At 50.7% G+C, this 255231-nt stretch overlaps 2 protein-coding genes, 1 long non-coding RNA gene and 1 pseudogene across 9 annotated transcripts; 3 read left to right on the plus strand and 1 right to left on the minus strand.

Moving 5' to 3' along the window:
* Nucleotides 1-2596: 2596 nt before the first annotated feature.
* LOC140525412 (sodium/potassium-transporting ATPase subunit alpha-1 pseudogene) lies at nucleotides 2597-3395 on the plus strand (annotated as a pseudogene).
* A 13079-nt stretch (nucleotides 3396-16474) lies between these two features.
* SLC19A1 (solute carrier family 19 member 1) lies at nucleotides 16475-38366 on the plus strand. 3 transcript variants are annotated; one of them, XM_072640826.1, is made up of 6 exons: nucleotides 16475-16604; nucleotides 26200-26380; nucleotides 31070-31844; nucleotides 31928-32120; nucleotides 34043-34184; nucleotides 36318-38366. In XM_072640826.1, the coding sequence occupies exons 2-6, from the start codon at nucleotides 26219-26221 to the stop codon at nucleotides 36510-36512; spliced, it is 1467 nt and encodes a 488-aa protein (XP_072496927.1). In that variant the 5' UTR covers nucleotides 16475-16604; nucleotides 26200-26218; the 3' UTR covers nucleotides 36513-38366. The 3 variants fall into 3 exon arrangements, with proteins under 3 accessions (XP_072496927.1, XP_072496928.1, XP_072496929.1); XM_072640827.1 differs by having other exon boundaries at nucleotides 31070-31713; nucleotides 36318-36811; XM_072640828.1 differs by lacking the exon at nucleotides 16475-16604 and adding an exon at nucleotides 17287-17389.
* A 6440-nt stretch (nucleotides 38367-44806) lies between these two features.
* On the minus strand, nucleotides 44807-176966 carry COL18A1 (collagen type XVIII alpha 1 chain). Of its 5 annotated transcripts, none has more exons than XM_072640825.1 (42): nucleotides 176804-176966; nucleotides 176590-176701; nucleotides 95281-95825; nucleotides 82850-82942; nucleotides 82247-82306; nucleotides 76942-77068; nucleotides 74883-74968; nucleotides 73353-73550; nucleotides 72758-72784; nucleotides 71451-71513; nucleotides 71232-71318; nucleotides 68866-68919; nucleotides 68123-68281; nucleotides 67504-67566; nucleotides 66304-66330; nucleotides 65954-66094; nucleotides 64613-64684; nucleotides 63983-64009; nucleotides 63167-63202; nucleotides 62372-62425; nucleotides 61502-61537; nucleotides 60758-60847; nucleotides 59178-59207; nucleotides 59017-59043; nucleotides 58123-58185; nucleotides 57844-57897; nucleotides 56668-56694; nucleotides 56008-56061; nucleotides 55274-55348; nucleotides 53994-54071; nucleotides 53175-53217; nucleotides 52612-52674; nucleotides 51447-51490; nucleotides 50608-50721; nucleotides 49280-49424; nucleotides 49095-49168; nucleotides 48598-48729; nucleotides 48014-48046; nucleotides 47300-47623; nucleotides 46681-46878; nucleotides 45680-45795; nucleotides 44807-45209 (listed from the first exon to the last, which is right to left on the minus strand). In XM_072640825.1, exons 2-42 carry the CDS (start codon nucleotides 176648-176650, stop codon nucleotides 44993-44995), a joined length of 4017 nt encoding a protein of 1338 aa, XP_072496926.1. In that variant the 5' UTR covers nucleotides 176651-176701; nucleotides 176804-176966; the 3' UTR covers nucleotides 44807-44992. The 5 variants fall into 5 exon arrangements, with proteins under 5 accessions (XP_072496926.1, XP_072496925.1, XP_072496923.1 ...); XM_072640824.1 differs by having other exon boundaries at nucleotides 176590-176698; nucleotides 176804-176903; XM_072640822.1 differs by lacking the exons at nucleotides 176590-176701; nucleotides 176804-176966 and adding an exon at nucleotides 108617-109377.
* Nucleotides 132000-142901, plus strand: LOC140525413 (uncharacterized). The gene is made up of 2 exons (XR_011974032.1): nucleotides 132000-132258; nucleotides 136104-142901. It is a non-coding gene; the product is annotated as an uncharacterized lncRNA (long non-coding RNA).
* Nucleotides 176967-255231: the final 78265 nt, after the last annotated feature.

The following is a 255231-nucleotide window of genomic DNA, read 5'->3' on the forward strand; positions in this document are numbered from 1 at the left end:
CATTCTCTCAGTATCACCAGTCAGGGGCCTACCACCGCAGGACAGCTGACCCTCTAGATCTCATGGCATCCAGAGAAGAGGAATGACCATCCATGCTCACAGCCCAGCCCAGCTAGAAGAGATCATGGCCAAGCTGCAGTGGGGACTGAGGTGCAGAGGAGGAGGCGGACACATGGCAACTGCAGCGGAAGCAGCAGCAGCCGCAGCACCCCAGGCAGCCAGAGAGGAGTGAGCCACACCCAGGTTGCCCCTTACCCAGCCCAGTCCCTGGCTCAAGCTCCTTTCAGCCTGGCACCTGGAGTTGATCCCTTTACCTTTTTGATTCAGAGCCGCCAGATCCCGGCCCAGCAGCCACCAGATCACTGCAGCCATGGGGAAAGGGGTTAGATGTGATAAATATGAGCCTGCAGCCATGTCAGAGCATGGAGATTAAAAAAAAAAGGCCAAAAAGGAGAAGGACATAGACGAACTTAAAAAGGAAGTCTCGATGGAGGACCATAAACTTAGCCTAGATGAGCTTCACCAGAAATACAGAAAAGACCTGACCCAGGATCTAATAAGGGCTCGTGCTGCAGAAATTCTGGCCTGAGATGGCCCAAATGCCCTCACACCTCCTCCCACTACTCCCAAGTGGGGGTTTCTCCATGTTGCTGTAGATCTGTGCTGTTCTCTGCTCCTTGGTTCACAAGATGGATCCAAGTTGCCACTGAAAAGGAGCCACAGAATGATAATCATTCCCTTGGTGTGGTCCTGTCTGCCATGGTCATCGCTGGCTGCTTCTCCCACAGCCAAGAAGCAAAGAGTTCAAAAGCCATGGAGTCCTTCCAAAACATGGTTTCACAGCAAGCCCTTGTGATTTGAAATGGTGAAAAAATGAGCATAAATGCTGAAGAGATTGTAATTGAAGATCTTGTAGAGGTGAAAGGAGGTGACTGAATCCCATCTGATCTCTGAATCATTCCTGCAAATGGATGTAAAGTAGACAATTCTTCTCTCACTGGTGAATCTCAACCATAAACCAGGTTTCCTGATTTCACTAATAAAAACCCACTGGAAACCAGGAACATTGCCTTTTTCTCTACCAACTACATGGAAGGCACTGCTTGAGGCATCTTTGTATACACTGGGGATCTAACTGTAATGGGATGGATTGCTACACTTGCCTCTGGGCTAGAAGGTGGCCAGACTTCCATTTCAGCAGAACTTGAACATTTCATCCATCTTATCACTGGTCTTGCTGTATTCCTGGGAGTTACCTTTTTTATCCTTTATCTGATCTTGAATACACTTGGCTGGAAGCGGTTAGTTTCCTCATTGGCATCATTGTCACCAATGTGCCAGAGGGCTTGTTGGCCACAGTCACAGTATGTCTGACCCTGAGTGCCAAAAGAATGGCCTGCAAGAAGTGCCTGGTAAAGAACTTGGAATCTGTGGAAACATTGGGCTCCATGTCCACCATCTATTCTGATAAAACTGGAACCCTGACTCAGAATCGGATGACCGTAGCTCACATGTGGTTTGATAATCAAATCCATGAAGGTGATACTACAGAAAACCAGAGTGGTGTCTCTTTTGATAAGACTTCAGCTACTTGGCTTTCTCTGTCCAGAACTTCAGGATTGTGAAACCATGCCGTGTTTCAGGTTAATCAGGAAAACCTACCTATTCTGAAGCAGACAGTTGCTGGGGATGCTTCTGAATCAGCCCTCTTAAAATGCATTGAAGTATGTTGTGGTTCTGTCAAAGAAATGAGAGAGAGATATGCCAAAATTGTAGAGATACCCTTCAACTCCTCCAACAAGTACCAGCTGTCTATCCCTAAGAACCCAAACACATCTGAACCCTGACCTCTGTTGGTGATGAAGGATGCTCCTGAGAGAATCCTGGACTGCTGCAGCTCCATTCTGATCCACGGCAAAGAATAGCAGCTGGATGAAGAACTGAAAGACAACTTTCAGAATGCCTACCTGGAGCTGGGAGGTCTTGGAGAAAGAGTGTTAGGCTTTTGTTACCTCTACCTACCTGATGAACAGTTTCATGAAGGATTCCAGTTTGATACTGATGAAGTGAACTTCCCTGTGGATAACTTCTGCTTTGTTGGGCTGATCTCCATGATCGATCCTCCCCAGGCTGCTGTCCCCAATGCTGTGGGCAAATGCAGAAGTGCTGGCATTGAGGTGATCATTGTCACTGGAGACCATCCAATCACAGCTAAAGCTATTGTAAAAGGTGTAGGCTTCATCTCAGAAGGCAATGAGACTGTGGAAGACATTGCTGCCCATCTCAACATTCCTGTGAGTCAAGTGAATGCCAGAGATGCCAAGGCCTGTGTTGTGCATGGCAGCAATCCGAAGGACATGACTTCTGAACAACTGGATGACATCCTGAAGCACCACACTAAGACTGTCTTTGCCAGAACTTCTCCCCAGCAGAAGCTCATTATTGTGGAAGGTTGCCAGAGACAGGGTGATTACTGTAGCTGTGACTGGGGATGGTGTGAAGATTCTCCTACCCTTAAAAAAGCAAACATTAGGTTTACTATGGGTATTTCCAGCTCTGATGTGTCCAAGCATGCCACTGATATGATCCTCCTTGATGATAACTTTACTTCTATTGTAACTGGAGTTGAAGAAGGTTGACTGATCTTTGATAATCTGAAAAAATCCATTGCATATACACTGACCAGTAACATTCCCAAAATCACCCCTTTCCTCATCTTTATCATTGCAAATATTCCTCTGCTCTTGGGGACTGTCACCATTCTCTGCATCGACTTGGGCAATGACATGGTACCAGCTATTTCCCTGACTTATGAACAAGCTGAGAGTGACATCATGAAGAGACAACCAAGAAATCCTAAAACCGACAAACTGGTGAATGAGTGATTGATTAGCATGGCCTATGGACAGACCAGGATGATCCAAGCTCTTGGAGGCTTCTTTACATATTTTGTGATTCTGGAAGGAATGGTTTCCTACCCTCAGGCCTGTTAGGGATTCGAGTGGACTGGGATGACCAATGGACAAATGATGTGGAGGACAGCAGTAGACCTACAAACAGAGAATCGTCGAGTTCACTTGCCAGTCTTTTTTGTCAGTATTGTGGTGGTGCAGTGGGCTGACTTGATCATTTGTAAGGACAGAAGGAATTCAGTCTTCCAGCAGGGAATGAAGAACAAGATCTTAATATTTGGCCTCTTTGAAGAAACTGTCCTTGCTGCCTTCCTTTCCTATTGTCCTAGAATGGGTGTTGCCCTAAGGATGTATCCTCTCAAACCACCTTGGTGGTTCTGTGCCTTCCCATACTTTCTCCATATCTTTGTGTACAATGAAGTCAGAAAGCTTATGGTCAGAAGGAGCCCTGGTGGCTGGGTAGAGAAAGAAACCTACTACTAGTCCCTCTATACTGATGTCATGGGCCATTCCACATATTCTGCGTCCATCACCACCTCTTTGTGTAATTCAGTCTTGGAATTAAGAATTTTACCCTGTAGGAAAGAACTAAAGCATGTGGGGAAAGCAAGCATGTCCTAGAATGAAACATATAAATATGAGGAGAGAGGAGATGCAGCTGCCTGTATACAACCATCTACGGGAAGGTTTTTATGTGCCTTTTTGTTTTTGTAAAAAAGGAAAAACCGGGAAGACTGAAAGAATATATTTTTTATCTGGATTTTTACAATAAAGATGGATGATAACTGAAAAAGAAAAAAAAGAGGTCATGGTCTCCCCAGCTCCTCCAGGCTCTCCCTTCAAGCATCCTACCTTCACATGTCTCTTATTGTCCTGACCTTTTCAAGATTACTTTGTCCTGCCTCACATGTATATATGCTTGTGTATATATAAAATGTCTACATGTATATATACATATTTGTGTATTACATATATGTGTATATGTACATATATGTGTGTATACACATTTTGTACAGTGAGAAAAGCCCGGACCTAAAGTCAGAGGATCTGGGTTCCAGATCCTGTTTCTGACATTTATTACTTGTGTGACCTTGGGTGAGTCATAAGACATCCTTGGGCTTCCTCGGGCTCTTAGGCATGATGTCTTCCGAGGTCTTGCCCAGATCTGGGCCTGAGCCTTCTCTCATCACATGTTCATGGGTATTGATGCAGAGAAGGAAAGGAATATGTGTTTACATACATGGAGGGCCTGCTATCACAGGTTCTTAGATCTGCCTTTCTAAAAGAAAAGCAATTTTTGAGGGGTCAGCAATCTACTTTAATCAAGCACATATATCATTCACTTAGTTCAGGGGAAAAGTCAGCACCCTCAACTTCAGAGAAAATACAGAGAAATCAGAATCAACAGACATGCTTCCACTTGTCTGTCCATAAGCAATACATACCTCACAGATCAACAGACAGATACAACTGTCTAACCATTACATGCATACATAGTTACCAGAGAGGGAAGCACCAACAGCTGGGTTTTCAAAGGGCAACTTAGCGGCTGCCCAGAATCTCATCTGGCACACAAAGGTTCTTCCAAACACTAAGCCCCAAAGTAAAGCCTCATCTCAGAGTCTTTATACACTTTTTGGAGCCAGATGACATCATATCCCTTGGGAACCAGTGCCTCGTTAGAAAATTAACAAAAGATGTGGGCCTTCCCATTAAGAAGCAAAATTATATTAACAATTAGCAAAAAATGAATTATCAATACTGTGCTTTACAATTTTTATCTCATTCAATCCTCATAACCACGCTGGGAGGTAGAGGCTGTTATCATCCCCATTTTACAGAAGAGGAAACTGAGGTCAGTAGAGGTTTAGTGACTTGCCCAGGGTCACAAGCTAGTCAATATCTGAGGTTGGATTTGAACTCAGGTCTTCCTGATGCCAGACCCAGCTCTAGAGAGAGCACTCCTCCAACAGACACTTCACCTAGAGCCAGAAGGAACCTGAGAAGTCATCAGATTTCTCATTTTACAAAGGAGGAAACTGAAGCCCTCCCACCCTTTGTAACTTTGCCATTATTATACAAATGCTGGGTTCATTATACAAATGTTGGGGTTTGAGCCCAGGTTCTCCAACTCCATATTCTAGGAACTTTCCACTCCAGGACAAAGGAAGCTGTCTTTGTTCGGGGTAAACAGTAGGTGCTTAATAGATGCTTGCTAAACTTGATGAAGACTGTTGAATTGAGTTGCACCGGTGGAGCTGAAATAATAGGAGAGTCTGAGGACCAAGAATGACAGTGGACAGAGAAGACTCCTGAAAATAGGTCCATGGAGGAGGAAGAGGAGGGGGAGGGCAGAAGGAGCCGGGTCTCCCAGACCCTGGAGGCAGAGGCACAAACTCTTTCTGTCTTATTGAAAAATGTTCTCCTAGAATCCTGAGCAGAGGAGCTGGAAGAACAGCCTGGGGGCTCCAAAGGAGGGTCCTGGGGAAAGGAAACAGAGAATGCCCAACAAGAGTAGACTTGCCCCAGAGGAAAGAAGGCACACAGTCAGTATCAGGCAGGGAAGGTGACTAGGAGAAACACCAGGGAGAACACTGGAGATGGGGGAGTGCTTGAAGTGGGGGATTCACCCCATTCTGATTGGCTAAGGAAGTGGGTGTGGAAGAGGCCGATTGAGGTCTGGGGTCAAGCACACTCCTACCCAGAGGAGCAGCTGGTAGTTTAGGGGTGGGTGGGGCTCCTCCTGTGCTTGAGGCTTTCTGATCCCAGTACTTAGCAGGATCTGGCACACAGTAGGCACCTAGTAAATGCTGATTGATTGATTATCTGGGATTGACACAGGAGGACTGTAGTAAGAGGTTGGGTTGGGCGTCCCCCTCTGTGGGGTGATTGGGTGAATGTGCTTGGACCCCAATTCTAAAATCACATTTCTCCCTTGCCTCAAAACACTATCCCAGGCAGTTTCTCCCCAGCCCAAGGAAACAGCCTGCCCTAGCAACAACCATTATCTCCCTTCCTGCTACAGCAGCCAGTTGAACCTATAGAACTGATTAGTTTGAAATAGCTGTGTACTGACTGAACTGGCTGTGCACTGGGTCATAACAACATTTACTACTCACTGACCAATCACATGTATCCTAGACGTATACTCCCTTACATTTATCTTGTCTAACAAGACATCGATGAGAGCAGCCTGGTATTTCTGAGCCAGCCCCTCAGTTGACTTAGTGATGTTTCAGGCCTAAAACCACACCTCCAGGTAGCACCTCCCCCCTCAGGCTATGAACTCCAATGAACTCCGGATAAAATACCTGTGCAGTAGACACCAAAAGTGCATGTTCCTTTAAGAACTGACCACTCTTTAACCACTCTCTAATCCCACCCCAAAACACCTAATCAGCATATTTGGCATATATTTCACTATAGAATATCCTATATAAACTTCACCTGTACCCCCCCCAAGATTGCAGGTTCCCTAAGAACTCTTGCCCACTGAAAAGCATAATAAATCTTTACCTTGACCTCAACAATGCTTGAGTCCGTGAATTCCTTCCAGTCGACCTGCCCCTGGTACCCCAGTCTTTGTGGGGATCTCACCACCCCTTCCAGACCTCATCACTCCCATATTCTGTAATTCTGGGAAGATAGGGGAGTGCATAAAAGGGGTGGGACAGAGGGAGAGACTGAGAGAGGTTCCAGGTTACAAAGTACAGCAGCAACTCCCAAGGGGGCCCTCCCCAGGGCCAGTAGGGGCTTAGACAAAGGGGCCACAGCAGGGTCAGTCAGAGCAAGCCAGGCCTCTACCTGTCTCAGATAAGAAATCCAAATGAACTCTACTGCAGCAGGGCCTTTACCTACAGGTGGCTGTCCAGGAAATGCCCTGATGACTCTGGGGCCCCCACGTGGTGACCAGGGTCTCTGGGAACCCAGGGGACTGCAAGGGAGCATGCATTGCCTACCTGTCTTTGGGTGGGATACTCCCCAAGGCATGATGTTGGAGTGCTCAGAGTGTTGGGGCTTTCCCTAAAAAGTTCTTGTTCCTTTAAGTGTACAGTTTCCTGTCAGGGGGAGTTCTTTTCCCCAGGGGCCTGACTCCAGCAAGGCTGTGGGGAATAGCAGTCTGTGATTAATCCAGTGTCTTAGAAGAAGAGCACTGTTTAAACTTCTTCCAGCACCTTTACCTCCATGATCTCATTTCAACCTCATACTAGCCCTGTAAGAAAGACACAGCAAGTACTATCCTCATTTTACAGATGAGGAAATGGAAGCCTTGGGGACACAGCCTGGCTTTGGAAAGTGAAGGATCTTTACTGTGGCATTGGTTTGGAATTGGGTAAGGTTTTTCCCTTATCCAAAAGGATGGAAGAGGAAACCTGGCTGTACACTTGAAATATTGAATAATCCAAGTGGCCGATGGGAAGTCTGCTAAGGTCTTGGCCGAGAGCTCCCAAAGCCCATGCTGGCCAGGGGGAGGGGGCGGGGGAAGGCAGAGGATTGGGAAGAGCATAGACCATGGAGGGGCCTGCCTTCCTAACTCTTACCAAATGGAACTTCTGCTGGTGCTTATGAAAACCAACTTGGGGAAAATTTTGTCCTGAATGTTTTCCTTTTTGTTTTTGTGTACTTTACCTAAATGGGATTTATTTTTGTGTGACTCTCACCATACAACAACATTTACTTCCTTTTCTCATTCCAGCTTTCTCTTGGATCAGTGAGTCTGAAATCCACAGCATGAGAAATTTCAAAATATTCTTCTCTGGGTTTTTTGTTGGTTTTTTTTTCAAGTAGAGAATAGGATATCTCTGGAAGAGAGATTTAAGGGGTTTAGGAGAAGCTGGAGTTTTGAATATTTCCATATTAAGATTATAGCTCTAGAACTGAAAAGGAACTCAGAGGCCTTCTATTCCAGCCTCATTTTACATTTGAGGAAACTGAGGCCCAGTGAGATTAAGTGACTTACCCAGAGTCACACAGTAAGCACTAGACTTGGAATCTGTATCTGGGTTATCTATGCTGATAACATTTAATATCATTTTTGGACTTTTAATAAGGGCCAAAGCCTGAAATAATCAATCAAACTGCTTTGTTTTGCTCTAAAAAATGCCCTTTCCTGTGTCAGAAACTTCAAAGACCTATTAACGTCAGGATGTCTACAACCAGAATGGTGGAATTTTTCTTGATATGCAGAGACAGGAAAACAGACATCCTAGGATCTTAATTTCTGACTGACTCTATCTTGTTAACTGTCTTGTCTCACTGAATTTACAAGTTATACAACTAAGAAAATTCCTTTCTCATGGTAAAGTATATTTAAGCCAGGCTGTTCTTCTATCCTGCAGTCAAAGGTTTTCCTTCTGGCTCCATAGCCATGTAATCATTAGCTTTAGGAGAATAAACAATATGCATTCAGCGTGTTTGCCTTTTTTTAACCAAACTTTCAGGTCAATAATACCAACGGTATGCATTCAGCTAAATAACCAGGATGAACAAACAGCTCTCTGCAGTGAGAAAGGTTTCTGGCCTGGGGTGGTGATTCTGGAGCCTCCATCATCAGGCTCCCAGGACCTCCCCATGTTGATGAGGAATTTTTACATTTCAGAATCATTCTTCAACAAAAGGAAAACTGAATTCAGTGACTTTTACTGTAGCACTGTTGAGGTCTGGGGCGCTTGGGACCCCAAAATACCGACACACAGGGTCCTGCTGAATGAATTCAACTCAAGCCTTCTTTCAGCTAAAGTAAAACAAGGTTTATTAAAGGTTGATCATATTGGATTGACTCTTAAGGAGCCTAACCCTTTGTGCCACTTGTATGGACAAGCCAGCCTGATAGAATCTCATCTAGACAGAGTCAGAGCTGGATTGAATCTGGCACTTATATACAGAAAGACCATGAGAAAGATCTAGAGGTGGTCTAGTAGTCTGGGAGGAGGGTCTAAGGATGATCTGGATGGGACTGGGGTAACTAGTGATGTAATTGAGGGTGGGAAACAGTTGGAGGCAATTAGAAGCTATCAGACTATGGAGGGCTTTTGGTGGGAAACAGGTGGGACCATCCTGAGGTAACAGACAATGGAGGGTCAGGCTAAGTTAAGGGTAACAGACTTTAGTATGAAAGGCCAGATTAAGTGGACAGATTGAAGGGGAGTTCAAGGAGCTTCCCAGAGTCTGCCCATCAGTACCACCATGTGATATGCTGTCACTCTTGTGGTTTTAGTTTGTTGCAGGAATGGTATGTTTTGCTCATTTGTTTCAGGGATCATTTCACTAAGCAAATTTATTTTGGAAAGAACTTCACAAAACAGAAACCTTTATGTCCCTGTGTCTTTATGTGGAAGAAATCCTGCTGTACATCACACCCTCCATTGTTCTGCTGTCCAAAAGCACATTTCCACCAGCTGTATTCAACAGTACAATGCATTTTTTTTTATATGCTTGCAGCCCAAACAATAAAAACTTATTTTTTGGAAGAAAAAAAATAATGCAATGAGCATGAACAGGGGCTTTTTGATGCTGCCTCCAGCTACAAACTTTCAGGAGAAATGAGATTCCCTAGGAAAGGTTTTGCCATGGTCCTTGGCCTTCTCCTTTGGGGGCTGGCTATGCCCCTAAGCTGTCACCAAGTGACTTCCTCAGAGGGCTCCCCAGCTTGGACCCTGCTCTACAAGAAGGTGACCCAGGGCATTGAGAGGTGAAGGGACTTACCCAGGGTCACATAGAAGCAGACCTTGAACTTGGGACCTCCTGACTCCAAGGCCCCTCTATATACTCTCTCTTCTATTTCTCCCAGGCTCCTTTTAGAAAATGCTTTGTCCAAAGTCCTTGCTGCTGATTGTTTTTCCTCAAATATTTCCTGCTGAGGCATCAGCTCCTGCCAGGGCTGGAACCTAGCAGGAAGCTAGAGTCTGATTGGGTCGTCCAAGTTAGAAAAGTGAGTCCAGGCCCAGAAAGGGATTATGTGCCTTAGTCCAGTTGAGGGTGCTGAGGCTCCCCCTCGGTTGGTGAAGTTTGGGGCCCCAAGGTGAGGGCAATCTGCACTGGTGAGGGAGGGCCATGCCGAGGAGATCAGAGACCCTTCCAAAGCCTAGAGTCCTCATTGTAGCCTCTGCTTTCCTTATATCCCAGTGAAAAACCCAAATTGTCACCCTTTGGGGCAGCCTGTGTCTATTGGGATAGGGTCAGAACAGAGGCTCTTTCAGTTTTTTGTGTCCTAGACCCCTAGGACAGTCTGGGAACAGTTTCTTTCTCAAAAATCATGGTTTAAAGAGAGAAGAGGCTAAACTTCAGTTGGAGACAAGTGAGAATAAAGATGCCATCCCTCCAAATTCATAGACCCCCTTAAATAGATCCCCCTGCCCCTTGGGGGTGGGATCCATGGGCCCCAGGCCAAGAATTCCTGGGTCCAATCACCATCTGCAGCTGGAGAGCCTCCCCAAGATGGCATCCCCAACAGAGGCTCTCTGGATTCTGCTGGAGGACCCAAGGATGGGGAGCCACCCCACCATTTTGGGGCACCCTCTCTGTTAAGAAGCTTTGCCTCACAGTCAGCTTCAGGTGGTCTCACTGCAACATGGTTGCCATTCTGTGCAACCCATTGCATGTCCCTAAGATAGGTCATGCCCGCCACCAGCCCTCTCCTTTCCCAGGTGAGATGAAACTTTAGAAGTGATCGCTAATGTCGCCCTCTAGTGTCTGACCATGGGCAAAACAGCTCCCTCATTAGAAGTTTCCTTCTGGCCTCAGGGGAAGACGATCTAATTCAGGAGTGGGGAACTTACAGCTTCGAGGCCACATATGGCCCTCTACCTCCTCAAGTTTGGATTCAGTCAAAGGGCCACCCTTGAGGACCTAGAAGGCCACATATAGCCTCGAGATCGCAGGTTCCCCACTCCTGGAAGGTGCAGGCAGGACCTCAGTTGGCTCAGAGGGATCAGCAGTTGCCAGAGGTAGGCAGGGTATGCTTGTGCAAAGGGGTGCTTAGGCCCAGTTTGTATCTGCCTGCACCCACTCAGGACAATGATCTAGTGTAGAAGAGTAGTAGTTTGGTAGTTACAGTAACTGGGTTCCAATCCTGGCCCCTGCACAGCCTGGAGCAAGCCCAACTTCTCTGGGCCTCAGTTTTCTCACTGCTTCGCAGAAGGGGATTTAAGGAGCTTGCCATGAGAAGTGGTGAGAAGTGGTGGAGAGTGGTCACCAGAGGTCTTCAAGCAGAGGCAGGACAACCAGCCGTCTGTCAGGCATGCTAGAGGGGAGATTCTTTTCATGTCCCACTTGGGTAAGTGGCCACTGAGAGCCCTTCCTAGTCTCTGCTTCTGTGATGACCAGTAGGGTCTCTTCCAGCTCTCAAGGTATGACCATATGGTCCTATGAGAATACACTCAGTCAATCAGTCAAATGCATGCATCTGTTAAGTGTCTACAGGGTACGTGATCCTTCTGTCAGGGAGATAGTGGAGGGAGGGGGGATTGGAGCCTCAGTTACTTCACTTGGTAGACTACCAGTGTAGAAGTCCCTAACACAAGCATCCCTGACTCTTTAGTGGAGCAAGGACATGAGACAGCCCATGGCCCCATCTACCTTTGTAACCACTACCGCTGGCCTTGGAGGAGCCTGTGGTTTTGCCCAAAAGGATTGCTCTTATAACAGAACAAGAGCTGGGTTCCCTGCCCTTGAGCAGTGCATGTTACTTTGTTCTGATCAGAAAATTATTTTGGCTTTTCAAATTCTCCCCTTTTCTCCCTTGGCTGACTCTCTTCTCTCTCCATGCCTTCCTCTCCTGGGAAATGCCTTTCTCTTCTACCCTAACTGGCTGCCCAGTGCTCCTGACCCAGATCACCAAATCTCTGCCCCTGGAATCACAGATTTCCTAATAAACACTCTGCTTTCTGCATGCCCTCTTGTCTCTGACACACAGTCATGGGCCCCTTGCTGGGTGAGGCCACCAAAGCTCTCGAGTCTCCCTCAGCAGACCCCAGAGCAGTGGCTTCAAAGATATTTCAGGGCCCATCCTTGCGGCTGGCATGGCTTCTCTTGGTACCTGCATCACCTTCCCCAGTACCATGCTTGCTTTTGGAGGGTCTTCTTTACTGGCTTGCCCCTTTCTTTTCCAAAGGATCAAGTAAGGCTGCTAGCTCATCACCCAGAGCTAAACAAAGTTAAAAGACCCACAGCTGAGGAGTGGAGCTCAGAATTCACTACAAGAGGGAATTTCCAGGTGAGGGACTTCCCTCTGCCAGTGCGGGTGATATCTGGAGCTTAGTGGTCCTTGAGAGTGGCCAGAGAACTATCTGCCCAGGGTCCCACCAGGCCAAACATTGGGATGGGAAGTTTGGACTTCCCTTCATTTCTCTGCAACTTTGAGTTAATGTTAACCTCACCTCACCAAAACCTGTCCCACCAGATGTGAACATTTCCTAGAGCCTTAACTACTCCTTAGATTAGAAGGCAGAAGAAGAATCTCCATTTTTTCCTGACTCCTTGGTGAAGGGTAAATAATTCTCCTCAAACAACCCATTGTGAATTCTCTAAATGTAGCTTAATCTGTAACCTGCTTCAGTTTACTACTAGAGATTGTTGAATGGGGTTTGTTTCCTCAAGAAGTGTATGAGATCATGATTGCTTAACTAGATTTGTTCCACTTTTGTGACATTGAAGGAAGCAAGGGATTATGGCCCTATCTTCTCTGTAATGGTCTGTGAAATGCCTGTGAAACCTGGACAGTCTACCAGTGTCATACCAAGAAACTGTATCACTTCCATTTGAATTAAATACCAGACATTGAGGTCCTTTCTTGACCTAAACTGCCAAGCATCTAAACTCTACTGCACAGAGCACAACTCCAGCTATATAAGGACACTCTCAAGGTCTCTCTGAAGAACTGGGGATTGATTGAGAGACATGAGAGACACGGGCACTGGACTGCTCAAAATGGCATGGCCACCTCAGAAAGGATGCTGTGCTCTAGGAGCAAAAAAGAATTGAAACAACTCCAAAGAAATGGGAGATGCACAGCTTTGGAGAATCCACCCCACATGTTCACATGATCCACTTGTGCCTGGCCTATGGCAGAGCCTTCCCAGCTTGTGTTGGGCTGATTGTCCACAGGCAGTCACACTGGACTTTGACCCCAACACAGAGATGTAATCTGGGTCCTCTTCGAGAATGAAGGCTGACCCCCAACATCCATGGTCCAGAGAACCAAGAGTCTACAAGATCATAACATGGGGACAATGGTTCTCTGTCATTGACCCATTTGTGCATAAGAAGCCTTATCCAAACCCTCCAGGCAGGGCCTTCACAGTTGTGTGAGTACCATCAGAAAAGCTGTTTTTACCTCCATAATTTCTGCATCCAGGGCAGCAGGCACAGTCACCTGACTTCAGAGAGGAGGGACACTATGTGCCTCTGTCTCCTGTGAGATGCATTATTGTTATGCTACAATAAATGGATGGAGATGGAAGAGGTCCACCCTTGATCTTGCCTCTCTCAAAGATTGACATTCCACATTAGACAAGATGGAAAATACATCCACACATACACACATCCGCAGATCCTCATACACACACACACTTACATTCACACATACCCACACAGATATGCACATACAGACTCACACACTGTGACAAAAAGTTCAAGAGATATCGTTTCTGGATCATTAACCATTTTCTCAATCACACTAACTTTAAATGAAAGGGGTTGGTAGCACTTTCAAATGCCAGAGGCTCCTCACAGAAGCTACTTTGATTGGCTAACAAATAATGAGAAACAATGGATATTATAATGAGAGTTGGACCTTTTCTGCTGAGGGTCTGGAGGACTTGATTTTGGTCACTCAGACCTGTCAGACTAGAAACCAACAGGCCAGATTTCACCCAGATTAGATTAAATTCTTTGTAAAGTTGTCTAGTTGGGTGGGGTCTCCTATCCAGAAGGAAAGGCATGTACGCTGGGGATGGGGGCAATCTCATTCATCAACAATGCCCTTCAGAGACTCAACAACTTACAGGCTTCTCAAAAAATCCTGGTCCTAATTCAATAATCAAATATGAAAATGAGAGAAATGAGCATTTCTCTCAACATGGACATATATACATATACACACAAACACACACTACATATACAGACTCACACATACACATGTACATTCACAACCACATACATACATATATAGACTCACAGAGACATATATACACACAGACTCACAGACACACACACATGCACAGACACACACAAAGACACTTACAGACTCACACATACATATGTACAGTCACACATACTCACATACACATACATATGTATACATACATGCACAGACCCACAGAGATATACATACACACAGGCTCACACAGACATATACACACAGATTCACACATACATGTATATCCACACACTCACATACACATATGTACACATACATGTAAACAGACTCACCGAGACACACAGACATACATACAGACACACACAAAGACACATATACATATAGACTCACAAAGACATACATACACACAGGTTCACACACAGACACATACATATACAAATTCATACACAAAATACATACAGCTACAGATGCACCCATGAATGTACATTCACACACATATACACATACATATATGCATGCATATAGATTCACCAAGGCACACAGACTCACACACAAACACCCACATACATACAGACTCCCACATACACACATACATTCATTTACACACACACATACATATATAGACTCGCACAAACATACACAGTAACACACATATATAGACTCATACAGACATACACAGTAACACACACACACATACATTCACACTCCCCACATACATACACTCCCCACCCTAAACATATTCCTTGCAAACCTGTGACTATCCTTTTGGTTTCCTCTCTCCCTCTGCCAAAGCAAACCCCAAGGTGCCTATGAGTTATAGCCCAGGGAGTTGGGCCAGAGGGGCCTCGGTCCATCTCCTCCCCTGGGGCCTTTTCCAGACTTCCCATTAGGCCTGCCAGGTGTACCATCTCCACTTTCATCCCCTCAACCCTGGCCTCCCTGCCACATCTCATCTTGGCTGGCAGCTTTTGCCAATTGTCAGGGTCAGCAGCCTCTTTAATTACCTTGGTTTTACTTTGCTGTCAATCTCTGCCCAATATACACTTTGGGGGGGGGGGGAGGTAGATGCTGTTTGGATTCTGTTTGTCTCTAGCACACATTAGGAGCTTACTAAGTGCTTGTCCAGCCTTGCTGAGGGAGTCAGTGAGGGGAAGGGGCAGTGGTGTCTGTGGAGGCTCCTAGGGTTTCTGGATGATCCTCCGAGCACAATAGGACTTTCTGGGCCCAAAAAGTGGAAGCCAAGGGATCAGCCTGAGCTACCCTGGTGCAGGCCTCCATCCTCTCAGGGTGATCTCCTTCCTATGGGGATTTCCTTGGAGCCTCTGCAAAAGTGGAGGGTGTCCCCTGAACCCCGAGGCTGCTGGTACCCAGCTGGCTCCCATAGCACATTTGGCAGGGACTGCATTATCTTTGTAAGAGAAATGGAGGTGGGTGCAGGTGGGCACCTGGGCAGCCTGGCCCTGGGCAGGAGGTCTCCAGGCCAACACTCCTCACATGAGCGGAAGAAGCCAAGCTGTTGGTGAATTTCCAACGATGTCTAAATGATTATTTAATACATGAAATAGACGTTCAGCCCCGTCTGGGGTTTCTCAGCAGATAGCAGAGGAATTGGGCCATTCCCTTCTCCAGCTCGTTGTACAGATGAGGAAACTGAGGCACACAGGGTGAAGAGACTTGCCCAGGGTCACAATGCTAGGAAGTGTCTGAGGCAGGATTTGAATTCAGGTCTAGCCCCCTAGCCGCCCATCAAGACGTCCATAGACGTTTATTAAGTGCCTACTATGTGCCAGGCACCGTGAAGAAACACAAATGACAACCACTGGCATCACAGGGGTCCAGGTCTGCCTTTGCCACTGAGCCCCCTCTCTTTTCTGGGCTCGCCCCTCCCGGGGTGAAGCCACAAGGTGCTCCCTTCCCCCACCTCTCCAGGGGTGCAGGGCTGTCTCCTCCCCCCAGCCTATGCTGTGGGGGCACCCCTTCCCCCCCATGCCCCAGGGGATGCTGAGGGCAGGACCCGGCACCCAGTAGGCCTCCTCTATTGCGCAGAGTCCCCAGGGGTGCGAGGCGGGAGCCAGGTTCACCGGGTGCTAGCGGGACCGGGCTGGGGGCGGGGAATAGTGATGGGGGCGGGACTCGCCAGGCTCCCGCTCAGCGCCGGCCCCGCCTCTCCCAGGCCGGCTCCGCCCCGCCGCTCTCTGGGGGTTGTAGTCCGGCGGTGCTCGGCGCGCACGCGTGTCCAGGAGCCTGGGACACCAAGTCCCAGAAGGCCACGCGCCTCCTCCCTCCGCTCGCGCACCTCCTCCTCCCTCCGCCCGCGCGCCTCCCCTCTCCTCCCCCGCCCCTGCCCGCCCCTCCGCTCTGATCTTACCCCAGAGCCTGCCTGGCCAGGCCCGGTCCGGCCCAGCCCACTGTCTGCAGTCCGGTCGTGGCCAGTTCAGTGTCCGTGGTCTGGTCGCTGCTCCCTCGGCTGCTCGGGCCGCTGCCTCTCCCCCTGCCGGTAACGCTGCCGAGGCCGGGGCCGGTGTCACCGCCGGGGCCGTTACCCGCTCCAAACGAAATCCCAGGACTTTGGGGTCTGCAGGCACGTGACTCAGGTACGGGGGTCCCCCTCCCACCCCTGCCCTGCCTAGGGTCCGCCGCGGGGGTCGGGGGGAGGGGACGGTGCACCCGGGGGCCGGCCCTGCCCTCGCACGTGTGTGTCCGCCTGCAGTACGGCGCGAGGAACCCACAGAATCCCGAACCCCAAGTTCCGGACCTGGGCCAGGGTCCAGTGGGGGGTCGAGGAGAAGACAGGATGGAGGAAGGCTAGGGGCCCCTCCCGGCATGGCGCCCGTGCACGTGGGTGTGCCACTTAGGGCCCCCAGAGGAGCCTGGATCTGGTAGAGAGGTCGGGGGCAGAGGAGGGAAACTAAAGCTGGGAGAGGGAAGGGACCCTGCCCAGAGGCTCCCCACAGGGCTGTGTTGGGTCAGTGGGGTCCCTTCCTTTCCTGGGCAGCCCCCTCTGCCTCAAAGTCCCCTGTAGGTCTTTGGGGAAGAACCCTGTCAGAGGCCTCCCGGTGTGATCACTCTGTTCCCACGGGGAGTAGAAGGCTCCGAAAAGCCTTTACCAAGGTTCTCCCCCACCTCCCCGTGAGGACGATGGGGTGGGGGAGCAGCCCGGACGAGGGGGCCCTTGGGGTGCTCCTAGTGATCCCTCCGTGCCCTCCCCTCCGCCTCTCCATGGAGCTGGGAGGGAGGAAGGAAGGTGACTGAGTAACAGACCTTCCGATGCTAGGGATCTGGAGGCCCTCCCTCCCTCCTCCAGAGGTCCAAGCCCGAGCGAGGGTCTGCAGAGTCGGAGCAGGGCGCCCCTGAGAACAGTGAGAGAGCGGGTGTGTCTGTGAGTGTTTATGGGATTGTGCGTCCTGGGAAAGCTGGGATGGGGAGGCAGGGGGGCCCAGTGGCAGAGGAGGGACTGTTCTGGGCTGGAAGACTGGGGCGGGGGGGGCGGTGCTCAGCTCCTTCCCTGGCCGTTCCCCTACTGTAGAACCATAGACTGGACATAGACCTGCCCCGCACACCCCCACACTGCCCACACACCCCGGCACCGAGGCTCTTCCCTTCCCCAGGGGCCTTACTTGGTCTGGCTCCTCCACCTTCCACAGTCTCTCCCACATGGGTACTCGGGGTCTGCCTGCCTCAGTCACTTACCCACTTGGGGCCTCAGTTTTCTAATCTGTAAAATCCAGGAGGAGGTTCCCCCCCATATCTCCTGGCTCCACATTGCAGGTGATGGTCCTGGCTGTGTGATCCTGGGCTGCCATGCCTACCCTTCAGTTTACAACCTGTGAAATGGAAGGATTGGACCAGACTCTCCCAGCTCTTCCCCCCTCTCTAGTTCCCTCATCTGTCTGGTGGGTGGATGGCAGTGATGCTCGAGGTCACAGGGAGCAGCCTCTGCTGGGGACCAACCCTGGAGATATTCAGCCTCAAGCCACCCAGAGGCAGAGGCTACTTCAGTCTAAACCTGTTCTTTTTCCACAATCCAAAACTCCAGGTTTGATGGGCTCCCAGCCCTCCTCCCTGCAGATCTGTTTTGCCTGGGTCCTTCCTGCAGTGGACACAAGACGCATGCACTCCCAGCCTGGTGCCAGTTTTGGCCCCTGGCACCTCTGGGTGACCTCAGACAGGACCCCTCCTCACATAGTCACGATGAAGCCTATAGGATGCTTCAGGTTTTTAAATTAATAAAGGAAGATATGTGTGATTGCCAAGGAAATCAATCATATGGCAACTCATTTAATGAAATGTTTCCCATCCAAGTGTGAGGCCCTATGATAGACAGACAGAAGGGGTGAACTTGAGCCTGCTTCCTGGAGTGACTTTGGGAGGTCTTGTTCCTGGCCTCCAGCTCTGGGGGGCTCCCTGAGGCATAGTCCCCATCCTTGGTACCCGCAGGGGCCTGCCATAGGATAGAGCCCAGAAACAGGGGCTCTGAGCTAATGGGGAGGCAGCAAACAAGAAATGATGAACAGCGGGGAGACACAGCAATGGAGGGGGCTTCCTGTGGGGTCAACTTCAAGGAAGCCAGGAGTCAGAGCTGAGGAGGGACAGTGGGCATGGGCATGGCTGATGCAAAGGCAAGGAGGTAGAAAATAGAGTTCCAAGTGTAAAGGAAAGAGACCACTCTGGGGTTTGTAAACCTTAAAGTACTAGAGGAAGGAATAAAGGAAAGAAGGAAGGAAGGAAGGAAGGAGAGGCATATATTAAGAAATTAATAGCCACTAAGCACTTGCGATACAAACAGAGAAGCCAGGCTGTCACAGCCCTCAAGGGCAGAGGGGAAGGCCCCAGAGTGCTGAGGGGGCAGCAGCAGCAGCAGAGAACATTGTCTGGCCTCTTCTTTTCACTCATTTCCACTGATAAAGCAGGTGGAAAATCAGAGCCAGATTCCCAGCCCCCCTCCAGCTCCAGGGGGTCTCTCGATTGCCCCCCCCCAAGACAAGGCCTGGGCTTGAATCCTGCCCCTGTATTCATCTGGGCCTGGCTAGCCACAGTAATAACAATAACTAACATTTCTCTAGGGGTAGATAGGGTACTGAGGGCTTTACAGGTAATTATCTCATTGGATCCTTTGATCCCACAACCCTATTATTATCTCCCTTTTGCACTTAGGGAAACTGAGGCAGGCAGAGATGAAGTGGCTTGCCCAAGGTCACACCGGGAGTGTCTGAGGCTGGATTTGAACTCAGAGCATTCTGATTCCAGGCCCAGTGAGCCTGTCCATCCAGGGCATATTCAGAGAATGAACCACATGCTTCCTTTGCCTTACTCTCCCTCAAGGGGCTGGGGGTACCACAGCTATGCTCCCCACTGGTACCCACAGTGGAAGCTTTGACCTAAACAGAGCAGTCCAACTTAGCCAGGTGGCTGGAGGCTCAGTGTTGTGGAGGGAGGGGGATGGGCGTCTAGGCTTTCTGTTAGCCCTCCTCCTCCCCCCAGGGGCTGGGAGCCCTACACATCTTCTCCTCTTTCTATCCCACTCCCCCTTTTCCTTTCTCCTCCTCTCCCCCCTCCCTCTCCTCTGGAGCCTGGGCTAGGGGTGGGAGAGTTGCCCCCACTCATCACAGATGAGGGGAAGGAGACCCTGAGAGGGCAGGACGAGGCAGGGCCTGGGTCTCATGTTCCATGATGTGACTCCTATCTTGTCTACATTCTAGCTCTGTGCTGGCCCCTTGCTTAGTAAGGCTCTGCACACAGTAGGTGCTTACCAGACTCCGTGTTATCCATTTCATAGGCTGGTTATTGTCGTTTAAACCAGGGATCTCAGTCCCCTGCTGAGTGCCTCAGGGACCAGCATACCTTCTACCCCACTAGCCTGGGAGGCTAGGCCAGACCACAGCTGTCCTCACAACCCCTCCACCCTCGGGACACACTGCCAGTTACCTCTGCCCTGGCAGCTCCCCAGGGCTGGGCCTAGGGAGCTCAAGTTCCAAGACCTCTGACCCACACACTTCTAAGTGGGGGACTGGAAGGAGGCAGAAGGCCAGGAGCAGAGCCTAGTGGCTACTTGGTCACAGATCTGGGCTGGGGGCTGGGGGAAGACTCCTGCCTCTGCTAACCTTGGGGAGGAAGCTTTTTGTCTTCTTTAAGTCAAGCTGACCTATCTGGAATAAGCCTCAGGGGTGTGGCCCGAAGTACAGGGGGCTGCCTAGGCCCAGCCAGGTTCCCTCATTGGCTGCCTCAGGGCCTTGGTCTGGTGCTGGAGGTGAGGCTTTGAGGGAAAAGGTGTCTAGTCCTTGAGATCCCAGGGCTAAAAGGCTAGCCCTGATCCTCTTTCCTAAAGGATACCTGGAGGCAGTGTCTGAGGGCAGGTGTGACTGTGGGTCTGTCCCTTCTGGGTGCCTCAGTTTCCCCATCTGAAGGAGATAGTTGGTTAGATGGTCTCCAGGAGGCTGGCCAGTAGAGTGGGATCAGATCTTTGTCCTCCTCTGGCTACCCCATCCTCTGGCTCCCCTCTCCCAGCTCCTCCTGGCCTGCTCGGATCTCACCAGCATTGGATTTTAGGTGTCTCCTGGGTTGTAGTGGACACTGAGTGTGGGCTCTGTCTCCCACACCCCAGTTCTGACTCCAACCTAGTCCCAACCCTAGGGGAGGACCTATAGGTGAGTCAGTGGTGGGCACCCAGCCATGGTGTTGGATAATTGCTAGGGAGAGGCTCAGTCTGGACTCTGGGCTTGCCCTTCTCCCCTCATTCTGGCCCTGGTCCTTCCCTCCCCTTCCCATGATAAGCCCCTTCCCCAGGGGCTTATCACTGGGCAGGCCTCCCCAGGGACATGGGAAGGGACAAAGATCACTTTGCTCTGGAAGTTCCCAGCACAGGGGAGGTGGGGAGGTGGGGGAGGGCCCCAGGAAAGAGGAGGCTGGGGCCCCCTGCCCTTGTCTGCCTGTCTTGGCAAGACTGAGGCTCACATTGTGCCTGGGCACCCCCTCACCTCAGTTTCTTCCTCTGTAAAGTGGGGTTAATAACCGTCCCTCCTGCCCTTACAGGATGTCCTCCTGAAAGTTTGGTTAAAGGAGACAAACAGGCCTCCTTAAGGCTAGCAGATAGCCTTATCTGACTGTCTGCTACAAGGATGACCAAGCTTAAATCTGTTTTAGGACAATCCCAGGAAGTCTGTGGCCCTCAGGTTTATGGTCCTCTTATGTCTTTACCTATACTATGAGAAAGGAATTTTCTTAGGTGAATAAAATTGTAAATACAATAAGATGAGAGAGCTGACAAAGTGTCCATTGGAGTGATGACTCAGGATATCTGTGTTTTCTATAGTATTAACATGCAATAACATAGTATATGTCCACAAAATATTAAGACACAGAAAAAGTCCCATTATTCAAGATAGTGTCTCAGGTTAAGGGTCTCATAAAGTATGCCAAATCAGCCCCATCTGGCCTTGTTGACATAAGGAGAGGTATTCTCTGAGTTTACTCAGAGAACAGCAGCTGTTGGGTCCACGCTCTTCTGGTTGATTAATTCAAGCTCTGGCCTTTATTAGAGTTCAAAAAGGATATCAAATGATTATCAAGGATCCCATATAGGGATTTTGGCTGTTCTCATTGGCCACAGGAGCAGTAGCGGCCCGGAAGCCTCCTGAAAGCAGGGCCTGCGTCGGGCTAGCCTTGGCTTCCTTGGTGCCCCTTGAATGAATAAATGAGGAAGGGAGAGCGGCCAGCACCCCTAAACCCTCCTCTTGGGTCACCCAAGGAGTTGGGTCCACCCACACCTCCAGTGTGCTCCCTGCTTACCAGGCATGGAGAAGGAGGGGAGCAGCCATGTGGGAAAGTGGGAAGAACATGGATTGAAAGGCCAAGGATCTAGGTGTGAAACATACCTACGTTACCTACTTCCTGTGTGTCTAGGAAGTCCCCTTATGCCTCACCTTTTTTCTGTGGCCTCTGTGGTCCCTCAGTCTCTGGTTCTGGGAACCAAAGCAGGCTCTGGGCAGTGGAATTAGAACCAGACAGCACTGGGGGTCAGAACTGAATCAGGAGAGGTCATGGGGAGCCACTGGGCACCAGTGTATTCAGCCAAGAGGGACTGTGACTGGAGAAGGTAGAGGAAGGACATAAGAGGGGCTGGATGAGCAGAGGAAAATAAGGAGGGTTTTGTTGGGAGACTTCAGGGGTCCTTAGTCATTGCAGCTCCCTCTGCTTCCACAGTGATAGTGATGGAGGGGCAGAAAGTGCCAAAATGCTCACAGTATCAGGGATTCTGAGACACAAATGAGGAGGGAGAGTGCTCCAGGCATAGGGGACTGCCTGGGCAAAGACATGGAGGCAGTGGATGATAGAAGACCCATTTTGGGGAACTTTGGTCAGGACATGTACAGATATCCATCCAAGGAGGATTGAAAGCCCAGAGGCCAGATAGACCCTGGGCAAATAGAGTCCCAGAAAGATATGGGGAAGTCAGACATGACTGCTTCAGGGGGCAGTGCCCATTTTTAGCACCTGCTTGCCAAGAAAACAGCAAAGCCCCCGGGAATGTTCCTGTGGGGCCACTCCTCAGGCTGCAGGGCCAACTGTGATTCCATCTGGACCTCCAATTGACCTTAGGCTACAGGTCCCACCATGGTGTGGCCTCGGGCCTCCAACTGTAGCTGGGGCTCTTGGGGTTTACAGTGAGGAAGAGGACTCTCCTCCTTCCTGCTCCTTTCCCCATGGATCAGTCTGGGTAGCCTCCAGAAAACACTCCCAAAGCATACCCAGACAGTGTGGTTGAGACCAGAGATCAGGGTGAGCCCAGCATCGCCCTCCTGCCTCATCCAATAGATCCAATGAGGAAAGGGGACATGTGGGGACCTCTTACAAGAGAGCTTGGGGGTGGTCCCTCTGTATCCCCCAGGCTGGGAGCCTGGCCCCACTGGCAAAACTTTGAACAGGCCATGGGACCAGGGCATCAGGGTTCTGGGGTCAGGAGGACCTTCAAGACCACCCAGTCCAAGCCTGTCATCTTGCAAAGAAAGAAGCCATGGTGTTGGCCAGCCCTGCCAGGTATGACTTTGGTCAGTCACCCAGGGCCCCAGGGTGGGTCCTTAGCTCAGCCTCATTGGGAGCAGTCAGAACTCATTAAATCCTGGAGAACTGAGTCATGCCAGCTCTACCTACAAGAGACAATTGATCCCTTTCCTTGACAAATCATGACCAGCCATTGTCTGATCTGGTGATTTCCTTTCTCCCTCCCATCTGGACCCCACAGGGCTCATCTATGCCTCGTTGCCCCACTGAGGCCCAGGAAGACATTGGTGGCTGCTGGTTCACTTGACCACATCTTGGAAGGATGTGAAAGGTTCTTCCTAGTCAGGTTCACCTTTGTCTACAAACCAACAAAGGGCTCGTGCTGTGCCAGGGCTGCCCATGGTGACAATGCTGGTAGAGCTCTTAGAAAGGCTTCTCACTCCCACCCCCTCCCCCATCTCAGCCCCACAAGGTAGCCAGGACTGAGGATCCCAAAGTTTGTGGAGGGCAATGGACTCAGTTCCCCAAGGGCATGTTTGCTGAAGCATTTGGAGCCTGACTTTGGGGAGCCATGAAGACCTTGGATTGGTACTTGTTTTAAAAAAGGAGAAGAATCATGTTTCACCAGCTCAGCAACCCCATGAGGACATGACTGTCCCCTCGCATTTACCCTTCTCCTTCCAGCTCCCAGGACTGGGGAGCACCTGCAGTGATGTGAAACTCTCTGAGGCCCCAGGGAATCTTCTTTCTTCTGACAAAGAGCTTAGATCGAGGTCCCCAGGGGCTGGGGAGATGGGGCTGAGCCTTGGCATGTGTAGCCTAGGGCTGGCAGGGGTGGGACTGCCTTTGTACCTGAAGATGCTCCTGCTTCAGCCTGAATTCTCGCCCTTTCTGAATGCTGAGCCCACATGGACAAAGATCAGAAGACTGCCAACTTGGAGAGCAAGGCTCTCTTCTTGGGCAGACACCATCCCCTCTGCTTGTGGGTCTCCATCTGCAACCTCTGGCCTCCACCCCAGCTTGACCTCTTGTCCTCTCTCCCTGCAAAGGGAACTCTGAAGTCAGTACTTTTATTAAGCATTTATGAAGCGCTTGCTGTGTGCTTGTCATGGCCTGCCCCGCCCTGCCCACATTGAGCTTCCAGACTAGCTGGAGAGAGCATGAAGTGAATGGAATGAATGAAGGAGCCCACTTCCTGGTCTGTGCCCACCCCATGAGCAGATGGCAGGAGGGCCTGCAGCATAGACCCTGGCAGAATGGAAGCAGGAGGGCTGGCCTCAGGAAAGCCTTTGAAGGCAAACAAAGCAGTTAGAGGACCGTCCCTCTGTAGGCCTCAGTTTTCTCCTGTGTAGAATGAGGGCTAGGTCAGACAGCCTTTGTAGTCCCCTCCAGCTCCAAGTCAATGAACTTGACTATGACCCTGGGACTTGAATCCATCTCCACTCTCCCTGGCCTCAGTTTCCCTTTCTGAAGTGGATTAGCTAGAGAAGGTCCTAAGGATGCCACAAAGACCTGGAGCCCAGTGACAGTGAGCAGCCCCTGAGGGACCTGGGATTGTCTGGCCTGAAGGAGGCTCTTCCAAATTCTCTAGAGTTGTGGCTTCTGTGAATGAAGTACACGTGTCTAGCCTGTTCAGAGGACCATGAAAAATCATGAAGGAAAATGGTGGTGGAGATCCCCACCATCCTTGAGACTTTGTGTACTTCTGGGTGGTGGATATGGCTCAGGTCAGAGCCAGGAACAATGGGGGAAAATGTGAAGAGTCATGTGGAAGAGCCATCCCAGCGTGGCAGAGCTGTCTCAGCATGGGAGAGCCATCCCAGCCTGGGAGACCAAGTAAAGGCAGTGTGTTTACTGGTCACAGGTGTTGGACCAGGTGTTGTAGGGCTCTTGTGAGGCCTTAGTGATCTTGGAAAACTATTTCAGGAGAATAGTAGGGAGGACATAAGAAGGGTCTGAACCCTGCAGAGGGCAAGGGGATTCAGGAGGGAGTGGAGACCTAGGAGTCTACTATGCTTTGTGGCCGTTTAGCAGTGAAGGGAAACAGTGTTCAGATCATGGCTTAATAGGGTAGCAGGGTCACAAGAAGGATGGGGGGGGGGAGGGTTATGAAGCTGACCCACAGTTAGAGGCAGAGATGTGCCTCATGCAGGCCTGCTTGTCATGTCTGTTCAGAAAATTTATGGGAAGGGGAAGAAGCATTTACACAGTGCTTTTATAAACATGATCTCAGTTGATCCTCATAATAACCCTGAGAGATGGGGGCGGTTATTACAGTCCCATTTTAGAGTTCAAGAAACTGAGGCAAATAGACTTGTCCAGGGCCACAGGGCTAATAAGTGTCTGAAGCCAGGTTTGAACTCAGATCTTTCCAACTCCCTACCCAGTGCTCTGAGGCCCCTCAAGTCCAGACTTTCTTTTTTTTTAATAATTTTTTTTTTAATTCTAAATTCTCTCCCTCCCTCACCATTGAGAAGCCCATTGTGCACAATGAAGTCATGCAGAACAGACTTCCTCATTAGCCTTGTTGTTAAAAAGGAGGAATATAGAGACAGTAGGAGGGCTCAAAGGGACTCAGAGGGAGTCGAGGTCTTGATCAGTCTTGATCAAGTTCTTCTGATGTTGTCACAATGTCATTGATGTTGTTACAATGTTGCTGGTATGGTTGCAACATTGCCAGAGTGTATCACTGGTATTATTACAATGTTGCTGGTATTATTAGTGTTTCTGGTATTGTTACAGTGTTGCTCTGGCTCGCTACTTTGTTCTCCTGCTGCTGTTTTGTGCAGGGTGTTTAGAATTAGGGATAGTGTCCCCTGAGGCTCAGACAATCTATACTGCTTACATTTCTTTATGGGGTCAAGTGTTTTCCTTCCCCAGTGTCTTTGCTCACGTGGTTCCCCAGTCCTTTCAAGTTAAGCCCCAAGGTCACCTCCCCCATGAAGTCTTCCTTGATCCTCCCCCTCCCCCACTTCATAGAATGTTTCCTTTGGGTCTTGGCCTCTAAGCTCCAGTTCCCAACAGCACGCTTTGCATCATGGGATCAAGTTGGGGGCTGCCCTGGCCCCTCCACCCGCCTCCTTCCACCCGCTTCCTTGCCGAGCCAGCTGGCTGCACAGCTGACTAGAGAGGGGGGATGGACAGAGCCTGGGACTGACCCTGTCCTTGTTTCTTTTGTTCTGGCCCCCACAGGAAGCCAGCCTGGAATGCCATGGCCCCCACCAAGGCTGACATGACTCCTGCCCCAGAGAAGTCCTGGAAGTTCCTGGTTTTCTACCTCTGCTTTTATGGCTTCATGGTTCAGATGCGGCCCGGAGAGAGCTTCATCACGCCCTACCTCCTGGGCCCAGACCAGAACTTTACCCAAGAGCAGGCAAGTTGAGGGGCATCGTTGAGGCCCTGTCTGCTGCTGCCCCAGTGGGATTCTGCCAGGCCCCCCCCACTGGCCTGGGATACCCCTAGCTGGGCTGTCTTCCTTAGCCCCCAGACTAGATCCCCCCACTCTGTAAAATCTCTCTCTGGTCCCTCAGGGCTCCCCTTCCTGGTTCTTCTCATGTAAAGCCCCCTTGGGGGGCAAGGCAGAGAGCTTTGGGATAAGGCCCAGGAGCCAGCTGGCACAAGAGCTGGGGCCACCTTGTCCCGCTCAATGGCTTGTGGGGTCTCTCAAGTCCCATCATACTGTAGATCTGTGACCCCAAAAGTATCCTCTGGTCCCAGGTGTCTATGGCCTAGTCACAGCTTCTCTGGTTGAGTCTTGGTGCCTCTAAGGGTATACTCTGAGAAGGGCCCCATGGGCTTTTGGTCAGGAGATCAAGTACCAAATCACATTTATGGAGATTGCCTACAAAGCTGATCTCTGTACATCTCTGTCTCTCTCATCCGCTCTATGTGGATCTTGTAGATGCCCAGTTTTAATGTGGATCCCCCACCCCCTCCACCTTCTGCTGGAAGGGGAGCTCCCTGAGGGCAGGGCCCTCTTTGGTTCCCAGCTTGTTTATGGCATGTCTGGTGGACTCTCCTTCAGAAGAGGGGGCAGCTGCCCAGAGCAGAGCCCTTGTTTGGTATTGATACTGTCCAGGAGGGTCAGGCAGAGAACTGGGGGGTGGGGGGGGTATAGAAATGCCTCCATTCTTCTGGGGTCAGGGAGAACTGGTGCTCCAGTTCCTGGATGACCTTTTGGAATTCCATATTCTCCCCCTTCAAGTGGAGAGGATGAACTAGGGGGCCTCCAAGGAGGTCCCTGCCAGCAGATATCACTCAGCCTTCCACAGGGTGCCTGTTTCTCCCTCTGTTCTTTGAGGTGGTTGGATTGGATTGACACAGAGGTCCCTGCCAGCCCTGTGACCTTATTGTACAGCCCTGCATGTGCGCACTCGTGCGCGCACACACACACACACATACACACACACACAACCTGTGGGCAGTTAGGGGCAGCCAGGTTGGAGAAGGTGGGCTAGTCTAGCAGCTGAGGCTGGGGGTTCCTCAGATAGCCTCAGGCAGGTGGGGCAAAGACCTCCCCCACCACAACCCAGCCTCATTGGAATTCACTCTGAGGACTTTTATGACTGGGTATCTGGTTTGAGTTCTCCCAACCTGTTCAGGGTTTCCCTGAGCACCTTCAGACTTTGGAATCATCCCCAGCTTTCACTGATTAAACAGCCCAGTCTGACAGAGGCTTGTGCCTGGGCACCTCTGCCATGGACAACATGGTCTCTGGGCCAAGGAAGCCGGAAGCCAAGCCCTTGGACCTAGGCTGGTTTCTCAGCTCTCTGTGATGATTCAGGGGCAGGGAGGGCAGGAATGTTTGCTCTGTTGGGGCCCCACAGGGATCCCAGATACAAAGTACAGACCAGGTCACTTAATTACAGCCCACATATCTCCTTGGCTGCCTGGTCACCCAGCAGGACAGAACTGGGAAATTTCCTCTTTACTCAGCAAGAAAAATGAACATCGACATGGTTTTTAGCCTGCCCTGGCATGTTGGCATTCAAAGAAAATCCATTGCAGAGCTCAGTCCACTCCCTGCTGGCTGCTAAACTCCCCATGACTGGAGACATGGCAACAGACCATGGTGGAAACTGGCCCTAATCCTGAGGCCCCTTCACCCTGCCTCAGCATACCTCCCGGTCTGTCGGAAATAGTTCTGATTATCTGCACCTGAATCTGCCTCCTCCCTTGGGGTCCAAGCAGTCCAAGCTCTGACCTTCTCCTCTCCATACCAAACATCCAGCTCCTGGCATGCAGATCCATCCTCCCAGAGCCCTCCCTCAGGCTCCCCATGTCCTTCCATGGTGGTGACCAGCTCCAAACACACTGACCCAGGCCAAGTCTGCCCAGGGCCAAGGGCAACCAGACCAGATGCTGCCTGTCTCTTCCTGGACCCTCTCTCTTCTCACAGCAAGGTTGTATCAGAAATTCAGCCCACTGCACAGGACTAAAGGCAGCTACATTCACACCAGAGGTACTAGGTCTATGAGATGCTGGGGCCAGATGCCAAGACAGACCTGCTCTGTGGCAGCTAGGGGGTGCCACCCTGCACAGGGCAGAGCCCTGAGTTCCAATCCAGGATCAGACACTTCTGGGGAAGCCACAGAGACACATAGGAAGCCAATCAGATTGAAATACAAAAGGCTTCTCACCCTTTTCAAAGGCCCAAGTTCAGAGCTTCTGCCCTGGATGACCCCTCTGGCTCTGGGGTGGTTCCTACATTCCCTGGGGGAGTCCACATTGTATGTCCCGGACACACTCAGGGCCTGGCCCCAACCTCTGGCTGCCATTTTGGGTGGTGCTTCTACACCTGCCTTTTCATCCTCAAAGCTCCTGAGAGTCCCTGCCCTTCCGGGTGAGCTCTGGCTTCCCAGAACCAGTGCAGGCCCCAATGATTGGACCCCCAGCTGGAGGCCAGGGGAAGGGGGAAAGTGAAGAGCCTCACCAGGACTGACCTCATGGCCTCCCCACTCTACTGACTTCTTCCCTTTTCTCTTCTGACCTGGATCACTGCTTTTCTCCCTGGCTATACACTCCACAACTTGCAGTAGCCACCAACACCTCAAATCCAGAACCTGCTCGCCCCCTGTCACCTCAAGACCTATCTGCCCAGGCTCTCTTCTCTCTTTCCCCTCTTCAGCAGGGTTGGTAAGGTGGACACTGAACTCTCTCAGTCCATACTTCCCTTTCTGAATCCTGTCTCTCCCAGCCTTGGGGGGTGCTGTGGCTTCCAGCCTTGAGTCCCTTCCTCCCAAGCAGACCCTCCACTCTTATGGGCAGGTGATCAGACCACCTTGAGCACCCATGGCCTGGGCTGGGTGAGCTGGGGGCACTCTCTGGCTGCTTCTCCAGGGGACAGTAGTCTCTCTGGTACTGCTCAGGCCAAGACAGTGGAGGTGCCCACGTGAACTCAACAGTCATCCGCTAAGGGGGTCAAACCCCTTACAAAGAAGGCAAATGGGGGTTCAGTGAGCACAGCCCCAGGTTCCACCTCAGGTGCTTCCTGCCTCACCTTCCTTATCTGTAAAGTAGAAGTGCTATCACTGCTGAAAGAATCAAACAACAGTGGATGATGAAGCACCTTCTAAGCTCCAGGCACACGCTACTTTGTTATCCTTATTCCTAAAGAGATCTGCCCAATTACCAGCACACCCAAGGGCAGGGCCAGGCCTGGCTTCCCCCAGCATTGCCCAGAGAGCCCCTCTCTGTCAGCGGGCACCCTGGCCAGGGCAGACTCCTTCCTGGGCATTGTCTCCATGGCAGCCAACCTAGGCCTCTCCTTCCCCAGCCTGACCCTCCCTGCAGCTCTCTGTCCAGCTGCCAAGTATGGCAAAGGTCACCACCTTAGGTTTCCACTTCCTATACAGCCTGCATGCTCCCTTCATGAGCTCATGGGGCTTCTTTCCCTGGCTGCTCACTCATGACCTTTGCCTCCTTCCTACTTGCCTTCCTTTGATCTGAGGGAATGGACACACAGAGGACCCTTGGACTACAGAGATTAGCCATGGCCCTTAAGGCCTGCATAGGACAACTCTCCAGAGGTCACCTATGTGACCTGAGGGGAAAGAGAGGGAGGGCCTTCCCAGTGCTGGAGGGGCCAGTGGAATCCTGGTCTTCCTTCTGCTCCTGTGAGGCCTGTGCTCCTGCTACTACCCATTGTTGACCTGGCCAGAGTCCAGCAGGGAGTTGGCCTACTCTCCCCAACCCAACCCTGCCTAGTGAAACTGGGGTCCTTGTGACCTCCCTGCCCTTGGGCTGCCACCTGTGGCACCAATAGATTTGGTGTGGATGCCTTTGACTTGTACCTTATCCCAATCTAGCCCAGTGAACCATCCCTCTTAACAAAGGGGAAGAGAAGAAATGGGAACAATTAAGCAAGACTGAACTTCTTGTCTTGGGTCAGACCACATATACAGTAATCCACACCCATGGACCCCCACTTCTGCAAGGGAAGTCTTCAGCTGAGGGTGGCAGCTCTGGGGAGGGTTGCTTGGCCATCTGACTTCCTCTCTCCTCACCTCCACCCAACCTCAGGAAGCTGCCAAAGCCCCAAGACTCAGAGACAAAAAGGCCTGTTTGTGCTGGGCCTGGCTTTTCTTAGGAAGGGCTAGAATCCAGGAGCAAAGTACCCAGAGAGCCCTCAGCTGCTCTCAGACTGAGGACTGGAAGAAAGGGGGCTGGAGGAAGGGCACGCTGTGCGTGCCTTGACTTCAGAGCATTAGCAGCATCAGCCCAAGCTGGGCTCTGACCTGCCATGGATGTGGACTCAAGACTCAGCTCCTTCAAGACTGGATGTGGCAGGAGGCTCAACCCCCTTGAGGGACAGGAACTCTGGTGCCTGGAGAGGAACAACAGAGGGGTAGAGGCTTGGGGCTGGGGTCTGTGGCCATCTGAGAAATTCTGTGCCTACCTGAGTCAGGCCTCTTATAAGCTCAGCCCCCCCCCCCCAACCCCCCATGCCTGTGGTCACCACCTTGGCTTGTCCCCTCAATGCCAAGAATCCCTAGTGGACTGTTAGAGGCTCAGCCCCACCCCCCCCATCCCCTGATGGTCACCATCTTGGCTTGTCTTCCAGGTCACCAATGAGATCACGCCTGTCCTGACCTACTCCTACATGGCGGTCCTGGTGCCCATCTTCCTGCTCACAGACTATCTGCGCTACAAGCCAGTGCTGGTCCTGCAGAGCCTGAGCTATCTATCCGTGTGGATGCTGCTGATCTTTGGCACCAACCTCCTATCCATGCAGTTCATGGAGTTCTTCTTCGGCATCACCATGGCAGCCCGGGTGGCCTATTCCTCCTACATCTTCTCCCTCGTCAACCCTGAGCGCTACCAGCGGATGGCGAGCTATTCGCGCTCATCTGTGCTCCTCGGTGTCTTTACCAGCTCTGTGCTGGGCCAAATCTGCATCACGGTGGGCAAGGTCCCCTTTGTCACCCTCCACTACATCTCCCTGGGCTTCATGGTCTTTGGGCTGGTCCTAACGCTCTTCTTGAAGCGGCCTAGGCGGAGTCTCTTCTTCAACCGCCCCCATGATCCTGTATGCAATGGAGCGTCACCCTCAGAACTGGACCGGATGAACCCAGGCGAGGTGAAGGCCCCAGAGGGCAAGCCCTGGTGGCACTTCCTGGCCGCCTGCAGGAACTTGACCCTGGTGCGGATGCTGTTGGAGCTTGGGGACATTGCCCGTGTGCCACAGCTGCGCCTCTGGTCCCTCTGGTGGGTGTTCAACTTCACTGGATACTACCTGATCCTGTATTATGTCCATATTTTGTGGAATGAAGTAAACCCTACCACAGACAGCTCCAAGGCCTATAACGGGGGCGTGGATGCCACCTCGACTTTGCTGGGTACAAGCCTGTTTTCTGTTGGTCCCCCCTCCCCACGGTGCCCAAGAAGCGCCAGCCCTGAGTAACCTGTCCTGTCTCCCCAGGGGCTCTCACCTCCTTTGCAGCGGGCTTTGTGAAGATCCGCTGGGCAGTGTGGTCAGAGCTGGTGATCGGGGGCATCACTTTCCTTCAGGCCGGGCTCATCCTGCTCATGTATACCACCAGCAACATCTGGGTGTGCTACATGTCCCTGGCACTCTTCAGAGGCTTTCATCAGTTCCTGGTGCCCATAGCCACGTGAGTGTCCACATGGGGCCCCTAGTGGGACCATTGGTGGGATGAGCAGCCTGGGGGCCAGACCCAGAAGCGAGGTAGGATGAAGTCCTACCTGGCACTGGACTCAGGGGCCACCTGGAAGTCACTCTTTGCTAGCCCTATGGCCTTGGGCAAAGCTTTGCTTCCCTTAAGCAATCTTCTCATCTGTAAAATGGGCCTCTGGAGGGCCTTGGAGCTCTGATTCTATGATTAGGTGATCACGAGGATCAGTTGGATCATTCATTAGGCGGTCACGTGGAGGGGGAGGAGGAATATGCCCCAGGAGGCCTGACAGAGAGCCAGAGCTGGGAAGGAAGCAGAGACCCTGCTAGGCCACAGTGCTGGGCTTGGGACTCACTCCCTGGTTAGGACTCTGAACCTAAGTGCCTTCCACTTCCCCACATTGTCTCCCGGTAGACTAAGGTCAGCAGAGGTTTCTTTCCCCCATCTAAGCTGCCTGGGGAGCGTCCTCTAAAGTCCTGCTGGATGACCTATGGTTGGGCTGGCTCCTTTGGTTTGGATAGTGGTGCTTGGGAGGCCAAGATCATGGCCTTCTTCAATTCCACGGTAACTCCCTGTGGATGGGTGTCTGGCTTCTGCCTGCCTCGAGTCACGGGGATGATTGGGTCCATGTGTGAGGACAATGCTCACTGCAGGATCTCATCCCGCCTTCCCTTCTTACCTTCTGGTCTCTGACTCCATCTTTGTCCCTGGCCATTGGTTTGTTTGCAAGAAGAAAGAGGCTCTGGGAGTTGCATCCAGGGTTTGGTCTTTCACTTTTGGAAGGCGATTCAGGAAAGACCTAGGAGGGTCTCTGTTCCCTTCTCTGGTGACACCCTCCAGCCTCTGCTAGGCCTCCTGATGTGAGAGGCAGGCCATTCTCAAGCCTCCTTCATGCCCTACACCCTAGCAGAACAAAGCAGACCCCAGAGGCCAGCAACAGAGCCCCAGGGCCCATTGTCCTCCCCAGGGCGTCTCCTGCCCTTATCAGCATCTGAGAACCATGGCTCCTGTTTAGAGGACTCCTGGAAAGAGTTGCCAGGCTGCTCACAGGTCTTCCTTGCTTGATCCTGGAGGAAAGGCTATGCATGTGCAGCCATCTCCATGTTATAAATGGTGAAGCTGAGACCCATCCAGGGCACATGACCTGCCCTTGGCTGCTCACAGAGGCCATTTGGTCATCACAGTAGGGCTAGGAGGGAGCTCACATCTCTCTGATCACCCCCATTTTACTGGGGAGGAAACATCCTCAGAGAGAATGTGTCATCTGTAGTCACTGGGCCCCCAGGACTTTGTGTCCAAGGTCCCCTGACCACAAGCCTGGCACTGTCCATGATGCCACCTCTCGACTGGTAGTGGGTGACCTCTGGTGGCAGAATGGGCAGAATTGGGAATGTCCCAGGGCTCATGCTGCCTCTGCAACCCAGTAAGATTGAGCCTCATATATGTGTATTGCTTTAAGGCTTACAAAGCATTCCCCTTGCCACAGACCTCTGGGAGGAGACTCAGCCTATCCTTGTAGAGTTAGTAAGACCTGGGTTCCAATCCTGCCTCTGACATGCTATCTGTGTAATGCTGGGCAACTCTCTGTGACTATAGACCACAGATGAGTTGCTGATCAGCACTGGCAAAGAGACTTTTCCCCCTGGGAGTTCTCCATGGATGGGCTCAGTTTCACTGTCCCCCACTGCAGTGTCAGCAGTATGAAAATTATTCTCCCACTTTGTGAAAGTGGATGCGAGTTCATTGACCCAGGGCCGCCTAGCTGGCCAGAGTGAAAGCCTAGGCTAGACTCCTGCAGGGCCTCCTGCCCTTTCTGTAGTTACAGCTCCTGCCGTTGGCGTGGTCCCCGGGTTCAGGGCTCTCCCATCTTGTAAACTGATGGCTGATGTCTTTCTTCCAAGTTTCCAGATTGCCTCGTCCCTGACCAAGGAGCTGTGTGCCCTGGTGTTTGGGGTCAACACCTTCCTTGCCACCATCCTGAAGACTGTGGTGACTGTTGTTGTGGCAGACAAAAGGGGCCTCGGGCTCCCCGTCCGCTCCCAGGTAGGTGGTCGCCAGCATTTTGTAGTGTTTACTGTGTGGCAGCCACTGTGCTGAGTGACTATGACAACTCTGGGGGAGAAAGATGAGGAAACTGAGGCAGGCTGTGGTGAAATGACTTGTCCAGGGCCAGGCAAGCTGTACAGGGCCTGGGATCAGATTTGAACTCGAGTCTTCCTGACTCTTGGCCTGGCACGCCGAACACTGCTCCACTGAGCTGTCCCTAGTACACAAACGCTGACTTTTAAAGCCCTTCAGAGCCTGGTACCTACCTGTCTTTCCTTCCTTTACCCACATTACTTCCCTTCATACATATTACAGTCTAGGCAAAATGACCTGCCCTCTGTCCCTTGTACACAGCTCTCCATTTCCCATATCCATGCCTTGGTACTGGTCATCCCCATACCTGCAGTATATGCCCTTCTTACCCTTACCTCTAAGTACTTCAGTTCCTTCACTGTGTAGCTCAGGCACTGCCTTCTGCATGAAGCCTTCCCTACTGGCCTCTCTCCGTAATAGCCTCATTCTTATTTGGGAGACTGTGGGTGAAGTGTGATGCCAGCATGATACCCACTTTCCCGCTTCTCTCTTTCTTGCCTGACTTACTGCAAACTGTACTGATACTACCAAGGCAGGGGATTCTTCTGAATGTGGGGAATGGGAAAGCAGCCATAGCCTCTAAATCATTTCAACTTACTCTCAGGCTCCTAATGATAACCTTGCTGTGGAAGAGGTACAAGTATAGCTCCTAAAGCCCCCACTGGAGTGCTTCCCATTCACACAAATCAGTAACTATGATACTAGTAACTTTTAAGCATGAAACATTTACTAAATTAGAAGATAAGATTCATAACAGTTACCAAAAAAAAAAAGCCAAAAACAGGCATAATTAAAACATAAATCTCCCCCATAAACACAGATAACACTCTCCCACTGATTAAGTGTCTGTGATGGCACAAGTGGACACAACTTACAAAAACTGAGTCACGTAAGTGTAGAAACTCTTATGCCTGGGTTACAACTCACACTCTAGGTCTAGATACTTATTGGTCTATTAGGAAATAGTTTGTTGTACATTGAAATTTCTCAGTGAAAAAATTCTGAGAAGTCACTTTAGTCTCTGACTGGACAAGTCCACTTCTCTGCCATGGAAGTAGTGTTAAGCTAACAGCAGCTTTAACTCTGGGATCAGCTGACTTCCCAGGCCTCCTCCTGTGGCTAGGTGGGGAGGCAACCTGACCCTCAGTAACAAGCCCTTAGGCAGAGCTCCTATCATCTGTAAAAGAAGCAAAAGGCCACACCAGTAGGCCTTTGATTGTCTCACTTCAGTTGAGCCGTAGGTGGCAGTAGAGCAAGGTGGTCTTTACCAGCCAATCAGTCCCTTATTTCGGGGTGATGCTTATCCTTTATCCAGCACAGAGCCTGTGTGTTTGTGCATCCATCTAGTGAGTTGTATTTGGCTCCTGGCTGCTTTCTGATGGCTGATTTTTGACCTCTTGACTTCTCAGGCTGACTTCCTAAAGGTCTCACACCTGGGCTTCCTCATATGTTGTGACTCATCTCTGTTTTGGATTGAGAGACTCAAAATTCACATTTTTGGTCGATATGACATGGGCAGTTAATAGCCCATCATTCCCTATTCCCCCAAACAGTTCTTGGATTCAGACTTTCCCAACAATCAACTTCTAACTCATAGAAATGGTCATGTAAATGATTTGTTGGGAAGTAGGGAGCCCCAGCCTTGTGGTGGGGATGCTTTGCTCCTGAGAGGTGGCCTTCCATTCTTGGCCTCTCTGAACTCTCCATTGCTTGCTGAGAAGCAGATGCTCACTTAGGCTCTCTGGACTGTGTTCTCCTGACATATTATTCCCTAATGCTGCTTTTCCTGTATTTCTCACACAAAGATCCTTTCTCTTTCCCTTTTGGTAAATCATATTTCCATATGAGAAGGGAGAAGCCCCTCCTCTGTCCATATCTGTACAGCACTTGTGACTCGATCCTTGTATTTGGATTCCCAGCACCTAACACTGTCTCTGGCATATAGTAGGTGCTTACTAAATGTCCATTCAGTGATTGATGACTGACTGATTGGTGAATAGAATTGGATTCATGCTGAACACTGCTTTTCTCTTCCAGTTCCAGGTCTACCTTGGCTATTTCACAGTGCTGGCTGTGGCCTATTTCTCAGGGGCTGTGTACTCGGCCATGAGGCGCTGTCGGCAGAGCCGGCTCCAGGACATCCCCTTGGCCAATGAGCTGAGAAGCCCCATGGAGATGTCAGAGAAGACGCAGAGTCCAGAGGATGACAGCATCACTGGTGTGCGTGCCTGATGGGACATGCAGCTGGGCGGAAAGACAGGCTCAGCACAAGTGGGAGTGGTGCTCCCCCCACCCACTGTCCTCCGATCCTACATGGGCAGGAAGTGGGTCCAGAGGTGCTGCTGTGGTCTTGTCTCTTCTGCCACTTACAGCACTGAATGTACTCTCTTTAGCAGGGTTTGGGTTCATGGTACTTGCATGACCATATTAGGTTGGACCTATTACTGTCCATCCATCTGATTTTGTTCTGGTTCGGTCAGATTGTGGGTAACTCATTCTTCTCAATTTGATTAAGAAATAGTTCTTGCCCAGACCGTGAAGTGATGCTATCCAAGGTCTCAGCCACCTGGTGAAATTAGCCTGGATGCCATATGGAGAACCAACAGAATCAGCACTGCCCTCATCTGTGGCTAGGCAGCTGTGCCAAGCTTGAGACAATCATGGTGGGCATCTCCCCCCACACACAAACACATTCACACACTCATGCTCATCTACAGACATACTCACACACCCCTAGGTTTGCTCATTGGATACCCCAGATGATGAGCTTTTATGTGCTTATACACAAAAGGCATTTCCCATAAACAGCAGCAACCCTTCAGTAATGCAGCATTCCACCGGCCTACCCCCTCAATCACACCAGGCTTGGTGGCCCTAGAAGACCCCTGGTCAGCATTCAGACTCCAGAATGCCCAGTGCTGTTGAGGACATCACTCCTCTCTTGTCTGATGGCTGATTTCAACCTGTTTCTTTTAAGCCTGTGTAAAAATGGGAGGAGGGTTGCTGCTGCTTCAGATTGGCCCCTGCCCCTGGGCCCCTCAAAACGATGTGTGTCCATGGATCTGGCATGGCCTGAAGTGTGATGGTGAGAGATTACTGACCTTGAGGAAGGAGGGTCCATGCTATGTAGACAGGGGTCTGCTGAGAATAGGGAGCAGGCCAATCTCGGTCCCTTCCTGCTACATGTCTAAGCTGGGAATCATGGCCAGAGAAGGCACTCAGGTGCTGCCATCCACCCAGAGCTTTCCTGGTTATCCATCCTCTGGGCACTGGCTGCTCTCGGCCATCCTAACCTCTCCCATTTCCACTTCCCTCCCTGCTGGACCAGCTGTTGGTCAGCAACCTGAGGAGGCTTTGGTGCTCCCTGAAACTACTCAGGCCTTTGGGAAAACTGAAACCTTCAGTCACTTATCTGGAAGTGGAACTCTGTTTTTACTGAGACCTTCTGTCCCATGACAATGTCCCTTGGCTCCCTCTGGCTGGAAAGCCACCAGCTGCATGGTCCTTTGTTCCTGGCTTCCTTATGGCCATGTCCTTCACTGACATCATGATGGATATTGGGCCAGTCAAGTCACCTTGTGGAGCTTCAGTCTCCCCATTTGTAAAATGGGTTAATACCGACCTACCTCACAGAAATGTTTTGAGGGTGAAGGAAAGCAGCTGGAAAGGGACTTGGCCAAGCTCTGGGAGGAAGGAGCATGTCCCCCAAGAGTATTATCTCTCCCTTATCCCACAGGACTGGGAAGAGTCAGACCTGTGTCTGGATCCTGGCTTTGCCATGGGTTGTCACCTGGCTTCTCTGGGATGCCTCAGTTTCCCACTCTGCGGAAAAGGAGGAGTCAGGTTAGCTGAGCCCGCCCACCCTTTTCCTCCTCGAATCCCAGGTACTCCTAAGAAGGGCCCAGGCCCTCCCATCTAGCTGCAGTCCCCACCCTGTTCAGAGGAGGGTTCTCCTCGGAAAGGAGCGCTTTGTTTGAAACGTGTTCATTGGTTGGAAACCACAAGACTTTTTTCACTCTAAGCTCTAAATCCACTTTTGTGATATGAGGATTTCTTTGGTGGAATAAACCAGTTCATACACAGGAATGAGTGAGGCCTGCTGCTTGCTCAGGCCCCAGCCCTGGGGGTGCTCTCTGTGGGAGGGGCTGGAGAAAGAGGGATCTCTACCCCCCCTTTCCCGCCCCTCCCCCACCCCTCCACCCCAGGATGACATTCTGAAGATGCAAAGAGAAATGAATCGTAGTCTAAAGAGACTGGTGGGGATGCACAGGGAGCCTCCCCGTTCCCCCCGTCGTTCCCCACCCCCCCCAGCTATGGAGCATGCAGATGTGATGCATCCAGAAGTAAGAAGGAAGGACAGAGGGCAGAGCCCCTGAGGACAAGAGATAACAAACTGGACGTTCTAAACTGCCTTTAGAGGACAAAAGGAGGTCAGAGGAGGCTCAACCTCAGCCCTAAGGGAGCCAACTCCTTGCTGCCTGGCCCCCAGGAGCTGTGCAGAGAGTACTGAGGGCCCTGGGGAGCCAGAGCCAGAAGGGAGGCCCTGGGGGACCCACCCATGCAGAGCTGCAGCAAAACCAACGGCCCCCTCTTCAGAAAAAGAGACAGTCCAGTCTGCAGCAAGCCCCTCCGCCAGTAAGCTGGACTGTGGAGCTGCCTGACATCCTACAACAAAACAATTGAGGGGTGGTGAGGGCATCTCCTGAAAGGGAAGCAGGGACCCCTAACGTCAGGCCATGCTCGGCTCACTTCCTTTTGTTTTTGTAACAGAATTACCAGATGGAGAGCTCAGGGAAGGGCCTCGAATAGGTTAGAGGGATCTTCACAAGCCTCCAGTTTTCTTAGGGAGAACATGGAGTGAGATGGGCTAGATAGGTGGTGCAGCACTAAGGTGGCTTTAGAATTGGTCAAATGGCTGGACCCTAAGTAGACATTCCAAGTTCATTGTCACAGTGGGAGGAGGTCTTTGGGGGTGTGTCACAGGAATGTGTGTGCAGCCTTATAGAAATCCCTTGGACAATGATGTGGCTGGCACACGTCAGCACTCACAATTATCTTGACAGGACCATGGATAAGTGAAAAGTCATCGTTAAATTTGAAAGTCAGATCTCACCAGAGTCAGATGGAGGAGGCACAGTCTGTGCAGTCTGTCTGAAAAAGAGCTAGGCATGAGTACCCAACGATAGGTACATGAATTAAGTACCTACTATATGTCAGTCTAAGGTGTTCCCTGGCTGCTTTGGGAGAAGCAGACTGCCCAGGAGTGGAGGCTTTCACGCACAAGTGGCTGTTGTGCATCCAGTTCTGGAGGCAACTCTGGAGAAGACAGTAACAGGCTAGATGATCTGGGGGATAGGTGCAAAAAGCCTGGACTATCTGTTTGGCTCCAGAGGCAGGAAAAGGAGCAGCAGGTGAGTTGCCCACTTTGTGACTTGGCAGGTCAGTCAGTGCTTGAGGTTTGTGGGAACTTCCTAAAAATCTGAAGTGGCCTGTGGAGGGAGGAGCAGCCCAGTGCCCTCTGGGCACAAAATCCCAGAAAGCCAGAAACTGCTGCTCCTCTCTTCCTTCCTCCACCCATACTCCAGGAAGGAAAGGGAAACAGTCTGTCCTGGTGTGGGCTGGTGTGGGCTGGTGGGCCCACTGGGGAAGGTCCCACCTCTCCTTGGTCCCCATGGAAGTGTAGTGATGGGAGCTGTCGTCTTTGCCCGGGTTCTGAGGAGGCGAATTGGGCAGAAGGTCCTGGTGGTGAAGGGTAGACCTGGGCTTGGCCCCTCACCTACGAGTGGAAGGCCGCCATCTTGGCATAGGCAGAAGTGTTCAAGCCAGACCACAATGTAATCAGGACACGTTAAAACAAATAAGCACACAATGCAACATAGACAATATTCACTTTCTAAGTCAATTTGAGGCCCTGGGATATTCACTCCTGTCTGAGTCTGACTACACCGAAGAATGCATTGGGGAAAGGAAGAAAGTCTAGGCTGGGAGAAAGGGGGGAATGTATGGAAGAGGCTTCATGGGAGCAGGACAGTTGGAAAAGGGCTAGATTGGGGTGCTGGGGGGAGGGCGAAGACAGGTACTCAAAGCATCATGAACTTGGGGGATTGGTGGGATGGTGGAAGGTGGAATCAGGAGTGGTTTGTATGGCAACAGAATGAGCCACTTCAGGGGTCATGTCTGAGGTGCCCATGGAGCAGCCAAGGAGAAATGTCTAGTGTAAAACTGGAGCCAGAGAGAAAAAGATGGGACCTTGTGAGGTCACCCATGGAGGGTGAAGAGAAAACAGGACCCAAGCCAGGGCCTGGGGGATGGGCCAAGGAACAGGATGGCCAATGAATGGGCAGACAGGACACAGACTGGTGCAGGGCTTCTTCCAAGAGGGAAGAAAAGGGGAAAGGAGTGAGCTCCTGTGCTAAGTGCTTCATAAATCTGACCTCATGTGATGCTCATCACCTTGGGAGGGAGGTGCTGATGTCATGCCCATTTTACAAAGGAAGAAGAGGAAGGGAGGGAAGGAGAAAAGGAGGGAGGAAGCCAAGAGTATTTCAAGTTGTGGAGAGGTTAAGATGATTGAAGATTGAGAAGAGACATGACTTAAGCAGCTGGTTAAGGACTGGCACTGACTGGGCCAGCCATGTTTGAAGAAACTGAGGAAGGTGGGGACTGAGACAGGAGGGCAGGAAGCTCTTTTCTAGGATTTTCTTCTTGGACTCTGGACCTAAGAGGCCTGTCAGAGTTCAAGCAGCTATTCTGTTAAGGATTGACCTGTGTGTAGACCAGGAGGGGAGGAACCAGAGCATTGGGAGCGGTTCTTGGGAGGGGGAGGAGGCTAGAAGGGGAAACCTTCAAGGAGGGATGAGAGGATGGGCAGGAGGGCTTGGCCCTGGCAAGAAGAACCCCACCCCCATCCCCCCACACACACAATGCCCCCTCCCCAAGGTAAAAATGGCCAGAGCAAGGAGGAGCAGAGGCTTTGTAGGGGGGCGGTCCTGGTTTATCTTCATTGAGGTAAGAGGGGAGGTCCTCTAACCAGACAGAAGGAAGAAGGGAAGAGTAGGTTCTGAATAACACAGAAATGGGGGCTATTCTCTTCATCAGCTAAAGGAACTGGCACATTCAACCTGGAGAAGGGAGGATTCTAGTGGGGATCATCTGGTCACCAACCAAGTTGTTGGCATCTCAGGCTGGATAGACCTCAGAAGCCTCCTTGACCTCACCTCCCAGGGGCCACCTATATTCTGTCTGAAAACAGGACAAGGCAGGGACCTGCAGGCCTTAGAGGGTTGATGGACTAGGTCAGAGTAGGGGCAGGGGGTGAAAGCTGCCCTGAGGTAGAAATGGGCTGTGTGTCAGCTGGGAGAGCTGCTCCCCACCAGAAGACAGCAAGGGCCCCACTCCCTGGCTCTAGATAGAGGCCGGCTGGCATTCAGCGGAGATGATGTGGAGGGTCCTTGGTCAGGTGTGCTGGACAGATGGCCAATCGAGGCCCCTTCTGGCTGGAAGCTTGGACGACCCCAGTGCAGCTCCTGCAGGCCCTGCCCCCAACCCCACCCCCACACCCAAGTGAAGGCACGGCAGGAACTACACACCAGCACGGAAAAGAAGATATTTTCCTTTATTCAGTTCCTAGCCCACAACGGACACACACATACACACACACACACACATACACACACACACACACACATCCACACACGCACACGCGCACACACACACACACACACACACACCCCTCCACAGATTTCAGGTGGCATCCCTGAGACATTGTACAGCAGACATTAAAACACGAAGGTTGGGCTGTTTTCTCGAGTCTTTACACAAATCGCAACATGGGAACAAGAAGTGAGGGTCAAAGTGGAGGGCCTCATGGCCCCATACCCTGACTCTGGCATACACTTTACCAGGACAGAAGTGGCAGATGAGGGTGACCACACTGGGGCTGCAGGCAGCCTCCTCTGGACTCCAGCAGTTAATGGGAATGAGAAGGAACACTGCGCGATCTAGGAAGCCACAGAAATGCACCTTAATCTCACCCCAACCCAGCCTGATTCTTGTTCTTGAAAAGAAAGCATTCTCTAGGCTCATCTGCACCCCTCCTTAATGATTGGGTTCCCAGATCCCAGACCCTCTGCCTGCTCTATCAGAGGCAAAATATTTTGTTTCTTATTTGTATTTTTTTCAAGACCAGGTCTCGGCCCAGATGGCAGGGTGTTTGTCTGCCTTCTCCCCCCACCCCCAAGAGGCCTAGGCCAGGACCCTACCAGTAAATCTTCACATCTGCCCAGATGCAAGTTGACTCCCTTCCCTTTGCTCCTGATAGCTGGAGCCCCTACAATGAAACCACCTGAAGCTGACCATCCCTTTGGGGTCACCTGCTCCCATCCTTAGCTTTTAAAAGTCCATCTTTTAAAATAATGAAACCCAACCACTGCTCACAGAAAAGCCAACAAGGTGAGATTGACATTTTCAGCTTTCCCTCCTGTAGAAACGTGCCTGAGGGTATTGCTAGAGGCACTGCTCTGAGTTCTAGCATAAAGCCTGGGATTCTGGATAAAGGAACCCCAGGGCTTTCTTCAGCTGTCATGGGTGGACTGAGTCCACACAGTGACCTCTCCAGGAGAAAGGACACTGGCCCAGAATGGTCAGGGTGGCTGGTTCCCAACTGTGGCAGAGAGAACAAGGGGCAGTTCAGCCTTCCCAACAGGGACACTGATCTGGGCACTCAAGGGCTGGCAATGAAGTCAGGACTCTCTGGCAAGGCCACTCTGGGTGGGGGGGGAGTAGAGCAGAGAGCGTCACAAAGAGGTCACTGGCAGGTGGTATGCCCATGTAGGCAGAAGCCAGAGTGCAGGGAGGTGGCCAGCCACCAGAGAGGAGAGCTGCCAGCCTGAGGCTTCCAGAAGACCCCCTCCCAGAGTTGCAAAGAGAGGGAAGCAGAGCTGCAGGGAGCCCCAGAAACCCAGTTCATCCCTTTGGGGAAGTAGGGTTTGGAAAGCAGCTCAGGTTAATGAGGACTGTGCCAGGCAGGGCACCAGCTTAGATTTTTCTTCAGGGATCATGGCTCATGGCACACTGTGATGCCCACAATGCAGGCATGGTGGCTGGGTTCCTCCTTCCCTTTCTAATAACTGGGCCTAATGGCTTTCTTTCCAAACAAACCAACAGACCCTGTCCCACATTGGGAATCTTTGGGCTACCAAGAGTAACCAACTTGCTCCCCATATGACTGCTAGGCACACTCTGATGCCTCCATGTATGCCCATGAACTCAGAGGCACCTGCCAAGGAGACAAGGTTGAGACAGTCTGAGAGAGTACTGGTACTGAGCCCTAAGCTGTCCCCAAAGCTGTCCCCAGAGCTTGCCATCTTGCTGCTAACTCAGAGACCCTCCTGGCGCTGTGGACAAGTTGCTTCACCTGACCCAGCTTCCTCAGTTTCCTCATCTGTGAAGTGGAGACATTGCTGCTTATGTTATGCCTCTCTGAACCTCTTTGGGGAAGGAAAGTCCTCTACAAACCTTGGTGGTCATCAGAATTGCTTCTGGGATGAAGGCAGCTAGATTGGGCAAAGGGAAGGATAACTACCATCCTAATGCAGCATGCACAGCTCTGTTCATGCCCTCCATGTCTGGGTGGGGTTAGAGACTTCACAGGGACCCAGGGACATATGGGGGAAACTGCTGCTCGTGTCCCTGACAATGCTCCTTGGACCTAGAGCTTGGGGGATAATGGGAGCACAGATGGAGGGCCCTGCCCATGTGGGCAGAAGGTACTAAGACACCAAGAGCTCTGGGAGGGACCTGTCAAGGAGACGAGGATTCCATCACGTACAGTAAAGGCACAGAGAGAGAAAGCTCATGTTCTGGGGTGGAGAGGGGAGGTGAAGGAGGAGTGGAGAGAGACAGGGAGAGACAGGAAAGGAGAGAGACAGAGACACAGAGAACAAGAGAGAGAGAAAGACACAGAGAGACAGAAAGAGAGACAGAGAGAGAGACAGAAAGACAGAGAAAGAGACAGAGACTGGGAGAGACAGGGAGGGAGAGAGACAGAGAAAGACAAAGAGAGACTGGAAAAGGCAGGGAGGGAGGGAGAGAGGGGGAGGGAGAGAGAGAGAGAGAGAGAGAGAGAGAGAGAGAGAGAGAGAGAGAGAGAGAGAGAGGAGGAGGGGAACAGCAGCAGCAATGTTGAGCTTTCACAGAGGTCAAGGAAAACCCCTTCCCTCTGCCTCAGCAAACCCCCCTGCTGATCACGACTAGGAAAGACCCTTTGGCCAAGGGTTCTAGTTGGAAGACGCTGACCCCAGGTGCTCAGTTGTGTCTAGGAGGGGCCCCAGGGCTCCCGGAAGACAGAAGGGCAGACAGAGCTGGGCATGCCCCACCCAGCCCCCAGTATGGTCTGACAGACCAAGCCCAGACCAGCCTGTGTCTGGGGTACAGATGTGGGGAGGGAGCTTGAGGAGGTGGGCTGGGGGAGAAGCTGGAAGAGAGTAAAGGGAGATACCTTCAGGACCAGGCTTTCTGTTTTACACTTTTTAAAAAATACACTCTTTGGCTTCTTTTTATTTCTTCAGTGATTACATAAAAGTTGGGACACAGGAGCGGGCTGGCCAGACCAGATCCTGTCTGGGACTGGCCCTGGGCCCCTCTGGTCACTCCCTGAACCTGTCCCTGTCCTCCCGCATCCGTCAGTCACTCCCAGCGCGAGGGACGGGCTCCTACTTCCTGGAGGAGGAGGTCATGAAGCTGTTCTCGATACAGAGGACGATGAAACTGTTGTGGCAGCTGGCGGCGTTCTGCTCCAGTAGTCTGCCCGAGAACAAGGAGGACGCCTGGCCCGTGGCAGCCCCGTGGTCCGTGCGCCAGGTCTCACAGTAGCTCTCAGTCAGCCGGCGTCCCTTAGCGTCCGAGCCATGCCACACGCTTTTCTGCGGCCTACAAGGTGCACCCAAATGTCAGCGTGCACTCAGGGGCCCAGCTCCCATGGGACCTGGCTTACCCAATTATCTTCTGAAGCTCACTCGAAGACCTCAGAGAATGGGAGGGAAATGAGGGGGGGGCGAAGGTTTGCCTCCCCCCAGGAGCCCCAGAATCACAGCCTCAGCTCCACCCAAAGGGTCCTCTCCCCAGCATGCCCAGGTCCTGCCCCTTCTGAATTCAACAAGTGGGCACCAGGACTCGAGGAAGGAGAAAGAAAAGGCAAGCCCCATTTCTTTCTTTCTTTCTTTTTTGAAAACATCCCACTTTGGAAGCTGGAAAGTTGGGGAAATTTTGTCCTGATGCCGGCTCCTCTTACTGGGTAAACGCAGTGTGTGCTCGAGGGCTAGGAGGGACTGAAAAATAAACTTTGCCTCCCTCAGCCCTCCCATTCCCCCAAGATTAGGTTTCAAGGGATCTGCACCCACCAGGTAGAGTGCCGGAGGACGTCCTTGCCATCGAAAGAGAGGATGCGGGCGCCAGGCCTGAGCTGGCCTTCGGAGCCCGAGAACAGGGCCTCCCAGCTGTCAAAGAGCATCTCGTCCTTCAGGGGAAAGAGATATCAGGAGAGACATTGGGAAAGGCTCAGACAGGCCTGGAAGCAGCTGATCCTGAGCTTGGTCTGTCCACCCAGAACCAGCCAGTTCCAATAGGCCTGAGGTCCCACTGCCGGGAGGGCCCTGGCTAACATCCCTGGGGGCTGGGGAGAGAGTGACTGACTGGCCAGCCTGCTGGAGATGAGCCTCCCAGAGGCTGGGAGATCAAGAAGACGTTGCCCTCAGGAGCCCCTACCCCACACTGGTTGTATGAGGTCCAGGGGTCTCAGCCTGGAGACTGGGAGCTTGGCTTTGTCAGGCTTTCTCCTCTGAGTTTGCCTCACACTCGCTCCTCTGGTGAGAGAATGTTTCTGCAAAAGGGTACCTTGGGCTCCACAAGCCTGGCTGTCTACGTGCACCCAGGACACACCTGAGAGCTAAGAACCCACACAAGCATAGTCAGTAGAGACCAGGAAGGCCTGGGTTCAAATCTGCCTCAGGAATTTTCTAGTTGTGACCCTGGAGGAGTCACTTTTCTCTGAGCCTCAGTTTCCCCAACTGTAAAATGAGAAGGTTGAATTTGATGACCTCTAAGGTCCTTTCCACTCAGAGTTCGTGATCCCATTATTCTGAATCCAGTGCTGCTTCTGCTGATTCCTAAAAGACTGTTGTCCTGGGAACCACAATTCCCAAGTTCAAGTCCAGGCTGGTCCCCTTGTTAGCAGAGTGACTCTGGATGTAGCCTTTCTCCTTGGGCCTCAGAGCCCACAGCATCTGCAAGCAGCCTACCCAGGGATTGAAGATGGGCATGTTGCCACACCTATGCTTGCAAGCAGCCTACCTGGGGATTGAAGATGGGCACGTCGCTGTGCCTAAGCCTGCAAACCGCCTACCTGGAGGTTGAAGATGGGCACGTTGCTACGGTCTGCCCTCCGGACGATGCTGTAGAGGTCTTGTAGCCTGGAGGACAGGAAGGCCCGGAAGGTGCCCATCAAACCCACCTCGCGAGCCTGCTGGAAACACTGGAAGTCAGCCCCCCGGATGCCCCGCATGCTGCCTGTCTGGGGACTGTTGAGAGCAATGAGATGAAGCTGGAACGAGAGGAAGGCAAAGCATGAGCCAAGGATGAGCCGCCTCCATCCATCAGTTGGTCAACAAGTTGGTGACAAAGAGGGTATGGACCAACACATATGCCCAGGGCCTGGCACACAGTAGGCAGTTCATAAATGGTTACCAACCAAGGGGCACCTACATAGGTAACAGCCTGAGAAGACTCAGAAAGCAGAAGTGAGTGTGCCTGGGCTGTGGGGCAATGCACAATCCAACCTGGGCCTGTCCCCATGGAGTTCACAGCCCAAATGCACCTGGCCAGGGCCAAAGGAGCGCTCAGCTTGGCTTGGCTCTTTGAGCCAGCTCAGTCAGCCGGCTCAGCTGGGGTGCTCACACTTGTGGCAGAGAGAAGGCTGCAGAGCCGCCTGGAGGCGACCTCATGGTGCTGCCGCAGATACTTACGGCAGGCTGGAAGTCATGGTGCGTGTGCAGTGGAGAGGCTGTGGGTGGTGCAGGCCGGATGTTGGTGTAGGAGCCATGGTAGCTGGGGATGCGGTCGTGAGGGTGCTGATGGACACCATGATAAGGCGGGTGGTGACTGGCATGATCAGAGAATCGTGGGTGATTGGCCTGGATGTCGTCTGCCCGCCAGGGCTTGGCAGTGGAGTGCGGATGGCCCCGGCGAGGGTAGGGGAGGCTGCCATCTTGAATGTGAGAGCCTGATGGGGCTGAGTTCCCCGGTGAATACTCAACGACAGGGGGCTGCAGGACTGCAACCTCATTATCCTGGAAGCAATAAAGGCCTCTTAGCAACCTTAGTGAGGCTCTGTGTCTGGGCTGCTGGCAGTGCTGGAAGTTGACCACACATGTCTGCACATACACGAACATACATGCCTCTATACATGTGTGTGCACACATTATATACACTTGTGTGGGATCATGTGGTTTTGTACAGCTGTGTCTATGTATGTGTCTGTGTCTGGATGCCCAGGAAGAGATTTCTGAATCAACGCCTGGTCTGAGCACCTGCTCTAAGCATGAACAGCCCCGAGCCCCACCATGGGAAGGCAGGGGAGCCCAGCCTGGCCTGGCACCAGCCTCTGGGGCTCTCAGTCCCTGCTACGGGGGCTGCCCTTTCCCTCAGCAATCCCAGGACAAGCAAAGATTCTCACTTACCACCCCCTGAGAAAGCACAGTCTGAGTCTCCAGCTGCAAAGAAGATACCCCATTGTTACAAGCTTAGCCGTGGTCTCCATGTCCCCTTGGCGGGGGCCTCTCTCAGGACCAAGAACATACCCCAAGTCATGGAATATATGAGAGAGGCCTGGAGCCTGGGGGACCCATTCCCCACCCCTTCCCCTCTTGTGATTCAGTTTAACAGGGGAGCCCAGGGCCCCAGCAAACAAAAGAATTGTTCCATATTTGGCACTGGGGTCAGAGGGGCAGGGCTCAAGCCCCCTAGGCAGCCATTTCTCCACCCTTGACCCTCTAGCTGTGAGCAGAATGGGACCTCTTGGGGGCAGGGCCTGACACACAGTGTGCACTTTAATGAAGAATGATGAGGAGAGCTAACTTCACCTCTAATGAAGGTCTGACTGGATCCTCCCCACAGCCCTGGGAGCTAGGGACTAGGATTATCTCCATGTTGCAGATGAGGAAACTGAGGCCAGAGAGATGGTCACGTGACTGGGAAGCAGTCTCACTGGGGCTCCAGCCCCTGTCCTCGACTCCAGAAGCCCAGCCCTCTAGTGGGGACTCACCAGGATTTTCTTGAATCCATGACGCACACGCACGTACAGTTCTTCCCTCTCTGCGACATAGACCAGCCAGCCCTCCGGCACCTCATGAGCTCTGTTAAGCATGGTCTGGTAGGTGGTCCAGATTTTCAGCTGCTGGAAACACAATTCCAGGACCATGTGGGTGCCACCAGAAAGCAGGTGAGGCGTCGGTGGGGAAGAGAAAGCAGGAGGCCCACAAGGGGGTACAGGGAAGGAGGGACCCCCTTTCCACCTATCTCTCTGGCCACCTTACGGAGCTGCTTCCCCATGTAGCCCTGTGGGGGGCCATGTTGGGTAGAGGCACCATCTGTCCCCTTGCCAGTGACCCCAGGGTATGCTGAGAGCCAACCCCAGCTCCAGGCCTGGTTTGCTTGAGGTTGGGCATCCTGGCAGGCCAGAGTTGGCTCAGGATAGTGTCCCGAAGGGGGGTGGTCCCTGTTCTTGGGGGGGGCCCAGGGGGACTTTTATTTAGTACTCACCCCTGATGATGTCCCTGAAGTCCCTGGGGGGCCAGGGGGTCCTGGAGGTCCTGGGGGACCAGGGACACTGATAGCTGAAAGACAGGCATGCCCTAGAATGAAGACCACTTCCCCATCCAGGTAGCCCCACCCTGAGTCTTCCTCCCCCTGGGCTGGCTCAAAACACTTTTCCCCAGAAGACTTACTCTGCCTGTGGGGTCCTGGGAATGATGGGGGTCCTGGGGGTCCAGGGGGCCCAGGGGGGCCCTGTCGTCCCTCATAGCCTATGCCTGGAGGCCCCTGAGGTCCTGGGGGGCCAGGCTGACCTCTGATGCTCTCTCCCTTGGGACCCTAAGCATGAGACAGGGAAGCACACATGTATGTCAGGGGCCCAGTAAGCAGCTACACCTCAAGGGCCCCATGGCCCCAAAGCTCCACAAGCAATACCAGCACAGGTGGCAGCTGCTGGGTGTGTCCCAAACAGCCCATGTGGCATGATGATGACAATACTCCCCAAAGGAATCTGGCCCAGGCCCTGGGTGGGCATCTTATCTGGACCCAGGCTGGCACCAGGTGGGCCTTGGGTGGGCACCTTGGCAGAACTTGGGCTGTGCTCAGAGGACCTTTGGGGCTCCCAGGGTGCCAACAAAGGGAGAAGTGGGAGCTCAGAGGGGTTGATGGGAACAGTAGTGCCCCCCATATCTCCAAAGCAATTAGCCATGAAATGTACTCTGGGCCCCAAAGAACCAAATGCCTGCTGGGTCAATGGGCTGGTTCTGAAGTCTGGTCTGCAGGCCATCCCTGCCCAATTCAAGTACACACTCCTGCCTCCTCCCTCATTCCCCTGGGTCTTCCTAGTCCTTTGTTATTCTGGGGATACTCTGCTCCCTCCCACTACCCAGAATCCCTCAGGGCACGTGGCCAAGGTGGTCATAACTTGATTTAATTCTGCACATGACTTCCGTTTAATTTAATCCACTCTTGGGGTAAATGACACTTTCTTTTTCCAATCACATGTAAATCTAGTCTTCAACACTCATTTTTTATAAGATTTGGAGTTTCTAATTTTTTCTCCTTCCTTCTCACCCTCTCCCCAAGACAGCAAGCCATCTGATACAAGTTATACTTGTGCAGTCATGTAAACATTCAAGACATGCATCAGGGTCTACTGTGTGTAAGGCCTGGGAGATAGACGGCCTGGTGGTGGGCACTGGGCAGCAGCGCCCTCACTGGGGCTATTTCAGGATGCTATGGCCCCCCACGTAGTCTGAGAAGGATGCCTCAGGCAGGAGGGGAGGGGTCTGGCTCCCCAAGTTTGTGTCCAGAGGGACATCCCTGCCTGGGACGTGCTCAGCCGTGCCTTAGCGCCTGGCAGTGGGCCAGAGCTGGGAGTGGGGCAGAATCAGGCCCTACAATGCCTGTCCTGGAAGGCCTCAGGAAGTCCCACTGCCTGCCCCCTACTCACTGACCCTTGAGGGGAAGGCCCTGGGGCAGCACCCATGGCAGCGACACATGGGATGGGGCTGGGTCTTACCGGAGCACCAGGGGTTCCTGGGGGGCCGGGCAGGCCTGGCACTCCAGAGCTGAAAAATCCTCCACTGCCGGGCTCACCCTTTACCCCTTTCATGCCTTCTTCCCCTTTTTCCCCCTGTAAACAGAAAGCAGCAAGTGAAGGGAGCTGGGACACTCAGGGATGTGTGCTGGGGGCGTTGTACCTCCCCTGAAGGTCTCTGTGGAATCAGGCCAACAGCGACTGACCAAGGGAAGCTGGACATGCCTCCCACTGCCAGGGGACTGAGGCTTCCCAGTCTTCCTCATCCCTCCTGCCACAAACCCCTTCTTCTCTTCCTCCCCAGCATCTCTTGTGTCTGATTCCCTTCATTACACTCATATAGCCACCCCCCACCCCATCTCCTGACAGTGACCCATCCCCCACTCAGGGCCCTAATCTGACCAGGTCATTCCTCTGCTCTATAACTTTAATGACTCCCTAGCCATTGACTCAAGTCAATCAAGCCTAAGCTCCTCCCTTTGGCTTTGGAAGTCCTTTGTCCATGCCCCTCCTACATTTTTAGGGCTCACTAATCCTGGTGTTGGAGGTCTGCAGAGCACAACACTGGGAGTTCTGTGAATTATTCCCACTTTACAGATGAGCAAACTGAGAAGTGACTGGCCAAGGGTCATCCAGCTAGTAAATGTCGGAGGCCAGGTTTGAACCCAGGACTTTCTGACTCAAAAGTCTATTAACTGCCTTTCCTCCCCTCAAAGACCAAGTTTTCAGCTGGGGCCCTGGGAGATTGGGGAAGGGGCTGGCACCATCCTGGACCCTGGTGAGTTACAGCTCAACCTTGGAGAGAAGGGGGTCTCACTCACCTTCATGTGATTCACCAAAGTGCTGAAATCAAATGGCAGGATCCCTAGTGGGAGAGAAGAGACGGGCATTAGCGGGGTCCTGGTGGAGGTGCCCCAGGCCCTTGCCAGGTCAGTCCTAAAAACCCTGACTCATTTCTCCCAGAGCCTTTGTGGGAAAACAGAGGGAGGACATTTCCCCCAAAATGCTGCCAATGTAATGGCCCTTGTGGGGTTGAGGAAACATTTTCTGAGCCTGGGAGCCCAAGCAGAGCTGCTATGATACCCTGAGGGAGAATTTCTGTGCCATTATCAATGCTGAGAATGGATCCCAAGTGAGGAGGGGGTGAGCCAGGAGAGAGGCAGCCCACTGCATCTAGGCGTCTGTTCAGAACTCTGCCCCTGGCTCCTAATGACATGGCACCCGTGCACCTCAGCTTCCAGGCCTTAGGACATTCCCCAGCAAATCTGCCTCCCAGTGTGCTCCCTGGGGGACATCAGGCACTGGCTCCCTGGGTGCTCCCCAGGGGCTGTCAGGCACTGGTTCCTGGGTGCCCTGGGGATCTTAGGTCCAGAACCTCCACAGTTCTGCCTGCTGGTGCTGCCAACCTGTCCTCCAGAGAACACAGCACTAGAACCTGTGGCTGAAGCCTTGGAGAGCACTGCCCCTGCTCTGGAATGTTTGATGCCAACTTCTAATAGGCCAGATCTACTGTGCTCTGGTTCTGGGCTTCAGAGGGCCAAGGAACCCTATCTCTGAGGCTGGCACTGAGACCAGTCCCCACTATTTGCAGATGAGGAAACTGAGGCCCAAAATTGTCAGGGCACACAGCTCACTAGTGGCTGAGCAGGAATTGATTCCAGGGGTTTAGCCTGTGCTGGCCTGGGAGGAAAGCCATTGCCCACTCCCTGACTGGAGAGGACGCTAAGGCTGCGCCCCTAAGTCTGTGCTGATTCTGCCTCCTGCTGACCCCTGCCTACACCGCCTCTCCTGACCAATGGCATCATCCCTCACTTTCCATCCTGAGCCAGCAGTGACAGAGGAGGTGCCTATGAAGGTCTTGCCATGCTCTGCCAGCCTGAAGGGCATCATGCTTCACATGATAGTGGCTACTAAAATCCCCCACCATCCAGAGGTGAGCACTGCCACACCTGGGGCAGCTGGAGCTCACAATGCATTCAGGCTTACCTGGTGGCCCAGCAGGTCCAGCTTCTCCCTTGTCACCTTTGGGTCCAGGGGAGCCTTGGTAACCTATGGCAGAAGGACAGACGTTTAGGAATTGGGGTAGAATGCCCAAGAACTGCCTAGCCAGCCCTACAAGGCCAGAAGAAGGAGCCAAGGATGTGGGGTCTGTGACAACAGGACAGCATTGAGGCCCCTCCTGCTCCAACGTGCTAGGGATCTTTAAAAGGGAGTGGAAGTGTGGGAACCACCACCGCCCAAGCAGCTGATGCTGTTCTGGAACCATGCCCCAGAGAAGCCCAAAGCATGGCACAGCCGTCGGTGGGGGTAGGGCCCCCAGGAACTCCCAATGGCTGAGGGCTTGGGCCAGATGAGTGAGTAAGGGCAGAAGCAGGGGTCAGGTCACTGAATTTGGGCAACATGACATGTCCTGGGACAACGGAAAAGGAACCGCTAATGCCTGGCTTTGCAGCTTGGGGGGAAGTGTGTGTTTGGTGTGGTGGTGGAGGGTGCCCCAGCCCTCCGTGATCAACCCAGGGGCAATCTAGTCACCTTCCCATTCTCCTTACCTGGCAATCCTGGAGGCCCAGCGCGGCCAGGCTGGAGGAATTCCTGAGAAGCATAAGCAGAAAGAAGTTGGAGACACTGAGGCCTGCCAGGGCAAGTCTAGACCCCAAGGGGCCCTCCCAGAACCTGCCCAGGTAGAGCCCCAAGTTCTGAGGCTTCCCTCAGTCCAGCCCTGGGGGGCACTCTGAATCCACCCCTGTGGCCAACCACATCCCCGGTGTTCTCCCCCACTCCTCCGTCCCTACAGCCTGAAATCCAGATGTACCACTTTGGGAACATGGCCAAGAATGGACCCTTTGAACCCCTGAAGATATGAATAAACTCTAATAATGGTGATGGCTACCCATTACCTACTGTGTGCCAGGGCTTTGCTAATAAAGGCTTTACAAACATTATCTAACTTTATCCAAGCAAGGACTGTGGGAGGTTCATTGTTATACAGACATGTCTGACTCTCTGTGACCCCATTTGGGGTTTTCTTTCAAAGACACACGAGTGGTTTCCCATTTCCTTCTCCAGCTCATTTTGACAGATGAGGAAACTGAGGCAAGAAGGGTTAAGTGACTTGCCCAGGGTCACACAGGTAGGAAGTGTCTGAGGCTGGATTTGAACTCAGGCCTTTCTGATTGCTAGCTGCCCCTACTTCAGATATGGGACAGAGATTGGAAGCAGTGCTCAAAGAATCCAGGAGGGCTGGGCTTGATCTTGTCCAAGATGACGGCCAAGCTGTTCATCAGAATTGTGAGGCCCTCCCCAATCCCCCTGCAAGGGTTCCAGGTGTTTATGTGTGATCAGATGTGGCAGAAGGAGGGATTACTTACATTATTGTCATAGAAAGAAGTCCCAAGGAGGCCTGGGGGACCTGGGGGACCTGGGGGTCCTGGGAGTCCAGGAGGGCCCTGGAAGAGAAGAGAAAGAAGTGAATAATGGGGCCTGGGCCCATGAGCTTCCAAATCCAAACATGGGGAGAGGACAGAGACCGTGGGAACAGGACTTAAAACAAACAACCAAAATGAGAGAACTGGAAAATGAAACAAAGCCTGGGGGAGCAGGGGTCCCTGGAGAGTCCAGGGCCCTGCCTCCATCCAAGTTTATCATCATGGTCAGAGTCACTTGGGAGGGGAATGAGGAAGTCCCTGTGGATGCTCTAATGCTCCCTCCTGGGCAGCAGAGGAGGACATGCCCCAAACCTTGACCTGCTCAACAGAGTACAAGGGGTGGCCATTAGCCCAGGGAGTCCAGGAGTGTTTGCCTGGGGAGTCATGGAATATGCTTGGCCCACGCCTGGGGACCTGCAGGAAGGCCCATAGGTGGTGACAGGTCTTCACTTCTCAGGTGATCCAGGACAGCTGGGTTCAAGTATTTGAAGGGCAGCCCCAAGAAGGCCCAGAACAGAGTGAGGAGCGATAGTGGAGGAGGACCAGGGGCCTAGTTTGGCTTGATCTATCTGGTGGGTTTCCAGATCCCAAGGGGCAGGCCCAGAGCTGAGCAGGCTCCCACGAAGCCTTGACTAATATGGAGGCAGGGGACTCTTGTCCAGGAAGGTCCCTCTTAGACTATCATTCCCTCATTTTCAAAGGACTTGACTTAATTAGACCCAATCTGGCCAATGCTCAAGATGTGGTTCCAGGGGCCATCTTAATACAGAAGGAGGGCCCCCTTCCTCAGATTTCACCATCAGTCTCTACTTCTGTCATTTGTGATAAGTGCCAAGGACACTCAGTCCCTGAATGTGTGTTTCAGAGAAACCCTCAAAGAGAGAAGGCCTAGCTTGCACCCCACCCCCCAACAGAAAAGATGTGGCCACCACCCTCAGCCAGCCTGGCTGGTGTGGGACTTGCAGCAATACTGAGCAATAACTTTCCACAGCATTGTGGGACCAAGAGCTGGCCTGTCTAGGCCATCCCCTTCATCCAAAATGAGGAAACGGAGGCCTGGAGAAGGGCCTCATGGTCATGCAGGTACCAAATGGCAGAACCTGCCTGGACTTCAATGCGGGTCTTCCAACTCCAAATGTAACTGTTGAGGCACCCAGCCCCATTGACACCCATTGTCACCCATCCCCCCTTCCATCACAGAGCCCTGACCCCAGGGTATCTACCCTTGGTCCTATGCCTCCATTGACATCTGCAGGCTCCCCCTTCTCTCCCTTCAGTCCATTCATGCCTGGGCGGCCCTGAAAAAGAGAAGGAAATCAGGGGAGTCAGTTTCTTCCACATTTCTCCATTTCCAGAAGGTAGAGACTGAGTCAGCCAGTGATGGGGCAGAAGGGACGTTGGAGGAGCCAGAGGGGAAACAGGGGGCCCCACATGTAGACAGAGTCCAGGCATGTGGAGAACAAATATCTGAGAGAAAACTCCCCACCGTCCACCATGGTATTCTGACTCTTCTAGCCTTGGCAGCCCAAACCAAGCCTGCAGATCCCAGAAAAGGGACCTCAGAGGCTTCCTTCATCTCTGTTCTGGCTCCAGAGCAGGAAGTCAGCTTGGCTTCTAATCTCCCACAAGGTCTGCATCAAGGCCTGGTTCAATGACTCCCAGGACAGGTCCCCTTGGCACCCAAATGAGCTGCCTCCATGGGCCAGAGTCCAGTCCACAAACCTGATCCCACCCCCACCCCCACCGGTCAGCTCTCCAGGCTGGATGTCTGGTTCCAGGCTCTACCCAGGGTGGTAGAAAGGACTGGACTCTCATCTGCCCAGCCTGCTAGCTGTCTCCATTACCATCCCTCAGCAGCAGGAGGCCTGGGCTCCTGACAGCAAAACCAGGGCAGGGGACATTGAGAACACCAAAAGAAAATGGAAGACAGAGAAAACAAAAATGGAACGGTGCTTACTGGTCTACCAGGAATTCCAATTTCACCTTTGTGCCCAGGGCGTCCATATGGGCCCTAAAATAGAGAAGGAGCATTTCAGAACCACCAAAAGGAAGGGTCTTGCTTTAGAGGATCATGGAACCTGACAGAAGAACAGACTCATAGAGACCCTGAAGTCCAGCCTCCACAATTTACAGATGAGGAAACTGAGGCTCAGAGAGACCATGGTATCTGTAACTGTCAGGGCCTTGAAATCATGAATTCTAGGTTCTTTGCTTTATAGAGAAAGAAACCAACACCCAGACAGATGGAATGACCTGTCTGAAGTCACACACTGAGCCAAAGTCTGAGCTGAACCTGGCACCCTGGACAACCACTGAGCTCACAACTACCCCGCACCAACCCTGATTCCCAGATACACATTGGAAGAGGGCTGAACGTTCAGAATGAAGTCCCAGGAATAGTGGGCAGGGTGGTGGCAGAGGCCATGGAGGAGAGGCATATCATGACAGCAGGAGTAGGAACCCTGAGGTTCACACTGCCACCACTATGATGACTCCTGCCACAGTTCAAAGACGGTGAGAGAGCGCTGGTTCTCAGAGTCGATGCTTCCATCACCCAGGGCAAATTCCTCATCCCCTCAGTACAAAGTAGGGGAAGATAAAAGCATACAGAACTTACCGGGGGCCCCCTGTAGCCTTGCTCCCCCTGTACAAGGAAAACCAGGCCACATTAGTACTGTCATTGAAGTGACTGATCACCAGCTATCATTCCCTCTGCTATCCTGGGCCCATCCCCCAATCCCTGCCGCCCTGGTTGCTCAGACCCCTGGTGCACCATCTGGAGACACCAGTCCATGCTTAAAGGAAACCATCTCTTGCTGTTTCCCTGGGTCCCAGATAGATGCCATAACACCCACCCAAATCATCTGGGCAGCTCTCCAGGCCTCCTGAGCTGTCTATGAGACCAGGGAAAGAGCCAGGCTGGGGCTCCTGTCTGCCCCACCTTACACTCAATTATAGGTCCAGACTGGGGACACCAGCCTCAACTCGAAGATTTGTTGGACTTCTGTCTCTAAAATTCAGTTTTGCCAAGGGCAGGTTGGCCCTGAGGCGGTAGGTTATTTCAGCACCGTGGACAGCACCACAAGCACAGGCTGAAAGGCAATGGAAAGGAGAGGCAAATTCTGATGCTAGCTCTATGTCTGGGATATAACTCAGATGCCTCTCATCCTCTGAAGAAGTGGGTGCCCAGAGAGGGAATGGTTTGGCCAAAGCAAAGCACAGAAGGCAGGCGTGACCCTGGCTCTCGCTCCAAAGGCAGATGCCTTCTTGGATGCCATTTGCGAGACAGTCCATGTGGCTTGTGGCCATGAAGAGAAAGGAGTCAGCTGAGGCTTGTGGAAACAAAGCCTGGACTCTGGCCATTTGAGATGGCTGAGAGTGAGCCAAGGAAGGAGTCTTCCTTCCTTCTGTGGCTGCCTGGAAGTAGCATAAGGGATAGGCCCACGAAACAGTGGGCTGTGCCAACAGGGACAGTGAACGACAGCACTGGGCTCTCAGACAGGGGCTGGCTTCCTGGAGGGTCCCAGAGACCAGAGAGCTCCCCTCCCCTTCATTCCAGAATACCCCTCTGCTCTGTTCCCCAAGCCCAGGTGATGGAGGAATGGAACACTTTGACTCTCTTTGGAAATCTGCCAATCTATAGGTCTCCTCAGGCAGTTCTGCCTGGGCTCACCTCACTCACTAACATGAATGCTAAGCTCAATTCCCTGACCTCTCCATTCATGAACATTGGGCCTACAGAGAAGAAGGAAGGGAAATAATCAGGCTTATTCCAAACAAAATCCAAACTTACCTTGGCTCCTTTCTCAACAAGTGTGAGTACGCTTCCAGGCTCACCCTTCTCCCCCTAATGTTGGGAAGGAAAGGACAGAAGAAGATTACAAAGGAGACTGATTGGGAGACTTTTCACTGGACAGAGAATATGATTTTATCCCAGTCCCAGAGCTACAGATATCTCCAAAGGAGGATCAGCCACATTATACAACTGAGGAAACTGAGGCTCTTCAGGGTTTGGTGACTGTACTCAGAGCCAGTCCCTTGCTTGCGTCCTGCTGTCTCTGGATTCTCTTACCTTGGCTCCTGGGGAACCCTGTGGCCCATTAGGACCGATATCTCCTTTTGGACCAGCTGGGCCCTGGAAAGGAAGAATATTGGTACAGATTTGATGGAGATAACCAAGTGCCTGCTCCCCATGCCTCATTATGAGGCTGAGGGGGCCTCTCTGATGGCCACTTAGAGATGTATACCCTCTGACATGAAGAGACCACACAGCGATGCTTCTACACCTCTGCTGCTGCATGTTATCCATTCCCAAAGGAGGGAAACTGGCTGGGCATGATCATTCCTACTTTATAAAGGAAGGAACTGAGGTCTTGAAGAGAAAGGGACTTCTCTGAGGCCACCTGGATAACCTGGGGCTGTCTCCTGGTCCTTATTCTAGGGCTATTCCCACCAAACCCTACTATCTACACAGCAGGACAACGCTTATTCCCCTTCCTCACATCAGGAAGATGGCCCATCAATCAGCAGCTTGGATTCATGCTGCATTTGTACTGTAGACTTGGCAGATCTTCATTCCACATATGTATGAGGCAGTCAGCTCTGACAGAGTGACAGGAGAGGTGTGGAGGAACCTCAGTCTGGGTTGAGATGGCCCAAATGGCTTCCAAGGTGCCATGGGGGTGACTCCATTCAAGTTACCTAAAGCTTGTCCCCAGGGAAATGGTGGCACTCCACCTGACATGTGGCTCACAAGAGCAGGAGACTGGTACTGTCACTTCGGCATGACATTGCCAATGTGAGTTCTGACAAGATCTCACACTCAGTGCCTAGAAATGGGCACAGGGGCAGAGACTGACTGACATTCTTGGCTTAACCAAGAAGTCTTGAGTGGCATGGAGGTTTAACAAAAGCAGAGGGAGAGTTTCCTATGTGTAGTGGCAGACAAAGGGCAGCATCCACTTACCGGGAATCCTGCATAGCCGGGTCTGCCCTGGGGGAAACGAAGAACCCAGTGTTACCTCTCAAGGAAGTGCCCACCTGGCATCCCACATTCTCCCTGGAAAGCACCTTGGCCAGAAGCCAGGAGCCCTCAGGAAAGCCCAAGAAGCAAAAGGGGCTACGCACCTCACGCCCTGATACGCTTGCAAATGTTTTCTTTACACCGGCAGAAGAAAAAAAAAGAATTAGATTCCAAATGCTCATCTCATGGTGCCCTCCCTTTTCACAGTCATAGAAGCCGTGATTATGCATTTGGCATCATTTTGGCTTCCTCATGTTTTCATGTTTGTGAGTCTTAAGCTTTCGACAAACTAGACTCCAGTCACTTTCCTCATGGTTTCAGCCACTCAGAGAGGGACGTTCACTCTGACAGCAATGCTGCTTCCAGGGAAGAAGGTTTCCTAGGGGGTGGCTGTTCCCAGTGACTGGCATGTGTCACCTAAATGCCCAACCTTGTTTTGTGCATTGATCTCTTCTGGTAACAAACCTTCCTTAAGCAGGAGAGCAAACTCTCTGTCCTGGGCAGACACCCATTCCAAAGAAAAGTGAGTGTTATGCTGCGCTCGTCTATACGTACTCTAATAAGTGCTCACAGTCTGGCATTAAGCTCCCCACGGGGGAATGGGGAGCACTCACAGCCTGGCATTTAGCTCCCTGGTCAAGTATGGGGAGCACTCACAGACTGGTGTGCTCACAGCCTAGTATTAAGCTCGTTGGGAGCACAGGGAGTGCTCACAGCCTGGTACGCTCACAGTCTGGTGTGCTCACAGCCTGGTGCACTCACAACCTGATACACTCACAACCTGGCATTTAGCTCCCCAAGGCACAGGGAGTGTTCACAGCCTAGCATTTAGTTCCCTGGTTGGGCACAGGGAGTACTTACAGCCTGGTGCACTCACAGCCTGGCATTTAGCTTCCTGAGTGTTGTGGACAGCCTCCAGAGAGAATGGGCACAAAGACTGTGCCAATTGTCAACAGCCCTTTATAGTGGAGTTGCACTGATTTTGTTTGCTTAGACATGGGAGGGAAGTCACAGGCTCCTCTATGTCCCTCGCAATGTTGGACAAACCCCTCGAGGAGGTCACATCATGAGGGTAATTCTAAAATGTTATTTCCCTGCAGGGGCAATATGAGGGTCACTGGTCTCAGTGGTTTAGACCTGGCAGGGATCTCGGAGATCCTTCCATCTACTCTCCTCCTCTTCCTTATTGAGGAAGAGGCTGAGGACCCCCAAAAAGTAAGAAACATGACCAGAACCCAGGGCTCTTCATTACCCTGGATCCAGCAGGCCTCCTCTGAGCTTTCCTGCAGGCCAAGCCCCCTTCAGGGCACTTGGATAGGAGGGGGGCACAGAAGGAGGAGGCAGGGGTAGTCCAGATGGAAATAGAAAGGGACATGGAGAAATCTGCCTTCCTCAGTCATCTCTAACAGGGGACCTGGGACACCAACACCTCACACACACCTTGATTTTCAGACTTAAAGAGAGTTTTCAGATGTCTGTACCCAAGGATAAGGATGATGCTTTCACTAAAGCCTTTCCAAGTCATTGTCAAAGACCCCCAGGGAGCCCCTTGGGCACATGGGTCAGACACAACACATGCGCACATGTAATCTGACTAGAAACCTCTCCAGACCCTTGACGGCCTGCTGCCATTATCATACGGGGAGGAAACAAGAGTGGGCTGGCCCTGAGAGCTGCTCCTTACCCCTTCCTCAGACATGTAGGTCACCTCTCCTGGAGGGCCAGGAGGCCCAGGGGGGCCAGGTTGCCCCACACCATCCTTCCCTGGTTCTCCCTAGAAGGAAACAGAGAAATCCTCTCAGCTTTTCTAGGCCTGAGAACAGAGTCCTGACAATGACTCGAACATGTACAAGGTGGCATCCTTGTGAGGCTGGTTGGAAGAGGGCAGAAAAACCTGGATGATAGGCAAGGACAGGCTGGCCCAGGCAAGACCACAGATTCCTCCTTCCCTCGATGCCAGTCAAACCTGCCCTCCCACAGCCCTAGCACTGACCAAGAAGGGAAGTCAAGACAGTGGGGACAGATACCAGTCCAGGAGGCTTCCTTGCAATGGGACGGCCTCAGACCCTTTAAAATAGGGGTAATTGGGCATCCACCATCTAACCCTCCCCCCAAGTTGCAGCCCAGGCTCTGGGCACTGGGGAGAAGGTCACCATCTCACACTGGAAGGGACCTTAGAGGTCAGTGATGCCAACATCCCCATTTTACTGAGGGGAAACTGAGGTCCCAGAAAGTTAAAGGGACCTGCCCAGAGACGCAATCAGTGAGTGCCCGAGGCAGGATCTGAACTACAATTTTCTCCATCTGTTCCTCACAATGCCCACATCCTGGTCATGGGCAAGATCCTGGCAGCCCCTGAAATCTTGGGGGAAGATCACTGTCCATTGCTCAAAGGACAAAAAAGAGAAAACTGACACCTTTCCCCTACCTTCTGCCCCTGGCTTCCTGGATCCCCTTTCGGCCCCTGCAGGGAAGTAAAGGTGATCATTATGACATGCAGAAGGTGAATTCCCAAGCTTTCCAGAGTGGATCCACAAAGCAGAATCCAAGACAGCAAATAAGGCCCACAGGTTCATCATCCTCGGACTGGAGGAGACCTAGCACAGAGGCTGGCCAGTCCAAGCCCCTCATTCTACAGGGACTGAGGTCAAGGGAGGGCCCAGGGTCAGCTGACCAGGAAGGGCCTAACTGTGGCCAGTGCTCTCCCCACTGCACCCTCCTGCCCATTATTCAGATTCAGGCCACACTCGAGGGCCACAAGGCAATGCTGGTTTCTGCCATCCTTTCTGGCCATCCTGGAAGGAAGGTTCAGGGACAGTTTTCTCCCTATTTTGCAGATGAGGAGAGTGAGGCTCAGAGGCCAAATCCACTGACCAAAGTCAGTGTTGGGATTTGACCTGGTCTTGGTGACCCCAGGGCCAGCCTCCTTTCTCCTGGACCCTCAAGCTTCTCACAGGAGATCCCATGGGCTTCCCTGACTGTGGGAAATCCAAACACTTTATCTCTCCCAGAAAAGCATGGTGCTAAGCACACAGCAGGTGCCTAATGTATGTTGATTGCCTGGCAGAATGAAGGCATACTATGGACCCCCTCACTCCTACTCTACCTTCCCCTAGGGCCCTGGTCTCTGGAAATGGCAAGGAGGGCCCTTGGGCCCAGGCACCCAGGAGGCCCTCCATGACCTTTGTCCTCAGAGAGTTGGAAGAGGATGTCAACCAAAGACCAAGGGGCTGCGCTCATTCTTGGGATGGCTTCCCTCCTTGCTGCCCACATCCCTGAGTCACCCATTCATCCTTACCTGAGGCCCTGGCACGCCTTCACTCCCAGGCAGCCCAGGAAAGCCAGGATCACCCTGAAATAAGGATGGGAGACCCAAGTAAGTGCACACCCTTCACATCATGGCAGTAATTCTGCCAGATTGCCCTTCCTAGGAGAGGATAAGCCAGTACCCGCCACCAGCCTTCTCTTGCCTTGGGTGGGGGCTTGAGGATCCTGCTTCCCAGCCCTGTGCAGAGCTGGCCTCTACCCTCCCCACTGCCTCCAGGAAGGCTGCTCTGATTATCCCTAGTTCTAGAGATCATCAGGATTTTGGACGTAGGGCAGGAAGGAACCAACCCCTGCCCCAATGTCCAGATGAACAAACTGAAGCCCTGACAGGGGGGTTCAGAGGGAGCAAAGACCAGAGGTGAGATTCAAACCCAGGATTTCTGACTCTAAGAGGGCTTTCTGCAGCACCAGCCTGTCTCTCTTCAGGAGGACACTTACCACATCCCCATTCTGCTGTGCACTGGGGTGCTAGCTTTATGCCCTTCCTGTACACACACCCTAAGTTATAAACCCTTTGCAGCCTCATCTAAGTTCCCCCCATGGTGCTCAGAATGGGCTTTCCCATGCTGGAGTGTCACCTGCCCACAGCAGTTGTGGGTACACTATGGGGCAATATGTGAGCAGGAAGGGGAGGAGCGGGGAGTGGGAAGACCCACAGGGTGACTTGATCTCTCCTAGCTGTGTCCTGGCCCCTTAGCTGGACACCTCTGCCCTCTGACCCCTGACCCTAGGGCACAACAGCCCAATGGGCCCAGAGCCTTCTCACCTTTTCTCCAGGTTGTCCAGCTAAGCCACGATCACCCTGAAACAGAGAGCAGAGGGAAGATGACAGCGAGCCCAGCCCACCATGACTGCCTCTCTTTTCCCTCCTCTTTCCTCCCTCCCCAAGCTAGTCAGCAAGGCTGGCTCACTGCCCTACATGGCCCAGCGGGAGGGTGGCACTCTCTCAGGGCCACCTCAGTCTGAACATGGGGCCTTGAAGGCCATATCTCTGACATGTCCCAAATAGCTCTGTCATACAGAGAGCCTGGCAAAGCCCTGCTGGATGCAGACCTGAGCAGGGCAGCCGCTCAGGACTCTGAGGTCCTTATTTTATTAAGGAGGGAATCAAGGCTGGGAAATGAAGTGGCTTCCATGATCCCAGGGGCACCACACATCACAGGCAAGATTTGAACCCAAGTCCTCAGACTGGGTGGCCCACGCTCTTTCCACATTCCTTTGGTGTATGGAATGGATCACTGTGGGAATTCCTGCCCAGGCCTGAGTGGTCAGGGGGCTGTTTGGGCCCATTCTTCTCAGTCCCCCAGGAGCACCCCTCTCTGTGGGGGCCTCTGGCTGCCTGGGAAGCCTTTCTCCCACGTTTGAGATCCAACTCATCTCCCGCATTTCTTCCATTGTCACTAGTGGCCTTCCTGCCTCTACTAAAAGCAGGTTCAATTTTTATTTATTTATTACTTAATCAGGCCAAAAGGACTTGGGGGAGGAGTCCAAGGAGCTCCCCCCAAATGAATGTTTCATCAAGGTTGCAATAGACAAGCTCCGACAAGTTCACACAAAACCAAGATTGAAAATGCTCCCTGACCTTGAGCCCAGGAAATCCAGGTGGTCCCTGTTAGGGAAGAGAAGGAAATCTGCCATCAGTAACTGTGCTGGGTTATGGGGAACTGTCCATGGACTGACTGTGCCATGAAATGTGGAAAGAATGTGCTAACTGCATTGAGCGCTAAGCTCTCCCTCTGTGCCTGGGACTGAACAGCTGACGCTTTCATGAGAGGGAAGGGGAAGGATAAAGGGTCTTATCAAACTCAACATGAAGCCCAGTGTGATGCCCTTGGAGTATTTTCATCTCTGAAAGGGCAGGGGCCTGGAGCACACAGCCTCACAGTCCCTGCCCACTCTGGTCTGGGGCCCTGTGGACAACAATTAGCTTAGCCCAGGCCCCAGCTCAGACCCTCCCCCATCATGGAAGGGAGGCAATGACTAACCACGCAAGAGGGGTACACCCCCTTGGATCCCATCTCACTCTAGCCAAGTGGGAGAGTTCTGACAACTTTCTCCTAGGAGACAAGAACAGTTTTCCCCAAGTGGCCCAGAGCAACTAGTGCCAGGTGCATCACAAAGAAGCATCTCTCATCTCAGAAACTCTAGAAGTGACCCTCCATTAGCCAGCTTGCCCAGGGCCCAGCTAGCTCCTCCCCAGCCTCATCTGTACCTGTGGTCCTTCGGTCCCGCGGGTCCCAGCAGTGGTAGTCCAGAATGGTACCCCAGAACTTTCCATGTCATCCTAGGGGGAAATACACAGACACATGCTGACTAGGCAAGGTTTTCACTGAACCCAAGCCCAGCCAAGCTCAACACATGGAGAGGGGCAAAGAGCCCAGAGGCTAGTGGCTTCAGGAGATAAGAGCTCTGGGGGAAGAGCCCCTGGTGACCCTAGGCTACAAAGCTAGGGAAGGCGCTTCGGGAATGAGAGGGGTCTCTATCAGGGAAGGCAGAGGATGGAACTCAGTTGAGGGAGGCTTCTAGAGGGGACACACCCATTCTGGCTGCTGAGTTTGTCCTGGCTAACAGGGCTGCAGGACTTCCTTGCTGGTCAGGCCCCTCTGCAGGAACCCACTTCATTTTCCTTTCATGGTGACAAGACAAAAAACCCAGACAGGGTCAGGAGCAGATGGCCCTTCATTGGCCTACAATGAGGAGGAGCCCCTGAAACGTGGCCAAGACCATGCGGTCAATAAGTGTGTAATGGAACCACCATCAAGTGTTTGGGGGTTTGTCCCCCCACTCCAAGTGGAGTGGCTGCTCCCTGTAGTTCAGAGATGGCCCTGGGCTCTCTCACAGCGGCCCAGTTAGGCCTAGAGGATGGCGGAAAGGCCTGTGTTCCAGGCCCACTCCTGAACCATCCAGGGACCAACCCAGCTGAGCTCACATGAACTTCTTGGCACAGCCCCTCCCCTAGACCACCTGGAAGCTGCAGATGAGCAAGGTTTGGCTTTGATAGAGCAAGTGCCCACACGGGCAAAGCCACGGATACACAAGGTGTGGTTTAAGGGTGTCCCACCATGGAAAGCAGCTCTCCAGTCCTTTAAACCATAAGCTGCCCATGACCTCATAGGCACAGAACAAATGTCAAGGGAAAACTGGCAACTTGGGAGACTGAAGTGGGCCAATGGCCATATCCCTGGCTTCTCTCCAGCATGTTCCAGATGTGACCTGATCACCAAGGCCAGGAGATAATGGATAAGGGGTGGCTGGGGGTGGGACTGTCCAAACCAAGTGGTCCCCAATGAGGAGTATTTTTAAATGCCATGCCATGCCATGCTCACTCCCCACCTAAACCCACCCTGCTTCATTTTAATCCAATCTAGGTGATGGAGCTTCAGCCACCCAGATATCCCATAAGCCACAGGGCTGTCTGAAGTTAGAGAGAGGGAGACAGTGAATTCTGGGAGTCATGCCAAGAAGCCCTCCTAACTCTCATCCAGTTTAGACAAGATGCCAATTAGCCTTCAAGAGGACTCGGATCAGAGAAATGGGTGGAGCTCATACTTACAAATCCAGCTGCCCAGCCTGGGGCAGGCGGCCCTGGAGGGCCAGGGGGCCCCGGCAGCCCCCGAGGGCCCATCGGTCCAGGGAGACCAGCCAAGCCTGTTTCACCTGGAAAGCCAACTGGGCCAGCATCACCTTTGCTACCCTGCAGTGAGAGATGAAGCAAGAAAGTGGGCCACTAGCTCCCAATAAGGCCGTCCCCTGTTGCTAAAGGAGTCGACCCTCTGCCACCCCATGTCAGGAAAGCTCTTCCTTACATTGGAATCTACCCCTCGCCACACCTCCCCACCTTGCTTCCACTTGGTCACTGCACAACATACAGCTGACCAGGGAGAAAAGCAGGTTCTATCATACCTTTGGTCCTGGAGGGCCCACATCACCCTGCAAAAAGAAGGAGAGGGAGAGTCAAGGCATCTGGTCATTGGTTGCCAAGTATGCATGAAGCGTCCGCTAGGGGCTGGGCCTGGGCACATCTCATCAGACCAACCATGAAGGGCATGGGGAGCTAGGAACTGAGTCACTGGGCCAAGGAAGGTGGCCACCAACCTCTCCCACCCCCATGCCTCCTCCCCTGAGGCCTTGGTTGGTCCCTGCCTCTGACCTAGGGTGGCCTGCAAACCATTCCACAGGTGTAGAAGCCAGGTCCTGTCATCACTGGCTTTTCTTTCAATATGGTGGGCTGGAGCAAAGGCCAAATTTAAGTGGTATTTTTACAATATAATTCTATTCATTAATCTTTGGTTACGTGATTACTATGGGTCAGGCCCCATGCTGGGCATGGGAAAACCCAGGTGTAAACAGATGCCACCCAGCAAGGAAGCATCTTGGTAGAGAGATGACCGCCTTTAAGTATCCCACCGAAGGGCAGCCTTCTTCAGATAGTCCAGGTTGAATCAAGGGAGGGTTTCTATTTGGTGGGGAGGTAGGGAGTGGGTGTACAGGGCAGGGACACCAAAGGAGAAGCACCTTGAGGCATCTGAGCAGGTGGCACCTAGGGGGCCCAGACAGACCCCCTCAATCTGATCCCCCTTAGTCATCTGTGTGGGACTTTACAACCAATTCACCCTGGAGACTGGGTGTTTGGTAGTGCTTGTGGTCTACATGGATTCTGGATTGATACAGTCCCTGTCCTGGAGGAGATTCTGGAGGGATGCACACACACATAGATGCACACACACACATGCATACACACACACACACACACACACACACACACGCACACATACATCTGAGGGACATGGGATAGGGCCGGCACAGACCTTTGAGACCACCTAGCCCAACCCTTTCATTTTAGAAAGCAGGAAAGGAAAGTAGCTCAGTCCCAATCCCCCAGGTAGGAGTGCCAAAGGCAGGACCTGAACCCAGGACTTTTGGGCTCTGAGTCAGTCCCAACTGTAGTGTCAGACTGAGGTGGGCAGCCTCTGCTGGGCCCCTCCTTGCTGGTGGCCCAATGGCCGTATCCCCAGGCCAGAAGTCCTCAGTGTGACACAGAACTGGCCAGGCCAGGGGATGATAGGAGGGAGATGCTGGGCCTAGAACTGGGGAACCCCTTACCTGATCTCCTTTCTGCCCTTGCTCCCCTTGCTGTCCATCTTTTCCTGGGAGGCCTGAGGGGCCCTGCAAAAAACAAACAAAATAAGCCAGTGTCTGTGACCAGGAGCCGATTCAGCCTTGGGGATGTTCCCTGGCTCCAGAACATGAGAACTGTTCCCTATGGTTCCCATCTACAAAAATGGGCCATGGGAGCCCTGTGTTCTAGACCTAGCAAGGACTCTAAGGCTAGGCAGGCTCTTTGTAAAGAAGAAGAAACTAAGGTCCGGAAGCAAGGCTGTGACCTGCCCAAGATCACACAGTTAGTAAGGGTCAAATGCAGGTCTCAAACCTGGAGCTCCTCCCCATACCCCACTGTCTCCCAGATGGGACAGCAGAATCGAGCCCTTCCACAGTCACCAGCCACAATCTGACCAAATACCCCTGAATGAATGATGGCCATACCTCTGGGAAGCACCAAGCTTGAGCTAAGCTCAGAAAAGGCAAGCTAGCCCTGTCCTCACACTCTAACACGACATGACAGCCTTGCAGTTAGCCTCAAAAGTCATGGATGGTCCTTAGGCCCTCGGGGTTAGACTTTACCCCAAGTAGAGGGGGACAATAAGAAGAGCAGGGGGCTTACTGGGGGTCCTCGGGGTCCAGGGGATCCATCTCTGCCTGGCACCCCAGGAAGGCCTGGGGGGGCAGGGCCATCAGTGCTGTTCATTCCAAACCGACCCGGCTCTCCTGGTAAGCCTGGCACGCCCGGGGGTCCTGGGGGACCCGGGAAGCCTCGAGGACCCTGGAAGGGGTGAAGAGAAGACATAGATGACTGCACCAGGACGGGGCCAGCTCCAGGGCAAGTCAGTGTCTGAGGTGACTCCAAGGAGATCTGGCCTCGTTCACCATAGGACATGCGGCCTCCTTCAAGCGTCTTCCCCAGCTGGGCCCTCAAGGACCCACTTCCAATCCAAGAAACACTTCTTCACCCCTGGCCTTCCAGATTCCCCCCAAAGCCAGACCCTTCCCAGGCAATGGTAATCATAGGGACAACCTTTACATGTCAGCTCTTTCCTTTCCACTTCTGAATTGTTTCTATTAACTGGCCTACTTTAATGAACATGGGCCTGCTTAAATTAACTGATTCATTCATCCGACCAATACCTTCTAGGCACTCCTTTCTCCCACTTTGGGGGACACAAAGATAAGTAGCTTACAGCCTGACCAGAGAGTGAGGCCAGGGAGACAATGAACTTGGAGGCACAGGAGACAGTGAGGGATCAGAGCCATGATGGGGCCTCAGTTTGTCTTCTCCAATCACCTCTAATATGAGGCCAAGGATCACTCTTCAGGTGTATCTCCCCACCCCTTTCCCAGGCTACTCACCCGTAGAGTCTCCAGGTCCCCTCCAAAGCCAGACCCTTCCATGTCAATGAAAGTCTATGGACAGACAGACAGAGGGCAGACACAGGCTGAGGGGAGGGCTGTGGAAAACCACTAGCACTCACTCTTCAGCCTCCTAGGCACAGCAGGATGCAGGGCAGGCTAAAGGGTGTGGGGTGACCAGATTTCCCATACAACCTTCTTCAGTCTGTCTCTGAGGGCTAGGGGAGAGCCTGGGTCCTTGGGGCCTCAAACAGAAGACTGCCAAGTTTTTTCACAAGTTCCTATGACCCCCAGAGCAGAGCCTACATCCCTCATGTGGGGACCAGACCAGCCAATTCCGAGAAGCTTGTTTGCAAACCCTCAGCTGCCAGGTGATGATTCTTTTTTTTTTTTTTTTGGAGGGGGGAGGAAAGTAGGGGCAGGGAGAAGAGGGCAGGCACAAAAATCCCTGAAGATTATTTACTAGAGCATGGAGGGGCTGAAATCAGCATCAGTGGAGGGACTATCTCTGCCTGACGGAATCACTGGTCTTGAGTGTTAAATTCTGCTCTGACGCCTTCTGGGCCATGATCAGGGAGGCTCAGGGATGACTAACCCCCAGAAGGAGGGGCAGGCTTCTCTCTGGACAAGGGGATGTTCTGACATGTGGGAGCCCTGACTCTAAGGAACAGGAAGGGAAAACTGAACCTTCAAAGGCAGGGCTGGGGAACACCATCCAGCAGCAAGAAGGAAGACTGGGTTAAACAGGGATTGGGAGCCAACCTGCCTGGACAGGAGGGAAGGGTACTGGAAACCTGAAAGCATGAGCTGATTAACAATGATTATGGTTTAAGGAATTTAAGCCACCAGATGGCGCCACCCAGCCAGGACATGCTGGGCAGGGGAACCTGGACTCAGGACAGCAGAGCTGGTGAGTTTGCCTGGGCCTTAGCCCCTCAAGCTGAGAAGGCTCTGGGGCTCTGGGGTGGCTGGAAGCTGGCTGCCTTCCCAGAGCCACAGTGTTGGGCAGGAAAGGAGCACTCCCAGAGGTGCACAGGCCATCCTTGGCTCTGCCTGCCCTTCCCCTCCATGCCTCTTCAGGCCCTTCTCTTTCCTCGTTCTCTTAGGTCTGTCCCTCGGACTTCCCAGGGTGCTGAAGCTCCCTCTGTTGACATCAGTCAGTGGCACAGGGTGTCAGGAGCTGCCTGCCCGGGGATCCCCCAGAGTCTCTCAGCGCATAACTATCAAATAAAACTTGAACCCAGACCTTCCTGACCATTAGAGCCCATTAGGGCCTCTGGTGCTGCCTTTCTGCCAGCCTTTCCTAGGAATCAGAATTGTGGGTCCCGTCTGAATGGGATCTAAGTGAAGGATACCCGACCGGCCTGACCATCGCTGGAACCAGGGAAGGCACCTGATAAGCACAGCTTTATCAGGTCAAAAGGCAGAGGATGAGCCTTCAGTGACTAGGGGAGGCAGCTTTAGAGGAACCTGCTGGGCAGCCAAAGAACGCGTATTTAAATTCTGATGCTCTCCCCCTATGCAGGGCACCTAGAAGCACCACAGCACAGAGAGCATCGGGCCTGGGGCAGAAAGATCCAGGTTCTACCCTAGACGCTTATTAGCTGTAGGACCCTGGGAAAGTCCATTGGCCTCCATTTCCTCAATTGTACAGTGGGGGTTATAATGGCCCCTACTTTGCAGGGTTGCTGTGAGGAAGTGCTTCTCACAGTTCCTGGCATACAGCAGGGCTCACACAAATGCTCCCTGTCATTATGGTTAGGATGATTTGACCTTGAACAAGGAACCAAACCACTCTGGGTCTCAGGCTGGACTCAGTGGCCTCTGAGGCTCCTCCCAGTTCTAGAGCTAGGAGCTTCTGTCTTCTCTGGCACTTGGTTTCCTCATCTGTAATGGGCATTGGCCTCTGAGGCCCCAGATTGGATCTGTGACCATTGGTATTACCCGCCAAAGTCTTCATACCGTGGGCCCATGAGGTTGGGCTGAGGGAGCTAGGAAGCCTTAGATTGGAGCAGGAGCCTGGGTGTGGAGGAGTGGGCAGGGTGGCTGCTTCCAGGTCTGAGGGGACGACCGCTGACCCAGGCCTGCCATCTACTGGCCCTACCTGATGCTCATTGGGACCACTGTGATACAAGGACCCCGAAAGCAAGCTGCCCTGGAAAGCAGGGGTGTAGCTGCCGGCCAGGTTCCTCCCACTGTCTCAGGAAAAGGCCCTTCCAGGGTCTTAGACTCCATTCCCACATAATAACACAGTTATTAGCAATAACTAATCCTATTTCCCAACAGACTAGACAGAGGCAGTTTCCCTCCCAACATTCTCAGATCAACACATCTTTTATGGGTGATGCCAAAAAGGAATGACTTACCAACTTGTCAGGTCTGAAAGCAGGGCCAGGAGGTCCTGGTGGCCCTGGAGGGCCAGGGGGACCCCTTGGTCCAGTGCCAGGATCTCCCTGTTAACAAAGAACAAGGCATGTCATGGGGATCTGCCAACCCTCAGGCTCATACACGGAAGACTTCACATGCCCATACTTCTGCCCTGAACCAGCCACCCTCCCCAGCCCCTCAGGACATCTTTGGCTCACCTTGTCGCCCTTGGGCCCTACATCTCCTGGAGTTCCTGGGAAGCCCTGAGGCCCCATCTCACCCTAGAAGGAGGAAGACAGGGAGAGGTGACTGAGATGCCTGTGGCTGGATGCCAGGAAGACATTTCTCTGCCCCAATCGTCATCTCAAAGATCAGTCAGACAAGGTAGCATGTCTCTTGCATGTGCTCTTTTGTACCCACTACATAACCTTTTGAAAATAGAGCCTCACTGTCCCCCACAAGTTGGACCACTCTCCTTTCACAGATAAAGGAATTAAGAAGCAGCTTTCCCAATACCCCTCTGGCACTAATCAGTGGGCTAGGGGTAGGGCAAGGAGACAGACTTCCAACCCTGTAAGGATCCATGATTCTGCTAATCTCTGCTGATAGCAGCCCCTTCTGCACTCCTCTCTACTGGAATCTGCAGACATGGCTGGGACCAAAATGATCCATGGGGAGCAGCTCATGCCCATACCTGACCCACACATTCGGGTATGTCATAGTGGAGGATTGGAGACATTTTGGGGAACAACAATGTGCTTTGCAATAGCAAACTTCTGTATGATTTTGTGCCTGTCTTAAAGGGAAATGGAGAGTCCCATCATCACCATGCCTGGGTGATAGAAGCACAAAGCCATGAATGACATGGATGATAGGGTGAGGAATGGGCTGGTCATGGAAGGATCACAGCTGGCTAGCCTGAGGGCAGCACTGGTACCCAGAAGTGGGCAGGCCTGCCTTCAGAGTGTTGAGCAGATCCTCCATGGAAGTCTGGAGGAAGGACACTGAGACGGATTCACTGGGATACCACTGGCTTCACTGGCAGCAAGGCCCATATGGGCATATCTTTGATGCTCCCCCCCAGCTCATGCAAGGGATCCATACCTACAGGAGGTATGGGTTCAACCCCTGCATTACTAGGCTACATTTGGGGGACAAGCACAGAGTACAACACACTGGCTCAGTTGGAAAAGGCCACAACTATGTCTTTGCAAATATCTTTGCGCAATCAGACAGGTTCTAAAGTGATTCCTCAAACTCAGTAGATACTCTGTCACTTTTAAATGCAAAAGAGAAAGTGTCTGATAAACTTGAGAACCCAAATTCCTTTGGGCAGGACTCCCTCCTGGACAAGAACTGCCTGCTGGGAAAATCGGGAGGCCTTTTGGCAGAAATCAGGGTTAGACCATCACCTCACACCACATACCACAGCAAATTTCAAAATGAATATGTAACCTGAATATTTGAAATCCTATTATTAAAAAGACCAAAAGAAAAATCAAAAAGAAAAAAAGGAAAAACTTACAGGTTTTCCATCCTCACCAGGATCACCCTAGAATGGGGTGAGAAAAGACATAAATGAGAGTAAGCAGCAACTGATAATTATGTCTTAGAGTGGGGTTTCCTTGCATTCCTTAGGAGACTTACAAAACCTCAACCTGGTAAGGAAATATACTTTTATTTTCATGTGTGGAAAAGTTGGAAATACCAACTTTTAGAGAAAAACAAAGATTCTTCATTTGGCCTTAGAAAGAAGAAACCTTTGCTTCTAATTCTCTGAGGAGGAGAAAGAGGATTTCCTCTCTTCCATTAGCAGAGAACATGGAATTCCTTTGTGAACAGTCAGACTCGTGGTATTCTACAAGGCACACCTTATTGCTCCAGCCTGCCACTACCCGAAAGGAGCTCCCAGTCTCTCCTGGGGTCTTCAAAGGCCCCCTGCCATCTTGGTTAGACTACTTCACTCTGAGGCAAGCAGGAAGTAAACCCAGGAGCTTCACAGCCTCAATGGGGAGGAAGCTCTGTGGCCGCCTTATTTCCCAGGTTAAGGTAAACCACTAATGTGGACAAAGGGCCCCAGAATACGAGGGATGGAGGGATGGTTCGAAATGTAGACTTACAGGCTCTCCATTCTTCCCAGGGGGTCCCATAGGCCCTGGGGGTCCTTGTGGCCCAGGGACCTGTTGCACTGTGGACCCATCTAGACTCTGGAGAGAAGGGCCAGCGGGCCCCTGGGGACCAATGGGTCCAGGTGGGCCCTGGACCCCAGGTTCACCTTTCTGTCCCTTCAAGCCTGGCAATCCGAATCTGGTGCCTTCCTAAAGAGAGAAGAAGGCAAGGGCAGCAGTTCAAGACAAGTCACCAACCCAAACGTCCAGGAGCCAGGACCGACCAGTGGCTGTACTTTCTAGGCAGGTGGAGACAAATCCTCTATGGATCCTATCTGAATTAAGACAGTAGTGACTGTGGGGTTGTCTCCCACTGCAAAGCCTTCTCTGGGTCTGCCGTGTTGGAGGAGCTGAACACCAAAGGTGGAATCCTTCGGATGGGAAAGTGCCATCCATTCCCTTTTAGCCAAGCTCTTTCCGCCTGCCTGTCTTGACATGCCCCTTCCTGCCCCCACACCTCCAAAAACAGTCAGAGAGCTCCTCACTGACTGCTGACTAGTCCAGATGGACTACGTCCTCAGGGCCTCAGAGAGTGGGCATGTGTGGCTGCTGAGCCTCTGCCGCAGAGCCAGGAAAGGTTACGGAAAAGGTCCCCAAGATTGAAAGTGAGGCTTTTTAGCAGCTCATTGGAAACAGCAAATGATCATTTTAAAGTACAAATCAATTTGGAACTTGGGAACAGTTTAACCCAAATGTCCTTACCACTGACTCCTTGCCAAAGACAGACATAGGGACTCTAAGGGGCATCTGGTCCAATCCATACCTAGTTCAGAATCTCTTGTCCAGTGTCCCCAGAGAGTGGTTTGAAGACCCTTCCTCCAAAAGACCCACAGACTACATAATAATACCTAATGTTGACAGAATGATTCCTGTGGTCAGGCATTCTGCTGAACATGTGGCAATTATCTCATTTAATCTTCATGACAACTATGGTACTATTATTATCCCCATTTTACAGATGAGGAAAAAAACGAGACAAACAATGGTTAAGTGACTTGCCCAGGGTCACGCAGCTAGTTAAGTATCTGAGGCCAGATTTGTCCTCAGGTCCTCAGCTACCAGAGCCCGGGCTTTCTTCACTACATCAAGGGAAACCCACTGCCACCCAATGCAGCCCATCCCCTGGCGGGGAGTGAAATGTCTCACCACTGGTTCCACACTAAGTAGCACCCTCTTGTCTCAGGCCAGGCAGGAGAGCATGTGTCTGAAGGGACACATTCATAGACTAAACCAACCACTCACATGTCCCTTGAATGGAGGTAGTAACTAAGCGCTTTGGTTTCCCTGGCTCCCTTGCCAAGCTGTGGCCACCTGAGTGAGAAATACTCCAGGAACACCTCCAGGTCATGGAAGTAATGAAACAGGAGAGTGGGATTTGCCTGAGCCCCTGCCTGAGTTCAGCAGCTGCCTCTTCCCCAGTCTGGGCTTGTGCTCTCATTAAGGAGGGGGAGCAGAGGGTGGGTGCCTAGCCCTGGGCCTCACCTCTGTTAGCCTTCTGTCCTGGTCCTGTGTGCCTTCAGGTCTCATGGGGTCTCTGGCCTCCTCCCCTCCATAGGAATCGAGTTGAGCTGAAAGGTGAACAGAGCCAAGTCATGGATGACAACCAGGTTCTCTGAGGTGACCTTTGTAGGCCTGCCCATGGCCAATGAGTTGTCTGCAGGAGCATGTCAGAAACACGCTGGAAGGGCCCTCGGGGGCCCACATCTGAGAAGGAGCAGAGTTGTTGACAATGCTTTGGGCTTCCGGGACCCATCAGAGGACCAAAAATGTGGGCCTGGAAGGGACCTTCAAAATTAGGCATTAAGCCATGCCCAAAGTCACACAAGTAGTAAATACAGGGTCAAAGCCCAGGTCTCCTGAATTTAAGCTTGTTCTAGGGCCAGAGCCATGACCCAGGCACTGGGCAGCACCCTGGCCATGCAGCTGATGTGGCTGACATGAGTCATGGACTGCCTAGGGCCAGGAGGCAGAGTCTGGTCAGCCATGTTACCACAACAAAGCCATCTAGAGGTCAGGGCTCAGAAACTGGCAACGTCTTGTAAATCAATTTGTATGGATCCTCCAGTCCAAGATTCCCCCATGCCTCCTTCATGGAACCCTCCCTTAGAACAAGAAATGAAAAAATAATTCAGAGGAAACAACCCACAAAAGTAAAACGTATTAATAGATATCTAAACCATATCATTGTATGTTCCGCATCCATAGCCCCCACCTCTGCCCAGAAGTCAGGGCCCTCCATGACCAGGATGTCCCTTCAAGGGCATGAACTTTACTGTTCCTAGAACCCAGTTCCTGGCTGGGAAAAGAAGATACTTCAAGATGAAAAAGGCCTGGGAAAGCCCCGAATGTGGCCACCTCGGTTTGTAAAGGAGGAAAATGACCAGAGATGAAGGAGGCCAAGAGAGAGTGAGTGACTTGCCCAGGGTCACACAGCCAAGAAGTGCCTGAGGTGGGGTTCAAAGCCACCTTCTCTTCCCTCTCTTGTGCTGCCTGTGAGACCAGGTTGGCATAGTCCCTCCTGTGACCCTTCACAGATGCCAACGGTTAAAGGCTCACGAGTAGAGAGCATCTCCTGCCCTTGTGGTAAGTACCATGCCAGGGTGGGGTGCTCTGTGCCAGAGGGGGTGCTGCTGCCCTTCAATGACTAGGGCCCTAGGGCCAGTCTGGGCAGAGCCAAGCCCAGCAGAGGTGTCCGATTCCCTGCATGGCTCCCTGGAGGGTTTCAGGCGTCCTTCTAATAATATCTCTCCAATTAGTCTTGGCCAGTAGGGCTCTCTTCTCTCCTGGTCAGTGGCCAGGAGAGAGCCAGGATCAGAGGACCCCACTGGGCTGGGTTGGCCCGTGGCTTCTGGAGCAAGCACAGCCAATGCCCAAGTGTGGTCATTTGGGGGCCTTTCCTAAGTGGTGTGACCGCAGACCAGCTATGCCCCCTCTGGCCTCTTAGTATGAAGGAGAGAGCTGCACCAGCTCATCTCTGAGGTCCATCCCACACACTTGGGTTCTTCAGCCGGATCCTAGAAAAGCCTCTGCCCACGTATGGCTTGGCAAGGCCACAGGCATAGCCCTGCCTTCTGCTCTCTCCACCTCCACCAGCTCCAGCCTCCCTGAGGTTGCTGCCTCCTGCCCTTCCTCCCTGGGTCTCTGGGGTATGAGGAAGATCATGGCTCTGGAACCCAAAGAGACATTGGAAGCCTTCTTCTTCAGCTCCCAAATTTCTACAGATGGGGAAACTGAGGCACAGAGCAGTGAAATGATGTGCCACACAGGTGGAGGCATCCAAAGTGTCCAGCACACCACACTGCCCATGGCCTCTCATCCACCAGCTAGAAGCGGATGTTCCAATTTCTAGGACTTTCCCTGGTCTTCTCTGAGAGCCTCAGCCCAAGCCTGTGCTGACTAACAGGGGGTGGGGCCCTTTGTGGCTCAGGCTGCCACCCCCGGGTCTTGTGTCTACCCTTCAGCTGAAGGTGTACTCCCCCAGGACCAACCCTTCGATGCCCCCATGCCCAGGGTCTCAAGAAACTTCATTCAAGGCTGTTACCTCCTGAGGAAGACATGTGGGCCCCTTCTGCCTTGATGAGGCCTGGCTGCAAATGCGAGGTGGTCGTGTCCAGGGGTGGCAATGTGACTGGAGGAGGCACGGGGAGGCTGTGTGATAAAGGAGGCCCCTAGGACGAGGGGGGTGGGGAGAGAAGGAAAGGCATTGAAGTTTCCCATTTCATACCAGCTGCAGCCAGAGGACCTCAAGAACACCAGAGGTGTTCCCTCGGGCTGGGTTTCTCTGTTTTTGTCTCTGATACACACACACACCACACACACATACATATACACCACACACACCCCCACACACACAACCACACACAGACACATACCACACACAAAACACACATACACACACACACCCCACACACAGACACACACCCCCATACACACATACACCAAACACATCCACATACCACCCACATACATACATACATACACACACATACATACCACATATACGCCACACATAGACAGACACACATACTACACAGACACACATCACACACAGACATCACACACACACACCCCACACACTGAAACACCCCTCTACACAGACACATACATACACATGCACAGACACCCCCCACACACACACATACACACCAAACTCCACACACAGACATCCCTTGCACGCAGACACACATCACACATAGACACATAGACATCACACCCTACCATACACACACACACACACACACACACGATGCAGATTTACAGGATTATAGACCACCCTATTAAGCTCAAGGACAAACTCATGGAAACTGCCCACGGGGCTGCTCTCACGGTCAGGCTGAAGATATGTTTTTGGCCAGCCCACCCATAGTTCTCAATGCCATGAATTCAAAGGGAATGGTGATTCTAGCCTAGCACACAACAATGTGAGCCAATACCCCAGGGGCAGCCCAAAGGCCTTCTAGAATCTCCTGGCCATCAGGCCATCAGTCAGGAGGATGGGCCTCAGTCCTGGGTGCCAGGGTTTAGGAAGGATCAGAGCCCAGGCTGGCAAAGGGTGGAGGATGTGACCTTTGGGGTACAGGGAGAAACAAAGGACATTCATGCTAGAGAAGCCTGAGAGTCACCTGAAGTGCCCAAAGACAGGGTCTCCCTATGCCCCGAGGACTGACCTGGGAGCAGGCAGGGTTATGAAGGAGCAGGTTCAGGCTCAAGCCAGATCAAAATCCTAAGGACTTGTCCCAGCCCAGCCCAGCATGGAAGGAGCCAGGCTCCTCATGGGAGATCTTTGAAAAGAGGCTGGAGATGCTCCACCAGGGTCTGAGTGCGGTCAGGACCGGGCCCTGAGATCCTGTGATAACCACTGGGGAGGCTGGCGGTTTCCTTCCTGATTCCACTGGCGCTATCCCCTGGCCTTGGAGATGGTGCTCAGGCCCCTCCTGCTCCTGCCAAGGTCCAGGGCAGAGATCCAAACCCGTTTGACCTTGGCTGGGCTCTTCCTCAGGCCAGAGGCAGAGTTCACTGCCAGACCTGCCTACTCTGCCCTCCCCAACTGGGGTCTGCTCTAGGCCATGCAAGCATCATTCAGGGCAGGGCACGGGAAGCAGAGGGGATGGTGAAAAGAGAGGCTCAGAGGATCCGAGATCCCACCTCTGACCTGACAACCTATGTGACCTTATATATGTCCCTGGTCTCAGTTTCCCCATCTGTGTGGGGAAATGAGGCTTGGATTAGCTCTCTGGAGTCTAACTTGGCTCCAGCCATGATATTATGTGACTGTATCCCTGGCCTCAGTTTCTCCATCTAGATGGCCTGTAAGGTCCTATCTAAGACCAGAACCAGGTCCCAGGAGCCTGGAGATTTCTGAATGTCCTCTTCCAATCTAGCTCCACAAATAAAGCTTCTCTCCCTTGGAGGCCACTCCTAATCCCTGGGATCCACAGCAGACCAGAGGCTGCTACCTTCTCCCACCCTGGGGGGCCTGGGCTGCCCAGGAACTGTGCACAGGAAGACTCCTACACACTCCCGCTTGGTTCCAGCACCAGGGGACCCAGCAAACAGAATTCCCCTCTCACTTCTTCCTGCCTCCTTCCCAGGATCTCAGAGACCTGAGGCATGCTAGAACAAATGGGGGGCTCCCCCATGCAGCAGTTCTGCTAGTGATCACCCTGGGTGGTTCTCACAGAACTGAGCTGGGCATGGGTAGTAGACACTCACCCCCGGAGCACAGGGCTCTGGTAACAGGCATCTTGGGCACTATTCAGTGACCCAATGTGGGCTCTGTCTGTCCCTGGCCCACATGAGCTCCCACACAGGCCGCCTGGCACAGGTCATTCCTGCATGGAGGGGGCCGGCTACTCAGGAATGGCCAGTGAAGCCCTACAGGCAGTATGTGTGGGGGCTGAATACAGAGGGAAGCAAAAAGGGCATACTCCACTGATCAAAGAGGATTGGAGTCTCCCCAGGAGACACTAAAATGATTCATCCTGAACAGAACCACTGGATCTCCAAGCATCCAGAAATATGCCCTCCAACTTCCCTGAAAAGGTCAGACTGACTTGTCTTGGAAATGCTCTGTGTTTATGTGGAGGAGATGCCCAGCACCCCCTCCCCCCAGCAGCTGTTTCAGCTTTGGGACAGCTCTCACTGTCAGTCACAGCAATACTGAGCACCTACCATGTGCCAAGCACTAAGCGTGAGGACACAAAGGGGGAAATGGTCCCTACTTAGAGGTAGGGATGGAAGAGGGGGGGGGGAGCCAGGAAGTTTTCTCTGCCTGCTCCTCCCAAGCTCCTGGCTCTGCCATCTGGTCACAGGGGGTCAGACTTGGAACTTCAACCAATGGTCAAGGCCTCAGTGAGCAGCCACCAGGTCCTAGGGACCATCATTCAGACTGAACTCTGGTTACAGCCCCAGCTGGGGGGCATCCTTGACCATCCAGCCCTTGCCCGAAGGCCTCCAGTGGGGGAAGCCCTACCTGAGGCAGCTTGGGCCCCCTCTGTGGACAGCTCCCTTCAGAGCCAGCTCTCTTTAAGCAGCCCTAGGCACACCCACAAGAAATCATTTGATCCACTTAATTACTCTAGGGCAACAGTGACCATTTCCATAGACCTGAGTCTTAGCAAACATGCTCCTCATCCAGTACAGTTGACTTGAGGGTTCTGTTTACATTTTTATCGGTGAAAAGGCTTCCTCAATCACTTTGACTGGTGGGGTCTGTTAGAAACTCCCTCTTTCCCCAGGCTGGAGAGGCAGGTAGGCACATCAGCCTCTGGGGGGAAGGCTGGCACAGGGAGCCCTGGAGATCCCTGAAGGCTGAAGGGAAGCAGATGGTACCTTCCACTCTGTCCCCCAAAAGGCTAGGCTTAACCCGGCCCAGCAAGTCCATTCTAGCAAAGGCACCTTCAGAGACGGCCCAGGCTTCTAGTTAGACCAAGCCATTTAACTGGGCAGGTCCTCAGGAAGCAGGGCATCATCCTGATTGCACAGTAGAAATAGCTTAGCAGTAGCTTAATAGTTCTTAGCAGCAGACAAGTAAATGAGACACAATGAGATTTTTTAAAAATGAATATGACCCAGGTTTTAAGTACTAGAGGAAAAAGGGAGGGAGGGAGGCAAAGGAGGGGGGAAGGGAGGGAGGGAAAGGGAGAGAGGAAGGAAGGAAGGAAGGAAGGAAGGAAGGAAGGAAGGAAGGAAGGAAGGAAGGAAGGAAGGAAGGAAGGAAGGAAGGAAGAAAGAAAGAAAGAAAGAAAGAAAGAAAGAAAGAAAGAAAGAAAGAAAGAGAGAGAGAGAGAGAGAGAGAGAGAAAGAAAGAAAGAAAGAAAGAAAGAAAGAAAGAAAGAAAGAAAGAAAGAAAGAAAGAAAGAAAGAAAGAAAGAAAGAAAGAAAGAAAGAAAGAAAGAAAAAAAAATTTCCTGACTGTCCTCAAAATACAAAGAAAATCTCCTTTGGAATAACTTCATTGTCCCTCAAAATGACAGATGTTCCCAGGTTGGCCAGAACCTTCCCCTGGGCTCTCAGAAATCCTGGCTCTCACACTCACATCCTGCAAACACATTTCTTTGGGTTCATTCTCCAAAAAGCCTGGACTTCCAAGGTCTAAACCTGGAAGTGAGAAAAACTCTGTTTAAGGAACTGGTCCAGAGAACAAATCCTGAGGAGGGAAAGCTAAGTAGTGAGTGACAAGCTAAGGAACGGAGATGGCAACTTCAAATGATATTAGCTGGATGTGAGGAGTGGTGAGAGTCCAGGGGATCTGGTGTAGTACTCCTCTTTCCCTTTTCATCCTCTGAACAGAAATGCAGATAATCATAAAGGACTTCTTCCAATTCCTTGACATTGCATGGACTGTCTCCATCTCTCTTTCTTTATCTGTCTCTCTTTGTCTCTGTCCTCTCTGAATCCCTCTCCTCTCCTCCCGTCTCCTCTTCTCCCCTCCCCTTTCCCCCCTTCTCTCTCCCCTTCCCCTGCTCAAACATCTGTCTGATGATAGGTTCTAAGTTCTCTTGCATGTAAATCTTCATCAATTCATCTTCCTTAGGAGATAGGAAGAGTCTGTGTCAAAGTCTATTCAATGTCAGCACCTTGTTTAAGTAGGTCAAAGATGGATGATTTTGATGTTTGTGTTCATAGCTGGCTGACTATACGCAGACACACATTGAGAAAATGACTCCTCTGGATTGTAGAACTAGACATACAGAAGAGCCCCTCAACTCTGAAATTCTGCAATCCTGCTAATAGTCACATGCAAGAGAAAGTCCAGGAATTTGCATTAGATCATAGGAATTAGAGGGGGAAGCAGAAGTATGCTGGGGCCAGCTCATCTGGCCTGAGCCAGATGATTGTTAAATTTTCAGAGTGACTGTTCACACCTCAGAAACTGGCAAACACTAAAAAGCAGGGCTCAATTTGCTGTTTTGGTGATTGTCTAGGCTTCAAGTGGTAGAAAAAATGCTACTAGTGCCGATTAAACACAAAAATGTATTTCTGTACTCCCCACCCCAAGAATCAGTTATTAAATGTTTACCAGCACACCTTTGGGTGGAAGGGACCTGAGCAAGTGTTTAGTCTATGCTTGCTCCCTTTACAAAGGAGGAGACCAAGTCCAGAGAGAAGCAACCTGCCCCCAGGAACTCAGCCATCCAACAGTGGACCTTAAGTAACTGTATAAATGCTGTTAATGTCATGATTAAGATCACAACCCCCCTGAAACACATACATGCATAACCACACCCTGTGCAAGCCCCACATGTCATTGTGTGTCACACATGACATACATATTGCGCTCATCTGTACTACATACATGTGACTTGCATGTGCACATGCATCTGCACAGGCTCTCCCAGACTTACCATGTCTGACCCCGAGGGTCCTCCTTGCTCATCCGCTCCACTTCCAAAGTCTCCAGATGCCTAGATCATTTCAAAATAAGAAAGATTAGGGCAGGGTGGAGAGAAGCACCATGCCCAGGAGCTCCAGGGAATGTTGGACACCCCAATGGGTCACCTCTCAGAGTGTAAACTGCCCGGACAGAATCAGCCTGACCTTTCAGCACCCAAACCTGCCCCGCCTAGCTCAGGCTGACATCCCTGGTGACTGGATCCTTCTCATGCCATGTCCAGGGTTGTGACTCAGAGTTTGGGACAAAAAAACACAGGCAGCCCCTCCCTCAACAACCTAGAGAAGTCAATGTTTGAGGGAGGAGCAAGGGGCAGGACTCTGGCCTTCCTCAGCCTGGGGCAGGGGAGAGAGATGAGGGAGTAGGGGGGTGTCTTGGGAGAGGAGGAACTCTTTTGAACTTTTCTTCAGGTCTGGGAGCACAATGATGCCCACACAAACACTTGGCCTCTTGCCCTTGAGAACAAAGCAGTGCCCATGGGAGACAGGGAAGGATGTCCCAGGCTGGACCAATCCCTCCCTCCAGGGCCCAGGGACCAAGGGGGGCCAGCACTCACCCCATCACTGTCGTCATCGTCATCATCATCATCCAGACACTGCAACAGGGTCACCCGAGGGTCCCCTCGCAACTTTAACTCAGAGATTATCCCCTGAGCAAAGAAGGAAACAGAGTCATGTCACAGGGAGCCCCACGATGCTCAGTATGCCCAAGGGGAGTAGCTAAAAAAGATGGGGAGGTTGCCAGAGGGACCAATGCCCCCCAGGCCCCCCCAGGGAACCTGTGCTGGCCTCCTGCCCAGCCCGAAGCCAGGGGCCCATCATGACCAGATTAGTCAAGGGAGGAGGGCTGCATCACTCCAGTGGAGGGGGGGAAGGTTGAGAATCTGTGAGGAATCTCAACCCTCACCACCGGACAGGCAGTGCAGCATGGGGGTGGGTGCAGCTTTGGAGGCTGAGAACCTGGGTTCAAACCCTGCCTCTTGTCACCTAGCACCACTGTGACCCTGGTTCTCTGCTTCCCCCTTTGTAAAATGAGAGGCTGACAGGTGGCCTTTGAGATTCATCTAGAACAAAGCTGTACCTGGGCATGCTCTAAGAAAGCTGGCTTCTCAGAGGAAAGTACATAGTCTCTCATCAGTATCAAAGTCTATACTGAGGGAGAGAGTAGTCAAAAATTAAAACTCTATTGTGGAGGGGAAGGGAGAAGGGAGAAGCATAAATGAGGGGAAAGAGGATGGAAGGAAAGACACAGAAAGTAATAAGTGTGAATGTCAATGGGATCAATTCTCCCACAAAATGGAGGTGGATAGCAGAATGGATTAAAAACCATAATCCAACAATATGTTGTTTACAAAAAACACATTTGAAACAGAGGGATGCACACAGGGTAAAGGTAAAAGGTTGGAGCAGAATATATTATGCTTCAACTGATGTAAAAAAAAGCAGGGGTAGCAATCCTAATCTCAGACAAAGCAAAAAGAGAAATAGATCTAATCAAAAGAAATAAGGAAGGAAACTATATCCTGCTAAAAGACACCATAGACAATAAAGGAATTTCATTACAAACACATATGTTCCAAGTGGTATAGCATCCAAATTCTTAGAGGAAAAGTTAAGGGAGTTACAGGAACAAATAGACAGCAAAACTATACTAGTGGGGAACCTCAACCTCCCCCTCTCTGAACTTGATAAATCTAACCTCAAAATAAATAATAAAGAAGTGAAGGAGGTGAGTAGAACTCTGGATAAGGTAGATATGATAGATCTCTGGAGAAAATTGAATGGGGATAGAAAGGAATGTACCTTTTTCTCAGTGGTACATGGCACATATACAAAAATTGACCATGTACTAGGGCATAAAAACCTCACAATTCAGTACAGAAAGGCAAAGATAGTTAATGCATCCTTCTCAGATCATAATGCAATAAAAATTATATATAACAAAAGGCCATGGAAAGCTAGACCAAAAGTTAATTGGAAACTAAATGATCTCATCCTAAAGAATAAGTACCAAAGTCTATACTATACAAATGAGAGCGCCTAATGGATTAAGGGGGAATTCCCCAATTCACTACTCTTCATAGCAAGTAGAGATCATGAAGACGGAGAAGCCAGAGAGTCAGCCTCAGTGCCAGGAAGAGCCAGGTTCCCACTAGCTGAGCCATGCTGGTCACAGCCTGGAGCACTAGGCAACTTGGTAAGACTCTCTGTAGAGAAGGTGGTGGAGGGCATTTCCTCACTGCAGAGTTCTACAGGGACCCCTCCAATGACAACCCAGACCTGGTTCCATTTCTGCTTCTCTGGCCACCTTGAAAACCCCATGTTGGCCAACATTCTTTGGAAATCCCTAAGAGAAACATTAGCTCCAACTGGCCAAATTAAGGCAAATCTGTGGTCCCTGATCCCCAGCCTGAGCCAAGGCCCTAGACTTCCGCTGACCTCCATGCCCCAGCACAGAATGCCCACCCCCAAGCTGCTCTGCTCCCTCAGGGCCAGCATGGCCATGGGGATGGTGGGGGCCAGAGCAGAGAGTGGGAGCCTTCTTCCATTCGGATCAAGCCTGAATCCCCAAGGAAAGTTGGCAGCACAGGGCCCCCAGGGAGCAGTCCCAGCTGGTGTCCTGCCCTGATGTTTGTACCTCACCACCAATGCTGGGCCCCAGGGGGCTTGGGCACTCTCCCTTCCTCAGGCCCTTCGCTCCCTGCCCACTTGTGGAGCCATGAGCTATGGAAGGGGGTACCTAACTGTGCTTAAGCAAGGGACCTGGTGTAGTCCCATGAGGGAAGGGTCCCCACATCACTCCCCAGCTCTCTAGCGGTGTCCCTGAGGGTGCCCAGTTGTCCAGGACCAGTGGAGCCACTAGCATGCTGGCAGCCTCTGAGCCCGCCCTCTGGCTGCTGGACCATGCACCACCTCCTCGTGACTATCACAGAATCTCCATGCTGAAAGGGGCACCCAGGGATGTCTCATTCACCTGAGGCTAAGAATCATCCCCTGCCCATCACCAGTCAGACCCTGCTTGAAGATCTCTAGTGAATGGCAGCCTATGACTCCCTGGGGCAGGGCTAAGTCCTTAGATCTGGACCACACATCTTGCTGGATGTCTCCACACCAAGCAGGGCAGGGGAGGAAACAGCTCACATCACCTACACCTCCCTCTGTGAGTGTGGGTCACCACCTGGCTCAAGAGCCCCCCAGGGCTCCCTGTGGCCCCAAAAGCAAGGATGGGCTGGCCTCTCTGGTCTGGTTCCTGATTCATTCTGATGTGTCCTTTATTCAATGGGTCTCCTGGCTGCTCCCTGACCTGTCCTACATCTCCAGCCCCACCTCCAGAGGAAATCTGCCCCAGCCCATCTTGGGCAGCTGTGGGAGCCCCTTCCCACTCTCCAGCTGCTTGAGGGCAGGCAGGGCTGACATAGAGCAGGCGCTTCATCAATAATGATGACTAAAGTGGCCCAGAGAGAGGCTGCTCATCCATTCCTTCTTATGGACCAAGGAAGGAGGGCAAAGGGAAAAGTGCTGAGGGGCGAAAGCTGGGGGGCCCCAAGGTAAGAGGCCTCAGGAAAGGAGGGGACAAGGGTGGGGCTGAGAGAAAGAGAGGCCCAAGTTGGAGTGGGGGGAAGGGGGAGGGAAAGGAATAAAATGGGGGGGGCAAGCCCTGGGATCAAGAAGCAGCTCTGAAGAAAAGGATTCCTGAGGAAGTGTGAGGACCCAGGCCAAGAAAAGAAGCAGGAATTTCCAATTTCCTGATCAAGGGAACGTTGATCACCCTCATGTTTCAGAGACACCCCACCCAAGGGTCCTCTCTATCAGGCAGCACTTAGTTAAGCTGGTTCCAAGTCTCTCATTTTACAGAGGAAGGAATCTGAGGCCCAGAGATGGGAGGGAAAGTAAATCACAAATCTGGATGCCAAAGGTCTATCATGCCCTCTCCCCCCAGGCCAGTGTCCTCAGGGCCCCCAGACGCCGCCTAGCCCTCATCAGCTCTCCCTTCCTCCCTTTATCACCCCCCTACATGGGACATGATGCTGAGTTCCCATCCTTGCCTCTCTATACACACATCTCATTCCTCCAATTGGTGGCAAATCTCAGCTTTTCTACCTTCCCCAAATCTCTGCTAGACCCCTTCTCTTCTCTTACAGGGCCACCCCCAGGGAATGGGCCCTCAGATCCCAGCAATCTGCTGGCTAGTCTCCCTGCTTCTTTCCCTCCAACCTCTCCTCACCCTATGTGGCTTTCATTCAGCTGCAGAAGTGATCTGCCTAGGGTGGACCTGGTCATATTACTGCTTCTCCAGAAATGCCCATGGCTCCCTATTACCTCCAAGAAAAAGTCAGTCATGCTCTACCTTGTCATTTCAAGTAGCGCCTCCTCTCTGCAGCCTCCAATCTGGTTCCCGTCTGCCTTTCCAGCCTTGTCTCTTATTAACCTACCCCCCATCACCTTTCTGCTCCAGCTGGGCTGGCCTGCTGCTTTCCATCCCTCATCCATGGGAAATGTTCTTGGCCCCTTGGAATACCTGTTGTCCTCCAAGGCTCAGTTCACCTGTCATCTCCTCTAGGGAGTTCTCCCTGATTCTTCCAGATAGGAGGGTCCCCTCTCTGGTGGAATCCACCTGGATGACTTTGCAGCACTCTCCACTGACAGCAGGGTCTGCGCTGTGCCTTTGCAGCACAATGCAAACCCCAGAGGGGGTGGGCAGGGACCAGCTCGGGATCTCTTTGTATTGACCGCTGCATCCCAGCACAGAACTGGGCACAGGCTTCCTAAAGCATTTTTCATTCATCTTCCTATTCACTCACTCATTCTTCCATCCTTCCATTCACCCATCCATCCATCCACTCTGCGGGTGCTCTGGGGGCACTCAGAGGACAAAGAAGGAAGGCACGGGTGATCATCAGCATCTAATGGTCCCACAGGGAGTGGGGAGGGATGGGCCAGCAATGGGCCACTAACTGACGAGTGGGGAACTCTGAGCCTCCCTAGCCTTGTATGGCCTGAGAGGTGGATGGACACCAGGGAACAGTCAGCTCTTAGAGGACCAGAGGAATAAACAGAGGACTTTGGGGAGCAGACTTGGTCGTTTTCAGCCAAGAAGAATGAGGGACTCTTGCCCACGCCTGTAGGCAGAGAGGAGGAGAGAATAAAGGTGAGGGGAGGACCCCAGAGAAGGGGCTGGGGACCACAGAGGGACAGCCTGGGCATGCAGGAGGAGGCCTCCTCATCTGAAGGCAATAACCAAGTAGGTTTTGGTTTAGGTTCATTTCCAGCTCAGCTGTTCCTGCCGGCTAGAAAGGAAGAAAGGAAGGAGTAAGGTGATCCCAGGATGGAGGAGGCCCCAGGGGCACCTATGAAGTCCTACTGCATGCCAGGCACTATGCCAGCCAAGGACAAAGACAATGACCACCCCTGCCTGTCCTCAAGGAGCTCACAGCTGGGATGGGGTTGGGGACAATGACATGGAGAGAAAAGACACAGAAACACATGGTCATCTGAAGAGGATAGAATGCTGCCAAGGATGGGGTAGGCTGGACAAAGGGGGCCCAGCAGAGAAGAGGCTGCCCTCAGGCTGGAAGAGGGATCAGGGAGGAAATGGAAAGCTGAGGGTGAGGTTAAGAGCAGGGACTAGTGTGCAGGAGGGGCAGGAATATGTCCAAAGGCCCATCGGGAGCCTAAGGGTAAGGGGCTCCCTGAGGGCAGGGCCAGTCTCACAGTGGCCTTGGCATAATCCCCAGCACCTGGCACACACTGATCCTGCTAGGGTGGGAGAGGGTGGGCACCAAGAATCACAGCTGACCAAGTAAAGGGTGGAGGTAGGTACAAGACCAGAGCTTGACCAGTAGCCAAGTTTCTGGGAATGGTAGGGAAGGTGAGGTTACCAGGGTAAGGTATACAGAGCATGAAACTATGCCAGCTTGATTAAGTCTTAAAAAGCTAATTAAAATCAGTTTCTAATTTCACCTTGTGATGGGATCAGGGAGCACAGAGGGTCATGGGTCAGCCAGCAAGAACTATGGTCACTGGCGGGCATGTGGACTCAGACCCTGAGCCCCCAAACCACCAAGATGTGAAAACCAAGGTGAATGTCTGGTGCCCCAGGGCTGCCTGTTGGGTTGTTCTGAAGGCTGTCTCAGGGGCCCAAACACTCTCTGGACAGAAGGTAGCCTAGGGGTTATCTACCAATCCTCTCATTTTACAGATGAGGACAGAAACTTTTCCAGGGTCTCGGTGAGATCAGTGAATAGGTCCAAGGGGCATCGACCCTCACTTGTACCATAGCAAAGTCAGACTCTGACCTTCACTGCCCCTTCCAGATCTTCACCCTTCAATTCTACCCCACATTTCCCCTTCAGCTCCCTCAAAACCAAGGGCTCTGATGACTCCAGGTCAGAGACTGAACCTGGCTTCTTTCTTTAGTTTTTCTTTTTTAATGAAAAGCATGAGTGCCTTTTTAACTAATTTGAAATTCGAATGGACACCTACTGGAAACATTACTAAAGTTGCTGAGCTTCCGAGAAGAGCTGGGAAGCTGCCTGACTTATCTCGATGTAGCATGAGTCCAATCAACCTAGGCGTTCGGGCTGAGGATGCCAACTCAACACCCAGAACTCAGGACCTGCTGGCCCTCTGGTCCTCTGGGGCCTGGGGGGCTGCACCAATGGCTCTCAGCCTCCACCAGACCTCCCCAAGTCAGGGCACCTGACCCAGTCAGCACATGAGTTGAAACCCCTCGGGGGGAGGGGGCCTGTAGTCAACGCTCCAAGACCCCAGAGAAGGGAGTTCGCTACCTCCTCAAGGGGCACAGCCCTCCCTGGGAAAATTCTCCTGGGAAAGGATGGCTCCTCACCTGGCCACACCGAGCCAGGCTGGTCCCTCCTTCCCAGGACAGAGCATCTCATGTTTGAATGGTGGCCTTCCCTCCTCCAGGCATTCATGGAGCCTCAGTCAGGATGAACCTGAAGTTCTTCCCTCCCTGTTGCCCCCAGACCAAACCTGTCCAGGGCTGAGCAGAAGCCTCCCATGGGCTCTGAAATGTGTAGAGGCTAACACAGTATCCACTCCTGACTGGGATCCGTGACTGTGACTCCCTAGAACTCAGAGCTCATGGGGCTCTCTAGTCTCGGGTTTGGCCACTATACAAGGCGAGGTGTCCATGGAAGACCCCTCCAGCCCCAAACCATATGAGCCTCAGAAATCACTATGTTCTCATGGGAAATTCTTTCTTTTGGCTGAACAAAAACTAGAAAGAATTGCTTCTAAGTGAAGCTTATCACAGAAGTTTCCAGGGATGCCTTAATAGTAGTGTATAATATAAGCACAGTCTCTGCTGGGGCTGAAGGTGGGGGTCAGGAGACAGTGAGCTGCCCCTAAGACCCAGACATGGCCGCAAGAAACTCCTCACCCTGGTCTGGGGGTATTCCAGGAGGTCTCTGATGACCTCAGGGGAGACTGCAAATATCTACATGGGAAGCACGGGAAATCAGAATGAACTTGCGTACACTTTCCAAGAACCTGTGTGGCCACGGCCCGCACACTGGCTCCCGTCTTCTTCAAGGTGGCCCCTGCTATGACCAGAGGGACACACCTTAACCCAACGAGGCTAAAAAGGATCAGAAGAGAGGATAATTCTAATTGCTGGAAATTGAAAAGTCCTTAAATTTTAAAAAAGGATAAGGATAGATGGGTAAGGAAAGAAGTGGTTAGTCAGGGAGAGGAAGGTAGCCATATCACATATCTCTGATGGTCAAGGCTTACAGCACAACACATGCTCAGGGCAGCATCTGGCACATAGTAGGCACCTCACAAATTTTTATTCATTGATTATTGTTTGATTATACACTGATTGATTGATTGCCTGCTGATGGAGCTGGGTATTGGCCCAATCATCCTTGAAGCAATTTGGAATTATGGGAAGAAAGTGACTAAAAGGTCCATTCCCTTCTATCCATTGGTAGACCTCTACTCCAAAGAGATCAGTGACAAAGAGAAAGGTCCCATGCACTCCAAAACAGTGATAGCAGCCCTCTTCGTGGTAGCAAAGAGCTAGAAACAAAGGATCAAACCAACTGTAGTCTGTGCTGCAAGCCTCACTGGAGAGGAAAGATGCTGAGAAGCCAGGAAGACACGTATGAATTGAGGAAGAGGGAAGTCAACACAGACCTAACCTCCTAGCCATCACCTGTGTGCCCAGTCAGGTCAGCCTAGGGGAAGCAGCAGGAGGCAGAGAGTCAGATCCCTGCTGCTACCCCCCCTCCTCGGAAAGGAAGACACCCCTCGATTGAGGAAGTGATTCCTCTTGAGCGAGGGAGGTGGTAGCCAGAATGCAAGGGGGCAAGGAGAGATGCCAACCTTGTAGACAACTTTTTCAAATTTATCAGTGAAAGGGCACAGGAGGTAAAAGGGCCAAGAAAAATTGTTTTAGGAAGGAGGAGGCCTGGACATACTCACTAGAAAAGGAGAAAGACCCAGGAAGATGGCTGGGGAGGAGGGGAATGCCTCCTAAACCTAGGTCCTGGAGGACACAGGAGAGAATAAGGTCAGGGTCAGAAAGTGGGCTCTGCCTTGGCCAGGAGGAGAGAGGCTCAGAGGCTGGGGACACTTCAGTCAGGAGGCTGCAAGCATCTCAAGTCCTCCATCCTCTGTGTGGTGGGTTTGGGGAGTGGGGTGAGGAGAGAAGAAGAGGAACCCATAGTCACAGTGGGCATCAGTATTGTGGCATAACCATGAGGGAGAAGGTTCACTTCAATACTTAGCAGTGGTTGTGATTTTAGTTTTAAAATCCCAGGACTTCACACCACTCACTATGTGCCAATCTCCTGTAGGGGAATAAATGAGGGAAAAAGCCAGGTCTAAAACTCAATGGGTGGGTGACTGTTCCCCCACTCTGCCTGGGATCTCATCAGCACCCAAGGTTTCTGTGATCCTTTGTCTCCTTGATCTACTTATCCAGCCCTGATCTCTGTTATGCCCTCTGGTCTCACGTCTCCTCCTGCCTACTGGACATTGGACATCCCAAAGACGTTCCAAACTCAGCATGTTCACAACCCATCTCATTCTCTTCCCACCAGAATTTCCCATCTTCCTAACCTCCTTCCCCCCAGCCCTGAGACAGGCCCTGGCACATTCCTCTACTGAACCACCTGCCCATACCCATCAATGGCCAAGTCCGCCATTTCTGCCTTTGTGACCTCTCTGGTATCTGTCCCTCCTCTCCTGGGTCACTCGAATCCCCCTAGGTGCAGGCCCTCACCACCTCAGCCTGGACTATAGCAACAGCCCCCCAAGTGGGTGGAGGATGGGTGGGAGGTCGAGGGCAGGGAGGGAGTGGGATCTGCCTGCCTCCAATCTCTCCCCCTGACCACTTGGTTGTATATACTTCTATGACTCCTCTTTATCTCCAGAAGCAAATACAAGATGCTCTGCTTCTTGTTCAAAGCCTCTTATCTTCATCTCCCTCCTTCCTTCCCAGGTTCCTCTTGGGTCGTGTCCCCGGCTTCCTGCTGTCTTCCAGACTAGACCCTCCTCTGGGCATTCTCTCAGGCCACTGTTCCCCAGGCCCAGAACATTCTCCTTCCTCAGCTCTGAGCACTGCCCTCCTGGCTTCCTGCAAGTCCCTGCATCTCTGAGGGGCATCTCTCCATTTCTCAGGCCCGTGCCTTCTCTTGGCGGCTATTTCCATTTTGTCCTGCAGATGGTGCGTTTGGGGCAGAGTTGTTGGGCAGGGACTGGTCTTTGCCTTCCTCTGGACCCTCACTGCTTGGGACAAGGCCTGGCACGAAGTAGGTGCTCAGACTTCTCCAGGGTCCCTGCTCTGGCCCAAGAAGCACCTGTGTCCCAGCAGGGGGCATTGAGGACACTTAATGGGTCAATGAAAGGCTCAACCTAAGGTGAAAATGTATTTAATAAGAATGTTTGTGTAGAACCTATATAAGATGGCATGCCGTCTCGGGAAGGGAGGGGGGAGGGAGGGGAGAAGGAGGGAGAGGCAGGGGAAAAAATCTAAGATATATGGAAGTGACTGTAGAAAACTGAAAACAAATTAATTAATTAATAAAAAATAAAAAAAAAGTGAAAGGCTCAGCTTGGTTGGAATCGGAAGATCACATTTTTCATGTTAGTCCATCTCATGTTTGACTTTGGAATGTAGAACTGTGCCATCTGGCTGAGCCAAGGGGCCAGGTGAGGAGGAGGATGGCCTGCTGCTAGACTCACGACCACTTCCCCCAGGAATGCTGGTGATGGCGGGGGTGGCCTGTCTGAGATGCTCTGGGATCACAACCAGCCTTTGCTGTTGGCCCAAATACGGCCCGGGTAGACCACTGGAGAAGAAGCTAGGCACTGCCCTGCAGGCAGGGGTCGGGGAGGGCCAAAGTGAACCTCCTGGCCCTCAGTCAAGCCTAAACGCAATTGTAGCGCCGGGATACCCCCATTTCACAGCTCCCCCACCACGTATGCGCTCAGCTCAAGCTAGGGGCTGGGGACACAAAGACAGACACACAGATACACACATAGACAGATACCTAGACACACACACGCTCTCTCTTTCTCACACACAGACACACATAGGCACACACATAGACACAGAAATACGGACACACATACACAGACACACACACATACACACCCTCAGGTCCTGCCCTCAAAAAGATGACATCCTACTGGGACAGAACAACATGTCCACCTCAAACTCAAAGACAGGTCACTAGGAGCTGGGCTCAAGGCTGCCTAGGCCACAATGCAGCAGTGAAGGCTCTCTCACTGGCACAGCCCAGGAGATTGCACCAGAAATATTCAGGAAGTCAGTCTATCCCTTAGAGCAAGGTTCCTCCTCTGCAGGGCATTGCTGTCCTGGGGTGGCCTCTTACTCCAAAAGTCTGACAATGGACTCTTACAAAGAGACCTTATGATGGGATCAAGGCCCTGGTACCTACAGGGGCTGGGGACTCTGGGGTCCAGGTCAAAGGAAAAGGTCAGTTGGCAAGGCCCCCCTAACAAGCAGGAGTCTGTCTGCCTAAGAATTAACCTCCTGTTTCCCCGAGACCTCTCCAGAGCCTTGGACCAACAGCACAACCAGTCTATTGTGTCTCCACTGAAGGGATTCCATCCCCTCCCCTTGAGGCCCCTTCCAAAGCAAGGAGAATCCCCTGAAGCTGAGAACCCGATGCTAGGCAAGGCATCCACCAGCCCCTGCCCATGGAGACAAAGGAGAGGCCAGTGAAGAGCCCTGCCTTCCAGCCCTCTTCCCAGGCAAGGCCATGGCAGGCCACACCCCATCCCAGGTTCTCAGCCCCAGGACAGGTGCTGGTCCAGACCTATGACAAAGGCACCTCTGAAAAACACCTGGGTGCATCTTCCAGTAGCAAGAATGAGCCGGGGGCCGGTGCCCAGTGTGGTGACCTGAACACCCAGCCTTGACTGGCCTAGAAAAGCAAAGTGGCCAAGAGGGATCCAGACAGGCTCCAGTGTTACTGGGCCTGTGTTCAAATCCTACTTGGTGATACAAACTCAGGAGCATGGCCTTAGACAAGTGCCTTCTCTTCTCTGGGCCTCAGTTCCCTCATGAGGACTTGGATGGGTCCTCCCAACTCTAAATCTAGGACTCTCCATTGCCATCCCAGGCACTCAGAATTCAGGGAAACCTTCTCTTGCTGTGCCAGCTCCACCAATCTGAACCCACAGGGTCCTGCACCCACAGAGATCACAGGTCCACATCCTTAGAGCCGGCTGGGACCTCACATATGCACAGACACATGCACAGCAGCCAATCGGCTCCCCCAGCATCAAAGACCACTGGGGGACCTCAAGAAGTGATCTCGAGTCCTGCCTCAATTTACTGAGAGAGAAACTGAGCTCCAAGAAGTTGACGGGGTCCCACAGAAAATCAATGGCAAAGGGAGGATTTGAACCCAGGTCCGTGCATGCCAAATCTCATGTGCCTCCTTTCCACACTGCTTCTTGAAGACAAAGGCTGGTTTTTTGTTATATTTTCAGTGTCCTCAGGGCTTCCCCAAGTGCCTGCCTGCCTGCTCCTCCCCACACTCAGGTCGGGGCCTCTGGCCTCTGCAGGGACACAGGGGAGCAACTAGACTGGTCTTCTCTTTTTTTTTTTTTTAGACAATTAGGGTTAAGTGATTTGCCCAGGGCCACACAGCTAGTAAGTGTCTGAGGCTCAATTTGAACTCAGGTCCTTTGACTCTAGGACTGGTGCTCTGTCCAATGTTCTACCTAACTGCCCCAGACTTTCTTCTGTGACATGCAAGGGCTGAAAAAGCCTGTCACCTGGTAGACATCCCTCTGGCAATCAGCCCTTCCAGACATCGCCTGGCAGTTCTTCAAAGAAGCCCCACCTCACTCTGCCCCAGCCCTGGACTAGAACCCTCCCTGGCCTGGTGGAACTTTGCAGAGTTCTAGCTCCACTTGGAGGACCTAGGGACACAGCACTGGAGGTTGAATGGTGCCAACCAATCAGGCAGAGGCCTTGGCAGTGCCCCCCATGGGGAATCTCTCCCAGGAGCTCTATACTATCACCAAAGAGTCCCCCAGCTTTTGGCAGCCTGTCTCAGTCCACAACAATCCTCTATGTGAGCCTGAATCCCTCCCATGAAAACCAGAGCTGGCCCAGGCCCTAACAGTCCCTGGATTGGCTCGTGAGGACAGACTTGGACATGAGCAGCCTTCATGAATTAGGAAACTGGAGTTCAGACTTCAGGAATGGAGGGTTGCCCCCTCCCATGCTAGGCACCCCCGCCTCCTCCAGGCGCCTGCACTAGGACTCGCCCCTTCTGGATGCCCCCACCCCTTCCCCCAGCTTGCACACTCATGTTCAGGAGGCGCTGGCTGCAGTGCCACAGATGCCCAGTTCTCCATCCATTTCTTTAAGCCTCCTGCCACCCAGGGGAGGGCTGGATAGGGGACAGGAAGGGTTCCCAGCCTCTTTGTTTCCCAGAGTCAGAACAAGGGCCAGCAATACTGGACAAGGGCATCTCACCTGGAACTTGTCGGGATCAGCTGCTCCCGCTTGGGCCACAAAGAGGCCCGCACCAGGTTCCAGTTCCAGCTCCTCTGAAGACCGATCCAGAGGAAGCCTCTGGATCTCCTTACAGTTCACATAGAGGGCAACCTCATCACCATCCACACTGATTGCGAAGCGCGTCCACTGGTTCACGAAGGATGGCAGGCTGAAGCTGGCTGCTGTGCGTGTCTCCCCAACTCCGGGCTCCGTGTAGAAGAAGAGCACGTCTTGTTTGCCGCCGTGGGGCTCTGAGATCTTCACACCCATGGAGATGATGGCCTGGGCTGCATCAGTGAGTGCCAGCAGCACCCCGGCCTGCTCACTAGTGGGCTTGATGTGAAAAAGCAGAGAAAAGTCTCTGTAGAAGGGGTTGGGCACATGGTACCGTGCCACCTGGCCGCCATTGGCATTGGACTCAAAGACATAGGCGAGGCCAATATCGGGGTCATAGATCTGGGAGACATGTTTGGGGGGAGGCTGCCCAAGGAGCTGAGGGAGGTTCACTTCGGCACTCAAATTTTCTGGAAAAGAAGAGAGAAAGCGTTCTCTGTGAGATCTGATAAGTCACGGAGTGGAGATGGCCAAGGGGCTGCCCGCCAGCCATCCTTGGGGACCCCCACATTTCAGTGAAGCAGGTTTAGGAGTGAGGACAGCAGCACCAGGAATGATGAGGGGAGAAACCAAGGCATGGGAACCAGCCTAGTGCCAGATCTGACCTAGAGAATCTCATCCCTAGCTTGCCAGGATTCAGACAGTCCTGTGCCGAAGTGGATGCCCAGGGCAGAAGCCCTTAGCAAGGCTTGAAGATTTATACAAACATCAGGAAATTACTCTCCCCTGGGACCCCACAGTATCATTGAGAAGACAAAGCTCTGTGAAAAAGATGAGAAAGGGGAGCTTGGTGGCAAGAGGAGGTGGGGATTCCTCCCATGGCTGGCCACGGATTACAAGAGTCAAGATCCTCAGCCCTGGAAGGGGTTCCTGGCCTCCCCTGGACACCACCAGAGCCATGGAAATGCTTGGCATAGGAAAAAGCATGTGTGGGCAGCCTCCAAAGTGCCCAAGTCAGGACCAGGGTCCATGATTTCCCAAGGATTCCTAGGGGGTCAGTAGTGAGGCCTCAGCAGCCTCCCTTAGACATTTCGATGTCTAGACACCAAAGGAAACTAGGGAGGGGGCAAGTTTTTCAAGTGGGGACCTCTGGCCCAGAAGGGTTTCCCCCCTCCAACTAGGCCAAACCTGGGCACAGATCTAAGATGGAAGCTAAGGAGGGCATCACATCTGTGCCCACAATTAAGAATGCCAGCCTCACACAGACAGCCACAGGTCAGATTTAGAACTGGAAAGAGATCAAGAAGCCAGCAAGGACAACTTCCTCATTTTACAGATTTGGAAACTAAGGCAAAGTTCAGATTTGCCCAAAGTCACACAGCTAGGAAGTGTCTGAGGTCAGATTTGAACTCAGATCTTCCAGACTCCTGAGTCCTGCACAATATACATTACACCACCAGCTGCCTATAATTAAGCAAAAAGCTTCATTAGGAGGTTTTCAATCCTTAACAAGCCTCTAGGGCTTCTGGCTCTGCCCTGGTGGTGATGGGTCAGCAGAATAAGGATGAACCCTCTTCCTCAGAACAATCCTTCAGATACTTTGAAGACAGATCTCCTATCCTCCCCCCTCCCCTGACCCAGACTCTTTTCCTCTCCAGGCTAAACATCCTGATCTGGCCAGGTAAACCTCACGCAGCCCTGACTCAAGGCTCCTCACAAGACTGGATGCCTTCTGCCTTACCAGTCATGGCCCTTGGTCAACTGTGGTGCCCAGAACTAGAAACATCTGACTGCTTCTTTGGAGCAAGGAAGCCTTAGGGCCTGCAGTTAGAAAATGTCACATTAGGAAGGGACCAAAGAGAGATCTGATCCACCTTTTGCACCTGGTACCTAAGGACCCTCAAATGCCCCTCCCTAGAGGCAGCTTGGTGTAATAGGCATGGATTCTGACAGACCCAAGTTTAAATCTGGCTTCAGACAATAGCTGAGGGCCAAGCAATTCCCTAACCTCCCTGTGCCTCTGTTTCCCTGTCTATAAAATGAGTAGTCTAGACCCAATGGCCTTGAAGTTTCCTCCTACCATCTTAGTCTTTGATCCCAAGAGCTCTGACTTCTGGGCTATCTGTGGTGGAGTTGGGAAGCCTGGGGCACTGCAGGGCTCTGTCCCAGGCAAAGCTGACCACCAGTCAATCAATCAGGAAGCATTGACTAAGCACCTCTTGTGTACTAAGCACTAATTCTACATTTACTTACATGGCTGCTCTAATACAAACACACACCCAAGCCATGAGAATCCAACCAGCAAATCATCTTAAAAGAGACTGATGGCAGACTTGTACATGGTCACCCACAACAGCCTGCAAATGGCACTGATCCACACACACGTTAAAGTAGCACCATTTTTATAAAGGCACTCTTTTCATGACCTCCAAACTACATGAACTGCAAGAATCTCAAAATCCAGAGAACTCCAAGAATATCAAGGGAATTAGTGAAAAATATGCAAAGGAAGGTGGCCTATTAGCTAAGAGCTTGTGGTAGGCACACAAGACAAGTAGTAAATGACCTTAACAGTAACCTAGTATTTGATAAACCCAAAGTTTGTGCAAGAAAATCTCATGATTTGACAAAAACTTCTGGGAAAACTGGAAAATAGTATGGCAGAAACTAGGCACAGACCAACATCTCACACCATATACCAAGATAAAGTCAAAATGGGTACATGATTTAGAAAGAAAAGATGACATTATAAGCAAATTTGGAGAGCAAGTAAGAGTTTATCTGTCAGGTCTATAGAAAAGGAAAGAATTTATGACCAAATGAGATAGAGTGCATTACAAAATACAAAATGTAAAATTTTGAATATATTAAATTAAAAAGTGTTTCCAAAAACAAAACCAGTGCAACCAAGATTAGAAGGAAAGCAGGAGGCTGGGAAACAATTTTTGCAGCTAGTGTCTCTGATAAAGGCCTCATTTAAAAAATATAGAGAGAACTGAGTCGAATTTGCAAGAATACGAGACATTCCCCAATGGATAAGTGGTTAAAGAATGTGCATGGGCAGTTTTTAAATGCAGTCAAAGCTATCTATAATCATGTGAAAAAATGCTCTAATTCACTATTCATTAGAGAAATGCAGCTTACAACAAGGTACCACTTCACACCTATCAGATTGGCTAATATAGCAGAAAAAGATTATCAATATTGGAGAAGATGTGGGAAAACTGGGACATCAATGTGTTGTTGGTGGAGTTGTGAACTGATCCAGCCATGCCATTTACTAGGTGTGTATCATAATAAGATCTATTTTTAAAAAATGGAAAAGGACCCACATGTACAAAAATATTTATAGCAGCTCTTTTTGTGATGGCAAAGAACTGGACATTGAGGGGATACCCATCCTTTGGAGAGTGGCTGAACAAGCTGTGGTATATGAATGTGATGGAATGCTATTGTGCTATAAGAAATGATGAACAGTTGGACTTCAGAAAAACCTGGAAAGACTTATATGAACTAATGCTGAGTGAAGTGAGCAGAACCAGAACATTGTACACAGTAACAGCCATAGTGTGGGATGACCAGTTTTGATAGACTTAGCTCTTCTCAGCAGTGCAATGATTCCAGGACAATTTTAAAGGATTCATGATGGATGTTATCTGTATCCAAAGTAAGAACTGAAGGACTCTGAATGCAGATGGAAGCAGACAATTTTCTCGTTCTTTATCTTTTTGTGCTTTTTTCCCCTTCTTTCACAACATGACTAATGTGGAAAAATGTTTTACATGATTGTGCACACATAACCTATGTCAGAATGCTTACTACCTTAGGGAGAAGGGGAGGGTGGGAGGGATGGAGGGAAAAAAATTTGGAACTCAAAATCTTATAAAAATGAATGTGGAAAATTATTTTTTCATATAATTGGAAGAAATCAAATGCTATTTACATTACAGCAGTCTTAAAAATCCAGAGACCTATGAGAGGAGACCAAATGGGAACAAAAAGAAGCCACATCATCTCCTCCATGAGCACCTGCAGCTGGACTGAGGACTCACCAGGAGGATATCTTCCATCCCCCCACCTTAATTCAAGTACAAACAGCAGGAAATAAACAATGGTCCCAGCACTGCTTCTATCTGGACCCCAGTGGGAAAGATAGGCCTCCTCATTGTCATCTCCATTGTGATGATACATGTGCCCAGCACTGTGGTTTGTTGAGAGCCTCCCTCCTGCACAGGAGGGCCCCATGAGGCAGGGGAGGAGGAGGAGGAGGAGGAGGAAAATAGGAAACATGTGTCTACCTTTAAGGACTACAAAGCACTTTATGTATAAATAGCTCCATCTGGAAGGACCTATCTGCATAGACACCTTGTTTGATCCTCACAATGACGTATTGGTCCCCTTTTATAAAGGAGGAACCTGCTTATCAGCACAGACAAGAGACTGGCCCAAGGTCACCTGATAGACAAGTAGCTGAGATTTCATGCCTCCAGGTCCAGCCCATGATGGCTCCAGGACATAGTGGGCCCCCTTTACACTAGTGACCTTTCTGGCTCTCTGGATCATCACAAGGTCAGTGAGCCCCTCATTCCTAAGTAGGGGTGAGCCTGAGTGCCCAAGGAAGGAAGCTAGGGCTGGACCTGGGCCCAAGGACTGATTTTGGTACAGGCCCGAGAAAATAATCAGGCGTGGCCCCAGACCTCTATTCCTGGCTGATGGTGTTCCCATGAGTTAATCACTAAATCCTGTGCTACTTCTTTCTATCCACACACTGAGACCAGCTGTTCCTCCTCCTCTCTTTTATGATGAGAAAGGGGAAGGTCCCCGGGGAGTTTCTGTCACCTTGTGCCATGACATCCCTTTCTCCCTGGGTTCTCCCCAGGGGTGTAGGGAGCAGTTTCTCTCCCAGATGACCAGAGATGCCTGTGGAGAAGTGCCCAGACAGGCACCACGAAGGCCCTTACAGCTGCTTGCTTTATATCTGAGTACCAATGTCCTCCGCAAGCAGGGCCAAGAGATAGGAGTGACTTGCTTCCAAGACAAATCACCTTTAGCCAGAGTTATATATGAGGGAATCTGGGCACAGCTTCTCAGATCCACCCCCGCTCAACCTCAGCTCCAGAGATGGGAGACCTGGTGACCCCCTCCTCCACGCTGGGTCAAGGATCCGTTCTTGGCCAGTGGACAATCACCCCCTTCAGGGGAATCAGAAAGAATTACTTTGAGAAAAAGAATTTGGTAAATCCAAGATTCTGGCTAATGACTCACCCATCTTCTTTAGAGAATGAGACTATTTAATGAAATGTTTTCTACACAAAAAATTATTCTCCAGATGCAAATCCCAGCCATCTGCTCTCCCCAGCTGTTGTGTGGGGGCTTTGCTTCATGCCTTCGGGAAAGGGTTTTGTGAGCAGACCAACGTCCCTCCTACAGAGTGAGAGCCACAACACAAGCAGAAGTCTGAGGCACCATTAACCCTCCCAGCCTGGCAGACAGGCTGTCAGGCAGTACCTGAGAGACCTGGAGATTGAGGCTGAAGAGGGGTCACCTCCCTGCCTTCCTATTTGGAGGCTCCGGAGCAGGCCTGAGTCAGCTGTGAGTCACAGGCATTCCCTCCAGGCAGCTGAATCACCCACAGAGTCACAGGGACGAAGCCAGGTCAGGGCTCCAGGGCTAGGCCTTAGTGGCTGGGATTCCATACAGAAAGACCAAGCAGCCAACTTCACTCCATTTACATAACAGTTTGCAGGTTAACCACAGACTAAGTAATTAGACAGGGCCTCCCACACAAGCCCGGGTGGGCTGAATAGGGATCTCTGTGAGGAATTTGCTTGCCCACAGCCCAGGTCAAACACCTCCTTGTGCTGTGGTTTCCCAAGAAGGGAAGACCAGGGACTTGGGGTCTCATGTCTGAGAACTGGTCTGGCATGTAAGATCACCTACCAGATCCTAGAGGGGCTGCAATCAGGCTCAGTGGAGGAACCTCTCCTCCCTAATAAAGACATCACAGACCCTAAAGTAACCACCACTCATTTGTTAGTTCATTTCCCAGTCATTAATAATACGCAAACGGAGAGTCAGCTGATAAAACCATCCAGATTTCCATCTCTCTGTAGAGTGACTGGTATATCTCTATTGCCAGATAGACACACAGGACAGACACAACAGACAATAAGCTGGCAGAATAGGAGGAGGAGAGGGCTGGAAAACCCCTCACTTTTCCCTGAAACACAGACCCAACCATTAATACCAGTCAGATAACCAAAGAAACATGAAGAAGACATAAGAGGGCTGGCTGACTGTGTAGCAGTGGAGGCGATGACCAGCACACAGCCCCACGGGTGGCAGAAGTAAGGAAGGCCACTAGCACGCTGGCTGGCCAACCTGTGATGCACTCATGGGAGGGCAAAGCTGACTCTCACTGGACAGGCCACCATCTATATCCCCCAGGGGAATCCTTAGCTCCTGGAGGATCAGCTGGAGCCTTAGCTCTCTCTCTCTCTCTCTCTCTCTCTCTCTCTCTCTCTCTCTCTCTCTCGATCACTCCTAATGATCCTGAAGGTTTCTTGAACTGACCAGTCTTGACCATGGATGTGAATGCTGGGCCACACTCTATTCGAGGGTCTGAAACATGTCCCAGTGACCAATGCCGTCCCACACCAAAGACAAAGGCACCCATTCACTCTGCAGGGAAGGATGCCTGCCCCTCCCTCAGCACCTCAGCACCTCAACCAGCACATGACTTTAGGGAAGGCTCAGGCTTCAAGGGGCCTCTAACAGGCTGACTCAAGGACTCCCAGCTGGCTTAACAGCAGAGCAAGTGCTAGAGCCCAGGCCTCCTGACTCCCAGCTCCAGACTCTTTCCAGAAGACCTGTTATCTCCGTTTGTCCAATAATCCCAACCAGATGCACACTTAGACAGTGCTGCAGTTTGCAAGGTGCTGTGGGATGGGGACTATAAGCATCCCTTCCCCATTTTACAGATGAGTAGACAGACTCTGAGAGACAAAAATCTTGGAGCAAGCTAGGGGATGAAAAGAACATCAGGCTCCATAAATGAATGTGGGGGGAGTCTTTTGGCTCCAAAATCTTCCAGCTCTGAGTGTGAGCAAGTCAGGAGGTGACCCTAATCTTATGTGAGGCCAGCACCCTCTCCATCACCTCAGCCTGCCCCAGAATGGCTCAAGAGGGTGAGATTGCCAGCTATCCAGGTCATGGAGGATGGACCACAAGGTAACTTTCAGTCTCTCTGAACCTATCCAGGAAGGTGTTGACCAAATAACACTCCAGTCATTTTACGGATAAGGAAACTGAGGCAGGTGGAGGTGAAGAGATTTGCCCAGGGTCACACAGCTAGGATGTGTCTGAGGCCAAATTTCAACTCAGGTCTTGCCGGCTCCAAGTCCTACACATCCACTGTCCTGTCACTCCTAAGAGCAGAAGTTCCTAAGGTAGGGAGCCAGCCCTTAATCTCCCTCTATGGCCCTGAATTGGCATCGTTTGAATAAATGAACAAGGTTAATGCGACCTCAGTGAGTTAAACTGTTTAAGAAGAGTGGGGTCCTGCAGAGTTTCTTCCTGGGAAAATCAGAGCCCAGCATTGACTGGTGTAGTCTGTTGGCTCACCATTTGGATGCTGATTACGGCTCGCCTCTGGCCAAAACAGAGAGATGTCAAACCCTCAGCTGTGGCTCGGCTGCTGCTGGGAGAGGGGAGGAGAGCCACTGCCGAAAGTCCAGAGTGATGTCCTCCTTGTTCTCATGACAGCTGAGTGGGGAGCCGGTGGGGAGAGGCCCCTGCAGCCCTGCAACACAGAGGGGCTCCAGACACGGGCACCTGGCTCAGTTGTCTCTAGCCCACAAGGCCCCCCAAGTAATGACACTTGGGGTGTTCTCAATTTTAGGAATATGCTGTGGGCGCAAGTATGTATCTGGGCACTGGGACCATGCTTCCTCAGCCAATGCCCCCTCATAGGCACTGCAACTTAGAGTCAGGAAGACATGGGTCCAAATCTCATCTCCAGAATGTCATCACTTCAGTTCTCTGTGCCTCAGTTTCCTCACCTCTAAAACAGGGTTTCCACTGCTGGTTGTCCTTCCATATCATAAGACAATAGAACCAGGGTCAAGAAAGGAGATCAGAGCTGACTCCTGCTCTGGCTGGAAGAGTAGAGCCAGCCTCCATGGGCTCAGGACCTCCACTAAGACCTAAGATCCTCCACTCACTTGCTCCCAAATGCCTCACCCTGCCCTCCCTTACCCCATGGGTTTTATCTCTCCACTGGAAGGCAAAGACCTTTTGCTTGAGTGTCTTTATATCCAGTAGTTGGCCCAGTGCCAGGCACACATGAGGTGATTAATAAATGATTCTTTGCCTCTTCGATGAGCCTCATCTTGCCCAACCTCCTTGTATTTACAGAGGAGGAAACTGAGGCCCAGAAGGGTAAAGATAGAACCCAGGGTCACGTAGGCCTTAAATAGGAGATAGAACCAGGTCCTTGGGCACTCATCCAGAGCTGACCCCTCAGGATGCCTCTGTTCTGTTTCATCGCCAGCTGTGATTGACCAGAATGGTATTGCTTAGACACTCTATGGGATCTGGGTCAGGAAACAGGAGACTTGGACTCAAAAAACTCTGGGTTCCGATCCTGCCTCAGACACTTTGGAGCACTGACTGGGAAAGTCACTCACACTCCCTAGGCCTGTTTCTTTCCTTTGTGGAGTGGACTAGCCCTCCCAGCTCTGAATCTGTACCTCTGACCTGGATTCTTGCCCAGGCCTGACTACTAACTTGACCAGGTCCCTCTCTGCCCAGATGACCTGGGACCCCTCAAAGCCTGGAGAGCCCATGAAGGCAGAATCGTGAATTCAGGCTCTGAGATGTGGAGGGCAGAGGGAGTAAAGTTGATTGCCATAAAGTCCTTCTGTGGGGAGGTGGGGAGAGTGGACCTGAACAGGGCCTGGTCAGTGCCCAAAGAACTGTGTCTCTAGAGCTCTGACCGGCAGGGCAGGGGGCTGAGCTGAGAGGCCTGAGAGTGACCTGTACATACTTAGATCACTGGAAACCACAGGAAAAACCCAAAATATCAAGTACCCTTTCTCCAGTTGCCCCTCCCAGGCATCCTCAGGTTGGCTCTAGGAGTCCTCTGGCCCACGTGCTGCACACACCAGACATGCACCGGCCACCCAGCGAAGGCTTTTATCTTTGGGTCACAAGGGCTGTACCCTGGCCACTCAGATAGCAGAGGTCCTGTCCCATTTTTCACACATGGGGCCCTTGGTCCACATCCTGCAGAGAATTCTTGAGGAGGCTAAAAACAGTCCCTCCATGACTGGGGTCACTGCTGGTGTGGGACATCCCCCAAACTCCTGGGGGGCCAAGAGGAAGCTCTCCCTTGTCTGTGTCACTCCCCAGCTGAGGAGACCCTGCTGCTAACCCCAAATCAGAGGATGGCAGCTTTGCATATGTCCAGGGCTTCCCTCGATCTCCTCTCTCCTGGCTGGTCCCCACCCCACGCAGCTCACAGCCTAGCCACATGTACTGTCTCAGGGCTACCGGACTGTGTACAAGTCAGGGCTGGGCTGGCCTTCTCGTGACTGTCCCCATGCTGCTGCCAATTTTTTTTCTAATGGAGCCCCAAAGCCCTGGGCCTGTTCCTCTCCTCCCTATTTATCAAGGATCATTGGAGTGTGTATATGTGTGTGTGTGTGTGTGTGCGTGTGTGTGTGTGTGTGTGTGTGAGAGAGAGAGAGAGAGACATATCACCCCCACCCCACAAACTCTACAAAGAAGGAAGCTCCTACTCAACCTTTGCCTGTCCCTCAGGGCCAGCACCACAATCCAGAGTCCAGAGGGAGAGCCAAGGTAACCCAACGAGATCAGGGCTAGGGCACTCAGCATTCAACACAATCCATCCAGAGATGTTCCCTAAATTAACGGCCCTTTAGCTGAGAACTTCCAAGAGCCCCTAGGACTCCAGCAAGTTCGAGGCAGCTGAGTTCTTCCACCCCACCCCCCCACACTCCCTCTTCAACAGAAATCAATGGGCCAGAAGAGCCCTGGGCCATCAGAAGGGGCAGGGTGGGCCTGGGGTCGAGTTCCCTACTTAGCAGAGAGGGGGCCACCAGGTTTAATGGACCGGGTAACCCAACCACCAATATCAACCAGCCTGACTCACAGACTCTCACTCCCCTGAGGGAGAGGGGAATTTAGAGAAGGTTCCTGGAGCAGCTTGGTTTGGGCAAAGGGTAGGAGGCAGCCAATACTCCAGTGTGTATGTGTGTGTTGGGGGGGGGAGGGGAGGGTCTGCTTGTTCTTCAGGGGCCTCTGGCTAATTAAAGCTCTAACTCCCCTGGGGCTTCTGGAGGGCAGAGTCATCTCTCTCCCCTTTGGGTTACTGCAGGACAACCAGGCTGGAGGGCAGCAGATCCTCTGGGCCTGTGACAAGTCCTAGACATTCTCTGGGCTCTTGGCCCTGCCGCCCACTCTAAGCCTTTCTTATTCCTTCATCTAAGAATCAGTGACAGTTTTGCCCTCAGGGATCCAGGCCTTCTGAGTTTGAAAGAATCATCCCAGAATCTCAGAGTCCAGGGAGGGCCCCTGAGCAAGAGTGTGCCCAAGAGGTCAGTCAGCCTCTGGCTGAAGGTACCCAGGGACAATGGTGGGGAGTGGGGGGTGGGGGGATCCTGAGCCAGTCAGAAGCAGAGGGAGGCCCTGGGTAGTGTCAGAGGATGTCATGGATGAGCCCCTGGCTACCTCCCTGAAACCAAAGCCTTCTAGGAAGGGAAAAGGAAATTGTTCCCAAACCTGGTCTGAAAATTTGGCCCTGCCGGCTCAAGGTCAAACCTTTCAATCTGAAAGCAGTAAGAAAGTAGTTCAGGGCCTTGCTGGGGCTCACGTCAGGATGGCCATAGCTGGGGCCCAAAGCCCCAGGGCAGCCCAGAGCAGCCTGAGGTCTGAAGAAAGGGGCAACAAGGTAGAAATCCACAAGAAATCCCCCCCACATTCCCCCATGCCGCCCTGCCCCAGGCCCCAGTTCCTCAGGGAGGCTTTGCCTGACCCTCCCAGACACATTGTTGGGCCTCAATGGTCAGCAAGCCGGCCCTTCGAGGGGTGGGAGTGGAGGTGCCCGACCAATGGGAGCCACCTTGGGATTCTTCATAAACAGCCTCAGGGATGCAGGACAAGCTCCGTTGCTTGCAAAGGGTGGGGGGGCTCCCAGAACCGAAGGGGATTTCGTGGAGTCTGATTCTTCTCAAGAGAGTATGGGGCAGAGAAAATGAAAGGAACCTTGGCCTCTTCTTGCCTTCTGCCTCTGCTGACCTTTCATACATGCACACACACACATGCACACCCATGCGCACTTGGGCCAGTTCTGCAGCTCAAGGTCACTGACTGAGTGACCCCACTAATGATAAAAGCCAGGGAGGGAAAGATACCTTCCTACAAGCTGGGACAGGAAGCAGAGGGAGCCCTGAAAGCCAGTCAAGGAAAAAGGAAATCTTTCTGAAGGTCAATCCTTTAGGTCATCCATGAGAGTTTTAAGACAGAGTGGGGAAGCAGGACCCCAGGCTCCTCTTCTTGTCTCCCCAACCCAGAGGGATAAGAGGGCTGAGGCTTTCCTCGGTTTGGCCCCTGCTTTTGGGGGCTGTGAAATAGAGAACTCCCCACCCTTCCTTGGCATGAGCTCCCCATCCTGGATGCCCAGGGCTCCTTCCAAGGTGGGCACACTCCAAGGTCTGTGTGGTAGGGCCAGCTGACTGAAGGGAATGTACTTGGGCTGAGGTGGGTATTGGACTATGCCACACTGGGGCATACAGAGCTCTGGTCATGAGCTGGCAGGCACACACACGTTACCTTGGGGGCAAAAGGAAGAGGAGGGAATGGAGGCTTGCTCCTGCCTCCACCGAGGCGATGAGCAGGGTGGGCCCCAGAGCTGCATCCCTGGGCCCTAGAATCGGGAGAGGCCTAAGCAACCATCCCTTACAAATTTAGATCTAGTAGATCACCCAGCAATTCCTCCATCTTACAGATGAGTAGACAGAGAGGTCCACAGTGCCACAGGTGATAAGTACCGGAGGAGAGATCTGAGCCCAGGGCTTCTGGTTCCAGAGCCAGGGCCCTGTCTTTGTACTGACCCAAACAGGCACTGAGACACACAAGATATCTGGAAGCTCCCACCCAATTCTGTGCACTGTCCTTCCTTTAAGAAGTTGAGCAAGCCCAGGGGCGCAGGAGTCAGTGGGACCAGGGGTACCTCCAAGCTCTGCCAGGCCCAGGCTCCCTCCCTCTTTGTCCTCTGCTCACCTGGCATGCAGACAAAGGTAAGGGCTGGGGGAGGGGAGGCAGCCCTGGCTGGCCATGGCATTACCTGCAGTCATGTCTATAAACACACAGGCCCGCTGGGCATTCCCCTGGGCTGGGAGGGCAGAGCAGGGCACTGGTAGCCGCCCCTCGTGCAACTGGCTCCAGCACAGGTCTCGCAGGCCTTCACAGAACTCGCGGCAGGGTGGTGGTGGTGGCCACACGGAGGGCCTGGAGGAGTTACACCGGGGCACGAGTAGCAAGCAGAAGAAGGCTTCGAGGAAGCGGTGACATCGAGTGCGCAGCAGCCCCTCCCACTCTCGCAGGGCCGCCCACACCTGCTGGGCACTGTCATGGCGGGCATAGTTGGGCAGCCAGAAGCGTTCGGTGCCCAGGCGGCTGCAGAAGGGCAGATCGACTGGCAGGGGCACGCAGCGCCCTGGGACCGAAGCCAGTCTTGGCAGGGAGGAGGGCACCTCATCATAGCGGCTGGGGTGAGAGAGCGGCCCAGAAGCTGTTAGTGAATCAGACCCCCAAGACCCAGAGGCATCAGTACTAGCAGGGCCCACCAGATTAAGTGCATCAGAAACAGAACCATCGCTGTACCCAGGGACATTGGCAGCCAGCGGCCCCAGATACCCGCTGTTGTCACGGCGGTGGCCATCATGGGTGCCACCTCCGCCTGAGGCCCGCTGATTAGGCTGATTAGAGGTTGAGCCGGAGAGCCTGTTCCCCAAAGCACCCACCACCAGAGGAGAAAGAGGCCAGGCCCCAGAGCTGCGGTTAGCGGGCATTTTCGGACGATCCCTCAAGGCGAGGACCGACAGGAATCCTTCTCTTTCTAGGGAAGCTTGGCTGCCAGCCACCAGCCTGTCCGGGCGGCCCCGGGGGCGAGGGGGCGGAGGAGCCTCAGGGGCAGCAGGAAGGGGGCCCCCGGGGAAGAGAGGAAAAGAGCCGCTACCTGGGGGAGGGGCTGAGGGCCACCCCGAGGGCAGCCCCTGGGACCTGTTTCCCAGAGGAACCGTGGTCGGGTGGAGGGCGTCGGTCCAGCCAGCTACAGTCGGGGTGGAAGCCTCCCAGGCGGCACCTGTCCTCTCGCTCCTGGGGACGCTCAGCTCCGGCTCTGTCCCAGGTACAGACTCAGATGGGATTGGAGGAAGGGTGGTGGGGGCGGGGGCGGCAGAAGAGGCCACCTCACCCTCCGCCGGGCTCTCATCCCAAAACTGAACGAAACTGCGGATGCCCTGGGCGACGTTCAGGATCTTGGCAGCAACACCAGCAATGTTCTCCTCCTTGACGTCTGTCCTCCCAGGGGCTGCCGGCGAAGGGGTCACGGCCTCCCTTTTATTTGCCTCTGAGACCTCAGGGTCGGGCCGAGTCCCGGTCCCAGAAGCTGTCTGCTCCTCTGGGCTAGGTTCAAGGGCACCTATCTGGGCAGCTAGGGTGGCATTGTGGGCCGCGGGCGCTGCAAAGGGGGTACTCTCGACCTGAGGCCCTGAGGTTGGGAGGAGGGGTCCTGCTGTGACTTCTGTCTCCTTCGATGTCCACCACGTTAAAAACTGGGCCCTGGAGCTGGAACAGTGAGCAGCCAACAAGAGGAGGAGAGCCAGGCTTCTCTGGGGGAGAGCCATCAAAGGAGAGGCTCGTCCGTCGGGGCTGCGCAGACCCCCGATGTTCTCAAGTCTGCAGCCGCCCTACCATTCCTCATCCGCAGCCAGTCTGTCCCAGGAGGGGTGTGGTCTGTCCAATCCCGGGCCAGCCCTCCCACTGCCTCCCCGATTCATTCCCTGCCTCCTTCCAGCCCTTCGCCCCACCCACAAGCACAAATAACAGTGTCCCGGACTGTCAGGAAAGGACCAGCCTCCCGGAGCAGGGAGGTGGAGGTGGGGGGTGGGAATAGGGGGGCAATAGAAACACACCTGAAGTGCATTTACCTCCCTCCTAAATTCTCAAATCAAATTCATTGGGGGTGTGAGGGGGAACGACCGGCAGACCCCTCAACTCTGTGGGCTGCCTGCAGTTCTGAAAGGTTTCTGTGCAGAGACCCAGCCTGAGCCCACGCTCCACTGAGCCACCACTGACTCCTTCCTAACTACAAGGGAAGGAGTCTATGAAGCGACTCCAGCTCTAGGGCAGTGGACAGTGAGTGAACCAGGGACAGTCTGGCCTTCCTGAGATCAGGCAGTAGGAAACCTGTCATCATGGAAAGGTCCTGCTCTGAGATGCCTGGGGAGAGAAGGTGGTGGGAATGCCAGCTAGGGTTTGTGACCTTGAGCAAATCTCACACTCTCTGCCCCCACCCAAATCTATAAAATGGGGATAAATCTAACCCTGCCTTCCCCAAAGGGTTGTTGGGAGATTATAGGGAGGAAAATGGAGCATCACATGGAAGAGGGAGAGAGAGAGAGACAGACAGACAGACAGACAGACAGACAGACAGAAACTGACGGCTCCTAAGATTAACAACAAACCTCCAGCCTGGATAATGCTGTGTACTGGGGTCCACAGACAGCTCTGAGTTATTTTTCCCAAGGTCTATCCTGGCTCATCCCCACATGGTGTCTGGTCCCCTTTTTATAGATAATTTACAGAAGCCTACATTCACAGTAGATGTCACCTAGAGGCCATCCTGAAACTGAATCCCCTCTAAATCATTCTGCCCCAAAAGAAGGTCATCCCCAGCTTCCAGCAGTGGCAGAGAACTCACTAGGTCCTGAGGAAGACTTCAGGCACTTTCAGGTAGTTCTAAGAGTAAAGGGGGCTCTAGTTCCCATCCCTGCTCCTTCTCCCTTCTTGGGGCCAAGCAGAACCCAAACACATGCCCTTGTGGAGGCAGCCAGGGGCTCCAGGATCTGCAGCCACAGAAGAAAACAAAGCTGCAAGGTAGGTGCCCATGACCCACAGTCTAAGCAACAGGAACCTTCCCTCATTGCTAGCAAATGATGCTCTTTTAAAGACAAATATCCAGCATTTACCTGGATTATTTCATTAGATTCTACCAACAAGCTTAGGAGGTAGTGGCATGATGGTCTCCCCTTATTATAGAGGAAAGTGGGGCAGACAGAGGTTATGTGACTTGCCAAGGGTCACACAGCTGATGGTAAATGTCTAAGGTTGCACTTGAACTCAGGACTTCCTGCACCAAAGGCCAGTGAGTCACCTCATGATGGCCACAACCCCACAAGGGATGTGAATGTTGCCTTTCCCACTCTAGCCCCTCCCCCCCACTGCCACCCATGCACAAGCTGCAGCAAGAGTGACACCACTGGCATTCCCAATTCTTCTACACACTAACGTAGGCTGCCTGAGGAGAGGAGGAAGGGACAGGCCTGCTGTCCTCTGCCCTGGGCAGACCCCCCTGTGACTAGTTCAGTTCTGGGTGCCACATTTAGGCAGGATGAAGACAGCCTGGGGGGCACCCACAAGAGGACTGAGACCAGGGTGTCTCCCAATCAGGTCACAGGAGGCCCACCTAAAGGAACCACCCCCCACCCAGGGGCCTCCTGGACTCCTCTTTCTCTCCCACCCCCAATCCAACCTGTGCTAAGTCCTGTCAATCTCGTCTCTGTGGCCTCCCTTGTGCATCAAGCCCAACCTCTCTCCGGATTTCACCTCGGCACTTTCTCTCCAATGTGCCCCCTTCTCTCCTCTGACACTGCCCCCACCCTGGAGTAAGTCCTCATTACCTCACACCTGGACTATGGCAGTGGCTGCTGAAGGGTCTGAGATCCTTGTCTCCCCACTCCAGTTCATCCTCCATTCAGAAGGAGTGATTTTCTTAAAACTCTGAACTGATTGTGTCACACACACGCTCCCTCAATAAACTCCAGTGGCTCCCTATTGCCAATAAGACAAGCCATCAACTCGTCTAAACCCTTTAACTCTGGCTCCCACGAAACTGACTCTGGGCAGCTGGGCCTCCCCAGTCCACCTCCAGGCCTGTGCCCTGGGATTAAAGACCATGTCCACAGCCAAGTTCCTTCCAGATCTCACCTCTACCTTAAAGTCTTCTCTCTCTTCAAATTACTTTGTACTTCCTGACTTATCTTCTCTTGGGTTGGACCCAATGGCTACCTTCTGAGACACTCTAAATTCTAAAAATGGGTATGTTCTAGGGTACATTATTCCCTCAGGAAGAATATGTGCTTCGTGAGGACAGAGACAACTTTTCCTCTTGCCTATGCAGTTTCTGTGTTCAGTCCAGTGCTGGGCACAGAGTCTGCCCTTAATGAACTCTTCTTGGATAGGGGTGAATGAGGGGGATGTTTGGCCAGCACAGGAAAGGCTCAGGGAGAACAAGATTTTCCTTCCCGGCTCCATTCCCTCCCAGGTTTTGTGTGTACCCAAAGGGTCACCCCCTGCCCTCTCCCAGACTGGACCCAGGAGCAGCCACACATGAAAGAGCTACAGCCAGCCGATGGCCCAGGCTACTACAGAAAGTCACTCATTAATCAAGCTGCCCGTGGGATGATCTTGTTCTCCCAAGAACTTTCTCTGGGAGAGTTAACCAAATTACTTAGTTATGAGGCTTTGGCCATTGGCAGCTGGACGTGCTCCCTCCCTCCTTCCCTCCCTGGGCTGGGGAGCGGCCAGATGCAAACATCTGTTCTTTAGCAGCCTCCACTCTCAAGATTAATCCCCTAATGCAGAGGATTAATCCTAAACAAATTATCAGAGAATAGTGTCCTTTTGTTTGAAAATCCCCAGGGCCCCAAATACTGGTTTATGCCAGGCTGTCGATCCCTCGCTCAGAGTCCACAGGGTCTGAATGCAAGTTACTGGGTGGAGAGAGAGGTGGGACCCCTGAAGCCTGACAGGCTTGGGGAGCCACACAGAGGTGGGGGCATGTAAGAGAGGCAGCAGGCTGATGGGAAGAGAGACCGAAGTCCTAGAAGCGATATTGCTGGGTAAAAGGGTCCCACATGTGCAAAAATATTTATAGCAGCTCTCTTTGTGGTGACCAAGAACCAGAAATCAAGGGGATGCCCATCCATTGGGGAATGGCTGAATAACTTGTGCTATATGAATGTAATGGAATACTATTGTGCTATAAGAAATGATGAGCAGGAGGACTTCAGAGAGGCCTGGAAAAACTTATGTGTACTGAGGTTGAGTGAAGTGAGCACAACCGAGAAGAACATCTTACACAGTAACAGCTACAGTGTGTAAGGAGTTTTTCTGGTAAACCTAGCCCTTCACAGCAATGCAACGACCTAAAACATTCTCAAAGGACTTGAGCCAAAATGCCATCAACATCCAGAGAAAGAACTATGGAATAGGAACGCAAAATGAAACAGACTATTTTCTCTTGTGTTATGTTTTGTTTTGTCTGGGTTTTTTTCATGGTTTCTCCCATTCCTTTTAATTCCTCTATGCAACATGACAGATGTGAAAATGTGGTTAATAAGAATGTACGTGTAGTGACCACATAAGATTGCACACTGACTCAGGGAGGGAGGGGGAGAAAAATCTAAGATTTATGGAAGTGATTGTAGAAAACTGAAAACAAATAAATTAATAAGCCAACAAATAAAAATGAAGAGAGACCACAGAGGCCCGGTGTTGCAAGTTTGATCCCGGCTGGGAAGCCAGGCCAGGGGCCAGGCAGTTCATAAGCCCCAAGCCCTAGGCCATCCTCTCAGAGGAAAAGAACCTGTGGGTCCTAGGAGCACAGAGCTGAAGCTGGGAAGGCGCTCCCAGGTCATGCAGAAGACAGGAAGCTCCCGGAGAGCAGGGCCAGCCTTTGGCCTCTTTCTGCACTTCTGTCCCGTAACACAGTTCCTGGCATAAAGTGGGTATTAATGAATGTTTATTGACTGGCCAAGTCTGGCCCCTTCATTTTACAAAGAACAAAGCTGAGATTAAAAATCTATGGGATGACTTGAGCAACACAGAGGTAGCAAACATCCAGAGACAACACTCTTTCCACTGGCCCAAGTCTCAGTTTGATCCACTTTAAAAGGCTGGTTCCTCATGGGCAGAGATCCTTTTGTTCTAGGTTGACTCTGCATAGACTCAAGACCTGTGCTGGGCACACAGTAAGTACTTACTAAATGCTTGGTCAATGGCAGAGAGATTGAGAAGACCAGTCCCTGAAGTACCTTCTTCAGAAAGACATGGATCACAGGCTAGCCGGTCCTGTCGTAGTGCCACCCTGGGCTGGCAGGTGTGTCCAATGACGCCCTGGGGGCATCTCACTGCTCCTGCCACAACCCAAGATCTTGGCCTAACTCCAGCCCCTGGGAGAGGTGTTGGGCCAGTGAGAGCTGCCCTAAGGAAGCACGGGCCCCAGGGAGTCTTGGGGGACTGGGGAGGCCGTGAGAGAGAAGGGTTTGCCATAGAATATTCCAAATTTGAGCACACCATAGGAATACGGCTATAGATCTACTGAACAGACACCCATAAATACACCCACAAATGCCCACAGACAAGGAGGCACCCCCTGCATCCCCGCTTGTGTTGGCCCCAAGTTCACAGCCATGTCTTGGAGCCCAATCCTGGGCAGCTGCCCCAGTCAAGCTTCCTGCCAGAATCAACCTCTTCCAGACCATGACTTGGTGCCCCAGCTCTCTGGCCTGGTCCCTCAAATTCTCCCACTGAGCCCCTGCAGCCCCTGTCAGCTGAATGTTTCTCACTGTGAGGCTGGTGTGGCCAGTGAACAGCAATGGGCAGGAGTCTTCCCTTGAAATTCTCAGGCTCCAAGTGTGAAAGACCAGCAAGGCCTCCCCTTTACTAGACCTGTGCCCCAACACGTCAGCTGCTCTCCTGGCATCCCACACCCACAACCAGGCCATAGTTTTGTCCCAACATGCTCAGCTTCCATTTCAAGGGGCCATCCTACTGCTGGAAGGGTAGAGATGAGGGAAGGGAGAGCAGTGGAGAACCAATTGACTTCGAAGGCAAAGGGAATGGGTTTGAATCCTCTCTCTACCCCTTACTCCCTGTGAGACCTTGGATGTGTCTCTTCTCTCTGGGCCTCAAGGCAGATGGCCTGGACACTCCAAAGCACCTTGCTATATTTCCAAGGCTGCTCTCAAGGGGCTGCTTTGGGAATCAAAAAGAAGTTGACACGGGTCACACAAAATATGCTCCCGGTTCCTTGAGAAATGGGCCCCACAAATGGTGTTTCACCAGGTGTCAACCCTGGCCCATCCCCACAAGGAGGCAAACTTCTTCACCTGCAAAGACACATGGATATTCAAGGTCCCTCATGCAAGGGGGAATTCCAACTGGTCCAGGGGCACAGGGCAGCGGCATTAGAAGGGAGTCTAGGGGCCAAGGAGACCAGACTCCTCATTCCGCTGAGGGAGAAACTGAGGCATGCAGGGCAAGTGCAGTTCACAAAGCAATAGCTGACTCTAGGACCCATGTAAAGTGATGATGGTAAGGAGTACGTGACAGTCATATCTACCACAGGAGCTGCTCAAGGAGTTCAAAGGAGAATGGAAACTCCACTGAGGGCAGGCAGAATTTTTCTTGGTCTTTGTCTCTTTATCCCTTCACTACTCAGCATCCCAGGCTGCTCTCTAAGACCATAAGCTACAGATGAGCTGCTGACCTGCTTCAGTGGGGCCACCTCGTACTGACAAAATCCTAGGTCCAGAGTGGATGAGAGGATGAACTGACAAATTCTGTGTAGCTGCCCCTAAGGACCCAGATGCCCCGTGGGGTTCATTACTCCATCACAGACAGGAGCCATCTTTGTCAAAGCTGCACTGCCTCACCTACCCAGACATCCCTACTTCTGTGAACACCAACTCCTTGAGGTTAGGCAGCAAAGAAGAGATAGACTTTAGTTTGGAGAACAGCCTGGCACAGTCCACATGAGTATCAGACCATGTGAGCAGGAAGGACCAGAAGGCATCTCTGTTTCTACCTTGATTCCATGGAATGGGATAACTGAGGCCCTACCTTGGGTCACACAGTGAGGCACATAAAGAGACAGGACAGTACCTGGTTCTCGGGACTTGGGATTCCCTGGTCAATCCTCTTTCCTACATCCCACTTCTCCAGGGCTCACCTCACCCAACAATTTACCAGTGCTTACAGAGGGATTCATGAAACTCTAACACAAATTTATACTTAATAAATTTGATGAGCCTTCCAGGAAAGCAGGGTTAGGCATCTCCTTGTAATGTGCCCTGCACACTGGGCTATGTGAAAGTGAAAGAGAAGCAAGGAAGCGCATCTCCTGGGACTGCCTGAGCCACAAGCTAGCTGTAATACCCTTGGCAAGTCACATCCCCTTCATTTCTGCCTCATTTTCCTTAATTTGTAAAAAGAGGGAGAGAAGAAGCAGGATTAAATGGTCTGTAGGCTCACTTCTGGCTCAAATATTCACCTGACAAGCAGAATGGGGCCACAGAGGAAGAACCGGAGTTGGGCATCAGGAAGCCCTATGTGTGAATCTTATCTCAGTCATGTGCTCTCTCTGGGTTTCATCTATAAAATGAGAGGCCTCCAAGATCTTGGACCCATCTGGCCATAAAAAGAGGGAGACTATTTTTGGATTCTGGAGGGACCCTGAAGTGGCTAGGAAGGTTCCCGAGGCCTTGGGAAAGAGCATACTTTGAGTAATCAGCCCTCTCAGAGAAGCAATGAAAAACACTCTGACTCAATCCCTTCAAATGAGGGGGCAATGTGGGAAACTGGAACCAGTCAGTTAGTAAGCATTTATGAAGCACCTACTGTGTTCCAGGTCCTGTGCCAAGTCAACCTTGGCCCAGCATCCCCTTTGGCAGTCACCACACAGGCCTCCTTGATAGCCCAGTCTGGTTCTTTCTCAGTGGCCGTATTCTACTGGTCAGGTGAATATTTGAGGAGCTGTTAATAACTCAACCAGGGCAGCTAGGTGGTGCAGTGGATACAACACCAGTGCAGGAATCAAGAGGACTTGACTTCAAATCTCACCTCAGACACTTGATACTCACTAGCTGTGTGAACTTGGGCAAGTCACTTAACCCCAATTGCCTCATCCTGGGTCATCTCCAGTCATCCTGATGAATATCTGGTCACTGGATTCAGAAGAATCTGGAGGAGAAGTGAGGCTGGTGACCTGCACAGCCCTCCCTCACTTAAAACAAAGTCAAGGGCAAGTCATGTCATCATTTCTCTGATGGCATGGTCTTCTTTGGCAACAACAGATGAACACACAATAACTCAGCCAAACTAACTCTTCTTCCCTTCCTTTTCCTTCTCTGAAATCCAGCCCTTCTTCTGCTAGGTCTGGTCTCCCCAGTGAGAATACAAGCTTCCTGAGGGCAGGGATTGGCTTTCCCACATCGTAAGTGTTTAATAAACACATTTAGTTCAAACTGAACTTGACTAAGGATACCATCAACAATGTGACAAGGCAAAGGCCCCCATCAAGGGGGCACACTCTCATTTTTGCCTTTTTATTTCCATCAGCAAAACCAGTGCCAAGCATACAGTAAGCATTTAATAAATACTTTTGGACTGTGGACCCACCACCTTCCACTCTAGGCTAGTTTTTATTATCAAGAAGTTCTTCCTCACATGAAAGCCCCATCTCTTTCTTTGCAGCTTCTTTAGGGGAACAGTTCTTAGGAGGGGGAAGAGGAGGGGGAAGCCTGGCTTCTTCCTGCCTCCCCCAAGTCCCCCACCCCCCCACTCCCGAGGCCCTTCTGGGGCCCTGGGTCTGGTCCCCACCCTCCTTCATGCCCCAGCTGATGCTTCCCAGAGCACTTGCCACACCCACAAGGTAGCTACCATCCGTAGAAGCTCCACCCCAGGTCCCCTCCGGGAAATGGGTGGGACCCTTTTGGCTCAGAGGGCTCTTTCCTCATGTTGTTGCCAAAAGGGGCTCCACTTCCCCCCCAGACTTGTCTTAATTCCATCGTCACCAGCTCAGCACCACTTTCTCCAGTCAATCAGCCCTCTCCAGGACCTGAGCTCCTTCCTCAGCCCCCTTTGTGATAAGACATAAACACACCTGCCTTGTGCTTTCCCTCCCAACCACTGAGTCATGGGAGCCTGTTCATTCCTGTTACCTGGATAGGATTTTTTCCTTCTACCATGAACTTTTATTTCTATTATTAAACCCATACACACACATCAACTTGACTCTTGGCTCTCACAGAAATCAGTTCTGTTTCCAAGGAGGGGCCAGAGGGAACAAAGGCTTCCAAACCTTCTAAGTGCTGACAACTATTCCATGGTGAGCGAAGTCCCCCTGGCAGAGTGGTGGGGGAGGGGGACCTTTGTGCACCAGGATCCCCAACTCCGAAGTGATGGACAGGTGCACCTTGTCCACCTCTCCCAGACCCAGAGGCCCCTCCTGAGCAGCAGCTGCCCACTCAGACACCTTCCAAAGCACCCTGCCTCATGATCACACTCTTGCATGGAGCTGACATCCTCTCTTCTGGTTCCTCTCCTTTCAGAGGGTCAGGAAAGGACCCTGCTGCTGGCAAAGGTAGGCCCAGAAACCTGAATCCTAGCTTAGATCAAGAGGAGCTGGCCATGAGAAGGATCCAAAGGCAGGGGATCTGGCCAGCTGCAGACTGGCTGACAGAGATTCTGGGATGCTGCTGACTTCATGCAGGACAAGCCCAGAACCCACTTTAAAGATTCTATCTTTGCCTCAGTAAATGAGGGGACTGGACCGGAAGGTTTCTATGGGATTCCAGGAGTCAAAGAAAGATGCCAACCTGAGAGAACTGGGTCTTTTGCTTCTCACCTCAGCCTCTTAGCTTCCCCCAATTGCCCCCTCCTACAGGAAGCTGTGACTGCTGGAGTGTTCCCTCATCACACTGACCTTGGACCCATCTAGCCAACAATTGGGAGCCAGCCTTACGAGCCCAGAAGAGGTGTGGCTGAGTGTCTCCTCTCTACCTCCCACATTAGCTCCCACTAGCCGACACATAAAGACTCAGAGAAGCAGCCAGGTCAGTCCTAACAGCAGTGACCTCCCAGGCAGCAAGCCTGTCCTGAGGTATTTGTGCCGGTCTATTGGGCACCTCTAGTTTCTCCAAGAGAAGGGAAACTTTCACTTTGTCTTCTTTAGTCTAGTGCGTGGCACACTGCCTGGCACCTGACTGGAGTGTCATAAAGCCTTGGTGATTGTCTGAGCTTGTAATCCACTAACACCCCCAGATCTTTTTCAGACAAATAACTATCTGGCCATTTCTCTAAACCCTTTTACTTTTTAAAGTCTTTGCATTTTTCCACATTAACTTTCATTTTGTTAGATTCAGGCCAATGTTTTAGCCTCGAGATATTTTTGGATAATCCCAATAATAATGGTGGCTGATAGATCAGTATTAAGGTTTTCAAAGTATTTTACATGTATCTTCTTGTATGGGCCTCATAATAATAACCCTGTGACACAGAAAGTCCAGGTCCTGTTTTACAGATGTGGAAACTAAGTCTCAGAGAGGTGATATAACACGTTCAAGGTCACACAGTTAGCAAAGGCTGTAGGCAGTATTGGAATCCAGGTCTTTGTGGCTTCCCTGTGCTTGGCTCTAACTGAGCTTTGGGTCCTCCTCAAGTCTTATAAATAAGCCTTCCCCGAGGGCATGCTTTATCCAAGGAAATGATCCCAGTGCCCATGACCCAGATCCTGCCCAGATGCCCCCAGATCCTGCCTAGATGCCCCCAGATCCCACCCAAATGCCCCCAGGTCCCCCTCAGATTTCCCCAGATCCCACCCAGGTGCCCCCAGATCCCACCCAGATGCCCCCAGATCCCACCTTGATTGCCCAGGACACTCCTTCCTCACCCAGGCTTCTTTGCAACCTGACACTGAATCTTGAATGGCTACTGTCTGTCCCCTCCTGCCCTCCCCCCATCTAGCCTACATATCTCCACTTCCTGCATAAGGACAGCATTTAGGATTGAGGGACCCAGAGTAAGTCTGGGTGCCTACTCACTGTCACCTACTGTTCCCCTATTCAGTCTACACCCAGACACAAGCTCGATCTGGACACTCTTTCTCAGTCAATCTTCTATCTCCCTCTCCCCTCAATTGCACCCACCCAAAGAGAAGCTCCAAGAGGGGGCAAGTCAAATGCAAGAAGCAGTGGGGATGGGGGTGTTTTCCCCTTTAGGTGAAGACATAAGCAAAAGCCAGAGCCAGGGGCCTGCAAGGAGGTCAGTCAACAGCCTGCTTGTGAGAGGGAGGGACAGGAAAGCCTGCCATGGCTGGTCTGGCTCTGGCCCTGAGGTCATCGGCCAAGGCCCCCACCCTCAGTGTTCTGAACATCAAGGAGCGATGGCTGCTGTCAGCCAACTGACTGGGACAAGGCCCTGGTGGTCAGGAGGGAAGAGGACTGATTAGCTTCCAAGGGTGGTTTCTCCATCCCATCCCACCCCATGTACATCCCATCTCCACCATGTATATGTACATGCACGTACACAATGCATACACTGGTATATACATACATCTTCACACACGTGTACACACATAATACACATGTGCATGCGCACACACATGTGCACACACACTTTACATGCTCACATGTATACAGTGCACACTTGTGTCCACAATACACATACATGCACAAACTGTACAATACATACACACAAACACACATGTATAAACATGAATAGGTATGCACATGTGTGCGCATATACACATCACATGTACGCATGCACATGTGTTTACACATATGCACGTATACACACATACACACACAAATAGACGCTGGCATGGATTTGCTTGTCAGGGCCTTGCATCCTCTCCAGGGCACCAGCCCCATTCTTTCCCTCCCTTCCCATGACCTATCTCAGGCAGGCCCTGCCCTCCCCTCACACTTTTCCCCACATCTCCTGGCTCCCCCTCATCTGACCCATCCCTGCCACACTAATTTTCCTAATGAGCCTTTAGGGTTCCTGCTGCCAGAAGCCCACATTCCTTCACCAGACATTCAAAGACCTCCACTCTCTGGCGCCAAGTTTGCGGGCTTACCTCATACTACGCCCTTTCATAAACTCTGAATTCCAGACACACTGGATTACCCATCCTTCCAAGAAAATGTGCGATGCTCTCCCGCGGCATTCCTGCACTCACATCCCTGTCTGAGCCTGCCTGCAATACTCTCCCCAGCTGCTGCCCTCCTGGCTGGGACAGGGCCATCCTGCGAGACCAACTTGGACACCCCACCTCCTCTGGGGGCGGAGACCTTCAGAGCTAGCATGAGGAAGCCAAGGGCCAAAAAGAGAAGTCCCAAAGATGCCCTAATAGTTTCTGAGGTCACAAAACCTGGACCACTAGCCATTGATTAGGAAAGGGCTGAACAGCCTCCGGCCGCCACTGGAAGAGGAGGCCACTGAGCTGTAGGAAGTGAAGACTAGGGAAAGCCCAGAGAAGCCTGGAAAGAGCACTCTGACCTGATACAGAGAGAAAAGGGGACAGATCCCAAAACGCCAGCAAAGTCAATGGAAAGACCAGTAGACCCCCAATCCAGACAGGGGCTAGGGGGAATGCACTGCCCTTCCTTCTGCCCTGTGGAGGTGAAGGGTCATGGGGGAGGAATCATGCAGATATTAAGGGGTTTGGTGAAGGGGAAGGGCAGTCGCTGAGCCTGGGACCGATCCGATTTAGATAAATTGTTTGTCTTCCCTATCCAGAAGCAGGTCAGACTGTCCATGTGAATGCAGGGGGAGCAAAGATGCATCCGTGAGTGGAATGGTCACATTTCCATTCCAGAAGGTTTCCCCCAGAGCCCAGGTCAGGGTCCTCCTCCCCCGTTAGGACCCAGTCCTTCTCAAGTGACTTTGGATGGAATTGACAGACTACAGTCTGTCTCCAGAGGGTAAACTCCCTGAGGGCAGGGACACATGATCTACACACATGTCCTGCTTCATCAGTCCGTGGTCAATATCAGCAGGTCTCTCCAAAGGAGATAAAAGGGAAGGCTGAGCGGCACAAAGAAAGCCAATCGATCCACTTGCCTTCAGTCCGAGCCTGACAAAATAAACCCAGTGTTGGTTTTGAAGGTCACTGAGTTTGATCAGGAAGGTGGAGTTGGGAGGCCTCTGCAGGACTTGACCTCTGCCCTCCTCAAAGTAGGACATGGAGTATTCTAGGAGCAAGGCCAACTTTTCTTTTGTCACTAGGCCTCATCTCATCCTCAGTTCTCCCAGTGGCAAAACCCAGATCAGACCAAGGCCCAGCAGTGACGAATCCTGAGAGCATGGGTCCCTGCCACACACATGCTCACACATGAACACATGTACATACATGTGCACATATATACTTGCACCTATATACACACATTCAAAAGGGTAGTGCATCTCAGGGATCTTCTCAGGAGTGACCAATGGGACCTGTGGATGCCCAGCCCAAGCCAGTCTGATTCTTGGCTTCTTTTAAGTGAACCTTTGGGCCATCTCATTCCATTCTCCATGATGACCAGAGCCTTCTTCCTCAAGTCCCCAAGGGAACAACTTTCCAAATTAATTCTGGCTCCTCAGGAAACAGGCATGAGTCAGCAGAGGGTGGAAAGAATAGTTTTCCAGATGGCAGGAAAGTCCCTTCAGACCCAGGGAGACTTTGGTTCTTGGTGAGAATTCAGATGAACCTAAAGATGACCCAGCTTCATGGGACCAGCCGAGGATTGCCTTCCATCCCTCATTCCTGACTGGTTTCCTGCCACCCATCCTCCCACTGGATTGTAAGCTCCAGTGACTATCTTTCTTTTTAGTAATTGTATCCCTAGAGCTTAGAACAGTGCCCGGAACACAACAGATGCCCGCTGACTGCAGGCATTGGATTGGACCTTTTCATTTGGGCAGTGGGCAGGAGCTGCCCTACAGAAATGGAGGCTCCATCAGGGCATGCCCAATGTCTGGCCTCATTCCCTGGACATAGGACTTCTTATACTCATTTCTGCTCAATTTTTTAAGAAGAAAGAAGATGAGTCAAGGTCCTCTTGGAAGAAAACTGCCCAGAGACAAAGCTGTAAGGCCCATGAGGACACAGCCTCTGCCTGGGATCACCTGGGTTGGAGACCTCCTCTCAGCTAAGCACAGTGGCACCTGTTCCACAGCCAATAGCGCTCCCCAGAGCACTGAGGTAGAGGGACCAGCTCAGCTTCGCCTAGAGAGCACACTCAGGACTTCCTGACTATCTACCAGGTCACACTGCTTCTCTAATGCTTCAGAAGTCCCTGATGAACATGAACACAGCGGGACAGAACCTGGGAGGGAATATGGCATTTACAAACCTCCTAGTTAAAGCCCCAGGTGGGTCACCTATGACCAAGAAAGGCAAGGAGGGCTCAGAGGAGGATCTCTCTTTGAAGAGTCTGGAGACAGGTCAGGGTTCTTAGGTGGGGTCTCAGGTACTTTGAGCCCTTCACCCACTGATTTACTTCATTTCCACATTCCCTGCTCCCCATCAGCACTACCTCACATTCAAGGCAGCAGCCAGTGACAAAGAAGTCCTGTTGCCTCAGTGGTACAAATGTGTCATCTTTGATCCCATACTAGGGAAGAGGCACATCCAGCCCCCACCAGGAATAAGCAGTGACAGCATCCAGTGTGCAGTACCCTTGGGCTCCCAGCCCTTCCTACCTCTCCTTCCATTCTCTCTCCACGCATGATTTCAAAGATCACGACTATGCAGCTGACACCTCCTTCCTTATTCCCCATACTGCCTGCTCCCCTGAGCCCCAAGCCCACATTGCCAGCAATCCTGGGACACCTCTGCTTGGATCCCACTGATGCCTCAAAATCATTGATTTCAAAATCAATGTTTCCAAACCAGCTGATTCTCACTCTCCTCCATCTCCAAAAGTTCTCCTGCTTCTGAGCTTAATCTTTCTGTGGTACACCTCCCAGTCTCTCACGTGGTACCATCCCCAGTCCCCAATATCTGAATCTTTGGAATTTTAAGGTCATAGCTTCAGAGCTGGAGAAGGCCTCAGAGGCCATGAAGTCCAATTCCTGAGACCCAGAGGGGGAACACGGGTATTTCCCAGGGTGGTGAGTGACAGGGATGAGGTGAAATCTGTCTATCCCTTTCTGTTCCACAGGCTCAATTTCCCAACAGTGGCCAGCACTTGAACCCACACAGCCATGAGCAGCCCCCAGGCCCTCCATGTGCCTGCTACCCCTCAGCCTGACAGCAAGTCCCGGGGGAGCAGAGCCAGTTGGGCAGGGCCTAAAGGGCCAGGGAAGATGCCAGGCATTCCTTTCCCACATACAGTGCAGAGATTAAAGCCCAGCTGAGCTGAATTTCCCCAGTCGTGTTTCCATCCAATCCTGGGACAGATGAAGTTAGTGCCAGGGCCAGGGCTGGCCCAGCTCCCCTGGCTGCCTGTGACAGCCTACAGGGATGAATTCAAGTCGGCACAGGTGAGTGTATCTCCCTAGGGACAGAGGCCAGAGCGGGGAATAAGCACATTCCCACATGCCAATAGAGCCTGGCAAACTAAATCTTGTTCTAGAAGCCTCCCAGGAGTATGCTCCAAAAAACCTTCTCCCCAGGTACAGTGGTGGGACCTCCTTTGCCAAAGGGGATGAGCTGGCCATGCCCGCTTCTGTTGGCTCAGGATGTACTTCTGTGAGAAGGGTATGAGCATATGCAGAAGCCACTGACAAGCCAGGGTCAGAGCTCACTCCCGTAGGCCATCAGTCCTCCTACTGAGCTCCCCTCTTCCCCCACCCCACATCCTGGCCACAGGGTAAGAGAAACCTGGAGGGCCAACATGGCAAGTGCTGGGAGAGCTCACAGTGAGTAAAGCTCCAACATGCCTTCTGAAGGCCCTCATGCAGAAGGTGGGCACTTGGGGGTGCTTCTAACAGAAAACCTGCTCCCCCAGGAATTAATATCTGCCCTGCACCTGCTCCTACTCCTGCAGTGGCTTCTCCACCTCAGCCTCTGAAGGAGGGAGAAGGAGCTGGGCCCAGTTTTCTGTCTCATCCCTGGGTCCAGGGGGAAATGTCCCAAAGTCCATGAAAATAAACAAACCCCAGTCCCACTGAAAGCCATCTGACATAGAGGCCACAAGAAGCAGGGTCCAATGTCCCAACATGAGTGCAAACTTGGAACCAGGCAGCTGCTGGACTTTGCCTCAATGGCCACATGACCTCTAGTGAGTTACTTCTCTCTGGGCCTCAGTTTCCTTTCACTATAAGGTAAGAGAAGGAGATCCTTGCCAAGGTGATGTCCTGCTCTAAAAGCCAATGATCTAATGCCCTGGAAATGAATCTCTTTCCTGCTTCTATTTCTGCTTTCAATACGGCGGCCAAAGTAGGTTACCACAGATGAGCAACCACATTCTCCATCCAATTAGACAGACTCCCTCTAGAACTGCCAAAGACAAGCCCCTTCATCCAGTGGCCAGCTAGCCCTGTCCCAGACTAGGATGGCCCCCAATTCCCTGGGGCTGAGAATGAAAGAGGAAGGATGACAGACACTTAGCCAGGAATGGATGGGAGTGGTGAGGTAAGCAGATTTCAAAGGTCAGAGCAGCCCAGCTCAAGTCCAATTCCTTCAATTTATAGATAAGGGGACTGAAGCACAGGGCAATGAAATAATTTGTCCCAGGTGACATAGGGAGTTAGGACAGAGGAGAATTTCGCATCCAGGTCCTTGGTCTCCAAACCCAGAGCTCTTTCCAGTATACTGCAATGCTTTACTTATGTACTTATATACAGTCTCTTACGTACCCAAGGCCGATAATCTGATTTTGCTTGTAAGAGTTTAACAGATGCTATCTATCACTAACGCAAAGGTGCATTGTAGTTTGGGGAACTTTGTATTCCAAGGTCTTTGTACATGGTAGGTACTTTGGATGGATGGATGGATGGATGGATGGATGGATGGATGGATGGATGGATAGATGGATGGATGGAAGGACAGATGGATGGATGGACAAGTGGAAGGATGGATGGATGGATGGATGGATGGATGGAGGGATGGATGGATGGGTAAATGAATTCAAGTGGAGGGCAATGTCTAGGAAGCCCATGCTCTGACAGGCCCAAACAAACAAGAGAAGCTTTGACTAAGGGCTCCATCTGGGATAGACATTGTGTCTTTCTTCCAAGGAGTCTACAAAGTTAAGCCCTGCATTGGCTATGGAGGGATGACTTTCTTAGGTCCACACACACTAGGAGGTCACTGATGAAAACACAGAAGTCTGTGGTCTTCTTAACAATGAAACCATGGATTCTTTATTAACTGTTTTCAGCTTTGGGGCTTAATGGGGAGCTCTCAGCTCCTGACCCAGCCATCCTCCCTCCCACTTTGCTCATTGGTGAAGGAACGCTACAGCAGGGGATGATGGGAAATGTGCACTCTGTATCCTTGAATGAGTTCATTGCGCAGGAGAGCCCTCAGCTCCAAGATGGCAGCAGTTAGTCGGGACTGTTCTTTAGTGAAAGCTTTCCAGGGGCCAGGAGCTCAGATGGACCAGAGTGATCTGGGAACTGGACAACTCCCAGCAAACCGCATGCATACCCATTCATACACATGATGACGATGATGATGATGGTAACAACGGACATGTTTATGCATCTTTCAAGTATTTGACATGGATTCTCTCATCTGAGCCTCAGAATAACCCTATGAGAGAGGACTGGATTACTATTCCAATTTTACAGATAAGGAAACTGAGGCTCAGACAGATTCAGGGGCTTGCCCAGGGTCACACAGCTACTCAGAGTCAGGGGTGGGATTCAAACCCAAGTTCTTCTGACCTCATCACACCAGAGCAGGCCGTGCCCATGGCAGACATCCTCTTCCCCTCCCTGCCCTGGTGGCCACACAACCCATAATCTGCAGAAAGGTCCAAGCTGAGGCCCAGGTATGGCCCAGGATGAGTGGTCTGGCCGCTGTCTTTGATCTCAGCACCATGTTTGCTTCTCTTTCTGCCCTATTTGCTCTCCCATGATAAACTGTTTGCTGTTCTTTCACCTTCTCCTGAGTCAGCAGAGGGGAGGCCGCTCAGAGGCTGTGATCAATGTCACCCTGTTTGTTTCTGCTAACCTTGATTGAGGACTGGCCATCAGACCCTCTGCACCACATCATGCCATGCCAAGCCATGCCACGCCATGTTGAGCTCCCACCATCCTACACACATACATGTGCCACACTTCCCTAAGGAGAGTCGGATACAGGAGGAAGAGAAGAAGGAAAGAAGGAATGAAGGGAGGGAGAGAGGGAAGGAGGGAAGGAGGAAGGAAGGAAGGAAAGGAATAAAGGAAGGAAGGAAGGAAGGAAGGAAGGAAGGAAGGAAGGAAGGAAGGAAGGAAGGAAGGAAGGAAAGAAGGGAAGGAGGGAGGGAGGGAAAGAGGAAGGAAGGAAGGAACAAATGGAGGGAGAGAGGGAGGGAGGGAAGGAGGAAGAGAGGTTCTTCCTGAGCATGGCTTCCTCAACCCAGCTGGTCCAAGCTCTAGGCTCCTCTTGCATCATGAGGATGCTGATCTCCTGGGGCTCTGTGCCTACAATGGCTGGAGTCACAAGGACCAGCTTGGGAAACCTTGGCATCTAATAGATGGGAAGGGTGATGCTTGTCAATCATGCACCTTCAGAGAGTGGCCAACCCTGAACGCCGCCTGGACAAACATTCAATCTTGTTCACCCAGGATGTGTGGCTCTAAGGGTTAAAGGAAGACCCATCCATCCCTCCAGCATCCATCCCACCCCAGTAATAGAACAGAGAGAGTGCCTGCCATGAGAAAAGGGAGCTGCCACTCTGTCCCAGGGAGGGGCCACCCCTCTGTCCCCAGCCACACTCACTCTCAGTGATGTGAGGCACTAGGCTTGGCAAAGGGGGGCACCCAGAGGAAGACGAGCCATAGGCCCTGCCCTGACAGGGCTGATGATCTCACAGAGGAAACAGGCCTGACCCCAAGTGCCAGAATCCCTGGTAGTCTGGAAGAGGCTGCAAGGACTCTGGACAAGCAGTGGAGTAGGGAAGCATGCCTATATGAACACAATTAAAAAAACTCTTTTCATACAAAGTCAGATCTAAACAATTGGAGAAATACTAATTGCTCATGGGTAGGCTGAGCCAATGTAATAAAAATGACAATTCTACCTAAATTAATCTACTTTTCAGTATCACACCAATCAAACCACAAAAAATCATTTCACAGAGCTAGAAAAAATAATAAGATTCATCTGGAAGAACTTAAGGTCAAGAATATGAAGGGAATTAATTTTTTTTAAATATGGCACAGCAGTGCTAGATTTCAAATTATATTATAAAGTGGTAATCACCAAAACTACCTAGTACTGTTAAGAAATACAATGGTGGATCAGTGGAATAGATTAGGTAAACAATAAACACTAGCAAATGACTGTAGTAATCTAGTATTTGATAAACCCAAAGATTCAAGCTTTTCTACCATTTGACAAAAACTGCTGGGAACACTAAAAAGCAGTTTGACAGAAACTAGGTATAAATCAATATCGCACACTATATACCAAGATAAAGCCAAAATGGGCATATGGTTTAGACATAAAGGGGATCATGAAAAAGTTTATCTGTCAGACCTATGGAAAAGGGAAGAAGTTATGGCCAAATGAGATAAGGAGCACTGCAGGATATAAAATGGGTAATTTTGATTACATTAAATTAAAAAGGGTTGCAGAAACAAAACCAATGCAGCCAAGATTAAAAGAAAAGCAGAGAACCTCTCCAATAAAGGCATCATTTTTCAAACATTCAGAGAACTGGGTCAAAATTATAGGAATATAAGTCATTCCCTAATTGAAAAATGGTCAAAAGATATAACAGGCAGTTTTCAGATGAAATCAGTTATCTACAGGAATATGGAAAAAATGTTCTAAATCATTATTAATTAGAGAAATGCAAATTAAACCAACTCCAAAATGCCATCTCACACCCATAAGATTGACTAATATGACAGAAAAAAATGACAAGCTTTGGAGGGGATGTGGGAAAACTGGGCCACTAATTAATTGTTGGTGGAGTTGTGAAATGATCCAACCATTCTGGAGAACAATTTGGAACTATGCCCAAAGAGCTATAAAATGGTGCATACCCTTTAGTCTAACAATACCAGTTCTAGGCCTGTATTCCAAAGAGATTTTTTTAAAGGGGAGGAGGGGGAAGGACCTACTTAAACAAAAATATTGATAGCAGTTCTTTCTTGGATGGGTAAAGAATTGGAAATTGAGGAGATGTCCATCAATAGGAGAATGGCTAGACAAGTTGCATACGAATTGATGAAATACTGCTGTGCTATAAGAAAGACAAGCAGGATGCTTTCAGAAAAACATGGCAAGACTTATATGAACTGATGCAAAGTGAAATGATTAGAATCAGAATATTGTACATAGTATTATATGATGATCAACTATAAATGACTTAGCTATTCTGTTCAATATTCAATGATCCAAGACAATTCTGAAGGACTTAAACAATGAAAAATTCTATTCACCTCCAGAGAAAGAACTTTTACTTTATTTTTCTTGCTTTTTGTCTGTTTTCTTTTGTAACATAGCTACTATGAAAATATGTTTTGCATGACTTCACATGTATGATCTATATCAAACTGCTTGTCTTCTCATGGAGAAGGGAGAGGAGGAAGGGAGACAGAGAATTTGGAACTGAAAACTTTAAAAAATGAATTTAAAATTTTTTGCATGTAATTGAGAAAAATAAAATGAGAGGGAAAAATACAAAAGAAAAGGAAGCAAGAAAGACAAGAGGTCAGTGGGAGGAGGGGGAGTACTCTGTCTCCCCATCTGGTCCAGGTTGTCAGTACAGCAGCCATTCAGTGGTCTAAGTTCCCTGCTTGGGACCACCATCCCCAGAAGAGCAAACTGTGGCCCAGACTGTGGGAGGAAGCCATTTGCCCCATTTATACTCCAAGAAAGAGCAGACCCAAGACCAGAATCTGCTCTCCCACCTCCCAGCCCCTGAAACCCAACTGGGGTTGCTTTTCTCTACATCTGTCTTCTGATATCCCATAAAGGTGGTTTGCTGCAGGCCCTCCTGAGGGACTGGGAAGGGGGAAGTCATTTCCCAGCATTGAAAACATAACCATTTGAGTTTTGGCAGAAATACACTTGCCCCAAATCCTTCAGAGCCCCTCAGGGAATCAGCATCTGCTTGCTCCTGCCTTAGCTGAAAATTATCTCCCCTTTCCCCCTTTCTTGTTAATTATTTTGGTGAATGGTGCCTGAGAAATGTTCCTTCAGCAACTGGAAACCAAGAGAAAATGACCTTCTACCCTTCTTCTCACGTAAGGGACCATGAAACTTGAGAAAGGCTTCATTCCAGATTATAGAAGCAGGTGGTAGTAGAAAATGATTTCATTTCAGGAGGAACAGCTAATCCCAACACAAATGGTTTTCTGTGAGCCAACTCTGTCTCTTTCCATCTGACCATCCATCTGTTCATCCGTCTGTCCATTCATCCATCCATCCATCCATCCATCCATCCATCCACCCACCCGTCCATCTGTCCATCCATCCATCCTTCCATCCATCCATCCATCCATTCATCTACCCATCTATCCATCTGTCTATCCATCCATCCGTCCATCCATCCATGCCTGCTTCCCCCTTGGATACTGTATCCACAATGGGTGGGCTATGGGTGTGGATTCTGGGGCTGCTCTCCTTTCTTCTGCTCGCTTCTGAAGTCTCTTTAATTCCTTAGACTAAATGGAGAATCAGTATTAAGGAAGATAGGAGGAATAAAGTGATTGGTTTCAGTCCATTTCACACAGACCTAATGGGAGAAAAGTTTCCTGTTTAGGCTTTGATAGGTGGAAATGATGAAAACTCCATTCCCTGTATCCTGGTCCCAGGCAGGTCGATCTCCACAAGATGGTAAACCTAGAGCTGACTGAAGGGGCTCTCAGGGGCCAATCTGGTTCTCCCTCCCTTTACAGAGGAGGAAACAGAGATCCTGACTGAGGTAGTGACCTGCCTAAGGTTATAGCATCAGAGGCAGAAAGTGGCCCAGCTGGGGGCCGAGCCAGAGTCAGCACAGACTTGGGAAGGGGAAGGGACCCCAGTGGCCTCTGAGTCTCATTCGACAGAGCAAACTCCTTGCAGGCATGTCAGAGGTTCTGACCCCAGACTCAGGGTCTTTGCTCTACGCTGGAGAGGAGTCCTTGATTGGTTGTTTTTTCCTGCATGATACCCTGTGGAGCAGGAAGAAGGAAGCAGTAGAAGGGACCATGTGTGCACCTATAACATGTGCATGCATGTGCACTGTATTGCATGTGTGTGCACCGTGGGCACACAGATACCCTAAAGTAGCACCTTTTCATCCACGCCCTGCCGGCTCTGGGCACAAGCTGAATCTCCACTTGGAGCTTCACCTCTTCCCTGGGAAGGTTCCTGAGCACCCTCCAGTGGTGAGCGCCCAGCAGGACACAGGAGCAGGGCTTGGTTCCAAAGCTTTCCTGCCTCCTGGGGTGTCCTCACATCCGGGAACAAGCTTTAGAGAAGGAAATAACCACACCTGTGAGCCCAGGCTCCAAGTTACAACCCCAGGCAGCCCCCTCGGAGGACAGCCCCTGCCACAGACAAGTGTCCTCAGAAGGCTTTAAGGGAGGCCAGGCCCTGCTGACCTGGGTTTCATACCACCTGATCTCCAGGAGTGCTCTAGGGCTCCTCCTTTGGGGCTCAGCCCTGGGGGCCCAAGGACAAATGGGAAACCCTCCACCCAAAGCTACTCCCTTTCGGAGCATTATAAACAAACTTTGACCAGGCAGTGGGATAGAAGCAACATTTACTCCAAAGTGTACTACTGTGGTGGAAAGTGCAGTGAATTTGAGGACCTAGGTTTGAATCCCATCTCCCATGGAAAGCTAGGCACCTGACAGAAGCCCAAGGAAACCCTGACACCTCACCAAACCTCAGCTTTATAATTGGTAAAATAAGGTCAATGACATCTACACCACCAGCCTACCTGACAGTTATTTATGAAGTACCTACTATGTGCCAGGCCCTGTGCTAGCACTGGGGATGCAAAAAGAGACACAAGACGGTGGTTGCCCTCAAGGATCTTACAGTCTAATAGAGGAGACAAGCAAAGGCACACACGGGCACACATAGGTGCCCACGTGAGGGCCCTAAGCAGAATTTATAGGAAATAACCAACAGAGGGAAGGTGCTAAAACTATAAGGGGGCCTGGGGAAGGCTCCCGGGAAAAGGTTGGGTTTGAACTGGGGCTCAAAGGAGGCCTGGAAGCTCAGTGGTCAGAGCGCAGGGCGGGTGGCATTCAGGGCCTCAGGGTCAGCCAGAGAGCATGCAGCATTCTGTAAATGGGTCAGGCTGCTGAAGAGGGAGCTGGCAAGGCCACCCCTGCTGTTCCGAGGGGTCTGAACTGGCCTCTGCTCACCCGCCGTCCAGAGGAGAGCAAGGCGGGATGGAGACGCTAGAGGGAGCGTCAAGTCAGAGGATCCAGCCCGAGACACCGGGTTTGACTGTTGCCAGCTCCTGCCCCGCCCACTCCCGGCTGCCTCCCGGCCTCTAACTTTCATTCCCAGATCCTGGCGAGTTTAGTAACCACTGCAGGCCCCGGGGGACCATGAGAGGAGGGAGCTAGTCTGGGAGCCCCCAGCCTGGGTTCGAAGTGAGGTTCTGCTCCTTACCCCAGTGGTGTTACTTTGGGTCTGGCGCCTTCTAAGACCCAGATCAGGTCAGTCTGCGCCTGGAGGGCGGGGGGGAACCAGGCAGCTCCTGGAGGCCCCCCATCAAGGGCACAAGCGGCCAAGGAGCCCGGACCAAACTCTGTCTGACTAGTTTTTGTAAAAGAGATCTAAGAGTTTTTGGGACAGCTGAGTAAGGCCCTGCTACCCCGCCCCATGCCTCCCTACCTCCCCAACTCCCCCGCCCCCACTCCCTTACTTCCCCAACCCCTCTCCCCGGCTCCCTACCCCGTACCTCCCCACCCCCACCCCTGCTCCCCACTTCCTCCTCAAGGAAGCTCCCCTCCCCGGGAACCAAAAAATGGGCACAGACTGATCCTGGACTCTGCCCAGCAACGAACCCTAATGCCATTAGTCACAGACACGGGAGAGGGAGGGAGCAAGGGAGGGGGAGTGGAGTGGAGAGACAGAAAGAAAAAGAGAGGAAGGGGGAAAGTGAGAGGAGGGGGAGGGGAGAAAAAAGAGGGGGAAAGGAGGAAGACCTAGAGTAGATAAAAGAGAGGGAAAGGGAGGAGGGGGAGGGGGAGGGGGAGGGGAACAGAGAGAAGATAAAGGAGAGGGAAGGGGGGAGGGAAGAGATTTGCATTTCTCTCTCCTGCTCTCCCATGCTGGTTCTTTGTTATTTGGGAAATGGGCTTTCTAAGGACAAAACTCGGAGAATTCCATTGGTGTGGCCCAGAGGAAGGACTGAGTTCAAGTCCCAGCTCTGCCACTTAATAGCACCATTTTACAGATGAGGAAACTGAGGCAAGTAGAGGTTAAGTGAATTACCCAAAGTCACGCAGTGAATAACTATCTGCACCTGGGGTTGAATTCAGAACTTCCTGATTTCAGGGACAGTGCTCTGTCCACTGAGCCACCTGGCTTGGGGGGGCAGGGTGAGAGAAGAACTCAGGAAGGAACCTGGTGGAGATATCTCCATCTGTATCATCTTAAAGCATGTCTGTTTCCAGATTGTGTCAGAAACAAGAGATGCCCAGAACCCCAGGATTCTCAGGCACTGTTCACATAAAAGCAGTTGTCATCGATTAAGGCACTGAAGCACCTATTGTGTGCCAGGTATAGCCCAGGGTCACACAGAGAGGCTCTATCTGTGGCTCTGGCCCAAGAAGACAGACTGCTCCAGGTATGGGTGACACCCAGGTCGGATTCTGGCTGACCCCAGCCGCTTCTGCACAGGTGTAGGAGGAGAAGCCACTCCTGGCCTTCTCAAAGGGTGGCATGGGCCTATTGAAACACTTGCATTGAGGTCCAGAGACCTTAAAATGTTTTCCCTTTCACTCTGATGTTTCGTCAAGATGCTCAAACACCTTGGAAAACCAGGTCTGAGCCAAACTGAGATCCCCCTCCAAGGCCTGGGAGTAGAGACTGAGGAGGTAGCTGGAGGAAGGCTGGTGCCCCAGCGCCAACCTCACCTCCTCACCAACAGGCAGCTGTATGAGCTCATCACAGGGATCACAAATGTCTCCCACTGTGCCTGGGCCCTGACTCAGACTAGACAGACTAGATAGCCTTCTGCAGCCCATGGTCCTGGCCTCTGACAACCACCAACATCCAGGTATCAACTCATCTGATCTTGACAAGCCACTGTGAGAGAGAGACTACAGGGTGCTTGCCCAATGGCAGAAGCCAGAGCTGGCTCCTGACTCACTCCTCAAGTCCAGAGCTATTTGTCAGACTGGGGGTCCAGAGGGTACCTTCAGCACAAGCCCCTGAAATACCACTTAATAGCAATAAGATAATGGGGAAACCAGTCACCAGCTCTCTGGGCCTCAGTTTCCTTCTCTCTAAAGTGAGAAGGTTGGATGACCTCTGGGTTCCCTTGTAGTTGAAGCCTATGAACCTGTATGCCCTCCCCTCTAGACCAGGGAGTTGGAGGAAATGCCTCTGAGGTCGGACTTCCAACAAGGGGGAACACAGTGGATGTGTGGCTCAGGATCCTCTATCCCCTTTCCATCCTCCTCTCTCCTCACACACTGACCTGGCACCTGCCCCATCCCTGGAAGGCCCATTCCCTGCACTCCCTCAAAAACCTAATGGTCCCTCCCCATCTAGTGGATGTCTGATTCTCAGGAGCAGCATATAAATAAATGAGTATAAACAAGAGAAAATGGGGAGGTAATTTGAGAACAGAAGGCGCTAGTCTGGAGGGCTAAGCCACTTATAGAAGGTGGGATTTGAGCTGAGTCTCAAAGGAAGCCAGGGAAACCAGGAGGCAGAGGTCAGCACTTCAAGCATGGGGTTCAGTCAGAGACAATGCCCAGCATCTGAAGATGGAATGTCTTGTTTGTGGAACAGACAGAAGACCAGTGTCCCTGGATCAAAGAGTATGTGAAAATGAGTAAGGTGTAAAAAGCCTGGAAAGGTAAGAAGGGACCATATAGTGAAGAGCTTTAAACAAGAAATGGAGGATTTTCTATTTAATCCTGGAGGGAAAAGGAAGCCAGTGGAGTTTATTGAGTAGGGGAGTGACATGGTAACACCTGAGATTTAGGCAAATCGCATTAGTGGCTAAATAAGGATGGACTGGAGTGGGAAGGCTTGAGATAGGCAGACCCCCTCCCCAGGCAACTATTGCAACAGTCCAGGCATGAGGGGATGAGGGTCTGCACCAGGGTGAGGGCAGTGTCAAAGGGGAGAATGAGGTGCATTGGAAATATGCTGTAGATGTGAAATTGACAAGCGATGTTACAGAGGTGAAATTGACAAGAGATGTTTCAGAGGTGAAACTGACAGGAGATGTTACAGAAGTGGAATGAGAGGAGATGTTGCAGAGGTGAAATTGACAGGCCTTGGCAATCATCTGGATATGACTGAGAGACAGGCATCCATGATGACAACTGGGTTGTGAGCCTGGGAAACTGAGAGAATAGGGGTGCCCTGGCCAGCACAGGGGAACTTAAGAAGAGGGGAAGGTTTGGGGAAAAGATAAAGGTTCAGTTTTGTATCTGTTGAGATTAAGATGTCTACAGTTTGCCCAGTCTGAGATTTCCAAGAGGCAGTTAGAGATGCAAGACTAGAGGTCAGGAGAGCCACTGAGGCTTGACAAAGATCTGGAACTTGTCAGAAAGAAATGATGAGGTCACCAAGCAGGATGGTGTAGCAGGAGAAGAGGGCCCAGGACAGAGCCCCATGGAACGCCTAAGGTCAATGAATATGACTTGGAGGAGGATCCAGTAAAGCAGACAGAGGAGGAGAACCAGGAGAGAGGGAGTCCCAGAAACCTAGAAAGAAGAGAGGATCGGGGAGGAGAGAGTGACCAACAGCGTCTGAGCCTGAGGTCAAGAACAGTGAGGATGCAGAAGAGACCATTGGTTGCTGTGGAAAGATCAGTTTCAGTAGAATGATGATGTCAGAAGCCAGATTACAGAGGAACTAAAATAACACAAGAGGAGAAGAAATGGAGACATCCCATGTGGATGGTAGTACTACATGTCCTCTGGCTCAAGAGTCAGTGCTCTATACTTTATCATTAAACTGCCAGGTGAGAGACCCAAAAGCCAGAGTTCTCTGCTATCCTTGAAATTTCTTTGAAAAAGTAGCCCTGCAATTGAAACAAGTCTTCTGGGAGGTTGCTAGATGGTGCCATAGCACGCTGGGCCTGTAGTTAGGAAGACTGGAGTTCAGATACACCCTCAGATGCTTACTAGCTGTGTGACCTTGGGTAAGTCACTTAACTTCAGATTTCTCATCTGTAAAATGGGGATAAAAACAGCACCTACCTCCCAGGGTTGTTATGAATATCAAATGAGATAATAACTGAAAAGTGGTGCCTGGCCCATGGTAAGCGCTATATAAATGTTAATCATTATCACCATTGTAAATATGTCTTCAGGGAGGTCCCAGAAATTCAGCCTAGGAAAGAGATCCTTGGCTTGTGGGCTTGACTCTATCCTTGCTGCTGATTACTGAAGGCTGAGAGATCCTGGGTAAGTCATCGTGTCCTAATGTTTCCTTTGTAAAAGATCTTTGGTCCCACAATCCATCTTCCCTACACTGTAATACCGCCTAAGCCCAGGCCTGCAGGTACCCCTACAAAAGAGCAGGGGTCAGAGCAGAACCCAGGGCCTTTGCCTTCCCAGCATTGCATCCTTCAGAAGAAGGCTGACTCAAGGTGCAATCCCCAGAGGATTCCTTTTCATGGAGAAGGGCCCAGGAGAGCCTCTGGTCCCTGTCAAAACAAGTGGGAACTATCTGTGCCCACTCCATACTGGGGAGTCACTTTATTTCCATCCACCTCAGTTTCCTCTATATGTAAAATGGGGATAATAGCACCTCTCTTCCAAGATTGTTGGGAGAATCAAAAGAGTTAACATATGGAAAGTATTTCACAAACGAAAACGCTTTGCAAATGGAACTAACATTATCATCACCACCAGCACCATCATCATCCTCACCATTACTGTTACTCAAAATTCCATGACAAGAACAATTTAGAACTAAATAAGTAGAATGCCTGATCTCCCTTCCCACCTGAAGCCTGCCCAGGAGTCCCCCTGCCCCACTACTGCCACCAGGCAATGACAGATGGGGGAGGGGGAAGTCAGTCCCCAGCTGGTGCCACAGAACATCTTCCTGAAGGATGCCTGTGAGAGCTGGGGGTGATGATGGCCCCCCAGGACTCAGCCCCACTCCAGGAAAGACAAGGGAGAGCCCCTGCCCCACACACGCTCTCAACTCAGGTCTTCCTTAGGTCCCACAGTTGAGGGTATCCACTTTTTTAAGGACAATGGGAATTTATTCTCAGGTCAACTTTCCTTAAAAATGTGGACATTTTATTCTGACAAATACAATTATTGTAAAAAATAAGGGTCACAACCCAGAGTTCTAGGTCCCAGGGGACTTAGTGAAGACTGGCTTAATTTTTGACCAGTGCTCAATGTCTGGAGTGAAATCCTGAGGCGCCCCTCCCCTAGCTGTGGGGGGTAGAGGGGGGTTACCCACTGTTCAGTGCCCAGCTGACTCAGTCACCTTTCCTTTCCACCCAAGCCCAGGAAGACGCTGAGCAGGGCTGGCATGCTCTGGTCATTCCAGAGGCCCAAGCTATCCTTAATCTCTCTTTTCTCTGGTCAAGGACAACAAGCCGTTCCAAGTCATTTTGGGGATGGAGGACAGAATATGTCTGGTATACAAAGCTAATGTCCTCCCAAGCCAATATCCCCAATGGAAGAGGCGAGAGGGGAGACACCTGCTGGCCTATCCAACAAAAGCTGCCCTTCCAAATGCCTTGGGAGAATGAGATAGCAGCAGGCCCCAGAAAAGGGGCTGGGGTCTCCACTCAGCAGCCTTCCCCCAAGCCCTTTATACCTCCCCAGCCCACAGAGAAGTCAGACCACCAACCAAAAGAGTCCTGAAGGCCTTCAGAGTTAGTTTAACATGACTTTCCTATCTTTAAAGAAGACATAACTAAGCAAGGCTCTCCTCCACCCCCTGCCCTTGGGTTTCTGCCTCACCCTAAAGTCAGAGGTCCTGGATTTGAATCCCACCTCTGATGCTTGCCACCTGAGTGACCTCAAGCAAGTTCTTTCCCTTCCCCTGGCTCTCACATCCCTTGTTGATGGAATAACAGGGCAGGGATTAAGTGGCCTCTTGCCTGGATGTCCTTGCTGGCTTTAAATTTATGACCCTCTGATTAAAAAGGGGGTGATTTGAATGTCTTGGAAGTGGCCTGTACATTCTGTGACCTGAGCCCAGGGCTCTATCCTGGCATCCCCTCTGCCCCTGCTGCTCCAAAAGAGGGACAGGCTGAGCCTGAGGACCCAGGAGAGCAATTCTGCTGAAGTGAGGGGGACACACAACAGAGGGGCTACAGTTACAAGCCCAGGAAACCTTCCTTTGCAATAGAAAATGTCTTTCAAGGACCTGGGGAGACCTCAAGAGCTTGACTAGAGGAGGGATGGATACAACCTCTACAGGGTCCAAAGGTCCTTCTGGCAGGTTTGCCTCCTAATCCAATTTCACCAAAGGGCTGATAAGGAACCATGGAGGCCCACAGGCCTTGGGCCCTTTAAAGGGAAGGAATCTCATTTGGGAATCCGCCTGTCTAGACCAAAAACCAAATGACCTCTTTTCTACCATCCCAGAGTGGAGCCAATGCATTGAAAGGACAGAAAACTATTATTCAAAGTGATGACAAGGTTCATTCAGAAGGCCAGGAGCCAAGTGTCAGGCCCATGGTCTGAAGAGACAGAAAATGTGACCAGTTTCCATGCTTTAGAGTGTGGCCTTTGGGTAAAGGTCCAGTGCCAGGCAGAGGTGCCACAAAGGGCCAGCTTGGTTTTCAGGCAGATTACTACCCCAAACAATGGCTTCAGGGTCTGCTTGTAGGTGCACTGTAAACGAGGGACCAGAATCCCGTTGTGGCCCACATGGGTGCATGGATGGGCACAGGGATCTCCAAAGGACTGTAAGCTCCTCAAGGGCAGGGGCTGTTTCCTTCCAATTCTTGTGTTCTCAGTGTCCAGCACAAACACTGTACTACATGTAAATAGTAGGCACTTAATGTGCGCTTGTTGACTGCTTCTCAGGGAACCTTGACTCTTGTCCTGACCCATCACCAAAGGTGTGACAATGGATCAATCCTCTGGCCTCCTTTTTGAGTTCTGAAAAACAAGAGATTGGACAGGAGACCTCTGGGGCCCCTCCCAGGCCCAGTAGAGGAGCTTGTCATGTAACATGGGGGGAGAGGAGCAATGATATTTCCCAGGAAGGGCAGTATGGTGTAGTGGGGGAAGACCTGGGTTTAAGTTCCACAGCTGAGACATTCTGGCTGAATGACCCTGGGCACTCTCAGTGCTCAAGGAACTCTCTAAGATCCTAAGTGAGAGACAATGCCGACCTGTATTGGTAGAGGGAGCTCTCTAGATTGACAGAGTCCAGTCCCCACTCCTAATGCATCCCAATCCCACAACAGTGATATGTATCCTACAAAACAAAGATTCCAGAAAAGTCTAACCGATAGATGCCCCGAAACCAGCACAGATCCCCCAAAGTTGGCTCGTTTGTGTTCTCTGTCTCCAGGAAGCTGGGGCCCCCAAGTCATCCCAAACCAATGGATTTCTAAATAATTCCTCAAGACTTCCAATGGATATGAGGAACAGCCCTTTCAGCTGAAGAGAAGTCTGTGTTTGTTGAGTCATTTCCACCATTTCCATTTGTGACCCCATTTGGGGTTTTCTTAGTAGAGATACTAGAGGAGTTTGCCATTTCCTTCTCCAGCTTATTTTACAGATGAGGAAACTGAGGCAAACAGTTAAATGATTTGTTCAGGGTCACACAGCTAACTGCAGCCGCATTTGAACTCAGGAAGAGGAGCCTTCCTGATTCCAAGTCCAGTGGTCTACCCACTCTGCCACCCAGCTGCAGAGGGAACCAAAATGCCCAAGAATGGTGAATTCTATGGGGTGAGTTGCTGATGAAGGGCCTGATCTTTCTCCCCAGCTTTTCACTCTGGTTTCCTTCCTGAAAAAACTGATTATAACATAGGCATTGACCTTAGTCGGGGAATGAGCCCTGAGGACTCCCTGCCCCTCACCTCTGCCATTCTCTTTGGAATTCTGTCCCTCCATCTACAAAGGAGGACCACAGCCACTGTTTGTCCCCTTCGTGGAAGATACTTGAGGGTAGAGGGGTGTGAGTGAAAGGGTGGCCAGCAGCCTAATGCAGGTCAGCCTCCAGAAACATGAAAAACCAGGTTTTCTCCCCAGATACATGACCCCAGCACCCTCTGGATGAACTGTGTGGTATGAACACTCTGGTGTCTGCACTGCCCAGCCCTCCAAGGTCAATCAGGGTCAATAAAACACAGATTCACAGTGGACCTAAATCAGGCTCCTAAGGCTGGTGGCTCCTGCCAGACATTCATCATTTGTAGAAGGTTCCTCAGAGACCTTTTTTCTTCCATGACCAGTGATTAAGAGTGGATGCTACCTTCAGCACTCTTTCCCCAAAAGGAGGCCAATTGTGGCTTGGTGATGGAGACTCAAGGCTCTACCCGCACAGGTAGGGCAGGAGCACAGAAGCCAGACTCTGCTGAGATCTTAGACTCTCAGGAGATCACCCTGGCCAGACCCTAGTGCCCATGAAGCTACTGACACCAAGCTGGATGAGGATACTAACACAACCAAAGTCTCAGCTCCCAGGGGTATCTGCCACAGTTTGCCACGCCTTGTCTACCACATTCTAGCACCCAAAAAGAGGAGGGGAGGGATCTGGGGTTCTGCTCCAGAGTGTCCTCTGAGACTCACCTCAGGACCCCTGCTATCTCTGTCATCCTCTTCAGACAACCTTATATTTACTTATAAATGGACAAATGTAAACTTCTGGAAGACAGAGTCTGCCTCATTTTGTCTCTATCTCTCTCCCCTGCCTGAGTTCAGGGCCTCCTGGTACATAAACACCAAAGAAATCTCTCTTCAATTACATTGAATTTAAAGACAGTTCCCAACTTGGCAATGGGTCTGGATCCAAAAGTTTGTTTATAAGTATATTCTTTCAAACTTGGGATAGAGGAGAGTGCACACGCAGTGGTGAAGGAGGTTCCCAGGCTGCTCTTGGTCACTCCCTCCACCTCTCTTGTTTTCTAGGTACCTTCCTTCCTCAGTTCTGGGGTCTCTGGTTCCCTCAGCAAACAGCCTCAGTTTCCTCATCTATAAAATGGGTATCATCATAGCACCTACCTCCTCAGATTGTCATGAGGATCAAGTGAGATGATAATTGTAAAACGCTTAGCACAATGCCTCCGCATGATAGGTGCTCCATAACTTTCATCACCAAAATCAATTCTCTACCTCCTCTCCTCGGCCTTAGCCCCAAATCAAGTCTATCTCCAGAAGCTCTCTGGCATCCCTGTACCCGTGACCACCATGACACTCCATGTTCTTGGGAAATTTGACTAAAGCTTCTGTGAGATGCTCACGCTAGATCGATGGGCTCACTCCACTTCTTACAGGCTTCCCAGGGCTGCCAGCAGCCCACAAAAAGAATGTCTTTGGCCAGGCATTCAAGGACCTCTATGATGAGAGTGCAACTAAGATTTCTGAGGTCTCATCACTGCGGTGAAGATTGGGACCCATACCGAGAGTCTGACAACAAATTAATCAGCCAAGAGACATTTACTAAGTGCCTACTATGTGCCAGGCGCTGTGCTCCCTGCAACCCTCCACAGCCCTCCAGCCCATGGGAAGGAGACCACCCTCTTTATCTCTGACCTTTCATGGCCTCACCATCAGAAGAACCACCAAACAACTTGTGACCCATGAAAACGATGGAGACTTTCTGTCCTCTGTGACATGATGGACAAGACAAATGCTGAGAGGCACAGAAACACTGAGGGGAACTGAGGCAGGAGGAAGTCAACAGAAACACAAAAACGAAGCATACATGATTTCAACAACGCAGATGAAAAGAATGATAATAACCGTGACCAAAACCGAAAATAGAAACTAAATCCTGTGAACTTAGGAGGACCACGCCTGGCTCCAAAGAGCAGAGAGAAGAAGACCCTCCCTTCCCCTTCCCCCTGTCTCTGTCCCTCCCTTCTTCCACCCCCTCCCTCCCTTCTTTATAAAGGAAGGGGATTGTGGGTATGGAGCACTGCATATCATATTCCATAGCTGCTTTTGCTGAATTATCCCCCCCAACCTTAGTGATTTAGTATGAGGGCTGGATCTCTGGAAGCAGGAGGGAAAAGGATTTATCAGGGGATATAGGGTTAGGGTTAGCAATAAGGTTTTTAAAGTAATTTACGAGTGGGAAAAACTTCCTGTATGTTCCTAGAACATACAGCAGCTGTTTTCTGAGTGCTCCCCCCCAACACCCAGTAGTCTGGCCATCAGGAAATTCATTCCCTAGTCATTCCCAGTTGCAAAACTTCCCAGGGCTATGCAACAATAATGGCCTCCCTTCTGCAACTTTGAGGACATTATTCTGAAGGAATAGAATGTGCCCAGCTCCATAATCTCCACCTAAACCCCCAAGAGCCACCCACCATCAGGGATTGCCATTGCCAACTATCCTTGGAGATCTTCCCATCAAAGCCTGTTTCCTGATCCTCATGTCTACTGCTGATCTCAGCCCCTGCCTGGGAGCTTCTGGAGGGCAGGGCCTAGATCTCTAGTTTTCTGGTCCCCTTCCTGCACACTACAGCCAAGGTAGTTATTAAATGTTTGTTGAATGAATGAATGTCACCTTCATGGAGAGGGAGACTGCTACCACCCCACCCCCACTACACCCTCAGCTGTGTGGAGTGCCCAGGGGCAATGGGGGCAGCTGTGGGGGAGAGGGGTTGATTCACAAAGAGAACTGAGCATTCTATCAGGTTGACATCAACTCCATAAAATACCCTTTCTGTTATTAGCAGTGAATTCCTGAGGGAGGGTCCAAAGAGAATACGGAACAGAAAACCAAACTCCAGAGAGCTGGCCCTGCAGGGGGTGGGGGGAGAGGAAGGGGAAGGGAGGCATCGGCTGTCCCAACTCCAGAGAAGGAATCTGCTCTGTTCTCCTTCATACAGTTTCTCAGGGGGCTAATGGACATCTCCAAGATAACACCACAAGAGGGTATGAATGGAATTTGACCTTCTCCTGGCAACATCAACCCCTAAGTCTTATTAATAAATTACCTGAAAGATAAATACCATTGTACCTGGGGAGTGTGCTGAACAAGCAAGACCTTGGGTTAGCCAGAGCCAGCTAGAGGTGCCTACTAACAAGTCATGCATGCCCTCAAAAGCTGGGAAAGTCTCATTTGTTCTCCATTCTTTTCACAGGACCCTCTGACAGAATAATTGATGCTTTTAGAAAATGAGGCCTTAGAGATCTGGGGAGGACTAACACTAGGACGCTTCTTCAATATCCTTGAGAATCTCTGTGGTTAGGTGTTCCACACACCCCACCATTCCATCCAAAGTTCTCCAGCTAAGTGGTGGATCATTAGAAACCTAACTCATAAACCTAACTTGTGGCATAGAGTAGGGAATAGGTTTCATTGAATGACTTCCGGCCATTCACATTCAGCTGCTGGTCCGTCCCCATGAAGGGTCTTGAATAGGCTGTCCTGGGATACTGGTGAAGAGGATCATCTTTGTGGGACTTCAGACACACAGTCTGATGGAAAAATACAGCCCCATTCAAGGCTACTCGGTCTTACGCCAATGTCAAAATCAGGAATCAGGGGGCACTTTGGGCTATAGGTCACTAGCTTTTCAGGACCAGCCTTCTCCCTGCCCCAAGGAACAGAATGCCCATCTTAACTTGAAAGACAACAGTCACATTGGACAGAAAATAAGGTACTTGAGGCAAAGGCCTGTTTCTGTTTGTAATTGTAGCCTCAGTGCCTGGAATAGAATAGGGACTGAATTGGTGCTTACTGGTTAGATGACTGATTCTTGGTTCCCTCCCAGATTCCGAGTCATCTGTCTTGGAGCCAGACAGCCAAGCCCTATTTAATCAAAGTAGCAAAACTTCCCAACAGCCATCACTCCATCAATCTCCCCAGAAAATGAGCAAAACGTCAGCATGTGTCACATGGTGCAGAGACTAATCAAGACGGACCCATTTGCCCTAGCTGCCTATGGAGGGGCTACAGACTGAAGCTGCCTTCCCCCCCCCCCCCCCCCCCCCCACACACACAGAGCTATAGCTCCTGGATCTCCCAGCTGAGTTCAGATGGCTCCACTGCTCCCTTCATTAAGTTTTACTCTGACAAGTGAATCACTTAGTTCTCCAGGCCAGACCTAAGCTCATATCCCTGCCTCAACATGCTATTTGGGCTGCCCCTCCCTGCCCCCACTTCGGCCCTAAGCAGTATCACCTCCAACATGTCAAGATGTTGGGGGCAAACAGCCCAAGGCCACTAGTAATGGGCTGCTTCCCAGAAGCTGCTCAGAGAATTGAAGCAGGCAGGGTTCTGGGCTGTTGTCTTTGTGAGCCCAGCACCAGGTAGGTAATGAAGAGATGCCTTTTGATTATTTACTGGATTCTTATCGTATTGTACAAGTATCCAGAGTGAGTGTCTAATGTGGGAGCGGCCAGCACCCATAGAGACAGAAAGGAGGACATGCCATCCTTGGCAGACCTAAAGGATCTATCTAGTCAAACCCTACATCACCGCCCTCCCCGCCAGCTCCCCAAGTTGCAGCCTTCCAGGCAGAGAAGTCTGTCTGCCTCCCAATGTGATGTCCCAACATGCAAAGCTACTCACTAAAAAGATTAGTAATGCACTGGTGGGGAGCAAGAGGGAACCTGTCAGGAGAGAACTGGGGAAAGGCACAAACAATGTTCCCATTATCTTTCTTGCCTGCCCTGCCCAGCCCACTCTCCATCCAGACATATGGGAATCTGAAATCCACTGAGAAGAGCTAGCACCAAAGGATCCAACAGAGAGCGGGCCTGGGGGCATCCTCTCCACCCAGACTACAAGCTGACAAACCACTGTGGGGGGCAGAAGAGGAGAGAACCCTAGGGCAAAGGAAGTCTCCAAAAATTTACTTTGGGTCTAAGAGTCAAGTCAGAGCACCCTCGGGAATCAGATGCATTTTGTGGGTTTCCAGAAGGCAAAAAGAGAGCCAATTTGATTCAAATTGAGGATCCTCAGGAAAAGGGGGTGTGTCCAGGAAGACAGGTCTTTGGCTCTTAGCATGGGTGGGAGAGGGGCATTAGGGGTGTTGGGAGTCCAGCTCCCACTCAGATGGACCAGAGCCCAAAGGATGCCATGCAGTCCCCACTACTGACCAGTGAGCCCCACTCAAGGGCTGTGCCCAGGAATCGAGGAATCTATCCATAAACCTTTATGAAGCACCTACTATGTGCTAAGCACTAGGATGAAGACAATGGGCATGCAAAATCAAGGACAAAACTAGGCAGAAGATCTAAGGTCAGTGTGCCTGACTCCCCCTTTGGCAGTGCCAGAGACAGACACCTTTGAGGAAGGAAGAGAAAGGAGTGAAAGTTTGCATGGGAAGGGCTGGAAAGGATCAGACCACATGGCTAGAGGCAAAGCGAACAACCAGAAGCTGACCCTCAGAAGGTGCAGTTTGCTCATAACAGAAAACCTGTGATGAAAAAGTCATGTTCCCTCCCCCAAGGGGAGGAGAGATGTATCCATGAAAACCAGTGTAAGTCACACCCATTGGTCCAAGGTGGGCAAACACACAGATCTGACTCAGTGCCCCCCCAACATATGTGGGCACAAACCAGTCACACAGTGCCAACCATGTTGAAAAAGGTTTTTTCGGAGATGGGTGGGTATCAATGGCCCAGAAAGTCCCTTCCATCTTCATTGCTTCCTGCCTTGATTTCCTCACCTGTAAAATGGTAATCATCCCTTCCAGGGTGGTTGTGAGCATCCAATGAAATCATACTTGTAAAGCACTCAGCCCAGCGCCTGGCACCTGGCACACAGTAGGTGCCTAATCAATGCTTCTCCCTTGCCTTCCCATCTCTAGGAGTCAGCCTAGCATAGAATCTTGTCCTCAATATTTGGCAAACAAAAGAACCCAAGGAAGGTCATTTCTCTCCAATTAAGCCCAGAGTATACAATCAGACAGGAACAAAACTATGCCTTAAAGACAGAGCCTGGACCCCAGACCATTCAAGTCTCTTTCTGACTCTGAACAGAGACTCAAGAGAATGATGAGGCAGATGGACACCAGGGACAGAGGAGAGCTGCTGGGGGCCCCAGGACAATGGATGAGTCTGGAGGCTTAGATGAGATGAGATTTCGGTCTGGACTAGGGTAACTGGCAGTGAGGGAGGAGAGCCAGAAAGAGGCCCCTTATGAATGGATTGATTTCCATCAAACAAACTTTTTAAAATCCTTTTTTTTGGTAATAGACCCTTTATTTTTTGACCAGTAGGGCTGGCATTGGTGAGCCTTGGTATGTGTATGGCAATGCACATTTGTGTGTGTGTGTGTGTGTGTGTGTGTGTGTGTGGAAGGGTTGTGTATGAAAAGTCAGAGACACACAGAGACAAACAGACACAGACACAGAGAGACCGACACAGGCAAAGACAGATTTCTCAGACACAAAAGCTCACAACTTGGAAATGCCAAGGACTGCCTCCAAACCATATCTGATTGAACCTGAAAAGCCAATAGGCATGGGGACACCCTATAGCCAGAGGAGAATTCGATCCCAGCTCAGAGGGGAGGATTTTGGTGGATCACTGGTAATCAGAGCCCTAGCTCCATTGGTGGGAGCGTTTGATCTCCCAGACCCAGGGCTACTCCCCTTGCCTAAGGCTCCACCCCGCACTCCCCCAAAGGCACAATAGACTCCTCCACCCTGGCAAGCCCACCTCCAGCAGTGACCCTTTGGGAATGGCAACTCCATTGCAGTCCTCAAGGGTGAGCACAAGAGGCCAAGGGAGAGAGGTATTCAGGCTGGCTGCACTTCTGTTTAAAAACTCAAGGAAAGGCTTTCCTTCTGCTAGCGCAGACACAAGCTCGGGATCTTTTAGAGCTGGAGCTGAAAGGGACTAGGAGGTCCTCTTCTAGCCCAGCCTCCCCTTTTTACCAAGGGGGAAACTAAGGCACAGAGAAGAGGTGACTTGCCTCAAGCCACACAGGCAGCCCTCAATCCTCTGAGTCTAGACCAGTGCCCTTTACCACAGTGCCCCTGGAGTACAAGGACGATTTTACTGAAATCTGGGCAATGTGTGTCAGAGCAAAAGGCAGAGAAACAGAGAAGAGATGCTGCAGTCCCAGGAGCAGACACAGTCCAGGATGGGAATGTATGAAGGACCTGCTACCACTGAAAGTTTTGTCCAAGACTTGGATGAGGGCAGTGATGGCCTACATAGCCTGGCGGAGGCATGCACGAGGCTACAAAGGCCTGTGACAGGCTGGATGTGATCACGCCTGCCACACTGAAACAAAGGCCACTGGGAATTCTGGTCCATCCTCTCTAAGTGGTCTCCCTTTTCTGAACATCTTCCAGGAAAGCCCCAGGCCATAATTCACTGTGGAAGGGCAGGTGAGTAATCCCCAGGAAGACTTTCCTCTTTTCAAACACACACTGGAAGTTCCTTCCCCCAAAAGTGCATCCATGAAACCCTCAGAATGCACAGGAGCAAGCAGAAATCAGCTCAAAAGGGACACACAATGAGGGCAATGCTGTGTCCAAAGGAAAAAACCGGCATATCCCTCAAGCTCATGGTCTCCTCTGCCACATTTTTGTGCTCCTGGCAAATGGGAATGTTTGTGGATGATTAAGTTCACGATTTTAAAAAGGTTTAAAATAAAACCCACTACTCCTCCATCTTTAACCTCAACATTTTTTATCCAGACTGCAACCACGTGTGGGTTACATGCCATCCCACAAGCCAACCAATCATGTTCCTCACCACACCGTGACACACATTATCTCCCATACAGATATGTCAGCAAACATCTTGACATTCAAACTGTCACTATATCTGTGTTCAAAGGAAAACCCTAAAATGAATCCTCAGAAACAAGGAATGGCAATCTGTAAAGGTTCCACTTACATTTCTATGACCTAGGACAATCCCCTTAGATCCCAAGGACAGGAAATAACAACGGCTGGCTTTCATCCTGCCCTTCCATGTGGGTAAAGGCTCCTCAGACCTTATCTCCTTAACAACAGGTGTAAGCTGCCTGGGAAATCTAAGTACAGATGTCAAGCACCCAAATATGTTGACTTAGTCACCATCTTGACAGGGAAATGGAAAACACATCTGTGCCAGTGGGAAGACCTTCCACTCCCAGGGGCTCCAGCAGCTTCAATGAAATGCGTCTTCATTTGTTCTCAATAAAAGGAGGATGTCAATAAAACGAACAATACTAAACAATTGCTCTGAAAAAGATGGTGGAAGGGCCATGTTTTGTGGTCCTCCAGGAAGTCAGAAAGTGCCGGAACCACCATGCAGAAGCCAATAGGACCTTGGGCTGCAGTAAAGGGGATTGTTTCCCTGGTGATGGCTCCACTGTCCTCATCAGACCCCAGAGTCACAGGGAGGCCAGGATGGGACAGGGTATCAAGGCCATCTCTTAGAGGGTATGTTTAGCCTGGAAAACAAAAGAGGTGGGAGTGGGGACAAGACCATGAGAACAGTGGGCTTCTAGCACATGGATGTGAATAACGGAGAGAAGAACCAAAGGACAGACCCAGCAGCAATGACAGTGACAAAGAGACAGATAAAGGTCAGGAAGAACTTGGGGGAGTGACTGTCCCCATCTTGGAGGTCTCCAAGCAGAGGCAGGGCTCTAGGCTGTGGTGAGGGAGTGTTCTTTTAAATCACGGGCCACTGAGATCTCTTCTATCTCTGAAACGTTGTGATGGATGGAATTCGGTTTGAGGGAGCTGGCCACCACCATCTTTCATCCTTTTGAGGTTCCCCTTGGTCTCTAATGTCCAACCATTTTTCCTTCCTTTTTTCTTGCTTCCAATAACAGAGCCAAGCACCAGAAATTCCTGCCAGAGCATGGCCCTGATCTCAGAGCCACTAGCACATTGTGGAACCAGCCTGCTCTGTTAAGTCAGAGCTTGAAAGGGAGACGAAGATGACAGAGGACTGCCTCGACTTCTTTTATTTTTTCCAGCTTCACTTATTCCTTTCAGGAGATCATGGAAATTCCCTGACAGAGGTCATTTATCTTTTGAGATTTTTATTTTAATCATGACCCCTTAGCCTCTGGACTCAAAAACAAAAAGGTTCCCAGTGCCATAAATCAGCCTGTTTTCCATTCTTGCTCCTTCTTCCTCATGGAGAGAAGACAAAAGGTCCAGGGGCAGGCCTTCTGAACCTCACCATGCCTCTGTCAATCACAACTGCTCTCCAACATAAAAGCACATCTGCCTGAGACACCATGGGCAAAGGAAAGGATTCTGAGAGATCTGGTCTCTGGCCATGACTGCTGTGTCTCTAGAGCCATCTGCTCACCTCCAGAATAAGGGGCCTCTTCCCCCTTTCCAGGTTTATAATCAGTCTCACTTGCCAATCATCCCATGGCCCAATGGAAGTCACCAGTCCAACATGGTGGTCTCAAGGCCCAGGACTATGGCACACGAGGAAACCAGGCAGGAAGATGCTAATCTGGCTCATCCAGCTAAGAATTGCAAAGCCAGTGAACTTTCTATTTATTCAAAAACAAACTCCGGCTGGGGTAGTCAAACATTAGCTGGGTCATGGCTGTCCCTCCTCTGTTCTTGCCAACTTGACTCCCAATGTACAGACCCTCCTCTCCCAAGCCAGGTCTTTGATTGACTGTCTTCTGTCCTCTTTCATGGAAGAGGAGTTGAGACAATAGTGGACATGTTGAGGACAAACTATAGGGCAGAGAAAAAAAATACCCTTTTAGGCTTGAAAAGGAAAACTCTGGACAAGAACAAAGGTGCAGAGTAATCCTGCAGCACTCTTCCCGAGCACAAAGAACTGGAAATTAAGTGGATCCTTACAATCTGGGAACAACTGAAAAACCACAGAACATGAGGGAATCTCATGGAATGTGATGAGGTAGGAAGATGTGACAGCCATGGGGAGTGGGAAGAAACACAAGAGGACATGCATAAGCCCAACTCCAGGAACGAGTCCCTGATCTCATCACTTCTGGTGGGCAGATCCCAACTGATCCAGGTCTACCATTCTGGGGCACTCTGTCTGGATGCTCCCAGGAGTTCATCATGAGGAGTCCACCCAGTATCTCATGGAGCTTGCTCACTCTCTTCCCCCCAACCCCCACCAGGGCACCAGGCCAGTACAGGGCCTGTCCTCCTGCCCCTGTCTTCCTGGGACCCATTCCCAAGGACAGCCTCTGCTCCTACCCTTCTTGGCACAGTTCCTCTCTGGCTGGCTGTCACAGGCTACCCGTACCCATCTAGAGACCTTCCTTGACCCTCTGTGTGGGGATCACTAGTTCTTCAGAAACCATGGCACAAAGTGCTGCAAAAATATTAGCAGACCCCAAAAGACAGTCTAAACAGTGGAAAGATCAAACGGAGAGAAAGGCCAGATCCCTGGAGGGCCCAGAGAACTGATGGCCAACGGGACAGAGAGGGGAGAGGGCCCAGGCATCAGAGGTATGGCAGCCCCAGAGGAATGCAGGTCACCCTTTGTCTTTGTCACAAGATGAGTTTCCCCAAGAAGCTGGGAAAGAGTTGGTTTTGTTTGAGGTTTTTTTCCATTAGAAATGACTTCTGTAGAACGACAAAGGGCATCAGTAAAATGCATTTTTCAAAACATAAATTGAAAAAGTACTAACAAAGGATTCACCAGGAATTACTATCTACACACACCCCATTTTCAAGATGTTTTCAGTCTTCTCCAAATGCTGTGATTGGGAATCACAAATAGCTCCCAATCATGACTTGGGAGGGGCAAGGAAGGGGAAAGATGCTGCCCCCCTTCCCCCGATTCGGAAGCCCCCCACACCATCACTGATGTTCCTTCCGCACAACACTAAGGACTGAGCATCACCATCTGCCCATACAGAGAGTGAACGCAAAGCCCCAGCTCCTCCTCAAGTTCTCACTGTGGAAAGAGTACTGGGCTTGATGGAGGAAGACCTGAGTTCAAGCCTCACCACTGACCATGATGAGCTGTGTGACCTTGGCCAAATCACCAGCCACATCCAAGAAAACATTCCTCACAATAGTTGTGGTGGGGAGAAGTTCTTTCATTGTCCTCAAATCCCTAGTGCACAGCACAATGCTTGGCATAAAGTGGGGCAGTGCTGAGTAAATTCTTGATAGGCCACTGACATCACGCTCTCTCCACTCTTAAAAAAAATGCCCATGATCCTCATCCTCATCCCTTCAGTCCTCTGGACAGTAGTCACTAGCACCCACCCAGTTCCGTGATGAGGTGACCCAGCTTGGGGCATACCTGGTAGGACCAAGCATTTCTCTGAATCTCAAGGAGTCCAACAACTCAACTCAGAAGTCTATGAGCTCCCTACTGAGGTGTCATTTTACCTTTTCAAAGAAACCCAATGGAGCCAACCCACTTGAAGAAGAAATAAGTAAGAGGAAAAGGGGGAGCTTATGGCCCAGTGCACCCCAGCCTAATAAAATGAGAAAAACTTAATCCTTACCCAGTCTCTGTGTTGTGTCTACTCATAAGAATGGTTTTATTAAACCCAGACAGCAAGTCTGGTCATTACTTTCAGTTCACTAATGGACAAACTTTGGTGCTAAAATAAAATGCTTATTTAAGTAGAGGATACACAGGTTGCACTCAGTATGTGCTCTTGAGCAACTCACCTAGCTTCCCTGGGTCTCATCTCTGGTAGAAGACCAGCAGGTAGTATCACCATTATGGCCACACTGTGTTCCTTTCCCCGTCATTTAGAATCTGGGTTAGGGGAGCAGAAATGAGGCTGATAGCATCTCCCTCATGAACCCAGATTAGAAAGTTCCAAGCAATGTTATGTGACAGCTTCCGCCCAAGCCCTTTCCAGACATGCTCTCACCATATCCCCATTTTACAACACAGCAAACTGAGGCTAAGAGGGTACGTGACCTTGGCCAGGAAGTACTCAAGACTGGATCTGAACTCAGGTCTTCCTGACTCTAAGTCCATTGAGACACCTGGCTGCCTCATCTGTCAAATGGGCACAATTTTCATAACGCTTTTCCCTACACTGCTTTTGTGGTGTCACCATGGGGTGTTACTAACATAGGGCATCAGGGCGCTGCTGTTGTCCTATTGAAGAGACACCAGGAAATAGGAACAATCATTTCCCAAATGACACGTCTTCTCCCTGGGAGGTAACTCACAAAGCTCTCGGCCTAGCAGAGGCAGATCTCCCACATACCTGCGGCGGGGACAGAGGGGATGCCCTGAGACAAGGACCTTAGCAGGTCACTGCATGACTTCCAAGGCCAGAACCCTGAGCTTGATTGCCAGAGGAATCCTCCAAGAGTTCTCCACCTTCAGAGAGGAGGAGAAAGTGTCTGCCCTGGGGGCATGAAAGGCCTGTGTAGGTGTGCTAGCAGGTAGAAGAGATTACATAACAAAGAGCTGCTCAAGGGGATTCCCATCCCATAGGGATTCCTATTCCTGGACCTCAAAGAAAGGAAGCTCCTGGAAAGCTCAGGCAGAGGGCCACTGGATGGCCCCTGGAGGACTCTCCTCTGCACCAGTGATGCATCTTCACTTTGGGAAACAAGGAAAGAGTTCTGTTTCCACAGGGTAAAAAAAAACTTGAAGCTTTGCATGGTAATAGTTAATCAGAGTTGTGATCTGGCACATTCAGATTAAAGGTCAGAAACTTGGGCATAAGCTTGAGGAGCTGTTTTAGGGGAAGCCTATCAGAGAGGAGAACATGAAGTCACATGGTCAATGGATGGTGTGGCGGGAAGTCCAAAATTCGGAACAGGATAAAGGGCTTGCATTTATCTGAACAAATTGTAGTCTTCCTGTAGTCTTACTTAGGAGGTACCCGTTCATTCAGGGGGAATAAACGTAGAAGGCACTCCCTCCTCCTGAAGAGGGGTGGAGTGTACTTTGGCCAAAGTGTTCAATTCCTCTGAGTTCTGCTGTAATCAATTCTTGATACTTTTTAGTGTCAAGCATGTTTCTAACATCACCCTTCTGGGAATGAGCACCAGAGGGCCTCACAGTCCCCTGCCCTTGGCCCTGACAGAGAAGCCACGGGGAGCACGGTAAGCCATGGAGATAAGGCTGGAAGAAACACAAAGTCAATGACAAGCCCCCAACTATTCTCAGAAGAGCCAGGGATGAGCATCAAAGAGACTCAGAACTCTGAGCCAAGCAATGAGACCTTGTCTCCTCCACAGACCTGGGTGATCATTCAGCTAGGCATCTGGAGTGTGGGGAGGGATGTTGGAGGCGGGTGATCCCCTTCCCCCATTCCACAGAGGAAGAAATGAAGGCACACCGCCCTGAAGTGATTTGTCCAAGGTCACAAAGCCAGTAAGTGTCCAGGCTCCAAGAGGGCTGCGCTAACCAAGGGAGGCCTCCATCCCAATAGCCAATGGCTATCCTCCCACCAAAACCTCTCACCAAAACGGTCTTAGAAAATGAGACCAACCAGCAAGAGGCCCAGGCCACCCTCACCCTTAAAGGAGGGCTTAAAGTACCACCCTGACCATTTCCTCCGCCAGACCAAGAAGTGCACTGTGGACCTGAGCATTCTCCTGTCTGTGTGCCAACTGCCCATGGTCCCCCACCCCCATACAGCCTTGTTCCTCCAGAAATCCCTGGGGGATTCAAGCCTAGGGACTGGACACCCTTCTCAGTGAACCCTTCACCTCTGGGGAGAAGATGCCAATTTCTGGCATCCCCTGCAGCCCAAGACCCTGAAAGCTTGTCTCAGGAAGGAAAAAGTTGACATAATACGATGCAGGTAATGAGAGAGGCTGAAGATACAAAGAAGGAAAAGCACCAGACCCAAGTTAGGGAGGAGATGGCCTCCCCAGGAGAGCCAGAAGCCTTCCCCCAACTCATTCTAAACTAGCACTCCCCCGGGGATCATTTTAATCCAACAAGCATTTGTTAATCAGTGGAGAGTTACAAAAAGAAAGTGATCAATAGGCATTTATCAAGCACCTACTGTGTGCTAGGAACTGTGTGCTAAGTGCTAGACAGCACAGGAAAGGCAAATACATCCTCTTGGCTCTGAAAGGTCTCCCCTTGTAATAGGGAAGATGGCAGAAAATCATAATGTGCACGTAAGATATGGAGAGGGTTTGCCAAGGGAAGGCTTTCCACTAGCAGCAGAGAGGACCAGGAAAGGTCTCCTACAGAAGGCAGGATCAGAACTGAGGCTAGAAGGACACCAGGGAGAAGGGAAGGAGAGCATCCTAGGCATATGGCACAACTTGGGCAAGCAAATAGTGCTGGGAGATGGAGTGTTTTGTGAAAGAACAGCAAACAAGCCTGGTGGAGCTCAGAGATCACTGAGGGGAAGGTTGTATAAGAAGTCAGAAAAGATAAGCAGGAAGAACACTGCCCTAAGGAAGAGAAGGCCTCTGGCCCTTATTGAAAAAAGGGGTGTCCCCCAGGGGCGCTGCTGCAGAGGGTGCTTCAAAGGACTCCATTCAAAGTCACTGAATCCATTCAGAAGAGGAAGGGGAGGCTCGCTTACCCAGGAACAAGGAAAGCCAGGTCTCAGGGCTGGGTGGAGGCAAAGACTGAAAGAATCATCCTCCCCAGGGTCATGGCTCAAATTCCTTAGTGTTTGAAGATCTGCCGAGCACTTCCTGCCTGATCCTCACAATGACCCTGGGAGGAAGGGACCACAACTGTTCCCATCTCACTACTGGAAAACTGAGGCTGACAAGGACCAAATGACTTGCTAGTAAGTGTCTGGGGCAGGACTGGAACCCAAGGCTCTAAATTTGGAGCAGCCCATCCCTTCACAATGAGGGAGCAAGGTGGACTCTCCCACAAAACCAACAACACCAACCAACTCTCAGGTCTAGAGAGAGGCAATAGCCAGGGCATGTCGATTGGGCAAGGATATCATCCTATTTCAAAGAGAAGGAAACTGAGACTCCAGGATCAGTCACTCCAGCATCATCCAGGTCCTAAGTGGGAGACACAGAATTCAAAGCCTGGCCTCAGGGCTTGAAATCCAGTCCCAGAGTCAGCAGCACCTGAAGAAAGTCCGGCTTCTCCTGCCCCTAGACTCCATTTGGGAAAAGAACAGCTGGGAATGATGTAGCTCCTCTCCCCCACTCCCAGAACTTCCTGGGAAACACTGGACTGTGGAGGATTTGTCTCGTCCAAAGACAAAGAAATAGCTCCCAGGAGATGGCATGGAGTCCCTGATGTCCAGGCAGAGGACACAGTGGAGGGGAAGCATCAGGCAGCTCCCAGGTCTGGATGTGGGCTTCATGTGGGCCAGCCCCTCCAGGGGCCCCATTCAAGAGTAGGGCCTGGGATTCTGCCAAACCTGACTGGGGCAGGGGGACTGAGTGCTTCACTTTTCTGAGGATAAGAGAATGGCAACCTAATTCTGAGTTCGAAGGAAGGGACCTCAGCAATCCATCAATAAGCATTTGTCATAGCCTGGCCTGTATAGAACCTGGGGAAGCGGTGGACTCTGAGCTACAAAGAGAAAAGTCAAATTGTCCCACCCTGAAAAAGCTAGGGAGCTCGGGGAGGGGGACACTATGTGTCCGAAGATGAGTAAATGCTTAATACAGAGGAAATACATACAAGGTCCTTCTGGGGAAGGGGGTAGTACCGGCACCTGGAGGAGGCTTGAGGAAGTGCCTTCCTTCAATGAGACCCAAGGATACTAAGCAGATAGACCCTGTGGACAGTAGGGAACCATGGGGCTGAAGAGGGCAAACCCAGGGCTGGGGTGATATAACCCAATCTTACCCAACTTCCCTCATCTCATCATGCCCTTATGGCCTGCCTTCCAGCCAGACCGTGGCAGAGAGGGCAGCTACTCCAGCTCTCACCCTGGACTCAACCACAGAAGACGCCTGCTCAATGCACACCTGATGGTAGTGGGCCCCTGGGAAGAGACTGGGCCAGGAGGCCAGAGACATGGGTACAGATCCTGACATGAAGGAGGGAGAACAAGAGGGAACGGACCAAGGCCACATCCCACCAGTGTTAGGTGTTTCCTCCTGGGTAACCTTGGGAAGCCTCAACTCATCTGATACTCAACTTGTTACATCTCAGGGGTCGATCTGGATCAGTCTGGAACTTCAGTGTCATGGCCCCTCAGTAACATTGAAGGGGGGACCCCAGGGGTCCTCACTTCCAGGGATGGTTTAGGTTGGCTTTGGCCAATTCACAATGGAAAGAAAGGCCTAATTTTAGTTAAAAGGTGGGTGAAAATAAAGGTCTATTTTTTTTCTATTCAAATTCACAATCATTGAAATTTATTCATGGCTACTGTTACTCATCCTTGGTAGAGATGATGTCTATGGTCTCTTCATCTCTAGAGCTATGATCCTATGAAGAAAGAGCAAAGAAATAAAGAGAAAAGAAGAGAAAGAAGGAAGGAGGAAGGGAGAGAGGGAAGGAAAAGGGAGAGAGAGACAGGATGGGAGGGAAGGAGGAAGAGAAGGGAAAAGATAGATGAAAGTAAGAAGGAAGGGAGGAGAGAGAGGAGGAGGACAGAGGTTCTCGAGTGCCACAGTGCCACGGAGAAACTAGTGGGTCTCCCATCCCCACCCCCAGAAAGCCTCAGCTCTCTTCTGTCCATTCTGACAAAGGGGTAGGGGTAGGCACGCCCATCAGAACACTCCAAGGAAGCTGGGCCTGGGCACAGGGCATCAGGACAGCAATAAGCAATGTAACCACACAGTAGGAGGCAGGGAATCCCTGCTTACATCAGTCACAAACAAATGTCCCAAAGCCTTGAGCGGCGGGTCCTAGATTTAAGATTCCAGCCTCTTGGGCGCACAGAGAAACATCAGGTATGAGAGATCAAAGGTAACCTGGAAATTGACCAACTGGAGAGCATGTCCCAACACCCACACCAAGTGCCAGCTTGCGCACCAACATCAAAGTGGAGAAGAGGGGAGGGAAGGCGGAGGACTTCACCACTGCTCTTGAGCAGGAATCCTGGGGTACACTGATGAGGACAGATACCCTCGTGCCTTGGCCAAGCTCTGTGAATGTGGAAGAAAGGCATTCTAACTGACTCCTTGGACCCAGGCAGCCAGTGGCACCTCTTCGCTAAGAGCCTGCCAGGGGAGGTGAGGATGAGAATGAATGAGAAGGTGGAAGGGGCGCCAGGGGAGGAGGTCACTGAGGCTCAGACTGGCCTGTAAGCCTCTTCAGGGGCTGGTCCAGCACCCTGGGAGTTCCCACTTGGCAGGGATGCGGTTGGGGGAGGACAGAAGTCAATAGGACTCCCTTTGGAAGTCAGCCATTCCTCCAGATATGGTACTCAAGAGCCTGGCACAAAGCCTTCAAGTGTGGACAATGGCAGCTCCGTCTTAGGTCTTTTAATGATCACTGCCAAGCCAACATGGCACCTGATCCGAGGCTCTTCCCTCCCCACCTCCCTGGTTGCATTCTCTCCTGGGGGGAGCCCCAGACAAGGCAGATCAGAGCTCACAGCTGCAGGGCAGCCTCACCCCCAGGGGCCTCTCTCAAGGTCACCCTGCACACCTGGGGTGAGGTACCTGGACACAGGGTGCCAGGGTGCCAGGAATCGTACCTAGGAGGCCCCAGTAAGGTCCAGTCCCTGCCCCTCCCCCAGGCTGCTCAGTCCCAGGAGTGGAAAGAACCTTCCCTGTCAGGTGGTAGGCACCCATCAGGCCAAGCTCCCAGCTCAGCTGCCAACCTTGCCCTTTTTGGGCACCTGTCCTATTATCCAGGAACTTTGTTCAGCTGATGTTCTAGATCTCCAGGGATGACAAAACCTCCAACATGCCCCTCCCAGGGATGCCCCAGCCTCTACTCTGGGCTGGCCACAAGAGGCTAAACAGGGACCCAGGAAATCACCTTCTCTGATCTGATCCCTTTTCCCAGAGGGCATGTGTGGATGGGCCAATGTGAGTGGGTGTAGGGGTGTACTTCATATGTAGGTGTATGTGCATGGATGTGGGTATGTATACATATATGAGGGTAGGGTATTGTATGTGCACTGTGTGTGCATGTACAAGTATGTGGCTGGGTGTTTCCATGTGAGTGTGCACACACATTTAGGGTTGCATATGTGTACATTCCCCCTTGGAGTGAAACCTGATTTTCTTGCACCATGCCCTCTTCCCACATACTGCTCCTCTGTCACAATTTAACTCGAGCCATAGAGAGGGGAGCCCCAACTCTGGGCACTGATGGGGTCCCAGATCCTCTGCCAGGAGGGAGGGGTAGGCCATGCATGGTGAGTGACTCAAACCTGCCTCACCATGAGCCAAAGCCAGGCTGGAACAAAGGAGGGGCATGGGTATCAGAGGAGCCTGGATCCTGGGCCTCACAGACCTCGCAGCCATCCTGCTGACCTTCAGTGTGAGGCTTGCCAAGTGGTCCGTAGGCCCCCGAGATACCCCAACCACCCCCTTCCTGACCAGGGCTCAACCCCTCCTTGTCTCTCAGGACATCCTTGAAGCGTGTGAGGCATGTACAAACCTGGGATGACCATGATGCCCACCCCTCCTTCAGGCCCATGGTGTGGGGGGGTGGGGGTGGCGCACTGCACACTGGCACCAGGAGAAAAAGTCGCCAGGCTCCTGGGGTGAAACCTTCCCTTTGGCACAAGAAGCTCACCCCTCTGTCCCCTCTGGTGCTATCTTCAGAGCCAAGAACTCACTTCAGTGCTTTTCCCTCTCTTCTGCAGCTTCCCAACTCAATTCAACAGGTATCCAGTAAGCCCCTACTGTATACTAGGCCCCATGCTAGTGCCACAGGGGTTTTCAAAACAAACAAGAAAAAAGCCCTGTCCTTAACACATTCACAGTCACTGCACTGAGGTCCCTGATGCTGAGCACAGGGTCTGGCACACAGTAGGTACTTAATAAATGTTTATGAATTGTGTCTGCTGCTTTCTAGAACGAAGGAGCCTTGAGAGTCAGGAAGACCAATGGCTGGGTGCCCCTGGTCCTCAGTTTTCTCACCTATAAAATGGGAATCACAACAGTCCTCTCCCCCCAGTAAGATCATCTGGGTGACATGTGGTGAACTTGGAAATGTAAAAAAAAGAGAGGAAGGAGAGAAAGAAGGAAGTAAGGAAGGAAAAGAAGGAGGGAAGGAAGGAGGGAAGGAAGGAGAGAAGGAAGGAAGGAAGGAAGGAAGGAAGGAAGGAAGGAAGGAAGGAAGGAAGGAAGGAAGGAAGGAAGGAAGGGGGGAAGGAAGGAAGGAAGGAAGGAAGGAAGGAAGGAAGGAAGGAAGGAAGGAAGGAAGGAAGGAAGAGAGGGAAGAATTTATTGAGTAACTACCATGTGCCCAGCATTGGGCTAAGCACTTAATGTTAACTGATTTAATCTTCACACCCATCCTGAAAGGTTGGTACTAGTATGATCCCTGATTTAGAGATGAGGAAACTGAGGCAGGCAAGGTTGTGGTGCCTGTACATGTCTGAGGCTCCATCCACAGCCTGGCAGCTGTCTCTCATTGGGAAGCCATGATCATTGGTCTAAGCAACAACAACCCCGGGCCCTGACCAGGCAGCCTGGGCTGCTCCTTTCTCCTCAGTGCTCCCCCCTCCACCATGTGAGAAGAAGGGGGAGCCTCAGCCACCTCCAAAGCTCTGTGCCCAGCAGAGGTGGGAGGTGGGTGGCACCTGGCTCAGCCCGGAGGCCTGGGGTAGGGCTAGGGGAGGCCTGGGGGAGGCCCCCCTCCCTCACATTAGACTAATCCAGTTGCTAGGACACAAACTCAGGGAGAAATGCAATCCTGGCGGATTAGTGTCTAGACCGCCTGACCTTTCCCTTGGTTTTCTAGATATAACTGAGATGGAAGAATCTGGTCCTCAGGAGGTGGTACCAGTTTAAAAAAAAAAGTACACAATGATGGGAGTTATTTGTGGGCCCCTGGCGGGGAGGGAGAGAACAGACAGAAATCCTGCTGAGAAAGACCCCAGAACATTCCTAGTGAACACCTGGGGAAAGGTGAAAGAGCCAAGAAGCAGAGAGAAAGGGAGACAAAGACAGAGAAACAGACAGGGAGAGAAAGAGACAGAGACGGAGCAGAGAGAGAGGAAGAGACAGAGAGAAACAGACAGACAGAGATACAGGGAGGCAGAGGCAGAGAGAGGAGAGAGGAGGTAGGAGGGAGGGAGGGGCCCCAAGGACCACTGCCAAGGCTGGGAATTACCCAGCAACCAGGCCAGACAAAGGGGTCTTTCATTGGTAAGGGACAATGTCAACTCTTCAATTAGCCATGAAAGAGGGAAAGGAAGCTTATTACCTCAAGGCAGGATGGCCTCCGAAGACACTCTTATTAACTCTCTGATGGCCTGTGGCATGAGCCAGGCCAAACAAGGCCCGGGACTGGGACAGCCTGGGCAATGCTCCAAACACAGAGGAAGATGAGAGGGGAGAGTTTAAGACCCAGCAGCCCACTACCAAAGAGCATCTCAGCTAAGCCCTAGCCTCTGCATGCCTTCAGTGATGGGGAGCTCACTCCCACAGTGACCTGCCTCCTTCTGTTGGGCTCCTCCAGAGAAAGGTTCTTTCTGCTGCTCTGGCGCTGCCTCTGAGCTCCCCAGACCAACTCAGTCTTTCAAGAAGCATTTATTAAGTGCCACACAGGCCACACTAGGGATGCAAAGGCAAACGAGGGAGCCCCTCACTGGAGGCACCCCCGCTCTCCAACACTGATCCTGAATGAGCCTCAGCAGCCAGTCCTTGCCCCCTCCCCCTGTCCATGAAAGCTTGGCAGACCCTTTACACACACACTCTCTCCTTCGATCCTCCTACCAGCTCTGGGAGGGAGGGGGCATCATCACATCCATTTCACAGATGAGGAGACAAAGGCACAGGGAGGTTACATGACTTCCCCGGGGTCACACAGCTATTAAGTGGTTGAGGCAGGATTTGAACTCAGGTCAGTGCTGTAGAGACACAGACAGGAAGCACCAAGAATAATGGGGAAAATCAGGAGAGACTCTTGGAAGAGGAAGCCTGAGAAGAGGACCAGATGAGGAAGGCACAGGCAGCACCTCAACCTGGGGTGAGTCAGACCTGTCCAAGGGCTAACCTCAGCTTGACTGTGGGGACAATCCTCAGATGGAGTAGCTGAGAAACTCAGGAGTACTGGGGGGGAGGAGGGAGCAGGGAGGGAAGGATAGAGGGAGGGGAAGGAGGGAGAAGGGAAGAGGGAGGGAGGGAAGAGAGAGGGAAGGAGGGAAGGAAGGAGAAAAGGATGGAGGGAGGGAGAGGTAAAGAGTAGGAAAAGAGGAGGGAGGGAGGGAAGGGGAGGGGGGATGGGAAGAGGAGGGCGAGATAGGGGAAGAGGGAGGGAGGAAAGGAGGAAAGGGCCCTCCATGCTGGGCCAGGGGTCCTCAGTCTAGTTCTCCTCGGATCCTGGAGAGGGCTTGGGTTACCCTAGTTGAGAGGTCCCTCCAACCATGTGGCCATGGGAATGAAGGGAGAGGAGTCCCAACTTTCTCAGGGCCCTCCTGAGTGATCCCTGCCAGTGTATTCTGGGGTATTCTGCAGCATTAAGCTGGCACTCACCCACAGGATCCCAGTGAGGTAGAATAGAAACTTGGTCCTGAGGACTTCACATGTGGCCCCAGGTCTTGGAAAGTGAGAGGTCAACATCACCCATTAGTTCTCAGAAGATAATTTTAACGTAGTTATTCATCTATCCAGATGGGATGGAAAGGAGAGCCTTGGGACAGAGGGCTCCAGGGCCATACCCGTTCATCTAGTGGCCAGGTGTGGCTGGAGCCACAAGACAGCTCCTCCTCACTTGTGATCCAGGAGATGTTGGCCCTGGGACCGAGAGTGTGGGAAAGAAAGGCTCTTTTCCAGGGGCTTGATGGCGCCTCAACACCTAAGTTTTCAAGCTTGGGGTTCTTTCCCCGTACTGCTATGACACCTGACTAGGGCTGAAACGGTTTGACGTTGTTTTAAAGTCCTTTGTTTTGAAACTCCCTGGGCTGCTCTGGCACCACGCCCACATTTCCCAGAACAGCAAGCTCAATTTAAAGACAGAAATCCTCAAAGCATCTGGCAGACAGGAAGACCTGAGTTCAAATTCAACCTTAGACACTTCCTATTTGTGTGACCCTGGGTAAGTCACCTGGCCTCTGCCTCAGTTTCCTCAACTGTAAAATGGGGATCATAATAGCCTCTCAGGATTATGGTGAGGATCAAATGAGATAAAGCGCTCAGCACAGTGCCTGGCACATAGTAGGCACTCACCAAATGCTTGCTGCCTCCCCTGCCCAGTATTCTTACTGTCTCTATTACCTCATTGTTCTGCCCCCTCCCTTCAGTACTGCCTGGAGAAGACAGCACCACCTCCTGCACTTATCTGGAGTGGGAGTGGGGTGGGGTGAAGTGGGGGAGGGGACGAGGGGCTCCGGGCTGAAATTCAAGGAGGATCCTAGGAGGGGATTTCAGACCCAAACATTCCAGGAGCCCAGCTGATGAAATCCAGCCTGGGGATGCCAGCTCCTCATCACCTCTCCCAGGCTCCATTCTCCAAACACGGCCACTTTTCTTCCTGAAATACCTGGGGGAAACCTAAAACCTCAGAGACCTCCAGCCTGCCTTTCTCTTTTCACCACCAGTCACAGTAACAGGGGGGATGGCAGCCCAGGAAGAGACCTCCAGACGAATGCCCCTGCCCACATCCAGCCCTGGCATTAAAGAGCCTGCTCCTGGTGGGGTGGGATGAACACCTGGGCATCCCCGGCCACAGCCACAAACAGCCTGCCCTTTTCCTGTCCCCATCCCCCATCCTTGTCCCATCCCCCATTTCTGTCCCATTCCTGTCCTCTGAGCTCCCCCAGGCATTTCAGCCATGTCAGGGTGCTCAGCAGCTACCCCCACTTCACACCAGGAAAGGTTGCATCCCTACAATTCCAAAAGCCCTCCCTCTATCACTTAGCATGCCAAAGAAAAACTCACTTTCTGAGCCTCAGTTTCCTTATCCATGAAATGGGAATAACAATGTTAATGAAGGCAGCCTAGTTCAGTGAAACAGAAACTGGCTCCAGAGTCAGAGGACCCAGTTTCAAATCCGGTCTTCACAGCTTACTCCCCATGTGACCCTGGACAAGTCCTCTTCCGTCTCTGGGTCTCAATGTCCTTCCCTGTCCGAGAAAGGGCTTGGCATGGATGGCCTGTGAGGGCTCTGCCAGAGGTTGGTCTCTAATCCTATGTCCCCCACTCACTGCGGGCAGGAAGCAGAAATGTCGCTATCACTACAAGCATGATGCCTGGTCTGCCTCAGAGATCACCCTGCCCCCCAAAGAGGAGGAGGGCAAGAAGGGCAAAGGTCCTTCTGATAACCAGCCTGATTTTAGCTCCTCTTGAGAAGCAGAGATAGGGAGACCCAAGGCAGAGAGATCAGTGAGGAGATCTTGGGATAATCAGAGTGAAAGGTCAGGAGGACTTGAGTTAAGATGGCAGATGTGGGAATGGAGAGGGGTCAGCGGAGAAGACACCATCAAAGCAGAAGCGAGGAGCCTCGCCAATAGAGTGGGATGATGCCAGGGTCAGGAACCCAGGCAGCTAGAAGCAAAAACAGGAGAGGTCGAAAGAGGGGAAGGTTGATGGTGGGGGAGATGAGGAATCTCATGTTGGACACATTGAGATTAGCATGTCTAAGGATGCAAAACTGGAAGTGTCTAACAGGCAACTGGTACTATGGGAGACAGAATGGGAGTGGACGTGGGCTCTGGCAGGCATCAGCACAGAGATGATCATGAATCCCACAGGAACTGATAAGGAGAGAGAGAGAGAAAGAGAAGGAAAGAAAGAGAGAGAAAGAAGGAAAAAAGGAAAACAGAGAGTATATGATAGAGAGAGGAAAAGGAAGAGAGAGACAGAGAGAGAACTGTTTCAGGTGAGTGATGAGGATCACAGGCCGCTATTACAAAGTGCTGAGGATGGGGTGAAAGGACAGGAATAGGAGCAGCTCTCTCTAGGCATTTAACTGACAAGGGGGGGACAATAAGTAGAGGAAAGGTTGAATGTAATGACAGTTTTGGAAGTGTGAAGGAGAGGGACTTGGGCATGCCAGAAGGAGGTTGGGAAGCAGCTGGTAGGCAGACAGAGGCTGGTGACTGGGGAGGGGAGATGATGAATAGTACTGCACTCAGTCAGAGAAGACAGATGGGACGACCTTGACAAAAAGAGGAGAAATAAGCACCTCCTACATGCTAAGACCCCTAGATCTTCAGCAGAAATTTATCTAGCCCAATCCCCTGATTTTACAGAGGAGGAAACTGAGGTCCCAAATCCCACAGTGACATAGCACCTCTGCCCATACTTAGCCTAACTTAGCTTTCCAACAGTCTTATCTTCACCAAACCTGTTACATACTGGGCTTTGAGCACATCAGAATCACTGACCTAGATGTGGAAGGAACTCTACAAGTCATCTGAATCAACCTATCAACTGATGAAGAAATCAAGCCCACGTATCTATATCAACTAGCCATGGGAGTGGGGACAAACCACAAAATGGCAAGCATCTTTTAAAATGGAGGCACACCCACCTCTGTCCCAAAGCTTTAAGAGATGACATCCAGACTGACCAATTTAACAGTACTGAGTGATATATCAGAGCTCAAGGGAGTGAGTATCTCTGAGGTGATCAATATCCCACCTCCATATGCAACCCTTCAGGGAAGGGGGGGGAGGGAAGGCTGGTCCTAATCCAATGCACTTCTCCCTCTCTCCCCCAACAGCTCAAATGTTCCCATGGGAATGCACCACAGCAGCATAACCAGATGGGTGCTGACTCTAGGAGGATGCACCAGCTCTTGGGCCCCAATCCCCTGCAGAACCTCATTTTCAACTACATTGATCTCCCCAGTCCAGAGAAAGACCCTCCATCTGAACCAGGGTGTCTGTCATCCCAAAGAATGAGGAGAGAGTGACTGAGGAGGAGAAAGGGGATGAGTCACAAAGATGAGTCACAAACACTTGTGGGAGTGAAAGGACAGAGAAGTCCCATTTCAAGTCAACTCAGCCAGCTATCGACAGGTCCCCATTGGGTGCCCAGATCTGCCTCAGGCCATGTTGACAAAGCCACAGATGAGCCAGTCCCTGCCCCCAAGGAGGTTAAGGCTCCTGAGCAGACACTGCTGAGTCCCAACAAGTGTCAGAAAAATCCACTGCCCACGATGCTGTGGCTCCTGCTGTGCCACCACCACCACTAGCATCACCCCTGACCCCCGACCCCCACCCCCACCCCCCACTGCCGCTGTTGCCCCGTAACAACAGTAATCATGGCTTTGGTTTACACAAAAATACCTTAACTCAAAAGTCCCCATCCAGGACCTTGCCTCACGGACCATCATCTGAGACCTTCTGGGCACCTCCACAAACTTCCCTAATACTGCCACTGGACCAAACCAACCTCATGACAGCAGATCTAATAGGTCTGCCAAGCCCTTGACAAGCAGGGCTGGGAGGGCCATAGTGCAGCAACGTTATTCTTACACAAGGGAACAGGGTGAAATCATCATAACACAGCCAAGATTTCTAGGAAAGCTCTTTACATATATTATCTCACTGGAGTCTCACAACAGCCCTATGAAGAAGGTGTTACTATGTGTTATCCACTTTACAGATGAGAAAATCGTGGCTTGGTTTGCTCAGGTCAAACAGCTAGCGAACATCTAAGGCTGAATTCAAAGGCAAATTCTCTAGCAACAGGAAGCCATCACAGGTCTTTGAGCAGAGGAGTGATGGGATTGGATCTGTACATGAAGAAGATTCTTTTGTCAGCTTTATGAAGGATGAATTGGCCACAGACAGGCATGAGGCAGGAAGATGTATGATGGGCCAGATGAGAGGTGATTCAGGCCTAAACAAGGCCAGAAAGAAGGAAGCTGATGGAAGAGATGTCAAGAAGGCTGGCATCCATGTAGGAGAGGGGAGGCTCACAGGACCCAGGGTTTGGAGTCCCATTGAGAGGGAAGGTGGCAAGCTCCTGGGCCAAGCTGAGAAGTTGGGAGCAAAGGCAGGAGGGAGTTCAGCTCGGGACATGGTGAGGTGATGGAAGGGGCAAAGAAGAGGCTCCCATATGCTCCATCACAGACAGCAGAAAAAAGGCCCTCTAGGCCTCTGAGGAGGAGTGAAGGAAGGCCACGGACAAGAGTCAACCAAGATGGCCAGCCCAAGTCACCAAGACCATAGAGGCTGGAAGGCTCCTGCCCATTAGTGCTAACAATGGCAGCCCCCATTCCATGGCACATTCCCTGGAATTCCCCAGCTCACTGAACCAGCCACCCACCCCCAACCAAACCCAGCACCATTTTGTCTTCTGACTGGAAAGTGAATTGATCCAATCCCATTACTTTTTCACAGGAAAGACCTGGAGCATTTTGAGAAGGGCTTCCTACCGAACCCCAGAATTTGGGGGGCTACACAGAACAGTTTAAATTAAGGAATCCTTATAAGCAAACAGTTAACATGGTGCTAACGGAGTTCATCTTCAAAAGCAGCTGCCAGGAGCCCCAAGGAGCTGACTGTCCTGTGGCAGAGTCATCCAGCAGACCCAGATTCCTAGAACTGTGAAATGCCAACAGGAAAGCTGAGAGACCCTGGAGGACAGGGATGCACTTCCTGGAGAGATTTCAAAGAGTAAACACACCCTGACGACTTTATGACTTTGGGAAGCCAAGAAAGGAAAGACACATACCTTGAAACTGACCAAGCGTGACTCTCCAGGGTGATCCCCTCTGGGCGACTGGTGCCAGCCTCCATTTCACCCTCATCGAAGCCCCTTCCAAGCCTGCAATTCTCTTTAAATGAATGCATTTGGCCAAGAATGTAGCTCAAGATGAGCAAAACATCAGACTTTCATGAAATGAGGCCTTAAAAGTAAGGCAGAGACCAGATTTAGGGCTCAGCAATCCTGTTCAGTTCTGAGCACATGGTTGAAAATAGTGTGGTAGATGGGAGAGAAGCTCTAGAATCACCAGTGGAGATGTTCCATGAGTCCCAAGGGCCCCCAACTCATCCAGGAGCTCCTTCCTCCCCTGACTAAAACAAACAAACCAAGACACATTCCTGGGCTGACAACCTGATTCCCATTCCCAAGATTCAAGCCAAGAAAACAGAGGTGGCCATCTTATTGCTTCTACCTACCTTCCCCTTGTGTCCCTGTGCACTGGAATGAAAGGTCTACTTCCCTTCACTTAGGAAAATGGTTACTAGCGATTAAAATTCAGGGAGGTACCCACCAAACCACCAGAACTGGCTTGTTCATCTCAGTTGTTTATCACTTGGTGGTGGTAGTGGTGGTACACTATTTTTTAGATTTTATGTACTCAAAGTAATTTAGAGGGGGTGGCTCCCAGAGGCATCTTAACAAGGAACTGATTCTCAACAGTTGAAGCCAAGCTGAGGGGTCTTGAGGCACAGAATGCTAGGATGGGTTGGCATGTTGACAGACCTCATGGATGGGAGGGACACAGATTGAACAAGAAAGCTGAAAGGTATAGGCTGAGTTTATGGATGTTCATCTGTGTAAAGGCTGGGAGAAGAGGAGGGGAAAGGTCCTAGAGCTGAGCATGAGGGTCATGGGGAGGGAGGCCCTAAGTGGGAGGGAGTGCCCAGGGGGCAGTGAGTGCCTCAGGGTTCAACTGCCTGGGGCCTGGCCAAGGTCTGAAAGGTGAAGGGGAGGTGGCTTCAGAGAGCTGCTAGACAGGGAGCCCCCACAATGGGGGTCACTTTCATCCCCTCAGACAAGATGTGCAGTGTTCTGGACAGTAGTATGTGCTGATGCAGCCCAGGTAATAAAAGACAAGGCCGCCCTCTGGGGTTGGAGGCAAGGCTGTCCCAGGAGGCAAGGCTAAGTCTGCATGGCCCTCTACCTGACCATCAGAGGTGGGTTCTGTGGTTCTACAGATGGAGTGGCCTTGGCAGCTTTTCTCAGACCCATATATGCTGAAGGCGTTGGCTAAAATGCTGCTAAGGGGCTGGAGAGCACCTCAGATGAGTCACGCATGGGAGTCTGGGGGTGGGCCACTTCTTACTAAGAGTCAAGATGCATCTCAGAAAGAACATCTGACCACAACATGATGGGAAACCCCAAGTTTCCTCACAATATCTCCCATTAATGCTCAGGAGACAGGTAAAAGTCGACCATATTAGGAATGAGGAGTGTCTTTTTGGAGATGTTGCTTTAACTGAGGGTATGAAACATTTGAAAAACCAAGAGTCCCTCACATACATACATGCACATATATACACACATACCCCACTAACATAGTGTATCACACACATGTACACACACACATGCCCACATACACATTGATATATACACACACACACACTAGTACATACAAACCCATATATCTACATCTGTACACACACAATACATACCTATACACTTATGCGCATACATATTCACAGAGAGTTCTTGAAACACTCAAAGAAGTGAACATTTCTTAAAACATAGGCAAGAGGCTTTAAAAGATTCTACCCTAAGGGATTGGACCATAAATGGAAAGCTTTATTCCTCAAGAAAGTTAAAAGGGAGTGGCACCCCCCATGAGTTCTAACAGATGCCAACTTTTGGCCTTAGGTAGGGAGGGTCTTCTCCCTGAGGAACTTGGGCCCATTCTGCTCCCCTTCGACAGAAAAGTCAATTTCTAAATGCCCCAAATATGTGAGGGAAGTAATTAAAATTCATTTCACAGTCTTGGGGTGCTGAGCTGTGCTATCAGATATTAAAAGCTCTCGGCATCCCGTCTTCTGCTTCTATTACATTCCTTCTAATTTCCTTCTTAGTGAACTGGCCAAGAAAAAAGCAAGACAGTGAGTCCATGCCCACCCAGAGATCTCTTTGGGAGCAGAAAACAGAATCCGGGAAAGTCAAGAGAGCTGGAGTGATTAGGGCCAGGAGCTGGCACTTAAGGAGGCCTGTCTACAATGGAACATTCATAGAAACTCATCCTGGGCCCCCTCCTTGTCCTCCACCCTTTGGAAGAGGCTGGGAGCCACCTTGGCTTCCATCAGACACCATGTGGATGATTTGTGACAGTCCAGTGAGAGGTGCCTTGTAAAAGAACTCCAAATTATTGTCATCATCGTCATCATCACAGCCATCATCATCATCATCTCCTTTTCACTGCCTGAAACCATCCCTTGCCCCTCCCCCCTGCCCCCCTTGTCCCCACGGTGATTCCCCAGAGGTACAGGCTGTTCCCTCTGGCCAGAGGAGCTCTGACTGACAGAGAAGTCAGACATGGTGGCCTGGGGTCAAGCCATGAACACCTTTGCCTTCCACAAACAGAGCTGTCACTGGTGGAGCTTGTGCCCAAGGTCCAGCAGGGGCAGAAGGCAGGAGAGCATCTGCCCAAGGTGCCCTGTGGAGACCCAGAAGAATGACTGGGGTAGAGGAGACAAGGGTCTGAGATCTGTCTCCCTGTGCCCACCTTCCATGCCTTCCTTCCTATGTTCTGTGGAAAGGGGAGGCAGTAGAAGCCAGCTCAGAAGCCCTTGACCCCAGCCCAGCACTGGAGTTGCCCATGAATGCCCTCCCCAGTCTTCACTGCCAGGCCTAGGGTCAAGGCCCTGCTCCTGGCATCTGCAGGCTTCCTCCTGGGGTACCTGGGACTACCCTACCAACTACAGTGCTTGCTCCCTGGCCCCCAATCACCTGCAGGTGGAGGGCGGGCAGGGAAACCCCCCCCCCCCCCAGATGGAGCTGAAGCTCTTGGGAAGGCATATTTAGCCTTTGCCTTTGCACCCCCAAGACAGCACCGAGCACACAGTAGAAGCTTCATCATTGCCCACTGCTTGATGACTTCACTGAATGAACTAGGTCCCAGCATCTGACTCAGGCTGGGGGAAGGGAAAGAGAGGGAGAGGGGGACGGGGGCAGGGGAAGCCTCTGTTTCTTCCCAGATCTCAAGTCTGCACCTGCAGGCAAAGAGCAACGTCTGCCAGGTCCGACTCAGCTGCAGAGCTCAAGGGCCGCTTTCCCAGTGTTATCTCGAAGGAATATCAACTGGGGGGATGCTCGGGCGGGGAGGGGGCTGCAACAGCTCAGGCGCCAACAGAAAAACTGACAAACTCCTGCCAAGAATCAGAGTGTCTAGCAGAGACCTTCCTCAGGCAACGTTCTGCCTCCCAGGGACCAAGCCAAGCATTGTCTCTCTGGGGCTCACCTCCTCCCCTCACCTCCCTGGTGCTCCCCTCTCTTCCTGGGCTTGCTGAGTTCGGTTTGCCAGAGGAGCCAGGACAGTGTCAGGGAGTTGACTCTATGGGGAAGAAGAAGGAAGAAGCAGAAGGATGGCTTCCATGGAGCTCCCATGACTTGGTGATTCAATCACTCCCAGGGGAAGAAGGGTTCTGTCCTGTCCCTGGCACACAGTAGGCACTTAAGGAATGTTGACTGACTGACTGATGGATGGAGAGCCATTAGAAATCAGGCCTGCATAAGCCATACTGGAGAGTGTCACTGTCACTTCCAAGGAGCCAGAGACAGGCTGCTCTCGGGTCATTTCTTACTGGCTGGCCCCTAGGCCCCCACATTGTCCTGAATCCTTCCTAGGAACACAAAGTCCAAACTCCAGAAGAGCTTGAGCTGGTCTTTGTCAAGGTCAAAGAGTTCTGCTTTTCCAAGGGTCTCCTAGGAGGCCTCCTGACCATACTTGCTGCCTTTTGAGAAAGGGGGAAGGGTAAAGTAAAGAGGAGAAAGGGGAAAAGGGCCCCTCAGCTCAGCCCATTCAGGAGCCAGGGTGAAGGCTCTCCAGAGTCCCTGCCTTCCGGCTCCCAGTCTCCAAGACCCACCTGAGCCCCCAGGGGCACCCCCTTACTCTGGGACTTCCCAGGTGCTGACAGCCAGAGGAGCCAACCTGCAGGGACATGCTCTGAGGCCTGGCTTCCCAAGGGATGGGAAGGAATGTGGACCCTTTACCCTACAGTCTGACTAGACCAGGCTCCAATCAATGAGGGTCAAAAGTGCTCTGAAATGTCAGTGGGCCTCATCAAGGTCAAAGGCCATCAACTAACGTCAGTCCAGGACCCACAAGGAGGTGTGTGCCCCTTCTGGGTAGTCCAGGGAGCTGGGGGGGGGGGTGGCGCATCAGACCTGCCTCACATAAAGATATTAAGAGATGAGAACAAAGGGGAGAATGGAGGAGGTGATTTCCCTCAGGACTTTCTTGGATCTTCAACATAAATGGAGGTGGGCAGAGCCCACCTTCCAGGCTTGACATCTCTCAGTGCCAGATGGGGTTTTCCTCAAGGTTTAAGCACGTTCCCAAAGTCCTGGGGATCATAAATATATCCCCACTGCCCTGTATTGTAATCAAGGTGGAGAGTCAGTCAGTAAAAATTTACTAAGCACCTACTGTGTGTGGGTACTATGCTAAGCACTGGGGATGCAAAGAAAGACAAAAACCAGTCACCACCTTCAAGGAACCCCCACTCTAGTGGGGAAACAGCCTGCAGATGGCCATGGCCAAACTAACCCTGGCCAAACTCAGAGGGAAGGTCTGGGAGGGCTTCCTGGAGGAGGTGGGATTTTTGCTAGGCCTGGAACATTCTAGGGGGCCTCAGCAGCTACCAGAGCCAGAGGCCCCTTCACTGGTCCGGGGGAAGTTTCTGGGGGGCAGCAGTGGGAGGCTAAGAGCTTGGGCCAGGCATCGCTGGAAGCAAGCAGCTTCCAAAAGGGAAGCTGACCTGGGGTGCCATACTGGGGAGCCTGACTGGGGAACTGGACTGCATCTTTCCTGGGTCCAGCTGCGGCAGCCTTTCATCTTAAGAGAGCAAATGGAAAACACTCCCAGCTCAGAGTGGGCACCCTCATGCATTATCTAGTCTGACCTCCTCCTGAACAAGAAATCCTCTATCTGCCGTGGCCTCTGGCCACCCATTCCTCCTTGGCTGAGCTCTCCCCTCTCAAACCTAAATCTGGTTCTGGAGCTCAGCACATCCCCAGCTAATCTTGCCTTCAGATACCTGACTACTGCTCTTCTGTCCCCATGTCCTTCCCCAGGTCCTTGATTCCCCCAATGGCTACTCTCCTTGAGACACTTGGTGTGATCAGTCTGTACACAGCTGGGCCTTGGCATCCCAGACTCCAGCCTTCTCTTCCACTGTCCCATGGGGCAGGCAAAGTCAGGGCTCTGGGTCCTGGGTTTTGGCACTTCCAGCCCCACCCACTTAAACTTAAAGAGTAATTGAGAGAGGGTCAATTAGATCCCTGCATAACCCCGAGCAGGTCCCTGACTGCTCTGGGCCCCAAGAAAGCTCCCAAACTCTCATGGCAGCAGAACAGAGGCTTCTCTGCCCTGGGAGAGAAGGCTTCCTCACTGGGACTCACTTAGACCAGTGACATCCTGGGCTTAGTCATGTCACTGGGGTATGAGTGAAAAAGCTCAGTAGGAACTGCCCCCTCCCCCCCAGTTACATATTCAGGGTAGTGTGCAGACTTCCTTGGGACTGTGGGTCAGGTCACAATCTAAGGCCTATACTTTCAATGAAATATGACTTCTAGGTTTCTTTAGATATAGCACTGAAAAAGAAATAGAGTATTTTAAAACACACACACACACAAAGTCTGACCCAGAAAAACACGTTTTGCTGAAATTCAAAACTATTTTAGCAGGCCAGCTTCAAGGATGCGTGAAATCTGAAGAGTCAGGAACACTTTGGGCCAGGCCGAAGAGTTGTGGCTGGGCACTCCCCCCTTCCCCCCTTTCCCTGCATTTATCACAGAGCCCACCTTCCCCCTTCCCCAGGTCCTACACAGTCCTTGCAGAGGCCTAATGCCACCCTCTTGCATTTGCTTTAAGCGGGAAGGCCAGTCCCCACCTAGAGCCCAGCCCCTCCCCAGTGCACCTCAGGTGAAGTGACCAATACCAGTCAAACTCAGTCTGGAGTCATCAGATTGGCCTCCTCACCTCTGACTCTGGGGTTCTTTCCACAATATTCCTATTTATGCACTTTACATTTGCTTTACATTCACACGGGCATGTGACCTGGGCAAATCATTCCTCTTGACTCTCAGTTTCCCCAACTGTAAAATGTTTGACTAGATAGTCTTTGACATCCCTCAGAGCATTAGAGTTAGGGTCCTGTGGCTCTCACTGTTGCCTCTCTTGTCTCTATGCATTCACACAGGTAACATGCCCTCCCCTATTCCTGCAGCCTACCCCCTACATATTTCTGCCTGCCTTCAAGGCCCAGTGGAGCCTTCCCTGATCATACCCTCAGGGAGGATCCTCACTGTCCTCATATCTCTTACCACCAGCAGAAGAGAGTCCATGTTCAGCCAGGTACCATTCTAAGCTCTCCTCTTTTAGAGTGTAAGCTCTTTTGGGGTAGGGACAAAACCATCTCTTGCCATGCCATTCCACCAGAGGCCCACCCTGTACCTTGAGCATAGGAGGCATGGATCTAACAAAAACTTTTCAAAATCACTATTAGAAGTTGTTGCATCGGTAGTGTAGGGGAAACGACAGTATGAGAGACAGGCCTGGACATAAGGACCCTGGGGATCTAGCCCTAGCTCTGTCCCTTCCTGGCTATGGGGCCCCATGAGTGACAAGGAGACCCTCATGAGACTCTGGGGCTTCACCATCACACAGAACATCCAACTCAAAGAGACCTCCCAAGATCCAAGAGGCAATTCTAGCAGAACAGTAAAGATTGACTGGGAAACAGGTGAATGGATCTCTGTCCCAAAAGAGGGAGGAAGTCTTGATGAATTTTGGAGGGGAGGAGTCATCCCTAAGCTCCCAGCAAGAGGAGAAGGCAGGAGTCAAATCTGGGCTGTCCCTGCTTCTCCTGCAAGGGCAGATGGAGAGCAGGAAATGAAGCTTGGGGCTGGAGGGCCCTCTTTTTCATGGAGCCTAACCCAGCTGGGCCTAGAATGTCCCACTAGCCAGACTTGCCAGAAAAGAGAAATCGACATTTTTATTGTTACACTGTTGCCTCTCTTACATTGTTGACTCACTATAAGTGAATGGAGTCTCAGGGGAAGGGAAAGAAGAGAAACTGACTAGGGCTTTACTGCACCTCTTTAAGCCTCTGTTCCCAAGGCGGATTGTGGAACTACTGACTTCTGCCTCTACTGCTGCCTCTGCTGACGAGGTTAGCGAAGGCTTCAAGTGTCTCGGCCACATCAGTTTGAAGGTAAAACACAGAAATGGCACATTGTGATTGCCCTTGTCCTGCCCTGCAAGCAGAAACCCTTATGTTAACAGACTACGGAAAGAGGCCCTAGGTGCATCTGCTCATCCTTGGGCCCTTGTTCTAGACACCAGCCTTGGCTTCCCCCCTGAGCTCTGGAGCCTCCAGCTCCCAGGGTGTCACTGTCATGCAGAGCCCTTCACTGTCAGGGAAAAGGCTCATCCTAATGGCCTGGCTTTGCTCCTCTGGGCAGCACCTTGTAATTACATTGTGTTCTCTATGCCAAAGTCATCCTGGACAGCTTGGTGGAGCATCTCTGCCACTCGAAGCCACAGCCTGGAAGGGAGGAGGAGAGAAAGCCTTCTACAAGTCTCCCAGTGACGTGAATCCAACTCAATAAGACCAGTCCTTGACCTGCATCAACTCTGCCCTTGGCACTTGGCCACAAAACTATTAAGTACATGAGTGAGTACGTGAGTGACCAGGGGCCATCGGAGTTTCTGCTCACAACAGCTGGCCCATCACAGCTTCCAGAGAGGTCCTCAGACAAACTTCTCTACAGACCATCCTGTTTATGCTGTTGAGAATTTTAAGAGGCCTGGGATGTTCTTGAACTTGGCAGATGAGCCTGACCAGCCGGGGTCGGGCAAATCAGCATTTCCTCCTGCTGCAACAGTTAACTAGTTCATACCATCTCAGTCCCACCACAGCATACACACACCTATACACATATGCACATACATTCATAAGCACACACACATATACATACACATATACAAGCCCCTGTACACCTGAAGACAGATGTGCTACTTTCCTAGAATCTTACTGCCCCCCACATCTGCCCCTTCACTTTGGGCACCAAAGGTCACTCAATAATGGACACAGTGAAGGCCACTCAGTAATGGATACGGTGAAGAAATCTCTTCTTCCATTCTCTCTTTGCCCATTCTGTCTCTGCCCATTCCTCCGACTTGGCCCAAAGGCCAGTCTCTGCCAGGTTCTGGACTCCACTTTACTCTGACAAGAGGGTTAAAGCCCCTGATGCTTTGGTTGTGCCTAAGTCTCTGGGCCCAGGGCTGCCACAGCCTCCTTTCCTTTGTCTGAACAAGTGAATTTCCGATTCATCGCCCTGCTGGGCAAGCTCTTTATGCAGAACAGGAGGCAGAGAAGAGCCCAAAGCCTTAGCACCGCAGGCATGTACAGGAAACAACCTGACTGCCCCATGAGGAAGAATCCAGGGGGAGCAATTTCAGATGCAAATTGGTCCAAGAGTCTGTGTGGTGACCTGGGCTGAGACAGAGGCCAAACCTGGGGCACCTTCCCCAGACAGGTACTCCCAGTCAGTGAAGCTCATGGAGTGAGAGGGAAAACCCCTGAACTGCCGCTGCCTGAGCACACTTCCACTCGCTCTGGCTGGCAGCAGCCCAAGGAGCTGCAAATCGCCTCGAGTCCCCATTAAACCCAAGACTGCAAAGGCAAGGAAGCAAACTCTGGTGATGGGCGCCCTTCCTCTTCTCCTTCTTGGGCCAGCAGCTGCCCTAGCCCCAGCTCCCAGCCCAAACAGCTGGTTCCCAGAGCAATGAAGCCACCCAGCGCTCACAGGGAGCAAATGGAGAGCAGGGATGGGGGAAATCAGTGAGGATGGCTGGCTGAAGCCCCTGACCCTCCCCCAGCTACTGTCCACCAGGGAGGCAATGTGTTTGTCCAGTGGCCATTGTCCTGCTACATTCCTGTTTCTGGTCCCATGGGTTCTGGTCCAGCTTTATCTGTTCCTGCCCTGCCCTCAAGAGGGGCCAACGACGTGATGGCCACAAAGGCTTTCAGGGCTGCCCCCTCCTATTCATATTCCCGTTCTTGTCCTCATTAATGTTGTCTGGTACATTCCTGCCTTCCCCAGTCACTAGTCAATGGGGGCGGGGAGGTCCTGGGCTGTGGCCCCACCAGGCCTGGGAGGGAAGATAGCCCTGGAGGCCAGGAGAATATGGGAGACAGTCTCAATGTATCCAGAGTAGAGAGAAAAGGGACACCCCCACATACACACACACACAGAGGCAGAAGGCAAGTTGGAGAGTATTTTAAAGTTGAGAGCTGATCCTGGCTCTCAGAGAGGCCCCCTCGTTCCAGGAGCTGCCGGGAAACCAGGGGCAAAAGGAGGGGAGGGGAAAGCGAGGCAAGACATTGAGATGGCTGGCCGAGCGAGAGGGAAAAGACCTCCAGCAAAGACGAGGATGTGCCCCACTCCTTTGAAGAGGGAGGAAAGGAGGGGGCTGTCACAGCCGCCTCGCCTTCCCTCCCAGGATGGTCCTATGTCCAACCGTCCCATCCTACTCTCCAGAGCCGTGCTGGGCAGTGCCCCACTCTCACGCCTCCCTCGGGCCCCAGGTCCCCGGGGCTTTTGCTTCTCCCTTCCAAATGCCTGCTTCCTCCACCGCCGCCAGTCGGGGCCCCTCGGCGCAGCCTCCTCGCAGCGAAGTTGGGCGCAAGTGGGCGCCGAGGACTCAGCAGGAGGAGCCGGCTGGCGGGGGCGAGCCGAGGCGGCGCAAGGTTGCCAGGTGAACTGGGCGCGGGAGCTGGGGGTACAAGCAGGGGTGCCCCAAGGGCTGCGCACTCTCCCAAGCTCCCCTCCCCGCGCGCGTCCTTACCTGGCTCGGCTGCGGCCAAGGCGGCGGGGAGCAGTGCCAGCACCAGCAGGAGGGGCATCATAGGCAGCGGCGGGGCCAGCTGCGGCTCCCGCTTGGGCTCGGAGGGCACCTGCTGGGACAGAGGCGACGGTGAGCGGCGACCCCGCAGGCAGAGGGACCCCAGCCTCCCTTCCCCCCGTCCAGAGCAGCCCTGACGGAATCCTGGGCTCCCTACCTGCGGCGCGGCCGAGCCGGGACGCGCGGGGCCACCAGCAGCGGGGCTGAGAGAGCCAGAGCAGAGGGAGCCGGAGCCAGAGCCCGCGAGGGAGGGAGGGAGGGGCCGAGGAGGCCGGGCGGGTTCGGGTTCCGCCCCCAGGCCTTCCGCCCCGCCTCCTCGGCCTCTGGGCTAGAGGCACCGCGGACGCGCCATGGGGTTCAGGGGCCGGGGCGACCGTTCCCCCGGGTCCTAGCGCTCCACTTTGCACGTGGGGTCAGGGGCCCGGGCAAAGCGTGGAGGCGGGAAGGGGAGAAAGAGGCACTCAGAACTGTCCCTAACTCGCCCCCCAGACCTGCACTCTGAGAAGTGGCCACCTCCTCGCCCGAAGTCCCTCCCCGGAGCGGCCCACGTGGGTGACATTCTCTCTTTGAGGGAAACTGAGGAGTGGGTGGAATGGAGGAAGGCCGCGCTGTTCCCTCAGGCCCGGGCTTCCACCAGCCCTGAAACCTCAGATCCAGCCCTCCGAGTAGGGCTGGACCTCCGCGGGGCATCCAAGCCTCAGGGACGCCGGGCCCCCCCCTCACCTGGCCTAGGGACCCCCACAGACTAGACAGCCTCGAGATAACAGGGACTAGAGGGATGACCAAGACACTCCCTGTCTTGCAAGATACGGGACATCCTTGGGAAAGGCGCCCCCACCACCCTCGGTCTTGGATACCTTCCTCGTCCAAGTCCTGGGCCATGCCCAGAAAGACAGAGGGGGACCAAAGCTCGCTGCCCTAGTACCCCCGTAGCTGTTGGCATCCAGTGCCTGAAATTGGGGGTGGGGGCGCTGTTCTTGTTGGGTTTAGCTTTGGTTTTTGGCAGGAAGAACTAGGAGCTTAGTGGAGGAGGGAGAGAAGAGAAGCTGAGGCGAGGGTAGCATCAGGTTTGGTATTTTTGGGGGGTGGGTGTTGGAGAGTGAGGATGATGTGTATGTTCTCTGGGATCTGAAACCTGGCATTGCCCTGTGACCCTCCCCCCTCCACCCTCAGCCAGGGCCTAGCATTCCACCTGAGCCAAAGCATCCCAGCGAGCCCCCTCCCCTCTACTCCCAGGACTATCCCCTTGGTAACAGGGCCTCTGCCACCCCTCCCCCCACCTCACTCCAACCAGCTACCTGGGGCTTCTTCCACAATCCTTCTCCATCACCTCAGAGGCCACCTAGCATGGATCTGGCATTTTACAAAGAAGGGAAGTGAGGTGGGGAGGCAACTTGAAGTCCTTCCAGAATCACCCAGACAGTGTGGGCAATAGAGCCAGCCCTGGGACCTAGGTTACAGAAAGACTGAGGGAGGGAGGGAAAGACTGAGAGAAGGAGGGAAGGGGGATTGGGGGAGAGATGTGAAAGAAGCCATCTTGTGCAACCCCTTCAGAGAATTCGCTTTTACTCAGAGGTGCAATTCCAACCCTTTGACTCAGACCTTCCCAGTGACTCCCTGGCCCACACTGTCACATACAAACCTGTCAGCCAGGCCCTCTCTGATCTGGCACCCCCATCCCTCCTCCCCACCCAACACACATCTTTTCAGCCTAGCTCCTACTTAAGCCTTCAATGCACCAGAGGCTACTGCCAGCCTCCACTCCAGAGGAGAAGCCCAGGGTGAAGCCCCTACATGAGTGGGACCAGCTGTCAAAGGAGGAATGAATGGACTCCAGGTAAAACCAGAGACCTGCCAAGGAGCACCTTTCCTCAGGGAGATGGCCCTTTCAGTCTCTGCACCAATAGGGGCCCTGAGAGACAGGAACACAATCAAAACTATTCAGTTGGACCAGCCAGTCGCAAACATTCATTAAAATAATTCCATACTATGTGCCAAGAGTAGGGGATGCAGAAAAGGGCAAAAACAGGGACCTCTGACCTAAGGGGTTCCAAGCCCAGTGTGGGAGACAGTACAAAACATCTGTACTGGCCAGACCAGAATAAGGGGGAGCTTACTACAGAGAGATGGCAAAAGCTTCTTGCAGAAGGTGCTGTTTGCACTGAGGCATGAAGGTAGCAGGGGCCCCAGCAGAAGCAGCGTAGAGGAGGCTAGTCACATTCCCTTTATCATGGAGCGCATGAATCAGAGCACAATGTATAGCTACAAAGGTGGGAAAGAGCCAGATTGTGAAAAGCGGCAGATTACCAAGATGAGGTGCTAGGTGGCACCAGAGTGCACAGAGCACAAGGCCTGGAGTCAGAAAGATTCATCCTCATGAGTTCAAATTTAGCCTCAGACGCTTCCCAGCTCGGTGACCCTGGGCAAGTCATTTCACCCTGTTTGCCTCAGTTTCCTCACCTTTGAAATGAGCTGAAGAAGGAAATGGCAAACCACTCCAGGATCTGCCAAGAAAATAACAAATCGGGTTGTGGAGAGTCAGACACAACCAAAAAGCAACAGGGAAGTGGCGTGGTCAGACCTAGATTTTAAGGAGTAGTTATTAGACTAGGGTCTTCCAGTTGCTTCTTGCTGCAGGTTACTTATCCCTGCTGGGCAAGGGAGTCAAACCGGTGACCAGCCCTGGCAGAAAGATGGCCTCCACCATGATGTGGGAACCCCTCCCCAGACCCACCCCTGCCACGATAGCACCTCACTTCCTGCTGCCCAATTACTCTTTCCTCTGTGCCCCACCCATCTGCCTCTCCTCTCCCCCCAGGCTCTGGGCAGCCAGGGTAAAGGGAGTGCTATCTATCAAGAGGAGATGATTTTAGAGGCCCCTTGCAATGGACAAAGGTGCCTTTGAAGATCTGATTCCTCCTCTCTGATTTTTGCCCATTACCAGATCTCCCTTGTTTCTTTGGCATAGCCCTTTAACCCTTCATGAGTAGCCTGGAATGAATGAAATGGTCAGGCTCTGAGCAGAGGTCAGTAGGATCCTCAAAAGGTGCTTGTAAAGTGAACGAGTAAGTCAGAGACTGAAAGTAAGTTATCTACGTGCCAAGAGTCAAGGAAACAAAAGTGAGGGAGGCAACCTGTCCCCTGAGAACTCCCATCTCACCAGAGGGAGGCAAGGTTACCACAGGGGAGATGACAAGGCCTAGGATCTGGAGGACTAGAGGCTAGGCCGTAGCAAATCCTGTGTCTCTGAAGGGCTCATCCACACAGTGGTGGGGATGCCATCCGCTCATCATCTTCTGATCCTCTGGGCCATATTAAAGCCCAGCATCTGACATTGGATCTGCAAGCTAGATGGACTGCCTGTGATGAGGGTGTGGCCCATCTGACATGTCTATCAAAAACAATTTAAGCTAATGAGCTCATTTTTTCCCAGACTACACATGTGACTTTTGAGAGGCAACCATGAGGTGCCAGGGAAAAGTACTGAATGCCAATGTTGGGCTTGGCATCCATGGGCCATAGTTTTGAATCCTGGCTGTGCCACCTACTTACTATCTCTGACTTTTAGCAAGTCATGGAGTTTTCTGGGCCTCAGTTTCCTCATCTGGAAAATGAGGGGTTTGGATGAGATGCCTCAAGTTTAGAGCCAGGGTGCTCTGATGCTGCTTCACTGTCTTCCTGGCGTCACTGACTGATCTTGCTCAGGGTCCCACCAGTAGATCTGGACCTGACCATAGGTCAGACCATCATTAACTAGGGAATCAGATTCATTGACTATGAAAAAACCAGGCTACTGTTGCTTGAGAACTCAAACATGTTCTTGCCCCTGATCTGCTGAGGTGTGACAAAGAAACAACCTTTGGTTTGGAGGATGGTTTGGGCTGGAGAGGGAGCGGAGGGGGTTGAGTTTGGCCAGGGTAGACAAGAAAAGGAGGAGGGTAGATGTTCTCTGTCATCACACTTTGGACTAAGCAGGTCACCCATGGCCCTAAAGACTTTCCCAGGACTGGGTCTTCACCATCTCCCTGAGACTTTATGCACAGACAGAAACAACTCTGAGCAGCTCAGCCTGAAGCCATAAAAGGTTTCCTAGAAAGGGATCCAAACTGCGCCCCCCAGGGGACACCTGGACCAGTGTCAGCCTCGCAAAGGCCAGTGCATTGGCCTTAGACCAGGTTGGCCCAAACTCAAACCAGCAGTCTTGGACATGTGTGGATTACAATGGCCAAGCTGACTCATTCTGTCTCATTGAGTCATCAGCAGGCAACAAGAGCCAGGTTTCTTCACCTGCCCTGTCTATCTGCCTAGAGGGAGTGAATTTCAGACTGTGGCTGTGTAGCTGACAAATATTTTTCATTTTAAAAGTGACTCATTGCCAGGGGCAGGGTGGAGAGAAGGGATGGAAAATGTGGAAATCCTATCAGGGTGGGGGCTCTGTGTACTCATCCACCACTCTATCCCCTTCTGGAAAACATTCCCCTCCACACACACACACACACACACAAACACACAAGTCTATCCTTCCTCTCCCACCGCCCCTTGGCCCACCCCACATACCCCCAGAGGAACAATTAGAGGTGAGTCACACATTCTATGGAAAATCCAAACATCACTTGCATTAGGTCACATGATCTGCTTGGATCACTTTCTTTGGAGAAAGGAAAGAAGAAGAGACAAACGTGCAACAGTGTTTTTAAAAACTTTTCGCTGAAAGGAGTTTGAATGGTACAAAGTTGGGTCTCATCAGCAGTGTAATAGACCATAAGCTCCCTGAGGGCAGGGACTATTTTTGTTTTGTCTTCATATTGCCAATGCTAAGCACAGAGCCTGGCGGAGTGGGAGCTTCATCAGTGCCTTAGTTGCTGTCTCTAGCCCCTAGACTCAGCATTTGCAGTCCCAGCCATTTAAAACTCCTGGGACCATTAAGCTAGCTGCGCTGAGGGAGAAAAAACCAGACTTGACCTAGCTGGGTGCTGGCGGCCATGGCAATCAGGATCTCAACACTTCGTGGATCCTTGGAGGTTGGCAGACCCAACAGGCAACAGGCACAGACATGAGGATGCCCTCAGTAGCAGTCTCATCTAGTGCAGTCCTCCAAGGCATTCTGAGGTGGCCTCCCAGAAGGGGAGGGGAGCCCCCTCCCCCCCAAGGCAGTCCCTTCCCACTGTGGGACAGGACAATTGTTAGGGAATGTTCCCGACATCATTTCTAAACTTGTTTCATCACCACTTCTCCCATATGCTCCTGGGTCTGCCCCTGGGGCCAAGCAGAACAAAGCTGATCCCTCCTCTATTTGGCATCTTTTCAAAGCCTGATCACAGCAAACATGTAGCTGTGAGCCTTCTCTTCTCCATTTCCTTCAGTGGGTCATCCTTATAGGATATAGTCTCAAGGATCTGTACCTCCTCATGGACCTCCTCTAAGTGATTCATCAATATCCTAGAAATACAGCACCAGGACCCAATAGAGTGCACCCTGGGTGGTCTGACTAGGGGAGAAGACTGAGGCAAGGACTCCCTGGGGAGGGGCCCTATGCATCTGAAGTTTGCAGCTCTGCACCCGTGGGTATGGGGAGAGGAGGTTGGGGAGACACAGGATCCCAGGCTACCTCATTAACATTACTGTCACACTTAGCAAGAACCCAAAAACCCTCACATCAGAACTTTAAAAAATAATCATGCAGGCGGAAAGAAACATACTTTGAGTGATCTTGAAAAGAGAACTCTGTTTTATGAATCAGTCATGAGTTAATCAACATCTTCACTGATTTATCTCTAAAATGGGTATGAGAACAGCTGCAGTGCCCACCTCGTGGGATTGTGAGAAGACTCTTGGAGATACTTTAGGCAAAACTGAACACAAAAGGTAGATATTCTGAATATCATGGCAGGAAAGATGCTCTCATCTATGGTGACACTCTCAAAAAAAAGAGCAGATGGAAAAAGAAGTTGCTGGTCAAGGGGCTGGACAGCCTCTAGCTTCTCCTTGAAAATTTCAGAAAGTGATTTCATCCTTTGGCTTGGTGCTCAGCACAGTGCCTAGCACATAGCAGGCAGTTATCTGCTCATTGATTGCTGATTATGGCAAGAGGAGATGGTCAAAGATCTAAGAAATAATGTTTTGTATTGCCATAATCATGAAAAGTATAAGCAAAAGGACCACTAGGAAGGTAACCACACCCAATGGACCATTACCTTCTAAAGAACTTTACCTACCACGGGACGACAAATTCTGGAAAGGAAGGGACACGATCTTTAAATGACATCTGTATTTTGGTGCTCAGTGCCTCAAATGGGAATGTAATTACAAGGAAAATTAGTGGAAAATGTAAGACAATATGATTGAGAGTCAAATGAAAGTGAGAAAATACAGGTTTGGTTCAATATTAGGAAAGATATCAATGTAATAGAGCATTTGAACAATAAGAACAACAAAATTCATGTGATTATATTAATGTATGTGAAAAAAGCTTTTGACAAAATACAACACATATTTTTGCTAAAAACAAGGAAAAAAGGGATACATGGATCCTTAATTTGGTAAATAGCATCTATTTAAAACCAAGACACAGAGGTATATGTAACTAGAGGCCTTTCCAATAAAATCAGAGGTAAAGCAAGAGTGTCCACTATCAGCACTACTATTAGATGGAGTACTTGAAATGCTAATTATTGCAATAAAACAAGAAAAAGAAATCCAATAAGTATAAGGGAAGGGGAAACAAAATTTTCCCTTTTTTAAGATCAGATGATGACTTACTTAGAAAGCACAAGAGAACCAATTAAAAATTAATTCACACAATTAGCAAGTTCAATAAGGTTGCAGTATATAAAATAAATCCATATAAATCATTGGTATTTCTGTTCCAACAGCCCCTAGCAGGTATACATGAAAGAGAAATTCTATTTAAAATAGCTATAGGATATAGAATATTTGAGAGTCAAGTTACAAAGATACAGAGAAACTTTATGAATATAACTACAATATGCTATGGAAATACAGATAGACTAAATAATTAATGATTTGTTCATTGTTCATAGATAAGCTAAGCCAATATAATAACATGCTGATACTACCTAAATTACTTTATCTATTTAGTGCTGTGCCAAGACCTGCCCTCTCCCCACTAGGTCACACAGCCTCTCATATCATGAATAATATCTTGAAATATCAAAGGACACTGACCCTGGTGAGCATTAATCACCCTCCCTGAGAGCTAAGGTCAAAGTCAAGACCAAATCAGAAGTGGATGAAGAGGAGAAGAGGATCCTGAGTTTGTTTCAGCCACCACAGTCTGTTGCGATAGCTTCAGAAATCAGGAGATTAACAAGGGAAAAACTTTGAATATGATTTTCCCTTTCTCTGAGAGAAAGTTAAGCAAGAATAGAACAGTCGCTCATATGATGAGGCTAAAAGAACCTGGAAACTTCCTCTACATGCACACCCAAAAGGACCAGGCGAAAGCCATCCTGGGCTAGGGCGAGGCAGGCTTTGGGAAAGAATAGGAGAGAAGCTGACGGAATCTCAGAGACCAGCTAGGCCAGAATTCCCTCTTAAATGAACCCAAATTGGAGGTGTTCAACCTCTCTGCTTGTAGAACTCCAATGATGGGGAACTCACTACTTTCCAAGGCAGCCACTCCACTTTGGGCCAGTTCTCAATGTTGGGACTTTTTCATACCTAAATGTGCCTCTTTGTAGGAATCTCTGGTTACTTGCCATGGTCAGGGGACGGTGGTGCTCAAACTGAACTAGACTAATCTCTTCTCTTTGCCACGACAAGCACCTGAAGACTCAAGCTTCTTCCCCAGGCTGTGCAATCCTGGTCTTTCCATCAGTCTGGGAGAGGCAAAATCTGGAACCCCTGCACCATTACCACCAGGCTGACCTTCTCTGGATGAGGGATGCTTTATGGACCAGAAGAAGGTGAAGGGGTGAGATCAGTCATACAGAGAACCACACATACTCACGCCATCCATAAATATCACTTATAAGAGACACTGGGTGGAGGACAAGTCAGATCTGCTGCCATTTCTATCCTGATCTTGGCCCATGATGAGAGTAGAGCCACCTGTTATCAGGGAGGCTGGAGGCCTTGGGCAATCAATGGGCTGAGAGGAGGCATGGACCCTCTTTGCCAGCCAGGGTTCCAATTTGAATCTGGCAAAGTACAGGAAACTAAGGAAGAGAAAGCTTCACCCTGACTCAAGCTGTCCCTGGAAGCATTGAGACACCCTTGAGACATGGACCCATTCATTAAGCCTCTGGTAGAGAGGTGCCAGCAAAGATCAAAGAGAAGAAGAAGTAGTCCTGAGTGACCAGGGGCTCTGTAGAGGTTCCTGGTGGCATGTGACATCTGCCCTGGGTGCTGAGCTCTTTAACATCTTGAGGCCTTCCCAGCAAGAGAAACCCATCCATCATAAAGGGAGAGAAAGGAGGATAATGTTTACATGCTGTTCATCATTATGATGAGAGCATCTGGCACAGTCCATCACTCAAGAAAGACCTGAAACTGGACAGAAGGACAGTGGAGGCAGAAAGTCTCAAATCAGAAAAGTCCTTCTAGGCAAAGGTCTCCTTTTTGACATCAGCCTTCTCCCAGGGATTCTAGATGGTTGGGATCAATGGCACATCCCCCTCTCCAAAGACCCACATGACAAGAGACAGCCATGGAATGTTACAAATGATGACTTGTCCAGGGCAGCCTGGTGCCATGGGAGGAACACTGACTCTGGTGCCTGAGGACCTCTGTGATCCAGAGCAATTCCTCAGTTCCCTCATCTGTAAGACAAAATGAGGGTATGGAATTAGAGGCTCCTTCCATCCCTTGATGGCTGATTTCAGGATGGGATCCCAAGATGTGATCTGGGGGACCACAGATGAACAGCTTGAGCTAGAGAAGCAAAGGGAAGGATGCTCTACCATCAGAGGGATCCCAGCAGAGAGGCCACCAAGGGTCTAGGAAAGTTTAGGAGTTGGCTCCAACTAGACTGAACTGACATCTTTTAAGTCACCATTGAATTAGAACTAACAACTTCTGAACTCCCTCTGTTTTTCTCAAAACTCACATAATGTACTTTCTAAAGCCAGCAATTGGCTCCCATGGGGGTGCCCGGCCTTGGCACTGAGCTATCACTCATTCCCTCCCTTCCTCATGCAGTTCTCTGGGCTGGAAGAGCCAGATCCAACCATTTCCTAATGCTATGATTGTGAAGACAGAAAGGAAGAGAGGGGAGGGGCGCATTGTGTTCATAGCCTACAGGGATGACCTCCAGACTCCTTGCCCTCCCTCAGTGTTCCCCAGCCCTGCATTTCAAGCTGTGCCAGGGGCCACACTCCCTCCTCTGAACTACTCTCAGGGTGACGTCAGGAGGAGCCAGGTGGCTCCTCTGGCCCCACTCATTTCCTGGCAGCCTGGCAGCCTGCCAGCATCAATCCCAGTGCCTAGAGGGAGCCCAGCCCACCTTGGAGAAGCCGGTCTCATCCTGGCCATAGCAGAAGCCTATGGACCCCTGCTCAGAATCATAGTTTTAAAGAATCCAGAGAAATGCTACATTTTAGCTACAGGTTAGTGAATGTGAAGATGCATTTTTTCCCCTATCCCAATTCATGGATCCTCTGAAATCTATCCATGAACTCTTTGGGGGATCTGTGAACCCCAGATTGGGAACCCTTGACCCAGAGATTAGAAACTAGAAAGTTTTCCATAGAAAACTCCAGAGCTTGTTGGGTCAGATGGAAGACAGCTAATAATTAGTATTTTTGACCTTGCACATTCCTACCACCCTGGCCTAGGGGGAATCTCTTTGTTGGTTTTCAAAGGGGCCGAAATACCCAGAAACAAAAATGGGAGAAATATTCTAGTGTGTGGACTCAGGCTCTGCCTCATGGAAGGCTGCTGGCATGGTGAGATACTTGGTCAGAATCTGGGGCAGAAAAGGAGGGAGGCCAATCTCTGCCAAGGTAAGCAGAGTAATCAGTCTTCCTCTCCTCCTCCCCTTCCTCCCTCTTCATCTTCCTCCCTCCCCCAAAGATTCAAGTCCATTGGACTTAATCTGGCAAATGCTGATTAAGCACCTACTCTGTGCCTGGCACTGTCTATGGCACCAGAAATACAGAAACAGAACTGAAATGGGCCCTGCCATCAAGAACCTAGTATTCCACTGGGGGCAGCAACATGTTCCTATGGGTCAGTAGGAGCCAGAGAGAGATGTCTGATGAGGCCTAGCTGGCAGCCAGGAAGACAAGATCAGTATTGGACAGGCCCAGTGCATCCTGAGGCCACCAAGAACCTCAAAAGTTCCTGTCTAGTTGCTGTACTCTGTGGAAATGATGGGGTATCTAGAGCAGTTGAGGTTCCCCACATCTGGACGTTTTTCCTCCTCACTTTAGCCACTTGGCTTTTGGGCTCTCAGCAAGTCTCAGATCTGGGTCTCCTCCAAATTTCCTCCCTTCCTAGTTGTTACCACCACCCCCAGACAGATCTCCCCACTGCCTCTAGCTGCCAATTTTGCCCAGGTCTTAAGTTACTATAATGCACAAGTGCTGATGTAGGCTGATGTCCATAAGATGATAAGTTACCTTCAAGGAAATGAGGAAAACCCCGTGGCAGCAGAAAAAAATGGAAAGATGTGTAAGCTCCTAGGAGGCAAGGGAGATTGCATCTTTGGTCAGGCCTGTCTGTAGTCAGGCTCTAACCATCTGTGCATTCATTCCTGCTGCATATAAGGAACTCTGCCAGGCAGAGTCAACCCACTGGTGTCACCAACATTTTAATGATAATCACTATCACTCTCCTGACACTGTCTCTGTGCTTCAGTCACGAAGCAGAGCAGGATCTCTGTTGACTTCTCCAAATCTCTTTCCCACTTTACCTTGGAACTATCTGAGAAAAATGACAAAATCTCTCCCTTTGATGACAGAGGGAAAGGCTCCATATTCCTACTGGCCCTCAAGAACGTGGAGCAAAGTGGATTGGGAATGATGGAATGAAATGTGGGATGTGACCAATGATGAACCTAAGGGATTCAAAGAAGACTGGGAAGCTTGTTATGAACTGAGGCAGAGCAAAGTGAGCAGTGGCAACAGGGATGACAGAGGCCAGCTCCTGGGGCAGCAGCCAAGCCCTCCCTCCTCTGCCCAGTGAGGCTTCAGGGAGACTGGGCATGGAACCGAGGCTCAGAAGCCAACATCTACATTAAGCCCATCCCATCAGCTGTGGCTGCTAGGGCTCTTTCCCTGAGATGATCTTGTCTCAATCTGTTCAAGACTTTGTCTCTACTGATACATATGCATAGTATCTTCCCCACAGAAGGTAAGTGTCACAAAGACAGGAACCTCCCAGTTTTGTATCTTTGTATCTCCCATGGTGGGAATATCTAAGCCCTTAATTGTGGTTTGTCTTTCTTTATCAGAGGACCAGACATCATAGGGTGATGTCTTGCTTTGTATGTGAGTTGGATTTAATTAAGGAGGCAGATAAGGCCTTAATAAATCCTTTTGGGTTGGTTGGAAACACTGGAAAGCTGGACCCCTGCCCTCTCCCCTCTTCCCCTGAGGTCAGAAGATGATGGGCAGCCAGTGGGTTCACCCAAGTCTGACTGAAAGGCTGGGGGCAGAGAAAGGAGGATGGGGTATGTGTGTGTGTGCGCATTCTTGTGTATGTGCGTGCATGCGTGCATGTATGTGTATGTGTGTGTGTGTGTGTGTGTGTGTGTGTGTGTGTGTGTTGGAGTAGGGGATTGGTCATTCTTACTGGCTGAAGACCAGGAGGCGAGAAGGCAGCTCATGGAATCAGGCCAGAAGTCTAGTTATGTCTGTTTCCGTTTTCATATTGGTGGGAACCCCTTGGGGGAGAGAGGAGGGAGAGAAGGCCTAAATTGCAAAGCAGGAAAAGGGCACGTGGAGAGGGAAGCAGGAAGGGGGCCTGGGGACTCCAAGGGACAATGAGGCACCGTCCATTCAGGAGGAGGGGGAAGCAGGAAGGGAGTGGGCTGGAGGACAGAGAAGGACAGTGAATTCCCTCCAGTCCACATCAGGCAGGGAGGAGCAAAGGGTAACCTTGGAAAATGGCTGGGACCAGAGAAGCCCCCATTCCTGTAGTTAGAAATGACTGCTGGGGCAGCCCACCTGTGTCCAGGTCTCCCTGAGTCCCTCAGTACAAAGTGGTGCTGGTTGCTCATGCCTTACTTCTTGGCTCTCCTTTGACCTTCAGGGTTCTTTGTCACCATCCTGGCCTCAATGATGCTCTTTGTCCTGTGGTTTCTTCTTCTTGGCTGTCTAACCATGAGTATTTTTCAAGTACTCTACTCTCACCCCAACTTTTTCTCCTCTCTCATCTTTCTTCACTGACTCTAATCCACAGGAAAAAGGCAGACCAATCACACCCTCCTTGGCCTCTTGACTTCTCTGCCTCCAGCTTCGTCCCTGTCTGATCCACCCTTAGAACTGTTGCCAAGTTCCCCTTCTGAGGTGCAGGTCTGATCATGGCATTTAGATAGTTCCTTGTCATCTCTAGGATCAAACAGCCTCTGTCCTCAACTTCTTTTCTTCTTTCCCAGACTATTTCCCAGTCTCTACTCAAACTCCTACTGCTCAAGCCCCTTTAGACTTGGGGTCTGTAGGGATGGTGGCTTTCCTGACAAAATGCTTCCTAGGCTGACCTAGAGAACTAGGGAACTATATTGGGATCCAGCCTCAGAGGCTTTATTTAGCTATGTGACTCCATCCATGTCACAAGGCCACACTGACCTTCCAAGTCCTCTTCTACAAAATGGAATGGTGATCCTGACACCATGTCTCTCTGGGATCGTGGAAACAGGACTCATTGTCTTCCTTATTCCTTTATGGGTAGCTTGAGGCTGAAGTGGGGGCTTGGTACCTCTGTCCAGGGACAGTTAGAGGAGCAGGAAAGCTCCTCACCACTGAAAGACCAAATGGCAAAGCCAGCTAGGAAAGACAGGCCTCTCTTCTCCAGGAGCTTCGTGGGAGCCCCAGCTGGGAAGAGGGGGAAGGGGAGGGAGAAGGGAGAGGAAGGAGGGAGAAGGAGGAGGGGAAGGGGGAGAGAGGAGAGGGGAGGGAGGAGGGATTGGGGAGGGGAGGGAAAGAGGAACCACAGAGGGCCTTGAGGAGAAAGCCAGGTGCCCCAGGAGAGTGATGGGCAAACCCTCAGGGGCACAAGAGGACAGGAAATACTGGGAGCTGCTGCATCTGTAATGTGTCCCAAAGGGGTCTTCCCTGCTTGGCCTTCTGGACTCCCCAGGCTTTGCTGTCCTCATTTTGTTTGGGTTCCTTCCAAGGAGATGAGGAAGGAAGACAGACAGAACAGGTCCTGATGGCAGCTGGCTTTTCTGGCAAGGGCTTAGAGCAAGTGGTAGGAAGAAGTCTGTAGACAGACTCTGAGGAGCTGGGTTTGAATCCTGCCTCTAGCCCTGGCCTGCTGCTTGTACTATCTTGAGTATGTGACTTGCGGTCTCTGGACTTGTTTCTTCTAATGCTGAGGGAGGGAGATGACTACTTAGCCTCCAAGGGTCCTTCTTGCTCTAGTGATCACAGAATCAAAAGCACCACAAAACCAGTGGGGGAGGAGAGCCCAACAAGGGCTCACAGTCCACAGCCATCTCTGCCAAGCTGGCCAGACCGAAGTTACCCTCAGGTGAACAGCTGGTTCCCAGCTCCTGCATCCAGCTGTGCTATCCCACAACTTCAAGATTTTCCCAGGAGAAGCTGACCTGAAGCTGGCCCCAAAGGTTCTGGCCCATCATCACTCAGCTACAAGAAGCCCCAACCTTTTCCTGGGGAGAGACAATTCAGAAGCTAGTGCAGTGACTGAGAAACAGATTCAGAGGAAGTTGGAAATGACTTATCTCCTGGAGAAGAAAGCTCCCTTATCTCTTCACACAAACACCTTGTCTGGATCCATCACTCACAGCTTAATGAAGGGAAGGGAGATTTCTAGCAGATCTCCTCCACTGGTCTCTCTGCAACTGCTGCTGAGGAACCAGTTCAGGAGCTGTACAGAAATGGTGACCTCTGGCTTGGCCCAGGGGAGAGCCATTGGCTCATCCTGGCCTTAGAGGCTGGCTCAAGAGTCTATTCTGAGTCTTTCCAAAGGGGAAACTCCAAAAGACTCTGATGGGGCAGTCAGAAGCCTCTGGCCAGAAGAAATGGAGGACCAAAAGCTCCTACCATGCCATATTTACAGGCTGCCTTGGAGGGATGGGGTCAGCTCTGGGCTTTTGCTGAAATAATGGAAAATTCACAGACCCAGGTCTCTCTTGACTCATCAGAGAAGGACTTTTTTTAAAAATGTATTCTTAGGAAAATTCCAGCCCCTGCCCCCAATTCTTTCCTTTTCTGGGTTTCCCACTGACAGAAAAGATCCTTCACTAGAACAGCTTCAGCTGCTAAGCAGGCCAGTCCAGTGGTTCCCTGGGCCCCTGGACAGCCATGGGGTCATCCCAGGGGTCATGCAATCCCTGCATGAGTAAGCCCTGATTCCTCTTGCATGTTGACTAAAAAACCAGAGTGTCCCCACAGAAGTGACTGCTTTTGAGGGGACCCAATCCATGACTTCATCCATTCAGGGAACTCTCAGAGAGAGGATTCCCTCCCCCAATGCAGGTGGGCACTCTCTCTGGCCTTAGGGTGTGGCCTAGGACCCTGCCCAGAGTTCCTCACACAGGTTGCCCTGCCTCCATCCTGAATCTTTTCCTAGTCCTCCTGGGAAAACACCATGGCTTTCAAATGGCTCCAGATGTGGTGATAAGAAAATACACATTCATTTGGAAGTGTAATCCAATTCCCAGAACTTGACCCCATGGTTTTACATGTAGGGAAACTGAGGCCCATGGAGGTTGTGCCTTGCCCAAGGACACTCAGGAGATCTATGTCAGAGATTGGATTTGAACCCAGGTCCTTGAACTCTAGGACTTGGCTCCTCTCACTGCACCATGCAGTATGATAGAGTCAGAAAGTGTTCAACTGGGAAGTCCCTTGAGTCATCTGGTCCAACCCCCTCATTTGACAGGGGAGGAAACTGAGGCCCAGGGAGGGGAAGGATCTGACCCCAGAGCCCACAGAGTTCGAGTATGGAAGGGGCAGCTCCCAGAACAGGTAAGTTTTGAGGCAGGAGATGCCAAGAAAGCAGCAGCCTGGTGCTTTGGAGACCCTTGGGATTCAAGGCCTTAGTGTCCCTGGCCTTGGGCTGGGGGGCTGGGGAAGTGAGCGGCAGCTGAATGAACATAAGGCCTCAGTCCAGATGGGCCGAGTCCAAGGCAGAGCTGGGGAGGCTGACGAGACACCAGTCAGGATGGCTCATCAGAGAGTGGGTCCCAAGTCACACATGACGGGATGAGGGGACAGGCCACTATATGGGCTTTCCGCCACTCTTCTCCACAGAGACAGCCATCTCAGGGAGGTCCAAGGAAGGACAGTTGCAGAAGACAGGGGGCTGTCCTCTCTGTGCCCTGATGTGGCTGCATCTATGGCTCCCCTTCCTTTCAACACATCTTCTCTGGCCACAGGGGAAATGCTCCCTCTTCCCCTCTCCCTTCTAGAATCTGGGGGTCTTTCAAGGATTGGTTCAGGCAACATTAACACATGACTCTGGTTTCCAAAGCTCCTTCCCCAAATTACTTTGTCCTTACCTTATATATGGGAAAGCAGGATTGCATGATTGTCCCACTCCACTTAAATGGAATTGCCTTGGTAGCTAAGAATATTTATAGTCAAATCCACCAGAATCAAGGCTCAGCAGTGCCTGTATCATCAAGGCTACTACATGAAGAACTTCAGCATACCCTGAGGAATGGGGATGAAACAGAGGGTCTGTGGCAGAGCCAGAGCTGGGCTAAGAGGGTCTAGAGGAAGGAGGGTAGATGTGGGGTCATACAGAGCTCAGCAGCCTGGGGACTGACAGCAAAAGGAGGTGAGCTAGGGCAGAAGAGAGACAGAAGAAGGCTGAGGGTCCTGTAGTGGCTGGAACCCTAATGCAAGATCCTAAGGGAAGGTCCAGTCTCTTCTGCGACCTGGCTGCCCTCAAACACCAGAAAAGAAGCTGCTCTTTCATGTTCCAAATGTTTCCAGGAAACTGAGGCTCACCTCCCCCACAGAGGCCAGAGTTGATGTCAACATAAAGTCAAGCAGAGAGCTCAGTCTCTTCTCAGGGTTGATCTTCCCAAGTTGGGGCTTAGAGAGATGAAGACTGACTTCCGGTGAAGCCTTTCTAGAGGCTCTAGGGGGCTGGGAGTCATTCCATTTCCCTCGAGGCTTAAAATAGGCTAATGATTCTAACAGAGTATTTCATATAAACTGCCCTCCCCCCAATCTCTTAAAGGACAGACATGCCATCTTGGCACTTGGCAAGTTCCCAGCCACGCACACAGTAGGCCTGGGATAATTGCTTACTGAATTGAATTGAAATGACACAGTCTCAGATAAGTGGACACAGCATTCATAGACTTGTCAGCCTTGAAGGGCTCAGCCAGTGCCCCTGGGCCTAACCTGGACTCCTGGGGGAAAGGGGCTGAGCCTCTCCTAGCCTCCCCAGTCTCTCCCATTCTCTTCTGAGTCTTTTAGAACTAGAACCAGGTACTGGAAGGTTCACAGAAGCCACAGGGCTTTGTGGCCAGATCCTGAACTCTGAGGAAATTCCTAGAGAAGGAGAATGTGTGTGTGAGTATGTATGTGCGTATGTGTGAGTATGTGTATGTGTGTTTGTATGTGTGTATATGTGTGAATGAGTGTGTGTGCATATATGTGTGAGTCTGTGTGAGAGTGTGTATGAGTGCATGAGTGTGTGTGAGAGTGAGTGTGTATGTGTGTATGTGAGTGTGCATGTGTATGTGAGTGAATGTGTATATGTGTGTGTGCGATTATGTGTGTGTGCGATTATGTGTGCGTGTATGTGTGTGTATGTGTGTGTGACTGTGAGTGTGTGTGTGTGTGAGACTGTGTGTGCCTTCTTTTGTTTTTCCAAGCAAATCTCCCCCTTGGAAAGCTGGGCCTGTGGTGACCTGCTGCTGAGGGGAAGGGGAGAGCTGTCCAACCTGTTCAGGGCTGAGCTTCTGGAATGGGGTCAAGCCCTTCACTCACTTCCTTCTTTATTTAATCGAGTGAATGGCAGGCTTTCAGTGGCTGGAGAAAGTGGGAAAGGGAGACAGTCGGCTGAGACCAGGTGGGAAGTGGGACCACCTGGAAGGGCGGGTCAGCTGGAATTCCTGTCGGGCCCCTGGGCCCTGCCCGATGTTACCTGCTCAGCCTCGACCAGACATGTCAAGAAGGGCCCCATGATAACTGTCCATGGCTCCCTCGCCTCAGCTGCACTGGTGGCCCAACGGGTTGGCCCCTTGTCTCTAGATAGAGGGCAGGGAAGCCTCATTGCCTGGCCCAGCAAAGGGATGCTTTGACATGAAGGATTCCCCCTCCCTCTCCTTCCTACTCTCCAGGTAAGTTTGTGTCCCATCATATTCCTTCCCCAATGTTTGACTCTCAGGACCTCAGAGGTCAGGGATTCTATCCCTTCCTTGTACCCAGAGGAAAGTAGGGCAACAGAGAGGAATACCATGACCAGGATTTGAACCCAGGTCCTGTGACCAAGCCCAACCCTATCAAGAGCTGAGGGATGCCTTTCTGGCTTGAACCATGAGCCAGGTACCATGACCCCATCTTCATCTTGGGGGATACTGAGGCCATGTGCTTCCTTTGTGTGCCTGTCTATGAGATCATTGACAGCTTGTGGGTGATCCCACAGCCTCTTTGGGCCTAACTTTTCCATTCTGGCCATTTTTGTTTCATTCATTCATTCAACCATCATTTATTAAGACCTACTGTGTGTCACTGGATTAGGATATAAAGACAAATAGACAAAAATGCTGCCCCCAGGAATCCCTAGGGAGGACGGGGTGCCCCGGAGCCTTGCTACTGGCCACCAAAAGCTGTGAGCTGTCTAGAAGGAGAAAAAATTCAGTCCCTAAGTAAAAAAGGGAGGGGGGGGTGTTACAAGATGGGTGATTTCAGAATAAATGAATGAATGCCCTGCTGGGAACAATCCCCCAGTGAGGTCCCCGCCTTCAGAGTCTCAGAAAGGGAAACTGAGGCCCATCCCAGAGGGGAGGGAGGTGGGAGGGGAAGGGATATTCATGCTAAGGAGTGGCTTCTCTCTGCAGTGGGGCTCCTAAGGCTGGTGAAGAGCAGGCAGAGAGGCTGGGGACCCAGGAGACCCTGCTTCTTCCTCTCTGCAAACAGTTTTCTCCAACCTTTCTAATAATTTCCTGCTGCCTGGTGCATCCCCAAGGGGGGAGCAATCACTGCATATTTCCTTCTCAGAATGTGTGTGGGAGAGTGGGAAGCAGAGGAGAGATAAGCCAGGGAAATCTGCTCCTCTCAGAAGGATGGTCCCTATGGGCCAGCTGGATGTGCTGGGCTCTGCCCTGTGTATGGGTCATATGGAACCCTGAGCATGCTTTGTATGGAGCCCTTTGCCAGCCCCCAGATGTTGCCCACACAGACTTCCTCTCCAGATATGGAGATGATTTTGACCCGTGTTCCAAAGTCTGGGGTCCTTTCAGTCTTTGCTGATTTTCAGGGGTGTCTCCTTAGGACCGACCCCAGGGTGCATCCCCAGGCCCTGTTCTGTGCAGTCCCTGCCTCTGCCCCACCTCAGTCACTCCAGCATCACCAAACCACCAGGGAACCTCTCTCACTCACACTGGCTCCTCTCCTCACTGCCCTGGGCCAGGGAGAAGTGAGGCTAGTTAAGGCCTTCTTCTGAACCACCTAGGTCACAGGGCCACAGGGCAAAGCCAGTGGCCTCCTCTGGTGAGGGGTGGGCACATCTCCCCTGGTCGTTGTTTTGTTCCAGCTGCTCCACGACTCCAACTCTTTTCCTCTGGTTGTTTTGGGTGTAGACACTGCAGATAATGAGGCAGCAGGTAAAAATGATGGTTCCACGCAGGCTTTTCTCTAATGCACACGGTGACCACGGGTGAGTCACAGAATGTGGGGCTCAGTACTAGCCAGTGTTTCTAATGCAGTTCTTTACAATTTGTACAACACTTCACAAACATTATCTATTTGATCCTCACAACAACCCTAAGAGGCAGATGCTGTTATTATTCCCAGTTTACAGATGAGGAAACTGAGGCACAGAAGTTCAATGACTTTCCCATGGTCACACAGCTAGTAAGTGAACAAGGCAGTGTTTGAATTTAGGTCTTCCTGACTCCATTCTGACTCTGTCTCAGCACTTATCCTGGTGCCTGGATACAATAGGTACTTAATCAGTGCTTATTGACTCAACTGACTATCCTATGTACCACTTAGCTGCTCCTTGATGATCGAACTCTTGGTACGCTATTGAGAAACTGAGGGAGGTCCCAAAGGGCTCGTCAGCAGGGTGTAGCAGACTGTCCCCCAGTAGCCACAGTCCCTCTTCCCTTTTCCACCGTATAGCTCCCCTGGGGAAAGTGTCAGGGCAGTAGGACTGAGGCTGCTCCCTCCCTCCGCCCCATGCCCCTCCTCCCCGTCTGAGGACTTTGTCCCCTACTTCTGAGGATGGGGGAGGGAGAGTCCATGGAACTATCCATAATTAGATTTCAGAGGGTCCATGATCCTGAATGGGAAAACAATTACATTGGTATTTGAACCCAATATGCTTCCTCTGCTTGATGCATTTAAAAGCCTGACTCTGAAAAGGGACTTCAAACCTCTTGCCTTGTCCAGCCTTCTCATTCTGCAAATGGAGAAACTGAGGACTAGAGAGTCTAGAGTGAAGATCTGACCAATCTCCTCATTTGTGGATAAGGGAGGGAGTGACCCCAGAACAGTTGAATCTTGTCCAAGATCATTAGGCTTCAGAGGTAGAATTCGAACCCAGGGCCTTCTACGCCTGAACCACAAAGCACACTTCCTGCCTTAATTAACATCTTCTGCATGATTCTGAATTGGAGACATGTCCCATTCTAAAGTGCTGTTATTTCCTTTCCTTACCCCTCTTAGAGGCGGACATAGAATGACACTAATCGAATCCTGTTTCTGAGTCTTATCTGTAAGAGGGAGGTCAGGGCTCATTGCAGGGAACTGCCTTGTACATGTATGTGGGAGTGCTCTGAGAAAGGGAGGAATCATTACTGTTAATCACTGTGTCCTCACCGTGGAGGACACAGCCTTGGCTCCTCCTGCCATCCGGCCTCTTCCCCCAACTTGGACCCAAAGGTGAGACAGTGGAAAGAAGAATAAATCGACTCTGGGCTGAACACTGGCCATGGCTCATGGCCTTGGGCTGAGGCTCCTGTGGGGGAATGGAGGGAGACAAAAGGCTGTGGTTCTGCTTCTCTCTGAGAGTAACATTTTGGTGAAATGAATGTCTCTTCCCCTTACAAATGTTTGATGTCAAGATGTGCGAATGACAGGTTTCCTTGAAAGCCAGAAATGTGTGTTCTCTGAGTGTGGGAGCTTGCCTGGGACAGATCAACAGCATCGGCCCCAGGGCCCAGCAGAGGCTGAGCAGGCCTGAGTTCTCCAACATCTGCTTCAGTGAGAACAGAGGAGGCTGGAGTTCTGGCCATCTGGGCACAGGTAGGACTGGCACTGCCAGTGTCTATGGACCATGGGCCAGACTTTGGGGCGGTTTCTTTGATTAGAGCTGGGTTGGAGCATCAGCCATGTCTCTGGTGGACAGCAGTAATGCTGAGATGGGGACACAAGAGCCAATATCACTTCTTTAACCTGGATGGCAACTGGCCTCCAGGTGGTCTCCAGGTCCTGGAATTCTAGGAAGCCACACTCAGACCACCTTTCCCATGCCCTGGGGTATCACGCTGACCACCTCACCCCAACACTGATTACAGTTTGGGGCTCTGAGATTCCTCACATATTTCAAGATCCCCGCCTACCTACCCCACCCCCAACAAGGGGAAAGGAGCAAGGAGAAGGCACCTCTGAGGGGGAGGGGAGCCCTGGGGAATGTGGTCCATCATTCTGACAACACAATTCAGGTCACAGGCGCCAAGGTGGGGGATGAGCAGTTCCTGGTCCCTATCTACAAGATCACTCCCTATATTTTGCTCAGTTTTGTTGGAAATAAAAATTCTACTTTGGAACTATCAGGAAAGACCCAAAAAAAAGGGTAGGAAAGGTACAGTTGGAAAGACATGAATCAGAAGATTTTCGAGCCAGAGTAAATGAATTCCATTTGATCTCTTTGGGCTGGTGTTGCTTCCTTGGATGCTGTCCAGGTTGGATCCAGAGATGGCTCCTCTCTGCATCAGGTCACAGTCTCCTACTTTGTCTCCTCACTGGATCTTATTTTAAATTCTCTCTTGGTACAAAATATTTTTCTCCTAAACTTAAGCATCAAAAGAAAATTTTCAAATCGACACAGGCAAACATAAAAAGAGGATTCCAAGACACCAGCATCTCTACTTCTATGATTCCTTTTTTTTAGTATATAATAAATTTTATTACTTTTAAAACTGCCCCACTGGTCTCTGTTTCTTTACATATCTCAGTTTTCTCTCTTTCATTAATTTTTTAAAAATTTTACAATGGCCCTTTCTGGCTTTTAATTCATTATTGCACACGCCCTCTTAAAAACTGAAAAAAAAAGAAAAAGAAAAAAGGAGGGAGGCCCCCTTCTAATAATCAGGCATAATCAGGCAAACAAGAAAAAAACCAAGGAGAGCCACGTGTGGAGTCCACGTCCTGCCCCTAGCCGAGTCCTTGCTGGTCAGGTAGCAGTCTCCCAGCCTCTGCACAAGGGCTTGGCCCCCTCACTGGTCCAAGCCCTTTAGCCTTTTGAAGAGGCTGGTCTTTACCACGTTGCTGATCCTGTGTTAATTGTCCTGGCTTTGCTCACTTCTCTGGGTTCTCTGACATCCCCTTCTGTGGCCGTTTCTGGCAGTCAATCACATCCTCCTCCACTCAGGCCCCAACCTGCTAAGAAGCTGTGCAAGGCTCCTGCTTAGAGCCTGGTGTCTTCATTTTCTTCTTTCTCCTCTTTTTAATTCCCCTCCAATCTCTGGATGTTTGGATTTCTTGTGAGTTTTCCCTCTTCTGTCTCTCCCTCTTAACCTAGACCCCATGTTCCATTTCATTCTTTCTTGTTTCCCTGTTGGATGTTGTTCTGTCCAGTACTGTCTATGTGCACATTTCAGATAAGAGGGAGGTTTATCTGGTGCTCCCACTACCTCCAGCCCTTCCTCCAGGCTTTAGACTTCTCTTTCTATGCTCCAGTCAGGAGGAACAGAATGTTCCACATCCTTCTCCTTTCTCCACAAGCCCCCCTTCCCTTACTCTTCCTTTTTTAACTCATTGAGGAGCCACCTCAAGGGAGCTTGGGAAGAGTCTCAAAGTGATCTGGAGGACAGTAAGTGACCAGTCAAAAATCAAAGGAAAGCAAAGCAGGAGCTAGGGTGCTTGACTTTGATCACTAGGGAAATTCTAGTGCACATTATTAAAGGGATGCTTTGTGGAGATTCAGAGAAGGAAGCAGTGATCATCAAGAGAAGGCTGCCCATGTTCTTCAAGTACACTGTACACAGGCCTCAGTAATGAGCCCAGTGGGTCAGGGGACACTTGCAACTTGTCTGAATTTCAGCAGAGGATTTGTCAAAGTCTCCTGTGCCATTGTTGTGGAGAGAGTGGAGACACATTATTAGATGGAATTGGCATCCTCTCAACTAGAAGTGCTCACTATAAATGGCAGGGGGCTTTTGGGGAACACTGACATAATAATGACCGAAAGCAGACCCAGGAACTCAAAAGGGATCATTTGGGGTGGGAACAAACAACCAAAGACACTTCAGGATTCCTGGGAAATCTTTGTATTACCACCCAATGAGCTTGGTGATCAATCAGTCAATCGATAAGTGTTCGTAAAGCACCTGTGCATTCCAGGCACTGTGCTGGCTTCTAGGAATGCATTGATGTTCCTGGGGAAGATCTGGAGCCACCAACATAGAAGGTAGAGAAATGTGCAACATGTCTTAGAAAGATTTCCGTTTCTAAAATAAAAAACAAAAAATTTAACCCTTTGGAGAAGAAATTTGGGCACTTGATGGGATAAATGAGCTTCATCTCTCTGGAAACCTGAAATGTGGAGCCCTGCTCACTCTCCCCCTCCCCCCCCCCCCCCCCCCCCAGGGCCTGGATGTGTAATTGTGGGCTTGCTGACTTGGGCTTCTGAGGAGATATGGAAGAGTTCCCAAGGAAGCCACCGGACCTCTATGGACACACAGAGCATGGGTGAGTCTTGCTAAGAATGTGCCAAAGCTAATTAGCCAGTGGAGAAACCCATTCTCAGATGAAGGTATGTAGAAGCGCTGAATCCCAGAACCTAGAGTGGGGAAGGACCTTGGTTAGCACCCGTTCTCTCCACATCCCCAACCGATGGGCACCTGGCATCTGTTTGAAGGTCACCAGTGATGGGAGCCACTGCATCCTCAGACCCCTAGGCAGTGCTGATGGTGAGGACCATCTCTGGGCCTCTGGCCAATGTGCTTCTTTGTTTCTTCCATCCACTGCTGTCAGTGCTGCCCTGTGGGGCCAAGAGCAACCAGTTTAATAAATAGGCCTTTCATCTGATGACCTTTCAAATGTTTAAAGTCAGCTAGCATCTTCCCAGTTTTCTCTGGGCTAAGGAGTTCCTTCAGCCAGCCCTTTGATTGCACATTCTCTAGCCCCCTTGGCATCCTGCTCATCTTTCTCAGGACAGAGTCTAGCTTTTCCACTTCCTTCTCAAAATGGAGAGGCCAGGCCTGAAGTCAGTGACTGCTCTGGGTGGGCCATGGCCAGAGCAGAGGAGAGGACAATGCTCTGGCCCCTGAATTGCTCTGGACCCCGCTTCTCCTTTCAACCAAAGAGAACGTTACCTCATTCCTGACTCCCCTTTGGGCTCACAATCCACTGAACTGCTCCCCTCCATCTTGTAAAGGGAGGAAGCACTCAAATCGAGGGATCCCCACTGGCGCTGCTACATATGCAGTGTTGCCTCATTTCTGCTGGCTCAGGGTCCCAGCCGGCAGGGATCTTTTTGGCTTAAGGAGCCAGCCCAGCAGCTCTGCCTCCAAGCTTCCCAAGGCTCTGAGTTCAGCGTGGTGACAGATGTGAAGTCTGGGATGAACCTGCGAGCCTTGATAGGAAACTGCTTTCCCTGCTTGACTCAGCTTGAACATCACTTGGCCACAGGGGCAGCAGGGGATCTGAATTCCCCAGCCTTCAACAAAAGGACTGAGAAGCAAACAATCAAATGCCATCCCTGTTGAGCTCGGAAAATGTGAGTCCAAGCATTGGAAGCCCAAGGGCCTTCATACTGGAGGATGGAGGAGGAAGGCCATCCCAGCCAGCAGGACAGATGTTCTCCTGTCCCTGGAGGTCGGGGCCTGCTGCAACCCTATCTGCATCTTCGATCACTCACCAGGCAGCATTCCTGAGGAGGGGTACACTTCTCCCCTCTCTATGATTCATGGCTATCAATCATTCAGAACTTCTGTGCTTTTCATTCTGGTTCCATTAATCATGCAGCTTTTGGCACTTACTTTATCAAAGGTTTAGAAAGGCATCACCCCTCCCTGAGGGCTGAGGGACATCAGGCCAGGATGGAAGTCTTACAACTGTCATGGGCAGGGCTCTGATGCCCCTTTGGTCCTCTATCTCATTGACTTTGCTGAGAGGACTGTCCTCAGAACACATGCAAGCCAGGAGGAGGACCAGGGTGTGGTCCCTGCCAAGGCCCTGACCTCTCCCCAACTCTCAGTGCTTGCAGGTACCTGAAATGTCATCTGTGTGGGCAGCCTGGTGTAAGCTGTCCCCTGGATGCCAGCACAACTGACCTAAGACCTGACCCGAGAATCTGTTCTGTGCCTGGCACCGTTTGACAATCCCTGATCTCCCGGAGCTCAGGTTGTGCTGGGAAGAGCTCCCAGGAATTCTCAGCTAAACAAAGTGGATTTGAGGAGGGGATGTTCCCTATGGGAGAAGGAGAAGGGAGTGTCCAGCATGTACAAGGGCAAGGGGACAGAGACAAAATGAATACGCTTTCTGGGGAGTCCAGTCCTCAGTGCCCTGCCTGGCATGCTGTTGGCAGGCACCTCTCCCCTAGTGGGGATGAAATCCTTCTTCATTGGCTGCTGAGCTGGAGCTGAGTGTCAGAGCAGGGCACCCCTAGGGACCAAGGAGCCTTGCTTTAAGCTTCCATTGAGGTTGATGGGAAGCAAGATTATATTCCTTGCGAAGTGAGGAGGAGGAGGAGGGAGGAGGAGGAAAAGGGAGGAGCAGCTGAGGAGGAGGGAAAGAGGGGTAAGGATTTTCTCGAGCATGACCTAAAGGTGAGAAGAGGCTCATCTTCCTTTGTATCTTAACCAGTACCTGGTACATACTGACTTCTTAATATATGTTTGTTGATTGACTATTGATTGACTGAAATGTGGACTTATAACTTGAGGATGTGTCCTCTGAAGGCGAAGACTTCCCAAGGCTGGAGAAGAGCTGACCTTCCCGGTGTGGACAAACACTGACCTGGCTCCTTGAATGACAGTGACACAGGCCTCCCAACCTGGGTCTGCCCTGCCCTGATGCCCCTGAGGAATCCTGGCTCCTCTCTTCATCACACCAGAAGGCATTATCCTGAAAGGAAAAAAGGGAGAAAGTAGTCACATTCAGTCCCAATCAGCCCCAGGACTGGAGTACTGTCTACCATAAACACCACTGCAGAGTGGATCTGGGAGACAGGCCAAATGTCTTCCTCTCTTGGAGCCTCAGTTTCCCAATCTGAAAAATGGGTATAGTGATAATTGTCCGGCTTCACCTTCAGTCAGGAGTCTTGTGAACACCTAGTTTAATCAATCAGCATTTATTAAACACCTACTATATGCAGCACTGTGCGTGACAATTTGATTTATTTTTATAAATACATGGAATGGCTGAACACCAGTTCCACTTCGATACTAATAACAGTTGGTATTTATGCCATGCTTTAAGATTTGTCTATACTGTCTCATTGGATCCTCACAACAACCCTGGAAAGAAGGGGGTTCTTCTTATCCTTATTTTACAAATGAGGAAACCAAAGCAGAGAGCAATTAAGTGACTAACCTAAGGTCACACCACCAGATAGTGTCTGAGGTCAAACTGGAACTCAGATCTCTTGACCCTGTGTTCAGTCCACTATTCACTGGAGTGTCCCACTTGCTTTTGAAGTGGCCAGGTTCCAGGGTTCCTTGAATACCCCCATTCACAAATAGGGCAATCAGCTGATCAATTTAGAGGTCCCTGCTATAGCGCTGATCACAATCCATCCATTGTGGCCCATCTTGAATGACTTGTGCCCAGGTCTTCCAGGAGATTCACCATGAGAAGCACTCTTCATGGAGAGATTGCCTTGTGGTCTGGGTCACTGGATCACAGAGTACATGGAGGGAAGGATGGTGTAGGAAGGTAGGGAAGGGCTTTAAACATCAAACTCAGAGTTTCTATTTGATCCTGGAGTAACCAGGGAGTCATTGGAATGTATTGAGTAGGGGAGTGTCAACATCATGCTTGTGCTGTGGAGGATGGACTGGGAGGGGGAGAGACTTAGGGCAGGCAGAGCCACCCAAAGTTGCAACCTAGAAGACTCAGGTCTGAGGCCACACAGGCCTGGATTTGTGTTTGTTGTGGTGTAGAGAGCTCCTAGTGAGGCAACATCCTCTCCTGTCACCTGCTCTGCAACTTCAAAGAGGCTGCTAAGGCGCTGAAGCCTTTCCTTTTGCCTCTTCTTTGTCTTTTCCATTTCTTATTTGTATAAGAAATATTTTGTATATTTGGGGTGTAGTGTGTGTTCAAGGAGAACCCTTATCTTTGGTGAGATGATTACCAAGCCCTTTTCAGGGCTCTTTTCACCTTTGGTGTCCACCTGTTCCACCTAACTCTCACCTGTGGCTCCAAGAAGCTGCAGCATGTGCAGCAGCCACAACCCAGTAAACCATTTTGGCAGACCGGCCAAACCAGGTTGAGGGTAACCAAGGGTTTTCAAACCCAGTGGTGAGTTAGGGGAGTGTCTACCCCAAGCATGTGAATACTTTCTCTGGTGGAATGGGCAGATGAGAACAATTTGTTCCAACAGCCATGAAGGCAGATGAAGCAGAGCTTCGTTAGACACCAAAGACACCAAGGTCATCCACTTTATCCTGAGCCATAGCCAGCCATCTTGATTCTGTCCTGCCACTGGACTATGATGACTCTGGAGGAGAGAGTGAGGCTGATGACTTCATGCAACCCTGCCTCACTTAAATCCAATTTACGCATGAATCAAAAGACATCACCCATACCATTTTGCTATTATGCTTCAAAGTCCTGTGGCAACAGGCAAATGATGAAGCAGCAGGTGTGGATACACTGGGAGCTGTAGTCACAACCCTGCAGGCGGCCCAGGCCATAGAGCTGTTTCTCACTGGAAGCAGTAGTGGGACTTGGCAACCTCCTGGGTGTCTGAGAGCCTTTTAAGAATTGCACTGCTCACCTCCTAGTGTGAGGAAAGGGGCCCTAAACGTTATCTGCTTACCCAACTCTGGCCTGATTACTGCGGCAGGTGCGGAATCCCACTATGTGGTTGAAATACAAAAAAAAAAGTACGAAAACATCTGCAAAGATGATTCCACTCACAATCGGCACATGGAACATGTGCACACTAATAGACAACACAAAATCCAGTAGACCTGAAAGAACTGCTCTTGTTGCAAGAGAACTCAACAGGTACCGCATCCAAATAGCAGCCCTGAATGAAACAAAGTTGGGAAAAGGCCAGTTTACTGAAATTAGAGCTGGATACACCTTTTTCTGGAGTGGGTGCAGTGAAGAGGAGTACCATGAAACTGGTATGGGTTTTGCAATCAAAACTAATCTAATCAGCAAGCTGGTATGCCTGCCCAAAGGAGTGAATGACAGGCTTATGACAATGTGATTGCTACTCTCAAGAAAACACCATGTCACCATCATCAGTGCCCATGCTCCCACTATGACAAACCCTGATTAAGTCAAAGAAAAATTTATGAAAACCTAGAGACCCTTATTATCAATGTGCCAAAAGAGGACAAGCTTATAATTCTGGGCAACTCTAATGCTAGAGTAGGCTCAGACTACTAGTCTTGGTAGGGAGTCTTAGGGAGGAATGGAGTTGGAAACAGGAACAGCAATGGTCATTTATTGCTGAGGACTTTTGCATCACCAACACTGTCTTCCATTTACCTAAACACAACAAAACTTCATGGATGCACCCTCACAGTAAACACCGGCATCTAATAGACTATGTGATTGTAAGGAGGACAGACAAGAAGTGAGAGTGACGAAGTCAATGTGTGGTGCAGAGTGCTGGATTGATCATAGACTTATCCTTTCCAAGCTAAATTCTAGCATTCTAGCAAAAGTGCCACCTCCAAGGCAAAATGACTACTAGAAGAATTAATGTCAACAAATCAGAGCTCTCCTCTGAGCATGAACAGTTTGTTGCTGACTTGGAGGGAAAGTTGAGCCAACATACAGTTGGCAACAGTGGAGCAGAAAAGGAGTGGGCAGCTTTCAGAGATTTTGGTGTACAGCACTGTATTTACTCATCTGGGTCAGAACATTCACAAACACCAAGAATTGTTTGATGAAAATGATGGGGAAATTCAGAAGCTGCTGAATGAAAAATGAGAACTCCACAGGATTTACCAGCAGGATAGTTCATCCACCTCTAAGAAGGAAGCATTTCATTCCATCAAAAGCAAACTACAATCAAAGGTTGGACAGATACAGGATTCCTGGCTCAGTAAGAAGGCAGATGAAATTCAGTTTTATGCTGATAGTAACAATCCAAAGCTCTTTTATGATTCCCTGAAAGCTATTTGTGGGCCAAAAACCTATGGTGCATCACAACTACTCAGGGCTGATGGAGCCACATTGATTAGTGATGAGGACATGATCCTAGAGAGATGGGCTGAACACTTCCATAGTGTTCTCAGCAGACCATCACCAGTCAATGCTGAGGCCATTGACCATTTGCCTCAGGTCAAAGTCAATCCCTCCTTAGCTGAACTTCCAACTGAAGAAGAGGTTTTGAGGGCCATTAGGTTCCTTTCATGTGGCAAAACACCTGGTGCTCATTCTATTCCAACTGAGATTTACAAGGCAGAGGTGCCATTGCTCATACAAAAGTTGACTGAAATTTTCCAGGTCATATTGCAAGAGGAGGTTATCCCCCAGGAATTCAAGGATGCCTTCATTGTCCGTCTCTATAAGGATAAAGGAAATAGATTGCCCTGCGACAATCATAGGGGGATCTCTCTCTTAGTCATTGTTGGCAAAATTCTTGCTAGAGTCCTCCTTAATAGGCTGATCCTTCCTCTGGAAGATGGTCATATACCCGAGAGCCAGTGTGACTTCAGAAAGGGCTGAGGAACAGTCAGATACGGTGTTTGCTGCCTGACAACTCCAGGAAAAATGCCAGGAATAGAATAGAGGTCTGTATACAGAGTTTGTGGATCTGACCAAGGCCTTTGACACTGTTAGTTGTGAGGGCTTATGGAAAATCATGTCAAAATTTGGTTGCCTGGAGAAGTTGATCAGTATTGTATGTCAATTTTATGATGGCATGTTTGCCTGGGTTTGAAATAATGGACAATGCTCTCGTGCCTTCCCTGTCACCAATGGAGTGAAACAGGGCTATGTGCTTGCCCCGATACTTTTTAGCATGAAGTTTACAGCCATGTTGACAAATGCTTTCAATGAGAATGAACACGGCATCAAGGTCAACTACCATACTGATGGCAAGTTCTTCAATTTGAAAAGGCTACAAACCAAGACCAAAGTGGAGTGAGTGTTGGTGCATGATTTTCTGTTGCAGATGATTGTACACTGGATGCAGCCTCCAAAGTTGAGATACAACAAAGTATGGATCAGTTCTCTGCTATCTCTGGTAATTTTGGCCTAATAATTAACATTAAGAAAACACAGGTACTCCATCAGCCACCATCACACCATTCATACATGAAACCTTTGGTTACAACAAATGGAGAAGCTTTGAATGCTGTGGATAAGTTCACCTACCTTGGTAGTGTACTTTCCAGGGATGTACATAGTGACAATGAGGTTGACACATGCATTTCCAGAGCTAGCTCAGTGTTTGGGAGGCTCCAAAGAAAAGTTTGGGAGAAAAGAGGTATTAGACTGACTACCAAACTGAAGATCTACAGAGCTGTTGTGCTGACCTCATTGTTTTATGCTCGTTATATGGACAGTCTACCAGCGCCATGCCAGGAAACTGAATTGCTTCCATTTGAACTGTCTTAGGAAGATTCTGAGGATCACCTGGCAGGATAAGGTACCAGACACTGAGGTCTTTGTCCAAACTAAACTGCCAAGTATTCAAACTGTGCTTCAGAGAGCGCAATTCTGATGGGCTGGCCACATTGTTCAAATGCAAAATGTACACTTGCCAAAAAGACTATTCTATGGAGAACTCACAAGGGGCAGGTGATCACATGGTAGCCAGAAGAAACGATACAAGGACACTCTCAAAGTCTCTCTCAAGAATTTTGGATTTGACTGTGCAAAATGGGAGACACTGGCAGAGGACCACTCAGCATGGTGTGTCCACATCAGAAAGGGTGCTGTGCTCTTTGAGAAAAGTACAATTGAGATAGCACAAAGTAAATGCAGAATGCTCAAATTTGGGATATTCACCCCAAATATTCACATGGACTATCTGTGCCCAACCTGTGGTAGAGCATTCTGAGCTCATGTTGGTCTGATCAGCCACAGTTGGACACACTAAATTTCACTTTATCATGGTGATGTCATTTTGGTCCTCTTCGAAGACAAAAGACAACTACCAACCAACAACGTCTCCTCCATGAGACTGAAAGCTCCTTGAGGGTGTTTATTATTCAGTTTGGGGTTTTCCAGTCTTCTAGGATTCTTCATGACCCCATTTGGGGTTTTCTTGGCAGATGCTGGAGGGGTTTTCCCTTTTCTTCTCCAGCTCATTTTACAGCTGAGGAAACTAAGGCAAGCAGGTTAAAATGACTTGCCCAGAGTCACACAATTGGAAAGTGTCTGAGGCCAGATTCAAACTCAGGAAGAGAAGTCTTTCTGATTCTAGGTCCAGCACTCTGTGCACTGTGGCACCCCTAGCTGTCCTACCTTAAGAGTAGGGATTGACTTTTGCTTTTCTTTATATCCGCAGAGGTTAGCCCAGTGCCTGGAACATAGTACGTGCTTACTGAATGTACACTGACTGACTTGAGTGACTGACAGTTCTAAGAGCTTCATCTCATTCCTGAGCCTCGGTAAGAGATATTTATTTGATGATCCCAAAAGTTTTCTTCAAGTCTCTGTCAAAAACCTGTATCAGTATGTCAGAAAGTGAAATTGCCAGGCATTCAAGGCCTCTTTCCACCCAGCACCCATCCACTTTTCCAGGATGATTTCACCTCACTTCCTTCTATCTCAGCCAGGTGTCCTGGAGCAGTGGAGAGAGCAATCCAGGGCTGGACTTGGAGTCAGGAAGAGCTGTGTGACTCTGGGTAGGCCACCTGGCCTCTCTGGGTTTGGGGAAGTTTCTATACCTCACCTACTAATGTAAAACTGAGGAGGAAGGGCTCACCCCGAGAAGGCCCTAGATGCATCAAAGTTGGATGGCACCAATGAAACTGCACTGAAAGAACCAAGGAGAAAAAAGGGAACTGTCATGAGAGGACAAAGTCAAGACTGAGAGGGCTCTATTGGTTACTGACCCAAGTGAGGCTGTCCTGTGGGTTAACCTAATGGAACCAAATTAGTGGGTGAAATATGGAGGAATGAATGAACTGGTCTGGAAGGCCAAGAGGCAAATGACAGGAAGTCCACCTTCTGTGCAGAGAAGACTGTCCCCTGGGTGAGGGAGAGGTGCACATTTCTGGGGCCTTCTGGAACCGTATGGGAGATGGCAGAGATGCGCCTAGGAGAGCACTCCAGGTCTGACAAGCTCTGAGGATCAGAGGCATCTTTGCTGCTCCCACCACCCAGGATGTCTGGCAGTGCCCACATGGACCACTCTCTGCTTCCACTGGCAAGACAGGAAAGGTGAGCTGAAGCCAAGCTTTGCTCTTTTACTTAAGAGAAAGTAAAGAAACAATTATCATGCACAGGGACTGTTCTCTTTTTTCTGTTTGAACAAAGTGCTGACTGGATGGAAATTGTCTCCAAGCAGATCTGCTAAATACGTTTGTTTTCTTGCTTTGTTTTTCTAGGCTAAAGTTTTCCTGAGAGGGCTGTGTGTGTCTCTGACTCCTTTCTAGCAGGCAGCAGCTGGAAAACCTCTCAGAGAAACAGGGCTGCGATAGGCTAACTGGTCCTAAATGGCAGGATATGGAGACAGGGGTTGGCTTCCCACAGACGGGCTGTACAGCAGAGTTCAACTCTTGTTGAAAGAGACCTAAGATGCCATGAAATCCCACCTTCCCATTTCAGAGAGGAAGAAGCTGAGGTTCATGGGAGTAGTGTGACTGGTTCAAGGTCACGCAGCTAGGAAGGTCAAAGCCAGTCATATTTCCACTGAGTCACGACTCAGTCTTAGATTTCAACCTGGAAGGAAGTAGAGTCATTTAGGTCAACAGTCTTATTTTTCAAAGGAGGAAACTGAGGCAGTCTGGAAAGGAAATGGGCCATGCCCAGGGTCCCTCAGAGAATGGAAGCAGAGGCAAGACAAGCTGCTTCTTTGTTCTGGTCATCAGTGGCCTGGCCCCCCAAGGATACAGTTGTTCTTCCATTTCCAGGGCTCCTCTCCATTAGTCTGGACAAACAGCCTGATTGGCAGATGTTCATTCCTGGCTTTCAGTCACCCCAGGATCCCTGACCTTTCTGTGAGCCAGCTCAGATAACCGTTCTTGGCTTCTGCCAGGCCATCTCAGCCTGTTAGGACTGCCCTGGCTTCCTTGGTCTGCAGTCACTGACTCCCAGAGCCCAGACAGACCTGGGCAAGCCTTCCTGCCCTCAGAGGTGTTCAGCTCTGTCTTGCCTGGGCTGGGCCAGGCTGCTGGGCCCTGGCTGACCTGTGAAGGCCCCCACTCAGCCTACAGTCTGGGCCACCTAGAAGGAAGGAGAGTCAGCAGCCTGATGTGGGGAGGAAGTGGGGCTGAAGAAATTCCAGAGGGGGCAGTCAAGATAGGAGTCCTTTATTGATGGTGGAGGCATCCAGGGGATCAGCCAGGTCACAGACCAGTGGCCTTATTGTCATGGAAAAAAGGGCCTATTGAGGGGGCTGGATGGGGAGGGGAGCTGAACAGCCCCAAGCCCTGCCCTGAGGAGGAGGAGGTGGGGGTAGGGAGGTATTCCCAGGCCCAGCCATCTTTGGGGGGGAAGGGCTGCTTGGAGGAAGCTTCCTTCCTAGTCTTTGCTGTCTAAAGGAATCTCAGTTTTGATGGGCAGAGAAACCTCCAGGGCCCCACAGGTCTGGGAGGACCCCTAACCTGCTTCCAGCCTGCATCCCTGAGGATGGAGATTATGGATGGCGTGGAGAGAAAAGAGCAGCCTCCGGAAGAAATATCAGTGGTTGCACAGCTGAGCTGAGGAGCTGGTGCCCATCCCAGAGGCTCTACTGCCTTCTGTCTCCTTCCACGGAGGCCTTGGCAGCCTCTGCCACACTAGGAAGCGTACAAGAGCAGCTAGGGATAGGCCCCAGCTTTGGCACCCAAGGGCCCATCTGGCTCAGTTCCAAGGGGGTCACCAGCTTGGCCATGGGCTGGTTGGTGTTTTGACCACAACAACTCAGAGGCAGTGAGGCAGCCCGAAGTCTTAGACTTTTGGACATCTCCCAGCTATGTGTCCCTGGGCAAGTCACCCCATCTCTCACCTATAAAATGAGGATGATGATCACACCTGCTTCCCAGAACAAAGAGATAATGTGTCTAAAGTGCTTTGCAAACCTTACAATGCTGCAGGAAGGCTAGTTAGTGACTGTGAGGAGGCTAGGCCAGGCACTGCACAGAGAAAGGCTGCCCACTAAAGAAAGGGCAGAGGGCAGCCCAGTACTAGAAAGAAAAGTCACCTTTCCCTTCTCTCCAGTGAGTGACTGTGGGCTAGTCATTGCACAAAGAAATACGGATGAGGTAATTCTAGGGTGATTTGGTGGGGGGAGGGGAAAGGAGGGAGGAGGAGAGTCTGTAGTAGACACTACAGTAGACTGTAGTAGGCCTGGGCAAAGGTGTGGAGATGAGAAATGGAATCAGCCGTGTGAACGTCGTCCCACAGGAATACTAAAGGATATACATGTGTCTGTATGTGTATGTGCCTGTATACCAACACTCTCCATGTTCCCGCCTCCCCTCTTGGCCTTAGCACAGGCCAGGACCCAGACCTGCCTGAAACCTACCTCTTCATTTCCTCCCCATAGAATCCCTCACTGCCTCCCAGGTTCAGCTCCATGCCTGCCTCCTCCAGGCAGCCACACCTGGTCTCCCCCAATAACCCCTTCCCAAATGGCTGTGTATTTACTGATCTACATATTTTCTCCCCAGGAAAGTGTGAGTCTTCCAGGGTGGAAAGATAGAGTCTCCTTATCATGCGTGGCCCTTGTCACATGGAGCAGCACCTGGGTGGTTATTTTCATTTGTGTGACTATGCCGCTACGTCCCAATGTTCTCATCAGCATGGATATTTCTGCCACAGCCGCAGGATTCTGCCCATCTCCTGTCCTTGCCCTCCCCTGAGTCCTCCCTAGGGGGTTCACCCAACATGCCAGAGGCTTCTTCCTCTGTTCTCCCAACACTCCCGGGGTCCTGCGACCCAACATCTGTTTTCTTCCTCCTTGGTGATCACTATAAAATCTTTATGAGAATGCTCAAAAGGCACACAGTGGCCTGCGTAAAAATGAGAAGGAAACAAATGAGGTCTTTCTTGCTCAGAAGACTTTCTGCCCCTGACCTCATCCACCCCATGACCCACTCTGTAGGGGTCAGAGAAAACCAGGTCCTTCTGGGTAGCAGGCATTGATTTGGATGAAGTAATGGCCTCAAAAGTCTCTGTGTCAATAAGACATCTCTTGTGCTCTTGTTACACTGCCAGATTTCTTGATGGATGCAACCCAAAGACAACCGGACAAAATTTTGCATAATAAGCCTTTGATTATGATTATAAAGCACACAGATCGATAAAGACAGCAACAGGAAGTTCTTGCTTCCCATAGATGTTGGCCACTATCACAGAGGAAGTCTGGGGCAGGGTCCCAGTGGAAGAGGGAGTGCCCAAGGAGTGACCATGAGGGCCTTCTCATGCTCTGGTTTGAAGACACCATTAGGTCCATTCTACCTAGACCCAAATGGCTTGATCCGCCTGGCTCCAGAGAGAAGGAAGAACAAAGGGGAATGTCCTAAGGAGTCCCAGTTGGGCTGGATGTCAGGAAAGGCTGGCCCAGGTGGAACAGGTATCTTCCACATTGGAGGGTGTCCACTTTCTGGTCCAAGTCAGACCAGTAAGAGCATAGGACTATAGCTTCAGAGATGGAAGAGATATTAGAGATCTCCCAAGACAACCTTCTCATTTTACAGAGGAGGAGACAGAGGCTGAGAAGTAAGGTACCTGGCCCAACATTTTCCAGCTGGTAAGGGAGAGAGCCAGGATATAAGCCAAAGTCTCTCTTTTTAACACCAAGACTCTCTGTGATGTTCCTTTGTTGAGAACAGCACATTCCCTAAAGAATCTCAGTGGAGGGTGAGCCAAATGACCATGGGAAGACAGACTGTAGCCTAAGACCTCTGGTTGTAACCTCAAGGGCTGCTGACCCTCAGTCAAGGAGGTAGACAATGGTGTGTGAAGGGAACAGGGTGAAAGGCCTATGGGGCCTGTTGGTGGCCACAGATTTCCAAAATATTCCAGAAGCCTTCACAGGGCCCTGGAGCACAGGAAATAGGTCTCACCATGGAGGATAAACACAAGAATCACAGAGGAGAGGTGTGGACGGGCTCACAGCTACTCCAGGAGCCAGAAGGGACCTCACAGGCCCAAGTTCAATTTCCTCATTTTACAATGAAGGAAACCAAGGCCCAAGGTGATCTGGGGCTCCCCTCAGGGGTGGGCTTGAAGTCAGGTTCTCCCCCACCACAGGCAGGTCTCAGCCCAGGGCTTATTAAGGTGCATGGGCAGCTTTGTACAGATGTCTATGGGTCCCCGTTGTGTGCCTGTGGGTGTCTGTGAACAGTGTCAGCCACCCCTGCCAGTCAGGAGCTGGGCAAGGTCCTGGGCATGCCTATGTGCCCCCTTTTCTTCCTCAGGATCTCAGCTTGGGCAAGAGCCTGGTCAGGCCGTGGGGGCCTGGTCAGGCCATGCGTTTGTCTCCTTTCTTGACAAATGTTTTAGTTGTTCCTCCTTCAATAAACAAACCCCAGCTTGGACTGGACCTCATGCCATGCCTAGAATAATAAACCTTGGCTTTTCTGAGCTAGGGAGCAGAGAGGGCAACCCTTAGGAAGAGGCAGGAAGAGGGAGGTGGTTCTGGGAAAGGCTCAGGGGAGCCGCCACAGCAGGGGACGTTTGTTCAGGCTTCTTTCAGCCCTTAGGGTGAATCACTTTCTGCCTTGAGCTTTTTCATCAGTAACTCCCAGGACCCTGGCAAAGGGCAAGCAAACAGGGACTGGGGCAGAGGCAGGGCTTATGGAATTCTGCATTGCCAGGAGCCCTCAAAACACCAGGGCTGCTGTGCCAGGGCTGCTGTGCCAGGGATGCCCCCTAAACCAGGTGGAAGCATCTTATTGTCCCTGATTCCTAGAGGGAGCCTCAGCTAGTCCAGTGAATGGCAGGTGCCCAGAGAGTCAGCTGAATCCTGCTCAGCCCAGCCAGTCTTTCTTGGAGCCCACTACAATACACACATAGCCTCAGGGAACTTCCATTCTACTGGGGGAGGGTGTCAGGAAGGAGAACTAAGACCAGAAAAAGCTAAGGGAAGTACAGGAAGCCAGGGCTTTTCAGGGCAGGAGCGGACAGGGGCATCCCAGGGATGATACAGTTTGTGTGAAGGCACTGAGACAGGAGATGGAGGAACAGCAAAGAGGTCAGTATGTCCAGATCCCAGAACAAGTGGAGGAGCAAGAGGAAATAAGGCTGGAGAGGTTGAAGGAGCCAGATTCAAGCATGTGTAGGAGCCAGGAGACGTTTCAGAGGGCAGACTGGTTCAGATCTCTGACACTTTCTAGCTGTGTGATGGTGGGCAAGTCACTGCCCTGGGCCTCAGTGAATTCATGCTAAAGTGGGCAGGGCAGGGTGGAGCAGATGGTTTCTGAGATCTCTGGGGTTCTAGTTTATCCTCACAGCACTAGGGAGCCCCTGAGGGTGTGTGAGCAGAGGACACACACAACTAGATCTGCTCTTTAGAATCATTGGTAGTTGGGGGGGGGAGGGGAAGATGCACTGGAGAAACAAGAGGTTGATGAAAGACCACTAGAATTTGTGAACATTTTAAAGCATTGCCTAAGTCAGAATCACAGTTACATTCCTGGGGCTTTTCAGGGAACCCTTTGCCCAGGACCAGCACAACAGGACTGTACTCAGCTTCTGACAAGGAGGAATTGGTGGGGCTGAAATTGCCAGGAACACCCCCCCCATCCCCCCCAAAAACACACACACATTCCTGCCCATGTGCAGACCCTGGAGTTCCAAGCACCTGTTTTACTATAAATCCTTCCTGTATGGATCAGATTTCCTAAGCCCTTGGGTTTGGGGTGATCAACAGAGAAACTCGGGGATTTTGTAGGATTGGGGTTTGTTCCATTGATTTTCTGACCAAGTTCAACCCCAAGGCACCTAACCCTAAATGGTCAGACACGAAGATGCTCAACCCTGACACAGACCTTCAGGAAGCAACGGTTGCTTGGTGGTAGAGACCTGAGCACCATGTAGTCTTGAAGACACTCGTTCTATGCATCTCCATTTCTTGAACTCTGAAAGAACGCAGTAACCTTGGCCAGTGCCTTCCCTCTCTTCCAGGACTTACTTTCCAAAGGAATTAGATACCTGGTGGAATTTTTAGCCTAATTTGAGGTCCTGGGCATACCTCAGTGACCCAAGAGCTCATTGAGCCTTAGCTCTGCCCCCAAGTTATGGGAGCAGCAGCAGAAGACACAGAGAAGCTCTGGGGGGGAAGGACTGAGACTGGCTCCTGAGGACCCAGGTTCAAATCCTTCTCTGTCCCTCTGTACCTGTCTGCCATGGGGCAGTAGCATACTTCTCTGGGCTTCAGCTGGCTCACTCCAGAGAAGGGGGCTCACCCGTCCAGTGGCAATCTGGCTCTTAGCAAATGGCATTTCCTTCCCTTCCCAATTATATGTAAAGGCAATTTTCAACATTCATTTAAAATTTTTTAGAGCTCCAAATTTTTCTCCCTTATTCTTCCCCTCCCATCCCTAAAACAGTAAGCAATTTGATGTAGGCTATACTTGTGTTATCACGCACAATATATTTCCATATCAGTCATGTTGCAAAAGAAGAAACAGACCAAAAGGAAAACACACACACACACACACACACACGCACACACGCGCACACACACACAAAGAGTAAAAATAGCCTGCTTTGATCTGCATTCAGACTACATCAGTTCTTTTCTTGGATATGGATAACATTTTCCATCATGAGTTCTTGGGAATTGTCTTGGATCATTGATTGCCGAGAAGAGCCAAGTCTAGCATAGTTGATCATCACACAATATGACTGTTACTGTGTATAGTCTTCTGCTTCTGCATCAGTTCATGTAATTCTTTTCAGATTTTTCTGAAGTCCACCTGCTCATCATTTCTTGTAGCACAATAGTATTCCATCACATTCATGTATCACAACTTGTTCAGCCATTCCTCAGCAGATGGGCATCCCTGCAATTTCCAGTTCTTTGCCACCACAAGAAGAGCTGCTATAAATATTTTTGTACATGTAAGACCTTCTCCCTTTTATATTACCTCTTTGGGATACAGACCTAGAAATGGTATTGCTGAATCAAAGAGTATGCACAGTTTGGTTGCTCTTTGGGCATAATTCCAAATTGCTCTCCAGAATGGTTGGATCAGTTCACAACTCCACAAACAATTTTTTAGTGTTCCAACTTTCCCACATCTTCTCCAACATTCACCATTTTCCTGTTTTATCATGTTAACCAGTCTGATAGGTGTGATGTGGTACCTCAGACTTATTTTGATTTGCATTACTCTAATCAATAGTGATTTAGAGCATTTTGTCACATGACTATAGATAGCTTAAATGTCTTCATCAGCCTGTTCATAACCTTTGACCATTTATCGATTGATTCCCTTGATACTCTTGACCTTAAGTCTTCCAGATGAATTTTGTGGTTGTTTTTTCTAGGTCTATAAAACAATTTTTTAATAGTTTGATTGGTATGGCACTGAATAAGTAAATTATTTTGGTAGAATTGTCATTTTTATTATATTGACTCAGCCTGCCCATGAGCAATTGATATTTTTTCAGTTGTTCACATCTGACTTCATTTGTATGAAAAGTGTTTCATAATTGTATTCATATAGTCCCTGGGTTTTGCTTGGCATGTAGACTTCCAAATATTTTATACTGTCTACAGTTATTTAAAATGGAATTTCTCTTTCTGTCTCTTGTTGCTAGGCTTTGTTGGTAATATATAGAAATGCTGATGCTTTATGTGGACTGGCATAAGACATTTTGTTAAATAGTCTGCCAAAATCTAAGTGGTTTCCATTTATAGCACTTTTCTTCACCTATAGAGGCTCACTAGATCCATCAGTCCCATGAGTTCAGAGATTAGCTCTATGCAGATGTCCCCAGATTTCCCTAGCCCAGCTTCTCCAAAGTCCCATCCAGTACCTCCAGTTACTTGACCCTGACATCCCACTAACGTTCCAAACTCATCATGCCTCAACTTAAGCTCAGGAGCCTTCTCTACAAACCCCCTTCTTCTGGACACCATCTCCTTTGACGATCCAGCTCCAAAGCATTGTGACCTTTCTCACTCTTCTCCTTCCATCACACCCTCCCCCATATCCATTCCATAACCATGTCATTTCTATCCTCTTTCTACACCATCTCAGTTATCTATCCATGCTCCCACCCACATGGCCACCATCCTGATCCATACCTTGCTCATCCCTCACTTGGATTATTGTAACAGCCTTTGACTTGATAGCCCTGATCAGCCTCTCCCCTCTCCATCCTCCTTCCATTTATGATTCAAGCCTCCAGAGAGCAGGGACCACATCATTCCTATCTTTGTACCCCTGGTGCTCATCCCAGGGCCTGACCCTTAGTAGGTGCTTAATGAACTTTACCTTGTGTTGGTCTGTCAGGGTTGTTGGGGAATCCCCATGTGACTGTATGCTCCCCAAGGCCAGAAGCAGCCCTTCCACTGTTCTGTCTTTCCCACAGAGCCCCTCCTCATCCCTCAAACTCACTCCCTGCCCACTGAGTCAATTCTCAGAGATGGATGAGGCATGAACATTTCCCACTCCAGTCTAGGGTTAGGAAGTTGACTAATGTTCATGAACCTTGGGAAGTCTGCTGGTACCCAGCTCTGCTCTTCATACAGCCTTCACCCTCTAATTTGTCCTTTGAAGGGAATTCATCCAGCCTCCCAGGCCCTTAATTTAGCCAAGCAACGGAAATGAATACATTGCCCCTCTGGCCTCTGAGATGTCCTGTCATAGCCCTTTGCAAAGGGCTCTAGGGCACTGGGTGAGAGGGGCATTCAAGGACAAGGATTTCATATAGGAGTGTGGGAATATCCTAGAAGTTGGCAAAGGACAAGAAGGCCCATTTACCCTTTCCAGCAGCGACCATGAAACTCAGTGGCTAGGAGTTCTTATCACCCTCCCTATCAGAGACTATGCTTCCTCTTCCTCCTGCTTTGTGGTCTAACCTTCCTGAGCAGTTAAGTCTGTAAGACTTCTTAATTTCCATAAACCACTCCTGTTATCATACAAATTCTTAGCCACCAGGTCTTTAATGGGTGCCTATAGCAAGAAGGAAGGAAGGAAGGAAGGAAGGAAGGAAGGAAGGAAGGAAGGAAGGAAGGAAGGAAGGAAGGAAGGAAGGAAGGAAGGAAGGAAGAATGGAAGGCAGTGAGAGGGTGAGGAGTAGGGAGGGAAGGAAGGGAGGGAAGATGAAGAGGAAGAGAGAGGAAATAGAGAAGGAAGGGGGATAAAAGGAGGGAGGGAAGAAGGAGAAAAGGAAAGAAGGAAGGGAGAGAGGGAGAGGAAGGGAGGAATATAGGAGAAAATGAGGAAAAGCTAATCAGCCTGAGGTCCTCTCCACCTTGGTTTCATTGACACAAAGGCTTATTAGCACTCTGCTGTCAAGCACTGAAGATCCATCATGCATGTGCACATGGAGTCCACATCTCTGGCTTCATGGGAGCTTATGGGATCATAGATCAGGTGCTCTACAACCAAGGAGGCTTCAGTTCAGAGCACTTTAGAACTCCCTGGAAGGTTGTTCCAGGACTAGGTAGGAGAACTAAGGGGTGAATGAGTCCCTGGCCTTGAGTCCAGGCCCCCATTCTTTTGCCCACCCTGGCCCACCCCTCCAAGGTCCAAGCCCTGATGCAGGGGAACCCTGAGTGGCCTGGAGCGCTTTCCCAACAACAACAGGTGAGAAGGAATAGAAAATGATCATCCAAGCATATGTGTGACTGATCAGAGAAGGACAGGGATGAGGTGTGTCATGCCAGGCAGTCCATACGTGTTTATTAAGCACCCGCTGGGTGCCAGACACTGTGCTGAGCACTGGGGACACCCAGAAAGGTAAGAGACAGGCCCTGCCCTCCAGGAGCTCCCTGTCCAGTGGGGGAGGCAGCGAATATGCACAAGTAGGCTATATTTGGCATAAAGAGGAAACAACAGAAGGGAAGGCCCTGGAATGGAGAGGGGCTAGGGAAGGCTGTCTAGAGAAGGTGGAATTTCAGCGGGGACTTGAAGGAGGACAGGGAGGCCAGTGGTCAGAGCAGAGGAGGGAGAGTTTTCCAGGTTGGAGAGATGGGGTATCTGGTTGTGGGAGCCAGTGCCTGGCCTCCTGGGGCCCTGGATCAAAGCCTATGTGTTGGGGACTGAGGTTTAAGAACACTGGGAAGGGAGGAGGGGGCAGATGATGAAGGACTTTGGAGGCCAAACAGATCATTATATTAGATCCTGGAGGTGATAGGCAACCCCTGGGGTTCATTGAGTGGGGGAGGAGTGACATAGTTGGACCTGAACTTTCAAAAAATCACTTTAGTGGCTAGTAGAGAATGGGCTGAAGTGAGGAGAGACTGGAAGCAGGCAAGCCCATCCCTCCCTCACCCCAACAACTATGACCGTGGTCCAGGTGTGGGGGATGAGAACCCACTCTGGGAGGGTGGCAGCTTCAGAGGAGAGAAAGAGGCCTAATGGAGAGATACTGCAGAGGTGAAATCAATAGGCCTTGGTGCCATTTTGGATCCAGGCAGAGGGTGGGAGGCAGTCCCTAGTGATTCCTGGGTGGGAAACCTGAGGGACTTGGAGGAGAGTGTTACCCTCAGTACTATTGGAAAGGGAGGAGGAGGGAGGGTTCAAGGGGAAAGATGATAACTTTTGGTTTGAATGTATTGACTAAGGTGCTACTGTACATCCTGTCTGAGACATCAGAAAGGCAGTTGGAGGGCAGCAGAGAGTTTAGGCCAGGAAAGGTAAGGGCTGAGAATCCTCAGCATAGAGATGGTCATTAGGTCCACAGGAGTTGATGAGATCCCCAAGAGAAGTAGTCTAGAGGGAGAAGAGAAGAGACTCAGGACAGAACCTTGAGAGTCACCTACAGTGTGATAAGAAAGAGCATTGATCCAGCAAAGGAGACAGAGAAGGGGTAGTCAGAGAGGGAGGAGGAGAGCTGGGAGAGGGGTATCCCCAAAACCTAGAGAGAGAAGGGTGTGAAAGAAGAGAGAGTGCTTTCCAAAATCAGAGGCTCAGAGAGGACAAGAATTAGGATTGAGCCAAAGCCCACACAGGGCCCTGGTTCTTTCACATTTCACCCTTTTATACCTCATGGGGAGTCTTCCCCTTACCATTACTGCTAGGACTGAGACTCTGCCAGGGTTTCTGATTCCAAATGGGGCTGAATGAGGAGTTGGGTCAGCTTGGGATGGTGAAGGAGGATGCGAGTGTGAGTGAGTGTGTACACATGAATGTGAGTAAGTATTCATGAACCCATGAGCATGTGAATGTATGTGTGAGCAGAAGTTTATATGAATTGTCAGTGTATGAGGGTGAGTGTGTGAGTTGTATGTGAACATGAATATGTGTTTGAGTCTATGGGAATGTGGGTGTGTCCCCGGTAGAAGGGCCCATCTGACTTAGAAGACTATGGCAACATAAGTTGGGAGTGTGAGTCAGTTCTGAGTGTGTGTGTGTGCATGCGTGTGTGTGTGAGGTGTGAACAGGAGTGCAGGTGTGACCATCAATGGCTGGGTGTGAATGAGTGTATGTGTTGTATGTGTGTGTGTGTGTGTGTGTGTCTGTGTGTGTGATGCCAATGGAGGTCAAAATCTCAGAGTTAGGATGCAGCAGTCGTCTTCAGGAAAGCCCAGGAAATGTGATCTCCACGCTCCATATCTTTGGGGGTTTAAAGCATCACTGACCACAGAACTGAGTTGAGGGCCATTTTCCGACCAGAAATATGGCTGCTGTGGCCATCCCCAGCACACGTGCACCTAGATTAGCCACTCATGAACTAGAGGCTGGGGCTATGGAGCTGAATGTTTTTATGAGCTAATAATGATGTTTACTCAGCTTGGGATTCTGCATCTTTTGCAGAATTAAACCTTTTCCAATCTATGGATATTGCGGGAAGAAAAAGCCCATGTTCTTCTGGAGATGATGCAACGCTCTGAGTCATGGAGCCCTAACAGCCAAAGGGCATGATGGGTGTGAGCTCACATGCTGTCATGTACAGACCCTCACCCATACATCCATCCCATTCTGTCCCATTCACGGTCCCTCATGTGTATTCCTCAAGTCACAAATACCTTGATGAACTGATCTGGGGGACTTTCAGGAAGGTGGTTGTAGCTACTTCTACTACTACTTCTACTACTGCTACTGTTCCACTTTCATTCTTTGGGAGGTGGGGGGGTAGAGGAAGGAGATGAGGAATCTGGACCAGATTGAGACAGATGAGGCAAGGGGCCTCTCAGGGCCATGGAAAATCCTCAATGCTTCTGGCCTCTTCATACACTGAGGAAGGCAAGACAAAGACCCCTTTGGACTTCAGTCTCTATCAACTCTAGTCTGTATCAACTCCAGTCTGTATCAGCCAGAGTGAGCATGGGAGGGCTGTAATTCCTAAGATGCCCCTAAGATGGCTTTCCCCAGCTACCTGCTGAGTCCTGAGGAGCCAGCTCAGACAGCCAGTGGGCCAGATGCCCGGCCTCCCCTCTTCTGATGATGGGAACCCAGTGCCTTCCATGACATTTGGCAGTGGCTGGATGTAGGGAGTCAATGTGCTCATGCACAGGAAGCCCAAGACTCAAGAAGGCTTCCTGCCCCTTTGGTCAATGCCTGGGGGTGGGCTAGGGGGCACCCCTGGGATTTCACTGGTATAGTAAACCTCCCTTCCAGAGCAGGTCAGAGTAGCCTGGGGCAGTGGAGCTTCAATGACCCGCACAGGGTCACCACCCAGGATGTGGCAGAGAAAGAGCTGGAGCCTGGGGCTTCCAAACTGCAAGGCCTGCTTTCTGCCCACTGCCCCTGCTGCCCTCCCCCCCCCCCTGCTTGATGGCATTGCTTTCCTCTCCACCAAGAGTCAACCTCGACTGATTACTGACATTAAAAGGTGTTGGAATGAGCCTGGTGCAGCCCTAAGGACATGGGTCCTCTAGATGAGCAATTAATCAAATCCCTGGCAGCTCTTAAGTGCTCCCCATAAGCTGGCCCCTTTCTAAGGGCTGGGGACACTGAGACAAAGGGAACCAGCCCCTTTTTTCTGGCTTCCATTGGCATCCTGCCTTGGGAGAAGCCTGGGGAACCAGAGGCATTGGTTTCAACAATAACCATCCCAAAGCTGGGAATTGCTGAGTCTTCCCACTTCCAGACTGTTGTGGAGGGCTCTGCCCTGGCTTAACCTCCTCCTCTCACTTGCTGTCATGAGTGGTGTGGGCCCACAAAACCAGGAGGCAAGCAGGGATGGAGCTGAGAATGGAGATGGGAGAGGAGGAGAGAAGGGGAATTGCTGACCAGTCCCGGACTACACAGTCTGATGGGTGCCCAGTAAACAGCTCCTCCCCAGGACCTTGCAATGCAGACTTTTCCTCTCAATGTCCTTGGTCTCGTTAATTTTTCAGAGCAGATGGAAATTCCTCAGCCAGGGAGGGAAGCCTTACTGAGCTCATCAGGGGTTCAGAGCAGTTCAGAGCAGCTGAGGAAGCTAGAGGAAGCAGGGCAGGGCATGCTGCCAAGGTCCCAGGGGCCTGAGCCCACCTTCACTTCTAGGCTGGGGAAGGAGAGAGCAGGTAACCTGGAACATCCAAGGAGGTCTGGGTTGGAGGTTTCATCACCAGTGTCTGGGCATGACTCTGAGGGGGCTGGGCACCAGGGCTTCCTTGGGGGCCATGCCCAGGAACACAAGGGAGGAGGCCCAGGAGCAGGGGTCAGGGGCATGTCCAAGAAGCCAGAAGTAGCAGAAAGTTGGGTCTGTTGGTGTCCACCAATGATGCCTGTCCAAATTCTGTTCCTGTCCCTCTAAGAAAGGGCTGATAAGGCGTCCTCAGCTTCCCTCACCTCAACTGTGTCAAGTGGAGGCTGTAAAAATGATCCATAAGCTCTTAGTAAGCACCTGCTGTATGCCAGGCCCTGTGCTGAGGCTACAGAGACAAGAAACATACATGTAAACAGGGGAGACCACAAGAACGCAGGAAAGAGAATGAATACAATTAAGTCAAGTCAACAAAGCCTTTATTAAGCTCTTGCTATTCAGAATATATTCAAAAGTGCAATCATTGAGAAGAAACCCCAAGAGAAGGAACTAAGGAGAAAATAGGATGAGATGAAGCCCCTAGCGCCCTGGCCTCCAGGGCCTCCATGATGGTTGCCCTGTTTGGACTGTGGGTGAGCCAGGGTTGGCTCCTCGGCCATCACCAAGGACGCCAACTTGCCAACATCCGCTCTGACTTAATCTTCCTTTGATTTCTGTATTTTATGTCTAACATCTGTGACCAACAGTCATGGAAACAAGCCTGGTCTTGACTCTATGTGGTTTTCATCCCTTGGGAGGCTTTGGGGGATTTTCAAACAGTTCTCAGAACTCAGAGCTTGTGAAAGCTTGGGAAACATGGCATCTGGACTGTCAAATTGAGTCTGTATTCAGTGGCATCCCATGTCTCTACAGGGCCTTTTGGGCAACTCCAGAGGAAGATATTGGGACAATTAAAAAGGTTTGAGAGGCATAATTTCTGGGTAATTAAAGTTAGTAATCAGACCAGCAGGTTATTAATAAAAGGATGGGCATTTGACTACCTCTCTTAGAACAAAGATGGGGCCATCTCCAGTTGTCCTGATCTACACCTTGCTGCTGGACCAGATGACTCCAGAGGAGAAAAAATGAGGCTGGTGACCTTGTATAACCCTCCCTCACTGAAATCTAATTCACTTTCCAGGCATGGCATCATCTTCCTGATAGACAAACAACACCAATAGGCCAAAGACAACATGGCAGCAGGCTCACAAAGAGTAGATGTTGAGGGGTTGATGTCACCAACATCACGGCACCCTTGGATAGAGAAAGTATCTCTCTACTCAGACCACACCAGCCTTGGGCTAGCTAGACAAAAGGAGCTGTCTCCACTACAGCTTGAGTAGAGCACTATGGGCTTCCATCTCAGATTAAAGTAGAGGAAGTGTTGGGTGGGTGGGGCCTCATCAAGATCAGGAGAGTTAAGTTAATCTCATTATAAATAATGTCCTTCAAGAGACTGAACTGAAAATCCAGACTTCAGAAGAGGAAAGCTCAGAATCTCCCCACAATGCTGGTTATTAATAATCATGTCTCTCATTGTGGACTAAGGGTAGGGCCTCGTTCATCACTTAGTCCACACCACTCTTTAGGGGGCCACATGCTTAATAAGTGGACAATTGTCATCAGCAAGAATGTCTCCAGTGAAGGGGAATGTCCAAAGACCAATCACTCCTCTTGAGGACAGCTCTTGTGATTAGGAATGATTTCCTGCTTCAAATCTAAGTCTGTCTCTGCTGCTTCTGTCTCTGCTGCTTCTGTCTCCTGTTTCTTATTCTGACCTCTAAGATTAAGCAGAAAAGTAGTGGGATCTCAGAATTTCCTTAGACAGGTGGTACAGTGGGTGGAAACCCAGGCCTGGAAACAGAAAATCCCGAATTTATATGTAGTCTCAGACACTAACTGTGTCTGACCCTGGACAAATCACTTCACCTCAGTTTCCTCAATTGTGAAATAAGGGTGATAACAGCTCCTCTATCCCAGAGCTGTTGTGAGGATCAAATGAGACTATTTGTAAAGCACTTATCACAATGCTTGGCACAAAGTAGACACTGTATAAATGCTTCCTACCTTCCTTTTTCCTTCCCTTATTGAAAGACAACTCAGTAGCCATGGAGTCTGGCCCCTCCCTGGCTAGGAATCTCCTCAGTGGCATCCTTGAGAAGTGGGCATCTGGCCTCTGCTCAAAGGTAGGGAGTGGGCTGGGGATGGCCTCCTGAGGCAGTCTTTACTCCTCTGATGGATGGCCTTTCAGTCATGCCTCCCCAAGTCCCTTCTCCTGGCCAAACATCCTTACTTCCATTGACCCAACCCTATGGGACATAGTCTCTAGTTCCTTCACTGTCTTGGGATCCCTTCTCTGGACCTGATTTCAGATCTGGTCTCATATACTTACTAGCTGTGTGACCCTGGCAAGTCACTTAACCCTGATTGCCATCTTTCAATCTATCTATTCTAGAATTTTGCCAGAACTTGTAAGCAACCTCATTGGCATCTCAGGTTATGATTCCACTCTCAAAAACTCTGACATCTGCCCATGTCCAATCCCCTGGCATCTCTCTGGTTCTTCATGACCTTTCAATGATCACTGATCACATTTGCCAGGATTTTCATAACTTGACGATGTTACTGATACAGTCCTGGTGACTTGAGAGCAGTTTGCTCCTCTCATGACTGCTCCTCACTGGTCTTAGGTATCAATTTTCTTTTAAGCATCTCATTCTCTCTCTCCTGGCTAGTGGCTATTGAGTGACTCAAAGTGACTAAGCCAGCCACTCATGGAGCATGGAGCAGGTGCAACTGAGGCTCCTGGTAGTGGAGAGCTTGAGGGGACACAGGAACTCAGGCTGCTTGCACTGACTTTATTCCTAGGGATGGTGAAGGGCTCCCCACCAGCTGTCTGTTAGCAATGCCCCATTCGCTAGAAGGGAAAGAGAATCATGGCAGGTACTTCCCACTGTGCTCATGGTATCTGCAGTGAAACAGGAGCTATTTCCCCAAATCAAAGACCTTGAGTTTGAATGGGTTATCACTGAAGTTGAAGGAGAGAAATACTCCTGCTAATTGTATAGCACAGGCCTCTGTGCATAAAAAGCTTGTGTGATTGGCACTAGATTATGGTGAAGAAGGGGGAATAATGCTCCTCAAACATGATCTTTTCCCTCTAAAAACTTCCAATCAAAATTTCAGACCAAAGGTGGGTGAGGCTGCAGGATAACCAAGCTTGTCCAGCTTTCAGTGAGTGAGCTGCAGTAGGATAAGGCAGGCTCACAGAACTGTCCACCCTGGGATAGGAAAATAAGCCAAGCCTCAGTCCAGAGTCCTGGGGTCAAGAAAGAACTGTAGAAGTCACTCTTTCATTTGCTACCAGCACAGGATTCCAGCGTGGTCCTGAGGAAATCACAGGGACTTAATGGTTGGGGCAGGGTGGGTGAAGATGTGTGTGTGTGTGTGTGTGTGTGTGTGTGTGTGTGTGTGTGTGTGTGTGCATGTGTGCATGTTTGAGAGAGACAGAAATAGAGGCAGAGAAAGACAGAGAGACAAAGACAAAGAGAAAACATGAGACAGAGAGAGAAAGAGAAATGGAGAGAGCATGAGAGAGAAATATATAGAATATGTACATGTATATCAGAGAGAGAGAGAGAGAGAGACTAAGACAAAAGCAGAGAGAGAGACACAGAGGAAGACAGAGAGAGACAGAGAGAAGGAATTTGGAGCAGGGTCCACTTGTCCCTTACCTTCTATCTGAAGGATTCCAAAGATCCCCAATCAGAGGACTTGTCTCACTCATTTATCTTTAATAAAACAATCTCACTTGTCTCAGCCTGACCTTACTGTCAAGTCAGGAAGTTTCCTACTCTTTCTCTGAGATCCCACAGGCTTGATCACCATTTGCTCTTGCTAGCTCATTGGCAGTGATTGAAAACAGCTGGTCGCCATCTCTTGTCTAAGGACTTTCCATGCCCCTCTTCAGTCTTTGTGGTCACATGTGCCTGGGACATTTAGTAGATATGCATTCCTGGCTAAGTTGCTCTGAGCCTCAGTTTTCTACCCTGACAAATATGAAGTGGGCTCTAAGGCTCCTCTCCACCTCCTCACTTCTCTTCTCTGAGAGGGTCATCCCAGACCCCTCAGACTGAGCTACTCATAACTCTTCAAGTCTCATTCTCTGTCTCTTTTCAGGATCCCTTCTGGGGTCTTCAGGTGCCCTTTTAAAAAATCTTTTCTTTTTTTTTTCCAATTACATGTAAAAACAATTTTTAACATTTGTTTGTTTTTATTTGTTCTAAATTCTCTCCCTCCCTCTTGCTCCTGCTCCCTTATTGAGAAGGCAAGTAATTTGATAGAGGTTATACATGTGCAGTCATGCAAAACATATTTCCATATTAGTCATGTTGTGAAAGAAAACACAGAAGAAAAGAAAAAAACGAAAAAGAAAGGAAGTAAAAAAGTCTGCTTAGATCTACATACAGATAACACCAGTTCTTTCTCTGGAAGTGGAGAGCATTTTTCATCATGAGTCCTTGGGATCATTGTATTTCCAGGAATAGCTAAGTTAGTCATAGCTACTCACCACACAATGTTGCTGTTGCTGTGTACAGTGTTCTCCTGGTTCTGCTCATTTCACTTTGTATCACTTCATGTAAATCTTCCCAGGTTTTTCTGAAATCATCTTGTTCATCATTTCTTACAGCACAATAGTATACCATCACAATTTTATACCACAACTTGTTCAGCCCTTCCCCAATAGATGGGCACCCCCTCAATTTCCAGTTCTTTGCCATCACAAAAAGAGCTGCTATAAATATTTTGGTACATATAGATCCTTTTCCTTTTTTTACAAAAGTCTTTTTGGGATGCAGAACTAATAGTAGTATTGTTGGGTCAAAGAGTCTGCACAGTCTGATTGCCCTTTGGGTGTCGTTCCAAATTCTCTAGAATGGTTGGATCAGTTTACAACTCCACCAACAGTGCATTAATGTGTCAATTTTCCCACACCCTCTCCAACATTTGTAATTTTCCTTTCCTGCCATATTGACCAGTTGATGAGTGTGAGGTGGTACTTCAGAGTTGTTTTAAATTGCATTTCTCTAATCAATAGTGATCTAGAACTTTTTTATATATATAACTATAAATAGCTTTGATTTTTCCATCTGAAAACTACCTGTTCATATCCTTTGACTCTCAATTGGGGAATGACTTGCATTCTTATAAATTTGACTCAATTCTCTATATGTTTGAGAAATGAAGCCTTTACTTCCTGTAAAATTTTTTTCACAGTTAAGATTACTGTGCATTTCCCTACATCTTATTGGCCTCATATCTCTCTCTCTCTCTCCCTTAACCCTGTCTATTCTCTGGCCACTGAAGCCCCCAACCCACCCTCCCTTCCATCAACCCCTCCCCTTCCATTATTCCCTTCTCTTCCTACTTCCCTGTAGGGTAAAATAGATTTCCATATCCCCACTGAGGGCATGTGTTATTCCCTCTTTTAGCCAATTCCAATGTCCATCACTTCCTTATCTTCCCCTCCATTATAATAACTCTTTTGTGCCTCTTTATGTAACATAATGGGGCATCTAGGTGGTGCAGTGGATAGAGCATCTGTGCAGGAGTCAGGATGACCTGAGTTCAAATCTCACCTCAGACACTTGACACTAGCTGGGTGACGTTGGGCAAGTCACCTAACCCCAATTGCCTCATCCTGAGTCATCTCCAGTCATCCTAATGAATATCTGGTCACTGGGTTCAGATGGCTCTGAAGGAGAAGTGAGGCTGGTGACCTGCACAGCCCTCCCTCACTCAAAACAAAAGCCAAGTGCAAGTCATGTCATCATTTCTCTTTGGCAACGAAGGATGAACACACATGTAAGATAATTTACCCCATTCTACCTCTCCCTTCCCCCATTCTCGCAGTACATTCCTCTCTCACCCCATAATCTTTATTTTTTTAGATATCAACCCATCATACTCAACTCACACCTATGTCTTCTGGCTATATGTGTGTGTGTTCATTCTTCGTTGCCAAAGAAGACCATGCCATCAGAGAAATAATGACATGACTTGTGCTTGACTTTGTTTTGAGTGAGGGAGGGCTATGCAAGTCACCAGCCTCACTTCTCCTCCAGAGCCATCTGAATCCAGTGACCAGATATTCATCAGGATGACTGGAGATGACCCAGGATGAGACAATTGGGGTTAAGTGACTTGCCCAAGGTCACACAGCTAGTGAGTGTCAAGTGTCTGAGGTGAGATTTGAACTCAGGTCCTCCTGACTCCTGTACTGGTGCTGTATCCATTGCACCACCTACCTACCCCTCTGGCTATGTATTCTCCTCACTGCTCTAATAATGAGAAAGTTCTCAGGAGTTACAAGTATCATTTTCCCATAAGAATGTAAACAGTTTAACCTTCTAGAGTCTCTCATGGTTTCTCTTTCCTGTTTACCTTTCTATGCTTCTTTTGAGTCTTGTATTTGAAAGTCAACTTTTCTTTTCAGCTCTGGTCTTTTCATCAAGAATGCTTGAAAGCCTCTATTTCATTGAATTACCATTTTTTCCACTGAAGGATTATATTCACTTTTGCTGTGTAGGTGATTCTTGGTTGTAATTCTAGCTCCTTTCCCTTCTGAAATATCATATTATAACCCATGCATTCCTTTAATGTGGAAACTTTAAATCTTGTGTGATTCTGATTGTGGGTCCGCAATATTTCCATGGGGGGCTTGGGAGAGTGAGCTGGATTTGGAAGCAGAGGACCTGGCTCTGCCAGTGACCATCCAGTGACCTACGACTGGCCCCTTCATTTCTCTGTGCCTCAGGGGTCCCATCTGTAAAATGAGGGAGTAGATGAGATGAAGCCTATGGTTTCCTCCTGCTCTAAGTTCTATGAACTGACAGCTATCTCCGAGCATTTGGATTAAAGTTGGAGAGTCTTAGGGATCTTAGGACTTGAAGTGGAAGTGATCTCAAAGACCCTCTATTCTGATGCTCCCATTTCAAAGATGGGGAACAGAAGTCACTTGTCCAAGGATTTACTTCAAATTGTTGCCAAAGGGCAGGAGCAGTGAGTGGGAAGTGAAGGACTTCAGGCTTTACTGAAGTCAGAAAACAACTTTCTAACAGCTCAAGATAACCAAAGGTTGAGGAGCAGCCTATGGCAGCCAATATTACTTTTCCCTACTCTGGAAGTCTTTGGTACAAGCTGGAAGACCACCTAAAGACATGCTGAAAAGTGTTTTCAGGTAGAAGCATGGTTCCATAAGGTCCCTTACAGCTCACAGATTCTGATTCTGGGAAAGAGAAATGACTCAATGTCAAGGGACTAGCAAGTCACCTTATCTTGCTGCCTCAGTTTCCTCAACTGTAAAGCCAGGCTAACAGCACCTGCCTCCCAGAGTTCTTATGAGAATCAAGTGGAATAATCATCCTCAACATGTGTATTTCAGTCAAATCTCTCCCAGAGAGATGAGAGAAGGCAGACAGTCCCTAGGGAACAGCTTCTGACTCCTGGAGCCCGTAGCCTGTCTCCTTCTCATGGCCATGTGTGTCTCTCTCAGATTCCCTCCCCAGTCCTCCCAAAGGGTAGAAGAATTGCCCCAATGAGCTCTTATTAGGGGGGGAGGGGGATAGGGCTGCAGGCTCTGCAAGTCAAGACAAATTCCTAAGGCTCAGGAGGCAGGGCCAGGGAGGGTTGTTTCCAGCAGGGTTCGGAGGCCAGTGGGCAGCCAAAGCTGTGTCCAGAGAGAAACATCTAGAGAACAGCCTGGGACCCAGTGAAGACCCGGAGTTTTCTGGGTCCCAGACCTGGGTCTAAGCAAATCATCAGGTCCAGATGGCTCTAACCCCCAGGTCACCCTCTCACAGAGAGCTGGGTACCTTTAATTATTCTGTAAATGGTTTAAGGGCTTTGCAGAAACCCCCTGACTCATGAAGCCCCCTCCTCCTCAAAGAAAATGGCCTGAGGCTGGTTTTCTAGAGCAAAATGGTGGAGGCAGGAGGTGCATTTGGTGTTATGGGGATCAGTGACTATGGAGCAGATTCAGGGTGCTGCTTGCCGGTGGCCAGGGAGCTGGAACAGACCACCTGCCCTTCCCCCTAGACCTCCAGAGGCTCTTCTACCTCAGGCCCCATCAGGACTTTGGCCCCAGCTCTGGGCTACTTGATGGTTATGGGGGCTTGGGCTGGATTGGGCCCCATGGAGGCAGGGTAAGGGGCAGACCAGTTCTGGGCACCTTCCTTTGGGCTTTCCACTAGACTGTTTGCAGAGGGCCCCAGCTCCGTGTGTGAGCACAACTATGTAGATATTATACATGTAAACACCCACCCAAACATAGAACTCATATTAGATATGTATCTATTTTATATTAGTATATATCACATGTCAATGACATTGTATTATATATCTATTCTTGCTAGGGCAGCCTGCCCCTCCCAATCTTCCCCCTGGGGGCAGCTCACTCCCCTCTAGGGCAGCCCGCCACCCCCTTGCCAGCCTGCTCCCCACTGGGCTAGCTCTCCTGGTGAATGAGAAAGTACTTCCCAGTCAGAACCAGATCTGCCCCTGTCCAACCTCTTCCCCCAGGCTCTCAGTACTGCAGGGAGCCTTTTCTCACTCTTCTTCCACCAAACAGAAGGTCAAGGACTGGAGATGGTCTCCCTAACCCTCTGGGCCTCTCCAGGCTAAATGCCCCCAGATCCCTCAGCCTCCAAGGGACAGGGCTCACTGTCTCTAGAGGTGTCTTTTGAACCCTCCACTCCTTCCCCTGCCATGGCCAGCAGTGGAGAGCCCTGGATGATGAGCTTCAGGGCCCCATGCTTGCTGCCAGACAGCCCTGAGTGCCTGGACCAGCACCTGGGGACACTTAGAAGCAACTCCTCAGGCTTCAGAGCTAACTGATGGCCTGCTCAGGCTCCTTCCCTCCCCTCATTAGACCCGGGAGCTATTGAAGTCATCTGGCAACCTTGAGCCTCAGTTTACTCATCTGTAAAATGGTGGCAGATTGGAAGGCATCTAGGTTCCCTTCCCTCTCATTCCATGATCCTTCTCTGGGATCCAGACCTCTGTGTGGAGGAGGGGGGCAGCTGCCCCTGACTTAAAGAGCTGAGAAAGAAGCTGTCCCTTCCCAGGCAGCCTGGGGACCCTGGGGCTGCAGCTGGAAGGATGCTCTGGGACCACCAATGGCTCCAAGTGAAGCCAAAGCCCTGCTGAAGTCTCCAGGGAGCAACATCAGCACAGACAACCACCAGAATGATACGAATATTTAGCTTTAGGGGGCACAGGATACTTATCTGTGGATCTTAGCACAGTGGTGGGAGCTAGGTTCCATTATCTCCATTTTACAGATGAGAAGACCAAACCCTGGAGAGGAGGCTAGAGGGGGATAAGTTTTTATGAGCATTTAAGGAATAGCCTTAATAGTATCTCCCCTCCCTGCCAGTCCCAGCTAAGTCTTCGATGCCTTGCAGCTGCTCCTGGGCACACATTCAGTCCACCGGGTTTTTTGTCCTTCATAACATGTAACTCATGCAATCCCAGAAGACCTTGAGGGCCTCTCCCATGCACCACTTCCACCCCATGGCCACCTGGGGGCTGAGCCAGGGCCAGGGTTCCTGAGAAAGGGAGGCCTGCTGGGCGGGGGGGAGCAGCATGCCCTTTCCCCTGGGGGTGGGAGGGATGTAGCCATGGAACACGTGGGAACTTTCCTCCCACACTAAGGGGGCCACAGGAATGTGGGCTTGGAAATAACTGGCGAGCTGGGGCAGGACCTGAGCCCCTCCATCCATGGAGGGAGGAGGAAGCATCTGGGACCCATTTCCTGGAGAACACTCTTCCCGTGCCCCGAGGAGTCCCCAGCCTTCTGAGGGCTTGGCCCAGGGGAGCCTCAATTTGTCTGCCCTGGATGACAAATAAAATGTGTGTGTATGGAGGGGGTGTATATGTGAGTGAGAGTATGAGTGTATGGTATGTGTATGTATATGAATGTGTGTTGTGTCTCTGTGTATGTATGTATGTATATGTGTTTGTGTAGTGTGTATGTGAATGCATGTATGAGGGTGTATATGTGTTAGTGTGTGCATTTGTATGAATACGGATCTCTGAATGCGTGTATGTGTATGGTATATGTGTGTGTGTTTGTGTGGGGTATGAGTATGTGTGAGTGTGTGTATTGGTGTGTGAATTTGTATGAATATGGATCTCTATGTATATGAATGTGTGTGTATGTGTGTATGTTTGCGGGGGGAGAGGTAGCAGTGTTGGAATGATGACTCATTGAGAGGATTCTTAATCAGATATAGATTGGACTCAGTGGTCTTTGAGCTCACTCTACTTCTGAGATTGTGTGAATGGATAGATGGATGGATGGATAGATGGATGGATGGATGGATGGATGGATGGATCAATGGATAGATGCAGAAGGTTAAAGACAAGGAAAATATTCAGATCAGAGTGAGCATAGTTCGGTCACCTCTAGAAACGTATATGTGTTTTATCCCAAAGTGGAATGGACCCCCTACATGCTGCACCCCATACCACATCAGGTCCCTATGGAACCTTGGGCAGATCACTGTACCCTTGGGGCCCCTGCCTGTAAAACTGAAGTTACACTAAATGGCTTCTGGAGTCTTATGAAGTCCCCTCCCCTCCTCAGGCCTCAGTTTCCTTCTCTGTCAATGAGGTCCCTTCTTCCCTAGTGCTCTGATCTTCTTAGGTAACTCCTATCATTGTATCTGGGAGCTTCAGATGGATCTATCTGCTGCAGAGGGGCAGGTAGGTGGTGCAGTGGATAGAGCACCTGTGCAGGAATCAGGAGTACCTGAGTTCAAATCTCACCTCAGACACTTGACACTCACTAGCTATGTGGCCTTGGGCAAGTCACTTAACCCCAATTGCCTCATCCTGGGTCATCTTCAGTCATCCTGATGAATATCTGGTCACTGGATTCAGATGGCTCTGGAGGAGAAGTGAGGCTGGTGACTTTCACAGCCCTCCCTCACTCAAAAACAAAGTCAAGTGCAACGCATGTCATTATTTCTCTGATGGCATGGTCTTCTTCAGCAACAAAGGATGAACACACACATCTGCTGCAAGAGGGAGCAGCAGGTTGAGCCCAATGTCTTTCCAGGAGGTGGATTTTGGAGGAGAAGGGCTTGGTCCTTGGGAGAGAAGCAAACAGGGCCCAGAAGACTTTGGGAGTCCCTCCATACAACACCTGGAAGCCACGAGTTTGGCAATGGAGACATCAAGGTGATCCTTTCCTGTTTCTCCTTCATTCCAGAGCTGTAATTTTACTGTTAAACTCATTAGGACGGATTAGTTCATGCTGGCAATTGGTACGCGTCCCACAGTGGCTTCTCAGGCAAAACCCAAACCCAAACAATCCCCAAAACCCAAATCATTCCATCTTGATGAACAGCTCCAAAAAAGTCACCTCTGGGACCTGCTGGCCTCATCTGTCCCCACCCCAGGACTAATTGTTCCTTTCTCACTAAGTGTGTGTATGTGTATGTATGCATGGGTGCATATGTGGGTGTATGTGTGTGTGTGTGTCTGTTTGTAAGAGAAGAGGTTCTCACCCCTCCCCTAATTCCTCAGCAACTGGCTCTTCAACTGTTGATATAATATTTAAGGCACCATGGGAATCATATTTTATTTCTTTGTCTCATCTTACATAATTCAAATGGCTGAAGGAAGACCACTGAGCAAAGCCATGAGGATATCTAGGTTCTCCTTCAGTCATCCCAGTGAGTGAGGGTGGCAGCAGAATCATAAATAGAGGGGGTCTGTGGGCACCCATAGGAATATAGGACACAGGCTATGGGGCTTGTGGAAGAGATGTTCTGAAGCAGGAATCAGGGAGACATACCACTGCTGGAGAATGACCAAGGCCAGTCCAGTGGCAACATGGACCATGGAACTCTGTGCCCTGAAGTTGTTGTCCAGTTGTGTCTGACTCACTTGAGCCTTAACCCATCTGTACTGGTCCCACTGGAGGATGTGACTCAGAGCCCAGGTAGTCTGGGAATTTTCCCAGAGGCTTGCTCCAGCATCTGAATGTCCACTATCGAGCCTCTAGGACCAGTAGCAAAGAACATGTCTATGTAAGTATCTGTTGTACAGAGTAGGTGCTTACTAAATGCTTATTGGCTAGATGGATAAATGAAGGAATATGCTTACCTAAAAACCAAAGTCTGAAAAGACCTGTCAGTGGGATGGAGGAAATGGTCAGCCTTTCAGGTTGATTCGTTGAAACTGGTTTGAGCCCCTATCAGCCAGGTGACTTTTGCTTATTCCAAAGCCCTGGCAAAGTACCCTCCTCAACCTGGGCAAGGTTTTCCAATGAGCATTTTATTTGTCAAATGAGACTGATAAGAGAGAACAGGGCCAAAGTAAGGTCCTCTAGCACCAGAAAGAAAAAGAGAGAGAAAACAAAGGAAAAATGAAGAGAGGAAGGAAGGAAGGAAAGAAGGAAGGAAGAAAGGAAGGAAGGAAGGAAGGAAGGAAGGAAGGAAGGAAGGAAGGAAGGAAGGAAGGAAGGAAGGAAGGAAGGAAGGAAAGGAAGCAGCACAACTCTCCAATGCCTGCCCAGTGGTTCAGGCTCACAGCATTACCATCTTTTCAGAAGGATGTCACACAAACTCCCAGCAGATCAGCACCATGGGACATTTCCCCACAAGAGTCCTTCTCAAACCTCTAGCTGCCAACATTAACTAACACCAGCCTGGAGCCACAGGCCTGAGGGAAGTCATGGGAGGGGGTCTGGGACATCCTCCTGCCCTGCTTTCATAGGGCTAATCATTGGGTGAGGTGGTACAGACCTGTAGCTGTTTCAAAACACATTCCTGCTACCTCTTTCAAGAAATGCTAAGTCAAGGAGCAGACTCAGTCCTTACCCCAAGGCAACCCAACTTCACTCAATACCATAGTTGAAAGGACCTCAGCAACACTCTGGTCTAGACTTCTCATTTTATAGATGAGTAAATTGAGATTCAGGGAGGTAATGACACGCCCAAGGTCATGCAGCTAGGTAATGACAGAACAGGGGCTACACCCAAGGAGACTCCTTCCCCCTCAGGAGCAGGCTGAGGGGAGCCAACACCTACCCCCTGCAGGAGCCAGAGGAGAGTGGGCTGCCTCCCACATCCTCTAACTTGAATCCAACATCGTCTCTAACATCTCAAGTTCAGTGGGTTTCCGTCAGTTCTTGGCACTACTTGGGGGCTTCATTGGATCAGCACAATGTCCACTCTCAATGGTTCTTTGTCAGGCACGTCTTTCTGGCCCTGTTCCCTTTTGCCATCCCACCATATGATGCAGAACCAGCACTGCTTTGCCTGGTTGGTCACAGTGTCATAGGAATGTCAGTAATTGTCATTAATGTGACTGCCATCACCACGGTCACCATTTTCATCGTTGCCATCATCACTTCAGCCTCCATTGGTGTGGTCACTGCTGTCCCCTCCGTCATCACCACCCTACCCTTGACCACCACAGCCATCTCCTCCATTTCCGTCACCATGATCACTGCCTCTGTCATCATCATGTGACCATCACTGTCATGTCATTATTCCAGACTTAGTAAAGGGCATCTAGAGAAGGTGCTAGGCCTCTGGATTTATTAGGACAAGGTGCCATGGTGGTCTAATCGTGACCTGCCACTTACCATTCAGGGCCCTCTCATGGCACCAAGTCTGTGTGTTGTCCTGCTATGTAGTTGAGTTTCATTGTCCCTCCTAGACCTTCAGCTCCCTGGAGTCAGAGTCTGTGTCATACCCTCCTTTGTCTCTCCCTGGCACTGAGCACTGGGACAGACATGGAGGTATTGCACACACATCTGATAGTCAGTCCCCTGTCGAAAGACCATTGGCTTCAGATGAAGGCTCAGCACAACCTTTTCCCCTAAAAGAATCCAAACACCATTTGGTTGAAAAAGAAACTGACATTCTTGTAGCCTTTCCAGTATTTCTTTCTTATTCATTTCAATAAGCACTGTTTAAGTATCAGCTGTTTACCTGGCACTTGCTGGGTACTAGGATCCAGAGACCCCAACACAGGAAAAAGCAATCCCTGTCTTCGTAGTACATCCCATCTCCTGGAGGGGGTGGAGGTTATCACACCAACAGATCCATAATCTAGGTAGGGGGGACAGTGCTTTGTCCTGGGTTATTGACATGGAGGGGGCAGGGTCGGAGATTACCTAAGACTTCATGGACAAGATGGTGTGAGCTGAGTCAGCTTGTGAGGATGCCCAGATAAAAGACAGAGGAATTAAGATTATCAAGGGTCAGGATTAGAGAGGAGTCCTTAGCTTAGTAGCGATCATGCTGACCCATCAAAATGTGAACTTTGGAGCCCAGGGGCTATCAGGGGTCAGACACACACACAGACACACATGCACATACACATCTACCAGGACTATGTGACCTGCAGTCCCCCTTAAAGAGATGTTCAAAGAAAAGAGTACTGAAGGTGCTTGGCTCAGGCTGTACAACCAGGATATATCAGAACCAGGACCTAAATTCAGGCAATTCCAAAACCATAGGTGCAGGGCGGGTGCTGAACTTCTCTGGTGGATGCAGTTTCTTCTCTGGGGACTTTCCTACACCACTAAATCACTTCCTCCCCACTTCTACTTGAAATCCCACAGTCGTCCTGGGAACCTAAAGCCATCCTTGTTTTCCTATAAAAAAGATGGGAATGGATTATAAGACATACATGCCCTAAACCCAGAGGGGCCTGCCTGGGCAGGAGGATATGGATTTCTCACATCTCTGATCAAAGGGAGGAAGGGAAAGGAGGAAAGGGAAGGAAAAGATGAGCAAGGAGGGAGGGAAGGAAAATGGGAGGAATGGAGAGACAGAGAAAGACACAGAGACAGAGACAGAGACAACCTGCTTCTTTATCCTCAGATCTTTACCCAGGAGCAGGAGAGGAAAGTTGAAGGGGGATAGGTGGGAGGGAGTGGGGTGTGGGGGTCAGATAACCAGGCTCTGGGTCTCTGGATACCAGGCAAGCCAGAGACAGGCCAGAGCAAGGCTCCCTGCTAACAGCACTTCTAGCCAGACAGGGCCCTTTCAGCTTCAGTGGCCCCTGAAGCCTGGGCTAGGAGGCAGTTTGGGAATAAAGCAACCCAGCCCCCTCCTGCCTCCATCATCTTCCTCCCCCGTCCTACCCTGCATCCCTCACCTACACCATTCTGATACAGGGAAGGCTCCCACTGCCCCTCCTCCTCCTTCTCATTCCAGCAGCTGGGAGGAGGTCATCTGAGAGCTGTGGCATCACCACACATATACACATGTATATACATATGTATAAATGCCTTCATTCACAGATACATGGAGGTGTACACATGTGTATGGATATATGTGTATGTGTGCACATGTATAGAATATACATGCCTAACAGAAATATAGAAGGCCAAAAGTCATTCTCTGACAGAGAAGTGGTCAAAGGTTATAAAGAAACACTTCTCATAAGAACTGCAAACTATTAGCAACCACATGAAAGAAAGCACCGAGTCTCTAGTAACAAGAGAAGTGAAAGTCAGACTGACCCCAAAGTTTCACTTCACACTCTACAAATGGACAAATGGTAGAGACAGTCAGTGCTGGAGGAGTTGTGGGAAGGCAGGCACTGTCATCAAGACTGATTCATTGTTGGTGGAGCTGTGAAGTGGTATGACCATTTTGGAAAGTAATTTGTCACTGCCAGACCACGAAGACACACATATCACTGGATATCATAGATCATGGCCTTTGAACTGAGGGATACCTTAAGGTTAACCTGAGACTCAATCCTCCCACCACAGACGAGCAACCTCAGAGATACTAGGAGCTTATTCAAGACCCCATATGTAGCAAATGGGAGAATTGAGTCTTGAACCCCTCTGCTTAGACACCAGCTGGGGCCCCCCAGCCCAGCACCTCTAAGGACTTAGCCAGGAAGACTTCTCTCCTTGGTCTGAGATCCCTTTACCCCAAAGCTAACTGGGATGTTTTCTCAGGGTTCATTCCCCACACCTCCTGCTCAACACAACTGGGAGAAAGCCAACGTCTGGCATTCCTCAGCCTTCCCGTCTTCTCTCCGGGCCTTGGCTCGGGCTGCTCCTCTCTCCCACGTCTCATTCCAGGTTCTCTGGGCTGGGCCAAATCCTTCCACCCACTCTGGCTGTGGTCAGAAGTGCCTTCCCAGAGAGCACAAAGCCCGGGATGATTAGAAGGCCCTACAGAAACAAAGGGGTGAGAAGTCACCTCCTCTCTGGGAGAGCAAGTACTGAAGGATCTGTAGTATTTTTCCAAATAAGGACATTCTTCTGCATGAAAACTCCCTCTACCAAGGGAGAAGACTTTCAGTGGAAAGCCTCCAGGGGTTCCCCAGCCCCGCTGTGTCAGAAGCCAGCCTCCAGCTCAGGTCCTCAATCTCAGAGAAGGATGGCCTCTGTTCATCACACTATTGCTGCCTCATTAACCTGCCCTGTGGAACACACTAATTCCTCTCAACATCTGGACATTGAAGTGATAGCATCATGGGCCCTTGGGACTTCCATGGTGGGATAATTATAATTGGTTTCTAAATCCACCCCTGCCTCAGGGATCCTGAATGGTCAGCCTGGGAGCATGAACTATAGGACCAATCATCTGTCTCTCTTCTTCTATTGGTACAGCTGCCTTCCTGACATCCATCTGCCTGGAGCTGCCAACATCTCACCTGGATCCTGGAGAGAGACAGAGACAGTGATGAGAGATGGCTCCACAATGCTCCAGCTGCCTCCTCACACGGTACACAGAGTGTTTATCCTGCTCCCACCTTTCACCCTCTTTGTCTCATGACCAGCCTCGTGGGATGATTCCCCTTTGCCAGAGGATCATGGCTGGTACCTGGTGATGGGAAAAGGAGGGGAGGAAGGAGAACATCAAAGATGTTCTTTGGCTGCCTTCCAAAGAGCTGCTCACTGAATGTCAAGACTAAGGACTGATCCTCCCAGACCACCTCCAAGGCTAAAAGGCTTCATTGCAAGACAGCAAGGCCCTCAGGAATTCAGCTGTTGAGGGCTCCCACTCAAAGGTCAGCAGCTCATCTTGTCAGTGCTTTGGCCTGGTCTCCTGAGTATTTACTGAGAAATGAAAATGTGTGCTTTGTGGGGGCTTAGGTAAAGCATCAAACAGTGGGAAGTTCCGGCCGCAGGAATGGAAATCCAGGGCTCAGGGCTGTCTGCAGATCTGCGAGGAGGCATTAAAGTTTCCAGAGTTTGAGAGACTCCAGGGTGACTAAAAATGGAGGCTGGAATGGGGGACCCAGCAATCTCATCTTTTCTACAAGTTCTCACATGTGTGAGTGTGAATGTGCGGTATCTCACATTCACTCTAAAGTTCATCTTTACTGGAAGAGAAAGTTCTGGATGGCTCCCAGACTTACCCCAACAGAAAGTGTCCCTGTACAGGCTTTCTCCTGGGAACTGGAAATAGGGAAGGGAAAGGGGACACAAGAAGCTTACATGGGGTCTGAGAGATCTTGGGAGTGGATGTTCCCAGCCCCAAAGACAGCAGGAACCAGCCATAAATGTCCTGTAGGAACACCAGGCTGAGGTAGACATGTTCTAGCCACTTGGGCTAAGAGGAGAGTTCAGGGATGATGGTGACCCGCCATCTTTGTAGAGGAGAGAAGATGTTGAGTTTCTAGGCAGTGTGGGTATGGGGCCCAGACTCCTGGCCAAGCACGGAAAGTTCTCTGCCAGTCCACAAGGGGATTACCCAGTGCATGACCCCAAGTTTAAGACTTCCTAAATCCAAGTCTTGCACTTCTTGGAGAAGGGGGCTTCCTGGAGGAGGAGGAGGAGGAGGATCCCTCTGCCTCTGCTGCTGCCATGGGGAGGGGGTAAGACAGCTGGCCTTTCCCACCATCCCTGCTGATGAAAGTCCTTGGGGCTGTGCAGGCTTAATGAGAGGGACTGTCTGTTCAGGAGCTCCCCAATACTTTGTCACCTCCTGCTTTTAATATGAGATACTCCTCCCCTGCGAGCCAATCAGAAGGCAACACTTACTTGGCAGCCTCCCAAACCACAGACCTGACAAGACATTGCTTGTTCCATGGCCCCTCCAATCTTCCAGAGGGATTGTAGACCACAGAATGGTCCTATGAGCCTTGGGAAGACTTTGTGAAAGAGGGACCCTAAGAAGTCAAAAAACTACCCTGATGCCAACTCCAAACCATGTACCCTTCCGAGGAGATTTGATGGACTATTTGAAGGCCTCTTAAAATATCTTCTCTATTCTCCAGAGGTAAAATAAAGCCTCCCCTCCACACACACTGCCACCTGGAGAGCCCACACTGGGGACCACAAGCCAAGTGAATGCTATAGTGAGAAAATGTATCTGGAATGACTGGGGAGGGGGGCAGTGTGTGGCAGTCTCAGTCGGGAATACCTGGGTTCAAGCCCCACCTCTGACTGTGTGACCCTGAGTAAGTTACCTGAGGGCAACTTTCTGCAGCTCTGTTGGCAGGCAGGTGTCAATCTGCACCAGGGGAGGGAGTTGCTTTATCAGGAATTCCCTACACACACACAAAAAACATTCCTTCCTGCACACAAAGACTTCACCTTCCCTGCCTGCTTTCCAGACCAAAGGAATCACTTTTATCCAAGGGCTCATTCCCTGCTTTTGGTTCTTTCTTGTGGAATTCTTTCAAGTCCTCCATATCAGCCGCAGGAGATAAAGTGGGATATTGAGGGGGAATGACCTCCTGGTTCCTGGCTCAACCCCCTCTCATCCCTTGAACCAGGGAACCCTTCAAAAGTTGCAAAGGCACATATCTCTGAGGGAGAATGTAAAGAATGCCTGGACTGGGTAAGATCTGGGATCAATCGCTCTTTGATTGTTTTTATTGCTGCAAGGGCCTTTTCCTCCTCCAGGTCAAGTCCAAGAAGAAAAGACTGAAGCCATGCACTTGATAATCCACACTGTTCTTTCTCATTCCCCTTTGGGCAGAAGGAGGGCTGCCTAGAGCTCTGTCAATGGACCCTGGGGCTGCCAGATGAACTGTGAGACTCCCAACTGACCTGTGGAAGAGAAGACCTGCAGGACAGAGCTGAGGAGGGACTCAAAGAGTGACTGTGGGGGTAATTCTGGGGAGGCCTCCTCAAAGCTGAGTCTGCTCTGTTGAGTTCTCTAACCCAAGAAGAGTCAGGGTGGCCTGGGGCCCAATAGTGGGCCTGGGGTCAGGAAGGAAGGAAGGAAGGATGGAGGAAGGAAAGAAGGAAGGAAGGAAGGAAGGAAGGAAGGAAGGAAGGAAGGAAGGAGGGAGGGAGGGAGGGAAGGATAGACCAAAAACAAACAAGATGCTGATGGTCTGGGGAGAGATTGCACCATCCATGGCAACTGGATGTGATGGAGATTTACTGGGACAGAGCAAAGAGCAAATTTGGGGAAATATAAATGTGTGAAGTCATTCGAGAAAAGAAAGAGATGCCAATGAAATGTCTACAGTGAACACAACTGTGGCATTGAAGACAGAGCAAGGGCCCAAACCTGCACTGGATCAGCAGGAGGATGGCGTAGAAGCCATGAGGGCCACATAGCAGTGACCTGGGCTCTCAAGGCGAAACCGCCATCTCTGTCTCCACCAGAATCTGTTTGTTTGTTGCCTTCGAGGTTTCTTTTCTTCCAGCCTTGTTCCTCTTGGACTCTACTCATTGATGCTCCCCAGAGTCCCCTTGTGGTGCCCCATCAGTGTTGGGGTGATCTTGGCTCTCCAAGGCTATCTGACCTCTCTGCAGCTTTGGGCTTGGCACGATGCCCTCGCTTCTGGCATAGTCCTCCATTCTGGGTTTTTTGCAGCCCCACTTTCTCCTGGTTTCCACCTTCCTGGCTGACCCCTCCTCTGTAACTGGCTTTTTACAGATTGTACCCATTAAAGACTCTGGGGCAGGGGCTTGGGAGAGGGAATGGGGAAAGGAGAGACAGAGAGAGGGACAGAGATTGATAGAGACAGAGAGAGAAATAGAGACATAGGGAATGACAGATAGACAGCTAGAGAGAGGAAGAGACAGAGAGACAGGCGGACTTTTATTTAGTCCTTACATATCAGGCATTCTAAAGCTCAGGAGGGCTGAGTTTGGGGCTGAGAGCGTGTTTTTGTCCAACATTTCAACAACTACATTTCAGTGCAATTGGTCTCCTTTGCAATCCTATGTAATTTATTTCATACATTTTCAAACACTATACTAAGAAGGACTCCATGGGCCTTGCCAGGCTGCCACAGGCCTCCTTAACAGCCACCAAAGACTATAAACTCATGCCCTGCCTTGCCCTCCAACACCTTCCATTCTGGTGGGGGAAGATCCAATCCTCTCTCTACACTCACTTTCTTGGTGACTCAGTAGTTCCCTTAGGTGTAATGACCCTCTAGGCAGGTCTGAATCTAACCCTTCCCACTCCCCTGACCTTCTACTGGACATTCCAAGCCAGAACTCCTAAGTGTCTCAAACTGGGCATATCTAAAATAGAATTCATTGTCTCTTTCCTCCACTCCTGCCCTGAATACTGATGAAAATCTTTTCTGAAAGTCCCTCCTACGGTCAAGGGTCCCCCATGTTCACAATCACCGCAGGCCCCCTTGGTGCCATCTTCATTCCTCCCTCTCACTCACCCAGAGGATCCTCCCAGGAGACTGAGTCATGTCAAATCTGTGTTCCCAACCCTCACCTGGCTTCTGTCCTCCTTTGTCTTCTCTCCCTTAGTCGAGCACCCGCTGCCATCACCTCTAGCCTTGCCCCTGTCTCTCCCCACTCCCTTCGGATCCCTTTCTGGAGCCCACATCTGCCAGCCCCTTCCCAGCTCCAAAGCTCTGACCTGGGGCTGCTCCCTCACTGCTCTGGCGATGATCTCCTCACTGACAAAATGAGGTCTTAGAACTAAGGTCCCTCTGAGGCGCAGCAAGATCTGGCAGCCTGCTCAGTACATCTCCTCTGGGCTCAACCAGCCCTGCCTAGTGGCAGGATTCCATTCTTTCAACCAAAGTCCAGCTCTCCATTCCCTGAGCACGTTTTATGAATCATGCTAAGCCGGAGCAGTCAAAGGCACAAAGACACAAAAATTCTGCTGGTCCTGTGCACAGGAAAACTTAAAATATGCAAATTAAATAGACTAATTTGGCAGTTAAGTTAGGCCTAAGTGACTGCAGGGATCAAGACAGGCTTCCTGTAGGAAGCAACAGGAGCTGAGTCTTGGATTACACAAGGCAGATGGGAGAGGGGAGGAAATGCAAGGCCAGGGAGCCATCCAGTGCACAGGAATGGAGGTTGTCCTGCCCCTCCTCCCAAGGCAGCAGCCCTTCCCCAAACTGGGGTGATGAGTGGCTGTCCAGGCCATGGTGTCATCTCCAGGCTGTACCAGGATACAGAGGAGGAGAGGAGGTGATCTCCAAGGTAACCAACATACATACACACATTCAGGGGAGGGAGAAACCCAGATATCCAGGGAAGCTTGTCGTCATTCCTCAGACTCTCCTGCTAACTCAGCCCTGGAGCCGTCCACTTGGGGGGGGGGTCCCCCAGACTCACTGAAGGAGGCCTCAGGCTGCCACAGCAGTCTACTTAAAAGGCTTTAAAACATTCAAGCTGCAGTGTCTCATGGTCGGAGAACTCTGACCTCGGCAGCCCCAGCCCCTTCCGATCACCAATCACTGTCCCTGCTGAGGGAAGTTGCTTCGGATGAGTTTGCTGAGATTTGAGGGATGGGCCTGGTAGCATTTGGAGCTGGTTTTGTGGATGGGATAGACGGATGTGACCCGAGAGGGAAGATAAGGGAAATCTGCAACAGTCAAACGACTGGACTCAGGTGTAACCGTGAATGGCAGAAGGTCTACAGTGGAATGCCCCAGGGATCTGTGCCCGGGCAGTTTCATGTTTTTATGAGGGACTTGGATAAAGACACAGTAGCAAGCTCATGGAATTGGTTATTGAAATAAGCTCCAAGAGGGACAGTTAACCCACACTGTGAAAGAATCAGGACCCCAGTTTGGATATGGGTCTGAATCAACTGAGAAAGAGTTAACACTGGGATTCAAGAAGTTAGATTCTTAACATTAGATCATCTGACAAAAATCTATGGACTTAGTAGACCACAAGCTCCAAAGGACCTTGCCCCATCAGACCCCACTGGAGTGTGGCATTCACTTCCGGGCCTCCTCACAGATGGATTCTGGCATCGGCTGTGGAGATCAGCCTGGAGGGCCCTGGACCTCAGGGACATGCCAGTTAGGACTTAGATGTCAGAGAAAAGAGAATGAAAAAACTTCCTTCGAGTATCCTTCGGGGCCTTGACTTCTCTCTGGCTCTTGGGGCAGGATCCAAAGCTGTGGAGGGGGGAGGTGTAGAAAGGCCCCGGCAGTAAGAGCTGTCCCACCTGAACTTCACTCTGGATTGACTTCTCTGTGCAGGACAGTCTCCGTAGTGAATGGTTAGCACTGGGTCTGACAGAAGGTTTGGGGCCATCTTAACTACATGGAAGCCAAAGACACCAGCACCATCTTGGGCTGCACAGGTAAAGGGAGTACTTCCCTGATGGTCCTGAGTGGGTCCTAATCAGACCCCTTTGGGGCAATGTGTTCTGCCTTGGGTGCCAGAGCTTAGGAAGGCCAGCAACAAATGAGCTGAGGAGAGGAGAAAGGCACCCAGGATGGGAATGGGCCATGGGAGGATGGGCTAGATTAGGTGGGACAGCGGAGTGGACCATCTGTAAGTCTTTGAAGGTCTGCCATGTAGAAAAGAAAAAATAAATTTATACATGTCTATAGTGTACACATTATGTGTATTTCTATTTGGCTCTCTATAGAGATGTAAGTATGAATGACAATGAATGAATGAGTGAAAAAACCCATCTGTTAAACACTTTCTATGTACAAAGCACCTTGCCAAGTCCTGGGGATACAAGGAGAGAAGACAGTCGGTGCTCTCTCAAAGTTCCCCTTTGAATGGAGGAGACACATATATGGAAGGCTTCCTCTGCCAGGCAGAGGGAAGGGCCCCCTGGTTTGGGGGCTCAGTAGCAAAACAGATGACCAGTCCCCTTCTCTAGCATCCTTTCCCCTGATAACATCACAGCATTGAGCCATATGACAGTCCCAAGCACTCTGACAATGAGAGCTCTCCTTTCTGGGTCTTCAGTGGCATGTATAAGAGTCATGGCCAGATTGGAGGATGGTGAGGGCACTGGGCTGGAAGTTTGGCCTCTCACAAAGTTCTTGGGTTCAGGATCCTCAGCCATGTCCATCAAGGTCCCAGGGAAGATGGACAGCCAAGCTGGTACCTCTCTCCCTCAGGGTGCTCACTGCCCTGCTTGCCCTGTGAGTGCCAGTTGATTGGCAGCTGGGAGAGATGGCTGGCCTCTTCTCTCCAGCTGGAAGAAGGACAGGTGGTCTGGGAGGTGCCACTATTGTCAGGGCTCCTATATGGGAGCCTCTTCTGGTGTTATTCTTCTTGGCCCCCTAAGAAAACAAAAAGCATTGGAAGTAAAGCCAAATTAACCTAAGGCTGACTTGGGCCCTAAGTGAGCACCTCTCTCCAGATAAGGGGAGAACCTGGAGGTGGCCAGTGGGACTGGTTTCTCTGTGTTTCTAGAACAATCCCCCTTTGTCCTCAGTCATGGTGCATGTACCACTTTGGGACTTGACATCAAAGCCCCTGTAGGTATGACACACCCAAAGAAGGAGGGAAGAGGTCATCAAGAATATGATTTTTTTAAAAGAGAATATTCTAGAGTTCCTATAGGTATGCTGATGGACATTTTAAAAGGAAACAGCCCAACCTGCTGTTCTCTACAGGAGATGTCCCACTCAAAGCTACAGAGAGAACATGAGACACCTCCCCCCGACATGTTTGTTAGCTGATTTCAAGAACACAACAAAACTATTTCATTCAGGAGCATGAATGCTGTGGAAAGATCCACCAAGGTCCTGTGTGTGCCTTCGGTGCAAGGTACCAAAGTACCAAAGACCTTCCAACTCTTTCCCTCAAATGAGGCATCCAACAGAGTTTGCTCCCAACAACAAATCTAAGAATGGTTCCCTGGTGATGGAAGAGGGGTCCCTAGGGATGAGGGAGCAGTTTTCCCATGATGTGGCTCCAGAGCATATAAAAGGGTGTGCCACTGAGATCCATGGAGACTCCAAAGACATGGACCCTAGGACCCCTACAGGAAACACTATTGCCCCAACTTGGCTGAACGTGTGGACTGGTAGCCCCTTAATGCTGTGCCTGGGAGGGTCCCATAGATAGATGATGATGCGGGAGTAGAGCTGGTGAGGAGAAAAGGAGGGGCCAGACACATTTGGAAAATGGCTTATGCTTTTCACGGTCCTAGTCTGTGGCTTGACTGGGAGCCCAAGTGTTCCCCCAGGCTCAGGACACAGCACTCACTAAAACTGAAAAGGTAGAGGAGACACACATGGTGGACAAAACTGGACTGTGGCACACTTGGAATGATGTCCTGTGCCCAAGGGATGACCTAAGAGATAAAGAGACCATTGCAGAAATGTGCACTTGGAGGAGGGGAGCCAGGCAAGTCGTGAGAGGAGGGAGCCCTGGTTCTCCCCAAATGCACAAATGTGTCTTCTGACAAGGTGTGGACGGACTGGAGAGATGAGTCACACTGAGGAGCTCTTGAGAGGGAAGGAAGGTGGGATGAGAGGGCCACCCCAGCTCCCCTCCATCTACCAGCCGTGGCCACAGCCATTGCCACTGCCCAGGAGGCCTTTGGGAGACACTGCTCTTTGGCAGGGCCTGGCCAGGCAGTCTCTGCAGCTCCTTCCCAGCTGGGCATTCAGAGAAGCCTGTTCTTCTGGTTCTCACCAAAGCCTTAACACCGACCAAAATATTGACATTTCCGTTACAATTTCATTGCTTCAGATTTTATGTGGATTATTGTCCTGCGGCTCAAAGAGGAGCTAGGGAGCTCAGTTCTTGGAAGCCAGGAAGAGAGGCAGCTCTCATCTTTCCACTTTCAATCCCTGCTAATCTCAGCATTTCTGCTTTTCATTAGGAGATCTTCTCCCTTTGCAGGGGCTGCCCCGGAGGTGTCACCTTGTAGGTTCAAACAACGGTCTCCTCTCCCTCCTGGCCCTCTCCCCCTCCATGTTTCCTTCCTTCCTTCCTTCTTATTTTTTCCTTCCTTCTCTCTTTTCTTTTTCTTCCTTCCTTCCTTCCTTCCTTCCTTCCTTCCTTCCTTCCTTCCTTCCTTTCTTTCTTTTAATTTCTTTCTCTTTCTTTCTCCTTCCTTCTTTTCTTCCTTTCTCCCTTCCTTTTTTTCTTGTGTGCTACCTTGTTTCTTTCTTTGCTTCACTTTAACTGTCTACCTCAGTTTCCTCAACTGTAGAACAGGGATAATAATAGCATTTATCTCCCCAGGGTTTCTGTGGGATTCAAATGAGATAATATTTGCAAAGTGCCTGGCACACAGTAGGTGCTTAACAAAGCCTTCTTTCCCTCAAAAGGAAGCATAGCCAGAGATAACATGATTTGCCCAAGACAGCAGGGCCAGACTCTGAACACACATCCTCCACCTTCAAATTCAGTATCTTCACTACAAAATGTCCCCTTCCTCACCTGCTCCTCTGGGTTAGCATCATGTCCCCTATGGTCGATGATTTCCTTTGAATTCTCTTTCTAAAATAAGATGCTTCCTAGAGCCCCTCCTCCCCCCATAACACCAGCATCACTTCAGTGTGACTCCCTTTCCCCAGCTGGTTCACCCCTGTGGGGTGGGAGGTCATGGGACTTCATAAAAGCAGATTAAGATTACAAGGCACTCTCAAGTTACAGTGGGTTGGACATTTCACAAAATCTGAAGTGTTCCAGGGGGCAGCATTATGGCCTCCTCACTCTTTGGGCATTCCTATAGGTGCCCAAAGAATTCCCAAAGCCAGCCATGGCGCTCCGGGAAGTGTCTCTGAGGAGCCAAAGATTTATATGTTTTGTATTCACCTTTAAAAGGATCTGTTATGTCTCTGTTCAAAATTAAGTTCCCTGAGGGCAGAGACAGGTTCACTTCTATCTCCTACTACCAAGCCTGCTACCAAAGTAGGCATTTAATGAATTCCCATTGATTGATTGAAATGCTCCCCAGGCAGGCATTATTTTTTCTTTTTAACACTGGTTTATCTGACATTTTTTCCCACTTAACAAGCATTTTCTCTTCCTCCCACCCACTCTCCCCATTGGAAAGAAAGAAAAACAAAACCCTTGTAAAAAAAAATATGCAGTGTTCAGCAAAATACATTCCTCCATTGGCCATGTCAAAAACTGCCCGCTTCCTTTTGCATTTTGGGTGCACCATCTCCTGTCAGGAGGTGGGGAGCAGGCTTCCCCCTCAGCTCTCTCTGTACTTTCTCATCCTAAAAATTTCCACTTTTTTTTTACTAAATGGAAAGAAACCACTCTCAGGTCAGCAGAGAGAAAGGTGAATATTCCCAACCCTCTTTTCAAGGCATTTTCCAGCCTCTGCCCTAAGCCTGTACATGCACAAATCCTATCAATCAACCCATTTTGATCAGCATTGACACTGACCCTACTATGTGTCAACTATGGGGATTCAGATATAAAATGGAAACACTTCCCCCACGAGCCCCTTCCACTCTACTTTTGGACCCAGTGCCTCAGAAATATGTGACCTCAGAGAATGGTGTGGGACCTGTGGTCTTTCCAATTTTTCCCCAATGAACTCCCTTGGTTCACCTCGGCTACACACACAAGCATGAAGAAAAGTCCTTGACAGGTTCATCTCAATCACTCAATAGGTGGGTTCTCCATCGAACACAAGATGGCACTGGATGAAGTCTCCATTTCTAGAGTCATGCTTGTGATTTAGGATGGGTTGCTTTGGAGGTCATCTGCCAGAAAAAATGGAATCTTCCCCAAATCTAGTGCCTGCTTGAGCCCTGACCTGTGGGATGGGGCCCTGAAGTCACATAGAAGACTGTCTCTGCTCAGAACTTGTTAAATAGTCTTTGTCAAATGGGGATTCTGGGAGGAATGGGCCATCTGGATAACTGCTGTTACAGTGGTCAGTGAGGATATGGGTGAAATTAGGCAAGGGGGTACAGTGGGTAGAGCACTGGTCTTTGAGTCAGGAAGACCTGGGTTCAAATCTTGCCTCAGATACTTACTAGTTGTGTGATTCTAGGGAAGGCATTATGTGCCTCAATTTCCTCATCTGTAAAATGAGGCTAATAATAGTACCTGCCTCCCAGGGCTAACCGCCTCTGTTTGCTTTTTCAAGTGACCCCAGATTCCTCCACGTCTTCTCTAGTGGTGACCTTCAAAGGCCCCTCCTCCATCCTGGCTTTTCTTTGCACAGGCCCCTGACCTTCAGGACTCTGGTGAGGCTCAGATTGGGGGGAGGGGGCCCTGTTTGCTTGGTCTCTGTGTGATATGACCAGCCAGAGCCTATGGAATCTTACTGTAGTGAAGATTTCAAAAGCCAGTGTAGTCAGCCCCCTGATGGTATAATGAGCAAAGATTCCCGAGGAAACCCCTCTCAGGGGTTTCTCTCAGGGTCCTGGCCTGGGAGCTGAATGCGGGTGGGCACTTAAGCCAAAGGCAGCTGGTCTCCAATTCCCTGGGTTCTCCCTTCTCGTGAGTGATCCACCCTCCTATTCTCAGAATTCAACAATAAAAAATCATCCTCCTTTATCTACAGACAAAAGTGCAGACAACGTGAAAACAAGATTGAGGGTGAATGAGCCAATCCACAGGGCATCAGTGAGGCAAAGAAGGGGAGGAAGAGGAGAGGGGTCGATTCCTTCGGTCTCAGGGTGGCTGTAGTATCTGCCAGGCATCTCACTCCTTCAGAGGGCAGTGACCCAAACAAGGCTTCACTGTGAGGTCCCTCCCTGGGGCTCCAGATGAGGCAACTCACCCCTCCCCTTGGCTCAGGCCTCACACAATGCTCTGTTCCTCTTCCCCTTCTTACTGACCACAGACCACAGTGATGTGGTCTGGACTTTACCACAGGGATCAGCAATGGATCAATAGATAGGTATTTATTAGGTGCCTACTGTGTACCTGGCACTTTACAGGGTGGGGAGATGCAAAGACAATACTTGAGTTCAAACCTTACCTCTGACACATACAGGTCAGGAGACCCTGTCCAAGTCACCAGACCTAGTGGCACCAAGAGGTTCTTTGAGACTAGAAGTTACTGAGCAGGTACCTGTCTGCACTATGGGAGTGAGTTTCCTTACTGGGAGTTCTCTCTGCCAATGAAATCCATTCTGTCTTGAAAGCCACCAGCTGATGGAAATTTCCACAGCTGTTTTAAGTTTCCAACACTTTCCAGAGATTTCCTTAGATTTTCACCTGGGATGTTATCCCCGTTTCAGAGATGATGAAATTGAGGCAAAGAGAGGCACGATTCTTGGCCCTTGGTCACACAGTCCCACAAGAGGCTTGAGTCCAGGCCTAAAGGCCTGCAAAGTTGGGGCTTTCTCAGCTGATGTGAAGCAATGATCTGCTATGGAGAATTTCCCTAGGCTAGAGAGAAACCATCTGACTTAGATTGTTTGTGATACCTCCCATGGAAGGGGCTATGAGTAGTCTGGAAGCCTAGAGGCTTCATCCACACGGGGTGGAAGAGAAATGTATTTAAGGGAGGTCTAGGCTGCAGTCAAGGCTGGGGTACAGCTTTCAAATAGGCCCTTCCTCTGAACTGGGTGTGAGACAGTGTGTCCATGATGACCAGGAAAGGTGCCAGAGGGCCTAGTGAAGTCCAGCTGTGGAGGATGCCCTGGTGACTCTCAGCTTGTGTCCATGCTCTCCCAAAGGGCTCCACATGGGTCTGGGGTCCAATCCTGGGTTCCTCTAGAGCTAAGCACAGCCTACTCAAGAGGGGGCCCGAATCATAGCCATTTGTCCTACAGATTTGACCCAGGGCTTGTGGCCCTCAGCCACAGGGCTAGCCTTCAGAGCCAATGTGCCAGGCTGTGTGCCAGGAGAAGGTGAGGCCCCCGGTAGCAGACTGGACAGCCTGGAAGAGGCTCTGCCCCAAGGAAATGCTGAGCCTCTGAAAAGAAGAACCAGACACAGACAGCCTCCTATCTGTGTGGGTTTTGCCCAAGGCTCCAGCTGAAGAACAAAGCCTCATGCCTCCCATTGCTCTCCACATAAAACTACTTTCAAAGCCTGCCTTCCACTGTCTCTCCTCTTTCATTTCAGACCCAAAGTTTCTTGAGGCTTGAGGGTTCCCAGGGATCACAGGGGATGCAGTGGATGAATCTAAGCTGGGACAGAGGACAGGCAGTCATGGTTGCTTAGCACTGTGGGGGGGAGTGAGCACATTTCTAATCTAATCTTAGCCCTGTTGCTTAGTCAAAAACAGCCTGTCCTTGGTGCTAAAGGGCAAGATTTAGACCAGTGCCTGGAAATAGATTGTCCCTGCCCTGCTACCAACGTTCCAAAGCTTGGACAAATGTCCAGGCCTGCCCCGCCGGGAGTCATGGGGCTGGATCCTCACTGTCCACCAAGGATTCCAAAGAAGGCCAAGCCAGCAAACCCAAGAAAAGACTTTTAAAAATAACTCGTCCCCACCAGCCACCTTTCTTACTCATGCAAGTAGAAAAGGAGAAAAGAGGTCTTGTTTCAGCAACTAATTCACCATAAGGTCAGCCGCATTCATTAAATTCAATTTGACCATTGTTAGGCCTCCACCCACCATGGACAAGGCACCCAGAGAAGAACTGATCTCCTTCCCCCCTTTTCATCCTCAAGTTCTTTTATTTTTTCCTAATTAAAAAATAAGGGGAACTTCAATCAGGCATCGCACCTTTAGGATATGAAAGAAGCATAGAGTCCTCATGGCGCATAGGAAAAAAAAACAGGAAGAAAATCATGATCTAGGGTTTGCTGCAGGAACAATGTATGATTTCCCCAGTCTTAGCAAGAGGCCCCAACCCCGGCAGGAGCTTAACAAAATACTGGGGAACTGGGAAAAGAATGTCTGCAATGTTAATCCCAAGGGCAGGTGAGGCGCCTCTAAAGGGATAAAGGATCACAAATTCCTTCCTTCAGGAAATAAGCTCCATGCAAACTTTGAAATCCTGGAGTAGGATAGTGGTCGTCTCATTCAGCTGTGGAGCCCGCAAGTTCAGTTGTCTGATAAGAGAAGTTTGTGCTGGAAAGGACATTTCTCCTTCCTAGCCTTTGGCTATGGACTGACTGCTAGGCAAAGCAGTTCTTCAAAAATAAAACTTATTTGTGGTGGTGATGAGCATGGCTGCAAAAGAAAAGACCCCGGGACGCTTTCCTTTCCTGGGACGCTTGGATCCAGAAAGCAAGTCATTGAGAAAGTATGTCCAGGAACACATTTTAAAATGTTCCTAATTCACAATTTAATGATTATTCCCTTTCCCCCAAAGGAGAGAACTTTTCCATGTTCTGACAAAGTAGACCAGGAAAGAAGGATCAGATGTGCCATCATGGACTTGCAAGACTCGCCCTCAGCCCGGAACTTCAGCTTATTACTTTCCAAGCTGCCCTGAGGGTCTGTGTTTCCCTCTGAACTGCTCTCACGTTCTCCCTGTTTTTAATGCTTCTACTTCCCATTTTTTGCGTTTTTTGACTTGTTCCTTCCTCTCCCCCAATAGAAAAACCCGCTCCTTGTAGCAAACACGTGGAGGCGCACATGTGCACATGGCTGGCGTCCAGAACCGTGTGTCCCTTCTGTTCCTTGGCTCCGTGATCCCTGTCTCTCCTCCGACGCTGTGACTCGCCCTGGGGTCGTCTTTCCAAGCTACTTTTGTTATCATGTATGCTCTTCTCACCTGCCCTGCATCAGTTCATAGAGTCTAATAACCAGGTTTTTCTGAAGCCATTGTGCCTTCGTCATTTCTTACAGCATAAAGAGTTTTCTGTCACTTCGTCCCTTTGTTCAGCCACTCTCCAACCAATGCGCATCCCCTTAACCCCCTTAACCCCAGTTCTTTGCCTCCACACAAGGAGTCGCTATAATTATTTGTGCACAGCCAGGTCCTTTCCCCTTTCTTTGATGTCTTGGGTGGGTGGGGTGTCTATAGATCTAGTAAGGTCTCACTGGGTGAAAGGGGATGTCTGGCATAGTGGCTCGGGTAGTCGTTCCACTGTTTTCCAGATTGGCGGAGGCTCATAGCTTCACCAGTCACTCATCAAAGACCTTGTTTTCCTTCAGTATTTGTCATTTCCCTTTTTATCGACTTTGCCAAGCTGAGGATATGAGAGGAATTCTGAGGCGTTCCCCGAGTTATTTCTTGTGGGTGTTAACTGCTTGGATTTCCTCCTTTGGGAACCTGTCCTGTCCTTCCTCCATGTATGTCTTGGGAAATAACTGTCACTCGTCTATTTGAACCAGACTTTTATCTTGGATATGAAACTTTGGTTAGAGAAACTCACGGCAGAGTTTTCCTCTTTTCTCGTTTCCCTTCTCATCTTAACTAAGAGATTTTGTCAGTACAAAACTTCTCAATTGCGAATAAGCCAACCTGTTGATTTTTCCTGAACCTCTTTAGCTCTAGCTGGGAGCTCTATCTCCCTGCTCCTTTAACTTGCCAAGTAGGTGGCAGCGTCCAGGCAGGTGTTAGAGACCCTTTCACCAAGGCTGCGCCTATGGACACAGACCAATGGCGCCAGGGGGTCAAGAGCCGTAGGAAGGGAGCTTTCAGAAAGAGGGGCACGGCAGCCAGAGAGGGCTGAGAAAGTGGAAGTTGAGAGGCTTTGGAGTCTAGAGGGTCTTCTTAGGCTCAGGCACAAACCTGACAATCTTGGACTCAGTCGTCTGCTCCTGGCCTCTCCCACCAAGATTCTGCAGAACCCCAAGGGATGAATGGCACCATTTCCAGAGCTATGGCCACTGGGCCATGAGTTCTGAAGAGAGGGCACCCCTCCCTCCTTAGCTCTGCTACAGCAGTGAGTGTGGGTCACTCCACCAGAATTCCACACCAGAAACTGTAACCTGTTGTGTATCAGGATGAGAATGTTCTCCTCCTCCCTGAGTCATTCCTATATACATACATACATACATACATATATAAAATATGTGTATATGTGTAGAAGTTATGTATGTAAGATGTATGTATGTGTATATAAATGTGTATGCAGGTATAATATAGGTGTATGGGTGCATGTATAGTATATATATGTGTGTATAGTAATATAGGAATATTGTATAAGTAAATATATGTGTATGTATATGTATATGTGTGTACATATGTGTATGTGTGAGTGTATGTATTGTTGTTTGTCCCTCATTCTTGGAGAGGACCTTGATGTTAGGGAAGTGAGGCCAAGACATGCAAGTTAATGGACTGAAGTGAGGCAGGACTGGGCAACCTCACTTTCTCCTCCAGAGCCATCTGGGTCCAGTGGCCTGATATAGATCAGGACAACTCCATACCTACGAATAATACATGTATGTATGTGTAAGTATGTGTGTTGTGTAAATGTTTGTGTTCATAAGTACATGTATTATGTGTGTGTGTGTTTTACATGTTGCTTTTTAGGTCTTAACCATACCACTTGGTGCTGGGCTCAGATCTCTAGCATGGTCTGGTAATAGACAGTGCTATATTGGTCTGAACCTCGAGTGAGGTTGGCAGGCTTCACAGAAGCCCAAAGTGAGCCTGGGACACGCTCCACAGCCAGAGTCAGCTGGGTTTTCACTGTCGTTTTCAGCCTTCCCTCATCTCCAGGGCCACAGCAATACATTTCTGAGGTGCCTTTCAAGCCAGGACAGACAAAAGGAACTTAGTAGTGTGGACCAGGAACTGGTCCTGACACTTTGTGTTCAGGGAGCAGCAGACCCTCCCCCTGAAAGGGTCTTAAAGCCAAGACCTGGGTGAAAGGCCAAGAAGACACAGAAGGCTTAGGCTGTGTCACACAGGGTAGTGGGGGGGACACTTCCTCTCCAATTTGGAACAGGCTCCATTCTCCCCTGAGTGCTTCCAGTCAGCTGTATAACATTTGTAATTGGCTGCTGAGCTGGAACTCCACAGACACCCTCAAGGGACAGTCAGGAGGGGTCTCCCAGCAAGCCAGTTGTTAAATTTCCAGTGTGAGCATTCACACCTTGGAAACTGGCCAAGCTGCAAACCAGGGCTT

Source organism: Notamacropus eugenii, chromosome 2 (genome assembly GCF_028372415.1).
Source record: "Notamacropus eugenii isolate mMacEug1 chromosome 2, mMacEug1.pri_v2, whole genome shotgun sequence".
Lineage (NCBI taxonomy): Eukaryota > Metazoa > Chordata > Mammalia > Diprotodontia > Macropodidae > Notamacropus > Notamacropus eugenii.

Coding starts and splice junctions, on each gene's coding strand:
- COL18A1 (XM_072640823.1), bottom strand. CDS start 108,449: ATGCCCGCTAACCGCAGCTCTGGGGCCTGGCCTCTTTCTCCTCTGGTG. Junction 61,538..62,371: donor AAGGCGTGCCAGGGCCTCAG/GTAAGGATGAAT, acceptor ACTTCCCTGCAG/GGGCCGAAAGGGGATCCAGG. Junction 59,044..59,177: donor CAAGCGTATCAGGGCGTGAG/GTGCGTAGCCCC, acceptor CGTTTCCCCCAG/GGCAGACCCGGCTATGCAGG.
- SLC19A1 (XM_072640826.1), top strand. CDS start 26,219: ATGGCCCCCACCAAGGCTGACATGACTCCTGCCCCAGAGAAGTCCTGG. Junction 26,381..31,069: donor AGAACTTTACCCAAGAGCAG/GCAAGTTGAGGG, acceptor CTTGTCTTCCAG/GTCACCAATGAGATCACGCC. Junction 31,845..31,927: donor TGCCACCTCGACTTTGCTGG/GTACAAGCCTGT, acceptor CTGTCTCCCCAG/GGGCTCTCACCTCCTTTGCA.